Below are 288,358 nucleotides of genomic sequence, written 5' to 3' on the forward strand. Positions count from 1 at the left end.
TAATGAGCTGCGGGCTCAGAGCTAGGCGGCCGATGGCCAGGTTGTCGAGCTCCAAGCCCGGCTGGGCGAAGTCATCGTGGAGCGGGACGCCCTGCGCGACGCAGGCGGACGGCTCCAGGAGCAACTGGCTCTTCTCCAGATGGAGAAGAAGGAGCTCAAGGCAGCCAGCCGGGTCGAGCTAGAGCAGCTGTGTGCCTCTCTGCAGGGGAAGGACGCCTCCCATTGTGCCGACGTGGAACGCCTCGCGTCGGTTCATCCTGGGAAGATGAAGCTCAAGGACGCCGCCTTGAGGGAGAAAGAGGAGGCCCTTGTCCAGAAGCAGACACAGCTGGCCAAGGCCCTGGACTCTGCGGCGACCCTCCAGGAGGAAGTTGCCCGCCTTACTCAAGAGAGCAAGGTGCGGGAGCTCGAGGTCCTGGAGAGCGCTCATGAGACCGATGGCGCCTTCCATAGTGAGTCTTCTTTTTATTTTGTCTTGAACTTTCTTGTCCGTCTCCTCTTCTTACTTGTTTTTGCACCCATTTCCCTGTCTCAGGTCTCTTCGCTGAGACACAGGGCGCAGCCGACACGGTCGTCGAGGTGAGCCGTCAGGAGCGCCGCGCGGCTAGGCAGGAGGTAGATGCTACCTCCGGCTCGAGCGTGGAGGACATCGGAGTGGGCCTCAGGGCCTGCCTCCGCGCCCAGGGCGAGTCTATGGCTCGGCTTCAGGTCGCAGGCTCGTCGATGGTGGCGGCCCTAGGGCCGGATGGCTTGGAGCCGGCGTCGATGAGCCGGCTCGCCCGCTGGCTTGCGGCTGGCGAGGATCGCCTTGACGCCTGGCACGCTTCGGCTACGCGCGCTGGAGCCTACATGGCCCTGCGCTTGGCCAAGTCCTAGTATCGAAACCTAGACTTGGGCAAGCTCGTCGCTCAAGGCGACGGCTCGGAGGGTGAGCTGCGGGCTGTGGAGGAGGCGCTGCGCGTGAGGGCCAGTGACATCGCCACGTACGCCGCTTGGGACGAGCTCAACTTGGAGCGGGGTGAAAGCGGCGATATTATCCCTCAGGATCTACATGGCCTTCAGCCCTATGACGCTGATGGCAGCTTCGACAAGACGGCCCACGAGGTGGATAGTGCTGCCGCCTCTAGCGGTGCGGCGTATGCCGACTCCGATGCGGACAGAGCCGGGAGCCCTCGCGGAGGAGACGGCGCAACCGCCTCGGGAGCAGCCGGCGATGGTGAAGCCACCACTTCAGGAGCAGCAGCCGGGCGATCGATGAGGCCGCAGCCCCATAGCTGGTGTCCTGTTTTTGTTGTCTGTAATTTTCTTGTCAGTCCAACAGTTCCACCCACTGGGGGTGTAATGAACCTCGGCCGTGGGCCAATGCATTTTGAATGTATGTATTCAGCATTATATTCATATTGCCATGCGTGTTGTTTTATATCTTTATCTTTTGATTCCTGGCTGACTTCTTTTTCTCCAATCCATGTATTCCCAAGTTTCCACCCCGCCAACCCGACAGCTGGGAGCCGGTCTGTGACTGGGTCGAGGTTTCTCGCCTTAGAATACAAGACTTACATTTTTCGAAGCCATCAAGACTTAAAGATTCAGACATAAACCAAGAGAGGCCGGCTTGAATGAGATCGTAAAATAGATCAAGCCAACCCGAGCCGGCAACCTTTTTGTAGTCAAACTTTGCATGCATCCGGCCTTACCTGGCATCGCCTCGCTAGCCGGACGGCTGGTAGCTGGTCTGCAGTTGTTACGAGGTGACCCGGGATCGGTCCGGCGTACACTATGTGTTCTTCTACAATATAAGGAAGGCGTCCGGGCGGCTAGCGAGCCCCCGAGCTTATCAGAGCCAGCAAGGGGCTTCGTAGTGAGCACTCTAGATATGAATTTAAAAAGAAGCATGAGGCATGCTCTTTTCATTGCATTCATTAGGAATCCCTGAAGAGGGAGAAACATACATATGTGCATGCTCTTTCCGTGTTTGATACTTGCCTTCTAGTAGTAGAACGGGCGAAGCAACGCCGCGTTCCATGGACGTTCCGTCTCCTGGCCAGAGTCGTCCCTCTTGCGCTTCCTTGGCTTTTGGGCATCGATCAAGTAGTATGTGTTGTTGTGCAATGTCCTACTGATGATGAAGGGTCCCTTCCATGGGGATGAGAGCTTGTGCTGGCCGGCGGTGCGCTGGATTCTTTTGAGGACCAAGTCTCCCTCTCTGAAAGAGAGAGGCTTGATCTTCTTGTTGTGGTAGTATCTCAGCTTGTGTTGATAGATGGCCGTCTGGCTCAAGGCTAAGTCCCTTGCTTCTTCGAGGAGATCCACACCATCTTATCTTGCCTCCTTCGCCTCCGTTTCCGTGCACAAGGTGACCCGAGGTGAGTCGAACTCGATATCCGTAGGAATAATAGCCTCGGACCCGTGTACAAGGAAGAACGGAATGAAGTCGGTCGACCAGTTGGGCGTGGTGCGGAGGCTCCATAATACAGCCGGCGGTTCTTCGATCCAGCAGCCGGCCGACCTGACAAGTGGTGCCACCAGTCTTGTCTTGATGCCGGCCAGGATCAGGCCGTTGGCCCTCTCCGCTTGGCCATTTGACTGGGGATGTGCCACTGACGCCAATTCGAGCCGGATGCCTACCTTGGAGCAGTAGAGCGCCAGAGCGCATTTGGCGAAGTTGGTGCCGTTGTCGGTGATGATGCTGTGGGGGACACCATATTGAACAGAGATGTCTGTGATGAACTTGACAGCCGTGGGGCCATCAAGTTTCTTGATAGCTCTGGCCTTGATCCACTTGGTGAATTTGTCGACGGCTACCAAGAGGTGGGTCATGCCACCACGAGCCGTCTTGAAGGGCCCCACCATGTCTAGCCCCCAGATAGCGAACGGCCAAGACAGGGGGATGGTTTTGAGGGCCGAAGGCGGTATGTGGCTCTTTGAGCTGAAGAATTGGAAGCCTTCGTATTTATCGACTAGATCCACGGCCTCCGCAAGGGTCGTGGCCTAGTAGAATCCATGGCAGAACGCCTTGGCCACCAGGGTTCTAGAGGCGGCATTATGCCTGCACTCCCCCTGGTGAATGTCTCTGAGGATCTCATGTCCCTTTTCTGATTCGACGAAGCATTGGAACACGCCAGTTGATACGTCTCCAACGTATCTATAATTTTTGATGGTTTCATGCTATTCTCTTGTCAAACTTTGGATGTTTTGTATGCCTTTTATATATTTTTTGGGACTAACTTATTAACTCAGTGCCAGGTGCCAGTTCATATTTTTTACATGTTTTGACCTCTTTAAGAGGAGGATTTTGAACGGAGTCCAAATGGAACGAAAGTGCCAAAAAGATTTTTTCCGAAACAGAAAAAGATCGGGAAGCCTCACAATCAGGGCAGGGGGCCTGCAGGGACCCCACAAGCCCCCTAGCTGCGACCAGGGGGCCCGGGCCTCCCAGGCTTGTGGGCTCCCAAGGCCACCACTTCCCTAGGTCTTTCGCCTATAAAGTCCCTAAAATCCCAGAAAAAATCAGGAGATCATCGAAATTACTTTTCCGCCGCCGCAAGCTTCTGTCTCCGCAAGATCCCATCTGGGGCATGTTCTGGTGCCCTAACGGAGGGGGGATTCGGATACGGAGGGCTTCTTCATCAACACCATGACCTCTCCGATGATGCGTGAGTAGTTCACCATAGACCTAAGAGTCCATAGCTAGTAGCTAGATGGCTTCTTCTCTCTCTTGGATCTTCAATACAAAGTTCTCCATGATCTTCATGGAGATCTATCTGATGTAATCTTCTTTTGCGGTGTGTTTGTCGAGATCCAACGAACTGTGGATTTATGATAAGATTATCTATGAATCTTATTTGAGTTTCTTCTGATCTCTCTTATGCATGATTTCATATCCTTGTAATTCTCTTCGAGTTGTGGGTTTTGTTTGGCCAACTAGATCTATGATTCTTGCAATGGGATAAGTGCTTGGTTTTGGGTTCATACCGTGCGGTGACCTCACCCAATGACAGAAGGGGTAGCGAGGCACGCATCGTGTTGTTGCCATCAAGGGTAAAAAGATGGGGTTTTCATCATTGGTTTGAGATTATCCCTCTACATCATGTCATCTTGCTTAAAGCGTTACTCTGTTCATCATGAACTCAATACACTAGATGCATGCTAGATAGCGGCCGATGTGTGGAGTAATAGTAGTAGATGCAGAAAGTATCGGTCTACTTGTCTCAAACGTGATGCCTATATGTATGATCATTGCCTTAGATATCGTCATGACTTTGCGCGGTTCTATCAATTGCTCGAGAGTAATTTGTTCACCCACCGTAATATTTGCTATTTTGAGAGAAGCCTCTAGTGAACACTATGGCCCCCGGGTCTACTCCACACCATATTTTCAGCCTTACTCTTTTACTTCGTTGCACTTTCCGCCTTCAGATCTCACTTTGCATTCAATCTTGAAGGGATTGACAACCCCTTTATAGCGTTGGGTGCAAGCTCTTTTGTGTTTGTGCACGTACTCTGGACTTGACGAGATTCTCCTACTGGATTGATACCTTGGTTCTCAAACTGAGGGAAATACTTACTGCTCATGTGCTGCATCGCCCTTTCCTCTTCAAGGGAAAAACCAAGAATTTATGGCTCAAGAGACGACAGAAGATCTCTATCATCGTAGTAGAAGAATTTATGGCGCCGTTGCCGGGGAGGATCAAGTCAAGAACTCATCCAAGTAAGTGTCACAAACTCATCTCTTGCATTTACTTTGTTTGCTAGTTGCCTCTCGTTTTCCTCTCCCCCACTTCACCTATTCGCCTTTTTTCGTTTCCCTTTTTCGTTCGCCCTTTTCTCTCGCTTGCTTTCTGTTCGCTTGTGTGCCATGTGCCTTCAATATGCTTGCATCTTCACTTGCTGAAAATCTAGTGATATGGATTCTCATCCACTTGCTAATCTCTTTAAGAGATCCAATTCTGTTGATCCAATTGCTAGTGAGTTGAGTGCACTTGACTATCTTTATGGAGTTTTGCTTGAGATGCATGAATCTGAAAATTGTGAGGAAGAAATTTATGAAGTGATTCACGAGGGCTCCTTGGATGAAAAGCATGATTGCAATGGTTTCACTATAAATTCTATTAGTGACAATCATGCTAAAAATATACAAAACCCTAAGCTTGGGGATGCTAGTTTTGCTATGACCACTACTTGTTGCAATAATCATGATTGGGGTGATGATCTTTCTTATGATATTGAAAATTTGTTTAAACCTCATGATGAATATGATATTTGCAATAATATTGAAAGTGGGTTTGGAGAAATCTTGACTTTAGTTGATGATAATCCCACTATTTTTGAAGAGCGTCAACTTTTCATGCATGTGGATCATGAAAAGAATATCTTTTGTGATAGTTATATTGTTGGATTTGAATATGATCCCACATGTAATTATTATGAGAGAGGAAAATATGGTGGTAGAGACTTTCGTGTCACTAAATCACCTCTCGTTATGTTGAGATTGCTATTGTCTCTTTCTTCTTCCTTGCATATGGTAACTATTGGTTGTCTTGACAATCTGTTTTCCTATAAAATGCCTATGCATAGGAAGTATGTTAGACTTAGATGTGATTTTCACATGCTTTATGATGCTGTCGTTGTGCTTCAATTCTTGTCTTTTGCGTGAGCATCATTGAACTATCAATGTCTAGCTAAGGGCGTTAAACAATAGCGCTTGTTGGGAGGCAACCCAATGAATTTATTTCTTTTTCTTTCTGTTTTGTTGCGTCCACACTATCATAATTCTGTTATGATTGTGTCTTTTGTGTTTCTTTTTGTCTTTGATCCAAGCAAAACCTTTATGACTAGTCTTGGTAATGGTTGTTTGATCCTGCTGGAAAAAGACAGAAACTTTTCGCTCACGAAATGATTTTTCATTTTTATTCAGAAAGAGCTTTTGAGTTGAATTTTTTTGCTGTTGGTTGATATGCCTTTTTCTCGGGCAGTTATGTTTCAGAATTTTTGAGGTAGAAGAAGTATACGAAGTATACAGATTGCTACAGACTGGTCTGTTTTTGACAAATTCTGTTTTTTATTGAGTTGGTTGCTTGTTTTGATGAAACTATGGTTAGTATCGGGGGGTACTAGCCATGGAAAAGTGAGAATATAGTAGCCCAACACTAATATAAATAGAAATCAAGATTATTACAGTACCTAAAGTGGTGGTAGTTTGTTTTCTTGTGCTAATGATATCACGACTTTCTGATTAAGTTTTGTGTTGTGAAGTTTTCAAGTTTTGGGTGACGTTCTCATCGACAAAGAGATAAGGAGTGGAAAGAGCTCAAGCTAGGGGATTCCCAAGGCATCCCAAGCCAAATTCAAGGACACAAAAAACCCTAAGCTTGGGGATGCCCCGGGAAGGCATCCCCTCTTTCGTCTTCAATCCATCGGTAACATTACTTGGAGCTATATTTTTATTCACCACATGATATGTGTTTTTCTTGGAGCATCTGGTATCTTAGGAGTCTTTTCTTTTTGTTGTGTCACAATCATCCTTCCTGCACACCTTTAGAGAGAGACATGCAATCATCGTGATTTTGCTAGAATGCTCATTGTGCTTCACTTATATCTTTTGAGCTAGATAATTTTGCTCTATGTGCTTCACTTAGATCTTTTAGAGCAAGGCGGTGCGTGACTTGGTAGTTGGCTTATGCTATGAAAGTAGTCCCAAAGGTGATAGGTACCCAAAGAGGATACAAAAACCTCCAATCTTCATGTGCATTGAGTAGAAAGGGAAGTTTTGATTCCTCTCAATTAGTTTTGAGACGTGGATTTGGTAATACTAAGATTTATGTTAGTAGGGTGTTGTGAATCTAGAAATACTTGTGTTGAAGTTAGTGATTCCCGTAGCATGCACGTATGGTGAACCTCTAGGTTAGGAAGTCGGAGCATAATTGATCTATTGATTGTCATCCTTTGTGTAGAGGTCGGTATCGCGCGATGGTTAACACCTACCAACCCTTCCCCTAGGAGTATGCGTTTAGCACTTTGTTTCGATTACTAATATAAACTTTCGCAACAAGTATGTGAGTTCTTCATGACTAATGTGAGTCCATGGTATAGATGCACTTTCACCTTCCACCATTGCTAGCCTCTCTAGTGTCGCACAATTCTCGCCGGTACACAAACCCACCAAATGCCTTCCTCAAAACAGCCAACATATCTACCTACTATGGCATTTTCATAGCCATTCTGAGATATATTGCCATGTAATTCCCACCGTTCCGTCTCATGACTTGAGCTGTCACTCTCATATTGCCATTGCATGATCGTAAGATAGCTAGCGAGATGTTTCAACGTCATACGCCAAGCTAGATCGTTGCACATCCCGGTACACTGTCGGAGGTATTTCCTATAGTCATTTCTAAGCTTTGAGCTGTGAGTAAATAAAAGTGTGATGATCATCATTATTAGAGCATTGTCCCATGTGAGGAAATAAAAAAAGAGGCCAAAGATCCCAAAAAAAAAGAGGCCTAAGAGCTCAAATAAAAAAAAGAGAAAAAGAGAGAAGGGACAATGCTACTATCTTTTTCCACACTTGTGCTTCATAATAGCACCATGTTCTTCATGATTGAGAGCCACTCGTTTCGTCACCACCATATGCTAGTGGGAATCTTCATTGTATAACTTGGCTTGTATATTCCAATGATGGGCTTCCTCAAAATTACCCTAGGTCTTCATGAGCAAGCAAGTTGGATGCACATCCACTAGTTTACCTTTTGAGCTTTCACATACTTATAGCTCTAGTGCATCCTTTGTATGGCAATCCCTACTCATTCACATTGATATCTATTAATGGGCATCTCCATAGCCTTTTGATATGTCGAGTCAATGTGACCATCTCCTCCTTTTTGTCTCACAACCACCACCGCACTCTATTCCACTTATAGTGTTATATCCATGGCTCACGCTCATGTATTGCGTGATAGTTATAAAAAGTTTGAGAAAGTAAGAGTGCGAAAACAATTACTTGTCCAATACCGGGGTTGTGCATGATTTACATTAGTTGTGTGAGGATGATCGAGCATAGCCAGACTATATGTTTTTGCAGGGATAACTTTCTTTGGACTTGTTATTTTGAAAGTTCATGATTACCTTGCTAGTTTGCTTGAAGTATTATTGTTTTCATGTCAATAGCAAACTATTGTTTTGAATCTTACAGATCTGAACATTCATGCCACATGAAATAAGTTGCAAAGGACAACTATGCTAGGTAGCATTCCACATCAAAAATTCATTCTTTATCACTTCCCTACTCGAGGACGAGCACGAGTTAAGCTTGGGGATGCTTGATATGTCTCCAACGGTATCTATAATTTTTGATGGTTTCATGCTATTATCTTGTCAAACTTTGGATGTTTTGTATGCCTTTTATATATTTTTTGGGACTAACTTATTAACTCAGTGCCAAGTGCGAGTTCCTGTTTTTTCCATGTTTTTGACCCCTTTCATAGGAGGATTTTGAGCGGAGTCCAAACGGAACGAAACTGCCAAAAAGAATTTTTCTGAAACACAAAAAGATCGGGAAGCCTGAGAATCAGGGCAGGGGGCCTGCACGGACCCCACAAGCCCCCTAGACGCGGCCAGGGGGGTCGCTCCTCCCAGGCTTGTGGGCTCCCTGGGCCACCTCTGCCCTAGGTCTTTCGCCTATAAATTCCCTAAAATCCCACACAAAATCAGGAGATCATCGAAAGTACTTTTCCGCCACCGCAAGCTTCTGTCTCCGCAAGATCCCATCTGGGGCACGTTCTGGTGCCCTGCCAGAGGGGGGGATTCGGATACGGAGGGCTTCTTCATCAACACCATGACCTCTCCAATGATGCGTGAGTAGTTCACCATAGACCTAAGAGTCCATAGCTAGTAGCTAGATGGCTTCTTCTCTTTCTTGGATCTTCAATACAAAGTTCTCCATGATCTTCATAGAGATCTATCCGATGTAATCTTCTTTTGCGGTGTGTTTGTCGAGATCCGACGAACTGTGGATTTATGATCAGATTATCTATGAATCTTATTTGAGTTTCTTCTGATCTCTCTTATGCATGAATTCATATCCTTGTAATTCTCTTCGAGTTGTGGGTTTTGTTTGGCCAACTAGATCTATTATTCTTGCAATGGGAGAAGTGCTTGGTTTTGGGTTCATACTGTGTGGTGACCTCACCCACGCATCATGTTGTTGCCATCAAGGGTAAAAAGATGTTGTTTTCGTCACTAGTTTGAGATTATCCTCTACATCATGTCATCTTCCTTAGAGCGTTACTCTGTTCGTCATGAACTCAATACACCAGATGCATGCTAGATAGCGGTTGATGTGTGGAGTAATAGTAGTAGATGCAGAAAGTATCGGTCTACTTGTCTCGGACGTGATGCCTATATGTATGATCATTGCCTTAGATATCGTCATGACTTTGCGCGGTTCTATCAATTGCTCGACGGTAATTTGTTCACCCACCGTAATATTTGCTATTTTGAGAGAAGCCTCTAGTGAACACTATGGCCCCGGGGTCTACTCCACACCATATTTTCAACCTTACTCTTTTACTTCGTTGCACTTTCCGCCTTCAGATCTCACTTTGCAATCAATCTTGAAGGGATTGACAACCCTTTATAGCGTTGGGTGCAAGCTCTTTTGTGTTTGTGCAGGTACTCGGGACTTGACGAGACTCTCCTACTGGATTGGTACCTTGTTTCTCAAACTGAGGGAAATACTTACTGCTCCTGTGTTGCATCGCCCTTTCCTCTTCAAGGGAAAAACCAACTCAAGCTCAAGAGACGATAGAAGATCTCTGTCGCCGTACCACCAGTCACGCTACTCCGCACTAGCTCGCGATTGATGATGGCGTAGGCTATAGATCTGCGCTGGATCTGCCTCGCCTCTGCCTCGTCTTGAGGAAGCTCGCCGCAAAGGACGAAGGCCAGGATAGGTTGATCCCATGATGGAGCCGATAGAATGGCTAGCTCCGCCTCGACCTGACTGTTAGGGGCTTCTGCAGCCCCGACGCTTGATGAAGCAGAAGTCGCGTGCTCGATACGAGGTGTCTATGGTGCTGTCGTGGCAGCTGGCTCACCGTCTACCTCCATGACGTCCACCCACTGGGTGTCGAGACGACATGATTCGAGGCACGGCGGAGCCAGAGTTGTTGTTGTAGCCAGTGCCGCTATTGGAGTCGGCGTAGCCAGCATAGCCGGCACATGAGTTGTAGCCGGCATAGCTGGTGGAGCCGACGGCGCTTGCACCAAAGATTCAACCGGTGCCGCTATTGGAGTCGGCGTAGCCGGCATAGGAGCTGTAGTCGACGTAGCTAGTGGAGCCGACAACGCTTGCACCGTAGAATCAGCCGGCACGAAGATCGATGCCGACTCTGGAGATGGCCTGATAGACGTCTTGTGGAGTTGCTTGGGGGAGACGCCGATTGGGATAGCCTGTCTCATGGAGCCAATTTTAGCCAGTGTATCAGCCACCTCGTTGTCTGCTCTGGGAACATGGTGGAACTCGTAGCCCTCGAAGGGACCGCTGAGCTGATGGATGAGGAAGCGATAGCTTGCCATGTTGGCGTCCCTGGCGTCCCATTCACCAGAAACTTGCTGCACCACCAAGTCTGAGTCGCCGAAGCATATGAGCCGCCGGATGCCAATCTCCTTGGCGAGCCGGAGGCCGTGAGCCAGTGCTTCGTACTCGGCGACGTTGTTGGAGGCGGCGAAGTGGATCTGGAGAGCATACTTGAGCTGGTCTTCTTTCGGAGACGTCAAGACGATGCCGGCTCCCAGACCAGTCCGCATCTTTGAGTCGTCGAAGTGCATCTGCCAATGCGTGGAGTTTGGGGGTGGCGGCTCGAATTGGGTTTCGGCCCAATCGACTAAGAAGTCGGCCACCACCTGAGATTTGATGGCGGTGCGAGGCTCATAGCGGATATCGTGGTCTGCCATGGCGATGGACCACTTGGCTATCTTGCCCATTGCATGACGGTTGCCCATGATTTCTGAAAGTGGAGCAGTGCTCACTACAGTGATAGCATGCTCTTGGAAATATTGCTTCAACTTGTTTGCAGCAAGGTAAACACCATAACACATTTTTTGGTAGTGGGGACAGTTCTGCTTGGAGGCGGACAAGACCTCGCTGAGGTAGTAGACAGGACGCTGTACTAACAGTACCTTGTCCTCCTCCTTGTGTTGAACTACCAACACTACACTAACCACGCGAGTGGTCGCTGCAATGTATATGAGTATGGGTTCCCTTTCAGCCGGCGCTGCCAAGATTGGCAGGCTCGAGGTGACCCGCTTGAGGTCGCGGAAGGCTTTGTCTGCCTGGTCTTTCCACTCGAATTTCGTCGTCTTCTTCATGAGTTGGTAGAGTGGAAGGGCCTTCTCGCCAAGCCGGCTGACGAACCAGCTAAGGGACGCCAGGCATCCGGTGAACTTCTCGACGTCTAGGATCCGAGCCGGCCGCACCATTCGCTCGATGGGGCCGATCTTCTCGGGGTTCGCCTCGATGCCATGAGCGGACATGAAGAACCCCAAGAGTTTGCCGCCTGGAACCCCAAAGATGCACTTCTCCGGGTTGAGCCAGATCTTGTACTCGTGCAGGTTGGCGAACATCTCCCGCAGATCGTCGAGGAGGCTAAAGTGATGCTTCGTCTTGACGATGATGTCATCCACATAGATGTGGATGTTTCTGCCGATCTATGGCAGTATGCACTGCTGCATGCAGCGTTGGAACGTCGCACCAGCGTTCTTTAGACCGAACGTCATGGTGGTGTAGCAGTAGGCCCCGGAGGGAGTGATGAAGGAGGTCTTCAGGCGATCAGCTGGATCCAGCTTGATTTGATGGTAGCCTGAATAAGCATCCAGAAACGATAGCAGCTCGCAGCCTGCAGTGGAGTCGATCACTTGATCTATCCTAGGCAACGCGAAAGTGTCTTTCGGACAGGCCTTATTCAGGCTAGTGTAGTCGATACACATTCGCCGGGTGTTGTTCTTTTTCAGCACCAGGACTGGATTAGCTAACCAGTCCGGGTGGAAAACCTCCATGATGAAGCCGGCTGCAAGGAGCCGGGTAATCTCTTCTCCAATTGTGCGCCGCTTCCCCTCGGAGAAGCGGTGCAAAGGTTGTTTCACTGGCTTTGCATCTGGTCGCACGTGAAGTTTGTGCTCGGCGTACTTCCTCAGAACACCCGGCATGTCCTTGGGGGACCATGCGAAGATGTCTCGGTTCTCATGGAGGAAGTCGACAAGCTCGCCTTCCTATTTGGTGCTGAGGCCAGCCCCGATGGTGACGCATTGCTTAGGGTTGGCAGGGTCGACTGGCACCTGCTTGGTCTCTTTGGCTGGCTTGAAGGAGCCCTCGCCGGCCGACTGGGACAGAGGAGAAGGAATCGCCGGCTGCTCGGTAGCCTGGGCCACGAGCTGGTCGATCTGCTGCTTCTACTCGGCAATCACCACGGCGTCGACGAGGCGGCTGCTATCTTGGGCGCACTCGAGCGACTTCTTGTAGTTGCAAGCAAGGGTGATGATGCCCTTTGGACCCGGCATCTTCATCTTCAAGTAGGCATAGTGCGGAATAGCCATGAACTTGGCCAGAGCCGTTCTGCCCAGCAGCGCGTGATACGGGCTGCCGAGGTCCACTACCTCGAACCATATGGACTCTTGGCGAAAGTGAGCCTTGTCGCCAAAGGGGACGTCCAGCTGGATTTTGCCGATAGGCGAGCAGGATTGCCCAGGCACGATGTCGTGGAAGACAGTGATGGTCGGCAAGACGTCCGTCTCCTTGAGCCCGAGCTTGAGGAGAGTGTTGAGGTAGAGGATGTTGATGCTGATGCCGCCGTCGACCAGCACCCGGGAGAACCGGCAGGTGAGCCTCTTGGAGGCAAAGGTGGGGTCGAGGACGAGCGCGTATGAGCCCGGGTTGGGCATCACCGCAGGATGGTCTACCCGGCTCCATGTGATTGGTCGGTCGGACCAATGCATGTACTGGAGAACCGGGGGAACCGTGGCATTCACCTCGCGCCGTCTCTGGCGTAGGCTATGCTTGTCGCCGCCTTCACTGGTGAAGACGACGAATGCTCCTTCTTGATGGGGGTAGTCATCGTGGAGGCGGCCGTCGTCGCGAGGCGACGGCGGTCGAGCCGGAGCAGGACCAGGAGCTAGTGCATGAGGCGCAGCCTGCGCACCTGGGGCAGCGGGCAGGCCATCCCCTTGCGACAGCCGGCGTGCGAAGCTGCACTATCGAAGGGTGTGGGTAGACGGATGTGCCCCAGAATGTATCTTGCAGGGGGCGTCAAGGAGTTGCTCGAAGGTCTGCTTGGCCAGCCAGTTTGCGTTGCCCCTGTTGGGACGCTTCCGTTGGGGGCCGGCCTGAGGAGCCGACGTCTCGCCCTCCACGATGGCTACCAACTTGTTGTTGGAGCGCGAATCCATCTAATCCGCCTTGCGCTTGTTGTTGTTTTGGCCGCCTCGACCGTCTCCAGCCGGCTTGGGAGTAGCCGGCGTGGGGACTGCCTTGTCCATGGTGGTCACCTTGACACGCATCGCTGAGTCGGCCGTGGCGTACTTGTCCGCCTTGGCCATGAGCACCGCCAAAGAGGTGGGCTCGGAGCACATGAGCTTGTGCTTGATGAGGGTGCCATCTCGGTAACCATCGATGAAGTACTGGATGGCATGTACCTCATGCACCCCCTCACAGGAGTTGCGAAGCTCCGTCCACCGAGTGACGTAGTCGCGAAGGGGTTCGTCGGGCCTCTGGACGCACATGGCCAGATCGCGAGGCCGGGCAGGGCGATTGTAGATGCCAGTGAAGTTGCAGACGAACGCCTCCTCGAAGTCCACCCAGGAGTTGACGTTGCTGGCGGGAAGGCTGTTAAGCCAAGTCCGAGCCGAACCCGCCAACATGAGTGGCACGTAGCAAACTGCTACGCGCTTGTTGCCCGTGGCAATGCCAACGGCTGTGGTGTAGTCGATCAGCCAGTCCTCTGGCTTGGCAGTGACATTGTACTTGGGTGTGTCCCGAGGCAAGGTGAAGCCTCGGGGGAATGGCTCCCCCGGATCAGTGGGCTGAAGCAGGCCGGACCGATGGGGCCTTCCTCCTCCAGGAGGGCGGACTGAGCCAGGGTGATGAGACGCCTGCGGGCGTCCTGGTCACCCTAGGGAACGCGAGCGCCGATCCGAGCAGTGAGTGGAGAGGCACCTCGCGAACCGGAGACATGGGTCCTCCCCGGGCGAGGAACCTCACATGCCGAATCACTCTCGTCGCCTCCGCGACGCCTGCTCGACGTGTGCTCGCTCTTGCACTGGGAGCGCAGGTCTTGACTTCCCTCGCCCCTCCTACCGGAGGTGCGACGCGAGGAAGATCCCTCCGCATGGTGGTGACCACTAGGGTTGCGGCGTGCTCCGGGGTTGGGTCCCGGAGACTCTGACTGGGCCTGACCGGGGTCAAGCCGAGTTTGTTGTTTGTTGGCGGCGTCAAGGAGATCCATGACCCGCTTTTCCTGGAAGGCGCGCTCCTCGCCCTCCAAGCTTGTCATTTCTTCCATGGCTGCCTGCGCCACTCGCAAGTTAGCCGCAGGGGTATCGTAGGTGGGCTGGTTGCCGCCTAAGATCTCAGCAATGAACCGGCCGCGGCCGCGGACCGATCCAAGCCGGCTAGGGGGCTCGAAAAACGGAATGAGGCCGTATACGGAGTTATACTCGCGCTGCGTGGCCTCCATCCGACGCTTTGCCGAGGAGACGGTGATGACCCACAAGTATAGGGGATCAATCGTAGTCCTTTCGATAAGTAAGAGTGTCAAACCCAAAGGGGAGGAGAAGGCTCTGATAAACGGTTTTTAGCAAGGTAATAACTGCAAGCACTGAAAGTAGCGGTAACAAGTGATGGAGTAGTGAGGTGAAACGTAGCAAGCGAAAAGTAACAAGTAACAAGTAGTAGCAACGGTGCAACAAGTGGCCCAATCCCTTTTGTAGCAAGGGACAAGCCTGAACAAAGTCTTATAAGAGGAAAAACGCTCCCGAGGACACACGGGGATTTCTGTCATGCTAGTTTCATCATGTTCATATGATTCGCGTTTGTAACTTTGATAGTTTGATATGTGGGTGGACCGACGCTTGGGTACTGCCCTTACTTGGACAAGCATCCCACTTATGATTAACCCCTCTCGCAAGCATCCGCAACTACGAAAGAAGAATTAATACAATGTCTAACCATAGCATTAAACTAGTGGATCCAAATCAGCCCCTTACGAAGCAACCATAGACTAGGGTTTAAGCTTTTGTCACTCCAGCAACCCATCATCTACTTACTACTGCCCAATGCCTTCCTCTAAGCCCAAATATGGTGAAGTGTTATGTAGTCTACATTCACATAACACCACTAGAGGAAAAACAACATACGTCATATCAAAATACCGAACGAATACCAAACTCACATGACTATTATTAGCATGACTTATCCCATGTCCTCAGGAACAAAAGTGACTACTCACAAAGCATAATCATAATCATGATCAGAGGTGTAATGAATATCATCAAGGATCTGAACATAAACTCTTCCACCAAGTAATCCAACTAGCATCAACTACAAAGAGTAATCAACACTACTAGCAACCTTACAAGTACCAATCGGAGTCGCGAGATGAAGATTGGTTACAAGAGATGAACTAGGGATTGGAGAGGATATGGTGTTGATGAAGATGTTGGTGGAGATGCCTCCCCTCCGATGAGAGGAGTGTTAGTGATGACGATGGCGACGATTTCCCTCTCCGGGAAGGAAGTTTCTCCGGCAGGATCATCCTGCCGGAGCTCTAGATTGGATCTGCTCAAGTTCCGCCTCGTGGCGACGGCGAAACCACGAAAAGGCTGCCGAATGATTTTTTTCTGGAACGAAACCCTTCATATAGCAAAAGAGGGGGGTCAGTGGGCCGCCAGGCTGCCCAGAAGCCCTGTTGCCGCGGCTAGGGGGTAGGCCGCGGCAACTAGGCTTGTGGGCCCCTCGTTGCTCCCCTCTGACACTTCTTTCGCCCAGTATTTTTTATAAAATCCAAAAAAACCACGTTGATTTTCAGGACAATTGGAGTTGCACAGAATAGAGCACTCAGACTTGCTCCTTTTCCAGTCCAAAATTCCAGCTGCTGGTATTCTCCCTCTTCAAATAAACCTTGCAAAATAAGAGAGAAAAGGCATAAGTAAGGTTCCACGAAGTATAATAAGAGTCCATAAAGCGATAAATATCAACATGAAAGGATGATGCAAAATGGACGTATCAGACGGCAATGCCCTCCTCCAAGATATGCTTGCGAGCCTCCTCCAGTGAGGCTCGGGCGTTGTTAGGGTTTGCGGAAGCAGCGATTGGTGTCTTCAGGCCAGCAAGAGCGTCCTGAAGGGTATCAGCGGTGACAGCAGCAGGCTCACCAGCGTCTGCTGACGCCTTGCCATGAGCCGTGCTGGTGCCAGCGCCGATAACCATCACCTCCACGACGTTGGAGACGGCGGCGACATGGTATAGGGTGAAGAACCCCACCGACGGCGGAGGGCTGTCGAAGACGAGTGCATTGTTGGGGTACACGTCATGTGCAGACATCTCACCGATAGAGAGCCTGCTGAAGCTGGCGCATAGCGCCTCAACGTCGAAGTCCTCGCCGAAGTAGCGAGGGCCATCGTTGAGACGTAGGTCGCTAAAGAGAATGCTAAGGTACTCCATAGCAGCGACGACGATGCTAGGAAGCGCCTCATCATCAGAATCTTTGTCCGAATCCGCATGGCGGACGGGGACGTCGATCATCATCGGTGTTGCCTCATCGAAAGCGGGCTCCAAGGGCATGCAGATCGATCCGGACACGATGCATCCGGTGGTGTAGGTGCGGGGCCCCGCCCAGCGCGTAAAGCCAGCAGATGCCGCGATCGGCCCCATGGTGGGCGCTAAATGTCGGTGAATACTCACAACATATGCCATAGGTAGGCTAAAGTCGGTGAGAACCGAAGGGACAACGAAGGGCGCTGGGAACGAGGTTGGTACAAGCATGGAACGCACGATGTACCCAGGTTCAGGGCTCTCTGTAGAGATAAGACCCCTAGTCCTGCCGGAGTGTATGTTGTGTATGGATGGATTACAAGGTTGCTCCTGGAGCTGTGTTGAGGAGGAGGAAGAGGGGAGCAGTCGGCTCGTCTCTGCCTCTCTCTTTGTGGTTGGTGGGTGTGAAGTGTTGTTCGACCGACCCTCTACACGGAGGGTGACCGGGGGGTTTTATAGACAAAACCACCGACCTACAATATGGATAAAGGGTACAAGAGTGGGACCCGGCTGGCAGCCTCGTCGGCTGACCAGGGGGCCCACGAGGATCTTGTCTTGTCACTTGAGGGGCCCGCCGGCAGCATGGTCTCGTCTGGCGGTGGGACCCGCCTGCTGGCCAATGAAGCCCTCGCGTAAGGTTGACGCCGAGCACGCGTTGTACGTCAAGCATCGTCTAGCGAGATTCGTCATGGGCAGATAGTACGACCGCCTCCACTGTTCCCCACGCCGAGTGCAGTAATGGAGTGGGAGTTTGACGGTCCGACACTATGCTAGGTGATGGATCAGAGCCGGGGTAGGTCAGCGGCGTGGCCGCCGACGCTCGTACCTGCCGGGCACTCTGATCTAGTACCTTTGCTGATGTGTAGCCACCTTTAATCGTAAGGTCTCGTCATGACCTACGATCTGATGTGACTTAGGATCCCCGGCTGGCTAGCCTGCTTGGCTAGCCGGCTTGGGCATGGCCGCCTCGTTCCTAGCCGGCTGGCTTCGCCGAGCCGGTCAGGAAGAGGTAGTCGTCTCGCCTCTAGCCGGTAGGGGTTGCCTGACCGGCCAAAGAGTTGGCCGCCTCGTCCTCCAGCCGGCAGGCGCAGCCTAGCCGTCCAGAAGACTTGGGCCTTGGGAAACTGTACTTGGTCATACCCTTTGGGCAGGAAATGAAGAAGCAGGCTCGATGAGCCTACCCCGGGGTTATCCCCCCGACAGCTTCAGAAAGTGACAACGACAATGATGACACTCACATGAGCTCTTGGTCTTACATGTGAGATTGTCAATTTATCTATGAACTTCTTTATGTCATTTATTCTAATACTTGTACTTTTGAATAACTAGTGATTGTTGATGTTGTTATTGTTGCTTGTCCCAAATTGGTTTGGGCAATAGGACAGCTAGGGTAGTTTGCTAGGTGCGGGACTTCTAAGAAGGGCATTCCCTTTGCCTTCATAATTTCTTAATTAACTCTGTTCATAGGCACTCTTATTTTCACACTTACCTATGAATATCATGCTGACCAAGGTTTGTAAGTATGGAAAGTCAAGGGTCCGAGTTGTCCCTGAAGTGAACTTGACGCTGCTAAGTAAGCGATCAACACTTCTTTTGTCAGTGGAGACACCATGGCTGGCAAACCAGGCTAGATTCTTGAACTTGTTTAGATATGCTTCAACTTGCATGGTTACTTGGTTTAGGGCTATATTTCTCTCCGTTTCAGCTTGATGATCCCATTTTGGGTATGAGACTTTCTGAATTCTTCCTTAAATCCATTCCAAATGGGGTTTTCTCCTCCGTTCTTCATCTCTTTGAGATTATCCCAACAAACTTCTATTGGTCCTTCCACATAATGAGTGAAAAAAGGTGTCTTATCTGTCTCATCGCAACGAGAAATCTCTAGTTTATTTTCAACTGTCTTGACCTAATCATCTGCCTCAAGAGGGTCAACTGCTTGAGTAAAATTTTCTGGATTGGACTTATGAAATTATGACTTCTTGGATTTGGGTGGATAACCATTCCATTTCCATCCCCATGGTGGTTTGTGTTCTCAAAATGAATAGACTATAGAGAAACTTGGCATTTCCGTTGTCACGGAGTTTGTTCACAATACAAGCCATTACCATAACTATGTGTTCTTCTCTCCTTCATTCTATCATAATGAGTATTTGGTTGAAGTGAGGATCATGTAGAGCGAATGGTGGTGGTTGGTCGCTGGGCATGTCGGTCTGTCTAGCGAACCATCGTCCCCACTACCACATCCTTCCATTTTCTCTCTGTATGATCCAATGGGGATACAACAGAGCTATAAGGAACATACAATGGGTTTATCAAAAAAATCCAACAAAGAAGTCAAATGGAAAAATGAACAATAATTATACATAATCTTTTGAGTTAGAGAATGATACAAAGCTCAAAATTCTCCATATCAACTGAAATAAGCATTATAGTGCCATGTCGTGTACTGTTACGTAGAGCAACTGCACGATATGGATACTAGAGGGATAAATGATAAATAAAATCATGCATATGCAACTACTCTGATACTCCAAAGTCTAATCTTGGTGCACAAGTAACTAAGGAAGATGGGGTGGGACGTTTGATATGTCATGAATAATTTTATCTATGGTGTTGTTATCTTGATTGTATAGATAACTTGTAGATGTACATTGTTCTCCATTCGATTATTCTAATTACTAGCATGTTTAAATGAGCTAACATTAGTGGCAATTGCATGCATTAGATGGAGTGATAGTCACTATTGGTGAAGTATACCTAATGATGGAAAAGGAAACAAAAAACTTTAGTAGATTTTCCTCACTAAGGTAAAAATTGCGCACCTAGTTATGGGTTGTAATGTTCTCAATTGTATGCTATCATGCTCTACTAGATGCTTTTTTTCTATAAAATCAAGACTCCTCGTGGATGTGGGGGTATTAGTCATCTTGAGTAAAACATTAGCCATTACATCAATGTAAGTTGATCTATTGGATTTATAGGCATACCACATATATAAATTAGTCTCAACCTATACATAACATACCATGTTGAGTTCACATACTTATCTTTATATTTTATACATATCTTTATAGTTTATATCACTGTGATATGAGGCATGCTACTAAGCAAACATATGAGCATCAGTTATTTTATTTCCAGTTCTTAATTATACTGAAATACAAAAAAAGATCATTATCTTCTCGTAGCTTATGGCAACTATCAAGACTATTGTGCTTCACACCCACACGAGAATTGGAGACAAGTTTTTTTTTTGTGTTACCACACAGAGAAGATGCATTATTTGGTATCTCTTATGGATTAAAAACCTTAGGTCATCTACTTAAGGTTAATTTGCACTTGCTTTGTACACTTTCATTTTGGGCCCAATAACTTGGTTATCATCAATAGTAGTAGTACCAATAAGCTCCGAGTTGGGATTTGTGAACTGTCCAAAACCCTAAGTTCCATTCAAACCCACCAAGTGATTTTCATCTAGAGCCTTCGAGCCTTTGTGGATGGTGCGTCATTCTGTGCATTTAGCTGCCAAGTTTAACTCTTTCGGACATTATGTTATCTTTTTTCTTTTGTCCACGTACTTATTCAGAACCAACGACCAAGGTTAGTTTGGACCATCAGAGTACACTCCAAGTTTCCACCTTAGGCCAGTTTGGAATCCCAAGCAAAAATGTGTGGAACTTCCTGAATGTGCGTGTTTTTTTTGTCTAAATGGACATATATGTGGATCCAACCAATATAGACCACATACTCCCCCCACCCCAATGCAAACCGCTTCAAACACTTCACACCCATTTCACATCTTCAAGCTAAGTTCTCCAAAGCTCATGTCCAACATGATGCCCACTCCTACCTTTTAAAACATTCCAACCCAGGCAAGCCTACATATCTATCATATGTGAGTTTGAGAGCCGATGAGATTGCTATTTGAAAACAAGCAAAAGTTCTTTACCAAGTAACCCAAGTTCTCATTACTTTATGATAATGTGTGCCTCCTAGATCGACTAGATGTGCCTAAATGCCTTCAAGTTGTGGAGGAGACAACATGTTTGTGACCCCCCCCCCCACACACACACACAATCAAAATTTTACTTTAACCAACATTTTTATTTCTATTAGTGCTTGGGATGTATGATGACCAAATTAGATAAATGTTCATGTAAAGATTTTTACCATTGAGTAAATTCTTAGACTAGCTCCATTGTGTCAAGGCAGGATTGGACCCCAAGGGAACGCCCTAAGAATATTTCTCAATATGGACATTGACTAATGCGACCATAATCTAGATAGCATACTCATCTCATCTTTGTATATGCTTAAAATGAATATTATTTATAGCAATAAGACAATAGGGTTGGTCTTGTAAAGATATGATATCACACAATATACCCTCCAAGAAGTGAGTAAAGGCACCATTTATCAATAGCATCATGCTGCCTCTCAACTAAATGAGTTCCACTTAGAGCATATCACCCCTAGCAATGAATGCAGGACCCTATACAGTGAGGCAAGCATCCAATGTTGGAAGCATCTTTAATTTTCACCGCCATTTAAAAAAGAGGCTAATGTTTAGCTTCCTCGGACCTTTCACTCCAAAATCTCACTTAATTTTTGGTATGCTAATACATGTTACATTTGATCATCAGATACTACTAGTGGACCCCATCCCCCACTAGAGAAACCTCCATTAGCATTATCCAGTATTTACAACATAGTAAGTATTAGCTTATAGATGGAGGTACAATAAATAGGTGCCAGAAAATTTTCTTTTAATTTTTATTGATAGTGATTGATAAATGGTAAATGGACCAAGGAACTACTCCCTCCGTTCTTAAACATAAGTCATTTAGGATATTCTACTAAGAGACTACATACAGATGCATATAGACATATTTTAAAATATAGATTCATTCATTTTGCTTCGTATGCAGTCTTTTAGTGAAATTTCTATAAAGTCTTATATTTAGAAACGGAGGAAGTATTATGGCATGAAATTTAAATGACGGTATCTTCAAAACAAGGACACATATCAAAATATGACATGTGTCGCACATGTATGTGTTGAACCCACTTTCTCTTGATACAGTAGAAGATGTGTTTTGCGGGTAATTGGAAAAGGGGGTGATCTGCGCCGCGCGCCGGTCCAGATTTTTGGCCGGCCGCATGCGGGCCGCAGGATCCACCAACCCCGCGTCCTCCGCATCGTTGGATCCGCATGCAACATTTTCCTTCGTATGCAGCAAAATTTCGATGTCATGCAGCAATTTTTTCAACGGTTGCAACAAAAAACAAAATTTGTAGCAAAAAAAATATCTGCGTGATCGTAGCAAAAAAATGAAGCTGATGGTACGTGGTAGCAAAAGTCAAACGCCGGTTGTAACAAAAATTTACGTGACGTGTATGCAACTTTTTAGTGAACGGTTGCAGCAAAACATGATGCCGGTTGTAGCAAAAATTAACACGGTTGTAGCAAAAAGTAAAAAAAAAATCGATTGTAACAAAAAATCCGATGAACTAGAGTTGCAACCAAGCGTATATGCGGCTTTTTTACTGAGACAAAATATAGTAAAAAAAACGCTTGTAGCAAAAATGATGCAGGTTGCAACATATTTAGACGAAAAATGTTGCATCCATTGACCGGAGAAGCGCGCGGATGGCAAAAATGTTGCAAGGGTCCGTACGCGCCAGGGGACGACCGGCGCGTCGGTTCGGCCGGCACGCGGGTGGGAAACGATTCCCGTTGGAAAATGTGGAATGATTTGGAGCAGACAGGTGGATGTGATAACTTTACGTGACAAATCTAATATTGTTACCTAGGTATCGAATGCTTAAAGGACATACATATCATCAATAGTGGAGGTGAATATCGTTTTAGAACAATTATTGGTTTGGCTTAGCCATAATCATAATTAAACTAGTCATATTATTTTCAAGCATAAAATCCTTAATGTGCTAGACTCGCTAAGTGCACAACACCCTATGATAAATATTATTTGTAGTAAAACCAAACTAGCAAGGAAGTCAATCACCATACGTGATATATCGCTAGTAGCTAGTCTTGCCTCCCGCCGAAGTTCTAGATGGAGCTCGGCTCGATGCGTCCTTTGATCCACTCTTGGTTGAAACTGCCTCCCTGTTCCCCACCTGCTCTGCCATGGACACGCCAGAGGAGAGGAACACATACTCTGATTAGTGTCCGGGACAACACAACCGCTGCCCTAGCACCACCAGAAGACACCACACATAGTCGAAAACCCTAACCCTAGCAATTGCCTCTCGACCGCCTCTAATTCGCTCGAGCGTTTTCTCCCGTGGTGGACCCACTTGACCTAGGTTCGTGTGTTTTCTCTATTTTCTCCTTAATGGAACAAATATGATCAAGTATAAAAGTCTAGGGCGGTAAGCAACCTATAGACTATGGGAAAAGCTGCGCTTCTTGCGGCTAAAAACTCAGTCGTGTCCATTGCCTTCCCCGCTTGCCACGCTTACCATGTGGGACACATCACCAGCTCACCTTTGTAGCCTTATCACAACAGTCTCGCATTATCCCTTTGATCCTCCCTTCCCTACCTCTATCACTCCATCCCCTCCCTTTTTTCATGAATCTCATCCTCACCTCTTCTCAAACAGGCATGCTGATGCAACCCCACCACATCAGCGGCAACCACTGGCGTCCTTCCTTTGCTGTAAAAATGCGGATCCTACAGAGATCAACCACCACGTGGTGCTCTCTTCGTTGCAGCGTCGGTGTTCTTGCAAGTTTTTGCAACAACAGTCTTGTTCGAGAAATACATAGAAGAGGCTCGAAATGTTGGGTCCTATTGTAATCACGGTATTGCAACAAGGGTGTCGTTACAAAAAAAATAGAGATTTCTATTAGTTGGGGTCTTGTTGCAGAAAATTAGAGAAGAGGTTTTACATACAATTTTAGAGTAAAAGTTAGAAAAGAGATTTTACAACATGGGCATTGTTACAGAAAATATAAAAAGATACAACCCGAGCATTAATAGAGGAAATTAGAGAAGGAGAACGTACAACTCGCCTCGTACAATCGGACGGCTCACAAGACAATGGATCTATAACAGTGAAAGTGAATGTGTTTATACAAATGATTCTTTCTTTTATTGATCTGAGATTATTTATACAAGGATTAGGGACGCATTCAAAAGGCGTTTGTACAAAGAGGCGCCCGTACGGACGGATGCGTCCGTACGACGCTTGGACACTAATTAACTGACTAATTACACGCTAATGATGGTTCGCTAATAACCATCCATACTTGTCGGTTCGTAACACTCCCCCTTGTACAACATCGTCTTGAATAATCCATTATTGTAAGCTCCTTGTATATTCATCAGTCATCTCTTGAGATTCTCCCCCAAAAACCCTGTGGGAAAAAATATAAGGAGAAATGTATAGATATGTTGTTAAAACTCCTTTAAACCCAGTGGAAAATGATAAGGAGAAAATGATGCAACATATAGTGATTATTGTCTCTTAATAACTCGTATGAGAAAAACCTTCAAAGAAGGAGAAAATTATTGATGAGTTTTAGAGAACAATAAATATGCTTTAGATACTTTCTTTTAAATACCACATCTTGCCGGTATTAAGTTGCGAGCCCCACCCAAAGTGTAAACTCAAAGCAACGGACAATTGCATTAACGAACTATGCGTAAGGTAAACAATCCTTGCAACCGTGGTCACAAGTACCGTTGTTTTCTCCCTAGTGGCAACAAACACATCCCCTAGTCTCATATTTCTGTCACTCAAGCTAGATATCGAGGGGCATGAACCCACAATCATGCATAACGCTCCCTCTTGGAGTTACAATCTACTACTCGGCCAAAGCAATAAATGGCAACAGAGAACATGCATGAATCACTCACGAACATAATATAAAAGGATAATCAAATATGTAACTCATAACAATCTGAACATAATCTCATAATCCATCGGATCCCAACAAACCGAGCATAGCAAAAGCAAGAGAATTACATAAATGCTTGGCAGCTCACAAGGACTAACCATTGAAGCACAAGATTGGAGAGAAGACATCACATAGCTACTGGTCATGGACTCATGGTCCAAGGAGGACTACTCACGGCACGTCCGGGAAGCTTCCATGGCAGTGGAGAAGCTCCCGGAGGTCAATACTCCCTCCGGCAGGGTACCGGGAAGAGGTCTCCTAACGCTCCTGATCTCGGAAGCGCTGTTGCGGCGGAACGATGGAGAAATTCGCGATTCCAGAAGTTCTGTATGGGTTTCCTCTCGGGACTCTGAATATAGGCCAAAGGAGGGCACCGGAGGAGGTGGGACCCACCCAGGCGACCTCCTGGTGCGACCTAGGGCCTGGTCGCACCAGCAGGCCGCCTGGGAGGCCCCTGGCCCCCCTCTGTCCCATCTTCGGTGATCCGGAAGCTTCTGTTTCGCTGATTTTTTTATATATTTTTTCTGGAATTTTTAGGGCTTCGGAAAATTGGGTAAAAGCCCGTGCAAAATAGACATCAGCAGACAGAAACTAGCACTGGGTGCACTGAGTTAGTAGGTTAGTCCAAATATGTGTAAAATGATATAAAAGTGTAGCAAAACATATAACAATATCACCCAAAAGATCATGGAACAAGCAGAAATTATAGATACGTTTGGGACATATCAACATCCCCAAGCTTAATTTCTGCTCGTCCTCGAGTAGATAAATGATAAGACAATAATTTCTACGGTGACATGCTAACACACATATAAGAACTTCAAAGTAAAGCAAGTAAGATATGCAATTCAAGTCAAGATAATAACAAGCCAGAGTCTATATCTAGTATTGAGTTTAGCAAAGTAGGAACATAAAGGTGCAAGAGCTCTTGCTGTCCCTGACTCCAATGTCTCCAAATGGTGTTTGCGTGCAAGAAGTGGGAGATGGGTTGAGATCATAAAATATTTTTTAATTGAGAATTCAATCTACTAAAATTTCACACTTAGTCTCCTTTGGGATCTTATTTTGACTCATCCCCAGACCACTAGTCAGGCACAAATCAAAATAATCCTCTCCCTTTCGATTTTGAGCACTCATACAATGAATGAGCGTAAGCAATGTATGTTGGTACTTAGGATGGCAAATAGAATAATGATGGGAAAGGAAGACAAAAAGGTGTGAAAGGATCACATCAATGAGGACAACCATAGGCAAGAGAAAGCCAAATGATAGATATGATGTGAGAAGTAGGGATTGCCATGTAACAGATGCACATATGAGCTAAGGTAAGCTCTACAATGGAACTAGTGGGGGTGCATCCAACTTTTTTGCTCATGAAGACCTAGAGCTCGTATGAGGAGGTTCATCATTGGAATATGCAAACCAAGTTCTATAGTGTAAGGGTCCCCTTCTTTCTTTTTATTTCTTTTTCTCTCTTTTTTTGTGGCCTCTTTGGCTCTTTCTTTTTATCTCTCATTTGTCCTCTTTGGGATCTTTTGTTTTGCCCACTTTGGGATCTTTTTCTCACATAAGGGCAACACTCTATGTTTTACATGAATAAAAAAAGAATCATCACACTTTATAAGAAATACTGAACATAAAGACAAGTGAAAACTATCATGATGTATGCAAATGTATGCATGTGCCAGTGTAGCAGGATATGAAATGATACTAGCGCGTCGTGTAGCAGTAATGAGGGCAAGGCCCAACTAGCATGCGGCTCTACGATCAAGCAAAAGCATGTATGACATAAAGATCAAGTCATGAGATGGTGGATGTTGCATGGCAATGTATCTTGGAAAGGCTATGGAAATGCCTTAGTAGGTAGGTATGGTGGCTGTTTTGAGGAAAGATATAATGAGGCTTATGTATGACAGACCGTATCATGCCATGGGTTTGAATGCACCCGCGGAGTTTGCACCAACTCTCAATGTGAGAAAGAGCAATGCACGATACCAAAGAGGCTACTAAAATATGGATGGTGGAAGTGCCAACAATCGAATGCTCACATTAGTCCGAAGAACTCATACACTTATTATCAGTAACTCTTTATCTAGTTAGGAAATTCACAAAGAGACAAGTACCCCGAGGAGGAGTGTTTGGGGGTTTGGTTATCCTTGCGCATCCTCGACTCATGGTAACGTGAGAGTACTCTATGTATTCCAACCCCTCTAGAGGTTAGCGATCAATTTAGTACCTAGAGTTCTCAACTAATTTTAGTTTTTGAAAAACACATGGATTTCCAAAAATACGACACCTAACACTAATAGGCTCAAGCTCTTAGCACTAATAATCCAAACATTACTCAAATCAACACCTCAAAACTATTGCAAGTTACTAGTATAGTTAAAACTAGTTAAGTGTCCGTGCGTTGCCACGGGAAAACAATAATTACTGATGCATTTAAAAAAATTTACGTGTAACAAATTATATTTTCACTTTTATGTTGAGTGAAGCACCATTATGATTTTTCTCGAAAACAAATTGTATTTTATAAATTTTTATGTCGGGTAGAACACTATTATGGTGGTTTTTCAATTAGGCATCTCACCCAAATTTCATATGCTACTCGGTCAATTAAGATTTTGTTTGCCAAAATTCCACTATACAACGTCATGTTCTGTAAATAGAAGGACAAATTATATCATGTGTGTATAGACATAATCGTAATGTCCATTCTAGTTAATTTAGGCATGGAAGATCAGTTTTAAATGGCTCATATTTTTTAAGGATAAAATTTCAGCAAACCAGCAACTCATTTAGGCAAATGTGTGCTATTCTTCAGCATACTCGCATCATGAAAATATCACATTTTAGAACCGAGAACCTTGCCATATTAATCCAACATATAACACAGACATAATACACGACACTATGCTCAAGGGAATCACCTAACAACTTCTAAAGTGATCTCTCCACCAACAGATATGAAAGTTATCTCACATATTCTAAATCTAGCCCAATGTAAAGAAACTAAAATTACCATCATACTACTCTTGTCTGAAATTTAGCCAAAACTCAAATATACATAATTTGTCTTTTGAATCTGAAGTGAAATGTTGTCAGCCAAAGGACAACCACATTCCTCATCAAACATAAAGAGAACAACAACAGGAGCTACACATTAACTAAGATCCCAAAAATTAATCAACAATTTGGAGTGGATTTGAAAGAGCATCAATCAACAAGAGAAAAAACCAAGGAGCACCAACCATTGTCAAACATTCTCTGGGTGCATTTGTTTCTTGCCTTTTGTACTACTAACAAAAGGAAAGTATGCATGTCGCTGCAATTTCAGCCTATCAGTTGCATGATGATAATAAAAAATGATCGGTCAAAGAAGGTTGTCGATCACTTGCCGGGAATCATCTTATCTATTGCCAAGCACTGGCGATTTGTCTCATAACCTAGCTTCCATCCCTGTCATTTCAGCAAAGCCTAAAATCTGAAAAGTAACACAAAAGCTATGAAATAGTACAAAAAGAATCATACATAGTAATTGTATAAAATGAATCTTTTACCTTATCACTGTATTATGACTCCAAGCATAGTACAAAAAAAAACCAATAATTGGTAAACATTTACAAATGAAACCTACTTGGTAAATGTTGGAATATCAAATAGATCATCTCCGCTCCTCTGTACAAAATTTAGAAACTCTTCAAATGTATGCTTATATTATTGAGTGGCATAGTTGTAACCTATCAATATAGAGTGCAATGCTATTAAAAGAAACAAAGGTCATTATAGTAAGAGAAAGCCACCAAACATAATCCTTCTGGTTATGTGTCCTCTTTTACCGTAGATTGTGTGCCCTTTTCTATTGAACTGTAGTCACAATTTATCTTTTATATTTCCTTTTTTCCAAGCAGCCAGAGGAGATCTCTCTTTTCATTGGGGAAAACAACAAGTGTTTCTCTCTAGTGCTCTAGGTTACCAGTTGACAACAAACATCCTGACACCTTAAGAGATATGTTTGAGAAAACAGTTGGTATATTTATCCACATAAAAACTTCATCGAGAATAAATAGCAAATGTTGCATCAGTATGATTTTCTTGTGTTATAGAACTGTATTATCAACTCGTGCACATCCACAAGATGTTTGCAACATGATAAACTCGAGAAAAATACATTCATTCATACTTGAACCAATGTTAGTTTTAATCAACATAGTGAAATATGTTAGTGGCCTAGTGGCTACTATTGAATGTAGGCATGCACAATGAAACTGATAGTGGCTTGTCCCCTGGGTCATGCTCTATGTAATGCCGCTGAAATGATTCAGAGTCCAAAGCATGAAGGTAGATACACTATCAGTAATATGAGGGAATTACAAGGATACATTATGATCAGGAACATGACTAACTCTATTTCAAGAAAAAATAATATCTGATAAAGTTCATTAATATAGTTCTTTGTACTAATAAAAAAGGATAGAAATATGAATATTTTGGGATGTGGCTTCTCGACATCACATGAAACCACCCAAACTTACAATACCTTTTCCCTGCAGGATTTACTAATGAGATACAAGTATAAATCATAGAGCGCTACGTGTTGTTTCTCACCACGGATTACAAATGGTCAAAAAGTTGAACTGGACAAATGTGTACAAGATAGTGCTTCACAAACCATACCTCTATTGGAGAGGCAATAAAATCAGCGCTCACATTAAAATAGATCACCTCACAGAAAGAGCACAAAAATATTGGATTTTGTTGCTTTCTTCAGCATTTTACAGCGGCACACAACACTAATATGACTATCCATCATCGAGGTTTCCAGATAAATTACTACAATTTACCACCGGTCTACAACCATAACATTGGTTAAAGTTAAAAACATGAACAAATGATGCAATTCTTATTCAAGCAACACGGACAATAAAAGTTATTAGGATATGCACGTATCCAATCAGGATGATAGAATTCAAACAGAGGCGATACCACACTCCGTTTTATGAATTAGATGGAGTAAAGCATGTTGCTTCCATAATATGATCTACTTAGGCATATATCTACACTTTCAAAGTTTGACAGAGAAGTTTTGTTAACCTTGATGGGTAGTTTCCATTAGCAATTAGAACATAACAATATATGGAAAACTGCACCGAGTTTGTCAAGAGAAAACCCAAAACTTGCGTAAAGTCCTCGTCGTCACATTTGCATCAGATGTAGCTAAAAACTTGAAAAAAAAACATGAAACCATTGATTATTCTTCATAGTGTAAATGTCCACAAATATCATTAAGCAGGAAAACAAAGGTATCTCAGCCTTAGAGAGATGTACTATGATACCGACGAATCATGATTTAGTGGCTGAAGAGTGAAGTAAGAAAAAGGTCTTTATTTATTATAACTTCTGATTAAATGCCAAATTTTCATCATAAAAATAATTCTTCCATCTGACATTAAATAATGGAATTTCATAAGCAATACACTTCATCTTTTGATCTTACATCAAGGTATTTAATAGAGTCTCCAGCAGTCACAGGTGAAATGGTAATACAGTTGAACCTATGTTAAACATTATATCCAGTTCTTTGATTAGCTCAGCTATCTTGGGTTGATCTTTTGTAGCTAGTGTTTGAAAGATCGAATGCATACTACTATCACAACCGACACTCGGATTTTATAGAAGCGGACAAAAATATATGAAAGGCAACGTCATTATATGACCATTGAACAACCTTCGTGCAATATGCACTGAATTTATAGGAAACACAACACAAACTACATTTCTTTTTATGATTTGGTCCTAATTAATTTCAAGACAGATCATAAATAAACCAAACAAGAAACATATCAAGTTACACCAAAACAATTATCAAATAACCATACAATGTTACGAGTGAGATGTGAGCATGTACTTCTTGATACGTAATATGTGAATTCCAAGTTTATTAAAGGCATAGCACATTAGCACCTATAGAATTCATAACACAGACTCCCTACATAGAATTCTAAAACGGTTATATTTCACCAATGATGCGAGCAGAGGGTTCGTTCAGACATATTGGGATACATCACAATACACATTTCCAAAACCAGTTGGATACTTAATCAGAATACCTAGCATCACAATGAACAGAAAAGAATGATAAGGTTGTTTTAGTGCTAATACCTTGTCATGACAGTGTTGGCCATCTTGCAGAACGACTTGTGCATGACAGTCTAATGGTGAAGGTGGCGGGATTGTCCTTCTATTCTCTTTCTCAGTAGTCAAGACAAGAGGAACAGAGAATATCTTTACGAATACCTGGCTGCACAGTCAGGATCTTCTTGTTTACCAAGCCTGAAAATCACACCAGTGCCAAACCAATATGTAAGTAGCACAAGAGACATCCATAATACGACCAACCACGAGAGGCACCAACCATTGTTACTGATTAGAGTACTTGATGAAATGAACCTTGGAATTATTGTTGCCAAACTGCTTGATTACGAAGCAATGATCTATCTTGAATTCAAAATCATATCCACCAACTAATATGAAGCCCAGTAGAAAAAGGAGACACTGTATGGCAGAGAGCCATGACGGCGGTTCGGGTTCTTGCTGGTGGCCGCACTGAATAAGAACAGGGCATTTGGAAGAGACGTGCTCAGCCGGGTGCCCATGCTCGTTCGTGAGCCTGTTTCCAATATTCCATCTCTAGCCGGCAAGATCGATTTCATTTCGCCAGCCATGGAGAGGGACAGATTACGTTGTATGCTCACCGTCAACGAGTAGATCCAAATAAAAATGGCTACCAGTTTATTATTTTTCCTTCAATACATTTTGCCCCTGATGCCCAGACATGAACAGCTCAACAAACAAACAAACAAAAACTACAGCAAGTACGTAGTTGCAGCAGGATAAAGCAACAAATTTGGGCACAAACTGAGCTGTCGTTGGAGTTAAATTAAGCAGCAGCGGACGGCGGTACGTACGGGGTGGGCATGAGAATGAGCGACGTCTTGCGGTGGAAGGTCAGCCCGCCGGCCTCCTCCATGCTCAGGTCCTCCGCCTTGATCCCCTCCGGCAGCGCCCAGTCGAAGCCGCATAGCAGGTTGGCCAGCGCGAACTCCACGTTCACCCGCGCCATGGCCAACCCGGGCAGACCCTTCGCCCGGCGCCGAACGGCACCAGCTCGAAGTGCGCGCCGTGGAGGTCCACCTTGAACCTGTCCGGGTTGAACTCCTCCGCGTCCTTGCCCCAGCTCGCCGGGTCCCTGCCGAGGTCCCACGCATTGACGGCGACCCTCGTCCCCGCCGACACGTCGTAGCCGCCGATCTTGACGTGCCGCAACGTCTCCTGCGGCGGCAGCAGCGTCGCCGGCGGGTACAGCCTCAGCGTCTCTTTGAGGACCAGCTTGAGGTAGTTGAGCTCGGGCAGGTCGTCCGGCCGCACCCGGGAGCGCGGCTCGCCCACCGCCGCCCTGATCTCCTCCTGCGCCTTCTACAGCACCCGCGGGTTCCGGATCAACTCCGACATCGCCCACAGGATCGTCACCGAGCTCGTGTCGATACCACCCACAAAAGTGTCCTTAAATTACAAAGAATTACCAGACTATTAGAGCAGACAACAGAGCAATTAAGTGCATGACGGCCGGCCGACGAGGCGATCAGTGTATGCCAATTGGGATGGTCGCGGCGGACAGCAGGCCAACTTGGGCTGCATCAAGGCGAGGTGTGCCTGCGGTGGGAAGGAGCTGCTCGTGCATCTACAGAAGGAGCTTCCCGTGGTCCAAGCAGTAGCACCGCCGCCCCACCACTCATCGGAACGACGGTCGCTACTACCGCCATGGCTGCTACTACCGCCTCCATGCATTCAGCCAGCCGACAACCCATGCCTACCACACGCGAACCCCGGCAGCCAGCCGGCAACCCTTGCTCGTCCTTGACCTCCGGCCACCGACCCCGCGGACGCTCAACCCACCGAGCCACACACGCAGTGCGGCCACCTACCCCGCGCACCCTAGCCCACCGAGCCGCACACGCACCAGAACAGCCATCGCGCCTTGCTACGCCACCGCCATCGGGAGAGAGACACGAGGAGAGCAGTGCAGCGAGAGGGAGATGCGGCGGCGCCCGGGGGGTGCGGGGAGGAACCACGGGAGGGAGGAAGCGGGTGGAGAAGAGGAAACCGACGACAGAGCAGAGGGAGGCCACTCGCGATAGGAAGTGAAAGGCGAGGCGTCGTGGGGGTGGGCGAGCGGAGGGGTCGTGGGTGTGCTGGGTTCGTGTGACGGGAACGACCGTGGGTTTCAACGTGCTCTGTTTTTCTCATTACTGCGTGTGGGGATAGCATCGTACAAGGGAAAGGATCGGTCTAGCGGCAGTAATCGCATGAGACGAGCGTGAGACGAGCGTGGTTGAACCATCACTATGACGGCAGATCCCCTTTAATAGTAGAGAAATAGCAACCTCAATTACCTACTCATGCAAGACACACAACTCAGTGCAACGAGCCAACTCTCTAAACAAGATAAGCATCATAAATCAAGAGAGTTCCAGAAGCAACTTAAATAATAGCTCTTAAAAAATAAGCATGAAAAGTAAGAGCTAAGCATGACAGTAGCTACGAAAAGATGAAGAACACACGAAAAAGATAAGCATGAAAACCTATGTTGTGTTCTAGAGTGGAATGGAGCGTGTGTCTCCCAAACAAGGTAGGATAGGTTCCGACTTGTTATGAACAACAAGCAAAACTAAAACAAACTAAAAAGTAAAGAACGAGACGCTCCAAGCATAGCACATAACATATGAAGTGATAAAAATATAGCATGGAGATGGAGGAACTGATGATTGTTGATAGAGAAGGGTATGCACGGGGGCATCCCCAAGCTTAGACGCTTGAGTCTCCTTTGAACATTTATGGGGGTGCATGGGGCATCCCCAAGCTTGAGCGCTTGACACTCATGTATCTTATTTCGTCATCTCCCATCGCATACTTGAAAACTACCTTCATACGAAACTCATCAGAAGCTGATTAGAGCGGTTAGTTCCCTTAATAAAATAATTCATTACCTGCTGCAAATAAAGATTTTCATGAAAAGCTACTTATTCTTATGAATGCCAAAAGGTCTTTGCAAATAAAAAGTAAGCTTAGGATTTGCAAAACAATGAAAGCGCAAAACATGACAGAATCTGTGAAAAACAAAACATCAGGTAGTAAATAATTTATACGGGGCACTTCTGCAACTCAAATCAAAAAACTAAGAACATATGCAAAAAGGAAATTATATGGAGCATGCTGTCAAAAATTCAGATCAAAAAGATGATCTGGTGATTTTTGGAGAATTTTCCATCAATCAGACAGAATTTGTTTCTAGACAGCATGTCACAATTTTTGAACTTTCTTGCAATCGGAGGCTATAACTTGGCACAAAGCTTAAACATAAAGATACAATGATGTTGCTATAGTAGTAACAAGAATCAAGACCACTAAAAAAGAAAGTAAAAAAACAAATTGGGTTGCCTCCCAACAAGCTCTTTCTTTTATGCCTTTGACCTAGGCATAATGCAAGAAGATCAAGTTGTATTAATTGAACCATCATCAAGATCATCAAAGAGCTCTTCAATAATACCACTAGTCTTAAGAGGACTCTCAAAGAGAGGCTTAGTGGCAACACTTCTAGGAGCAAAATCAAAGGTAGTAAGACCAATTGGAATTTCATTTCTAATTCGATTTAAGAGAGGTATCTCTTCCAAGGTATTCACAGTTTCAACACCCTTAGCAATAGGTATACTTGTTTTGGGTTGAGGAACCTTGGGTACGTTAATGAACCTAGGTCCCTTGCTTGCAAAGGTTTCTACCTTTTTAGTCTTGATGGAGGATAGAGTAGTTCCTAAAGTTTCAAAAATATCCTCGATCTTATCAATCCTAGAAGGATCCACATCATGGGATTTAAGGGTCTCCAAAATTTTGTAAATTTTGTTCATGGAGCTATCAAGTCTATTTAAGTTCCCTTGAATCCTATGATCTACTTCATTAATTTTACTCATGCTTGGCATATCTAGCTCTATTTTCTCAAGTTTACTAATAACATGAGATAAAGTGATATTATCCTTTATGTCAACAATAGGTGGGATTCCGACAAGATTTTCCATGACGTTAAGAGCCTCCCCAACGGGAGCTTCCAAGAAATTCCCTCATATTTCTGTGTCTAGAGCAAACCTATGCCAAGAAGTAATACCAACAAAAAAATTCTAAGCAAAATAGTGGTGGATTGCTTCTTGGTGGCTCTATCTTGAGAATTTTTAATTCTATACCAAGCATCTTTCAAACTTTCCCCAACCCTTTGTTTGAAGGTGCAACACTAGGGGCAAAGTATTTAGGCATACTCACTAAACAAAGCAAGGTAACTAATTTTTTTGTGGTTTTTGGTATAAGACTCTAAAGCAAAGACTAAAAAGCAAACTAACAAGACTAAAAAGCAAAAATAAAGGATAGTGTGCACCTCCCCTATCTTGAAGACTAGAGTCCCCGACAAAGGCGTCAGAAATTTTGTTTGATGACGAGTTGATGGATATACTTCTCGCCCCTCGTTGGTTACCCCTAGTGGAAGGTGGAAATGTAGTCAGCAACAGATTTCCCTTACACGGAGACTGTAAGGTTTATCGAACCAGGAGGACTCCTAGGCTCAACAAGTAGGTGTTTTCCACCCTGCACTACTAGGAAAAGGGCTATAGATGATATAGATACTAATGGCGCACCACACAAGCAGTGCGCCACTACTATATAGTAGTGGCGCACCATGTGAGGTGTGCCATTAGTGTGATGGACACTAATGGCGCACCACACACTCGGTGCGCCACTACTATATTTTTTTATTTTTATTTTTTTTACAAAACTACTAATGGCGCACCAGCAGCTGGTGCGCCATTAGTAACCAGGGTTACTAATGGCGCATCTGTTGGTAGTGCGCCACTACTATAAAAAAATTGGTTTTTTTTGCAAACTACTAATCGCGCACCACAACTAGTGCGCCATTAGTAACCAGTGTTACTAATGGCGCATCTGTTGGTGGTGCGCCACTACTATTTTATTTTATTTTTTTGCAGAACTACTAATGGCGCACCAGAGGAGGTGCGCCATTAGTAACCAGGGTTACTAATGGCGCATATGTAGGTGGTGCGCCATTAGTAACCTGGGACCAGCTAGATATTTTGGACAGCCACCTACCACACTCACTTTCCCCACTTTTATTCTCTCCACCTCCTCCTCCAAGCTTGTCTCGGGTGCCTCCTCCTCCTCACCTCATTTGCATCATAGATTCACCCAAATTAAGTTGTTAAATTACCTTTTTTTGATAGGTAAGTAAGGGGAAAGCTTTGATGTTGTAGATCTACTTTTTTCTCCCTCCAACAACGTGCACATGCACTTTTTATGGCCTAGTTAGATCTACGTATGTTTGTGGTGTTGCATATGTTTGTGGTGTTGCATATATGTTTGTGTTTGCAGGTACCGGTATTTGAAATGCGATAGTTGCCAATATTTTCCCGGAACGTTGATTCATTTCCGTTTCGGCGAGAATTTGGCACTATGCATTCTTTTTTGTCCCATTTTTAGGCAAAGTCATGCCACATTTTTTTTTGGTTCTAAAATATCGTTTTGCTCTACCCCGCAGGCGACCATGGTCCGCACGATGACCGAAGGCATCGTGAATAGGTTTTTGAGCTCCGCGAAGGCCGAGATGCTTCAAAAGAACGAGACGGAGATAAGATCTCCGTGTCGAAGATGCAAGCTGAAGAGCCTTATGGACCCGGATTCCGTAAAGGTGCGGGACCACCTGCTCTTGCGTGGTTTCATGGATGGCTATCGGTGTCAAGGTGATGAAGATGATTATAAAGTCGTCCATGGGGGCCGGGGAAGAAATGAGGAAGGGCATGAGGAAGACAACCGCGGTGAGGGCGGGCGAGAAGACGAAGAATCTCCAGGGCACAATCATCATGTAGAAGATGCCGGACATGATGATGAGGAAGATGCCGGAGTAGACGAAGGGCATGATCATGAAGATGAAGATGCCGGAGCAGACGACGATGGACCATCAATTGCCTGGGTGCAGGACCCTCATATTCAAGAGCTGCTTCTCAAGCAGACGGATAACGCAAGAGCTGCCGCCCGAGAGAAAGCCAAGCTGGATCAACTGGAGATAGACGCGGTTACTCCATTATATGAAGGATGCTGGCCCGAGGATACCCGCCTGAAAGTAACGCTCATGGCTCTGGAGATGAAGGTAAAACACAAAATGACCGACGCATGCTTCGACGAGAACATGTCATTCTGGCACGAACGTCTTCCCAAGGGGAACAAGTGCCCGACCAGTTTCGAGGAGGCGAAGAAAATCGTGTGTCCTCTGGATTTACCGCACGTGAAATACCATGTGTGCATGAACAATTGCATCATTTATCGGGACGAGCACGCGGAGTCTACCATATGTCCGGTGTGCGGCGTCAGTCGATACAAGAAGAGGAAGAAAGCTCCTCAAAAAGTGGTGTGGTACTTTCGATCACTCCTCGTCTGCAACGGTATTTCGCGGACCCTAAGGTAGCAAAGCTCATGTGTTGGCACGCGGGTAGGGAGGAGAAAAGGCGAGAAGATGACGGAAATGATCCGGAGATAAATAAAAAAGACAAGATGCTGAGTCACCCTAAGGATGCGAGCCAGTGGCAAGCGTTGAACTACGAATACCCAGAATTTGGGGACGATCCAAGGAACATCGTGCTGGGCACGAGCACCGATGGAGTCAATCCGTTTGGCAGCCAGAGAAGCACACATAGCACCTGGCCTGTGTTTTTGTGGATGTACAACCTTCCCCCCTGGTTGTGCATGAAGAGGAAGTACATTCACATGAGTATGCTAATTGAAGGGCCGAAACAACCAGGGAACGACATCAATCTATATCAGGGGCTGCTGAAAGAGGAGCTAGACACGCTATGGAAAACGCCAGCCAATACGTGGGACGCCGCAGAGAAAGAATATTTCCCTATGAAAGTCGCACTGCTCACGACGGTGCACAACTATCTCGGTTACGGATATGTCGCGGGGCAGGTGGTCCACGGATTTTCTTGATGCGTCAGGTGCATGGATGACACAATGTATCGCCAGCTAGATAGAGATCCTGGGTCTTCAAAAACCGTGTTCATGGGACATCGAAGGTGGCTTCGCGACGATGACTCATGGAGAAAACGCAAGGATCTGTTCGATGGTGAAACCGAACCCCGAAGACACCCCCTTATGAGGAGCGGTGAGGAAATATACGAGCTGTTGAAAAATTGGAAAGAGTGCCCACCGCCGGGAAAGGCGCCAGAGCCGCTACTGAAGGTATGGAAAACGAGGTCTGTTTTCTGGGACTTGCCATACTGGAAGATCCTCCGTGTGCCTCACAGCCTTGATGTCATGCATATCACGAAGAACGTGTGCGAGGGTCTGCTTGGTACCCTGCTCAACATGCCAGAGAGGACCAAAGATGGACCGAAAGCAAGGGCAGACTTGAAATCAATGGGCATCAGGGAGGAGCTTCACGCTAATGATGATGATGATGATGAGGCGAAGCAGGACACGGGAAGTCGTCGCAAACGCAAAATGTCCAAGAAGACCGGAAATGACTTCCCTCCCGCGTGCTTCACTCTAAGTCAGGAGGAGATCGATCAGTTTTTCACTTGCCTCGTAGGAGTAAAACTTCCTTACGGTTACGCGGGGAAGATAAGCAGATACCTAGACTCAGCGAAGCAGAAGTTTAGCGGGATGAAGTCTCACGACTGTCACGTGCTGATGACGCAGATACTTCCAGTTGCAAACCGTGGGATCATGGACGCGCACGTCCGTGAAACGCTATTTGGCCTATGCAACTTTTTCGACGTCATCTCTCGGAAGTCGGTTAGCGTGAGGCAACTCAGAAGGCTAGAGGAAGAGATCGTGGTGATACTATGCGAGCTTCAGATGTACTTCCCGCCTGCATTCTTCTGACGTTCCTGCAACTCAGAAGGCTAGATGTACTTTTTCGACGTTATGGTGCATCTGCTGGTCCATATCGTGGAGGATATCATCCAACTCGGGCCGACGTTCCTGCACAGCATGATGCCGTTCGAAAGGATGAATGGTGTCATCAAAGGATACGTTCGCAACATGTCACGTCCAGAGGGAAGCATAGCCAGGGGCTTTCTGACCGAAGAGTGCATCTCCTACTGCACGAATTATCTAGGCATCGAGAACCCCGTTGGTCTGCCCGTCAACAGGCACCTCGGCAGGCTCGCAGGATGGGGTCACCGTGAGGGTCGCCGCGAAATGCATGTCGACTTCGAGGGTCGACTCGCCGACTTTGAAAGAGCAAACCTAGTCGCGCTACAACACATAGACGTGGTCGATCCTTGGGTCGTAGAGCACAAAACCTTTATTGAGAAGACGTACAATGACCGAGGCCAACAAAGGACGGACGGAGATATAATCAAAGAGCACAACTCATGTTTCACGCGTTGGTTCAAGCAGAAGCTTCTGTCGTACCCTTTACATGAGGATTCTTCCACGGAAGAACAACTCATATTGGCCTTGTCACAGGGCGCCGAGCACAACCTGGTGACGTATGAGGCGTACGATACCAACGGCTACACATTCTACACCGAGGGAAAGGACATGAAGAGCGATGGTTATCAGAACTCCGGGGTAACGATGGAATCCTACACCGGTAACGACAAGGACAGATACTACGGAAGGATCGAGGAGATCTGGGAGCTGAGCTACGCTGGAGAGAAGGTCCCGATGTTCCGTGTCAGATGGGCCAAGAGCGTCATAAAAGAAGACCGGTATTTCACCACCATGGTTATACCCGAAACCAAATCCAAGACCGCGGGCGCAAACGTCACCGCGAAAAATGAGCCATGGGTACTGGCTTCCCAAGTGGACCAATGCTTCTTCATTACCGACCCGCCAAAGCCCAGTCGTGTTGTCGTGAGGAGAGGCAAAAGGAAGATCATCGGAATGGATGGAGTCGCTAATGAGCAAGACTTCGACAAGTACGACGACGCGAAGATGGAACATGATGACGATGATGAAGTACCAGCATACACCACAAGAAGAAGCAGGACCACCCTACCTAAAGGGCGTCTGTTCAAGAGAAGAACTCCATTTACGAGAAATAAGGGCAAGAAGATTGTGAACAAATAGCTAGCTAAGATCGATTGTATTTAAATTGTAGCCTTCATTTCTCGATTGTATTTCGACATTTTCAAATTTGATGATATTTTTTCATATTCAATATGAAAAAATATTGAATATTCATGAGGACACTCGATCTCGATCCCCTCCATCTCGATCGCTATCACCCCTCGCCGCCGAGCACCCCCCGCACCCTCCCCCGCTCCACCGCCGCCGCCGTCGGCATACTTACCACTAGAACACCTATTCACAAGATTCAACTCCTATTCTTAGGCATCTACTTGCAAACATCAAAAACAAATACTAGGCACTAGATGTTGTTCTGAGGCACTAGATATTCATAGGCATCTAATTGCAAACATAAAAAAAATACTAGGCATCTACTTGCAAACATCAAAAAAAAATACTAGGCACTTCTCAAACCAAGGTGCAACCAGCACAAGAAAACAATGTATAGAAAAAAATAAAAGGAAAAAAAGGAGGGGAAGAGGATTCAAACCCGCCACCTCCTGCTAGGAGGCAAAACCCACGCACCACTGCGCTACTACTTCGGAGGTTAACAACATAGAGAAGGCGCACCTCATATACATGCGCCATTACTATATAAAAAACATTCCAATGGCGCACCGCTCGGGGTGCGCCATTCTTAAGTCGGCTGCCCTCACGCCCTCCTCTCTTCTCTCGCGGCCTCCCCCCTACCCCCTTTCCACCGCCCAGCAGCGCCCGCCGTCTCCCCGAACCCTAGCTCCGCCGCCGCGGAGGGCCACCACCTCCCCGACCTCACCATCCTTGGTCGCCACCTCAAGTCCCCCTGCAAGACCCACGCCGTCCTCGTCCTCTCCACCGGCGGCGCCTAAGCAGGTCCGCCCCCCTCCGTCGCCGCCGCCACGGACCTGCCCAAGCAGGTCTGCCCCCCTCCATCGCCGCCGCCCCGGACCTGCCCAAGCAGGCCCGCCCCGCCGCCCAGAACAAGAAGGGACGGCCCCAGCACCACCACGCCTCCGCCGCCGTCATACTGCATCTATTCTGCACCCGTATCAATTGAATCCACTAGATCCGTGTAAATCTCTGTTTTACTCTTTTGCTAAGTTGTAGTGCATCCAGATGTTAGCCTGATAGTCGACTTGTTGCACAAATATGCTTAATTTGAACTGGAATTGATCCTAACAGTTAGATTATTGCCTTCCAGGTTCAATGTTTCATTGTTGCTATATGTCGTTGTTGTTAGTTAATTCTGAGCTGCCGATTTTCTGTTTGTCATTAGATTTAGATTTTCTGCATCTAATCTGTCCTCGGAATAAACCTGTACCCCCTTCTACTACTAGGTTGGTGCCCTGGTGGCAGGGCAAGATAATATTTGGTGAATAAATTTGTGATATCGCAATCAGCGATTTCACTAGAGATAAAGGTTGTTCTCATTTGCTTTGTGGCTTCAACATAATAGAAGTACTGGTGTTTTATATGAAAGCCGATAATGCGAACGAATAGCATCTTACAGAGCTTCAGATCAATCAAGGGGAAAACTGTGATTTCGATTTCGGATAGGTGAACAAGGACCTGTGTTTGCTTTCATGCTCATCTCTCTAATCCATGAAAACCTTGGCGGATAAGAATGAATTGATGGCATCCGTATTGTGTGTATAGTTATATCAACTGTCAACTGTAAATACCTCTGCTCCTTGCAAATAAATTTAATAACTTATGTAGCAGTATGGTTTATACTTGTCACGTGCACATGCTGATGTTTACAGCTTGATGAATAAATTTACTCGTGGAAGAGAAGGCAATATTAACACTGAGCTATGTATGTGTATATGCAGCCAAGACAAGTAGCGATCCACTACGACGACCCCATTCGATGCACGTGTTCTTTCTTTCCTTCTACAGTACAGCAGTAGTAGTACTATCTTGTTTGTACAGTATGATTTTTTTTGTTGTCTTCATTCACTGCTCTCTCAAAGTTCAGCATATTAATCTTCCCAATGGGGTTGAACCAACAGCCAGTGGGTTTCCATTTTAAGTTTCTACCAGCAACCTCTGTTTCTATCTTGGGATACTTCCATGTTTCATGCTGGACATACGCCTGCCATATATGTTTGTCAGTGGTGTCTCCGATTACAGTCCAATAGATTCGATTCGGAGTGTATCCTAGGAGAACATAATCTTCATAGTTCATCCATTCCTGCACTTTCTGTTGAAAAGTAGACATTCATAGTTCCATGTAAATATTGGAATGTGCGGTGAGTGTGGTCTCAGCTGAATTGTGTGTTTTCTTCCAGGAGGCGGCCAAGAAGCACCACCACCTTGACCTCAACACCCTCAGGGGACACACCGACTGCGTCACTGCGCTTGACTTCTCCAGCGACGCCTGCAACCTAACCACCGGTGATCCTACCCTCAGCCTCCCATTCGATCAGGATCTATCATGCTGACGCACAGAAACATTTTAATTTCCCCTCCTATGGGCTATTTATTTGCTAGTTTTACAACGTGGGCAGTGTATAAAATTCTAGAAATAATCATGTGTACAGATTGCTGCATGCATGACCTCATAAGCACGTACTAGCTCCGTACATAATATAATAGCGTATTCGATTTTATACTAGAGTACATTACATGTGAATTGAGGTGTAGATTAAACCTGACCTGGTTTTTGTTGAACAGATATGGTCCCCTTAGTGTTGGGCCTGCTATTGTAGGTTCTTGTTTTTTGCTGCATCAGTGATCAGTCCATGGTCTCATGTTGAATCCTTTGATTGTTCTTGATCCATGATCTGCCTTATGGTTGTGTCAGTCTCTATTTTACTCTTTTGCTAAGTTGTAGTGCATCCAGATGTTAGCATTGTGGTGCTAGTTTGCTGGGTTTTGTTTCCGACCATCGTGTCGTGATGATTTTGTAGGTACCCCGAGAGGCCCTTGAGTTTGCTGGAATGTCGATTAACTTCCGTTCCTGCAAATTCGGGTACTCCATATGTCCTACTTTCAGCAAAGGTCATGCTGAAATTTTCCGTGAATTTTAGCATGACTTTGCTAAAAATAGGACATATGGGGTACTTGCGACTAATGCATGGGCCGGGGTATCTTAGTACTTAATTAAGTAGGATCAACTGCCCCTTTATTCTTGTTGCATTAAACCATAGGTGGCAATAGAGCCAAGTGATTAGGCCCAACTTAGAATTCTCCTTCCCTTTTCTTGATAGGGTATATTATTAGAAGATACCCACATATATCAGTCAACCTAGGGTACCTCGGCATTGATAAACCCTAAATGATGAAAACTTAACTTAGCATTTAGGGTGCCTCAGCGTCGACAAACCCTAAATTATAAAACCTTGGCTTTTAGGGTGCCTCGGTGTCGATAAAAACCTAAATGATGAAAGCTTAGGCTTTTAGGGTGCCTCGGCGTCGACAAACCCTAAATGATAAAAGCTTAGCTTTTCGGATGCCTTGGTGTCGACAAACCCTAAATGATGAGACCATGATCTTGTTCCGTGACAATAACCAACTTTTTGACCAAACTTTTTTCCTATTTAGAGCGAAACATGGCCGAGAACGATGAGGCCGGCGGTTCAGGCAAGCCATTCTGGGAGCTGTCCCAGGAGATGGAGGAAGAACCTCACCGCTATGAGGACGTCGCGGAAGACAACGATCCCGAGTACACAACCCCTAGTGGCGTCGGGGATGACACCATTGATGGTGCCGCTGAGGATGCCACCACTGATGATGGCAGCGCACGCACAGATGGCAGCCAATCGAAGAGGCAACGGAAGGACCGGCGCCCGAACGTGCTCAGCACCGTAAAGGAGGAATTTATTGAAGTGAACTCTGACGGGTATCCAACGGTGCCCAAAGAAATAGTCAAGGGGTACGCGGTTCAGCTCGGGTGCATTCTCCGGAGCACTGTCTCGATCAACACCGAGAACCTAAGGCATAAGGTCCAAGGGAATTTGCGCAACCTCCTCTTCACGAAGCTGCACGAATGATACAAGTTCCCTGGTGACGTCGCAAACACACGCCTCTTAAGGAATAAAGTGAACAGTGCCGCCCTCACGAAGATGAGCAAGGCCCTGTCTACTTGGAGAAGCATGGTGAAGAGAATGATTGACAAAGGTGATAGTTATGAGAAGATCAAGGCGAAAAATCCTTCGATCAGTGAAGATGACTACAAGGAGTTCAAGATCAAGTGCGAGAGCAAGGCAACCACGGAATCAAGTCAATGGGGGAAAGAAATGCGGGAGTTGAACTTAGGGGTCCACCAACTCGGTCCCGGCGGTTACAGAGTTGCGGAACCTATATGGGACAAGGAGGACGCGGAGCGTGCCGAGCAAGGCCTACCACCCCGCTTTGAGAAATACGGTGGCAAGCAGACCAGGAACTATGTCAGGGCCTGGTACAAGGTGGACCGAGTAACAAAGGAGCTTACCACGGATGCGAAGACCAGGGCGCTTGAGCGTGTTCTGGTAAGGAATACAGCCCATGTAATTCGCTCCATATGGTTGCATTCTAATTAATGAAGCCAAATTTCTAAATGGTCCATTCCTTCCGCAGGACACTGAAAGCAGTAGCGCGGGGTCGTCTGAGAGCTCCCATTGGGACACCAATTTAAATAGGGCGTTTAACATAATGAAAAACAAGGATAAGTCCAGTAAGCCGTCGTCAGCTGGTCGTGTGGCCGCCAAAGGCTTGTCCACGAAATGGTCGTCATACTATAATGCTGGTGGGCGAAAGGAGAGAAATACCAACTTGGAAAGCCAGTTGCGCGAGGTTGAAGAACTCAAGGCAAAAGTGGCGCGGATTCCGGAGATGGTCCAAGAGCTAGTGCAACACCAAGTGGGAGGGGTGATCACCGCCATTGTGCCTACCTTGATTGAGGGGCTGCAGGCGTGGATTGCGGGCGGCCAACAGGGGCCGCCCCCGATTCCCAGCTTCACGGCCAGCAACTCGCACAACGCGCAGGCGACGCCATTGGTGTCTCCGGCGCCGGCGCCATTGGTGTCTCCGGCGCCGGCCGGCACCTCGGCAGCAAGCGGCCCCTCCGTCACTTGCACGCCCGCCGTTGGCGGTGCCTCGACATTAGCCAAGCTCGACGCCATCACGGTAACTAAGCCTCACTCGGCCGATGACTTCATCTCCTTGCCTTTGACTGGGCATCCCCTGACGCCCTACATGTTTTCGCACGGCGCCGGCACCGACATTCCATGCACTCTCCTGCACTTCATGGGCGGCGAGTTGATCGATGTCGCCAAGGGCAAAATCGTTCAACCGGGCAACCCCATGTTCCACGGTAAACCGATGCCACCCACCACGTATAGGGTTCAACTGGTTCGGGTGCTGCCAGGCTGGGACCACTTGTTACCTCCGTTCCACCCCGCTGGGGCCGAAAAAGATGATGTGATGACCCTCAGCGCCTGCTTAAGCTGGCCCTTGCTTTGGCCGAAGAGCCAGATTTGTTTGGGGGCGGGGGACACCACCCCACAGACAACACCGCTAGTCGTGCCGACGCCAAGCCATGGCAAGACCGCCACAACGCTACCGAACATGCATATGGCACAGGATCCGGACATGCATATGGCACAGGATCCGGACGACAACGATGACGATGATGGTACATTTACCAAGGTCGATAAGTACTTTGCCGAACATGGGTACGGTGAGGAATTCTTGGGGCCTCCTTCTCAAGAACCCAACCCTGCAAAAGACGACAGCGATCTAGCTGGTACCGCGGAGAAACCCAATTGCAACAGGCGTTGTCTGGCGTTTAGTTTTGAGAAGATGCCTCCAGCTGCCGCCTTCACCGAGCCTCAGATAGCCGAGGTGCGAAATATTATCAGCCCCAACACACTCAAGAAGGTGGTCTCTGAGCAGATGAACTCGATCCCATTACATCAGCAGAAGAAGGGACGGAAAAGAAAGACTAACAAGGGTGCGAGCCAGCCGGCACTGAGTACGATCCGTGCTCTGGACGGGCCACCTTCACCTAAGGATATCTCGAGGAGGGTGTATGTGGCGGGTAGGCCGATGCTACCGACTAATCTGCTCAATGCTGCAACCGGTGCTATGTGGAGTCTGCATGACAGTGTTCTTTGTTTGGAGAAGCAGTGTCTCTCGGAGAATAATGTGGCATACCCGGTTTTCGTGGCCAACGTGCCAGAGGGCAAGGGCTTTGTCGATAGCGCCATCGGGGGTATGATCGTCCTGCGGTTTGCTGACATCTTCGCTATGTTTAACCTTCATCCGCTGCACTACACCTTCGTTTGGCTATTTTCGCTGAGTATGGAGATGTGGATCATTAGAGACAAGACCCCGGACCTAGTGTTAGTCGACCCCTTCTATATGCGTGCCAAGATCTTGGACAGCGCTGGGGACCGGCAAGTCACGAGTTCATACCTCGAAGGCGTCATTCTGGCAAACTCAAAAAAGCATAACTTCCTCGTGCCTTACTTTTCCTGGTAAGTTATCCCCTCATCGCCCCGTAACATATGATTTCTTAGATTTTGATCGTCCTTTTTTTCTAACATTCCGTGTTTTGTGCAGTGACACACGTTGCACACTCATCCTCTTAAGCCTGAAATATTCCACGGCCACGTATTTCGACTCGGACCGTCAGTCAAATAAATACTACACAAATATCAAGAAAGTTCTTGATGAAGCTCTTCCCGGCTACACCATATCTGGAGGCACCTTCAGCACGACAAGTCTCAGGCACGGCAAGCACGTGTTCACCCACAATACGATGTTCGCCTGCGTCAAGCAGCCGCCTGGCAGTCAGAAGGATGCCTACTACGCCCTCCATCACATGCGGGCGATCATACGGGACAGTAATCACCTTCGGCTACCAAATAATCTCAAAGATTGGGCCGCACGCTTGTCGGCAATCTAGGATGTGGACATGAGACAAGAATTCTTTCGCATCCAGTCGAAGTTTGCGGAAATCATCCATCAAGATGTCCTTCGTACCTCGGGGCAGTTCTACCTCAGATCTCCGTTGTCCAATAGTGAGATAGATACAATGCTACAAATGTAGGCTGACAACGACCGCAATTTCATGACCATCACGAAAGACGGCGGCTTCATCCACGTTCCCGTGAATCGGTACTAATTCATGTTGCAATATTAAACTTTAATGAACTTGTATGTCTCTTTGGTTTGGACAGTCGTTCAACTTATATATAATTGATGCTATTTATTAGTAGGACCATGAATCGTGCTGTTATAGTTGTAATATTAAACTTTAATGAACTTGTATGCCTCTGTGAATTGGTACTAACGTTTTGTTTGGCTAGTGCATAGAGATACCGTCGTATGTCGTGTACAAGGGTAAGATTCCCGGAGTCTACAACGACTGGGAGGAGTGTCGGAGACAAGTTCACCGATTCAGCGGTAACAGTTACAAAGGGTACACCACAAGGGCGGAGGCGGAAGTTAGATACGCGCGCTATCTAGCGGGAGAGAGGAGGGAGCGTTGGAGGAACCGGATGAAGACCAGTTTCATTGCGATTATGCTCACCGTGATGACCGCAGCTCTCTTCTATGTAATGGTAGTTTAGATGGTCGATATCGACTTGTAATGTGAAGACAAACTCGCTACTCGCGGTCTCGAGACTTGTAATGTTCTAACTTTGTTTGGTATTTTAAATTCGGAGACTAATATGATGAATTGTATTAGGAGACTAATCTTCTATTGTATTCGATAAATCTGTTGTTTATATGTTGTGCTATCTATATTCTGTGCAATAATATATTTTGTAATCTGTGCAAATATCAAAAAAAATAAAAAAAATACCTAATATTCATACTAGTGGCGCATCACTCAGCACACTAGTGGTGCATCACTCAACACACTAGTGCGCCATTAGTAAGCCACAGCATATGGGTAAATATGGCCCTGGGAGGCATACTAATGGTGAACCATAAGCTATACTAATGGCGCACCAGGATCTATACTAATGGCGCACCAGGATCTATACTAATGGCACACCGGCATCTATACTAGTGGGGCACAAGGATCTATACTAATGGTGCACTACTTGGTGCACCATTAGTATACTAGATACTAATGGCGCACTGCCTGGTGCGCCATTAGTATACCAGATACTAATGGCGCACTTGTGGTGCGCCATTAGTAAAAAAATCTAATGGCGTGATGCTAGTGGCGCACCTATAGTGCGCCATTAGTAGCCAAAATAGGTGCGCCATTAGCAAGCCTTTTCCTAGTAGTGTTGGCGCTAGCAGAAGACGTGGACATGCACACAAAACAAATAATTTTGCTCCCAACGAGTACAGAGAGGTTGTCAATCTCTTCGGCCTTGTAGTTTGCAAAGGATCAAAACACAAGCGGGAAGGTAATAGTGATTGCAACGGAAAAGTAAATGGAAGCGGTAAATGATGGAGGTGTAAACAATGATGGTGATATGGACCGGAGTCACATGATGCTCACTAGTGATGTCTCTCTCCCAAAAGACGATAAACAACTATGCTTGGGTAAACAAATCACAATTGGGAAATTGATAGAATTATGATCGCACCGCAATGCTAATTATGCTACTTGATAGTTAGAGGTTGAATAGTAATGGACAGTACACCAAGACAAGTAGATCGTTTATTCATCAGCATCTACTTACTAAGAATCCACCTTGAGATATCTATCCAGAACATGTCGCTGGTATTAAGTTGTGAGCCCCATCCAACGTGTAAACTCAAAGCAACGTACAACTGCATTAATGAACCATGCGTAAGGTAAACAATCCTTACAACCGTGGTCACAAGCACCATTGTTTTCTCCCTGGTGGCAACAAGCACATCCCCTAGTCTCATGTTTCTGTCACTCAAGCTAGACATCGAGGGGCATGAACCCACAATCATGCATAACGCTCCCTCTTGGAGTTACAATCTACTACTCGGCCAAAGCAATAAATATCAACGAAGAACATGCATGAATCACTAAGGAACATAATATAAAAAGATAATCAAATATATAACTAATAACAATATGAACATAATCTCATAATCCATCGGATCCCAACAAACCGAGCATGGCAATAGAAAGAGAATTACATAGATGCCTTGATCATGTAGGGCAGCTCACAAGTACTAACCATTGAAGCACAAGATTGGAGAGAAGACATCACATAGCTACTGGTCATGGACTCATGGTCCAAGGAGGACTACTCACGGCACATCCGGGAAGTGTCCATGGTGGTGGAGAAGCTCCCGGAGGTCAATCCTCCCTCCGGCAGGGTACCGGGAAGAGGTCTCCTGGCGCTCCCGATCTCGGAAGCGCTCCGGCGGCGGAACGATGGAGAAATTCGCAATTCCAGAAGTTGTGTAAGGGTTTCCTCTTGGGACTCTAAATATAGGCCAAAGGAGGGCATCGGAGGAGGTGGGACCCACCCAGTCGACCTCCTGGCGCGGCCTAGGGCCTGGTCGCGCCAGCATGCCGCCTGGGAGGTCCCTGGCCCCCCTCTGGCCCATCTTTGGTGATTCGAAAGCTTCTGTTTCGCTGATTTTTTACATATTTTTCTGGAATTTTTCGGGCTTCGAAAAATTGGGTAAAAGCCGCTGCAAAATAGGCATCAGCAGACAGAAACTGGCACTAGGTGCACTGAGTTAGTAGGTTAGTCCAAATATGTGTAAAATGATATGAAAGTGTAGCAAAACATATAACAATGTCACCCAAAAGATCATGGAACAAGCAGAAATTATAGATACATTTGGGACGTATCAATACCTTCTTTGGAAAAATAGAAAGTATAGCATATGATCTTTATGAATATATTGCCTCTTTAAAACTTCATGAGAGAAAATTTCAAAGAAACTCATAATGAAAAGAGTGCAATGAGATGTGCCATGAAAAATTCCTTTAAAACCTGGTAGGAAAAATATAAGGAGAAATATGATATGGCATGCATCAACGCTTGTATTTAATTGTCTCGTTAAAAACCTTTTATGAGAAACCTATTGGAAAAACTCATAAAGGAAAAGAGTACAATATTCATTACCTCATGATAATTAAAGGGTTATATTTTCACGAGATTTCTCCCCCTGAACTTTGCAAATCTCGAAGTCATCTCATACCAGTTCCATGAATGTATTTCTGGAACGTTGAATTTGGTAAAGACTTTGTGAACAAATCTGCTAGATTTTCACATGACTTAGTTTGCAAAATATACATTTCTCCATTTTTCTATAATGCATGAGGATAGAACAACTTAGCAGAAATGTGTTTTGTGATATTACTTTTATATTTCCCATTTGCATTTGAGAAACACAAGCTGCATTATCTTCATAAATAATAGTTGGTGATCCTAATGAACCAACACCACATGTAGTTTGAATGTGGTTAATCATCCTGCGAAGCCATACACATTCTTTTTGATGCTTCAAATAATGCAATAATTTTAGAATGATTAGTGGAAGTTGCTACTAGAGTCTGTTTTGTTGACTTCCATGAAAAAGTAGTTCCACCATATAAGAATACAAAACCTGTGTGTGATGTGGCATTGTGAGGATCAGATAGATAGCCAGTGTCAGTATATCCTACCATAGTCATATCTTGGTTTTTCTGATAGAATAAGCCAAGATCTTTTGTGCCATGTAAATATCTAAAGATATTCTTTACTCACGTCCAATGACGTTTTGTTGGAGCAGCGCTATGTCTAGCTAGTAAATTTACCGCAAATGCAATATCAGGCCTGGTGCAATTTGCAAGGCACATTAGCGCACCAATGGCACTAAGACACGGGAACTCATGTCCTAATATCTCTTCCTCATCATCCTGAGGTCTAAAAGGATATTTATTCATATCAAGGGATCTGACAACCATGAGGGTTTTGGTTGGATATGATTTATCTATATTAATTTTTTCCAAAACCTTTTGAATATAGGCAGGTTGGTATACTAAAATTCCTGAGGGAAGGTGCTCAAGTTGTAAGCTTAACCAGAATTTGGTCTTTCCGAAATCTTTCATCTCAAATTCCGCCATTAGATGATTGCGTGCTTCTTCGATATGAGGTGTACTTCCAATGATATTGAGGTCATCAACGTACACTGAGATGATACAAAATCTATTTGAGGACTTCTTTATAAATACACAAGGGCAATCATCATTATTTGAGTAGCCTTTCTGAATAAGGAACTCACTCAGTCGGTTATACCACATTCTACCCGACTGTTTTAAACCATATAGTAACTTTTGTAATTTTACACAATATGCGTTGCGATTGCTTTTGGATTCGGCATTATAAGTCCTTTAGGGACTTTCATATATATGTCTGATTTGAGTGACCTATATAAATATGTTGTCACTGTTGGAAATATGCCCTAGAGGCAATAATAAAATGGTTATTATCATATTTCCTTGTTCATGATAATCGTCAGTTGTTCATGCTATAATTGTATTAACAGGAAACAGTAATACATGTGTGAATAAATAGATCACAATTGTCCCTAGCAAGCCTCTAGTTGGCTAACTCGTTAGTCAATAGATGATCATGGTTTCCTCGTCATAGGCATTAGATGTCATTGATAACGGGATCACATCATTGGGAGAATGATGTGATGGACAAGACCCAATCCTAAGCGTAGCACTAGATCGTATTGTTCGTATGCTAAAGCTTTTCTAATGTCAAGTGTATTTTCCTTCGACCATGAGATTGTGCAACTCCCGGATACCGTAGGAGTGCTTTGGGTGTATCAAACGTCACAACGTAACTGGGTGACTATAAAGGTGCACTACGGGTACCTCTGAAAGTGTATGTTGGGTTGGTACGAATCAAGGTCAGGATTTGTCACTCGACGTGATGGAGAGGTATCTCTGGGCCCACTCGGTAGAACATCATCATGAGCTCAATGTGACTAAAGGATTTAGTCACACGATGACGTGCTACGGAACGAGTAAAGAGACTTACCGGTAACGAGATTGAACAAGGTATAGGTATACCGACGATCGAATCTCGGGCAAGTTCTATACCGAGAGACAAAGGGAATTGTATACGGGATTGATTGAATCCTTGACATCGTGGTTCATCCGATGAGATCATCATGGAGCAAGTGGGAGCCACCATGGGTATCCAAACCCCGCTGATGGTTATTGGCCAAAGAGGTGTCTCGGTCATGTCTACCTGTCTCCCGAACCCGTAGGGTCTACACACTTAAGGTTCGATGACGCTAGGGTTATAGGGAATTGTTATACGAGGTTATCGAAAGTTGTTTGGAGTCCCAGATGAGATCCCGGACGTCACGAGGAGCTCCGGAATGGTCCGAAGGTAAATATTGATATATAGGATGGATGGTTTCGGACACCAGAAGTGTTTCGCGCGTCACCGGTAACGTACCGGGATCACCGGCACCACCGGAGGTGGCCCCGGGAGTCCACCGGAAGAGGGCAACGACCCCGGGAGGCTAGATAGGCCAAGTGCGGGAGGGAACCAGCCCCTAGGTGGGCTGGTGCGCCCCCCACACTCAGCCCAAGGCGCAGGAGGTGGAGAGGGGGGAAACCCTAGGCGCTGGTGGGCCTAAGGCCCACCTAGGTGCACCACCCCCTCCCCTTGCCCTGGCCGCCGCACCTCCCATTTGGGGGGGCTCCGGCACCACCTAGGGTGGGAACCCTAGGGGTGGCACCCCCCTCCCCTCCTCCTATATATAGTGGGGATTTCGGGGCTGTTTTGCACACAGTTTTCCCTCTCCCTCAGTGCAGCCCTGCTCTTCTTTCTCGTCCTCTCTGCCGATGCTTGGCGAAGCCATGCCGGGAGACCTCGTTTCTCCATCGACACCACGCCGTCGTGCTGCTCGAGATCTTCCCCAACCTCTCCCTCCTCCTTGCTGGATCAAGGTGCAGGAGACGTCACCGGGCTGCACGTGTGTTGAACGCGGAGGTGCCATAGTTCGACACTAGATCGGAATCACACCGCGATCTGAATCGCCGCGAGTACGACTCCATCAACCGCGTTCTAGTAACGCTTCCGCTTAGCGATCTTCAAAGGTATGAAGATGCACTCACCCCTCTCTCGTTGCTGGTCTCTACATAGGAAGATCTGAATATGCGTAGGAAATTTTTTGAATTTATGCTACGTTACCTAACAGTCACTACATCCATCAACTGCATAGATAAAATCATTTGTACTGCCATAGATATTAAGTATCGAAACGCTATTCCACTCATAACAGGAGAGTATGTATCATCGTAATCGATGTCGGGTCTCTGCGTGAAGCCTTGTGCTACAAGCCTTGCTTTGTATCTCACCCCCTCATTGTTTTCGCTCCTTTTTCAAACAAAACCCGATTTTTCTCCCACGGGGAAGACATTTCGAGGAGTAGGTATTACTGAGGAAAACACTTCTCTTTGGTTGAGATAGTGCAGTTCTACCTCAATTGCTTCCTTCCATTTAGGCCAATCAAGACGCTTGAGGCACTCCCTGACGGTCTTAGGTTCTGGATCCAGTTGAAGGGTTTCAGCAATTTCAGAGCCGAAATATATGTCGACAATTGTAGTCTCTCTATTATATGATTCTCCTAATTCTATAAAGTTTATGGAAATTTCTTTTATGCCTTGAGACTCTATGTGATTTCCCACAACAATAGAGTCATGGTGTTCCGATGTCCCGGCTATTATGTTTTTATGCGCATTTATGCTAGGTTCAAGATGTTGAGCATCTGGTTGGTGTCCTTCAACTTGAGGTTGAATTGCATATACTGGTAAAGGATTTGGTTTCCTCTGTTTCCGTGGAGGCTTTTGAGAGGCTATATTCCGGCTAACCAGATTTCTCTCCGTCTTACTCTCATTTGGGATTTGAGTGGTTTTAGTTGGTACCTCCACTCGTTCCGGTGTATTAACAGCAGGAATATATGATTTAGTGACACCTTTATGGTCAGTAAATGCATCTAGCGGATTATTTGCAATGTGTTGCAAATCTATGATCCTCTGAACTTCAGTTTGAGATTCTTCAGTACGTGGATCTAAGGACTGAATGTCTGTTACATTCCAATCTATTTCCTGGCATTGTCTGTGGTATGGTTCTCCCCCTAATGCCGGAAAATGGTCCTCATCAAAAATAGAATCAGTGTAGCAGGCAGTAAACAGGTCCCCTGTAAGAGGTTCAAGATATTTAATAATTGACGGAGAATTATAACCCACATAGATCCCTAGTTTTTTGTGTGGGGGGCATTGTTGTACGCTACGGTGGTGATATTGGTACGTATACTGCGCAACCGAATTTTCGCAGATGGGAAATACTTGGCTGAGTGCCACATACTAGTTCTATCGAGGAGGTTGTATGATATGCAGTTGGTCTGATTTGTATAGATCTGCGGCGTCTAATACCGCATGTGCCCAACAAGATGCTGGTAAATTACAATTCTGTAATAGTGGTCGAGCAACTAATTTTACTCTTTTGATGAGAGATTCAGCCAAACCATTTTGAGTATGAACATAAGGCAGAGAATGTTCTAAATGAATGCCCATAGCCATGCAATAGTCATTGAATGCACGTGAAGAAAATTCAGGAGCATTATCCGTTCAAATTGTTTTTATCCTATTTTCACGATGATTTGCTCTTAAATTGATAATTTGAGCAATTATCTTTGCAAAACCATGATTTCGTGTGGACAATAGAAACACATGTAACCATCTAGTAGATGCATCTATGAGTACCATGAAATATCTGAAAGGTCCCGATAGTGGTTGAATTGGACCAATATATCTCCTTGAATGCGTTCAAGAAAATTAAGTGACTCACTTTTTACTTTAAGATAAGATGGTCTTATAATTAATTTCCCACTTGCACCTGCGGTGCATACAAAATCTGATGATTTTGGCAATTGTTTAGTTGGAAGGCTGTGACCAATAGAATTATCAATATTTTTTCTCATCATCCTTATGCCAGGATGACCTAGGCGATCATGCCAAGTCTTCAATTTATCAAGATCTTGAAAAAATATTTTGTACGCAACATGTGGTACGGGTTTTATATAACTGTAATATAATCCAAATGAAAGTGAAGGGAATTTTTCAAGAATTTGTTTCTCAGACCCATTGCTCTTTGTTAGAAGCAAATATTCAGAATTATTTTCGAAAATTATTTCCAGATGGAAATTATTTGATCTGAGGTCTTTCAAACTTATAAGGGTGCGTGTGGATTCAGGATACAAGAGTGCATCCTCAATTACAATTGTAGTACCCATAGGTAGAACGAGTGTGGCTCGTGTGAACCAATAATCGACACATCGCGATCGGCGATTGTCATAGTATTCCCTTTTCTCTTAGTTAGAGTTTGGAAATATTTTATTTCCCTTAATATTGTGTTAGTGGTACAACTGTCCACCAAACATAATTCTTCTTCCATTGGATTATTTTCCCGTAAAATCTATATAGAGTAAGAGAATATTTTAGGATGAAGCTTTATTCATATTACTCACATATAAATATAAATATATATATATATATATATACAAAGTATTCATAGTGCAGTTACAAATATAATTATGACATTATGTTTGAATTACATAATACGATTGGTCTGTAGGACTTTATTCTACTTAGAGTTATACAAATTATAACATCCATTATTACAATAAAATAGCTGATAACATCAAATGAGTGATGTGGAGATTATATGAGATCTCCATATGCGTCTTGGGTGTATTCTACCATATGTTGTCAACATCAAGAAGATCTTCATTCTTCTGCCCTTTTCTTTAGGAGTGCTTTGAGAAGTGCTAGCTTCAAGGTTTTCTTCTTGTTGTAAGGCGTTGAAGTGAGCTTGGGCTTTTTCATGAACTTGTTTGCCTTTCCCGGTGGATTTGAGGTATAAATCCTCTAGATGCTTGGGAGTTCGGCATTTGCTAGTACGATGGTTAGTACGTCCACACCTTTGACAAATCTCGAAGTTGGTGTTTCGGTCATTTTTCTTAAAGTGACCTTTACCTTCAGTTTGACCAAAGCTTTTCTGCTTGTTGTTCCTTTTCCACTTTCCATTGAAATTCTTGAAATTCTTTTTGTTTCCCCCATACTTGTTAGTAAACTGAGTGTTAGCATGTGCTTCAGGGAGTGGCATTGAGCCCATTGGGCGTATCTGATGATTCTTCATGACAAGTTCATCATGTTTCTCAGCCTGAAGTAAAGTGTATATGTGTTGGGGAACGTCGCACGGGAAACAAAAAATTTCCTACGCGCACGAAGACCTATCATGGTGATGTCCATCTACAAGAGGGGATGAGTGATCTACATACCCTTGTAGACCGTACAGCAGAAGCGTTAGAGAACGCGGTTGATGTAGTGGAACGTCCTCACGTCCCTCGATCCGCCCCGCGAACAATCCCGCGATCAGTCCCACGATCTAGTACCGAACGGACGGCACCTCCGTGTTCAGCACACGTACAGCTCGACGATGATCTCGGCCTTCTTGATCCAGCAAGAGAGACGGAGAGGTAGAAGAGTTCTCCGGCAGCGTGACGGCGCTCCGGAGGTTGGTGATGACCTTGTCTCAGCAGGGCTCCGCCCGAGCTCCGCAGAAACGCGATCTAGAGGAAAAACCGTGGAGGTATGTGGTCGGGCTGCCGTGGAAAAGTCGTCTCAAATCAGCCCTAAAACCTCCGTATATATAGGTGGGAGGGAGGGGGCCTTGCCTTGGGGCTCAAGGAGCCCCAAGGGGGTCGGCCGAGCCAAGGGGCAGGACTCTCCCCCCCCCCCAAACCGAGTTGGACTAGGTTTGGTGGGAGGGAGTCCCCCTCCCTTCCCACCCCCTCCCTTTTTTTTCTTTCTCTCTTGATTTTCTTCTCCTTGGCGCATAGGGCACTTGTGGGCTGTCCCACCAGCCCACTAAGGGCTGGTGTGTCTCCCCCAAGGCCTATGGGCTTCCCCGGAGGTGGGTTGCCCCCCCCCCCCGGTGAACTCCCGGTACATTCCCGGTAACTCCGAAAACCTTCCGGTAATCAAATGAGGTCATCCTATATATCAATCTTCGTTTCCAGACCATTCCGGAAACCCTCGTGACGTCTGTGATCTCATCCGGGACTCCGAACAACATTTGGTAACCAACCATATAACTCAAATACGCATAAAACAACGTCGAACCTTAAGTGTGCAGACCCTGCGGGTTCGAGAACTATGTAGACATGACCCGAGAGACTCCTCGGTCAATATCCAATAGCGGGACCTGGATGCCCATAATGGATCCTACATATTCTACGAAGATCTTTATCATTTGAACCTCAGTGTCAAGGATTCGTATAATCCCGTATGTCATTCCCTTTGTCCTTCGGTATGTTACTTGCCCGAGATTCAATCGTCAGTATCCGCATACCTATTTCAATCTCGTTTACCGGCAAGTCTCTTTACTCGTTCCGTAATACAAGATCCCGCAACTTACACTAATTTACATTGCTTGCAAGGCTTGTGTGTGATGTTGTATTACCGAGTGGGCCCCGAGATACCTCTCCGTCACACGGAGTGACAAATCCCAGTCTTGATCCATACTAACTCAACCAACACCTTCGGAGATACCTGTAGAGCATCTTTATAGTCACCCAGTTACGTTGCGACGTTTGATACACACAAAGCATTCCTCCGGTGTCAGTGAGTTATATGATCTCATGGTCATAGGAATAAATACTTGACACGCAGAAAACAGTAGCAACAAAATGACACGATCAACATGCTACGTCTATTACTTTGGGTCTAGTCCATCACGTGATTCTCCCAATGACGTGATCCAGTTATCAAGCAACAACACCTTGTTCATAATCAGAAAACACTCACTATCATCGATCAACTGGCTAGCCAACTAGAGGCATGCTAGGGATGGTGTTTTGTCTATGTATCCACACATGTAAATGAGTCTTCATTCAATACAATTATAGCATGGATAATAAACTATTATCTTGATACAGGAATTATAATAATAACTATATTTATTATTGCCTCTAGGGCATAATTCCAACAGTCTCCCACTTGCACTAGAGTCAATAATCTAGCCCTCACATCACCATGTGAATTACATTGTAATAAATCTAACACCCATACAGTTCTGGTGTCGATCATGTTTTGGCCGTGGAAGAGGTTTAGTCAGCGGGTCTGCTACATTCAGATCTGTGTGCACTTTGCATATATTTACGTCCTCTTCCTCGACGTAGTCGCGGATGAGGTTGAAGCGTCGTTTGATGTGTCTGGTCTTCTTGTGAAACCGTGGTTCCTTCGCTAAGGCAATGGCACCAGTGTTGTCACAGAACAAGGTTATTGGATTCAGTGCGCTTGGCAAAGATCCGTCATGAACTGCTTCATCCAGACACCTTCCTTAGCCGCCTCCGAGGCAGCCATGTACTCCGCTTCACATGTAGAATCTGCTACAACGCTTTGCTTGGAACTGCACCATCTTACTGCACCCCCATTAAGAATAAATACGTATCCGGTTTGCGACTTAGAGTCGTCCGGATCTGTGTCAAAGCTTGCATCGACGTAACCTTTTACGGCGAGCTCTTCGTCACCTCCATACACGAGAAACATCTCCTTAGTCCTTTTCAAGTACTTCAGGATATTCTTGACCGCTGTCCAGTGATCCACTCCTGGATTACTCTGGAACCTACCTGCCATACTTATGGCCAGGCTAACATCCGGTCTAGTGCACAGCATCGTATACATGATAGAACCTATGGCTGAAGCATAGGGGACGGAGCGCATATGCTCTCTATCTTCATCAGTTGCTGGGCACTGAGTCTTACTCAATCTCGTACCTTGTAAAACTGGCAAGAACCCTTTCTTGGACTGTTCCATTTTGAACCTCTTCAAAACTTTATCAAGGTATGTGCTTTGTGAAAGTCCTATCAGGCGTTTTGATCTATCCCTATAGATCTTAATGCCTAGAATGTAAGCAGCTTCTCCTAGGTCCTTCATTGAGAAACTTTTATTCAAGTAACCTTTTATGCTCTCTAAAAGCTCTACGTTGTTTCCAATCCGTAATATGTCATCCACATATAATATTAGAAACGCCACAGAGCTCCCACTCACTTTCTTGTAAATACAAGATTCTCCAACCACTTGTATAAACCCAAATGCCTTGATCACCTCATCAAAGCGTTTGTTCCAACTCCGAGATGCTTGCACCAGTCCATAAATGGATCGCTAGAGCTTGCACACTTTGTTAGCATTCTTAGGATCGACAAAACCTTCGGGTTGCATCATATACAACTCTTCCTTAAGGAAACCATTAAGGAACGCCGTTTTGACATCCATCTGCCAGATTTCATAATCGAAAAATGCAGCTATTGCTAACATGATTCTGACGGACTTAAGCATCGCCACGGGTGAGAAAGTCTCATCGTAGTCAATTCCTGGAACTTGTGAAAAACCCTTTGCCACAAGTCGAGCTTTATAAACGGTCACATTACCGTCAGCGTCCGTCTTCTTCTTAAAGATCCATTTGTTCTGAATAGCCTTGCGGCCCTCAGGTAGTATCTCCAAAGTCCACACTTTGTTCTCATACATGGATCCTATCTCGGATTTCATGGCTTCTAGCCATTTGTTGGAATCTGGGCCCACCATTGCTTCTTCATAACTCGCAAGTTCATTGTTGTCTAACAACATGATTGATAAGACGGGATTACCGTACCACTCTGGAGCAGCACTTGATCTCGTCGACCTGCGTGGTTCAACAGAAACTTGAACTGGAGTTTCATGATCATCATCATTAACTTCCTCCTCAACCGGCGTTGCAATGACAGAGGTTTCCCCTTGCCCTGCACCACCATCCAGAGGGATGAGAGGTTCGACAACCTCGTCAAGTTCTATCTTCCTCCCACTCAATTCTCTCGAGAGAAACTCCTTCTCGAGAAAAGCTCCGTTTTTAGCAACAAACACTTTGCCCTCGGATTTGAGATAGAAGGTGTACCCAACTGTCTCTTTCGGGTAACCTATGAAGACGCACTTTTCCGCTTTGGGTTCCAGCTTTTCAGGCTGAAGCTTTTTGACATAAGCATCACATCCCCAAACTTTAAGAAACGACAACTTTGGCCTTTTGCCATACCACAGTTCGTATGGTGTCGTCTCAACGGATTTTGATGGTGCCCTATTTAAAGTGAATGCAGCTGTTTCTAATGCATAACCCCAAAATGATAACGGCAAATCAGTAAGAGACATCATAGATCGCACCATCTCTAACAAAGTACGATTACGACGTTCGGACACACCATTACGCTGTGGTGTTCCAGGCGGTGTTAACTGTGAAACAATTCCACATTGTCTTAAGTGAGCACCAAACTCGAAACTCAGATATTCACCCCCACGATCAGAACGTAGGAACTTGATCTTCTTGTTACGATGATTTTCCACTTCACTCTGAAATTGCTTGAACTTTTCAAATGTTTCAGACTTGTGCTTCATCAAGTAGACATAACCATATCTACTTAAATCATCAGTGAAGGTGAGAAAATAACGATATCCGCTGCGTGCCTCCACGCTCATTGGTCCACACACATCGGTATGTATGATTTCCAATAAGTCACTTGCACGCTCCATTGTTCCGAAGAACGGAGTCTTAGTCATCTTGCCCATGAGGCATGGTTCGCACGTGTCAAGCGAATCAAAGTCAAGTGACTCCAAAAGTCCATCAGCATGGAGTTTCTTCATGCGCTTTACACCAATATGACCCAAGCGGCAGTGCCACAAAAATATGGCGCTATCATTGTTTACTCTAACCCTTTTGGTCTCAATGTTATGTATATGCGTATCGCTATCAAGATTCAATATGAACAATCCTCTCACATTCGGTGCATGACCATAAAAGATGTTACTCATAGAAATAGAACAACCATTATTCTCAGACTTAAAAGAGTAACCGTCTCGCAATAAACAAGATCCAGATATAATGTTCATGCTCAACGCAGGCACTAAATAACAATGATTTAAGTTCATCACTAATCCCGATGGTAGATGAAGTGACACTGTGCCGACGGCGATTGCATCAACCTTGGAACCATTTCCTACGCGCATCGTCACTTCGTCTTTCGCCAGCCTTCGTCTATTCCGCAGTTCCTGCTTCGAGTTGCAAATATGAGCAACAGAACCGGTATCGAATACCCAGGCACTACTACGAGAGCCGGTTAAGTACACATCAATAATATGTATATCAAATATACCTGATTTTTCTTTGCCCGCCTTCTTATCTGCCAGATACTTGGGGCAATTGCGCTTCCAGTGACCCATACCCTTGCAATAGAAACACTCCGTTTCAGGCTTAGGTCCAGCTTTGGGTTTCTTCGGTGGATTGGCAACAGGCTTGCCGCTCTTCTTCGAATTGCCCTTCTTGCCTTTGTCGTTTCTCTTGAAACTAGTGGTCTTATTCACCATCAACACTTGATGCTCCTTACGGAGTTCAGACTCTGCGACTTTCAACATCGCAAACAACTCGCCGGGAGACTTGTTCATCCCTTGCATGTTGTAGTTCAACACAAAGCCTTTGTAGCTTGGCGGCAGTGATTGGAGGATTTTGTCAGTGATAGCTTCTTGCGGGAGTTCAATCCCCAGTTCAGCTAGACGGTTTGAGTACCCAGACATTTTGAGCACATGTTCACTGACAGTCGAGTTTTCCTCCATCTTGCAAGCATAGAATTTATCGGAGGTCTCATACCTCTCGATCCGGGCGTTCTTCTGAAAGATAAACTCCAACTCCTGGAACATCTCAAATGCTCCATGACGCTCAAAGTGACGTTGAAGTCCCGGTTCTAAGCCATACAAGACTGCACATTGAACTATTGAGTAGTCCTCCTTACGTGCTAACCAAGCGTTCTTAACATCCTGATCAGCCGTAGCGGGTGGTTCATCTCCTAGCGCAGCATTAAGGACATAATCCTTCTTCCCAGCTTGTAAGATTAGCTTAAGACGCCCAGTCTACAAAGTTGCTTCCATCATCTTTCAACTTAGCTTTCTCTAGGAACGTATAAAAATTCAGGATGACTGTCGAAGGAGCCATGATCTACAACACAAATATATTCAAAGTGGACTTAGACTATGTTCAAGATAATTAGAGTTTAACTTAATCAAATTATTCGCTAAACTCCCACTCAAAAAGTACATCTCTCTAGTCATTTGAGTGGTTCATTATCCACCTACACTAGCTCAAGTCTGATCATCACGTGAGTTGAGCATAGTTTCAGTGGTAAGCATCCCTATGCTAATCATATCATCTATATGATTCATGATCGACCTATCGGTCTCATGTGTTCCGAGGCCATGTCTGCACATGCTAGGCTCGTCAAGCTTAACCCGAGTGTTCCGCGTGCGCAACTGTTTTGCACCCGTTGTATGTGAACGTTGAGTCTATCACACCCGATCATCACGTGGTGTCTCGAAACGACGAACTGTAGCAACGGTGCATAGTTGGGGAGAACACAATTTCGTCTTGAAATTTTAGTGAGAGATCACCTCATAATGCTACCGTCGTTCTAAGCAAAATAAGGTGCATAAAAGGATTAACATCACATGCAATTCATAAGTGACATGATATGGCCATCATCACGTGCTTCTTGATCTCCATCACCAAAACACCGGCACGATCTTCTTGTCACCGGCGCCACACCATGATCATCCATCAACGTGTTGCCATCGGGGTTGTCGTGCTACTTATGCTATTACTACTAAAGCTACATCCTAGCAAAATAGCAAACGCATCTGCAAGCACAAACGTTAGTATAAAGACAACCCTATGGCTCCTGCCGGTTGCCGTACCATCGACGTGCAAGTCGATATTTCTATTACAACATGATCATCTCATACATCCAATATATCACATCACATCGTTGGCCATATCACATCACAATCATACCCTGCAAAAACAAGTTAGACGTCCTCTAATTTTGTTGTTGCATGTTTTACGTGGTGAACAAGGGTATCTAGTAGGATCGCATCTTACTTACGCAAACACCACAACGGAGATGTATGATTTGCTATTTAACCTCATCCAAGGACCTCCTCGGTCAAATCTGATTCAACTAAAGTTGGAGAAACCGACACTTGCCAGTCATCTTTGAGCAAAGGGGGTTACTCGTAACGATGAAACCAGTCTCTCGTTAAGCGTACGAGTAATGTCGGTCCAAGCCGCTTCAATCCAACAATACCGCGGAATCAAGAAAAGACTAACGAGGGCAGCAAAACGCACATCACGCCCACAAAAACTTTTGTGTTCTACTCGAGAAGACATCTACGCATGAACCTAGCTCATGATGCCACTGTTGGGGAACGTCGCACGGGAAACAAAAATTTTCCTACGCGCACGAAGACCTATCATGGTGATGTCCATCTACGAGAGGGGATGAGTGATCTACATACCCTTGTAGACCGTACAGCAGAAGCGTTAGAGAACGCGGTTGATGTAGTGGAACGTCCTCACGTCCCTCGATCCGCCCCACGAACAATCCCGCGATCAGTCCCACGATCTAGTACCGAACGGACGGCACCTCCGCGTTCAGCACACGTACAGCTCGACGATGATCTCGGCCTTCTTGATCCAGCAAGAGAGACGGAGAGGTAGAAGAGTTCTCCGGCAGCGTGACGGCGCTCCGGAGGTTGGTGATGACCTTGTCTTAGCAGGGCTCCGCCCGAGCTCCGCAGAAACGCGATCTAGAGGAAAAACCGTGGAGGTATGTGGTCGGGCTGCCGTGGAAAAGTCGTCTCAAATCAGCCCTAAAACCTCCGTATATATAGGTGGGAGGGAGGGGGCCTTGCCTTGGGGCTCAAGGAGCCCCAAGGGGGTCGGCCGAGCCAAGGGGGAGGACTCTCCCCCCCCAAACCGAGTTGGACTAGGTTTGGTGGGAGGGAGTCCCCCTCCCTTCCCACCTCCTCCCTTTTTTTTCTCTCCTGATTTTCTTCTCCTTGGTGCATAGGGCACTTGTGGGCTGTCCCACCAGCCCACTAAGGGCTGGTGTGTCTCCCCCAAGGCCTATGGGCTTCCCCGGGGTGGGTTGCCCCCCCGGTGAACTCCCGGAACCCATTCGTCATTCCCGGTACATTCCCGGTAACTCCGAAAACCTTCCGGTAATCAAATGAGGTCATCCTATATATCAATCTTCGTTTCCGGACCATTCCGGAAACCCTCGTGACGTCCGTGATCTCATCCGGGACTCCGAACAACATTCGGTAACCAACCATATAACTCAAATACGCATAAAACAACGTCGAACCTTAAGTGTGCAGATCCTGCGGGTTCGGGAACTATGTAGACATGACCCGAGAGACTCCTCGGTCAATATCCAATAGCGGGACCTGGATGCCCATAATGGATCCTACATATTCTACGAAGATCTTTATCGTTTGAACCTCAGTGTCAAGGATTCGTATAATCCCGTATGTCATTCCCTTTGTCCTTCGGTATGTTACTTGCCCGAGATTCGATCGTCAGTATCCGCATACCTATTTCAATCTCGTTTACCGGCAAGTCTCTTTACTCGTTCCGTAATACAAGATCCCGCAACTTACACTAAGTTACATTGCTTGCAAGGCTTGTGTGTGATGTTGTATTACCGAGTGGGCCCCGAGATACCTCTCCGTCACACGGAGTGACAAATCCCAGTCTTGATCCATACTAACTCAACCAACACCTTCGGAGATACATGTAGAGCATCTTTATAGTCACCCAGTTACGTTGCGACGTTTGATACACACAAAGCATTCCTCCGGTGTCAGTGAGTTATATGATCTCATGGTCATAGGAATAAATACTTGACACGCAGAAAACAGTAGCAACAAAATGACACGATCAACATGCTACGTCTATTAGTTTGGGTCTAGTCCATCACGTGATTCTCCCAATGACGTGATCCAGTTATCAAGCAACAACACCGTGTTCATAATCAGAAGACACAGACTATCATCGATCAACTGGCTAGCCAACTAGAGGCATGCTAGGGATGGTCTTTTGTCTATGTATCCACACATGTAAATGAGTCTTCATTCAATACAATTATAGCATGGATAATAAACTACTATCTTGATACAGGAATTATAATAATAACTATATTTATTATTGCCTCTAGGGCATAATTCCAACAATATGATCTCGGAATACTTTTTGTATTTTTGTTGACGGTACTGTTGTTGTAGTACTCTCATCGAGGGGTGGAAAGTGCACAAGGTCTTCTCAATAAGGTCTTATTCGGAAATTGCTTGATTGCAAAACTTAGCTTTGAGTTAACCTTGTGAACTGCAGAGTTATATGCTGCCACGGATTTGAAATCTTGGAACCTTATGAAGGACCATTCTCTATGTGCTTCCTGCAGCATAACTGCTCTTTGTTGGTCATATCTCTCCTTGAGAGAATTCCACAAAACTAATGGATCTTCTTCCATCAAATATTCCTACTTTAAGTCCGGATGGAGATGGTGCCTTAAGAAACTTAAAGTTGTATATTTGGCTGCCGTGGCGATTTCACCGGTGCCTTCAATGGGTGTGATGATAGTGGAACCGAGTTTACAACTTTCAAGGGCTATCTTTTCATCCATAGCCCATGGTAAATAGTTACTACCATCTAGTTCAAGTTCATGAAATTCACGATGCATGACGCCGGCCATTTCCTGCATGGTATTAACATGCATAATTTAGTTTTACTATGAGAGTAAAATATAAGTAACAACAAATGCTTCGATGAAGCAAAACTTTCAAGTATGGTTGATGCTTTATACTTATATGCGTAGACCTCATTTTATGTATATGACACTTTGAAGATAGTCACCATTGCGGTGTAGATCTCACAGTAATGGAGAGCATAATCTGGTTTTGACCAGTAGATGTTCATATGCCCATTACATTTGTGTCATACTACATTTTACAAAAAACACTTTGAAGAGTCAAAAGACTGGATGTAGACCTCACAACAAGAGTGGATAATCTGCAAATTATGCAATAGATCACACAATTGCCTTGTGATTTGCAAAAATTCGAGGTAGTCACATCAATTCGCATATTTGGGAGAGCACTTGAAGATAGTCATTTTGCCAAAAGAATAGAGGCAAAATTTTGATCTTTCAGCGATGAGGATAATCTGCAAAGTGCAGTAGATGCCTCATCTATCTTGTGATCCCGAAATTCGAATTGTAAAAATAAATTGTTGTACTTAAGAGTTACATATTCTAAAAAAATAAAAAATATTGAGGCAATCATATAGAATATGTACACATAGTGTGAGACTTTATTTTAGACGATAGATAGTCTAAATATATACAAACTTACAATACAATAGTACAGAATATAAACTGAGGTTCAAATACAATAATATATATCACATAGAACTAAATCAAACAGGCTGCTTTGCAATATACTGTTATGGGATTTTTTCTGATCAGCCACTTTTATTTAGATAGGTTGATGGGATTTTTAGCCTCTAGGCCTGTTTTGGGAGGAAAAAGGCCTGGGCTTGGCCCAGCACCGACAAAGAGAGGATAAGGGAGAGCGAGACGCACGAGGGTTTCCCCATCAGCGCCGCATCTCCCGTTTCCCCATCTCTCTCTCGATCTGGTGCCTTAGCCTCACCACGCCGGCCCTCCTCACTCGATCTGGTGCATAGCACCTCTCCACCCCCGGCCTCCTCTCTCGATCTGGTGCACAATACCTCTCCACGCCGGCCCTCCACTTTCATGGCGGTCCTCCTCTCGATCTGGTGCACCCCGCGCCACCGCAAGGCCTCCGCCGCTGCAGCTCTCCCCTGGGGCGCCGATGAGGCCGAGGGCCGACGACGACCACGCACCCAGGAGTGCAGCGCGGTTCTGCGCCATGGCCGCGGCGAACTGTCGCAGGATGCAACGTACCTCTAGTGGAGGTGTGGGGGGGAGGGGTGGTGCTGGAGGCGGTGGAGGTGTCGTCGGTGATGGAGGAGATGGCGGTGTCGACGAGGAGCCCTCTCCTTCCATCTCCTCCTCTTCCACCTTGACCTCCATGTTCAGATCAGGGACAGTGTAGTGGCCATGGATTTCTTCTGCAGCCGGCGTCAGGGACGAGACGTCCGGGACGGGATCGTATCCAGGAAGGAAGAAGTGCTCCGGCAGTTCATCCGACGGCGTTGGTTATGGCAGCCGCGGTGGTGCGCCCGTACGCGCTGGGCATGACTAGTGTTGCACGAAGTACAGGGGCAGTGGTGGCGGCGCGAGGTATGGGAGCATCTCCTCTTCTCCGAGAAACGGCGCTGATGGCCCTCCAACCAACAACTCCACCGAAGGGATGGGGAAGGCAGTTGGTGGAGTTACCGGTCCATCTCGTTGGCGACGGCTGGAGCCGAAGGCCCGACCTGGTGCACCGGGTGGTTGCCATGGCGTGCATCTTCACGACGGCGGTTCTCGCGGTTGTTCCCGACGAAAAAGCGGCGACGTGGGCCGCTCCTTGCACTAAGGCCATGACGGTGATGTGCGTCACGGTGGCGAGGAGTGCGGGAAAGGCGACGACTCTCTCTTTGGATAAAGCGAGCGGCAACAATAACCAACGATGATAGGTTTCTCCCTGCCATGACCTACCTTTTTTTGTCCTGTCCGTGATGGCTCTGTGTCTCTTTCGGCTGATAACGTGTAAGAGTGAAAGTGAATGTGTTTATGCGAATGATTCTTTCTTTCATTTATCCGCATCCAAAAAGACGTCTGTACAAAGAGGCGCCCGTATGGACGGATGCGTCCGTATGATGCTTGGACATTAATTAACTGACTAATTATACATTAATGACGGCTCCCTAATAACCGTCCATACTTGTTCGGTTAGTAATAGGATCTTTATAAAAGATCTGCCGGCCGCCCACGTCTAGCACAACCCATAAATTCTTCAAAGAAAAATGTCTAGGATTCTGGTGATCTAAGGCCCTGTTTGGGACAACTCTGCTCCATCAAAAGCAGCTCCACTCCATCAAATTCACTTTGGAGCAGTTTCATACGAAAGTTGTATCTCTTTCAAAGAGAATGTTTGGCTTTTATCCAGCTCCAACTTCAAGAATGGAAAGTTTGGTGGAAATGATCTATTTGATTGAATGAGAGGGGAGAAACGAAGGGGTATCCACTTACGGATTGCAGTGGTGGGTAATTTCGCTGCAACTCCAGCTTCTGCAATTTTATGGAGCACCTCCTAGAGAGCTTCATAAAAAACAGGAAGTTGGACCCTTGATTCTAGTTTTTTTTATGAAGTTGTATATCGTGAAGCTACCCCGTTTGTCTTATGTTTTCTAGAGCGAAGCTGAATTTTCTAGAGTAGAGCCGTCACAAACAGGCCCTAAATGGTTCAAGTCTTTGAGAAAGGTTTTTTTTTCGTTTATAGCAAAAGGGCCCGTGCGTTGCAACGGGAGAAAAAATACCACACGCTTTTAATCTTTTTATAATCATTTTGATTTATTAAAATAATAAGCTAACTAACTAATGTAGTCAGTCCTATCCTATTTTGTTGAGAAATTAACCCGTCCATTGTCAATTCCACCATGATGAGAAATTAAGCAGGACAAGCAAAGCAAAGCAAAGAGGCTACGTGAATTGATCAATGTACTGTTATTTTATTTCACTCATGGGGTAGAGAATGTGGGATGAGATGACAAACTGAAGGTGGTGTTCCATTCTCTGTCTCTACAACAATACAATCTTACATTCAATACATCCATTCATCAATAAACAAATCCCCACAAAATAAAATTTCTTGCCGGTGCTTGGCACACTGTTGGAGGCATGGGGAGGGGATCTCACCAGATAATGAGTTCCTGCCGGAGGAGGGGATACGATGAGGGGAGCAAGGGTTAGACGCCTCTATCTGCCCATAAGGAGTCGCCGTTGCTGCGCTATAACCTCGGAGTTCCCCGTGTGAGCCATGAAGGCCCGCCTCCACCTGCAAGTACTTCGCTCCGCCGTGCTGCCGCCGTTCTGCATCGAGCAGATGCATCATCCCAAGTCATTGTAGCTGTCGCGTTGATTTGATCCAGAAGCTGTGCTCGAGCGCCAAAACGGGGGCAGCAAGCGGGCAGAGGTACGGCCGTGGAGGCGGGTGGGTTTGAGATCGACAACAGTGATGGTTGTGGTCGGCCGCGGCGGCGAGTGGTGTGGCAGCGGCATGGGCACATGCTAGGGTGGACCAGGGTCGACGCGATGTTCTCGAGCGCCGCAACGGGGGCAGTGAGCGGGGAGAGGTACGACCGCGGAGGCGGGTGGGTTGAGATCGACACGGGTGGCGGTTGAGGTCGGCCGCGGCGGCGAGTGGTGTGGCAGCAGCTTGGGCACAGGCCAGGGTGGCCCAGGGTCGACGGGAGGAGGAGATGCGTACGGGTATAATTTTTGCAGTGAGTCATTTTTTTTCTTTTGCGTTGCTGATAAATGATGGAGCGCGCGTTGAATAACAAAAATTAAGGGGCTTTTTATAAAAATACCGCCGTGGGTTTTCCGACGGAAGCAATAGCCGCTTTATTATTAGGTATAGATAGCAAAAGGGCTCATGGGTTGCAATGGGAGAAAGAAATACCACACGCTCTTAATTTATAAAAAATGGTCTATAATTTAAGAATTTGTAGTTACGACACAAATAAAGATGGTCTTATCCTAAAAAATGCAGTTCAAAATTTCACAGGTCTTCTATTTTAACACGGCTTGCATGTAGATTTAATAGGTACAAAGAATCAGTCAAGTGACCTTCAATTTCATCTCTAATCCTGATTTTTTTGACGTGTTATCTTCAACCCGGATGAGTACCGTTATGAAAGAAAGACGAATAATGACTTATTTATTAAGATTGCACCTTAGATAGTATTTTTATTAAACATTTAACAGATAAAATAATATCATATTTAAATTCTACATATTTTTCTAATCAAATTCCATATATAACATGTTAAATTTGGAGTTATAGTTTAAAAGATATGAGCATTTTAAAAAATATTTAATATATACTACGAGTTTAATGTGATAAACAGTAAGGGTTTTTTTATAAAATCATCTCGATTGGTTTTTTCGACGGAAGCGATAGTCTCTTTATTATTAGGTAAAGATAATGCAATTACATCTTCTCTGAAATTCCCGCGTTCCGAAACATTCTCGAATGAAATAGAAAAAAGAAAAGCGAGGTGGCCTAAGCACAAATGCTCGATTACAGCCATAAAATCCTGTAACCCGCACGCACAGATCATAATATGCCCCCTTCCCCGGCGCACGTTACCACATCGTGCATATACACAAGGGGATGTGATAATGTTTACAAGTCCTGATCTCCCTACAATGCCGCGGCGGCCTCGGACTCCGGCGCCCTCTGCTCCTTGGCGGCGTCAACGAACCCCACGTACAGGTCTGAGTGCTCGGTGTCGCACCTCGGCAGCGCCGTCCTCGCGCCGCCGTCGGCCATGGTCTTCACGAACGCGACGAACCGCCGCCAGTTGTCGCCGTCGAACAGGTTCCGGTTCATGCGCAGGTACGTGAACGCGCTCAGCCCGGCGGCCTCGGCGGTGGCGGCCACCTGCGCGAACGCCTGCTCGTCGTATCGCTCCAGCGCGTTCTCGCCGGCGAGCTCCACGCGCGCCGCCCGCGCCGCGGCCCTGACCTGCTGGACCAGGAGCTCCGGCGAGCAGCCAGCGTGGCCCGGCTGCTGCTCGTCCTTCATCTCCATGCACGTGAAATTGAGCACGGCGCCGTGCCTGGCCAGCATCCGGGCGATGGGCCCGTACCCATCGTGGTGGCGCGTGTTGTAGTACCCCGCGGTGAGCTCGGCGGCGTGGGAGCGGGTCCGGTAGTGCCAGTGGATGCCGGCGACCTTTGCAGACAGCGTCACGCCAGTGCCGCCGAAGATGGCCTCGGCAGCAGCCAGCACGCGGTCACCATGCTCCAGGAGCATCCCCGAGTACCACTTGAGGAAGAAGTGGCCGTACTCGGTGCTCCACGTGCCGTCCCGCCGGAAGAAGCCCGTCTCCTCCGGGAACTGCTTGTACTCACCGGCGTCGTGCGGGCCGCTTGTCCCCCAGTTCTCGTGCCCGGCCGCCACGGCCGCAGCCTGCAGCGACGCCCGCATGTACTTGTCGTAGCACTGGAACTCGCCGATGCCCGGGAAGCGCCAAGTCCCGTTGGCCTCCGGGTAGGAAGGATACCTCAGCTCGCCGCAGGGGCCCAGGCCAACCTGGACCTCGGCGATGACGGTGCCGAGGTGGCCGCTGAACCTGTCGCGGAAGCTGCGCATGTAGTCGGAGTAGACCTGGACGGGGGTCCGGCCCTTGAGCACCGGCAGCGTGTCGCAGCCGAGGGAGATGTACTCGGGGTTGCGGCGGCCGGACCTGTCCGTGTACACGATGTCCTGGTCGGCGCTCACCTCCTCCAGAACCCATGGCGGCAACGGGATGCTGCAAACAACAGTTCCAGTCAGCCATTTGTCCCCAAATTTTATGCACCAATCATGCACCTAATTTGGCACACACGCCAACAATCAGCTAATCAGTTTTTAACCCTATTTAAAATAGAGAACTATTTTTCGATACTTCACTTGCCACTTGGATTGCTTGCTTGTCCAAGCGGAACTTCCATATCCTTGCCAAACGTGCAAGGAATGGCAAAGTGAGCCTGTAATCAAACGCCATGTAGCACTAAAATTGAACAAGTTGTTACTCAACAACAGAGCACTTGCGCAACCAGGCCATACTGAACCGACAAATTTGTCCCAAGTTCGAGAGGAAAACCTAATCGATTTGAACCAATTTAACAGTGTTTTTACTGTTGCTATATGGCTGGTTGATTCTATTGCAGAGCAGACCATGATGCTGGCAAGCAAATGAGATGGATGATTGGCAAGGCGGGGAGTTGCTTACTTGCAGGAGTCGCCAACGTTGCCACCGCACTGATGGAAGGACATGACCATCTGGAGCCGTAGGCCGGCGCGCTCCACCATGCGCACCAGCTCGGCGTAGCCCTCCCAGTCGTACCGCCCGGGGCCGTCCCTTTCCACCACGCCCCACCACACGTCCACCATGACCCCCTCCACCCCGGCGGTCCGCAGCGCCATCAGACTCGCCGCCAGCGCGCGGGCGCGGGACAGCTGCCCGCCGGGCCCCACCGTGTCAAGCGGCAGCATCACGAACACCGGCACCCCGCCCCTGCTCGGGCGGCCGCCGCCCGCGTGGGCCTGCTGGACCTGGCCGTGCAGCAGCTCGGACTGAACCGGGGCGGGAGCCTCCATCGGCGCCGGCGGGGCCTGCGCCGCCGCCCTGAGCGCGCGGAGCCTGGCGGGCGCCTGCTGCGGGACGGCCACGCAGGAGGGCGGCGCGTCCTCCGGCTTGTTGAGGAGCTTGGAGCAGGGGTCGTGCGCCGCGAGGAAGGACGTCGAGGACCGCAGCGTCAGCGCCATGGATCCGCTACGCGTGCTCGGGGTCGAGGAGATGTGGGAGACGCTCGGTGAGATTAGAATCGGAGGAGGGAGAGAAGAGGAGAGGGGATTGCTTTGCTTGGTTTTGTGAAGATGACGAGACTTTTCTATCGGTTGGGCGAACGGAACGGAACGAATGGAGCTTGTGTTGTGGTTGTGGGAGGTGGGCTGTGGGGCGCGGTATATATAGGCGAATTTTCGATTTCCTTCCGCGGAGGGTGGACGACGAGGCGTGTGGCGGTGACGACTGGCGCGTGCTTATCGCTAAACTAATTGGGATTGGCCACGGTGGAGTGGAGTGGAGTGGATACTTGAGTTGGTACTTTTTTTCTCCCCTGCATGCACGCATGGAGCCATACTCCAGTCTCCTACTCTATTTGCACTTTTGAAAAGAAGTTTATCCATTTGCAAACATTCAATTTGTTTCCCAGGGAGGGTAGTTGGGATGTCGACACGTGTATACTTCCATAACCATAACCAGTACACGTGTACTGGGATCGGTCGATCGGTGGTAGGCCTACGCCATGGACTCATGCGACCTGGGAGGCGAAGGTTGTCTCTGGCCGGCGTGTGGCGGGATGCTAGGAAGTCAGCTGACGAGCATCACTTATCGGTGACCAGGTAAGGTAACGCATTTTGTCCCTTCACAACTGGAGTGTTTTCGGATAATCGATCGGATGCGTAACGTGATTGGCCGACTGGATTTGGCTTATAACGTGTCCAATTCGAGTAATCATCTTCGTTCCGTTTCAAAAAAAAGTGATCATCTTCGTCCAACGTCAAGTCCTTTCTGGCGGTGCGAGCGAGAAGGAGCAGACGAGAGTGGTTAACACAAGATAAGGAGAGCTCCACCAAGATGGAAAATGTGGAGGTGTCGCTGACGCGGCGTGACGGTACGTGTCGAGCGAACCTCCGTGCTGTTGGGACCGGACCAGGTCGGGTGTGTGGGCGAGGCCCGGTCGTACGAGGGCCGTTCGTTGGCTGGTTCGCGAACCCTCTTTTGTCACGGCGCGAGGTGTGGCCGACCGGCGGGAGGCGGTGAGGATTCGTGGCCGGTGGCGGGGTCGTGCCCACTTGGGAGTTGTCCAGTCACCGGGGGCGAAACAGGTGGAGCCGAGCCTCCGCTGCGCCTTTCCCCGCTCGTTTTGCTTGGCGCTCCGTGGCGCTGCCCAGTCACGCAGCCAGCAGAGCCCAACCGGGAGCCTTCCACCGTTCAAATTCGGACGCGAAAGGCGACGCAGGCAGCCTGAGGTCAATGGTGACACGTCGCGCTCGCGGTGAAACTTTGCAGTCGGCCCGAGATTTCTACTCCGTATCTACTACTGCTACATGGACAGCACGTGGTCGGTTTGGAGGCTTGCGTGGGTGTGTGACTGAATGCTGGGTCCGGGCGCCCGTCCTTGGTCGAGATCTCGTTCGGTTTGAACACCGCTGGCTGGCGCGAGCTGTGGTGATCACGCCGCGCCTAGGGTGGTGAAGGAGCACCGACGTATCAGGTACTGCATCGCACAGTGGGCTGCTGATCAACCACGTCTATCACATTTTCGGCGTTGCCGCTCATCTTATGTCCTTCCAAGCACCGTCGACCTGATGATGATGATGATGATCGTCGTCACCGTTCCTCCTCTTGCCCTTTGCCGGAATCACCGTCAACCAAACACGCATGGAACACCGTCAAAGCCCAGGTGGAGTGGAGTTATAACAGTATTCAACTTCCGCCCTGGTAATATAAAACTCTCCTCGAGGAAACGGGCCAAGCCTACGCGGAGCAGAGTCATACTACCCACAGCTAACATGTCACATGTGCATGCGTACTACTAGTATCACAGTACCCTAATCTACCGGCCGTGGCGATCAAGGGCGAGGGGAACAGTGCCGTCCTATCTGCTGCTGCTGCGTGGGCGACGAGTCGGTGGTGACGCGGCCGCGTGTGGGCGCCGGGCCAAACGCGTGGTCGACATGGCGACCTTATCCGCCACGCACGGCGGCCTCGTTCCCGCACCATCAATTTCAATCTCCCTCTGGCGGATCGTCGAGTTTGGTGTACGCTGTTTCTCTCTCCCGGGTGCGCTTTTTTTCTTGTTGCGTCTCCTGCTTGGGGCCCCTACCAGCAGCGACATTTCGGCCTCTTCTGCTCCGTGGATTCGTGGCTCTCGTCCGATCGTGTCAGGAGTCGACTACGGAAAGGGACACACTGAATTTGTTGGGTTGATGTGGGGAAAATATGATGGGAAAAAGAGAGAGCCAAGCAGCCTGGTTTCATTCATGGTCCGGGATGATTGCTGGCCATGCACGACACGTATGGCCTTGACAAGGAAAACGTTGTGTACTTGTGGGCTGTGGCTAGTCCAACAAAAGCGCCGCTCGTGAACGTCCACCCTCCACCTTTTCTTTTTCTTTTTCTTTTTTTGAGTTGGGAGCCTACATCTCTTTGAGAATGTAGAATTGGTTTTGGACTATTTTTTCGCAAATGTATACTGTACTCCGCAAAAGAGTACGTGATTATTACAGCTTGCGCTTTGTAGGGAGCAAATATTTTCCTGCGAGTGCCGATATTTTAATTTCCTGTCGTACATGCATACACCCACGTATGATGCGTGACCTCGGGTCTCCGGCGAGGCGCGTACGTCTGGGAGGTCGGTGCATGCGTCCGGAGCGCCCGTGATTCGGATCCTGAGCCCACGAGGGAACGATAGTGATCATGCTCTTTAGCTAGTTGAAAATATCTTGGTCGACCAGGACACGATATTTGCAGTGCATTAGTTATTCTGTTGCAGATACCATAAACTTCCATCTATGTTTCATCTCCTCTATGGCATCTCCAACACCGACTCTTTTTTCGGAATATGCTTCGGCAATGTATCATTGTATTGATAGAAAAAAGTGTTACAGAGTTACATAGACTACATCCGGCTACGTACACAAAAAGGCGCGGAGGAGTGCAAGTCGGGCAGAAGAGAAAGGGGTTGCCCAGCCCCAATAAACAACAGGTCAAGTGGCACGGATGATCTCCAACACCAACTCTTAAAACATGTTCTATCATCAACACTGTTTTGTATAGGTTTGTCGAACAGCCCGGATGCACCTTTGCCTGCAAATTGGTGTTGGAAATATGCCCTATAGACAATAATAAAATGGTCAATATCATATTTTTTGTTCGTGATGATCGTTCATTATCCATGCTAGAATTGTATTGATCAGAAACTTAGATACATGTATGGATACATAAACAACTTCGTATCCCTAGTGAGCCTCTACTAAACTAGCTCGTTGGTCAAAGATGGTTAAGGTTCCTAACCATAGACATGAGTTATCATTTGATCATGTATATATAGACATCACGTTCATAAGCAAGTAGACCGACTTCTGCCTACACCTACTACTATTACTTCACTAATCGACCGCTAACCAACATGCATCTAGAGTATTAATATTAAACAGAGTAATACTTGAAGCAAGATGACATGATGTAGACAAAGTAAACTCAAGCAATATAAATAAACCCCGTCTTTTTATCGGCAACAATACAAATACATGTCATGTCCCTTTGTGTCACCGGGATTGAGCACCACAAGATTGAACCCATCACAACGCACCACTCCGACTGAAGATAAACCAATCTAGTTCACCAAACCAAACCGATAGATCGGAGAGACATATGAAGCTATAATAATCATGCACAAAAGAATTCAGAGAAGACTTAATTAATATTCATGAATAATCTCATAATAAAATCGTATCCCAATAAACACACCGCAAAGAATATTACATCGAATAGATCATCGGAGGAATCACGGTGAACTTTATATTGAAGATCAAAGACACAGAGAGGGAGAGCCATCTAGATACTAGCTATGGACCCGTAGGTCTGTGGTAGACTACTTACGAAACATCATGGAAGTAGCAAGGTTGATGTATAGGTCCTCCATGATTGATCCCCCCTGCCATAGGGCACCGGAACAGGGGTTTCAGATGTGATCACGGCGGAACAACAATGTGCGGGTGTGGAAAAAGTGTTTCAGGTGGCTCTCTGTAGGTTTTTGATTTTAGAGGATTTATAGAGGCGGAGTTAGGTCAAACGGAGCCACGAGGTGGTCCCAAGTTAACAAGGCACGCCATGTCGCCTTGGCGCTACCTCATGTGGCATTGGGCCTCCCTCTAAAGCTTCAAGGTCTTGTTTTTGTCCATAAAAATCGTCAAAAAAGTTTGGTAGCGTTTGGACTTCATTTGGTACTGGTTTTCTAAAAAGCCAAAAACACGCAAAAAACAACAACTCACACTAGACATTGGGTTAATACGTTATTTCCAAAAAAAATGCATATAAAGTATCCCAGAATGATAATATAATAGTATGGAATAATAAAAAAATTATAGATACGTTGGAGACGTATCAGCATCCCCAAGCTTAATTCCCGCTCGTCCTCATGTAGGTAAATGAAACAAACAAAAAATTTCTTCAGAATTCTACCCAACATGTAATCTCATTCAGGTACGATCTTTGAGAAATGATGAACTAATACACATCAACATACTAATATCCATAAAGATAAATAACATAATCATTAATTTTCAAAATATACGGTCCTTAAAGAACGTTACTCCCCACTCATAATATCATATTAGCATGGCATGGCTATGTGTTCAACACATAAGTATAAATCATGAGCACCATGGTGTCAAATCAGTGTCAAATCAGGTAATCGGATCGTACTTCTAACGCGCTTCAGCATTTTCAGCCTCACTCAATAATGAGCATGAACCATGGACATAACATATGGATGGAATAGAGTATGGTGGTAGAGATCAAAAGGAGTCAAAATGGAATGAAAGTCTCGCATCAACTAGGAGGACCAACGGCTATAGAGATGTCCATCAATTGATATCAATGCGAGGAGTAGGGATTGCCTTGAAACGGATGCACTAGAGCTATAAGTGTATGAAAGGTCAAAGAAAGCTAGGTGGGTGTGCATGCAACTTGCTTGCTCATGAAGACTTCAGATATTTGAGGAAACCCGTCATCGGAATATACAAGCAAAGTTCTATAATGAAAATTCCAACTAGCATATGAAAATTACAACTCATGAGACTCTCTATATGAAGGACATGGTGCTCCCGTAATTACAAGTGTGTAAAAAAGTATTAGCAGTGCCCCTTCTCTCTTTATATCTCATTTATTTCTCTCTTTTTCCTCGTTATTTATTTTTTAATTTCTTTCTTTCTTTTTTCTTTTCCATCCAGAGTCTCATCCAAACTTGTAGGGGAATCATAGTCTCCATCATCCTTTCCTCACTAGGACGGTGCTCTAATAATGATGATCATGACACTTTTATCTACTTACAACTCGATATAACAACTCAATGATGGTATACAAGAACTGAGTATATATTAATGCCCCTAGAAGTGTATTAGGATGTGCAATGATCTAGGATAACATGTAAATAATTAGGAAAGTTGGCCTTGCCACAAATACTATGTCACCTACATGATCATGCAAAGCAATATGATGATGAACACACAAGTCATGTGATGTAATGGTAGAAGTTGCATGGCAATATACCTCAGAATGGCTATGGAAATGCCATAATAGGTAGGTATGTTGGCTGTTTTGAGGAAGATATAAGGAGGCTTATGTGTGATAGAGCGTATCATATCACATGGTTTGTATGCACCAACAAAGGTTGCAATGATTCTCGAGGTGAGAATGGGCAATGGACGGTAGCAAATAGGCTAGCAAGTTGCGGAAAGGTGAGTGTGCGTACATCCATGGATTCACATTAATCATAAAGAACTCATATACTTATTACAAATACTTATTATGTCACTCAAAGCAAAGTACTACCGCATGCCCCAAGGGAGAAGGTTGGTAGGAGTTAACCAACGCGTGCCCCTGACTCGAACAACACTAGGATTTCAACGAGGAATAAGAATGCTCACACTCATCACTGTGACATAACAAAATATTTAGATGAACAACAACTTACAAGCTTTAATTATCTATATTTCTACTAACCAACAATCATGTACTCATGCGCTTTCATATTACTACATCAATAACATTAACCGACAGTTTCTCTTTTATGGCAACCTACATGGAAGTTTTTATTGCATCCACCTTGAATGCCTATCCTTTTGGGACTAGTCTTATAACCCATGCAAATTACATTACTATTTATTAAACTCTCAAACAGATATAAGTGAATAATGAGAGTTCAATTATTTCTATAAACTCTACATGCTAACGTGCTCTAAAAGATATAAGTGAAGCACTAGAGCAAGTGCCTAGCTCAAAAGATATAAGTGAAGCACATAGAGTATTCTAAGAAATCATAATGAACATGTGTATCTCTCAAATAGGTGTGTCCAACAACCAATGATTGTGGAAAACTAAAAACAAAGCAACCTATAATACACGACGCTCCAAGCAAAACACATATCATGTGATGAATAAATATATAGCTCCGAGTGACATACCGATGGAATGGAGACGAAAGAGGGAATGACTTCCGTGGCATCACCAATATTAGACGTTTTAGTCTCCCTAAAATATTACATTGGGGTGCCTTGGGCTTCCTCAAGCTTAGGGTCTTTCTGCTCCTTATTCATTCGTCCATCGTGATCACACCCAAAACTCAAAAACTTCAACACACAAAACTCAACAGGAACCTTGTGAGACCCGTTAGTATAATAGGAAAATCATAAACTTTAGCTAATGTTATAAATTGATTCATATTTAATTATTGCATAAGTTACTATATTATAACTTCTCCATGATGTATACGCCCCGATATAATCCATACCATCATCAAAACAAGCAAACTACGCAAGCAAAAAAAATGAATCTGTCTAAAACAGAACAATCTGTAATGATCAGCACTAAAAGCATACTTATGTAACTACAAAAATGTTAAAAGTTACTAAATCCTGGAAAATTTGTATATCAGTGTTGTGTAAAAAATCCTATTAAAAATACATTCTGGTAAAATCAAAGAAATTCTGAGTGGACGTAGAAGTTTCTGTTTTTGCACAGTATCAAATCTACTATCATCCAAATCATCCCAAAGGCTTTACTTGAAACAAATGCTAATTAAAACATAAAACACAATCATTACACTATAAATAATCACGTAAACACAAAATAACATAAAGTAAAACAAAAAATTAACATAACTATTGGGTTGCCTCCCAACAGACGCTCTCGTTGTATGCCTCTAGCTAGGCATCATGCATAGTATCAAGTAATATCGTATTTGTCATTCCGTCCATAAGTGGCCCTCGTGATAGATTCATAAGGTGTTCTAATTATCTTTGTAGGTAATTGTTACATCCCTTTCTTTAATGGAAATTGGAATCTTATGTTTCCTTGCTTCGTATCAATAATCGCACATATAGTTCGTAAGCAAGGTCTACCAAGTATTATTGGACAAGATGGATTGCATTAAACATCAAGCACAATTAAATCCACAGGAATATAATTTATATTAGCAAGAATAAGCACATAATTTATTCTACGCAAAGGTTTATTAATAGTAGAGTCCGCAAGACGCAAGTTAAGGGAACAATATTTATATCAGTGAGACCAAGCACATCACAAAGAGATTTAGGTATAGTAGAAACACTAGCACCAAGGTTACACAAAGGCAGTACATTAATATTATTTAATCTTAATATTAATAGTAGTTCACATTGATCATGCAATTTTCTAGTTATTAAAACTTCTAGTTCAATTTTACCATCGCTTCTATGATATGCTTAGTAGAAGCTTTATTTTGTACATACGCATTGGGTGAGATAATTATGTATTTTAACAAGGAAATACATTCTTCTAAAGAGAATACCTCATAATTAAAGTCCTTATAATCCAAAATAGTGGACACATCACAAGCTAAAGTTTTGACCTGTCCAAACCCACATTTTTCATTTTTATCATTAGGATCATCACCCTCCGAACAAATGGGATGACTTCTAACTAAAGTTGACTCATCTACATTCCCTTTATCATCAATTTTTAGATTAGTAAGTAATGATTTAATAGGAGATACACCAATCGTTGTAAGATCTTCATCATGATTACGGTAAAAACCGGGTGGAAGAGAATTTTCTAGAAATTCTTGCTTAGCTCCCAACCTAGCTGTCATCTCCTTACTTTTATTAATGGAGACTTGGATAGATTTAATGGACTCATTAGTATCATGATTAGGTGGCAATTTTTTATTTTTAAGAGTTTCCACATCACGAGCAATCATATCCATATTTCTAGCCATATTGTCAACTTTGTGCGGTTTTTCTTCTACATAGCATTGAAAATATTTTGAGAACAAATAAATTATTTAATGGTGTTCTCAAGATCAGAGGGTGTCCTATTATTATTAATTTAATTTCCATAGTAAGTACCATAATTATTGGAGGAATTGCTGGGATACGGTCTAGCATTGAAATTTCCTCTATATGCATTTTTGTTGAAATTATTTCGAGAGACAAAATTCACATCAATAGCATCATATTTTTTCTCAATCAAAGTAGATAGTGGCATATAATTAGGATAAACATGAGCATGTTTATTAGCAACCATATCCATAAGAGCATCCATTTTATCACTCAAACTAGCAACTTCTTCAATAGAATTTACTTTCTTACAAGTTAGAGCTCGATCGGTGTGCCATTGAGAATAATTTGTCATAATGTTGTCAAGAATTTTTGTAGCCTCTCTCAATGTAACTTCCATAAAGGTATCACCTGCAACAGAATCAAGAAGATTTCTAGATACGAAGTTTAGTACCCATGGAATTTTTGTATAATCATCCATAAACTTAAGCCATGAGTGGGAAATTTCTAATCATCAATTTCACTCTATCCAATGCTTGTGCAACATGTTCTTGCTCATGCTGTTTAAAATTCATAACTGATTTGTATGAGAGATGATCTTAGCAGGAGGAAAGTACTTGGAAATAAAAGCATCTCTATACTTATCCCATGTTCCAATACTATTACGAGGTAAATACGAAAACCAAGCTTTAGATTTGTATCTTAGTGAAAAAGGAAATAATTTCAATTTGACTAGTTTATTATCCATATCATTTTTGCTTTGCATATCACATAATTCAACAAAATTATTGAGATGCGAAACCGGATCCTCATTAGGACTTCTAAAAAATTATTCTTTCATAACAAGATATAATAATGTAGCATTAATATCATCAAAATACGCACTAGTGGTGGGTGGTATAGGAGTACTAATAAAATCATTATTATTAGTATTTGAGAAGTCACACAACTTTGTATTATCCTGAGGCATAGTGATGAAGGAAGTAAACTAGCAAGCAAGGAAATATAATTTTTTTTGTATGTTCGATATTTTTAGGCAAGAAAAAATAAAGGCAAATAAAAAGTAGAACAAGTGAATGCTAATTTGTTCGAAGGAACCTCACAAGAATTTGATGATGTCTCCCCTGCAACGACGCTAGAAATTCTTCCTGCTACTAGTAAACTGCGTTGGGTTCTCCCCAAGGAGGAGAGGAGAAGCAACACATCAGAGATAAGTATTTCCCTCGGTGAGAACTGATGTTTGTTGTGTATCCCCGGCAACGGCGCCAGAAATACTTCTGCTACTCCAACAAAAGACCTTCCAATGGTGCCAAAAATAGGCACGTCGACGGGAGAATACTTGGCTTGATCCTTCTGCTGCGGCTACGCCTTAAGGGACTTCCTAGGCAAGTATGCAAAGTATTTCCCCTGTGGCCTTGGAGCCTTGCATTGGTGTTCCCTCGAAGCGGAAAGGGTGATGTAGCGTAGCGGTGGTAAGTACTTCCCTCAGTTTGAGAACCAAGGTATCAATCCAGTGGAGGAGTATCTGAAGATCCTGCACAAACATAAAAACTTGCTCCCAATGCTATGAAGGGGTTGTCAATCCCTTATAGATTGTTTTCCAAGTGAGAACTGAAAGCAACAAAGTAACAAAGGAAAGTAAAAGCGGAGGTGTAAACGATGGATGTGAATAGACCCGGGGGCCGTAGTGTTTACTAGTGGCTTCTCTCATGAAAGCAAGTAGACGGTGGGTGAACAAATTACTGTCGAGCAATTGATAGAACCACGCAAAGTCGTGACGATATCTATGCAATTATTATTTCTATAGGCATCACGTCCGAAACAAGTAGACCGATACTTTCTGCATCTACTACTATTACTCCACACGTTGACCACTATCCAGCATGCATCTAGTGTATTAAGTCCATAAGAACAGAGTAACGCCTTAAGCAAGATGACATGATGTAGAGGGATAATCTCAAACCAATGATAAAAGCCCCATCTTTTTACCCTTGATGGCAACTACTTGATGTGTGCCTTGCTGCCCCTACTGTCACTGGGAAAGGTCACCACATGGTAGAACCCAAAACCAAGCACTTCTTCCATTGCAAGAATCATAGATCTAGTTGGCCAAACAAAACCCAAGACTCGGAGAGACTTACAAGGATATCAAATCATGCATATAAGAAATCATCAAAGACTCAAATATATATCATAGATAATCTGATCACAAATCCACAATTCATCGGATCTCGACAAACACACCGCCAAAGAAGATTACATCGGATAGATCTCCATGAAGATCATGGAGAACATTGTATTGAAGATCCAAGAGAAAGAAGAAGCCATCTAGCTACTAACTACGGACCCGTAGGTCTGAAGTGAACTACTCATAAGTCATTGGAGGGGCGATGATGATGATGAAGAAGCCCTCCAACTCCAAAGTCTCCTCCGGTAGGGTGTCGGGAAGGGTTTCCAGATGAGATCTCGCGGAAACGGAAGCTTGCGGCGGCGGAAAAGTATTTTCGAGGCTCCCCTGATTTTTTGCGGAATATTTGGGAATTTATAGGCCAAAGACCTAGGTCAGGGGGCGGCCAGGGAGGCCACAAGCCTGCCCACCGCCGCCTCCCCCTGGTGGCGGAGTGGGGGCTTGTGGGCTCCCTGGAGCCCACCTGGCTTGGCCCAAAAGCCCCCTGGTTTTCTTCCGTTCGGGAAAAAATCATTTCGGGGTTTTTCTTCCGTTTGGACTCCGTTCCAAAATCAGATCTGAAAAGAGTCAAAAACACGAAAAAAACAGGAACTCACACTTGGCACTGAATTAATAAGTTAGTCCCAAAAAAGATATAAAAGGTACATAAAACAACCAAAGAAGACAAGATAACAGCGTGAAACCATCAAAAATTATAGATACGTTTGAGACGTATCAAGCATCCCCAAGCTTAACTCCTACTCGTCCTCGAGTAGGGAAGTGATAAGAATGAATTTTTTATGCTTTCATGCTACCTAGCATAGGTGTCCTTTCTAATTCCTCTTATGTGACATGAATGTTCAGATCCATTAGATTCAAAACAATAGTTTGCTGTTGACGTGGAAACAATAATAATTCAAGCAAACTAGCAAAGTAATCATGAACTTTCAAAACAACAAGGCCAAAAGAAAGTTATCCCTACAAAAGCATATAGTCTGGCTATGCTCTATCATCATTGCACAACGAATTTAAATCATGCACAACCCTGGTATTGGCCAAGTAATTGTTTCACACCTTTACTTTCTCAAACATTTTCAACTCTCACGCAATACATGAGCGTGAGCCATGGTTATAGCACTATAGATGGTGTGGAATGTAGTGGAGGTTGCAAGACAAAAAAGGAGAAGATAGTCACATTAACTAGGCATATCAATGAGCTGTGGAGATGCTCATCAATATATATCAATGTGAATGAGTAGGGATTGCCATACAAATGATGCACTAGAGCTACGAGTATGCGAAAGCTCTTAAAGAAAACTAGTGGGTGTGCATCCAACTTGCTTGCTCACGAAGACCTAAGGCAGTTTTGAGGAAGCCTATCATTGGAATATACAAGCCAAGTTATATAATGAAAATTTCCCACTAGCTATATGGTGGTGACAAAACGAGAGACTCTCAATCATGAAGATCATGGTGCTTTAATATGCAAAAGTGTGGAAAAAGTGGTAGCATTGTCCCTTCTCTCTTTTTCTCTCATTTTTTTGGTGGGCTCTTTGGCCTCTTTCTTTTATGCGCTTCTTTGGCCTCTTTTATTTCCTCACATGGGACAATGCTCCATTAATGATGATCATCACACTTTCAACTCAAAACTTAGAGCAACTATGACTCTATATGGAATGCCTTCGATAGTGTGCCGTGGCAATGATCTAGCATGGCAAAGACATCAATGGAAACATCATGCTAGCTATCTTACGATCATGCAAAGGCAAAGTATATGTGGTGGCCCATGTCATGGTGGTAGTTGCATGGCAATATATCTCGGAATGACTTTGAAAAAGCCATAGTAGGTAGGTATGGTGTCTGTTTTGAGGGAGGCTAATGGTGGGTTTTGTGCAACGACGAAAGTTGCACGACACTAAGAAGATAGTGATGGTGGAAAGTGAAAGTGCATCTAAACCATGGACTCAACATTAGTCATGAAGAACTCATATACTTGTTGCAAAAGTTTTATTAGTAATCGAAACAAAGCATTCAACGCATACTCCTAGGGGAAGGGTTGGTAGGTATAAACCATCGCGCGATCCCGACCGCCACGCAAAGGATGACAATCAATATACTAATCATGCTCAGATTTCATCACATAGCGGTTCACCATACGTGCATGCTACGGGAATAACTAACTTCAACACAAGCATTTGTAGATTCACAACACCTTACTAGCATGACTTCAATATTACCATAACCACAACTCAAAACTAATTGAGATGAATCAAACTTCTCGAACTATTCAATGCACATGAAGGTGGAAGTTTTCGTATCCCTTTGGATAACTACCCCTTTTAAGACTACTTTCAAAGCATAGATCAACTACCAAGCCACGCACCGCTGCGCTCTAAAAGATATAAGTGAAGCACATAGAGCAAAAGTATCTAGCTCAAAAGATATAAGTGAAGCACATGTGAGCTGAATTGTCTACCAAAAGATATAAGTGAAGCTCGACAAAATCATGGTGTGTGCATGTCTCTCTCTCTCTAGGTGTGCAGCAAGGATGATTGTGACACAACAAAAATAAAAGACTCCTACGATACAAGACGCTCCAAGCAAAAACACATAACATGTGGTGAATAAAAATATAGCCCCAAGTAACGTTACCGATGGATTGAAGACGAGAGAGGGGATGCCTTCCCGGGGCATCCCCAAGCTTAGGCTTTTACGGAATCCTTGAATATCTTGGGGTGCCTTGGGCATCCCCAAGCTTGAGCTCTTGCCACTCTTTATATCTTTGTCCATAAGAACTTGACCCAAAACTTGAAAACTTCACAACACAAAACTTAAACAGAAACTCGTGATAACATTAGTACAAGAAAGCAAACCACCACTTCCTTAGGTACTGTAGCAAACTCATTCTACTTGTGCTGATGTTGGGTTACTGTACTTTCAATATTCCATGGCTAATACCCCCCGATACTATCCATAGTTTCATCAAAATAAGCAACCAACACAACAAAAACAGAATCTGTTAACAGCAGACCAGTCTGTAGCAATCTGTATATTAAATATACCTCTGGTACTTCAAAAATTCTGAAAAATTACGACAGTCTGAAGAATTTGCGTAGCAATCAGAAGCAAAAGGAATCAACTCAAAAGCTCTTACAGAAGAAAAAAAATGAAAATTCTTTTCGTGAGCAGAAAGTTTTTTTCTTTTCCAGCATGACCAAACGATCATCCCCAAGACTAATCATAACGGTTTTGCTTGGCACAAACGCAAAAAGAAACACAAAAAACACAATCATAACAGAATTATGAAAGTGTGGAAAACACAAAACGAAAAGAAAAAGATAAATTCGTTGGGTTGCCTCCCAACAAGCGCTATTGTTTAACGCCCTTAGCTAGGCATTCAATGATGCTCTCACAAAAGACAAGAATTGACGCACAACGAGAGCATCCTAAAGCATGTGAAAACCACATCTAAGTCTAACATACTTCCTATGCATAGGCATTTTATAGGAAAACAGATTGTCAAGACAACCAATAGTTGCCATATCCAAGGAAAAAGAAATAGACAATAGCAATCTCAACATTACGAGAGGTAATTTGGTAACATGAGAGTTTCTACCACAATATTTTCCTCTCTCATAGCAATTATATGTGGGATCATATTCGAATTCAACAATGTAGCTATCACATAGGATATTCTTTTCATGATCCACATGCATGCAAAGTTGACGCTCTTCAAAAATAGTGGGATTATCATCAAATAAAGTCATGACTTCTCCAATCCCACTTTCAATATTGTTGCAAATATCATATTCATCATGAGGCTTAAACAAATTTTCAAGATCATAAGAAAGATCATCACCCCAATCATGATTATTGCAACAAGTAGGGGACATAGCAAAACTAGCATCCCCAAGCTTAGGGTTTTGCATATTTTTAGCATGATTTTCACTAATAGGATTTATAGTGAAATCATTGCAATCATGCTTTTCATCGAAGGAGCCCTCATGAATCACTTCATGAATTTCTTCATCACGATTTTCAGATTCATGCATCTCAAGAAAAACTCCATAAAAATAATCAATTGCCCTCAACTCACTAGTAATTCGTTCCACAATAGTTGGTCTCTTAAAGAGACTAGCTAGTGGATGAGGATCCATATCAATGGATTTTAGCAAGCAAAGATGCAAGCGAAAAGAAGGCACATGGTAACACAAGCAAACAGAAAGCGAGCGGATGAAGGGCGAATGGAAAAAGGCAAAAGAAAATGGCGAAGGAGAAAGGCAAATGAAAACGGCAAATGTGAAGTGGGGGAGAGGAAAACGAGAGGCAACTGTCAACAAAAGTAAATGCAAGAGAAGAGTTTTTGAGACCTACTTGGATAGATCTTGATTTCTCCTCCCCGGCAACGGCGCTAGAAATACTTCTGATGTTTGCTGTGTATCCCCGGCAACGGCGCCAGAAATACTTCTGCTACTGCAACAAAAGACCTTCCAATGGTGCCAGAAATAGGCACGTCGACGGGAGAATACTTGGCTTGATCCTTCTGCTACGGCTACGCCTTAAGGGACTTCCTAGGCAAGTATGCAAAGGATTTCCCCCGTGGCCTTGGAGCCTTGCGTTGGTGTTCCCTCGAAGCGGAAAGGGTGATGTAGCATAGCGGTGGTAAGTACTTCCCTCAGTTTGAGAACCAAGGTATCAATCCAGTGGAGGAGTATCTCAAGATCCTGCACAAACACAAAAACTTGCTCCCAACGCTATGAAGGGGTTGTCAATCCCTTATAGATTGTTTGCCAAGTGAGAACTGAAAGCAATAAAGTAACAAAGGAAAGTAAAAGTGGAGGTGTAAACGATGGATGTGAATAGACCCGGGGGCCGTAGTGTTTACTAGTGGCTTCTCTCATGAAAGCAAGTAGACGGTGGGTGAACAAATTACTGTCGAGCAATTGATAGAACCGCACAAAGTCGTGACGATATCTATGCAATGATTATTTCTATAGGCATCACGTCCGAAACAAGTAGACCGATACTTTCTGCATCTACTACTATTACTCCACACGTCGACCGCTATCCAGCATGCATCTAATGTATTAAGTTGATAAGAACAGAGTAACGCCTTAAGCAAGATGACATGATGGAGAGGGATAATCTCAAACCAATGACAAAACCCCCATATTTTTACCCTTGATGGCTACTACTTGATGTGTGCCTTGCTGCCCCTACTATCACTGGGAAAGGTCACCACATGGTAGAACCCAAAACCAAGCACTTCTCCCGTTGCAAGAATCATAGATCTAGTTGGCCAAACAAAACCCAACACTCGGAGAGACTTACAAGGATATCAAATCATAAATATAAGAAATCAGCAAAGACTCAAATATATATCATAGATAATCTGATCACAAATCCACAATTCATCGGATCTCGACAAACACACCACCAAAGAAGATTACATTAGATAGATCTCCATGAAGATCATGAAGAACTTTGTATTGAAGATCCAAGAGAGAGAAGAAGCCATCTAGCTACTAACTACGGACCCGTAGGTCTGAAGTGAACTACTCACGAGTCATTGGAGGGGCGATGATGATGATGAAGAAGCCCTCCAACTCCAAAGTCCCCTCCGGCAGGGTGCCGGGAAGGGTCTCCAGATGAGATCTCGCGGAAACGGAAGCTTGCGACGGCGGTAAAGTATTTTCGAGGCTCCCCTGATTTTTTGCGGAATATTTGGGAATTTATAGGCCAAAGACCTAGGTCAGGGGCGGCCAGGGAGGCCACAGGCCTGCCCACCGCTGCCTCCCCCTGGTGGCGGAGTGGGGGTTTGTGGGCTCCCTGGAGCCCACCTGGCTTGGCCCAAAAGCCCCCTGGTCTTCTTCCATTCGGGAAAAAATCATTTCGGGGTTTTTCTTCCGTTTGGACTCCGTTCCAAAATCAGATCTGAAAAGAGTCAAAAACACGGAAAAAACAGGAACTGGCACTTGGCACTGAATTAATAAGTTAGTCCCAAAAAAGATATAAAACGTACATAAAACAACCAAAGAAGACAAGATAATAGCGTGAAACCATAAAAAATTATAGATACGTTTGAGACGTATCAAGAACCAAGGTTACCGAATCAATAGAGAATCATGCAAACTCTCATTGTCATCACCTACACACACAGAATCAAACGCTTGCACCCAACACGGGCAAAAGGGTTCGCAAGCCCCTTAAACTCGTCACTTGCAAGGATTAAATACTGAAGATAAATGGCTACTATATTTTAGGGTTTTAGTACTATATTTTGTGTAGACACGGGGGCCATAGTTTTCGCTAGAGGCTTCTCTATCAAAGATAGCATACGGTGGGTAGACAAATTATTGTTGGGCAATTGAATTAATAGCGCATAGTTATGAAATATTTCTTCACAGGAATGATCATGTATATACGCTTCACGTCCATAAGTAAGTAGACCAACTCCTGCCAGCATCTACTACTATTACTCCACTCATCGACCGCTATCCAGCATGCGTCTAGAGTATGAAGTATGAAACATAGTAATGCTTGTAGCAAGAAACATGATGTAGACAGTAAAATCATGAAATATGAATAAACCCCATCTTTTCGTCAGCAAAAATACAAATACGTATCATGTCCCTTTCTGTTACTAGGAATGAGCACCAAAAGATTGAACCCATCACAACACACCACTCCCACTAAACATAAATCAATCTAGTTTTCCAAACCAAACAGATAGATCGGAGAGAAATACGAAGCTATAATAATCGTGCATAAAAGAATTCAGAGAAGACTGAATTAATATTCATGAATAATCTTATCATAAACCCACAATTAATCGTATCCCAACAAACACACCGCCAAGAAAATTACATCAAATAGATCACCGTGTGAATTGTGGTGAACTTTGTATTGAAGATCAAAGAGAGAGAGAGAGGTACTAGCTATGGATTTGTGGTAGACTACTCACACAACATCATGGGAGCAACAAGGTTGATGTAGAGGCCCTGCGTGATTGATCCCCCCCCGCGAGGGCATCGAAACATGGCTCCAGATGTGATCACGGCGAAACAGAGACTTGCATTGGTGGAAAAAGTGTTTTGGGTAGCTCTTTATAGGTTTTATGATTTGATAGGATTCATAGAGGCGGATTTAGGTCAAATAGAACAATGAGGTGCTCCCAAGGTAACATGGCACGCCCTATCCCCCCGGGCGTTCCCCGTTGCCTTGGCACTACCTCGTGTGGTGTTTTACCTCCCTCCAAAGCTTCCACATCTTGTTTTGTCTAGAAAAAATCATCAAAAAAGTTTTGTAGCATTTGGACTTTGTTTGGTACTGGTTTCGTGAAAAGCCAAAAACACACAGAAAACAGCAACTGGCACTAGGCACTAGGTTAATAGGTTAGTTACCAAAAAGATATAAAACAACACATAAATGCATATAAAGTATCCTAAAATGATAATATAATAGCATGGAACAATAAAAAATTATAGATACGTTGGAGACGTATGAGGAGATTGTGTAGAGCCCCTCACCACACGGCTGAGGAGGCAGCCCTTGCCACATGCAAGGGGCTTGTGGAGGAGGGGGATGTGGTGGGGCCTTTGTGGATGGTGATGGTGAGTGGCGGCTCCGAGGCGCGCCCATGCTGGGCTCTGCAGCTCATCAGCACCAGCGCCCCTGGTTCGACGCAAAGCTTTCTAGAGCGTGCTACTTGTAAACTGCGTTGGGATTTTCCTCGAAGAGCAAAGGATATGCAATACAGTAGAGATAAACATTTCCCTCAATGAGAACTAAGGTGAAAGGATCGATATGGTTTGCTAAAGGGGGTTGTGAATAGGCAACTACCAATTTTAGCTCTTTTGAACAAAATAGGTTTACCAACAAATAGGTTCTCTAGATATATACTAGGTGAGCAACCTATATGATGCTATCAACAACAATAAGAAGCAAGTAATAAATACAAGCTAAAGGTAAGAAGTAACCACAATTGGAGCGTATGAAGACAATGATGTGTTATCGAAGTTCCTTCCCTTTGAGGGGAAGTACGACTCGAGGCACAAAGCTCCCCAAGGTGCCACTAAGGCCACCATATTCTCCTCACGCCCTCACACAATGCAAGATGTTTTGATTCCACTGGTGGAGCACTTGAAGGCGACGGCTGAAACTTTACAAACAAGGTTGGGATAATATCCACCACTTAATTGGAGGCTCCCAACAATACCGCGAAGCTTCACCATAATGGAATTTGGCTTCGAGGTGACCTCAACCCTCTAGGGTGCTAAAAAACACAAGAGTAACAAGGTCCGTAAGGGATTAGTGGGGGGAATCAAATTTCTATTGGTGGAGGTGTAGATCAAGGCCCTCTCGAGCAAACCCTAGAAGATCAACTAGTTTTATTGGCTAGGGAGAGAGATTGGGTGGAAATGGAGCTTGGAGTATCAATGGAGCATAGGGTTAGAAAAGGTGAGCTTCTTGGGGAAGAATACCTCCTTTATATAGTGGGGGAACAATTCCAACCGTTACCCACTCACACAACCCGCACATGAGTGGTACTACCGCTCCTGGGAGAGGTACTACCGCCCATTACAAGTAGTACTAATCCTCGGAATGGTACAACGGTTGTGGTTGCAGAGTAGGAGATGAGGAGGGAGGCAGTGGGGAGGTAGTCCCTTCGGAGTGGTACTACCACTGCCAGGAGCAGTACTACCACCCATAAGGGGTAGTACCGCCTCCTACAACTGCTCCAGATCCGTTGAGAATCCATCCCAAGAAGACATGGGTGGAAGTGGCGCGGTAGTAATACGCGATACTACCGCTTATACCTACCATCCATAAACCGCCTAGTCCTACACAAAAAGTGTCGAGACCGCAAGGCAATGGCACAAGCGAGCGACACTGGCCAGGGGCACTTCTGCCCAAAAGCGCTACTACCACTGACTAGGGCGGTACTACCGCGAATAAGAGGCAATATCGCAGATAGGAGCGGTACTACCGCTTGGGTCTTTTCAGGATAGAACAAGGTCAAGGTGGGGCTCTATCGAAGCGGAAATAAACATGGGTGCGATAAAATGTGTATGTGATGGTTCCACCCAAACCTTTCCGATGCGGACCCTCTCTTAATAGTATGGTTTTTGCTATTGGTCAAGTCCACTGACAACGAAATGTAAGAAAGAAAATTGTCTTCACTCTAATCCACCGACGGGCATGAGCCGTCTTGTGCCATATGATGAAATGCGTGAAAGGCTTAGTGCATACAATTAGTCCACAAATACATTGTCATCAATCACCAAAATCACAAAGGTAGAAATATGCCCTTACACAAGTTTACCAAACCAATAGGAGGACCACACAAATACCTGTATGAAAGCACATATGCTCCCTTGGTGTTTTTGATAATTCATGACAACATACATTGTCTCTTGGACTAACACTTTTACCTAGTATATTTTAGGTATAATCCAGGGAGAGCTATGGCTAAAGGATTGTGAGAGAAGCCCCTTGATGCAAGGAAAGGGATAGGATAACCTCAAGCTTCAAGTAAGAAGACTCTACATTTTACATTCGTGAGAAATCACTTTGAGTCCATAGGAAAGCCAATACTATTAAAAGGGGGTGAGGTATTATGATGAACTGGTTGCTCAAGTGCTTAGAGGTAGCCACCAAAAGTACTTAGCCATTCTTCCACAAAATATCATTGTCCAAAGCTAAACCTGTAAAATTGGTGCCACCAACTATTTCCACTCCACCATACCGATTTTACACTTGATAGATCCTATACCAAACCCTACCATCTCAGTACCACCAACTTTCACATATGTTCCACCGAGATTTAGTGACCAACTTTCTGTTGAGAAGATTTCAAGAATCGTAATTTCCGAGTTTGAAATCGGTCCCACGGAGATTTGGAAACTGGTCTAGGTCATCGTATCGGTATCACCAAGATTCCTATATTGGTCTCACTGAGAATTCAAAAGTTGCCACATTTAGTGCAACTAGGTACCAACGAGATTCATTTCGGTGTCACCGAGTTGGGCAATACTGTTGTAACGGTTGGATTTTGGGGGATGCCTATATATACACATCCACCTACCTCTCATTCGCATAGGAAGCACTCACGACACACTTACACTTGCCAGATCCATTTTTATGAAAGAGAGCCACCTACTCATGTGTTGAGATCAAGAGATTCCATTCCAACCATTTGAACCTTGATTTCCAGACTCCCCAAGTTCATCTCCACAATATCAATCTCTCCTACCCATGCCAATCTATGAGAGAGTGATTGAGTGTTGAGGAGACTATCTTTTGAAACACAAGAGCAAGGAGTTCATCGTTCTACCGCATCTATTACCTTTTGGAGGGTGGTGCCTCCTAGATTGGTTAGTTGTCGCTTGGGAGCCTCCTACTTTGTGTTGTGGAGTTGAACCAAGAAGTTTGTATGGGTAAGGAGATCACCTACTTCGTGAAGATCTACCGTGAGTGAGGCTAGTCCTGTGTGGACGGAAGCTACGGTGGAATAGAGAAGGCCGCTTCTTGGTGTACCCCTTATGGGTGGTTCCCTTAGTGGACTCTCGTAGTCGTTACCCTCCATGGGTTGAAGTCTCCACAACCATGGACGTACGATAGCTCCACCTATCAGAACCATGCAAAAATTGTCGTGTCAACTTCTTTGCGTTTGATCTTCCTAAACTCTACTCTTACTACATGTGCAAAGTCATTACTTTCCATTGCCATATTTGTTGATTAGCATGTGTAGGTTGCACCAGACTTGTTAGAAATGCTAAAATCTGCCAATCATTAAAATTGGGAAAAGGATAGGATTTTAGTTTTTTGCAAGTAGTCTATTCACCCCCTCTCTAGACACCTCTGAAAGGATCGATATGGTTGACTAGAGGGGGGTGAATAGGAAACTACCAATTTTTACCTTTTCTTAACAAGTTAAGGTTAGCAACATAAAGGTTCTCTAAAATAATAAATAGGTGAGCAACCTATATGATGCTACCTACTATGACCACTAAGCCAAGTAAGAAATACTCTAAAACAATAGCAAACACAATGTAAAGCTAAGAGATAACCGCAAGTGGAACCGATGAAGACGAGGATGTGTTACTGAAGTTCCTTCCCTTTGACAGGAAGTACGTCTCCGTTGGAGCGGCGTGGAGGCACAATGCTCGCCAATAATCCACTAGGGCCACCGTATTCTCCTCACACCCTCACACAATGCAAGGTGTCGTGATTCCACTATAGGTGCCCTTGAAGGTGGCGACCGAACCTTTACAAACAAGGTTGGGGCTATCTCCACACAAAGCTTGGAGGCTCCCAACAAGACCACGGAGCATCACCACAATGGAATGTGGCTCCGAGGTGACCTCAACCGTCTAGGGTGCTCAAACACCCAAGAGTAACAAGATCCGCAAGGGATTAGTGGGGGGAATCAATTTTCTCTTGGTGGAAGTGTAGATCTTGGCCTTCTCAACCAATCCCTAGGAAATCAATAAGTTTGATTGGCTAGGGAGAGAGATCGGTACATATGAGCTTAGGGAGCAACAATGGAGTCTTAGAGGGTCAAAGGAAGGGTTCTTGAGGTAGGAGAACCCTTTATATAGTGGGGGAATGATGACGAGCTGATGTATATGCTTCTCGCCCCTCGATGGACCCTCTCTTAATAGTATGGTTTTTTATATTGCTCAAGTCCACTGACAACAAAATGTAAGAAAGAAAATTGTCTTCACTCTAATCCACCAAGGGGCATGCGCCATCTTGTGCCATATGATGAAATGCGTGAAAGGCTTAGTGCACATGATTAGTCCGCAAATACATTGTCATCAATCACCAAAATCACAAAGGTAGAAATATGCCCTTACACAAGTTTATCAAACCAACAGGAGGACCACACAAATACCCGTCTGAAAGCACATATGCTCCCTTGGTGTTTTTGATAATTCATGACAACATACATTGTCTCTTGGACTAACACTTTTACCTAGTATATTTTAGGTATAGTCCAAGGAGAGCTTTGGCTAAAGGATTCTGAGAGAAGCCCCTTGATGCAAGGAAAGGGATAGGATAAGCTCAAGCTTCAAGCAAGAATACTCTACATTTTACATTTGTGAGAAATCACTTTGAGTCCATAGGAAATCCAATACTATTAAAAGGGGGTGAGGTATTATGATGAATTGGTTGCTCAAGTGTTTAGAGGTAGCCACCAAAAGTACTTAGCCATTCTCCCACAAAATATCATTGTCGAAAGCTAAACCTGCAAAATTGGTGCCACCAACTATTTCCACTCCACCCTACCGATTTTACACTTGATAGATCCTATACCAAACCCTACCATCTTGGTACCACCAACTTTCACATTGGTTCCACCGAGATTCTGTGACCAACTTTCTGTTGAGAAGATTTCAAGAATCGAAATTTCCGAGTTTGAAATCGGTCCCACCGAGATTTGGAAACTGGTCGAGGTCATTGTATCGGTATCACCAAGATTCCTATATCGGTCTCACTGAGAATTCAAAAGTTGCCACATTTAGTGCAACTAGCTAGGTACCAACGAGATTCATTTCGGTGTCACCGAGTTGGGAAATACTGTTGTAACGGTTGGATTTTGGGGGATGCCTATATATACACCTCCACCTACCTCACATTTGCACAGAAAGCACTCACAACACACTTACACTTGCCAGATCCATTTTTTCTGAGAGAGAGCCACCTACTCATGTGTTGAGATCAAGAGATTCCATTCCAACCATTTGAACCTTGATTTCTAGCCTCCCCAAGTTGCTTTCCACCATAACAATCTCTCCTACCCATGCCAATCTAGGAGAGAGTGATTGAGTGTTGAGGAGACTATCTTTTGAAGCACAAGAGCAAGGAGTTCATCGTTCTACCACATCTATTACCTTTTGGAGGGTGGTGCCTTCTAGATTGGTTAGTTGTCGCTTGGGAGCCTCCTACTTTGTGTTGTGGAGTTGAACCAACAAGTTTGTATGGGTAAGGAGATCGCCAACTTCGTGAAGATCTACCGTGAGTGAGGCTAGTATTGTGTGGACGGAAGCTGTGGTGGAATAGACAAGGCCGCTTCTTCGTGGGCCCCTTATGGGTGGTTCCCTTAGTGGACTCTTGCAGTTGTTACCGTCCGTGGGTTGAAGTCTCCACAACCATGGACGTACGATAGCGCCACCTATCAGAACCATGCAAAAATTGTCGTGTCAACTTCTTTGCGTTTAATCTTCCTAAACTCTACTCCTTACTACATGTGCAAAGTCATTACTTTCCGTTGCCATATTTGTTGACTAGCATGTGTACGATGCACTAGACTTGTTAGAAATGCTAAAATCTTCCAATCATTAAAATTGGGAAAAGGATAGGATTTTTATTTTTGCAAGTAGTCTATTCACCCCTCCCTAGACACCTATGAAAGGATCGATATGGTTGACTAGAGGGGGGGTGAATAGGAAACTACCAATTTTTAGCTTTTCTTAACACTTTAAGGTTAGCAACATAAAGGTTCTCTAAAATAATAACTAGGTGAGCAACCTATATGATGCTACCTACTATGACCACTAAGCCAAGTAAGAAATACTCTACAACAATAGCAAACACAATGTAAAGGTAAGAGATAACCGCAAGTGGAACCGATGAAGAGGAGGATGTGTTACTGAAGTTCCTTACCTTTGACAGGAAGTACGTCTCCGTTGGAGCATTGTGGAGGCACAATGCTCTCCAATAATCCACTAGGGCCATCGTATTCTCCTCACGCTCTCACACAATGCAAGGTGCCGTCATTCCACTATAGGTGCCCTTGAAGGTGGCGACCGAACCTTTACAAACAAGGTTGGGGCTATCTCGACACAAAGCTTGGAGGCTCCCAACAATACCACGGAGCTTCAGCACAATGGAATGTGGCTCCGAGGTGACCTCAACCGTTTGGGGTGCTCAAACACCCAAGAGTAATAAGATCCGCAAAGGATTAGTGGGGGGAATCAATTTTCTCTTGGTGGAAGTGTAGATCTTGGCCTTCTCAACCAATTCCAAGGAAATCAACTAGTTTGATTGGCTAGGGAGAGAGATCTGGCACATCTGAGCTTAGGGAGGAACAATGGAGTCTTAGAGGGTCAAAGGTAGGGTTCTTGAGGTAGGAGAACCCTTCATATAGTGGGGGAATGATGACGAGGTGATGTATATGCTTATCACCCCTCTATGGACCCCAAGTGGAAGGTAGCGATGTAGTCAGCAGCAAATTTCCCTCACACAGAGACTGTAAGGTTTATCGAACCAAGAGGACTCCTAGGATCAACAAGTAGGTGTCTTCCACCGTGGCGCTAGCAGAAGACGTGGACATGCACACACAACAAATAACTTTGCTCCCAACGAGTACAGAGAGGTTGTCAATCTCTTCGGCCTTGTAGTTTGCAAGGGATCAAAACACAAACAGAAAGGTAATAGTGATTGCAACAGGAAAGTAAATAAAGCGGTAAATAGTGGAGGTGTAAGCAATGATGGTGATATGGACCGGAGTCACATGACGTTCACTAGTGATGTCTCTATCCCAAAAGACGATAAACAACTATGCTAGGGTAAACAAATCACAGTTGGGCAATTGACAGAATTATGATCGCACCGCAATGCTAATTATGCTCCTTGATAGTTAGAGGTTCAATAGTAATGGGCAATACGCCGAGACAAGTAGAACGTTTATTCATCAGCATCTACTTAATAATCATCCACCTTGAGATATCTATCCAGAACATCTCTCCGGTATTAAGTTGTGAGCCCCACCCAAAGTGTAAACTGAAAGCAACGGACAACTGCATTAGTGAACTACGCGTAAGGTAAACAATCCTTGCAACCTTGGTCACAAGCACCGTTGTTTTCTCCCTCAGGGGCAACAAGCACATCCCCTAGTCTCAAGTTTCTGTCACTCAAGCTAGACATCAAGGGGCCCGAACACACAATCATGCATAACACTCCCTCTTGGAGTTACGATCTACTACTTGGCCAAAGCAATAAAAAGCAACGGAGAACATGCAAGAATCACTAAGAAACATAATATAAAAGGATAATCAAATATATAACTCATAACAATCTGAACATAATCTCATAATCCATCGGATCCCAACAAACTGAGCATAGCATTAGCAAGTTAATTACATAGATGCCTTGATCATGTAGGGCAGCTCACAAGGACTAACAATTCAAGCACAAGATTGGAGAGAAGACATCACATAGCTATTGGTCATGAACTCATGGTCCAAGGGAAACTACTCATGGCACATCCGGGAGGCGTCCATGGTGGTGGAGAAGCTCCCGGAGGTCAATCCTCCCTCCGGCAGGGTGCCGGGAAGAGGTCTCCTGACGCTCCCTATCTCAGAAGCGCTGCGACAGTGGAACGATGGAGAAATTCGCGATTCTAGAAAGTGTGCGAGGGTTTCCTCACGAAACACTAAATATAGGCCAAAGGAGGGAACCGGAGAAGGTGGGGGCCACCCACGCGACCTCCTAGCATGGCCTAGGGCCAGGCCGTTCTAGCAGGCCGCCTGGGAGGCCCCTCCTTCCTCTGTCCCCCCTTTGGTGACCCCGAAGCTTCCGTTTCATTGAATTTTTTCTATATTTTTTTGGTTTTTTTCGGGCTTCGGAAAATTGGGTGAAAGCCCGTGCAAAAAAGACATCAGCAGACAGAAACTGGCACCATGTGCACTGAGTTAGTAGGTTAGTCCAAATATGTGCAAAATGATATAAAAGTGTAGCAAAACATATACCAAGGTCACCCAAAAGATCATGGAACAAGCAGAAATTAAAGATACGTTTGGGACGTATCAACATCCCCAAGCTTAATTTATGCTCGTCCTCGAGTAGATAAATGATAACCCAATAATTTCTATGGTGACATGCACACACATATATAAGAACTTCATAGTAAAGCAAGTGAGATATGCAATTAAAGTCAAGACAATAACAAGCAAGAGTCTATATTTGGTATGGAATTTAGCAAAGTAAGAACATAAAGGTGCAAGAGCTCTCGCTGTCCCTGACTCGAATGTCTCCAAATAGTGTTTGCATGCAAGAAGTGGGAGATGGGTTCAGAGATAAAATATTTTTTAATTGAGAACTCAATCTACTAAACCTCACACTTAGTTTCCTTTGGAATCTTATTTTGACTCATCGCAGACCACTTGTTAGGCACAAGTTAAAATGATCCTCTCCCTTTCGACTATGAGCACTCATGCAATGGATGAGCGTAAGCAAGATATGTTGGCACTTAGGATGGCAAATAGAATAATGATGGGGAAGGAAGACAAAAAGGTGTGAAAGGCTCACATCAATGAGGACAACCATAGGCGAGAGAAAGCCAATAGATAGATATGATGTGAGGAGTAGGGATTGCCGTGTAACAGATGCACATATGAGCTAGGGTAAGCTCTCCAATGGAACTAGTGGGGGTGCATCCAACTTGTTTCCTCATGAAGACCTAGATCTCATTTGAGGAGGCTCATCACTGGAATATGCAAACCAAGTTCTATAGTGTAAGGATCCCCACATAGTTATGCATGAATGATAATCTCTATGTAGTAGCAATATAGTAATGGAGTACGAGTGTGGATCTTTCAAAAGGAATAGTAGTGTTGCCCCCTTCTCTTTTTTTCTCTTTTTTATATTTTTTGTGGCCTCTTTGTCTCTTTCTTTTTTATCTTTCATTTGTACTCTTTGGGATCTTTTGTTTGTCCTCCTTGGGATCTTTTCCTCACTTAAGGGCAACACTCTATGTTTTACATGAATAAAAAGAAGATCATCACACTTTATAAGAAGTACTAAACATAAAGACAAGTGAAAACTATCATGATGTATGCAAATGTATGCCTCTGCCAGTGTAGCAGGATACGCAATGATACTAGCACGTCATGTAGCAATAATTGGGGAAAGGCCCAACTATCATGCGTCTCTAAGATCAAACAAAAGCATGTATGACATGAAGATCAAGTCATGAGATGGTGGATGTTGCATGGCAATGTATCCCGGAAAGGCTATGGAAATGCCTTGATAGGTAGGTATCGTGGCTGTTTTGAGGAAAGATATAATGAGGCTTATGTATGATAGAGTGTATCATGTCATGGGTTTGGATGCACCGACGAAGTTTGCACCAACTCTCAACGTGAGAAAGGGCAATGCAGGACACCGAAGAGGCTAGCAAAATATGGATGGTGGAAGTGCCAACAATCGAATACTCACATTAGTCCGAAGAACTCATACACTTATTATCGTGAACTCTCTATCTAGTTAGGAAATTCACAAAGATACAAGTACCCCGAGGAGGAGTGTTTGGGGGTTTGGTTATCCTTGCGCATCCTCGACTCATGGTAACATGAGGCTACTCTATATATTCCAACACCTCCAGAGGTTAGCGATCAATTTAGTAGCTAGAGTTCTCAACTAATTTTTAGTTTCTGAAAAACACACGAATTTCCAAAATACGACACCTATCACTAATAGGCTCAAGCTCTTGGCACCAATAGTCCAAACATTACTCAAATCAATACCTCAAAACTATTGCAAGTTACTACTATACTTAAATAGCAATCTTAATTACCTACTCATGCAAGACACACAACTCAGTGCAACGAGTCAACTCTCTAAACAAGATAAGCATGATAAGTCAAGAGAGTTCCAAAACCAACCTAAATAAAACCTCTTAAAAACATAAGCATGAAAACTAAGAGCTAAGCATGACAGTAGCTATGGAAAGTTGAAGAACACACAAAAAAAGATAAGCATGAAAACCTATGTTGTGTTCTAGAGTGGAATGGAGGGTGTTTCTCTCCCAAACAAGGTAGGCTAGGTTCCGACTTGTTATGCACAACAGTAAAAACTAAAACAAACTAACAAGTAAATAGCGGGACGCTCCAAGCATAGCACATAACATATGAAGTGATAAAAATATAGCGTGGAGATAGACGAACTGATGATTGTTGATAGAGAAGGGGATGCACGAGGGCATCCTCTAGCTTAGATGCTTGAGTCTCCTTGAATATTTCTTGGGGTTCATGGGGGCATCCCCAAGCTTGAGCGCTTGACACTCCTGTATCTGCTTTCATCATCTCCCATCGCATACTTGAAAACTCCCTTCATACGAAACTGATCATAGGCTGATTAGAGTGGTTAGTACCCTTAATAAAATAATTTATTACCTGCTGGAAATAAAGATTTTCATGAAAAGCTACTGTTTCTCATGATTTCCAAAAGGTTTTTTCAAATAAAAAGTAAGCTTAGGATTTGCAAAACAATGAAAATGCAAAACATGGCAGAATCTATGAAAAACAGAACAACATGTAGTAAAAAATTTATTCGGGGCACTTCTGCAACTCAAATCAAACGCAGAACATATGCCAGAAAGGAAATTATATATAGCATGCTTTCAAAAGAATTCAGATAAAAAAGATGATCTCGTGATTTTTGGCGGATTTTTCCGTCAGGCAGACAGAATCTGTTTCTGGACAGCATGTCATAATTTTGAACTTTCTTGCAATCAAAGGCTATAACTTCGCACAAAGCTTAAAAATAAAGATACAATTATGTTTCTACAGTAGTAACACACATCAAGACCACTAAAACAGAAAGTAAAAACATATTGGGTTGCCTTCCAACAAGCGCTTTCTTTTATGCCTTTGAGCTACGCATAATGCAAGAAGATCAAGTGTTATCAACTCCAAAAGAATAGCTTGCCCGTGTAACGGACTCATAAGGTAATTTAATATTCTTTATAGGGAAGTGTTCCATTCACTTTTTAAGAGGAAATTGGAATTTAATAATTACCTCTTTCATGTCAATGATAGCACCAACAGTTCGAAGAAAAGGACATCCCAAAATAATTGGACATGAAGGATCACATTCAATGTCCATAATAATAAAATTAATGGGCACATAATTATCATTGTCAATAATAAGCACATCATAAATTCTCCCTAAAGGTTTCTTTATGGAAGAATCAACAAGACGAACACCAAAAGAACATGGATCATAAGGTTTCCAATCAAGCATATCATACATTCTTTTCGGCATAACGGAGGCACGAGCTCCAACATCACACAAAGCAAAGCAAGAGATATTATTCAATTTAATTTTGACCATAGGATCCCAACCATCTTCTAGCTTCATAGGAATAGAAGTGTCTAGATTGAGCTTCTCCTCCCTAGCTTTGATAAGAGCATTGGTAATATGCTCGGTGAAGGCAATATTAAGTGTGCTAGTGTGTGGGTCTTTAGCCATTCTTTGAAAAAAGGTGATGACTTCGGAGAGACTACAATTATCAAAGTCAATAATATTGCTATTAAGTAAAATTGTACTGTCATCTTCTACATTTGATTTGCTCTCCATTATAAGAGTTTGGACGTCTTCCCAAGTTTGGGGACGTTTAGGAGCAACTTCAAACCAAAGATCTTGTGGCTTTTCGACGCAACCATGCCAAGGGCATAATTCTCCATAATGACTAGTATAGTCACATGGTTTACTTGTAAAAAGACCCTTAGTGGTAACTGGAGCAATAGAGGAGAAAGTATACTCATTGTTGTTGTGACTAGTGGAGTCACCCAACTTGGTGTTCTCAGTGGAACCCATAATAGCAACAACGAGCAAGAACAAAGCAACTAATTTGGGGGGGGGGTTGGTATAGGACTCTAAAGCAAAAACTAAAATGCAAACTAACAAGACTAAAAGAAAAGGTAAAAGATAGTGTGCCACTCCCCTATCTTGAAGAGTGGAGTCCCCGGCAACGGTGCCAGAAATTCGCTTGATGACGAGGTGATTTATATGCTTCTCGCCCCTCGTGGGACCCCAAGTGGAAGGTAGAGATGTAGTCAGAAGCAAATTTCCCTCACACACAGGTTGTAAGTTTTATCGAACCAAGAGGACTCCTAGGCTCAATAAGTAGGTGTCTTCCATCTTGGCGCTAGCAGAAGACGTGGACCTGCACACACAACAAATAATTTGCTCCCAACGAGTACAGAGTGGTTGTCAATCTCTCCGGCCATGTAGTTTGCAAAGGATAAACACACAAGCGGGAAGGTAATAGTGATTGCAACGGGAAAGTAAATAAAGCGGTAAATAGTGGAGGTGTAAGCAATGATGGTGATATGGACTGGAGTCACATGACGTTCACTAGTGATGTCTCTCTCGCAAAAGAGGATAAACAACTATGCTAGGGTAAACAAATCACAGTTGGACAATTGACAGAATTACAATCGCACCGCAATGCTAATTATGCTCCTTGATAGTTAGAGGTTCAATAGTAATGGGCAATACGCTGAGACAAGTAGACCGTTTATTCATGAGCATCTACTTACTAATCCTCCACCTTGAGATATCTATCCAGAACATCTCTCCGGTATTAAGCCGCGGCCCCACCCAAAGTGTAAACTCAAAGCAACAGACAACTGCATTAACGAACTATGCGTAAGGTAAACAATCCTTGCAACCTTGGTCACAAGCACCGTTATTTTCTCCCTAGTGGCAACAAGCACATACCCTAGTCTCATGTTTCTGTCACTCAAGCTAGACATCGAGGGGCCCAGACCCACAATCATGTATAACGCTCCGTCTTGGAGTTACGATCTACTACTTGGCCAAAGCAATAAAAAGACGGAGAACATGCAAGAATCACTAAGGAACATAATATAAAAGGATAATCAAATATATAACTCACAACAATCTGAACATAATCTCATAATCCATCGGATCCCAACAAACCGAGCATAGCAATAGCAAGAGAATTACATAGATGCCTTGATCATCTAGGGCAGCTCACAAGGACTAACCATTGAAGCACAAGATTGGAGAGAAGACATCACATAGCTACTGGTCATGGTCTCATGGTCCAAGTGAAACTACTCACGACGCATCTGGGAGGCGTCCATGGCGGTGGAGAAGCTCCCGGAGGTCAATCCTCCCTCCGGCAGGGTGTCGGGAAGAGGTCTCCTAACACTCCCTATCTCGGAAGCGCTGCAGTGGCGGAATGATGGAGAAATTCACGATTCCAGAAAGTCTGCAGGGGTTTCCTCATGGAACATTAAATATAGGCCAAAGGAGGGCACCGGAGGAGGTGGGCCCACCTAGGCGACCTCCTGGCGCGGCCTAGGGCCAGGCCGCGCCAGGAGGCTGCCTCGGAGGCCCGTGCCCCCCCTTCGGTGATCTCGAAGCTTCTGTTTCGCTGATTTGTTTTGTATGTTTCTGGATTTTTTCGGGCTTCGGAAAATTGGGTAAAAGCTCGTGCAAAAAGGACATCAGCAGACAGAAACTGACACTGGGTGCACTGAGTTAGTAGGTTAGTCCAAATATGTGTAAAATGATATAAAAGTGTAGCAAAACATATGACAATGTCACCCAAAAGATCATGGAACAAGCAATAATTGTAGATATGTTTGGGACGTATCAGGGAACAAGTCCAACTGTTACCCCCACTAACAGCACACTCAGCGCGGTACTACTGCTTCGGGGAAGCGGTACTACCGCAATCCCCAACGGTATTACCACTTGGTGGGAGCGGTACTATCGTTAGACCTGGGCGGTACTACCACTTGGTAGACTCAAAGCCACGGTAGTAGAAATACCACTACCGAGCCTACCACCGGTGGAAAAGTATTCGCAAAAAGTCCGACGAAGTACAACCGCTCAGAGAGGGAGGTACTACCGTCCCTAACCTGTACTAATGCTCAGCTAGCGGTACTACCGCTCAGCTAGAGGTACTACCGCTCATCTGGAGCGGTACTACCGCTCGACCCTTTGCAAATGCAAGGATAGAACAAGCGGGTGCTCCATTGCCGCAAAGTGAAGGTGGAGGAAAGAAAATGTGCGCGTGTGTGAGTTGATTCCACCCAAACCTTTCCGACGCGGACCCCCTCTTAATAGTACAGCTTTCCTACGACTCAACACCACCAAAGAGAACCGTAGGAAACACCGTGCTTCAGAAACACTAAGGGGCGACGAATCATCTTGTGCCATGTGATGTATTATCTGAAATGCTCAATGCACACAATTAGTCCGCAGAGGTGTTGTCATCAATCACCAAAACTACTTAGAACAAAATATGCCCTAAAAACCTCTTCTATCGATTCTACACCATCTTCAGCACCTACACAACAAAATAGCAAACACTTGCACTCAACGCGGGCAAGAGGGCTGTCAAGCCCCTTGAACTCGTTATTTGCAAGCGATAAGTAATTATAGATAGATAATATAATATAAAATAAAATAAGGTAGTAAAATTGCAGCAACATTTTTAGTGTTTTTGTAATATGATTTGTGAAGACTCGGGGGCCATAGTTGTTGCTAGAGGCTTCTCTCTCGGATAAAGCATACGGTGGGTAAACAAATTAATGTTGGGAAATTGATAGAGAAGCGCATAGTTATATAATATTTATTCACAAAAATTATCACACATATTGTAATTATTTACATAATAAAGTATACCCTCTCGTGCGTGCATCTACTACTATTACTCCACTCATTGATCGCTACCCAGCATGCATCTAGAGTATTAAGTAAAAGCAGAGTAATGCTTGAAGCAAGATGACATGATATAGACAAAGTAAACTCAACTTATATGAATAAACCCTATTGTTTTATCCTTAATAGAAGGAATACAATATGTGTCACATCTCCTTCTGTCACTGGGATTGAGCACCCACACTATTGAGCCCATCACAACGCACTACTCCCTCTTAAGATAAACCAATTTAGTTGGCCGAACCAAACCGATAGATCGGAGAGAAATACGAAGCTTACATAATCATGCATATAATAATTCAGAGATGACTCAAATAGTTCTCATGAATAATATGAATATAAAAACACAATTAGTTGGATGCCAACAAACACACCGTAAAGAGGATTACATAAGATAGAACACCGTGGGAATCTCGGTGATCATTAGATTGAAGAACATAGAGAGAGATATAGCCATCTAGGTATTGACTATAGACCCGTAGGTGTGTGGTAGACTACTCACACATCACCATGGGAGTAGCAAGGTTGATGTAGAGGCCCTCCATGATTGATCCCCCTCTCACAGGGCACTGAAACAGGTCTCCAGATGGGATCACGACGAACAGAGACTTGTGGCGGCGAAAAAAGTATTTTGGGTTGTGATACGTCTCCAACGTATCTATAATTTTTGGTTGTTACATGTTGTTATATTACAATTCTTGGATGTTTTATGATCATTTGATAGCAACTTTATATGATTTTTTGGGACTAACCTATTGACATAGTGCCTAGTGCGAGTTACTATTTTTTCCTTCACGGAAAATCCATATCAGATGAGGTCCAATTGACATGAAAGTTTATACATATTTTTTTGGACCAGAAGGAAATTTGGGAGCCAAGAATGAGCAGCAGATGAGACCCAGGCGACCCACTGGACATGAGGGTGCGCTAGAGGCCCCTCGCGTGGCCTGGTTTCTAGTGGGGCCCTCGGGAACCTCCCCCACCGACTATGGGCTCTATAAGTACCCCAATATTTAGAAAACCCTAGAGGAGTCGACTAAAAGTTGTTTCAGCCACCGCAAGTTCCAGATCGACGAATCCAATCTACAACCCGTTCTAGAGAGGAACACAACCATGAAGGGGTTCACCATCCTCATTGGTGCTCCTCCGATGATGCGTGAGTAGTTCATATCACACCTACGGGTCCGTATGCATTATCTAGATGGCTTGCCCTCTCGTTTTGTTTCTCAATACAATGGTCTCTTGGATATCCATATTATGTAACTCTTTCTTTTGTGGTATGTTTGTTGGGATCCAATGAATTGTGAGTTTATGATCACATCTATGAAAACATATTCATGCTTGATTATTATAGACTCATATTTCTTCTCTGTTATTTGGTTTTTGTGTGGCCAACTTGATCTTTTATCTTGCTATGGGAACAGGTGCATCTTGTAGTACTCAATATCAGTGACAGATAGAGACATGACACGCATGTATCGTTGCTATCAAGGATAAAACAATGGGGTCTATTCCTACATGAATAGATCTTGTCTACGTCATGTCATCGTTCTTAAGGCATTACTCCATTTCTTCATGAACTCAATACACTAGATGCATACTGGATAGTGGTCGATGTGTGGAGTAATAGAAGTAGATGCAGGCAGAAGTCGGTGTACATGTCTTGGACATGATGCCTATATACATGATCATTGTCTTGAATATCATCATAATTATTTGCTCTTCCATCAATTGCCCAACAGTAATTTTTCTACCCACCGTTTTCTATTCTCTCGAGAGAAGCCAATGAGGGATATACTTGCCATCGCTGTGCTACATCACCCTTTAAGCTTGGAGGGAAACCAACGCATCAGCAAGAGTAAGCAGGTTGATCTCTAGTGTTTTATCAACATATTAGGATTTATAGAGGAAGAGTTAGGGCAAAAGGCGTGAGGAGGTGGTCCCAATCCATCAGGGCACGACCACCCCCTGGGCTCGCCCTATTGGCTTTGTGCCACCTCAAGTTGCGGCAGGTCTCCCGCAAAGCTGCCAGGTCTTATTTTTTGTCCGAAAAATCACCAAAAAGTTTTGTTGCATTTGGACTTTGTTTGATACTGATTTCCTGAAAAGTAAAAAAACATGCACAAAACAACAACTGGCACTAGGCACTGGGTTAATAGGTTAGTTCTAAAAAATGATATAAAACAACACATAAATGCATATAAAGAATCCAAGATTTATAATATAATAATATGAAACAATAAAAAATTATAGATATGTTGAACGTAATAGAGCGCCATGGCCGCCCTTAACATGCTTGAGGCCGACCTCAAAGTGGAGGAAGTGTGCCTCGTGGCCGAATGCCTGGGCATGGCTACTAGATGGCAGAAGCTCTAGGTAGCCATCAAGCTGGGCCATCAGAAAGAAGACAACACGCGTGAGAAGCACGAGAAGGCCGCCCGAGACACCAAGGAGCTATGGGATAATGCCGTTTGGGATGCCGACGAGGCCAACCAGTGGCACGAGGACACGGAGGCTCGTGAGGAAGTCGTGCTAGAGAAAATCTCCCCACGGGAGCAGGAGCTCCGGACACACAAGGAGGTGGCCCTGGTGCGTGAGAGGCAACCTGCCACCCATGAGGAGGAGCTCAGCTAGAAAGAGGATGCTTCCGTGGCTCGAGGTGGTGGAGGACTGGAGATCCGGGAGAGTGAGCTCACCAGGACCACCTCCGAGCAAGAAATGGATCACGAATACCCGGCGTCCATGGAGCGCTAGGTGGCAGATGCCCAGGCTTCCCTCGAGGTCGACTCCAGGAAGGCCAATGAGAAGCTCGTGGCGAGGGACAAGAATGTTATGGACAACGCTGACACCAAGATCAAGAAGGAGCATAAGGCGCTCCAAAAGGCCAACAATGACAAGCTGAAGTAGCAGGAAGCGCGCTTCACCCATAAGCGGGCTGAGCTCCAGGCGGAGGTGGACAAGGTGAAGGAGCAACTCCAATGGGAGGAGACGGACCTCAACCTTACCCTCAAGGGAAAGGAGGATGACGAGAGGGAGCTAAAGTCGGAGCAGGCCACCTGGGTGAGGACGATGCAGGTGGGCAGTGTCTTCGGCGTTGTTCTGAATGCCACGGAGCAGGCCACCCGGGTGAGGACGATGGAGGTGGAGCATGCGTAGGTGTTACGCGAGTCCCGAAGCGTGCCCGCGGCGCTGCGTCCCGCTTCATCGACGAGGTGTCGGACTTCCCCATTGCCCACGGTGATGCCAGCTACCTGGACTTCTTCTCCAAGATGGTGGACACGCATGAGACGAGAGTCTTGCGCCAGGATGCCATCATACACGAGGAGTCCCACGACCTCTTGGTCCATGCGGCCAAACGCGTCTTCTGCAACCTCCTTCATGCAAACCCCAAATTTGACCTTGCCAGTGTGGTGGAGCCCATTCCCATGGAGCTCCACAAACAGTTTAGGAAGGAGGTGCGTGATCACATGGACTCCCCGATCGAGTGTTCGCGCACACTCCGGAGACCTCCGAGGAAGGCAACAACCTTGAGGCGGCCGACCACGACGCCTCCTCCTCCGCCTAGGCTTTATCTTTTCCTGTTTTCATTCAACAACGGCACGGCCCCGTGAGGGTGTAAAGACAGTTTATTTTGTAATCGCACTTTAAGTTCTTAATATCTACTGTCATTTCCTTGTTTTCTCGTGAGATTTTCTTTCCCTTTTTACATTTCCTTTGTGCTCTACATCACTTGGACCCAGCTCCCGAGCATACTACGACCATCGCTGGTATGTTGGGACGCATGCCCAACAAGGCCATAGGGTGTAGGGCTCCGCACGTCACTAAGGTACCTAGGTCGTGATGCTCAGGAAGCCCCCCTTTGAAGTACGAGCTGCTCGTGCCAAGGAGAAAGAAGAGATACTCGACAAGATCACGAGGAGAAAAAGGTTCAAGAAATACCAGGAAATTTGCAAAGTGTTTGGACTTAGCTTTTTGTGGGGATAAGCCTTGGTGTGCTACAACTTGTGGGATATGCCTCATGAGGCGTCAGCTTGTTAGACCTCCTGCTGGCGCTTGGCAAAGGTGGTGCGGTAGGCTATCTCGTGAGGTGGGGCTCGTGAGGCCTTCGATGCCTTCTACCTACGACGACAACATGCGAGAAAATTTTGCAAGTGATGCAACAACACATGCTCATGGGCTCGTTCAAGGGTGTCACCCAAGGAGATAAAGCACCAAGGACTTTGGTGAGGTGACATGCACGGGAGAAAGTTTGTGATCCAGAGCTCCGTCACTTTGGTTTGTGGCGCTGCAAGCACATGCACCACGTGCAACCCCCGTTTGTGTGATACACATGAGGGAGATCGCGAGCGCGAACAACACATGAAACTAAGAGCTTACCCAACACACAAAATATCTTAGGAAATAAATTTTACTGTTGTACGAAAGAATTCATTACACAACCAAAAAGAAGTTGTTGCCGTGACACACACATGTCAGATTGAGAATGTGATGCAACCAGGCGGTGCCGTTAAAATGATAGACAAAAACGCTGCCATGATGGACACGGGTCAGCTTGAGGATGTGATGCAGCGAGGCGGTGCCCTCTAGTCACAGTCCTCCATGTCTAAGCCTCGAACCCCACTTGGTTGTGGGCAGGAGCTCTCGCAGCCTCGTGGCGACGCAGAAAGAGAGGCCCACGGGCGTGTATAGTCCCCTTGTGTTTGTACACGTGAGGTCAGGGATAGAACTTGCGGAGATGTTGGATGTTCCATGTGTTTGTACTAGAACACCCTCATCCATTACTAGCCGTGCTACCCCAGGCTAGCAAACATGAACAACCAGAACATGCCTTCCCACATAGGCGAGAGCTTGTGGAGTCCTTTCCTTGAGAGGATCCTTCGCGGGAAGAGATCACCAGCTTTAAGGGTGCAGGGCATATGTTGCGGCTATGGTAGCGATGCAACACCTGTTGATACCGAGTCGTGCGGATGAAGGTGTGGTGTCGGGATCCCGATCCTAAGACATAAAAATCTAGCATGTAACAATCACATCACTTTGCATCCTCATGCACGGTAATCCCCACGGCTGCCACCTTACCTTGGCCGGTACCGTTTGTATCTTTTGGCTAACGTATATGAATATCTCGCTAGCATTCAAATGTTAGAGAACTTGGGTTGATATGACTAGTTATAAACACAAGTGACACAACCGTATAGGAATAGGCATACATAACCCAACAATGCAGGTGTCGGTCATCAACTGCGTGTAGACGAGTCATAGCAAGCTATACGGACTCCATTACATCATGAGACATTTCTGTCATCAACTGCGTGTAGACGAGCCATAGCAGGCTACATGGACTTCATTACAGTGTGTGACATTTCCCCGTGGGGACACACACAACAGCAAAGAAGGATACACGTCGGTCAATCAATGCGTCCGGAGCAGTAGTAAGCTACCATGGCTCGATAAAAACACAAAGAGGCATTTCCTTGTATAGAGGGCTACTAAAGGCACACAACTAGGTGTCGAATCCCACACATACAATGCATTTCAAAACATACACACAATATGCACGATATGTGTGGATATAACATGGCATCACAACACAACTCTATGACTCGAGCATTTATTAAAGACTTATAAGAGTCAACATAGTAAGATCATACAAACACGGGTCACATGACCCAACACTCAAGTCATACAATCAAAAAGCACAAGCACAACATGTCTGAGTATAGACATCTACTAAAAGTGGCTGGAGGAGCCTGAAAATCTACAACGACCCTCCCAAAGGAGCCAGACCTCTGTCTGGGATTCCCAAGCAATTCCGATCAACATCGAACACATCATGTAGAAATAATAGTGAGACTAATGTCTCCTCTACAAAAACATAATTAAGCAACCATGAGTACAAAAGTACTCAGCAATACTTACATCAGAACTATCTACATATGCATCAATATCAACAAAAGGGGTTGTGGAGTTTATTGCAGCAAGCTAGCGTTGAGTCTTGGCTAACCTATACTACGACTACAAGTACTTCCTTTGAGATAGGGAAGCACACACGAGTCCACGTATTCACCACATCAATACACCACCATGGATCCTCTCCCGTCTCCCTATGAGCAGGCCATCCATATCACTCACTTATCGTATGCATTTTAGAGTGTCCATCTAAATTGTCTATGTACCACATAATGTTTCCAAGTAGTCCATATCCGAGGACGCGGCCATTAAAACAGATCATTAAACCCCGTAGTGGTATAATTCTTCACACACGCTCTCACCACTTATCACCATATGCACGTCAAGCATATCGACAACCTTCAAGCGGAAGCACTGGCATGGGTGTTAGCCACGACCGTTAACCATGCAAGACCCTAGTACAAGTTTATCGCCTATTTTAGACTGAACCCGCAAAGAAGACCGGCCGAAGTTTTCTCTACAACCCCAAACGATATGCGCAGGGTTCCGCAAGCCCACCGTTCAGGTGCCACTTGGTATACCGTGCCACTGTGTATCTACCGCACTGAAGCCCACCCCGTCGGGCAGAGCTAAAGACGACCGCCAACACTTTTACTAGAAACACGAGAAACTAGTTGCAACTCCTGGACAGAGATTTAGGCGATTAATAAGCTGAGAGGGTCCATTGTTTTTGGGCCCAATGCATGGTAGTATCTTATCTTGGATAACATACACACAACTCAGTTCTTAAGGGCGGTCCCAATGAGACAACCCGACATGTACGCCTACATGGCCTCTCATCGCTACCTTTACCAAATCGTGTTCACACACTTAGTTCTCACACAGTAGGACATGAACACATCCATTCCGATTCATCACCCAGATGGATTAGACCCGACACAACTCTAAGCATTACAGACACAGTAAGCAAGCATGGATGATTAAGCACAACAAGGCTCAAGCAGTTGCTACTCAAGCTAAGGGGTTTCAACTATTTACTACGACAAATACATGTCATGCAAAGGAATGGGTTCAACTACCGAGAACATGTATGAGTTGAATCGTGATTGTCCTATGATACGTCTCAAACGTATCTATAATTTTTGATGGTTTCACGATGTTATCTTGACATCTTTGGATTATTTATGCACCTTTTATATCTTTTTTGGGACTAACTTCTTAATTCAGTGCCAAGTGCGAGTTCCTGTTTTTTCTGTGTTTTTGGCTCTTTTCAGATCTGATTTTGGAACGGAGTCCAAATGGAATAAAATCCCCGAAATGATTTTTTCCCGAACGGAAGAAGATCAGGGGGCATGTGGGCCAAGCCAGGAGGGCTCCTGGGAGCCCACAAGCTCCCACTCCGCCACCAAGGGGAGGCAGCGGTGGCAGGGCTTGTGGCCTCCCTGGCCGCCCCCTGACCTAGATCCTTGGCCTATATATTCCCTAAAATACAGCAAAAAATCAAGTGAGCCTCGAAAATACTTTTCCGCCGCCGCAAGCTTCCGTTTCCGCGAGATCTCATCTGGAGACCCTTCCCGGCACCCTGCCGGAGGGGACTTTGGAGTTGGAGGGCTTCTTCATTATCATCATCACCCCTCCAATGACTCGTGAGTAGTTCACTTCAGACCTACGGGTCTGTAGTTAGTAGCTAGATGGCTTCTTCTCTCTCTTGGATCTTCAATACAAAGTTCTCCATGATCTTCATGGAGATCTATCCGATGTAATCTTCTTTGGCGGTGTGTTTGTCCAGATCCGATGAATTGTGGATTTGTGATCAGATTATCTATGATATATATTTGAGTCTTTGCTGATTTCTTATATGCATGATTTGATATCCTTGTAAGTCTCTCTGAGTCTTGGGTTTTGTTTGGCCAACTAGATTTATGATTCTTGCAATGGGAGAAGTGCTTGGTTTTGGGTTCTACCATGTGGTGACCTTTCCCAGTGACAGTAGTGGCAGCAAGGCACACATCAAGTAGTTGCCATCAAGGGTAAAAAGATGGGCTCTGTCGTTGATATGAGATTGTCCATCTATATCATGTCATCTTGCTTAAGGCGTTACTCTGTTCTTTTGGACTTAATACACTAGATGCATGCTAGATAGCGGTCGACGTGTGGAGTAATAGTAGTAGATGCAGAAAGTATCAGTCTACTTGTTTTGGACGTGATGCCTATAGATATAATCATTGCCATAGATATCGTCACGACTTTGCGCGGTTCTATCAATTGCTCGACAGTAATTTGTTCACCCACCATCTACTTGCTTTCACGAGAGAAGCCACTAGTAAACACTACGGCCCCAGGGTCTATTCACATCCATCGTTTACACCTCCGCTTTTACTTTGCTTTGTTACTTTGTTGCTTTCAGTTCTCATTTGGCGAACAATCTATAAGGGATTGACAACCCCTTCATAGCGTTGGGAGCAAGCTTTTGTGTTTGTGCAGGATCTTGTGATACTCCTCCACTGGATTGATACCTTGGTTCTCAAACTGAGGGAAATCCTTACCACCGCTGTGCTACATCGCCCTTTCTTCTTTGAGGGAACACCAACGCAAGGCTCCATAGCCGTAGTAAAAGGATTCCTGGTGCCGTCAACACGACTATTCCTGTCGCCGTTGCCAGGGAAGCACAACTGACACCCGAAGTATTTCTGGCGCCGTTGCTGGGGAGGAGAGATCAAGATCTATCCAAGTAGGTCTCACAAACTCATCTCTTGCATTTACTTCTGTTGACAGTTGCCTCTCGTTTTCCTCTCCCCCACTACACATTTGCCGCTTTCATTTGGCTTTCTCCTTTGCCGCTTACATTTGCCGTTTCCCTTTGCCGGTTTTCTTGCTTGCTTGTGTGCTTGTTTGTTTGTTGAAGTCATCATGGCTGAAAACACCAAACTTTGCGACTTCTCGAGCACTAATAATAATTATTTTATTAGTACTTCGATTGCTCCTGCCACTAGTGCTGAATCGAAAGAAATCAACGCAGCTTTGCTGAATCTTGTTATGAAAGAGAAATTCTCTGGCCTTCCTAGTGAAGATGTCGCATCCCATATCTATACCTTCATTGAGCTTTGTGATATGCAAAAATAAAAGAGATGTGGATAATGACGTGATTAAGTTGAAACTCTTTCCTTTCTCGTTGCAAGATCGCGCAAAAACTTGGTTTTCTTCTTGGCCTAAAAATAGTATCGATTCTTGGGATAAGTGCAAAGATGCTTACATATCCAAGTATTTTCCGCCGGCTAAGATCATCTCCTTACGTAACGATATAATGAATTTCAAGCAACTTGATCATGCACACGTTGCACAACCTTGGAAGAGGATGAAGCTTATGATTAGAAATTGTCCCGCTCATGGCTTGAGTTTGTGGATGATTATACAAATCTTTTACGCTGGCTTGAATTTCGCTTCTCGCAATATCTTGGACTCCGCCTCAGGTGGAACGTTCATGGAAATCACATTAGGAGACACTACAAAACTTCTAGAGAATATCATGACCAACTACTCTCAGTGGCACACTGAAAGGTCGCCTGGTAGCAAAAAGGTGCACGCTATAGAAGAAATTAACTCGCTTAGTGCTAAGATGGACGAGTTGACGAATTTGGTTGCTAGTAGAAACGCTACCGTAGATCCTAATGACATGCCACTATCTTCTTTGATTGAGAGTAGCAACGCTAGTTTGGACGTGAATTTTGTTGGTAGGAACAATTTTGGCAACAACAATGCTTTTAGAGGAAACTATGTTCCTAGGCCTTTTCCTAGTAACTCCTCTAACAATTATGGCAATTCGAACAACAACACTTATGGAAATCCCAACAAATTACCCTCTGATTTAGAGAGTAATATCAAATAGTTCATCAACTCTCAAAAGATTTTCAATTCGTCCATAAAGGAAAAACTACTCAAAATAGACGATTTGGCTACGAGCATTGATAGGATGTCTTGTGATATTGATGCTTTGAAAGGTAGATGCGCTCCTCCCAAGGTCAACTTGGATGAAACTTTGAAAGCTATGCGTGTCTCCATGAATGAGAGCAAAGAAAGAACCGCCCAAATTCGTCCTAGGCATGAATGGTTTAAAAGGGTGCGTTCTAGTGATGCAAATCACGAAGATCTTAAAGTGCTTGGTGTGTCTCCTCTTGAATCTCTGTTTTCGTGTGTCAAACCTATTTATTGAGGGGCTGGATATGAATCCACTTTGGTTGAAAAACGCCCCAATGATTCGGAGTCCACCTATCTTGATGATAAAGATGTGGAGAGTGGAGTAGAAGAAGTCAAAATTTTGGGTAGTAATGAAACTCCCACTTTGGATTTCAAGGAATTCAATTATGATAATTGCTCCTTGTTTGAATGCATTTCTTTGATGCAATCCATTACAAACTCTCCACATGCTTATAGCCAAAGCAAAGCCTTTGCCGCGCATATCTTAGATGCTATGATGAAATCTCTTGAAGAGAAGCTCGAACTAGAAGTCTCTATACCTAGAAAACTTCATGATGAGTGGGAACCAACTATCAAAATCAAAATCAAAAACTATGAGTGCAATGCTTTGTGTGATTTGGGTGCTAGTGTTTCCACGATTCCAAAGTCTTTATGTGATATTCTTGGTTTTCATGAGATTGAAGAGTGTTCTCTTAATTTGCATCTTGCGGATTCTACTGTCAAGAAACCCATGGGAAGGATCAATGATGTTCTTATTGTTGCAAATAAGAACTATGTACCCGTTGATTTCATTGTACTTGACATAGATTGCAATCCTTCATGTCCCATTATTCTTGGTAGACCTTTCCTAAGGACTATTGGTGCTATCATCGATATGAAGGAAGGGGATATTAGATTTCAATTTCCTTTAAAGAAGGGCATGGAGCACTTTCCTAGAAAGAAAATAAGATTGCCTTATGAATCTATGATGAGGGATACCTATGGTTTGAGCACCAAAGATGACTATACGTGATTCCATCACTTTTTGCCTAGCTAAGGGCGTTAAACAAAAGCGCTTGGTGGGAGGCAACCCAACGAATCTATCATTTTTCTTTCTGTTTTGTGTTTCTCACACTTTCATAATTTTGTTATGATTGTGTTTTTTGAGTTTCTTTTTGCATTTGTGCCAAGAAAAATCGTTATGATTAGTCTTGGGGATGATCGTTTGGTCATGCTGGAAAAGACAGAAACTTTGTGCTCACGAAAAGAATTTTCTTTTTTTTGTAAGAGCTTTTGAGTTTATTCTTTTTGCTGCTGATTTCTAAGCAAATTCTTCAGACTGTCGTAATTTTCCAGAATTTGTGAAGTACCACAGGTATACGAAATATACAAATTGCTACAGACTGGTCTGCTGTTAACAGATTCTGTTTTTTGTTGTGTTGGTTGCTTATTTTGATGAAACTATGGATAGTATCGGGGGGTATTAGCCATGGAAGATTGAAAATACAGTAACCCAACATCAGCATAAGTAGAATTTAAGTTTGCTACAGTACCTAAGGAAGTGGTGGTTTGCTTTCTCATACTAATGTTATCATGAGTTTTTGTTTAAGTTTCGTGGTGTGAAGTTTTCAAGTTTTGGGTGAAGTTCTTATGAACAAAGAGATAAAGAGTGGCAAGAGCTCAAGCTTGGGGATGCCCAAGGCACCCCAAGAGATTCGAGGATGCCGTAAAAGCCTAAGCTTGGGGATGCGTCGGGAAGGCATCCCCTCTCTCGTCTTCAATCCATCGGTAACGTTACATGGGGCTATATTTTTATTCACCACATGTTATGTGTTTTTGCTTGGAGCGTCTTGTATCATAGGAATCTTTTATTTTTGTTGTGACACAATCATCCTTGCTGCACACCTAGAGAGAGAGACATGCACACACCGTGATTTTGTCGAGCTTCACTTATATCTTTTGGTAGACAATTCAGCTCACATGTGCTTCACTTATATCTTTTGAGCTAGATACTTTTGCTTATGTCCTTCACTTATATCTTTTAGAGCACAGCGGTGTGTGGCTTGGTAGTTGATCTATGCTTTGAAAATAGTCTCAAAAGGGGTAGTTATCCAAAGGGATACGAAAACTTCCACCTTCATGTGCATTGAATAGTTAGAGAAGTTTGATTCATCTCAATTAGTTTTGAGTTGTGGTTATGATAATATTGAAGTCATGCTAGTAAGGTGTTGTGGATCTAGAAATACTTGTGTTGAATTTAGTGATTCCCGTAGCATGCACGTATGGTGAAGCGCTATGTGATGAAATCTGAGCATGATTAGTATATTGATTGTCATCCTTTGCGTGGCGGTCGGGATCGCACGATGGTTTATACCTACCAACCCTTCCCCTAGGAGTATGCGTTGAATGCTTTGTTTCGATTACTAATAAAACTTTTGCAACAAGTATATGAGTTCTTCATGACTAATGTTGAGTCCATGGTTTAGATGCACTTTCACCTTCCACCATCACTATCTTCTTAGTGCCGTGCAACTTTCGCCGGTGCACAAAACCCACCATTAGCCTCCCTCAAAACAGCCACCATACCTACCTACTATGGCTTTTTCAAAGTCATTCCGAGATATATTGCCATGCAACTACCACCATGACATGTGCCACCACGTCTACATTGCCATTGCATGATCGTAAGAGAGCTAGCATGATGTTTCCATTGATGTCTATGCCATGCTAGATCATTGTCACGGTACACTACCGAAGGCATTCCATATAGAGTCATAGTTGCTCTAAGTTTTGAGTTGAAAGTGTGATGATCATCATTGATGGAGCATTGTCCCATGTGAGGAAATAAAAGAGGCCAAAGAAGCCCACCAAAAAAAAGAGGCCAAAAGAGCCCACAAAAAAATAAAAAAAATGAGAGAAAAAGAGAGAAGGGACAATGCTACCACTTTTTCCACACTTGTGTATATTAAGCACCATGATCTTCATGATTGAGAGTCTCTCGTTTTGTCACCACCATATAGCTAGTGGGAAAATCTTCATTATATAAATTGGCTTGTATATTCCAATGATAGGCTTCCTCAAAATTGCCTTAGGTCTTCGTGAGAAAGCAAGTTGGATGCACACCCACTAGTTTTCTTTAAGAGCTTTCACATACTCTTAGCTCTAGTGCATCATTTGTATGGCAATCCCTACTCATTCACATTGATATCTATTGATGAGCATCTCCACAGCTCATTGATATGCCTAGTTAATGTGACTATCTTCTCCTTTTTTGTCTTGCAACCTCCATCACACTCCACACCACTTATAGTGCTAAAACCATGGCTCACGCTCATGTATTGCGTGAGAGTTGAAAAGGTTTGAGAAAGTAAAGGTGTGAAACAATTACTTGGCCAATACCGGGGTTGTGCATGATTTAAATTCGTTGTGCAATGATGATAGAGCATAGCCAGACTATATGCTTTTGCAGGGATAACTTTCTTTTGGCCTTGTTATTTTGAAAGTTCATGATTACCTTGCTAGTTTGCTTGAATTATTATTGTTTCCACGTCAATAGCAAACTATTGTTTTCAATCTAATGGATCTGAACATTCACGTCACATAAGAGGAGTTACAAAGGACATCTATGCTAGGTAGCATGAAAGCATCAAAAATTCATTCTTTATCACTTCCCTACTCGAGGACGAGCAGGAGTTAATCTTGGGGATGCTTGATACGTCTCAAACTTAGCTATCATTTTTGATGGTTTCACGCTGTTATCTTGTCATCTTTGGATGTTTTATGCACCTTTTATATCTTTTTTGGGACTAACTTATTAATTCAGTGCCAATTGCGAGTTCCTGTTTTTTCTGTGTTTTTGGCTCTTTTCAGATCTGATTTTGGAACGGAGTCAAACGAAATAAAATCCCCAAAATGATTTTTTCCCGAACGGAAGAAGATCAGGGGGCATGTGGGCCAAGCCAGGAGGGCTCCTGGCAGCCCACAAGCCCCCACTCCGCCACCAGGGGGGAGGCGGCGGTGGCAGGGCTTGTGGCCTCCCTGGCCGCCCCCTGACCTAGATCCTTGGCCTATATATTCCCTAAACTACAACAAAAAATCAGGGGAGCCTCGAAAATACTTTCCCGCCGCCGCAAGCTTCTGTTTCCGCGAGATCTCATCTGGAGACCCGTCCCGGCACCCTGCCGGAGGGGACTTTGGAGTTGGAGGGCTTCTTCATCATCATCATCGCCCCTCCAATGACTCGTGAGTAGTTCACTTCAGACCTACGAGTCCGTAGTTAGTAGCTAGATGGATTCTTCTCTCTCTTGGATCTTCAATACAAAGTTCTCCATGATCTTCATGGAGATCTATCCGATGTAATCTTCTTTGGCGGTGTGTTTGTCGAGATCCGATGAATTGTGGATTTGTGGTCAGATTATCTATGATATATATTTGAGTCTTTGCTGATTTCTTATATGCATGATTTGATATCCTTGTAAGTCTCTCCGGGTCTTGGGTTTTGTTTGGCCAACTAGATCTATGATTCTTGCAATGGGAGAAGTGCCTGTTTTGGGTTCTACCATGTGGTGACCTTTCACAATGACAGTAGGGGCAGCAAGGCACACATTAAGTAGTTGCCATCAAGGGTAACAAGATGGGCTTTTTTGTTGATATGAGATTGTCCATCTACATCATGTCATCTTGCTTAAGGCGTTACTCTGTTCTTTTGGACTTAATACACTAGATGCATGCTGGATAGCGGTCGACGTGTGGAGTAATAGTAGTAGATGCAGAAAGTATCGGTCTACTTGTTTTGGCGTGATGCCTATAGATATAATCATTGCCATAGATATCGTCACGACTTTGCGCGGTTCTATCAATTGCTCGACAGTAATTTGTTCACCCACCGTCTACTTGCTTTCAGGAGATAAGCCACTAGTAAACACTACGGCCCCCGGGTCTATTCACATCCATCGTTTACACCTCCGCTTTTACTTTGCTTTGTTACTTTGTTGCTTTCAGTTCTCACTTGGCGAACAATCTATAAGGGATTGACAACCCCTTCATAGCGTTGGGAGCAAGCTTTTGTGTTTGTGGAGGATCTTGTGATACTCCTCCACTGGATTGATACCTTGGTTCTCAAACTGAGGGAAATACTTACCACCGCTGTGCTACATCACCCTTTCCGCTTCGAGGGAACACTAACGCAAGGCTCCATAGCTGTAGTAGAAGGATTCCTGGTGCCGTCAACACGACTATTCGTGTCGTTGTTGCCAGGGAAGCACAGCTGACATCATCCTAATGCAATAAAAGAGAGCAGGAGCGAGAGAGTGGGTTTATATAAGTATGATCATGGGGGGTTGCTTGTGTGACACTTCTAAAGATAACAATGAGTCTTCATCGGTGACATTGATATCAATGTCGGAACAACGTCTGCCGAGGGTGAACAAACACTCGCAACGTAAAAGGAACAACATTTAGTTCACAGAAATGAAACATTATGATGCATGAGCATGACATGGCAACATGATGTTGTTTGAGCTAATGCATCTAGCTACAAGATTTAGTGAAGTTGGTTTGAACCAAAGGTTCAAGTTCAAACTCCATAAATTTAATTGTCCTAAACAGAGGACATATGTTGCTCTAACATGCATGAAAATGCCATAAACAGGTTCATTGATTTTTTTTTTGATAATTTTTCATATATAAATTAATTTTGCTTGAGTTATGGTTGAATTTCGATGATTTTTAAAAGTTTATAACATTGTGTGAATTATAATAAGTCATTTAGTATTTATTGTAATTTTGCAAAAGATTAACTATGCCAGCACTACGCGAGCTTGACCTCAACACGTCAACTAACCATGCGAGGTCAAACCTAACAAGTAGGGCCCGACTTTCATTGACTCAGGGTTAATTTCGAGTTGACTAGGGCTTTGACCCAATGTAGGGCCCACTGTGAGTGTTTGTTAAATTCACTAATTAGTGGATTAGGCTGCTAATTACTGGCCACGTCACACGTCGCCCGAGCTTCATCGAGAGTGACCAAAACCGACAGTGGTTTCATGCAGTTGCACAAACGACAACAGTTGGACATGCGGAGACCACTAGGAGGTAGCTCGGGCTTGTCCGCTTCTAGCTGGTGGGTTAGGTGGCCGTGGGGTCACCAAAATTATCGACGACGTCGAGGTCCACGGCGGCCGGTGTTCGAGTGCCGTCGGAAATGACATTGCAGCATGCAACAGAGCTGGATGTGGGCCCCCACATCATCTACACGACATCACGAACCTTACCGGGGCACCATATGGATCGAAGGAGCACGAGAGCATCGCCGGTGTCGAGCTCGCACGACAGTGCTCCTCGGTCCCAATGCAATTCATGACTACAACAAGCAATTGACCGCGGGAAGACGGGTAACGTGTTCTAGTGCTCATGACGAGTGCAAAGGCATCGAGAACATGCTCGGGGACGGCCTGGCGACGACGAACGCTGGTGGCGATCTCCGGTGGCCGAAGGTTGAAGACGACCTTGGGGCGGTGTTCTGCAACGTCTGTGCTCGAGCAGCTTGGTGGAGAGGTCAAGGGCAACGAGACGGAGCTCATGGGCAGCACAAGGGAGCGAGGGAGCGGTTGAGGGCGCAGTACTACAACGGCGGGCTTCGGCGATGCTCGGCCATGGCGGGTGGAGGCGAGCGAGAATCGGAGGGGAAGAATGGGGAGGAGAGGGGGTCCACATGGCTCTGGGGAGTCTATCCTGAGCGTCTCGCTCGCACAAGCAAGCATGAGGTGGCGAAGGAGCTCGGTAAGTTCTCCACGCCTCTCGTGTGCCTACTGGCGCAAGGAGGAAGACGATAGGGGAGCGATAGTGGTGGGATGGGCCACCACTTTGCTCAGGTAAGAGGCCGAGGTATTTTCCTTTTTTCTATTTTGTTTCTTTTCTAATTTCTGCTCTATGTTATTCTTATTTTGGTCAAAAATACTAAAGTCAATAATCTTGAAATAATTTCTAGGGTATATACAAATTATTTCTAGTCCCCACAATAATTTCTAGAATTTTTGGAATAATTAAAATATTTATAATCGTTTAGTTGTTAGTTTGAGCAGAATTTTCAGTTTATTAAAAATGGAAAATGCCTTGATTAAATGTGCAACACCATTGTTATGTTATTCCCAACATTTACCACACATGGTGGACATTTTTAATGGGCAATTCAGATTCATTCAAAACCTCAATTATTGGAATTGATTTATTCAATGAAGTGCTAGGGTTTGTTAATCCCCATTTCAAGTTTAAGCAAAATTTAGACATGATGCAACACTCATGCTAGCATAAAGCAAGGGGTAAACTAGGGATGTGACAACTCACCCTCAATAAACAAATCTCGCCCCGAGATTCAGGCGTAGGGTAAGAGGACAGAGGAAAACTAAACTATTGCAATATTCATGATCCAAATGCCCTTCTTGAAGATGTTGATTCACTGCATCACGTTGACCTTGACATCTTTGCTCTCGAGATCTTTATCTAAACACAAAGACACAAAGGACAGACAACTCTACATGAATGGATCTCCACGAAGATTGAGCAACTCACGATCAACTCATGGAATGAGATGTGATACATCTCTCGAGCTGAGACACAAAACACACATCAAGAACGATGGGATGAGGTAGATGATGGAAGTTTAATTTGGTAGACCACAATTCCACATTATAACAAACGGTGACGAGATTTCAAAGTAGCGAAGAGTGAATTTGCCCTTGATACCATAACGGCGCACCTTAGGAAGGTGACTCATAGAGATATTCCCTTAAGTGGCAAAAAGAATTACTTTTGATCCAGAGATCATTGAAACTCCTAATACCAAGCTAAGGCAATTAACAAACGATTGTTTGAAGGAGTTTGGAAGAATGGCATACTCAGTTGGAAAGGAAACTAGTGTTATAGGACAGCTCGGCAAACAGAAGGCACATTCAAATTAATTCCTAGGATATAAACTAGTGTCTGAGCATGCTCTCAAGAACTTGAGCATTTCCATACTCATCAGGGTATTACCAATATCCATGCCAAGGAACCTGGCAAGACATCATACTACCATGATGAATAACAATGGAGGATGCATATCCAAAGGAAGACAACACTTTCTCAAATTCCACCTTACCGATGCCAAGGGAATGAAATCTGGATGATCGACCGAGAGACATTCAACGCTCCGCTTCTAATGTTCTACTTGATGAAATAGCATGACCAATTATTGGTAATGCTTGGTATCTAGAACATCAAGTAAAAAGGTTGGAATTCTTGGGCTCATAGGGGCACATGAGGAACAACTTCTAGAATAAGTCATATAAAATCTTGATGGGGAAGTGGCTAATGTTGCTGACACAAGAAATTACAATAATACATCTTCCGGCTAGGCGTGTTAGCCACAACAACACGTTACCGGGTTACAAAGAGACCAACATTATCATTTTTGGGAAATGTTCCAACCACTATATCTCCCTGAGATTCAGATATGGTTGGTGTCAGGATATTCTAGACTCACCATGTCTGAAAAGGAAGGTTTGCAACACAAATCAACGAGATAACGTTGCGAGATTCTCAAAAAAGGAACTACGGAGGCCAATGATACGTCTCCAACGTATCTATATGTTTTTATTGTTCCATGCTGTTATATTATCATTCTTGGATATTTTATGAACATTTTATAGCAAATTTATATCATTTTTGGGGACTAACTTGTTGACATAGTGCCTAGTGCCATTTGCTGTTTTTTGCTTTTTTTTTCCTTCATAGAAAATACATATTAGATGAGGTCCAAATGCCATGAAACTTTACGGAGATTTTTTCGACGAGAAGGAAACTTGGGAGCCAAGAATGAGCAGCACACGAGGCCCTTGGGGGCCACTAGACATCAGGTGCGCTAGAGGCCCCTAGCGCGACCTCATGTCTAGTGGGGATCTCGGGTGCCTCCTCCACCGCTTGTGAGCTCTATAAATACATTGATAATCAAAAAACCCTAGGGGAGTCGACGAAAATTCATTTCAACCGCCGCAAGTTGCAGAGTCATGAAATCCAATCTAGAGGCCATTCCGGAGAGGAACACGATCACACAGGGGTTCACCATCCTCATTGGTGCTTCTCCAATGATGTGTGAGTAGTTCTTATCAGACCTACACGTCCGAAGGCAATAGCTAGATGGCTTACTATCACGTTTTGTTTCTCAATACAAAGGTCTCTTGGAGATCCATATGATGTAATTCTTTCTTTTGTGGTGTGTTTGTTGGGATCCGATGAATTGTGAGTTCATGATCAAATCTATGAAAACATATTCATGCTTGATTATTATAGCCTCGTATTTCTTCTCCAATATTTGGTTTTTGTGTGGCCAACTTGATCTTTTATCTTACAATGGGAAGAGGTGCTTTGTGATGGGTTCGATCTTGCGGTGTTCAATCTCAGTGACAGAAAGAGACATGCCACACATGTATCGTTGCTATCAAGGATAAAACAATGGGGCATATTCCTACACAAATAGATCTTGTCTGCATCATGTCATCGTTCTTAAGGCATTACTCCATTTCTCCATGAACTCAATACACTAGATGCATGCTGGATAGCGTTCGATGTGTTCAGTAATAGAAGTAGATGCAGGCAGAAGTCGGTCTACTTCTATTGGACGTTATGCCTATATACATGATCATTGTTTTGAATATCGTTATAATTATTTGCTCTTCTATCAATTCCACAACAGTAATTTGTCTACCCACAGTTTTCTATTTCTCGAGAGAAGCCACTAGTAAAACCTAAGGCCCTGAGGTCTACTTCATATCATATATTTGTAATCTCTACTTTGTTATTTGTATTTCTATTTTATTTTCTCTTTTATTTTCATATCTATATTATCCAAAAAACAATAATACCTTGCTGCATTCTATTTGCTATCACTCTTATTTGCATCTACCAATTTATCCTTACTTTACCCATGAGGGATTGAGAACCCCTCCACGCATTGGGTTGCGAGGATTTGCTATTTGTGTGCACATGATGCTTACATAGTCTTGTGTATCTTCCTACTCGATTGATACGTTGGTTTCATAACTGAGGGAAATACTTGTCGTCGCTGTGCTACATCACCCTTTAAGCTTGGAGGGAAACCAACGCATCAACAAGGAATAGCAAGATTATTGGTGTCGTTGCCGGGGAAGATCAAGTAAATATCTATCAGGTTCGTACACACAAATCTCATCTCCTTGAAATTACATATTTGCCATTTGCCTCTCGTTTTCCTCTCCCCCACTTCACAAAAATTTGCCTTCTTTTCGTTTGCCGTTTTCTTGTCGGATCTCTTCTTTGCTTGTGTTCTTGCTTGCGTAGTCAGGATGACTCGAGAAAACACTAAGTTGTGTGATTTTTGCAATACCAATAATAGTGATTTTATTAGCACTCTGGTTGCTCCTCTTGCCACTAGTGCGGATTCTTATGATATTAATTCCGCTTTGTTGAATCTTGTTATGAAAGAGCATTTTTTTGGTACTCCTAATGAGGATGTCGCATCCCATCTAAACACTTTCCTATAATTGTGTGATATGCAAAATAAGAAAGATGTGGAAAATGATATTGTCAAGCTGAAATTATTTCCGTTCTGTTTGCGTGATTGTGCTAAAATTTGGTTTTCATCTTTTCCATGAAGTAGTATTGATTCTCGAAACAAGTGCAAAGATACTTTTATCACAAAGCATTTTCCTCTCGCGAAAATTATTTCTCTTAGAAATCTGATTATGAATTTTAAACAACTTGAGCATGAGCATGTTGCCCAATCATGGGAAAGGATGAAATTAATGATAAGAAATTGCCCAACTCATGGTTTGAATTTCACGATGATCATACTAATTTTTTATGCGGGATTGAATTTGGTTTCTATAACTCATTTAGATTCTGCCGCAGGTGGTACTTTTATGGAAATTACTTTGGGTGATGCTAAATTGCTTGAAAAATATTATGGCTAATTATTCACAGTGGCATACTTAAATAGATCCTACTAGTAAAAGGAATAATTATATAGAAGAAATTGAATCTTTGAGTGATAAAGTTGATGCACTTATGAAATTGGTTGCTAATAAGCATGCTCCTATTTTTCCTAATGATGTGCCTTTGTCTACTTTGATTGAGCAAAGTAATGATCCCATAGATGTGAATTTTTGTCCCGCGAAACAACTTTATTAATAATATTTATAGGAACAATTTTAATCCTAGGCCGTATCCTGGAAGTTCTTAAAATAATTATGGTAATTCATATGGTAATTCTCATAATAATAATGCTAGGATACCCTCTGATCTTGAGAGTAATATTAAGGAATTTATCAATGTGCAAAAAATCTTTCAATACTACTATAGAAGAAAAGTCGAATAAGATTGATGATATGTCTAGAAGCATTGATAGAATTTTGCATGATGTAGAAAATCTCAAGAATATTTTTTCCTAAGGTTGATATTAATGAATCAATTAAATCTTTATATGTTTCCATAGATGAAATCAAGAAAAGAACCACTATGCTTAGAGCTAAAAGAGAATTTCTAGAAAGAGCGTTTCCCGGTTGCTTTCATAAAAATAATGAAGAGATTAAAATGATTGGTGTTGCTTCTATTGATTCCCTATTTAGTAATGTTAAAATTAATGATGAGGAAACTGAAGAAGAGTCAACTTTAGCTAGAGGGTGTTCCCATGATTTGGAGGGTGAAAATCTTATTGAAAAAATTGACAAATATGGGATTGAAGAGGTAAAAACTTTAGCTAGTGATGCACCCACTATTTTGGATTGCAAAAACTTTAATTTCGATAGCTTCTCTTTGATTGAGTGTATTTCTATATTGCAATCTATGATAAATTCACCCAATGCTTATGAACAAAATAGAGGTTTTAATAAAAATATTTCGAATGCGGTGATAAAAGCTTTAAAAGACAAGTTAGAGCTAGAGATTTCAATTCCTAGAAAAATAAATGATGAATGGCAACCCACCATTAAGATAGAAATTAAGAATTTTGAGTGTTATGCTTTATGTGATTTGGGTGCTAGTGGTTCCAGAATTCTGAAATCTCTTTGTGATGTGCTTGGTCTTACCAATATTGAAGAATGTTCTCTCAATTTTCACTTGGTGGATTCTACTATTAAAAAGCCTATGGGAAGAATTAAGGATGTTATTATACTTCCAAATAGGAATTATGTGCCCATAGATTTTATTGTTCTTGATATTGATTGCAATCCGTCTTGTCCAATAATTCTTGGTAGACCGTTCATGTGAACTATAGGCGCCATGATTGATATGAAAGAAGGGAATATTAATTTTTAGTTTCCACTAATAAAAGGCATGGAACACTTCCCTAGAACTAAAATTAAATCGCCATATGAATCAACCATGAGGGCAACCTATGCTTCAACCACTAAGACTAAAATCTATGCTATATGCATAGCTAGGGGCATCAAACGATAACACTTGTTGGGAGGCAACCCAATGAAAACAATTTATTTTCACTTTTGATTTCTATTCTTGAGTGTTCGCACAATTATTCTAATGTTATAATTGTGTTTTTGTGTTCTATTTAACGATTGTGCCAAGTAAAGCCTTTGTGATCACGTGGGGTGTTTGTTGCTTTAATCCTCTTGAAAAATAGAAACTTTTGTGTCTCGTAGAAAACATACTCAAAATCACAGAAACATTAAAAGCATATTAATTTTTTACACAAGATTTATATACAAATTTACTATGTTGGTCTAATTGTTCAAAAATTTTGGATTTACAGGAGTATAAGTAAAATTCAAATCTTTACAGACTATTCTGTTTTTCACAGATTATGCTTTCTTTGCATTATGTGTTTGTTTTAATGATTCTTTGGTTTATATCAGGGGATCTAACCCATGGTAAAGTTATAATAAAATAGGTATAATAAAAAACAAAATTGTAATTGTTTTTCAACAGTAACTATAGTAAAGTTTGGTTTTCTTATACTAACCGATCTCACGAAAATTTTGTTTAGTTTTGTGTGATTGAAGTTTTCAAGTTTTGAGTGAGATAACCATGGATGGAGGAATAAGGAGTGATAAAAACCTAAGCTTGGGGATGCCCCATGGGACGCCAAGGAAATATGTAAGGAGTACCAAGCAACTAAGCTTGGGATTGCCCCTGAAGGCATCCCCTCTTTCTTCTAAAAACCATCAGTAATTTTACTTGGAGCTATATTTTTATCGTCACATATCATGAGTTTGATTGGAGCGTCTTGTATCATTTGTATCTTTGTTTTCGTTGTTGGTTAGTTTTTCATAATAAAATTTGTTGGACACACCCATTTGAGAGAGCTAAATTATGCCATGATTTTTTAGAATCGCTCTTTATGCTTCACTTAATTTTTTTGAGCCATGGAATTGCTTAAGTACTTCACTTATATCTTCTTGAGCACGGTAGTGCTGTGATACGTCCATTTTGCATCATGTTTACCTATTGTTATTTATGTTTTTTTATTGTATACTAATTCTTTTTGGAGTAATTCTAATGCCTTTCTCTCATAATATGCAAGGTATACACAAAGGGGGAGAATTCTGGAAGCTCGAAATCTGGACCTGAAAAAGCTACGCCAGGCTACCTATTCTGCACATCTCCAAATGAGATGAAACTTTAGAAGGATTTTTTATGGAATATTTGAGTAATATTGGAGCAAATAAGTACCAGAGGAGGCCCAGCAGGTGGGGATAAGCCACCTGGGCGATCTAGGTAGCCCAGGCACGCCCCGGTGGGTTGTGCTCACCCAAGCCCACCTCTGGTGCCCCTATTCTGGTATATAAATCATTTTGACCTAGAAAAAAGAAGGATATTACTTTAGGTACAAAGCGCCGCCATCTTGAGGCGGAACTTGGGCACGAGCACTTTTGCCCTCCAGTGGAGCGATTCCGCCGGGAGAACTTCCCTCCCGGAGGGGCAAATCATCGTCATCATCATCACCAACAACTCTCCCATCTTGGGGAGGGCTATCTTCATCAACATCTTCAGCAACACCAACTCCTCTCAAACCCTAGTTCATCTCTTGTGTTCAATCTTTGTACCGGAACTATAGATTGGTGCTTGTGGGTGACTAGTAGTGTTGATTACATCTTGTAGTTGATTACTATAAGGTTTATTTGGTGGAAGATTATATGTTCAGATCCATTCTTCTATTTAGTACCCCTCTTATATTTAGCATTATTATCATTTGTGAGTAGTTACTTTTGTGCTTGAGGTCACAGGAGAAATCATGTTGCAAGTAATCATGTGAACTTGATATGTGTTTGATATTTTGATGATATGTATGTTGTGATTCCCTTAGTGGTGTCATGTGAACGTCGACTACATGACACTTCACCATATTTGGGACTAAGGTAATGCATTGTGGAGTAGTTATTAGATGATGGGTTCGAGAGTGACAGAAGCTTAAACCCTAGTTTATGCGCTATTCCGTAAGGGACCGATTGGATCCAAAAGTTTAATGCTTTGGTTAGAATTTATTCTTAATACTTTTCTCATAGTTGCGGATTCTTGCGATAGGGTTAATCATAAGTAGGAGGTTTTTTCAAGTAAGAACAACACCTAAGAACCGGTCCACCCACATACCAAATTATCAAAGTAGCGAACACGAATTAAGCCAACATGATGAAAGTGGCTAGACGAAATTCCCGTGTACCCTCAAGAACACTTTGCTTATCATAAGAGACCGTTTTGGCCTGTCCTTTGCCTCAAAAGGATTGGGCTACATTTCTGAACTTTTGTTACTACTATCGTTACTTGCTCGTAACAAATTATCTTGCTGTCAAACTACTGTGGTACTTACAATTTTAGCACTTGCACACATTACCTTGCTGAAAACCACTTGTCATTTCCTTCTACTCCTCGTTGGGTTCGACACTCTTACTTATCGAAAATGCTACAATTGACCCGATATACTTGTGGGTCATCAAGGCTATTTTCTGGCGCCGTTGTCGGGGACTGAAGTGCCATTGGTAAGGAAACGTTATTACTACGTGCTGAAATTTATTGTCACTTGCTACTATGGAAAACAATCCTTTGAGGGGTTTGTTCGGGGTATCTTCACCTCGACCGGAACCAGAATTAGTTGCCCCTCAACCTACTGCACCTACTGAAAATATTTAGTATGAAATTCCTTCAGGTATGGTAGAACAACTACAAGCTAATCCTTATGCAGGAGATGTAACCGAACATCCTGATATGCACTTGATATATGTGGATGAAATTTGTGGATTGTTTAAGCTTGCAGGTTTACCCGGGGATGAAGCTAAGAAGAAGGTTTTGCCTTTATCTTTGAAGGGAAAAGCATTGACATGGTATAGGCTATGCGATGATATTGGATCTTGGAACCGGAATCGGTTGAAATTGGAATTCCATCAAAGAAAATATCCTATGCATCTAGTTCATCGTGATCGGAATTGTATATATAATTGTTGGCCTTGTGAAGGAGAAAGTATCGCTCTAGCTTGGTGGAGGCTTAATTCAATGTTATATTCATGCCCCAATCATGAGCTCTCAAGAGAAATTATTGTTCAGAATTTTTAAGCTCGGCGTTCTCGAAATGATCAATCCATGCTCGATACTTCTTGTACTGGTTCTTTTATGAAGAAGACTATTGAATTCTGGTGGGATCTTTTAGAAAGAATTAAACGCAACTCTGAAGATTGGGAACTCGATGAAGGTAAAGAGTCAGGTATTGAACTAAGTTTGATTGTGTTAAATCTTTTATGAATACCGATGCTTTTCAAAAGTTTAGCACTAAATATCGACTTGACTCTGAGATAGTAGCTTCCTTTTGTGAATCTTTTGCTACTCATGTTGATCTCCCTAAGGAGAAGTGGTTTAAATATCACCAATCTATTAAAGAAGAAATTAAAGAACCGGTAAAAGCTAAATAAGAAACTATCATTTACAATGTTGATCCAGTTGTTCCCACTTCTTATGTTGAAAAACCAGCTTTCCCTGTTGGGATGAAGGAACATACTAAAGCTTCAAATGTGGTTAACAAAAGTTATGTTAGAACACCCAAATCAGTTGAACAAATCAGAGTTGAACCTAGTGTTGCTATGATTAAAGATCTCTTGGTCGATAATATCGATGGGCATGTTATTTACTTCTGTGATGAAGCTTCTATAATTGCCAAACCGAATAAAAAAGATAAACATAGACCAGTTGTTGGCATGTTTGTTGTCTCAGTTAAGATAGGAGATCACTATTATCATGGGTTATGTGACCTAGGTGCTAGTGTGAGTGCTATTTCTTTTTCCTTATATGAAGAAATTAATAATGAAAAAGCACCTGCTGAAATAGAAGACATAAATGTTACTATTAAACTTGCCAATAGAGATACTATATCACCAATAGGGATTCTCAAAGATGTTGAAGTCTTGTGTGGGAAGATAAAATACCCTACTGGTTTTCTTCTTCTTGGCTCCCTACAAGATTAATTTTGTCCCATTATCTTTGGTAGACCTTTCTTGAACACCATCAATGCCAAAATAGATTGTAAGAAACAAACTGTCGGTGTTAGCTTTGGTGATGAATCTCATGAATTTAACTTTTCCAAGTCTAGTAGACAACCGCATAAGAAAGATTTTCCTAGTAAGGATGAAATTATTAGTCTTGCTTCTATTGTTGTACCTCCTACTGATCCTTTAGAACAATATTTGCTAGAGCATGAAAATGATTTGCATATGCGTGAAAGAAATGAAATAGATAGAATATTTTTCGAACAACAACCTCTGCTTAAACACAATTTGCCTATTGACACTCTAGGAGGTCCCCCTCCACCTAAAGGTGATCCTGTGTTTGAATTAAAACAATTTCCAGACACTTTGAAATATGCTTATCTCGATGAGAAAAAGATATATCTTGTTATTATTAGTGCTAACCTTTCAGAACACGACGAAGAAAGATTATTGGAAGTTCTAAGGAAGCACCAAGCTGCTATTGGATATACTCTTGAGGATCTTAAGGGCATTAGTCCCACTCTATGTCAGCACAAGATTAATATGGAACCTGATGCTAAACCCGTTGTTGATCACCAACGCCGGCTAATTCCAAAAATGAAAGAAGTGGTAAGAACAGAAATATTGAAACTTCTGGAAGCACGTATAATCTATCCTATAACTGATAGTAGATGGGTAAATCATGTTCATTGTGTCCCTAAGAAGGGAGGAATTACTATTGTTCCTAATGATAAGAATGAACTTATTCCACAAAGAATTGTTACATGCTATAGAATGGTAATTGATTTTAGAAAATTAAAAAAAGAAACTAGAAATGATCATTACCCTCTGCCTTTTATTGATCAAATGTTAGAAAGACTATCTAAGCACACACATTTTTGCTTTCTTGATGGATATTCTGGTTTTTCACAAATACCCGTTTCACAACCTGATCAAGAAAATATCACTTCTACTTGTCCTTTTGTAACTTATGTCTTTTGGTTTATGTAATGCACCTCTACCTTTCAAAAATATATGGCTGCTATATTCTCTGATTTCTTTGACAAGATTGTTGAGGTTTTCATGGATGACTTTTCTGTTTATGGGAAGTCTTTTGATGATTATTTAAGCAATCTTGATCGAGTTCTGCAGAGATGTGAACAAACAAATCTTGTCTTGAATTGGGAGAAGTGACACTTTATGGTTAACGAAGGTATTGTTTTGGGCCATAAAATTTCTGAAAGAGGCATTGAGGTGGACAAGGCCAAGGTTGATGCAATTGAGAAAATGTCATGTCCTAAAGATATCAAAGGTATTCGTAGTTTCCTTGCTCATGCTGGTTTCTATAGGAGGTTTATCAAAGACTTTTCTAAAATTTCTAGGCCTCTTACAAATATTTTTCCAAAAGTATATTCCTTTTGTGTTTGATGATGATTGTTTGGAAGCCTTCGAGACACTAAAGAAAGCCTTAATTACTGCACCTATTGTTCAACCACCTGACTGGAACTTGCCTATTGAGATTATGTGTGATGCTAGTGATTATGTTGCTGGTGTTGTTCTAGGAGAAAGAGTTGATAAGAAATTGAATGTTATCCATTATGCTAGTAAAACTCTAGACAGTGCTCAACGAAATTATGCTACTACTAAAAATAATTCTTAGTAGTAGTGTTTGGTTGTGATAAATTTAGATCTTACATTGTTGATTCTAAAGCTATTGTTCACACCGATCATATTGCTATTAAATATCTTATGGAAAAGAAAGATGCTAAACCTAGAATCATTAGGTGGGTTCTTTTGTTACAAGAATTTGATTTGCATATCATTGATAGGAAAGGAGCGGAGAACCCCATAGCTGATAACTTGTCTAGGCTTGAAAATATTCTTGATGACCCACAACCTATTAATCATAGCTTTCATGATGAACAATTAGCTGCAATAAATGTTACTGATAGTACACCTTGGTATGCTGATTATGCTAATTATATTGTTGCTAAATACATACCACCTAGCTTCACATACCAACAAAAGAAAAAAAATTCTTCTATGATTTAAGACATTACTTTTGGGATGACCCACATCTTTATAAAGAAGGAGTAGATGGTATTATTAGACGTTGTGTACCTGAGCATGAACAGGAACAAATCCTACGGAAATGTAACACCAAAGCTTATGGAGGGCATCACGCGGGAGACAGAACCGCTCATAAGGTATTGCAATCTGGTTTTTATTGGCCTACTCTCTTCAAGGATGCCCGTAAGTTTGTCTCATCTTGTGATGAATGTCAAAGAATAGGTAATATCGGTAAGCATCAAGAAATGCCTATAAATTATTCACTTGCTGTTGAACCAGTTGATGTTTGGGGATGATGGGGTTATAGTCCCAGGGTAGGGTCGTAGGCCTGCCCTATAGGTCCTACCCAAGGACTACCCTTCATAAGGGACAAGGCCCTTAGACAGTTCCGACTGAACTAAGGACTTCCCATCATCCAGTCGGTGACGATTCCCCCATCATCCAGTCGGTGACGAGCATTCGGAGCGTATTAAACGTACTGACTGGATTCCACTCTGTATATCGTAACCTCCCTGGAGGGCAACAGTCATACAATTTCATACACCATTATTAGCATTTAAGGCATACGTTACGTGTAACGTATGCATTTATTCGCCACTACTCCACCCCTGTGCACCGGACCGTTGTGAAGGGCAGCGCACTCTATATAAGCCTCCCTTCCCCACTGGTGTGGGGGTTGGCATTTACTGTAACCTATATTCCACTCGACACTAAGCTCCCAAGAGCACTGAGATGTAGGGCTTTTACCTCCACCGTAGAGGGGCCTGAACTCATACATCCTCGCTGTAGCTAAGGCTGTGCCCATCCTTTCGTACCCTACACATCTACTGTCAGACTTATACCCACGACAGTTGGCGCCCACAGTGGGGCGGGCGTCTAAGCGACTTCCGGCGAGTTTGTGACTTCATCTTTTCATCATGTCGTCCGGTGGAGATTTGTGCATGGTGTTGGAATTATGCCCTAGAGGCAATAATAAATATAGTTATTATTATAATTCCTGTATCAAGATAATAGTTTATTATCCGTGCTATAATTGTATTGAATGAAGACTCATTTACATGTGTGGATACATAGACAAAACACCGTCCCTAGCATGCCTCTAGTTGGCTAGCCAGTTGATCGACGATAGTCAGTGTCTTCTGATTATGAACAAGGTGTTGTTACCTGATAACTAGATCACGTCATTGGGAGAATCACTTGATGGACTAGACCCAAACTAATAGACGTAGCATATTGATCGTGTCATTTTGTTGCTACTGTTTTCTGCGTGTCAAGTATTTATTCCTATGACCATGAGATCATATAACTCACTGACACCGGAGGAATGCTTTGTGTGTATCAAACGTCGCAACGTAACTGGGTGACTATAAAGATGCTCTACAGGTATCTCCGAAGGTGTTAGTTGAGTTAGTATGGATCAAGACTGGGATTTGTCACTCCGTGTGACGGAGAGGTATCTCGGGGCCCACTCGGTAATACAACATCACACACAAGCCTTGCAAGCAATGTGACTTAGTGTAAGTTGCGGGATCTTGTATTACGGAACGAGTAAAGAGACTTGTCGGTAAACGAGATTGAAATAGGTATGCGGATACTGACGATCGAATCTCGGGCAAGTAACATACCGAAGGACAAAGGGAATGACATACGAGATTATACGAATCCTTGGCACTGAGGTTCAAACGATAAGATCTTCGTAGAATATGTAGGATCCAATATGGACATCCAGGTCCCGCTATTGGATATTGACCGAGGAGTCTCTCGGGTCATGTTTACATAGTTCTCGAACCCGCAGGGTCTGCACACTTAAGGTTCGGCGTTGTTTTATGCGTATTTGAGTTATATGGTTGGTTACCGAATGTTGTTCGGAGTCTCGGATGAGATCACGGACGTCATGAGGGTTTCCGGAATGGTCCGGAAACGAAGACTGATATATAGGATGACCTCATTTGATTACCGGAAGGTTTTCGGAGTTACCGGGAATGTACCGGGAATGACGAATGGGTTCCGGGAGTTCACCGGGGGGGCAACCCTCCCCGGGGAAGCCCATAGGCCTTGGGGGGGACACACCAGCCCTTAGTGGGCTGGTGGGACAGCCCAAAAGTGCCCTATGCGCCAAGGAGAAGAAAATCAAGAGAGAAAGAAAAAAAAGGAGGAGGTGGGAAGGAAGGGGGACTCCCTCCCACCAAACCTAGTCCAACTCGGTTTGGGGGGGAGAGTCCTCCCCCTTGGACTCGGCCGACCCCCTTGGGGCTCCTTGAGCCCCAAGGCAAGGCCCCCTCCCTCCCACCTATATATACGGAGGTTTTAGGGCTGATTTGAGACGACTTTTCCACGACAGCCCGACCACATACCTCCACGGTTTTTCCTCTAGATCGCGTTTCTGCGGAGCGCAGGCGGAGCCCTGCTGAGACAAGGTCATCACCAACCTCCGGAGCGCCGTCACGCTGCCAGAGAACTCTTCTACCCCTCCGTCTCTCTTGCTGGATCAAGAAGGCCGAGATCATCATCGAGCTGTACGTGTGCTGAACGCGGAGGTGCCGTCCGTTCGGTACTAGATCGTGGGACTGATCGCGGGATTGTTCGCGGGGCAGATCGAGGGACGTGAGGACGTTCCACTACATCAACCGCGTTCTCTAACGCTTCTGCTGTACGATCTACAAGGGTACGTAGATCACTCATCCCCTCTCGTAGATGGACATCACCATGATAGGTCTTCGTGCGTGTAGGAAATTTTTTTTGTTTCCCATGCGACGTTACCCAACAGTGGCATCATGAGCTAGGTTCATGCGTAGATGTCTTCTCGAGTAGAACACAAAAGTTTTTGTGGGCGGTGATGTGCGTTTTGCTGCCCTCCTTAGTCTTTTCTTGATTCCGCGGTATTGTTGGATTGAAGCGGCTTGGATCGACATTACTCGTACGCTTACGAGAGACTGGTTTCATCGTTACGAGTAACCCCCTTTGCTCAAAGATGACTGGCAAGTGTCGGTTTCTCCAACTTTAGTTGAATCGGATTTGACCGAGGAGGTCCTTGGATGAGGTTAAATAGCAACTCATATATCTCCGTTGTGGTGTTTGCGTAAGTAAGATGCGATCCTACTAGATACCCTTGGTCACCACGTAAAACATGCAACAACAAAATTAGAGGACGTCTAACTTGTTTTTGCAGGGTATGATTGTGATGTGATATGGCCAAACATTGTGATGTGATATATTGGATGTATGAGATGATCATGTTGTAATAAAAATATCGACTTGCACGTTGATGGTACGGCAACCGGCAGGAGCCATAGGGTTGTCTTTATACTAACATATGTGCTTGCAGATGCGTTTACTATTTTGCTAGGATGTAGCTTTCGTAGTGATAGCATGAGTAGCACGACAACCCCGATGGCAACACGTTGATGGATGATCATGGTGTGGCGCCGGTGACAAGAAGATCGTGCCGGTGCTTTGGTGATGGAGATCAAGAAGCACGTGATGATGGCCATATCATGTCACTTATGAATTGCATGTGATGTTAATCCTTTATGCACCTTATTTTTCTTAGAACGACGGTAGCATTATGAGGTGATCTCTCACTAAAATTTCAAGATGAAATTGTGTTCTCCCCGACTGTGCACCGTTGCTACAGTTCGTCGTTTCGAGACACCACGTGATGATCGGGTGTGATAGACTCAACGTTCACATACAACGGGTGCAAAACAGTTGCGCACGCGGAACACTCGGGTTAAGCTTGACGAGCCTAGCATGTGCAGACATGGCCTCGGAACACATGAGACCGAAAGGTCGATCATGAATCATATAGATGATATGATTAGCATAGGGATGCTTACCACTGAAACTATACTCAACTCACGTGATGATCGGACTTGGGATAGTGTAAGTGGATCATGAACCACTCAAATGACTAGAGAGATGTACTTTTTGAGTGGGAGTTTAGCTCATAATTTGATTAAGTTGAACTCTAATTATCTTGAACATAGTCTAAGTCCACTTTGAATATATTTGTGTTGTAGATCATGGCTCACGCGATAGTCATCCTGAATTTTAATACGTTCCTAGAGAAAGCTAAGTTGAAAGATGATGGAAGCAACTTTGTAGACTGGGCTCGTAATCTTAAGCTAATCTTACAAGCTGGGAAGAAGGATTATGTCCTTAATGCTGCGCTAGGAGATGAACCACCCGCTACGGCTGATCAGGATGTTAAGAACGCTTGGTTAGCACGTAAGGAGGACTACTCAATAGTTCAATGTGCAGTCTTGTATGGCTTAGAACCGGGACTTCAACGTCGCTTTGAGCATCATGGAGCATTTGAGATGTTCCAGGAGTTGGAGTTTATCTTTCAGAAGAACGCCCGGATCGAGAGGTATGATACCTCCGATAAATTCTATGCTTGCAAGATGGAGGAAAACTCGTCTGTCAGTGAACATGTGCTCAAAATGTCTGGGTACTCAAACCGTCTAGCTGAGCTGGGGATTGAACTCCCGCAAGAAGCTATCACTGACATAATCCTTCAATCACTGCCGCCAAGCTACAAAGGCTTTGTGTTGAACTACAACATGCAAGGGATGAACAAGTCTCCCGGCGAGTTGTTTGCGATGTTGAAAGTCGCAGAGTCCGAACTCCGTAAAGAGCATCAAGTGTTGATGGTGAATAAGACCACTAGTTTCAAGAGAAACGACAAAGGCAAGAAGGGCAATTCGAAGAAGAGCGGCAAGCCTGTTGCCAATCCGCCGAAGAAACCCAAAGCTGGACCTAAGCCTGAAACGGAGTGTTTCTATTGCAAGGGTATGGGTCACTGGAAGCGCAATTGCCCCAAGTATGTGGCAGATAAGAAGGCGGGCAAAGAAAAATCAGGTATATTTGATATACATGTTATTGATGTGTACTTAACCGGCTCTCGTAGTAGTGCCTGGGTATTTGATACCGGTTCTGTTGCTCACATTTGCAACTCGAAACAGGAACTGCGGAATAGACGAAGGCTGGCGAAAGATGAAGTGACGATGCGCGTAGGAAATGGTTCCAAGGTTGATGCAATCGCCGTCGGCACAGTGTCACTTCAGCTACCGTCGGGATTAGTGATGAACTTAAATCATTGTTATTTAGTGCCTGCGTTGAGCATGAACATTATATCTGGATCTTGTTTATTGCGAGACGGTTACTCTTTTAAGTCAGAGAATAATGGTTGTTCTATTTCTATGAGTAACATCTTTTATGGTCATGCACCGAATGTGAGAGGATTGTTCATATTGAATCTTGATAGAGATACACATATACATAACATTGAGACCAAAAGAGTTAGAGTAAACAATGATAGCGCCATATTTTTGTGGCACTGCCGCTTGGGTCATATTGGTGTAAAGCGCATGAAGAAACTCCATGCTGATGGACTTTTGGAGTCACTTGACTTTGATTCACTTGACACGTGCGAACCATGCCTCATGGGCAAGATGACTAAGACTCCGTTCTCCGGAACAATGGAGCGTGCAAGTGACTTATTGGAAATCATACATACCGATGTGTGTGGTCCAATGAGCGTGGAGGCACGCGGCGGATATCGTTATTTTCTCACCTTCACTGACGATTTGAGTAGGTATGGTTATGTCTACTTGATGAAGCACAAGTCTGAAACATTTGAAAAGTTCAAGCAATTTCAGAGTGAAGTGGAAAATCATCATAACAAGAAGATCAAGTTCCTACGGTCTGATCGTGGGGGTGAATATCTGAGTTTCGAGTTTGGTGATCACTTAAGAAAATGTGGAATTGTTTCACTGTTGACACCGCCTAGAACACCACAGCATAATGGTGTGTCCGAACGTCATAATCGTACTTTGTTAGAGCTGGTGCGATCTATGATGTCTCTTACTGATTTGCCGTTATCATTTTGGGGTTATGCATTAGAAACAGCTGCATTCACTTTAAATAGGGCACCATCAAAATCCGTTGAGACGACACCATACGAACTGTGGTATGGCAAAAGGCCAAAGTTGTCGTTTCTTAAAGTTTGGGGATGTGATGCTTATGTCAAAAAAGCTTCAGCCTGAAAAGCTAGAACCCAAAGCGGAAAAGTGCGTCTTCATAGGTTACCCAAAAGAGACAGTTGGGTACACCTTCTATCTCAAATCCGAGGGCAAAGTGTTTGTTGCTAAGAACGAAGCTTTTCTCGAGAAGGAGTTTCTCTCGAGAGAATTGAGTGGGAGGAAGATAGAACTTGACGAGGTTGTCGAACCTCTCATCCCTCTGGATGGTGGCGCATGGCAAGGGGAAACCTCTGTCGTTGCGACGCCGGTTGAGGAGGAAGTTAATGATGATGATCATGAAACTCCAGTTCAAGTTTCTGTTGAACCACGCAGGTCGACGAGATCACGTGCTGCTCCAGAGTGGTACGGTAATCCTGTCTTATCAATCATGTTGTTAGTAAACAATGAACATGCAAGTTATGAAGAAGCAATGGTGGGCCCAGATTCCAACAAATGGCTAGAAGCCATGAAATCCGAGATAGGATCCATGTATGAGAACAAAGTGTGGACTTTGGAGATACTACCTGAGGGCCGCAAGGCTATTCAGAACAAATGGATCTTTAAGAAGAAGACGGACGCTGACGGCAATGTGACCGTTTATAAAGCTCGACTTGTGGCAAAGGTTTTTTCACAAGTTCCAGGAGTTGACTACGATGAGACTTTCTCACCCGTAGCGATGCTTAAGTCCGTCAGAATCATGTTAGCAATAGCTGCATTTTTCGATTATGAAATCTGGCAGATGGATGTCAAAACGGCGTTCCTTAACGGTTTCCTTAAGGAAGAGTTGTATATGATGCAACCCGAAGGTTTTGTCGATCCTAAGAATGCTAACAAGGTGTGCAAGCTCCAGCGATCCATTTATGGACTGGTGCAAGCATCTCGGAGTTGGAACAAACGCTTTGATGAGGTGATCAAGGCATTTGGGTTTATACAAGTGGTTGGAGAATCTTGTATTTACAAGAAAGTGAGTGGGAGCTCTATGGCGTTTCTAATATTATATGTGGATGACATATTACTGATTGGAAACAACGTAGAGCTTTTGGAGAGCATAAAAGGTTACTTGAATAAAAGTTTCTCTATGAAGGACCTAGGAGAAGCTGCTTACATTCTAGGCATTAAGATCTATAGGGATAGATCAAAACGCCTGATAGGACTTTCACAAATCACAAACCTTGATAAAGTTTTGAAGAGGTTCAAAATGGAACAGTCTAAGAAAGGGTTCTTGCCAGTTTTACAAGGTACGAAATTGAGTAAGACTCAGTGCCCAGCAACTGATGAAGATAGAGAGCATATGCGCTCCGTCCCCTATGCTTCAGCCATAGGTTCTATCATGTATGCGATGCTATCACTAGACCGGATGTTAGCCTGGCCATAAGTATGGCAGGTAGGTTCCAGAGTAATCCAGGAATGGATCACTGGACAGCGGTCAAGAATATCCTGAAGTACCTGAAAAGGACTAAGGAGATGTTTCTCGTGTATGGAGGTGACGAAGAGCTCGCCGTAAAAGGTTACGTTGATGCAAGCTTTGACACAGATCCGGACGACTCTAAGTCGCAAACCGGATACGTATTTATTCTTAATGGGGGTGCAGTAAGCTGGTGCAGTTCCAAGCAAAGCGTCGTAGGAGATTCTACATGTGAAGCGGAGTACATGGCTGCCTCGGAGGCGGCTAAGGAGGGTGTCTGGATGAAGCAGTTCATGACGGATCTTGGAGTGGTGCCAAGCGCACTGAATCCAATAACCTTGTTCTGTGACAACACTGGTGCCATTGCCTTAGCAAAGGAACCACGGTTTCACAAGAAGACCAGACACATCAAACGACGCTTCAACCTCATCCGCGACTACGTCGAGGAAGAGGACGTAAATATATGCAAAGTGCACACGGATCTGAATGTGGCAGACCCGCTGACTAAACCTCTTCCACGGCCAAAACATGATCGACACCAGAACTGTATGGGTGTTAGATTTATTACAATGTAATTCACATGGTGATGTGAGGGCTAGATTATTGACTCTAGTGCAAGTGGGAGACTGTTGGAATTATGCCCTAGAGGCAATAATAAATATATTTATTATTATAATTCCTGTATCAAGATAATAGTTTATTATCCGTGCTATAATTGTATTGAATGAAGACTCATTTACATGTGTGGATACATAGACAAAACACCGTCCCTAGCATGCCTCTAGTTGGCTAGCCAGTTGATCGATGATAGTCAGTGTCTTCTGATTATGAACAAGGTGTTGTTACTTGATAACTGGATCACGTCATTGGGAGAATCACGTGATGGACTAGACCCAAACTAATAGACGTAGCATATTGATCGTGTCATTTTGTTGCTACTGTTTTCTGCGTGTCAAGTATTTATTCCTATGACCATGAGATCATATAACTCACTGACACCGGAGGAATGCTTTGTGTGTATAAACGTCGCAACATAACTGGGTGACTATAAAGATGCTCTACAGGTATCTCCGAAGGTGTTAGTTGAGTTAGTATGGATCAAGACTGGGATTTGTCACTCCGTGTGACGGAGAGGTATCTCGGGGCCCACTCGGTAATACAACATCACACACAAGCCTTGCAAGCAATGTGACTTAGTGTAAGTTGCGGGATCTTGTATTACGGAACGAGTAAAGAGACTTGCCGGTAAACGAGATTGAAATAGGTATGCGGATACTGACGATCGAATCTCGGGAAAGTAACATACCGAAGGACAAAGGGAATGACATACGGGATTATACGAATCCTTGGCACTGAGGTTCAAACGATAAGATCTTCGTAGAATATGTAGGATCCAATATGGACATCCAGGTTCCGCTATTGGATATTGACCGAGGAGTCTCTCGGGTCATGTCTACATAGTTCTCGAACCCGCAGGGTCTGCACACTTAAGGTTCGGCATTGTTTTATGCGTATTTGAGTTATATGGTTGGTTACCGAATGTTGTTCGGAGTCCCGGATGAGATCACTGACGTCCTGAGGGTTTCTGGAATGGTCCGGAAACGAAGATTGATATATAGGATGACCTCATTTGATTACCGGAAGGTTTTCGGAGTTACCGGGAATGTACCGGGAATGACGAATGGGTTCCGGGAGTTCACCGGGGGGGCAACCCACCCCGGGGAAGCCCATAGGCCTTGGGGGGGACACACCAGCCCTTAGTGGGCTGGTGGGACAGCCCACAAGTGCCCTATGCGCCCAGCAGAAGAAAATCAAGAGAGAAAGAAAAAAAAGGAGGAGGTGGGAAGGAAGGGGGACTCCCTCCCACCAAACCTAGTCCAACTCGGTTTGGGGGGGGGGGGGAGAGTCCTCCCCCTTGGACTCGGCCGACCCCCTTGGGGCTCCTTGAGCCCCAAGGCAAGGCCCCCTCCCTCCCACCTATATATACGGAGGTTTTAGGGCTGATTTGAGACGACTTTTCCACGGCAGCCCGACCACATACCTCCACAGTTTTTCCTCTAGATCGCGTTTCTGCGGAGCGCGGGCGGAGCCCTGGTGAGACAAGGTCATCACCAACCTCCGGAGCGCCGTCACGCTGCCGGAGAACTCTTCTACCTCTCCGTCTCTCTTGCTAGATCAAGAAGGCCGAGATCATCATCGAGTTGTACGTGTGCTGAACCCGGAGGTGCCGTCCGTTCGGTACTAGATCGTGGGACTGATCGCGGGATTGTTCGCGGGGCGGATCGAGGGACGTGAGGACGTTCCACTACATCAACCGCGTTCTCTAACGCTTCTGCTGTACGATCTACAAGGGTACGTTGATCACTCATCCCCTCTCGTAGATGGACATCACCATAATAGGTCTTCGTGCGCGTAGGAAAATTTTTGTTTCCCATGCGACGTTACCCAACACATGGGTCATGAGATCCTCTTCGGCGCACTCTCCTTTATCGTCGATGACTCGGCATGGCATTGGGACGCGCCTCTCGACGTCGAGGCGCTCCCCAGTCGCGGGGCTACACACTTCCGTGCCGGTGCCCCCGGCGTCCTTCTTCTCCAGCAATCGGCTCCGGTGTCGATCTTCACCCCCGTCACGCGCCGCAACAAGCGGTCCCGCCGTCCGCGGCTCCAGCTTTGGGTGCGACACGCCCAGGCGCGCCAGAACGCGTCCTCTCAAGTGGCGGTCCTCGAGTCGGTTGTGGTCGCGCCGCCGTCCCAGTGCTTGGACTCAGTTCCGACTGAGTTGCCTTCCGAGTACTTGGGTCGCGGGCCTACAACCGAAGTTCTCATGGCCAATTCCCATGAAAGTCCCCGCTAGACTGGTCGGAAGGAGCACGAGGTTGGCGAGTCATCCGGCGCTCACCGTCAGCCCCGCCATTCTGCCAGTCGACGCAGTCGTCAGAGCAACGTGGAGGTGTTCCGCACACCCGTCCTCAACCTGGCTGCCGCCGCCAAGATAGCCGATTCCCTCCAACCGACTGATCCAGAGGCTGGTAGAGGGATCGAGCAGATCCGTTCCCTGTTGCACACGGCACAACAGCAGAATTCGGCGGTCTCCCAGTCGCACAACAGGATCCACAACAGTTCTGTTCACGCGAACACGCATCGGTCGGTTTTCAGCCCCGATTCTCATCAGCGACGCAGAGGAGGCAGCCGTTCCATGAATCCCGAAGATCGTCGCCGTTCACGCACCCCTCCGTGGGGTGGACCTTACGGGCCCCGACATCATGATGATCAGCATTCAGTCGGTGACACGTATGATCCAAGGCCCGACGCAAGAGGGTACATCGCCCAGAGGAAGGTCGACAAGAGTCGAGCCCACCATGATGGTCACGAAAGAGACCGTCCGAGTGGAAGCAGGACCATCGTCTCTGGCCCCGAGTGATTCAGTCGGGCCACCCGCTCAGCTGACATCCTTCCCAATTTCCGATTGGCGACGGGGATCAGCAAGTTTACAGGAGAATCCAAGCCAGAAACGTGGCTTGACGACTACCGAGTGGCGGTCCAGATCGGTGGCGTAGATGACCAGGTCACCATGAAACATCTCCCCCTGATGCTCGACGGCTCGGCACGAGCATGGCTGAACCAGATGGCTCCTTCAAGCATCTATAGCTGGGCAGATCTGGCCCGAGTCTTCATCAGGACCTTCGAGGGCACGTGCAAACGCCCTGCTGGTCTCGTGGAGCTCCAACACTGTGTCCAGAAGCAGAATAAGCCCATGCGCGATTTCATCCAGTGTTGGACGACCCTCTACCACACGGTGGAGAACGTCACAGAGCACCAAGCAGTCTGCGCCTTCAAGGCAGGCGTGTGGTACAGAGATCTGTACCTAAAGTTCGGTCGGACAAGCGACATCTCCATGAGCAAGATTATGGAGATAGCCGCACGCTATGGAAATGGCGAAGAACAGGACCGCATACGTAGCGGCAAGCATAAATCAGTCGCCGATGGAGATGGGAACAACACTCGGAAGCAGAAGCAGAAAGCTCCGTCCACTCCACAGGCAGAGGCGGCGACCGTTACCAATCCCAAGTTCAAGGGCAAGGGGAAGGCTCAGTTCACCCCCAAGAAGTAGCAGTCCGGAAACTCCATCCTGGATCAGCCATGTCCAATCCACACAAAGATGGACGAAGAAGGCAACGCCATATTCCTGAAGCACACCACTCGGCAATGTCGCCTCCTGATCCAAGGGTTCGGCGAAGGGCAGCCGAGTGAAAAGGACAATGAACAGGATGATGAGGACAAGGAAGATCCGTTCCCCCAATTCCATGCAACACTGATGATTTTTGCTGCCGTGGAAAGCAAGAGTCGACTGAAGCTGGTGAACAGGGAGGTGAACATGGCCACCCCAACCAACCCCACATTCCTCAAATGGTCTCAGACTGCAATCACCTTTGACCAGTCGGATCATCCAGCACACGTGCCCACCCCAGGGAGGCAGGCTTTGGTCGTTGACCCGGTGGTGGAAGGAGTCCGACTGCGCAAAGTCCTCATGGACGGCGGCAGCGGCTTGAACATCATGTATGCCGACACTCTCAAGGGGATGGGCATTCCGATGTCCAAACTTAGCGAGAGCAGCATGCAGTTCCACGGAGTCGTCCGTGGACGGAAGGCCAAGTTACTCGGCCAGATCGCGTTGGACGTCGTTTTCGGCTCCGACAAGAACTTCCGCAAGGAAAAGCTGGCATTCGAGGTGGTGGACTTCGAGAGTGCATACCATGCGATTCTGGGCCGTCCGGCGTATGCGCGTTTCATGACCCGTCCATGTTACGTGTATCTGAAGCTGAAGATGCCGGGTCCCAAAGGTGTGATCACTGTCACAGGCAATCGGCAACGGGTCGAGGAGTGTCTGCAGCAGGGGCCGAGGATCGCCGATCAGCAGATGGCTATCCTCGAACTGGACGAGTACAAGAAGACACCCGACCCCGCTGACTTGATGCGCTCGAAGAAGCCAGCTTCGGAGTCCGCATTCCATTCGGTGGGAGACACCAAGAAGGTCAGCATCCACCCGACGGACGACACCGCTGCCCTGACGAATATCTCCACCACCCTCGATCCAAAATAGGAAGCCGAGCTCATCCAATTCCTCCGTGAGAATTGGGACATTTTCACATGGAAGCCCGCTGACATGCCAGGTGTACCCAGGGAGTTGGCTGAGCACCGACTGCATGTGGATCCTGCTGCTCGGCCCGTCCGAGAACGCCTGCGTTGGTCCGCCATGCACAAGAGGAAGGCAATCGGAGAGGAGGTGTCTAAACTTTTGGCAGCCAACTTCATTCGCGAGGTACACCACTCCGAGTGGCTCGCCAATGTTGTCATGGTGCCCAAGAAGGACAAGTCTCTCCGAATGTGCATCGACTTCAAGCATCTCAATAAGGTCTGCCCGAAAGACCATTTCCCGCTCCCCCGGATTGATCAAATTGTTGATTCGACTGCGGGTTGCGAGCGTTTGTCATTCCTTGATGCCTACTCGGGCTATCATCAGATCCGTCTGTATGGTCCCGATGAATTAAAAACAGCCTTCATCACCCCATTCGGGTGCTTCTGCTACATCACTATGCCATTCGGTTTGAAGAATGCAGGAGCAACTTTTATGCGCATATCCAAAAATGCCTCCTTGACCAGATCGGTTGAAATGTGGAGGCGTATATGGATGATATCGTAGTCAAGTCACGCAAAGGTTCCGACCTGCTGACTGACTTGGCAGAAACATTCGCCAACCTTCGTAGGTACGATATCAAGCTCAACCCTGCAAAGTGTTCATTCGGTGTTCCCAGCGGAAAGTTACTTGGTTTCTTCGTTTCCGAACGAGGGATCGATGTCAACCCCGAAAAGATCGGGACCATCGTACGAATGGAGCGACCAGTCAGAATACATGATGTTCAAAGGCTCACAGGTTGCCTAGCGGCTTTGAGCAGGTTTATCAGTCGACTCGGCGAGAAGGCGCTACCTCGGTACCGACTCATGAAGAAATCAGATACTGTCGAGTGGACAAACGAAGCCCAAATTGCATTCGACGACCTCAAAGGCCTGCTTTCCACCCAGCCGGTTCTTACTGCCCCGCTCAGTAAAGAACCCCTTCTTCTGTACATCGCGGCTACAAATCAAGTCGTCTGCACTGTTCTCACACTCGAACGCGAAGAAGAAGGCAAAGCGTACAAGATTCAGCGGCCAGTGTATTATGTCTCCAAAGTCCTGACTCCTTCCAAGCAGAGGTATCCCCATTATCAAAAGCTTATTTACGGGATCTACATGACTGCGAAGAAGGTGGCTCATTATTTCCAAGACCACTCGGTGTCTGTCGTTTCTGATGCTCCGTTGTCGGAAATCCTCCACAATCGAGACGCATCAGGCCGAGTGGCGAAGTGGGAAATGGAGATGTTATACTGCGACATCAAGTTCGAAGCCAAGAAGGCTATAAAGTCTCAAGCTCTGGCTGACTTCATAGCAGAATTGGTAGAACAACAACAACCGACTCACATCCACTCGGCTCATTGGACTATGTTCTTCGATGGGTCCAAGATGTTGAATGGATCCGGCGCTGCTGTGGTGATCATATCGCCAAAAGGTGATAAACTCAAGTATGTGTTGCAGATACATTTCGATTCCTCCAACAACGAGGCAGAGTATGAATCTCTCCTTTATGGATTGCGCATGGCCATCACACTCGGCGTCCGTCGCCTGATGGTTTATGGCGATTCAGATTTGGTGGTTAATCAAGTGATGAAGGAGTGGGATGTAAGGAACCCCATCATGACTACATACTGCAACGCAGTGAGGAAGCTCGAGAAGAAGTTTGAAGGTCTGGAACTTCACCATGTTCCGCGCCTGAAAAACCAAGCAGCTGATGAATTGGCGAAGCTTGGATCCACTCGGAGACCAGTCCCGAGTGATGTCTGCCTTGAGCACTTACACCTTCCCTCAGTAAAAGAAGATCCTTTCACAGAGGAACCGGTACAACCAAAGAGCTCAACAGATCCGACTGAAGTCGAGGTCCCTGCTGCGGTTGATTAGTGTTGGAGAACGTCGCATGGGAAACAAAAATTTTCCTACGCGCACGAAGACCTATCATGGTGATGTCCATCTACGAGAGGGGATGAGTGATCTACGTACCCTTGTAGATCGTATAGCAGAAGCGTTAGAGAACGCGGTTGATGTAGTGGAACGTCCTCACGTCCCTCGATCCGCCCCATGAACAATCCCGCGATCAGTCCCACGATCTAGTACCGAACGGACGGCACCTCCGCGTTCAGCACACGTACAGCTCGACGATGATCTCGGCCTTCTTGATCCAACAAGAGAGACAGAGAGGTAGAAGAGTTCTCCGGCAGTGTGACGATGCTCCGGAGGTTGGTGATGACCTTGTCTCAGCAGGGCTCCGCCCGAGCTCCGCAGAAACGCGATCTAGAGGGAAAACCGTGGAGGTATGTGGTCGGGCTGCCGTGGAAAAGTCGTCTCAAATCAGTCCTAAAACCTCCGTATATATAGGTGGGAGGGAGGGGGCCTTGCCTTGGGGCTCAAGGAGCCCCAAGGGGGTCGGCCGAGTCCAAGGGGGAGGACTCTCCCCCCCAAACCGAGTTGGACTAGGTTTGGTGGGAGGGAGTCCCCCTTCCTTCCCACCTCCTCCTTTTTTTTCTTTCTCTCTTGATTTTCTTCTCCTTGGCGCATCGGGCACTTGTGGGCTGTCCCACCAGCCCACTAAGGGCTGGCGTGCCCCCCCAAGTCCTATGGGCTTCCCCGGGGTGGGTTGCCCCCCCGGTGAACTCCCGGAACCCATTCGTCATTCCCGGTACATTCCCGGTAACTCCGAAAACCTTCCGGCAATCAAATGAGGTCATCCTATATATCAATCTTCGTTTCCGGACCATTCCAGAAACCCTCAGGACGTCAGTGATCTCATCCGGGACTCCGAACAACATTCGGTAACCAACCATATAACTCAAATACGCATAAAACAATGCCGAACCTTAAGTGTGCAGACCCTGCGGGTTCGAGAACTATGTAGACATGACCCGAGAGACTCCTCGGTCAATATCCAATAGCGGAACCTGGATGTCCATATTGGATCCTACATATTCTACGAAGATCTTATCGTTTGAACCTCAGTGCCAAGGATTCGTATAATCCCGTATGTCATTCCCTTTGTCCTTCGGTATGTTACTTGCCCGAGATTCGATCGCGAGTATCCACATACCTATTTCAATCTCGTTTACCGACAAGTCTCTTTACTCGTTCCGTAATACAAGATCCCGCAACTTACACTAAGTCACATTGCTTGCAAGGCTTGTGTGTGATGTTGTATTACCGAGTGGGCCCCGAGATACCTCTCCGTCACACGGAGTGACAAATCCCAGTCTTGATCCTTACTAACTCAACTAACACCTTCGGAGATACCTGTAGAGCATCTTTATAGTCACCCAGTTACGTTGCGATGTTTGATACACACAAAGCATTCCTCCGGTCTCAGTGAGTTATATGATCTCATGGTCATAGGAATAAATACTTGACACGCAGAAAACAGTAGCAACAAAATGACACGATCAATATGCTACGTCTATTAGTTTGGGTCTAGTCCATCACGTGATTCTCCCAATGACGTGATCCAGTTATCAAGTAACAACACCTTGTTCATAATCAGAAGACACTGACTATCATCGATCAACTGGCTAGCCAACTAGAGGCATGCTAGGGACGGTGTTTTGTCTATGTATCCACACATGTAAATGAGTCTTCATTCAATACAATTATAGCACGGATAGTAAACTATTATCTTGATACAGGAATTATAATAATAACTATATTTATTATTGCCTCTAGGGCATAATTCCAACAGTCTCCCACTTGCACTAGAGTCAATAATCTAGCCCTCACATCACCATGTGAATTACATTGTAATAAATCTAACACCCATACAGTTCTGGTGTCGATCATGTTTTGGCCGTGGAAGAGGTTTAGTCAGCGGGTCCGCTACATTCAGATCCGTGTGCACTTTGCATATATTTACGTCCTCTTCCTCGACGTAGTCGCGGATGAGGTTGAAGCGTCGTTTGATGTGTCTGGTCTTCTTGTGAAACCGTGGTTCCTTTGCTAAGGCAATGGCACCAGTGTTGTCACAGAACAAGGTTATTGGATTCAGTGCACTTGGCACCACTCCAAGATCCGTCATGAATTGCTTCATCCAGACACCCTCCTTAGCCGCCTCCGAGGCAGCCATGTACTCTGCTTCACATGTAGAATCTGCTACGACGCTTTGCTTGGAACTGCACCAGCTTACTGCAGCCCCATTAAGAATAAATACGTATCCGGTTTGCGACTTAGAGTCGTCCGGATCTGTGTCAAAGCTTGCATCGACGAAACCTTTTACGGCGAGCTCTTCGTCACCTCCATACACGAGAAACATCTCCTTAGTCCTTTTCAGGTACTTCAGGATATTCTTGACCGCTGTCCAGTGATCCACTCCTGGATTACTCTGGAACCTACCTGCCATACTTATGGCCAGGCTAACATCCGGTCTAGTGCACAGCATCGCATACATGATAGAACCTATGGCTGAAGCATAGGGGACGGAGCGCATATGCTCTCTATCTTCATCAGTTGCTGGGCATTGAGTCTTACTCAATCTTGTACCTTGTAAAACTGGCAAGAACCCTTTCTTGGACTGTTCCATTTTGAACCTTTTCAAAACTTTATCAAGGTATGTGCTTTGTAAAAGTCCTATCAGGCGTTTTGATCTATCCCTATAGATCTTAACGCCTAGAATGTAAGCAGCTTCTCCTAGGTCCTTCATAGAGAAACTTTTATTCAAGTAACCTTTTATGCTCTCCAAAAGATCTACGTTGTTTCCAATCAGTAATATGTCATCCACATATAATATTAGAAACGCCACAGAGCTCCCACTCACTTTCTTGTAAATACAAGATTCTCCAACCACTTGTATAAACCCAAATGCTTTGATCACCTCATCAAAGCGTTTGTTCCAACTCCGAGATGCTTGCACCAGTCCATAAATGGATCGCTGGAGCTTGCACACCTTGTTAGTATTCTTAGGATCGACAAAACCTTCGGGTTGCATCATATACAACTCTTCCTTAAGGAAACCGTTAAGGAACGCCGTTTTGACATCCATCTGCCAGATTTCATAATCGAAAAATGCAGCTATTGCTAACATGATTCTGACGGACTTAAGCATCGCTACGGGTGAGAAAGTCTCATCGTAGTCAACTCTTGGAACTTGTGAAAAACCCTTTGCCACAAGTCGAGCTTTATAAACGGTCACATTACCGTCAACGTCCGTCTTCTTCTTAAAGATCCATTTGTTCTGAATAGCCTTGCGGCCCTCAGGTAGTATCTCCAAAGTCCACACTTTGTTCTCATACATGGATCCTATCTCGGACTTCATGGCTTCTAGCCATTTGTTGGAATCTGGGCCCACCATTGCTTGTTCATAATTTCCAGGTTCATTGTTGTCTAACAACGTGATTGATAAGACGGGATTACCGTACCACTCTGGAGCAGCGCGTGATCTCGTCGACCTGCGTGGTTCAACAGAAACTTGAACTGGAGTTTCATGATCATCATCATTAACTTCCTCCTCAACCGGCGTCGCAACGATAGAGGTTTCCCCTTGCCCTGCGCCACCATCCAGAGGGATGAGAGGTTCGACAACCTCGTCAAGTTCTATCTTCCTCCCACTCAATTCTCTCGAGAGAAACTCCTTCTCGAGAAAAGCTCCATTTTGAGCAACAAACACTTTGCCCTCGGATTTGAGATAGAAGGTGTACCCAACTGTCTCTTTTGGGTAACCTATGAAGACGCACTTTTCCGCTTTGGGTTCCAGCTTTTCAGGCTGAAGCTTTTTGACATAAGCATCACATCCCCAAACTTTAAGAAACGACAACTTTGGTCTTTTGCCATACCACAGTTCGTATGGTGTCGTGTCAACGGATTTTGATGGTGCCCTATTTAAAGTGAATGCAGCTGTTTCTAATGCATAACCCCAAAACGATAACGGCAAATCAGCAAGAGACACCATAGATCGCACCATCTCTAATAGAGTACGATTACGACGTTCGGACACACCATTACGCTATGGTGTTCCAGGCGGTGTTAACTGTGAAACAATTCCACATTGTCTCAAGTGAGCACCAAACTCGAAACTCAGATATTCACCCCCATGACCAGACCGTAGGAACTTGATCTTCTTGTTACGATGATTTTCCACTTCACTCTGAAATTGCTTGAACTTTTCAAATGTTTCAGACTTGTGCTTCATCAAGTAGACATAACCATATCTACTTAAATCGTCAGTGAAGGTGAGAAAATAACGATATCCGCCGCGTGGCTCCACGCTCATCGGACCACACACATCGGTATGTATGATTTCCAACAAGTCACTTGCACGCTCCATCGTTCCTGAGAACGGAGTCTTAGTCATCTTGCCCATGAGGCATGGTTCGCACGTGCCAAGTGAATCAAAGTCAAGTGACTCCAAAAGTCCATCAGCATGGAGTTTCTTCATGCGCTTTCCACCAATATGACCCAAGCGGCAGTGCCACAAAAATATGGCGCTATCATTGTTTACTCTAACTCTTTTGGTCTCAATGTTATGTATATGCGTATCGCTATCAAGATTCAATATGAACAATCCTCTCACATTCGGTGCATGACCATAAAAGATGTTACTCATAGAAATAGAACAACCATTATTCTCTGACTTAAAAGAGTAACCGTCTCGCAATAAACAAGATCCAGATATAATGTTCATGCTCAACGCAGGCACTAAATAACAATGATTTAAGTTCATCACTAATCCCGACGGTAGCTGAAGTGACACTGTGCCGACGTCGATTGCATCAACCTTGGAACCATTTCCTACGCGCATCGTCACTTCATCTTTCGCCAGCCTTCGTCTATTCCGCAGTTCCTGTTTCGAGTTGCAAATGTGAGCAACAGAACCGGTATCAAATACCCAGGCACTACTACGAGAGCCGGTTAAGTACACATCAATAACATGTATATCAAATATACCTGATTTTTCTTTGCCCGCCTTCTTATCTGCCACATACTTGGGGCAATTGCGCTTCCAGTGACCCATACCCTTGCAATAGAAACACTCCGTTTCAGGCTTAGGTCCAGCTTTGGGTTTCTTCGGCGGATTGGCAACAGGCTTGCCGCTCTTCTTCGAATTGCCCTTCTTGCCTTTGCCGTTTCTCTTGAAACTAGTGGTCTTATTCACCATCAACACTTGATGCTCTTTACGGAGTTCGGACTCTGCGACTTTCAACATCGCAAACAACTCGCCGGGAGACTTGTTCATCCCTTGCATGTTGTAGTTCAACACAAAGCCTTTGTAGCTTGGCGGCAGTGATTGAAGGATTATGTCAGTGATAGCTTCTTGCGGGAGTTCAATCCCCAGCTCAGCTAGACGGTTTGAGTACCCAGACATTTTGAGCACATGTTCACTGACAGACGAGTTTTCCTCCATCTTGCAAGCATAGAATTTATCGGAGGTATCATACCTCTCGATCCGGGCGTTCTTCTGAAAGATAAACTCCAACTCCTGGAACATCTCAAATGCTCCATGATGCTCAAAGCGACGTTGAAGTCCCGGTTCTAAGCCATACAAGACTGCACATTGAACTATTGAGTAGTCCTCCTTACGTGCTAACCAAGCGTTCTTAACATCCTGATCAGCCGTAGCGGGTGGTTCATCTCCTAGCGCAGCATTAAGGACATAATCCTTCTTCCCAGCTTGTAAGATTAGCTTAAGATTACGAGCCCAGTCTACAAAGTTGCTTCCATCATCTTTCAACTTAGCTTTCTCTAGGAACGTATTAAAATTCAGGATGACTATCGCGTGAGCCATGATCTACAACACAAATATATTCAAAGTGGACTTAGACTATGTTCAAGATAATTAGAGTTCAACTTAATCAAATTATGAGCTAAACTCCCACTCAAAAAGTACATCTCTCTAGTCATTTGAGTGGTTCATGATCCACTTACACTATCCCAAGTCCGATCATCACGTGAGTTGAGTATAGTTTCAGTGGTAAGCATCCCTATGCTAATCATATCATCTATATGATTCATGATCGACCTTTCGGTCTCATGTGTTCCGAGGCCATGTCTGCACATGCTAGGCTCGTCAAGCTTAACCCGAGTGTTCCGCGTGCGCAACTGTTTTTGCACCCGTTGTATGTGAACGTTGAGTCTATCACACCCGATCATCACGTGGTGTCTCGAAACGACGAACTGTAGCAACGGTGCATAGTCGGGGAGAACACAATTTCGTCTTGAAATTTTAGTGAGAGATCACCTCATAATGCTACTGTCGTTCTAAGCAAAATAAGGTGCATAAAGGATTAACATCACATGCAATTCATAAGTGACATGATATGGCCATCATCACGTGCTTCTTGATCTCCATCACCAAAGCACCGGCACGATCTTCTTGTCACCGGCGCCACACCATGATCATCCATCAACGTGTTGCCATCGGGGTTGTCGTGCTACTTATGCTATTACTACTAAAGCTACATCCTAGCAAAATAGTAAACGCATCTGCAAGCACAAACGTTAGTATAAAGACAACCCTATGGCTCCTGCCGGTTGCCGTACCATCGACGTGCAAGTTGATATTTCTATTACAACATGATCATCTCATACATCCAATATATCACATCACATCGTTGGCCATATCACATCACAATCATACCCTGCAAAAACAAGTTAGACGTCCTCTAATTTTGTTGTTGCATGTTTTACATGGTGACCATGGGTATCTAGTAGGATCGCATCTTACTTACGCAAACACCACAACGGAGATATATGAGTTGCTATTTAACCTCATCCAAGTACCTCCTCGGTCAAATCCGATTCAACTAAAGTTGGAGAAACAGACACTTGCCAGTCATCTTTGAGCAAAGGGGGTTACTCGTAACGATGAAACCAGTCTCTCGTAAGCGTACGAGTAATGGTTGTCCAAGCCGCTTCAATCCAACAATACCGCGGAATCAAGAAAAGACTAAGGAGGGCAGCAAAACGCACATCACCGCCCACAAAAACTTTTGTGTTCTACTCGAGAAGACATCTACGCATGAACCTAGCTCATGATGCCACTGTTGGAGAACGTCGCATGGGAAACAAAAATTTTCCTACGCGCACGAAGACCTATCATGGTGATGTCCATCTACGAGAGGGGATGAGTGATCTACGTACCCTTGTAGATCATACAGCAGAAGCGTTAGAGCACGCGGTTGATGTAGTGGAACGTCCTCACGTCCCTCGATCCGCCCCGCGAACAATCCCGCGATCAGTCCCACGATCTAGTACCGAACGGACGGCACCTCCGCGTTCAGCACACGTACAGCTCGACGATGATCTCGGCCTTCTTGATCCAGCAAGAGAGACAGAGAGGTAGAAGAGTTCTCCGGCAGCGTGATGGCGCTCCGGAGGTTGGTGATGACCTTGTCTCAGCAGGGCTCCGCCCGAGCTCCGCAGAAACGCGATCTAGAGGGAAAACCGTGGAGGTATGTGGTCGGGCTGTCGTGGAAAAGTCGTCTCAAATCAGCCCTAAAACCTCCATATATATAGGTGGGAGGGAGGGGGCCTTGCCTTGGGGCTCAAGGAGCCCCAAGTGGGTCGGCCGAGTCCAAGGGGGAGGACTCTCCCCCCCCCCAAACCGAGTTGGACTAGGTTTGGTGGGAGGGAGTCCCCCTTCCTTCCCACCTCCTCCTTTTTTTTCTTTCTCTCTTGATTTTCTTCTCCTTGGCGCATAGGGCACTTGTGGGCTGTCCCACCAGCCCACTAAGGGCTGGTGTGTCCCCCCCAAGGCCTATGGGATTCCCCGGGGTGGGTTGCCCCCCGGTGAACTCCCGGAACCCATTCGTCATTCCCGGTACATTCCCGGTAACTCCGAAAACCTTCCGGTAATCAAATGAGGTCATCCTATATATCAATCTTTGTTTCCGGACCATTCCGGAAACCCTCGTGACGTCCGTGATCTCATCCGGGACTCCGAACAACATTCGGTAACCAACCATATAACTCAAATACGCATAAAACAACGCCGAACCTTAAGTGTGCAGACCCTGCGGGTTCGAGAACTATGTAGACATGACCCGAGAGACTCCTCGGTCAATATCCAATAGTGGGACCTGGATGTCCATATTGGATCCTACATATTCTACATATTCTCCTCGTTTGAACCTCAGTGCCAAGGATTCGTATAATCCCGTATGTCATTCCCTTTGTCCTTCGGTATGTTACTTGCCCGAGATTCGATCGTCAGTATCCGCATACCTATTTCAATCTCGTTTACCGACAAGTCTCTTTACTCGTTCCGTAATACAAGATCCCGCAACTTACACTAAGTCACATTGCTTGCAAGGCTTGTGTGTGATGTTGTATTACCGAGTGGGCCCCGAGATACCTCTCCGTCACACGGAGTGACAAATCCCAGTCTTGATCCATACTAACTCAACTAACACCTTCGGAGATACCTGTAGAGCATCTTTATAGTCACCCAGTTACGTTGCGACGTTTGATACACACAAAGCATTCCTCCGGTGTCAGTGAGTTATATGATCTCATGGTCATAGGAATAAATACTTGACACGCAGAAAACAGTAGCAACAAAATGACACGATCAATATGCTACGTCTATTAGTTTGGGTCTAGTCCATCACGTGATTCTCCCAATGACGTGATCCAGTTATCAAGTAACAACACCTTGTTCATAATCAGAAGACACTGACTATCATCGATCAACTGGCTAGCCAACTAGAGGCATGCTAGGGATGGTGTTTTGTCTATGTATCCACACATGTAAATGAGTCTTCATTCGATACAATTATAGCACGGATAATAAACTATTATCTTGATACATGAATTATAATAACTATATTTATTATTGCCTCTAGGGCATAATTCCAACAATTAGATCATGGAGATTCTTGCTCTCATCCCCGATTGGACTGTGCCGTTCATTGCGTACATCCTGAGCCAAGAATTACCAGAAGACGAAGTCCAAGCTAGGCAGATCGTCCGTAGGTCGAAGTCCTTCACCGTCATTGATGGCCAGTTGTACAAAGAAATTGTTTCAGGCGTTCTTCAGCGACGCATCTCCCCTGAGGAGGGACAATTAATCCTGGAAGAAATTCACTCGGGAACATGCGGCCATCATGCCTCCTCAAGAGCTATCGTCGCCAAAGCATTCAGAGCTGGCTTCTTCTGGTTGGAGGCGAATGAAATGGCGAAGGATATGGTCAACCGATGCGAAGGCTGTCAGTTCTACTCGAACAAGTCCCACAAGCCAACATCTGCGCTGAAGACAATCCCTCTTGTTTGGCCGTTTGCAGTGTGGGGATTAGATACAGTCGCTCCATTCAGAACAGGCCAAGGGGGATTCACTCATATGTTGGTGGCAGTCGACAAGTTCACCAAGTGGATTGAAGCCAAGCCCATCAAGAAGCTCGACGCCCTTACGGCCATCAAGTTTGTCACAGACATCATCGCCAGATTTGGGGTACCGCACAGCATAATCACTGACAATGGCACAAACTTTGACTCGGACAGATTCAAAGGTTTTTGCACAGGCCAAGGTATCCGAGTGGATTTTGCATCTGTGGCGCATCCCCAAACAAACGGGCAAGCAGAGCGGGCGAATGGACTTATTCTTCAAGGGTTGAAGCCTCGACTCCTGCGAGAAGTTGGACATGCTGCCGGCGCATGGGTCACCAAGCTGCCTTCGGTGCTGTGGGGCCTCCGCACAACTCCAAATAGATCTACAGGGCGATCCCCGTTCTTCCTCGTTTATGGAGCAGAGGCAGTCCTTCCGAGTGACTTTCTTCACAACTCTCCATGACTCGAACTCTTCTCCGAAGCCGAAGTAGAGCAAGCCAGGCAAGATGGAGTGGATCTTCTAGAAGAAGAGCACGAGATGGCACTGACTCGCTCAACAATTTATCAACAAGACCTGCAGAGTTTTCACGCGCGGCACGTCAGGAGTCGTACATTCCAAGCAAGCGACCTGGTGCTCCGAGTGGATCAGCAGAGACCTCACAAGTTGGCTCCCGACTGGGAAGGACCCTTCATCATCTCCAAGGTGCTGAACAACGGAGCATATCGACTCTACAATCTCGACAGGGAAACGGATGAGCCGCGAGCATGGAACGGAGATCTCCTGAAGCGCTTCTACACGTGACCGCCGACGGAGGCAATGTAAAGAACAAGTATCATTGAAGTAATACAAAGCAGATTGATTTCTTGCAAGTTCAAAATTCTTCCGCGTTGGCAGACTCCGGTCTAAAAAATAAAAAATTCGCTCCAAGTACGTACTAAAAGTCGCACTCGGGAACTTAGCCGTGATCCCGAATCGCCTAAGTACAAACTCTCTCCGAGTGTGCACTAAAAGTCGCACTCAGGAACTTAGCCGCGATCCAGAATCGTCTAAGTACAAACTCTCTCCGAGTGTGCACTAAAAGTCGCACTTGGGGACTTAGCTGGGATCCAGAATCGCCTAAGTGCAAACTCTCTCCGAGTGTGCACTAAAAGTCACACTCGGGGACTTAGCTGCGATCCAGAATCGCCTAAGTACAAACTCTCTCCGAGTGTGCACTAAAAGTCGCACTCGGGGACTTAGCTGCGATCCAGAATCTCCTAAGTACAAACTCTCTCCGAGTGTGCACTAAAAGTCACACTCGGGGACTTAGCTGCGATCCAGAATCGCCTAAGTACAAACTCTCTCCGAGTGTGCACTAAAAGTCACACTCGGGGACTTAGGTGCGATCCAGAATCGCCTAAGTACAAACTCTCTCCGCGTGTGCACTAAAGGTCGCACTCGGGGACTTAGCTGCGATCCAGAATCACCTAAGTACAAAATCTCTCCGAGTGTGCACTAAAAGTCGTACTCGGGGACTTAGCTGTGATCCAGAATCGCCTAAGTACAAACTCTCTCCGAGTGTGCACTAAAAGTCACACTCGGGGACTTAGTTGCGATCCAGAATCGCCTAAGTACAAAACTATCTCCGAGTGTGCACTAAAAAACACACTCGGGGACTTAACTGCGACCCAGAGTCGCCTAAGTGCAAACTCGCTCCGAGTGCGCACTAAAAGCCGCACTCAGAGACTTAGCTGCGAACCAGAATCGCCGAAGTACAAACTCGCTCCGAGTGCGCTCTAAAAAACGCACTCGGGGACTTAGCTGTGATCCAGAATCGCCTAAGTAAAAAGCTTCCTTCGAGTGTATCCCAGAGATCCACTCGGAGGCTTAGCAGATCCTCATTGAAGCTCATGTGGATGTGAAGACAACTGACAACTACATGAGTAACAACTCGCTCTAGGTACAACCTTACAGTCGCGCTCGAGGACTTAGCTGCGATCCAGAATCGCCTAAGTAAAAAAGCTTCCTTCGAGTGTATCCTAGAGATCCACTCGGAGGCTAAGCAGACCCTCATTGAGGCTCATGTGGATGTGAAGACAACTGACAACTACATGAGTAACAACTTTCTCCGAGTGTGCACTAAAAGTCGCACTCGGAGACTTAGCCGCGACGAAGAGTCGCCTAAGTAAAAGCTCGCTCCGAGTGCGCACTCAGAGACTTCACAGACCCTCATTGAGGCTCATGTGGATGTGAAGACAACTGACAACTACATGCTCCACATGTTTGCCATTGGCTACACCAAGAAACGCCAAACAAAAACCACGAGCCAAAATCGTGTCAAATTTTTTTTTTGGCGAATGAAGAGCAAAATGTTCGATTCGAATTCAAAGTTGGATCTACGATAGTCGGCTCGGTGTGGATCAAGCTTATCCACACCGAACCACGAATGTGATGGCCAACAACAGTGGCCAAAGTTTGATACAGATACCACTCGGCATGCCGAGGTAAAGTTCGTCAGGACTAGCACCGGGACTGGCAGGCTCCACAAAAGTGTCAAGGTCGATCCCATCTGCGATGCGAGTGGCGGTCTCAAGGAAGGTCTCCATGAAATCTTTGAATCGAAGCTTCTTGGTGTTGGCGACCTGCAACGCCTTCAGCTTTTCTTCGCGAGCTTCCTTGCAATGCACTCGGACCAGCGATAGCGCCACGTCCGCACCACAACGAGCGGCAGACTTCTTCCATGCCTGCACTCTGTTCAGGACGTCCTCTAGCCGAGTCATCAACCCTTCTATTTCCCACCGGGAATCGTCTTCGGGCCACAACTCCTTGTCGATCCGGGCGATGACTTCTCTCAGGCGGCCAATGAAAGGTCCCACTCTGCCAAGGCGAATATGCGCTCGGAGCAAGTCCCGATTAGCTTCGTCGCCGAGTGGAACGTTCGGAATAACCGACCGCTCAATGTCAGCTGCTTCAGGCTCTGCGTCCATACAAAAATCGGCAAAGCAAAGACGAGCAGAAAGTAAGCGCAGAATGAACTACAAAGTCAGGAAGCACTCGGCAAAAAGCTTACCACCGAGCAGCGCAATCATCTTCCTTGCCCAGTCGCTGACGTACTTCTCCTACGATATGCACCGACTGTTCATCAACTTCATCTGACCCATCAGTTCAGTTCTTTGTTTGCCCATTTTCTCAATTTCGGCCACCAATGCCTTGTTCGCCTCCCGGGACTCCTCCAAAGACTTCTCTCGGTCAGCAAGAGCCCCCTTCACACCAGCTAAGTCCTTCACAACCGCCTTCAATTCCGTAGCAAGCTGAATCTTTTCAGCCTTCAGAGCATTGTACGCTGATCCTATTTCGCAAGTCTTCCGGAAATCAGCGCGAAGAGAAGATCAGACACATTCAACAAGGAAAACAATAAAATCTCAAAGTTCTTCAGACCCCTGCCGACGCAAGCAGTCGACAGCGGTCTCGGGGACTACACCCAGTGGGTTCACAAAGAGTGACCCTACTGGCATGAAGCTCGAACAGGTCTGCCCTATTGAGCTACATGACAAACAGACAAGCCTAGGAGACTACTATTACCCGACCTGAGTAAAACTACTCTCGGGAACTACTTCCAGTGGGTGCACTCGGAGTGCCCCCACTGGTACCATTCGGCCAGATCAGCTCTGATCCGATCAAGTCACGGAAAATGTATATAAAGACAACTGCTGGTGCAAGCACTCGACAGAAGTCTCGTGGACTACACCCACTGGGTTCACTCGGAGTGAACCCACTGCAAAATAATCCTACTGTATCCGAGTATATCACTTAAACCCCGAGTGGGTTACAAGAGGAAAGTAAACACTTACTAGCGCACTTACTCGGATATCGTCCCGGAGCTCCAAGCTTCTCTTGTACAAAGATGCGATGGAGTCGTACGCTCCCTTGGCATCACCCACCATCAACTCCACCTGCACCATGGCCTGCTTGGCGGCTCCCACTTGGTCTTCCGGGAGGTGTCGGGCGTCGTACTGGACGATCGACGAACCCGACACGACAGGAGACTCCTTGGGCATCCCAACTCCCGCTCCAGTCGGTTCAGCCGCGAGGGGCACCGTCTCAATCGACGGCATCGTCTCGGTCGGCGGCGCCTCCATGGTGGGAGCAGCAGCAGATGGAACAGCCTCAAGGACATGCGCCAAAGTTTGCCCTGGCCCCTTCTGGTCGTCATCCTCCAGATGAATCACCTTTGAAGGAAGCCCAACTGAACAACATGAGATTACAGAAGAAGGGCAAGATTAAAGACATAACTCGCGAAACAATAATGCGAACTCTTGGAGTCGTCACAGCGTACCTTGCTGGGATGTAGCAGCGTTATCCGTATCCATGGGATCATCGTCCTGGCGTGGCAGGGAGGTGGCGGAGGTAGCAGCTCTGTCGAGTAAAATCCACTCGACCGATAAGCATGAGTTTAATCAAATACTGAAAGAAGATAGGAGAACAAGACACTTATGCTGTGGCAACTGGAACAGCGATCCTCATCCGAGGCAAAGCTTTCCGAGGCTTGGACCCACTCGGTTTGGCCACCTTGGACGGTTGGTCTGTGGACTCGGCAGCAGCGTCCCTGGTCCTCTTCACGCTCCGAGCACTCGGAGCCACGGGAGGAGCTCGCGGAGCACTCGGAGCCGCTGGAGGAGCCGACGGAGTCGCAGGTTCGTGACGGTGCTTGGATCGAGGCTCTGATGGTGGAGATGGCGAGCTCTGCTCCCCAGCCTCCCCCTCCTCCTCTTCGGTTTCCTCCTCCGTCTCCCCACTGTCGGAGACGTACTCGGCACTGTCCACGTTGCCCTCCTGGCTGCCCTCCTCTTCCTCAGCTGGATTCTCGTTCGAGACGGGAGAATACCAGTTGGTCCACGCCTGCACAAAATACAGTCGACAAAATCAGACGTCAGGTGGTGGTACAAGAAAAAGCGATAAATCTAAGAGGATTGAAAGCACTCGACAAGATGTTCTCACCTCATTCGGAGGAGGATTGTCAGCACGGAAGGGCTTCACTCGCCGGGCTCCTCTGGGGTTATCGCAGGCGCCTGTGATGCTACGGACCCACGCCGTCGCAACCTCCCCGGTCACGCATTCTGGATGAGTCCGAGTGGAGTCCCCAGGCCCCGCGTAGTGCCACATGGCGTGGTGTCGAGCTTGCAGCGGCTGGATGCGCTGACCCAGAAAAGTCTCCAGCAAATCTGTATCGGTGACTCCCTTGCGGACGACATCTATCAGCGCTTCGACCAGAGGTTGGATCTGGATCTTTTCCACCTTCGAGAGCGCAAGCTGCCTGGGAGGAGCCGGTCGGTCTAGGCTGAAAGGTGGCAGCCCAGTTGCAGCATTCGGACAAGCGACATCCTGGCAATAGAACCAAGTCGATTGCCAGTTCCTAACTGACTCGGACAGCTGAAGAGGGGGGGTAGCTACTTTTGGTTTTCTTCTGGAAGCCTAAGCCCCCGCAGAGCTGGAGGATATGAGTTTTGTCGTCCGACTGGCTAAGCTTTTTGACAGTTTGGGACCTAGCAGGGAAGATGTACTTAAAGAGCCCCCAATGGGGGGGGGACATCCGATAAAGCACTCACAAAGCACGACGAATGCAGCAAGATGGGCTATCACGTTTGGAGAAAAATGATGGAGCTGCGCCCCGAAGTGATTCATAATACCTCTGAAGAAGGGGTGGGGAGGCAAGGAGAAGCCCGTGTACACATGACTGAGCAGCAAGACGCGCTCTCCCTCCTGCGGCGCCGGCTCCGTCTCGCCCTCCGTCGGCAGCCTCCACGACTTGTTGGCAATCATGCCTTGCTCCACCAGCTCCAGCAGGTCGTCCGCCGTCACCGTGGAGGGGAGGAAATCCCCCTGGATCCAACCCGCTGGCACTACCCGCTGTCGCCGCTGAGCAGGAGCCGCCGCCTTCTTCTTTTTCTTCTGCGAATCGAGCTTGCTCGTCTTCCCCTTCGTCATGGTGGAGGCAGCAGATCCGCAGAGGAGGATAGGAAGGAGGAGGCTTGGAGCGCGCAAGGAGTTACGGGAGAAGCGGGGCGAGTGCGAGTAATCAGGGGAGCGCAACGAGAAACCCCCGCTGGAGAGGTTTAAATAAGCTTCCGACTGGGTCACTAACAGGTGGCCCCGAAATCTTATCCCCCGACCGGCTGCTGCGGTATTAGTGGAGAAGATAAAGGCGCGGTAATCGAGGTGGTAGAAACTATTTGATGACGATGTCGTCATCCCCACTGAGCGCGCGACAACCGAAATTTGAGGATCCCAGAAAATCCGCCGCTGTCAGTTGACCGGTCACGTCGAAAGATTCCACGGAAGCACTCGGTCCTTGACGGTTCGTTCCACAGATATATTCACTCGGATCACTGGTCAAGAGGATAAAATGGATCGAGGCAAACAACGTGAAAGTCACATCCATACCAGTCGGATCCGTACTCCAGGCATCACTCCGTCGTTCCAACCCCGATCCATTCGGGGACTAATGATGGGGTTATAGTCCCAGGGTAGGGTCATTGTCCTGCCCTATAGGTCCTACCCAAGGACTACCCTTCATAAGGGACAAGGCCCTTAGACAGTTCCGACTGAACTAAGGACTTCCCATCATCCAGTCGGTGACGATTCCCCCATCATCCAGTCGGTGACGAGCATTCAGAGCGTATTAAACGTACCGACTGGACTCCACTCTATATATCGTAACCTCCCTGGAGGGCAACGGTCATACGTTTTCATACACCATTATTAGCATTTAAGGCATACATTACCTGTAACGTATGCATTTATTCGCCACTACTCCACCCCTGTGCACTGGACCATTGTGAAGGGCAGCGCACTCTATATAAGCCGCCCTTCCCCACTGGTGCGGGGGTTGGCATTTACTATAACCTATATTCCACTCGACACTAAGCTCCCAAGAGCACTGAGACATAGGGCTTTTACCTCCACCGTAGAGGGGCCTGAACTCATATATCCTCGCCGTAGCTAAGGCTCTGCCCATCCTTTCGTACCCTACACATCTACTGTCACACTTATACCCACGACAGGGGATTTAATTTCATGGGACCTTTTCCTTCCTCTAATGGGTATACACATATTTTGGTTGCTTTTGATTATGTTACTAAGTGGGTATAAGCTATTCCAACTAGTAGTGTTGATCACAACACCTCTATTAAAATGCTTAAGGAAGTTATTTTCCCAAGGTTTGGAGTCCCTAGATATTTAATGACTGATGGTGGTTCACACTTTATTCATGGCGCTTTTCGTAAAATGCTTTCTAAGTATGATGTTAACCATAGAATTGCATCACCTTATCATCCTCAGTCTAGTGGTCAAGTTGAAGTTAGCAATATAGAAATAAACTAATCTTACAAAAGACTATCAACAGATCCCGGAAGAATTTGTTTAAGAAATTAGATGATGCACTTTGGGCTTATACAACAGCATATAAAAATCCTATGGGTATGTCTCCTTGTAAAATGGTTTATGGAAAAGCTTGCCATTTTCCTCTTGAGTTAGGACATAAAGCAAATTGGGCAATCAAAGAACTCAACTATGGTTTCAAACTTGCTGGTGAAAAGAGGTTATTTGATATTAGCTCATTAGATGAATGGAGAACCCAAGCTTATGAAAATGCAGAGTTATTTGAATAAAAAGTTAAAAGATGACATGGACAAAGAATCCAAAAGCGTGAGTTCAAAGTTGTAGAATATGTTCTTTTGTACAACTCTCGTTTCAGTTTCTTTGCAGGAAAACTCCTCTCCTAATGGGAAGGACCCTATGTTATCAAGGAGGTCTATCAATTCAGAGCTATCAAAATAAATAATGCCGAAGGTACTAACCCAAAGGTTGTCAATGGGCAACAAATAAAACATTATATCCCAGGTACGCCCATTAATGTTGAAAGCAATATTATCCAAACTATGACACCGGAAGAACACATAAACGAAACCTTCTGGAACACTCCAGAATCATGAAAAAAGGAAGGTACGTGATACGGTAAGTAAACGGACTCCAAAAAATCTACAAAAATATTTTTTGACAGTTTTGGAATATTTAAAAAATTAGGAAAATAAGAAACTTCCAGGAAAGTGACCCTGGTGGGCACGATACACCAGGGCGCCCCTGGCTTGCTAGGCGCCCCCCGGTGGGTTGTGTTGGAAATATGCCCTAGAGACAATAATAAATTAGTTATTATTATATTTCTTAGTTCATGATAATCGTTTATTATCCATGCTATAATTGTATTGATTGTAAACACAATACTTGTGTGGATACATAGACAAAACACTGTCCCTAGTAAGCCTCTAGTTGACTAGCTCGTTGATCAAAGATGGTCAAGGTTTCCTGGCCATAGGCAAGTGTTGTCACTTGATAACGGGATCACATCATTAGGAGAATCATGTGATGGACTAGACCCAAACTAATAGACGTAGCATGTTGATCGTGTCATTTTGTTGCTACTGTTTTTTGCGTGTCAAGTATTTGTTCCTATGACCATGAGATCATATAACTCACGGACACCGGAGGAATGCTTTGTGTGTATCAAACGTCACAACGTAACTGGGTGACTATAAAGATGCTCTACAGGTATCTCCGAAGGTGTTCGTTGAGTTAGTATGGATCGAGACAGGGATTTGTCACTCCGTGTGACAGAGTGGTATCTCGGGGCCCACTCGGTAATACAACATCACACACAAGCCTTGCAAGCAATGTGACTTAGTGTAAGTTGCGGGATCTTGTATTATGGAAGGAGTAAAGAGAGTTGCCGGTAAACGAGATTGAAATAGGTATACGGATACTGACGATCGAATCTCGGGCAAGTAACATACCGAAGGACAAAGGAAATGACATACGGGATTATATGAATCCTTGGCACTGAGGTTCAAACGATAAGATCTTCGTAGAATATGTAGGATCCAATATGGGCATCCAGGTCCCGCTGTTGGGTATTGACCGAGGAGTCTCTCGGGTCATGTCTACATAGTTCTCGAACCCGCAGGGTCTGCACACTTAAGGTTCGACATTGTTTTATGCGTATTTGAGTTATATGGTTGGTTACGGAATGTTGTTCGCAGTCCCGGATGAGATCACGGACATCACGAAGGTTTCCGGAATGGTCCGGAAACGAACATTGATATATAGGATGACCTCATTTGATTACCGGAAGGTTTTCGGAGTTACCGGGAATGTACTGGGAATGACGAATGGGTTCTGGGAGTTCACCGGGGGGGCAACCCACCCCGGGGAAGCCCATAGGTGTTGGGGGTGCCGCACCAGCCCTTAGTGGGCTGGTGGGACAGCCCAAAAGGGGCCTATGCGCATTGGGAAGAAAATCAAAGAGAAAAATAGAAAAAAGGGAGGTGGGAAAGGGAAGAAGGACTCCACCTTCCAAACCAAGTAGGACTCGGTTTGGGAGGGGAATCCTTCCCCCCTTGGCTCGGCCGACCCCTTGGGGGTTCTTGGACCCCAAGGCAAGGCTCCCCCCTCTCCCTCCTATATATAGTGGGGTTTTAGGGCTGATTTGAGACAACTTTGGCCACGGCAGCCCGACCACATATCTCCACGGTTTTTCCTCTAGATCGCGTTTCTGTGGAGCTCGGGCGGAGCCCTGCTGAGACGAGATCATCACCAACCTCCGGAGCGCCGTCACGCTGCCGGAGAACTCTTCTACCTCTCCGTCTCTCTTGCTGGATCAAGAAGGCCGAGATCATCGTCGAGGTGTACGTGTGCTGAACGCGGAGGTGCCGTCCGTTCAGCACTAGATCGTGGGACTGATCGCGGGATAGTTCGCGGGGCGGATCGAGGGACGTGAGGACGTTTCACTACATCAACCGCATTCACTAACGCTTCTGCTGTACGGTCTACAAGGGTACGTAGATCACTCATCCCCTCTCGTAGATGGACATCACCATGATAGGTCTTCGTGCGCGTAGGAATTTTTTTGTTTCCCATGCGACGTTCCCCAACAGTGGCATCATGAGCTAGGTTCATGCGTAGATGTCTTCTCGAGTAGAACACAAAAGTTTTTGTGGGCGGTGATGTGCGTTTTGCTGCCCTGCTTAGACTTTTCTTGATTTCGCGGTATTGTTGGATCGAAGCGGCTCGGACCGACATTACTCGTATGCTTACGAGAGACTGGTTTCATCGCTACGAGTAACTCCGTTGCTCAAAGATGACTGGCGGGTGTCAGTTTCTCCAACTTTAGTTGAATCGGATTTGACCGAGGAGGTCCTTGGATGAGGTTAAATAGCAACTCATATATCTCTGTTGTGGTGTTTGCGTAAGTAAGATGCGATCCTACTAGATACCCATGGTCACCACGTAAAACATGCAACAACAAAATTAGAGGACGTCTAACTTGTTTTTGCAGGGTATGCTTGTGATGTGATATGGCCAACGATGTGATGTGATATATTGGATGTATGAGATGATCATGTTGTAATAGTTAAATATCGACTTGCACGTCGATGGTACGGCAACCGACAGGAGCCATAGGGTTGTCTTTAAACTAACGTTTGTGCTTACAGATGCGTTTACTATTTTGCTAGGATGTAGCTTTAGTAGTAATAGCATGAGTAGCACGACAACCCCGATGGCGACACATTGATGGAGATCATGATGATGGAGATCATGGTGTGACGCCGGTGACAAGAAGATCGTGCCGGTGCTTTGGTGATGGAGATCAGGAAGCACGTGATGATGGCCATATCATGTCACTTATGAGTTGCATGTGATGTTAATCCTTTTATGCACCTTATTTTGCTTAGAACGACGGTAGCATTATGAGGTGATCTTGTTGGGGAACGTCGCATGGGAAACAAAATTTTCCTACGCGCACGAAGACCTATCATGGTGATGTCCATCTACGAGAGGGGATGAGTGATCTACGTACCCTTGTAGATCGTACAGCAGAAGCGTTAGTGAACGCGGTGGATGTAGTGGAACGTCCTCACGTCCCTCGATCCGCCCCGCGAACAATCCCGCGATCAGTCCCACGATCTAGTACCGAACGGACGGCACCTCCGCGTTCAGCACACATACAGCTCGACGATGATCTCGGCCTTCTTGATCCAGCAAGAGAGACGGAGAGGTAGAAGAGTTCTCCGGCAGCGTGACGGCGCTCCGGAGGTTGGTGATGACCTTGTCTCAGCAGGGCTCCGCCCGAGCTCCGCAGAAACGCGATCTAGAGGAAAAACCGTGGAGGTATGTGGTCGGGCTGCCGTGGAAAAGTCGTCTCAAATCAGCCCTAAAACCTCCGTATATATAGGTGGGAGGGAGGGGACCTTGCCTTGGGGCTCAAGGAGCCCCAAGGGGGTCGGCCGAGTCCAAGGGGGGAGGACTCCCCCCCCCCCCAAACCGAGTTGGACTTGGTTTGGTGGGAGGGAGTCCCCCTTCCTTCCCACCTCCTCCTTTTTTTTCCTTTTCTCTTGATTTTCTCTTCTTGGCGCATAGAACCCTTTTGGGCTGTCCCACCAGCCCACTAAGGGCTGGTGTGCCACCCTCAAGGCCTATGGACTTCCCCGGGGTGGGTTGCCCCCCCCCCCCTGGTGAACTCCCGGAACCCATTCGTCATTCCAGGTACATTCCCGGTAACTCCGAAAACCTTCCGGTAATCAAAAGAGGTCATCCTATATATCAATCTTCGTTTCCGGACTATTCCGGAAACCCTCGTGACGTCCATGATCTCATCCGGGACTCCGAACAACATTCGGTAACCAACCATATAACTCAAATACGCATAAAACAACGTCGAACCTTAAGTGTGCAGACCCTGCGGGTTCGAGAACTATGTAGACATGACCCGAGAGACTCCTCGGTCAATATCCAATAGCGGGACCTGGATGCCCGTATTGGATCCTACATATTCTACGAAGATCTTATCGTTTGAACCTCAGTGCCAAGGATTCATATAATCCCGTATGTCATTCCCTTTGACCTTCAGTATGTTACTTGCCCGAGATTCGATCGTCAGTATCCGTATACCTATTTCAACCTCGTTTACCGGCAAGTCTCTTTACTCGTTCCGTAATACAAGATCCCACAACTTACACTAAGTTACATTGCTTGCAAGGCTTGTGTGTGATGTTGTATTACCGAGTGGGCCCCGAGATACCTCTCCGTTCACACGGAGTGACAAATCCCAGTCTTGATCCATACTAACTCAACTAACACCTTCGGAGATACCTGTAGAGCATCTTTATAGTCACCCAGTTACGTTGCGACGTTTGATACACACAAAGCATTCCTCCGGTGTCAGTGAGTTATATGATCTCATGGTCATAGGAATAAATACTTGACACGCAGAAAACAGTAGCAACAAAATGACACGATCAACATGCTACGTCTATTAGTTTGGGTCTAGTCCATCACGTGATTCTCCTAATGTCGTGATCTAGTTATCAAGCAACAACACCTTGTTCATAATCAGAAGACACTGACTATCTTTGATCAACTGGCTAGCCAACTAGAGGCTTGCTAGGGACGGTGTTTTGTCTATGTATCCACACATGTAAATGAGTCTTCATTCAATACAACTATAGCATGGATAATAAACGATTATCTTGATACAGGAATTATAATAATAACTATATTTATTATTGCCTCTAGGGCATAATTCCAACAGATCTCTCACTAAAATTTCAAGACGAAATTGTGTTCTCCCCGACTGTGCACCGTTGCGAGAGTTCTTCGTTTCGAGACACCACGTGATGATCGGGTGTGATAGACTCAACGTTCACATACAACGGGTGCAGAACAGTTGCACACGCTGAACACTCGGGTTAAGCTTGACGAGCCTAGCATGTGCAGACATGGCCTCGGAACACATGAGACCGAAAGGTCGAGCATGAATCATATAGTTGATATGATTAGCATAGAGATGCTTACCACTGAAACTATTCTCGACTCATGTGATGATCGGACTTGAGATAGTGGATTTGGATCATGTACCACTCAAATGACTAGAGAGATGTACTTTTTGAGTGGGAGTTCTTAAGTAATATGATTAATTGAACTAATTATCATGAACATAGTCTAATGGTCTTTGCGAATTATGATGTAGCTTGCGCTATAGCTCTACTGTTTTTATATGTTACTAGAGAAAATTTAGTTGAAAGTTGATAGTAGCAAACTTTGCAGACTAAGTCTGTAAAACCGAGGATTGTCCTCGTTGCTGCGCAGAAGGCTTATGTCCTTAATGCACCACTCGGTGTGCTGCACCTCGAGCGTCGTTTGTGGATGCTGTGAACATCCGACATACACGTTTCTGATGACTACACGATAGCTCAGTGCAAAATACTTAATGGCTTAGAAGCAAGGCGCAGAAAACGTTTTGAAACGTCACGGAACATAAGAGATGTTCTAAAGAGATGAAATTGTGATTTCATGCTTGTGCCCTTGTTAAGAGGTATGAGACCTCCGACAAGATTCTTTGTCCACGAAGTAAAGGAGAAAAGCTCAATCGTTGAGCGTGTGCTCAGATTGTCTGAGTACGACAATCACTTGAATCAAGTGGGAGTTAATCTTCCAGATGAGATAGTGATGGTTGTCCAAAGTCACTTCCACCAAGCTATGAGAGATTCTGATGAACTATAACATGTCAAGGATAGATACAATGATCCTTGAGCGATTCGTGATGTTTGACACTACGAAAGTAGAAATCGAGAAGGAGCATCAATAGTTGATGGTTTGTAAAACCACTAAGTTTCATGAAAGGCAAGGGCTAGAAGGGGTACTTCGTGAAACGGCAAAACAGTTGCTGCACTAATGAAGAGACCCAAGATTAAACCCAGACCCGAGACTAAGTGCTTCTGTAATGAGGGGAACAGTCACTGAGGCGGAGCAACTCTAGATACTTGGTAGATAAGAAGCTGGCAAAAAGTCGAAAGAAGTATATTTGATATACATGATGTTGATGTGTACTTTACTAGTACTCCTAGTAGAATGAGGGTATTGGATACCGGTTCGGTTGCTAAGTGATTAGTAACACGAAATGAAAGCTACAGCATAAATGGAGACTAGCTAAAGGCGAGGTGACGATACGTGTTGGAAGTGTTTCCAAGGTTGATATGATCAAACGTCGCACGCTCCCTCTACCATCGGGATTGGTGTTAAACCTAAATAATTGTTATTTGGTGCTTGCGTTAAGCATGAACATGATTGGATCGTGTTTATTGCAATACGATTATTCATTTAAAGAGAATAATGGTTACTCTATTTTCTTGAATAATCACCTTCAATGGTTTATTGAATCTCGATCATAGTGTTGCACATGTTCATGATATTGGTGCCAAAAGACACGAGGTAATGATGATAGTACCACTTACTTGTGGCACTGTCGCATGAGTCATGTTGGTATAAATTGCATGAAGAGGCTCCATGCTGATGGATCTTTATACTCACTTGTTTTTGAATCACTAGTGACATGCAAATCATACCACATGAGCAAGGCCTTGTTTTTATTGTGATGAAACAAGATAGTAACTTGTTGGAAGTAATACATTTTGATGTATGCAGTCCAATGGGTGCTGAGGCACGCAGTGGATATCATTATGTTCTTACTTCACTGACGATTTGAGTAGATACAAGAATATTTACATAATGAATCACAAGTCTAAAATATTGAAAAGTTCAATTCCGTTTCAGAGTGAATTCATCGTAACAAGAGGATAAACTGTCTACGATATGATCATAGAAATGAATATCTGAGTTACGAGTTTTGGTACGCAGTTAAGACAATGTGAAAATTGTTTCGCAGTTCATGCCACCTGGAACATCATAGTGTGATGATGTGTCTGAACGTCATAGCCACACACTATCTGGTATGGTGCATGCTATGATGTATCTTATCGAAATACCACTATCGTTTATGGGTTAAGCATTAGACACAACCGCATTCACTTTAAATAGGGCACCACGTATTTCCATTGAGATGACACAATATAGACTAAGGTTTAGAGAAATCTAAACTGTCGTTTCTTGAAAGTTTGGGGTTTCGACACTTATGTGAAAAAGTTTCAGTCTGATAAGCTCGAACCCAAAGCGGATAAATGCATCTTCGTAGGATATCCAAATCCGTTGGGTACATCTCCTATCTCAGATCCGAAAGCAAAGTGTTTGTTTCTAGAAACGGATCCTTTCTCGAGGAAAGGTTTCTCTCGAAAGAATTGAGTGGGAGAGTGGTAGAACTTGATGAGGTTAATGAACCATCACTTCAACCAGTGTGTAGTAGGGCGCAGGAAGTTGTTCCTGTGGCACCTACACCAAATGAAGTGGAAGCTGATGATGGTGATCATTGAGCTTCGAATCAAGTTACTACAAACCTCGTAGGTCGACAAGGTCGCGTGCTACTGCGGAGTAGTACGGTAACCCTGTCTTGGAGGTCATGTTGTTGAGCAACAGTGAACCTACGAGTTATGGAGAAAGCAATGGTGGGCCCGGATTCCGACAAATGGCTGGAGGCCATGAAATCTGATAGAGGATCCATGTATGAAAACAAAGTGTAGACTTTGGAAGAACTACTTGATGGTCATAGGACTGTTGTGTAAAGATGGATCTTTAAAAGGAAGACAGATGATGATGGTGATAAGTCACTATTAAGAAAAGCTCGACTTGTCGCAAAGATGTTTTTTCGACAAGATCAAACAGTTGACTATGATCAGACTTTCTCACTCGTAGCGATGCTAAAGGTCTGTTAGAATTATGTTAGTAGTTGCTGCATTATTTATGAAATATTGCACGTAGGATGTCACAACATTGTTTCCTCGACGGTTTCCTTGAGCAAACATTGTATGTGATACAACCAGAAGGTTTTGTCGATCCTAAAGATACTAGCAAGTATGCAAGCTCCAGTGATCCTTCAATGGACTGGTGCAAGCATCTCGGAGTTGGAATATACACTTTGATGAGATGATCAAAGATTTTGGGTTTGTACAAGGTTTATGAGAAACTTGTATTTCCAAAGAAGTGAGTGGGAGCACTATATAATTTCTCATAAGTATATGTGGTTGACATATTGTGGATCAGAAGTGATGTAGAATTTCTGTAAAGCATACAAGGTTGTTTGAAAGGAGTTTTCAAAGGAGTACCTGGATTGCGCTACTTGAACGTTGAGCATCAAAGATCTATGGAGATAGATCAAAAAACGCTTAATGGAAGTTTCAACAAGATGCATGCCTTGACAAGTTCTTGAAAGAGTTCAAAATAGATCAGCAAAGAAGGAGTTCTTGGTTGCGTTGTGAGGTGTGAATTTGAGTAAGACTCAAAACCCGACCCCGGCAGAATAAAGAGAATAGACGACGGTCGTCTTCTATGCCTTAGCTGTAGACTCTAAAGTATGCCATGCTGAGTACCTCACCTGATGTGTGCCTTGCAGCAAGTCAGTTAAGAGGTACACAGAGTGATCCAGGATTGAATCACTGATCAGCGGTCAAAGTTATCCTTAGTAACTAAATGGACTAAGGAATTTTTCTCGATTATGGAGGTGGTTAAAGAGTTCGTCGTAAAAGGTTACGTCGATGCAAGCTTTGACACTAATCCGAATAACTATGAGTAGCGAAACGGATTCATATAGTAGAGTAGATATTTGGAGCATTTCCGAATAGCACATAGTAGCAGCATCTATAAGATGACATAAAGATTTGTAAAGAACGCACGGATCTGAAAGTTTCAGAACCGTTGACTAAAACCTCTCTCACGAGCAAGACGTGATCAGACCCCATAACTATATGGGTGTTGGATTCGTTGGAATCACATGGTGATTTGAACTAGATTATTGACTCCAGTGCAAGTGGGAGACTGTTGGAAATATGCCCTAGAGGCAATAATAAATTAGTTATTATTATATTTCTTAGTTCATGACAATCGTTTATTATCCATGCTATAATTGTATTGATTGGAAACACAATACTTGTGTGGATACATAGACAAAACATTGTCCCTAGTAAGCCTCTAGTTGACTAGCTCGTTGATCAAAGATGGTCAAGGTTTCCTGGCCATAGGGAAGTGTTGTCACTTGATAACGGGATCACATCATTAGGAGAATCATGTGATGGACTAGACCCAAACTAATAGACGCAGCATGTTGATCGTGTCATTTTGTTGCAACTGTTTTCTGCGTGTCAAGTATTTGTTCCTATGACCATGAGATCATATAACTCACTGACACCGGAGGAATGCTTTGTGTGTATCAAACGTCGCAACGTAACTGGGTGACTATAAAGATGATCTACAGGTATCTCCGAAGGTGTTCATTGAGTTAGTATGGATCGAGACTGGGATTTGTCACTCTGTGTGACGGAGAGATATCTCGGGGCCCACTCGGTAATACAACATCACACACAAGCCTTGCAAGAAATGTGACTTAGTGTAAGTTGCGGGATCTTGTATTACGGAACGAGTAAAGAGAGTTGCCGGTAAACGAGATTGAAATAGGTATACGGATACTGACGATCGAATCTCGGGCAAGTAACATACCGAAGGACAAAGGGAATGACAAACGGGATTATATGAATCCTTGGCACTGAGGTTCAAACGATAAGATCTTCGTAGAATATGTAGGATCCAATATGGGCATCCAGGTCCTGCTATTGGATATTGACCGAGGAGTCTCTCCGGTCATGTCTACATAGTTCTCGAACCCGCAGGGTCTGCACACTTAAGGTTCGACATTGTTTTATGCGTATTTGAGTTATATGGTTGGTTACCGAATGTTGTTCGGAGTCCCGGATGAGATCACGGACGTCACGAGGGTTTCCGGAATGGTCCGGAAACGAAGATTGCTATATAGGATGACCTCATTTGATCACCGGAAGGTTTTCGGAGTTACCGGGAATGTACCGGGAATGAGGAATGGGTTCCGGGAGTTCACCGGGGGGGGCACCCACCCCGGGGAAGCCCATAGGTGTTGGGGGTGCCGCACCAGCCCTTAGTGGGCTGGTGGGACAGCCCAAAATGGGCCTATGCGCATTGGGAAGAAAATCAAAGAGAAAAATAGAAAAAAAGGGAGGTGGGAAAGGGAAGAAGGACTCCACCTTCCAAACCAAGTAGGACTCGGTTTGGGAGGGGAATCCTTCCCCCCTTGGCTCGGCCGACCCCTTGGGGGTTCTTGGACCCCAAGGCAAGGCTCCCCCCTCTCCCTCCTATATATAGTGGGGTTTTAGGGCTGATTTGAGACAACTTTGGCCACGGCAGCCCGACCACATATCTCCACGGTTTTTCCTCTAGATCGCGTTTCTGCGGAGCTCGGGCGGAGCCCTGCTGAGACGAGATCATCACCAACCTCCGGAGCGCCGTCACGCTGCCGGAGAACTCTTCTACCTCTCCGTCTCTCTTGCTGGATCAAGAAGGCCGAGATCATCGTCGAGCTGTACGTGTGCTGAACGCGGAGGTGCCGTCCGTTCGGCACTAGATCGTGGGACTGATCGCGGGATAGTTCGCGGGGTGGATCGAGGGACGTGAGGACGTTCCACTACATCAACCGCGTTCACTAACGCTTCTCCTGTACGGTCTACAAGGGTACATAGATCACTCATCCCCTCTCGTAGATGGACATCACCATGATAGGTCTTCGTGCGCGTAGGAAATTTTTGTTTCCCATGCGACGTTCCCCAACAGGTTGTACCCACCTCGGCTACTTTCCAGACTCCGTTTTTCTTCTGTTCTGCTTGTTCCCCGAGAAAACAATCTTTATATACCCCCCCGAACCTGTTGACCTCCGTATTGCAGAGAAATCTCCTATTTTATTTTCTTGCTAATTTTTGTCGGATCCAATCCACCATGGCCGCTTCAAGCTCCTCCAAGGACGAGTTCTTCGACAACGTCATCAACCCATATCTGTTAGAAGTGATACGGCACCCTCAAGCTATCCAAATGCGCAATGGGGTGCTGCACATCTTCGATGTGCAAGGACCCAAGGGGGCTGGATCCGTGGAGGCCAGGCTTGAAGCTATGGAGCATGAAGTCTTCCGGTGCAAGGGGATGGTGGAACGTGGGTTCAATGCCAATCACCTCATGATCACGGACTACACCCGTGATCTCAAGGTGGATGGCAAGTCCATGAAGGACTGTGTCTTCTCCCTCAACGAGCAAATCAACTTCCTCCATAGCAAGATCCACGACCTTCAAAGCCAAGTCTTTGAATATGAGGCAAGGTTTAAAGGTATGAGTTTGGTTGCCAGTTGCACGATCCGAGAGACTCACTCTTCCTCTTATGATCGTCAGCCTCTACCATGGAAATCGTAGGACAAGATTGATTCTACTTCATCACCACCACCTCCTTCTTCATCACCAAAAGAAAATTGAGTATCGGGTATGGGCACTCCCCTTGGCTTTCGCCAAGCTTGGGGGAGGTGCCCCAGTATCGTGTCGTCTTCACTATCTTTTGCCTTTACTTTTCTTAGTTCGATCCATGGTTATCTTTTGCTTTAGATGAATAAAAGTTTAGTTCAATCCTTTCTTTACAAGAGTTTGCTTAGTGATCAATCTATGCAATCGTGTGCGAGATATATAATAAAGTTTAGTTTGAGTTTTGCCTTCTTTACTTTCTTGTTTCAATAAAAAGAAAGAAAAAAAATAAAAAAAATCATATGCTAATCTTATGGTAAGTGATGACATTACACAAGGAAAAGTATAAGTAGAAATTTTTATTGCATATTGACAAACATAGCATTGGTCAATGATATAACTCATGAAATAATTAATAAGGGAAGAGACGATGCACATGCAAATACACTATCATGGAAATATTTTGTGATTGTGAGCACCCATCAAAATATTATATGCCAAAATTGTTGACATTGGACAAGGAAGACAACATAATGAATTATGTTTGTTCACATTCACATAGAAATTATATTGTCATGGATCCTTCAACATGTGGTGCTTGCCCCTATGTTTGCTAGCCAAGAACTGCACACTAAGTAGAGATACTACTTGTGCATCCAAAACCCTTAAACCCAAATCTTGTTTGAGAGTCCACCATACCTACCTATGGATTGAGTAAGATCCTTCAAGTTGTCATCGGTGCAAAAAGGGCAATAAAAATTGCTTCTAAAAGTGTAAGATCATTTAGTGTAAGGGAAAATTGAGTGTTGTAAGAATTCTGATGGTGAAGAATAAAAGCGACAAACTGCATAATAAATGTTGCCATCACAAGGGGCAATATAACGTGACGTTCTATTGCACTAAGGGGTTGAGCATACAAACAAAAAGCGCATGGCAACCTCTGCTTCCCTCTGTGAAGGGCCTCTCTTTTACTTTTATGTATTTACTTTCATGCAAGAGTCAAAGTTTTTCTCTCTGTTCCTTTTTATTTTCTCCTTTGGAAAGCATCATGTGGTGAGGAAAGATCTAGGCACATATATCCAGTTGAATATGGGTAGCATGAGTTATTATTGTTGACATCACCCTTGAGGTGAATTTGTGGGAGGCGAAACTATAAGCCCCTATCTTTCTATGTGTCTGGTTGAAACGTTTTTCGCATGTGTACGCGGTGAGTGTTAGCAATCATAGAAGACTAAATGATGGTTGAGTATGTGGACTTGCCTAAAGGCTCCGATAAATGTGACCCTTCTGAAAAGATGATGAATTGTAGTTGCAAAGTTGAATGAGAACATAGTTTGTTAGTTTCCAATATAGTTTATGCCTTATACTTCGATGTTGTGATGAATTATCACTTGTTCATGAGAAGCCTATGATAAAAGTTTTATGTTAAAGTTTGTTTCTGTTATAATAAGTTACATGATGCTACTATGTCCGTATTTCTATTTTTATCGACACCTCTCTCTCTAATCATGTGGACATGTCTCTCGATTTTGGTTTTCGCTTGAGGACAAGCGAGGTCTAAGCTTGGGGGAGTTGATATATCCATTTTGCATCATGTTTACCTAATGTTATTGTTGTTGTTTTATTGTATAACAATGCTTTTTGGAGTAATTCTAATGCCTTTTCTCTCATAATATGCAAGGTATACACAAAGGGGGAGAATTCTGGCAGCTAGAAATCTGGACCTAAAAAAGCTATGTCACGCTACCTATTCTGCACAACTCCAAATGAGTTGAAACTTTATGAGGAATGTTCATGAAATATTTGAGGAATATTGGAGGAAATAAGTACCAGAGGGGGCCCACCAGGTGGGCACAACCCACCTGGGTGAGCCAGGGAGCCCAGGCGAGCCCCGGTGGGTTGTGATCACCCAGGCCCACTGGTATATAAGTCTTTTTGACCTAGAAAAAAGAAGGAGAGGACTTTCAAGACGAAGCGACGCCGTCTCGAGGCGGAACTTGGACAGGAGCACTTTTGCCCTCCGGCGGAGCGATTCCACCGGGGGAACTTCCCTCCAGGAGGGGGAAATCATCGTCATCATCATCTTCAACCAATCTCCCATCTTGGGGAGGGCTATCTTCATCAACATCTTCAACGGCACCAACTCCTCTCAAACCCTAGTTCATCTCTTGTGTTCAATCTTTGTACCGGAACTATAGATTGCTGCTTGTGGGTGACTAGTAGTGTTGATTACATCTTGTAGTTGGTTACTATATGGTTTATTTGGTGGAAGATTATATGTTCAGATCCATTATGCTATTTAATACCCCTCTGATCTTCAGCATGATTATCATTTGTCAATACTTACTTATGTTCTTGAGCTCACGAGAGAAATCATGTGAACTTGATATGTGTTTGTTATTTTGATGATATGTATGTTGTGATTCCCTTAGTGGTGTCATGTGAACGTTGACTACATGACACTTCACCATATTTGGGCCTAAAGGAATGCATTGTGGAGTAGTTATTAGATGATGGGTTCTGAGAGTGACAGAAGCTTAAACCCTAGTTTACGCGCTATTCCGTAAGGGACCGATTGGATCCAAAAGTTTAATGCTATAGTTAGAATTTATTCTTAATAATTTTCTCGTATTTGCGGATGCTTCCGAGAGGGTTAATGATAAGTAGGAGGTTTGTTCAAGTAGGAACAGCACCTAAGCACCGGTCCTCTCACATACCAAATTATCAAAGTAGCGAACACGAATTAAGCAAACATGATGAAAGTGACTAGATGAAATTCCCGTGTACCCTCAAGAACACTTTGCTTATCGTAAGAGACCGTTTTGGCCTGTCCTTTGCCTCAAAAGTATTGGGCTACCTTGCTGCACCTTTTTTACTACTATCGTTACTTGCTCGTTACAAATTATCTTGCTATCAAAGTACTCCGCTACTTACAATTTTAGCACTTGCACACATTACCTTGGTGAAAACCACTTGTCATTTACTTCTTCTCCTTGTTGGGTTCAACACTCTTACTTATCAAAAAGGCTACAATGGACCGCATATACTTGTGGGTCACCAATGCTATTATCTGGCTCCGTTGTCGGGGAGTGAAGCGCCATTGGTAAGTGGAAATTGGTAAGGAAACATTATTACTACATGCTGAAATTTATTGTCACTTGCTAATATGGAAAACAATCCTTTGAGGGGTTTGTTCGGGGTATCTTCACCTCGACCGGAACCACAATTAGTTGCCCCTCAATATACTACAACTACTGAAAATATTCAATATGAAATTCCTTCGGGTATGGTAGAACAACTACTATCTAATCCTTATGCAGGAGATGGAACGAAACATCCTGATATGCACTTGAGATATGTGGCTGAAATTTGTGGATTGTTTAAGCTTGCAGGATTACCTGGAGATGAAGCTAAGAAGAAGGTTTTCCCTTTATCTTTGAAGGGAAAAGCATTGACATGGTATAGGCTATGCAATGATATTGGATCTTGGAACTGGAATCGGTTGAAATTGGAATTCCATCAAAAATATTATCCTATGAATCTAGTTCACCATGATCAGAATTATATATATAATTTTTGGCCTCGTGAAGGAGAAAGTATCACTCTAGCTTGGGGGAGGCTTAAGTCAATGTTATATTCATGCCGCAATCATGACTTCTCAATAGAAATTATCATTCAGAATTGTTATGCTCGGCTTTCTCGAAATGATCAATCCATGCTCGATACTTCTTGTACTGGTTATTTTGTGAAGAAGACTATTGAATTCCGGTGGGATCTTTTAGAAAGAATTAAACGCAAATCTGAAGATTGGGAACTTGGCGAAGGTAAAGAGTCAGGTATTGAACTAAGTTTTGTTGTGTTAATCTTTTATGAATACCGTACCACTCACGAAGTAGCAAGGGGGGGCGATATCTTCCATGTTAAATAGGTTATTCTCAAGATGAGTGTTTATTCACTTGTCATTACACGAGAGTATGGCGACAATAGGGATGCCGAGTCCCAAAATGGAAAAAATAAGTCTATGTTGTCAAATAATAAATTCCTTGGAAAATGTTTGTATGAACAGTACCCATGGATACGTCTAGATGTGGAATGTGAAAGAATGGTGGAAAAAGGAATGAACTTTATTTTTTAGTTTGGGAACTACCTATGATTTGTTTAGCATGGAGGATATTGGAAACTATTAGTTGTTTTCCTTGTCAGGAAAAACATACCACCAAAACAATTATCTCTAAGTTTTTCACTTTGAGCTCTAGCACCTCTACAAATCCCTCCTTCGCTCCGCGAAGGGCCTATCTATTTACTCTATGCACATTTTTTCGAATTTTGGTCTCCATATTCTCTTATGAAGCACCAACTAAGAAACACCATTATCATACTAGAGCATTGGATGTAGTTAATATTTGAGTGTGTTGCATGAATGGATCAATGCTATAGCATGATGGGCTAGGGATAACGTTCTTTAATGTTGATATTTGAAAGACTTGGTTGCTTGTTGATGTGCTTGTGTATTGAAATTTTCATGTCCAATTATAGACTGTTTCTTTTTATCATCTATAAGTCCATATGTCTATACTCAAAGAAAAAGGTTATGGTGAACATGTGAGGAAGCATTCCCCGTCAAAAATTCTAATTTTATCATTTACCTACTCAAGGACGAGAGGGAATTAAGCTTGGGTATGCTGATACTTCTCCAATGTATCTATTATTTTTGATTGTTCCATGCTGTTATATTATCATTCATGGATGTTTTATGATCATTTTATACCAACTTTATATCATTTTTTGGGACTAACCTATTGCCATAGTGCCTACTGCGAGTTGCTGTTTTTTTCCTTCGCAGAAAATCTATATCAGATGAGGTCCAAATGCCACGAAACTTTACAGAGATTTTTCTGGACGAGAAGGAAACTTGGGAGCCAAGAATGGGCAATAGACGAGGCCCAGGAGGCCCACTAGACATAAGGGCGCGACAAAGGCCCCTGGCGCTCCCTGGTGTCTAGTGGGGCCCTCGGGTGCCCCCTCCACCGCCTTTGAGCTCTATATATACCCCAATATTCAGAAAACCCTAGGGGAGTTGAGAAAAAATCGTTTCAGCCGCCGCAAGTTCCAGATCCATGAAATCCAATCTAGAGCCCATTCCGAAGAGGAACACGATCACGGAGGGGTTCACCATCCTCATCGGTGCTCCTCCGATGATGCATTAGTAGTTCATATCAGACTTACGGGTCCATAGGCAGTAGCTAGATGGCTTTCTCTCTTGTTTTGTTTCTCAATACATTGGTCCGTTGGAGATCCATATGATGTAACTCTTTCTTTTGCAGTGTGATTTTTGGGATCCGATGAATTGCGAGTTTATGATCAAATCTATGAAAACATATTCATGCTTGATTATTATAGCTTCATATTTCTTCTTTGATATTTGGTTTATTTCTGGCCAACTTGATCTTTTATCTTGCAATGGGAAGTGGTGCTTTGTGATGGGTTCGATCTTGCGGTTCTCAATCTTGCGGTGCTCAATCAAGGATAAAACGATGGGGTCTATTCCTACATCAATATATCTTGTCTACATCATGTCATCGTTCTTAAGGCATTACTCCGTTTCTCCAAGAACTGAATACACTAGATGCATGCTGGATAGCGGTCGATGTGTGGATTAACAGAAGTATATGTAGGGAAAAGTCGGTCTACTTGTCTTGGACGTGATGCCTATATACATGATCATTGTCTTGAATGTCATCATAATTATTTTCTCTTCTATCAATTGCCCAACAATAATTTTTCTACCCACTGTTTGCAATTTCTTGAGAGAAGCCACTAGTGAAACCTTTGACCCCCGGGTCTACTTCACATCATCTATTTGCAATCTCTACTTTGCTATTTGTGTTTCTGTTTTATTTGATATTTTGTTTTCAGATCTATATTATCAAAAAACCCAAAAATATCTTGGTGTGTTCTATTTTGTATCACTCTTATTTGCATCTATCAATTTATCCTTACTTTACCCACGAGGGATTGACAACCCGTGCACATGTTGGGTTGCGTGGATTTACTATTTATGTGGAGGTGTTGCTTACATAGTCTTGTGGATCTTCCTACAGGATTGATACCTTATTATCATCACTCAGGGAAATACTTGACGTCGCTCGGCTACATCATGCTTTAAGTTTGGAGGGAAACCAACACATCAGCGAGGAGTAGCACCCAACCCCAAAACATGAGCTGGATTGCAAGATGAACGTGATCACACTGTGCAAGACAATCTGACCACATAGAAGTCTTACAACAAAACACTACCGGGTTTGGTTGGGAACCATCATTGGAGGATAGCGAAGTCTTCACATAAGTTCGGATCGTCTCTTATGAAGGAAAATCTTTACCTTGAACAACTCAATCAGTGACTTGGTGTGCTAGGAGATACATATGGAATGGAGGCGGCCAACCTATCAAACCGTAGCATACTACACACATGCATGACTCACTTGGGATGATTCCAGAGGAAGCAGAAAAAACTTTTCTCCAAATCACGGTGGCAACTTGCTTCAAATGCACATGAATTAGAGAGGAAGGTATTGCCTACAAAAGTTTCTAACACTAGCTTAATGTCCAGCATAAGTTATGGAGAAGATAAAGGCGTTGCTGATGGGCACAACAACAGTTCATCTAAATATCCATATAGATGGAATTCCACAACTCATGTGAGCAAAGTGATGGCATTGGTCAGATAAAAGGATATAAGGGTGTATGCCGAAGGAAATACACGAGTAAGACACCATTACGAAGATCTTTGGTTCTGATTTTGATTTGATGATAGCTCATACTCAAATCAAAAATTGGATAAGATACTAGATGCAACAATTGATCATACAGATCAACCAATGAGAATATCATCTTTCTTCAACACTCACACATACTCACACAAGGATATCCCTTCGGAATGAACTAAGCTAGGTAAAGCTTTTATCTTCCAACTCTCAAAGTTGTTGTTTAGCTTAACTAACAAGTCCAAGGGTATCCAACATAGATTATTCGAGAAGGGATGGTTTATAGGAAAACCAACATGATCACAAACTGAACATAACAATCAGGGTCAACCTGGTAATATTTCCGAGAAGATATTCGGAAAATCACAAACCACTAATATGTTATCAAGCTCGAGAACAATCTTGCATTTCAGGGCAAAATGGTATGATCAAAAGAGAGAGGGATTGATGCAATCCTAACTCATTGATCAAAGAGCGCTCCAGGAAAGATGGACTAGGTAGCACGATCAATCTTAGGATGACAATTCAATAAACATCACACTAAGAGTGAAATTATTGTCCATTAATTACCAAGCAACGGGGTTGCTAGGGGTATAGATTTCACACATCATGGTTCACTGTCAGCATTCTGGTTACAACCAACATAGATACCGAGAAATGAATAATGATGGCGAGAAGTATCACTGCATCAAGAATACATAAGATGTTGTGTAATTCTCATGACATTCCTGACATAAATAGGATAATACTTCAAGAAAGAACATAGCAAAAGATGGATTGGCGTTTTGATCTGCGGAGCACAACTGCTTTGACCCAATCCTGGATATGGATGGGGTACTAGAGTTTGATTCTCCTAGTCATTTTAGAATAGGGCTTTATGGACCACAAGAATAGTAGGCATCGATGAATACGAATGCACAACTACTCTTGACTATCCACTAACAGCTGGTGGTCAGAATACAACGGAGGTGGAACTCAAGAGCACATGATTTTTCTAAGTTGTGGATGCATAGATCAACATGTCGAACATAGTTCAACACACTTCTTCCAGATAACACATGCAGGTAGAAGAGAATTGGTAGATCCACTATGTAGAATGGAGAACTCATTGAGAGCACTTTTTTGTGATGATTTGGTTCATGAAGAACTTCTGCCATGATAGTTCATGGTATTGGAGGAATGATATACCACGAACCTCGAAGACTAGAACAAGGTTACTAATATCCTAAAGCAACGAGCAAATACTATCAACGAGAGTGAGAAGAATGATCCTTCGGCTCAAGAACCCATAAATAGAATACCTACTTACTACATAACATCATGAGATGCTTTCGATAATGATGGCCAGAATTATCACGCTGGGAACACAAAACACATCTAGACTATTGGGAGGTTTTCTGAGACAACATGGTTTCATAACACCTTCAACAGATACGTCGAGGTAATGGAGTACCTCAACACAATAAATGGTGTGCTTTGTCTCGCCCAAAAGACATTAACTGAGGACGAAAGGATTTGCAAACTCATTAGATTTTTTAGAAACCTTAAATAACTCGAACATCATAATGTTTGTACGGGTATGAAATATGGGGCAACTTGCATGAAAATTGTCAACATAACACTGAATTCTTATGGAGACAACGATCAATGAATACAACAACTTTCCTATAAGTCTCCCGCATAGTAGCTCGTCATCTTGATAGATACATAAGAAGCCTAATTCTTAAACCCTGTAGAACAAAGAAGAGGGCGACTCAGAATTGGAATGACACAAGGAAATGAGTAAAAAGATCCTTACGTTCCCTTCCACAATAATTTCCCTTATATAACTAAATAATTGGTAGAATCAACAGCGACTAGTTTGGCTTGGTAGTCCTACAGGTAGCCATGCTCTCACACCAAAGTTGTCGGGGCCCCGATCCTAAGCCATAAGAATCTAGTATGTAACATATCACATTGATACGTCCCTGTCGTATCTATAATTTTTTATTGTTTCATGCCAATATTCTACAACTTTCATATACTTTTGGCAACTTTTTATACTATTTTTGGGACTAACATATTGATCCAGTGCCTAGTGCGAGTTCATGTTTGTTGCATGTTTTTTTGTTTCACAGAAAATCCATATAAAACTAAGTCCAAACAGGATAAAAACTTACAGAGATTTTTTTGGAATATATATGAATTTTGGGAAGTGGAATCAATAGAAGGCGATGCCTGAGGGGCCCACAAGCCAGATTGACGCGCCCTGGGGGGTAACCTGTAAGGCGGTTAGTGCCCTTCTTTTACCGCAAGAAAGCTAATATCCGGATAAAAATCATGTTAAAATGGCAGCCCAATCGAAGTTACGGATCTCCGAGAACATAAGAAATGGTGAAATGCCAGAATGAGGGAACGTAGAAACGGAAGGAAACACAGAGAGAGAGATCCAATCTCGGAGGGGCTCTCGCCCATCCGCCGCCATGGAGGCCAAGGACGAGAGGGGAAACCCTCCGCCCATCTAGGGGGGAGGCCAAGGAATAAGAAGAAGGAGGGGGCTCTATCCCCTCTCTCCCGGTGGCACCAGAACGCCGACGGGGCCATCATCGTGACAACGATCCACACCAACAACTTTGCCGCGGTCATCACCAACTCTCTCCCCCTCTATGCAGCGGTGTAACACCCCTTCTATCCACTGTAATCTCTACTTAAAAATGGTGCTCAATGCTATATATTATTTGCCAATGATGTATGGCTATCATATGATGTTTGAGTAGATCCGTTTTGTCCTATGGGTTGATTGATGATCATGATTGGTTTTAGTTGCATGTTTTATTATTGGTGTTGTGCTATGGTGCTCTCCGTGTCGCGCAAGCATGAGGGATCCCCACTGTAGGGTGTTGCAATGTGTTCATGATTTGCCTATGGTGGGTTGCTTGAGTGACAGAAGCATAAACGAGAGTAGGTGGGTTGTTGCATATGGGAGTAAAAGAGAACTTCATACCTTATAATGCTATGGTTGGGTTTTACCTTAATGATCTTTAGTAGTTGCAGATGTTTGCTAGAGTTCCAATCATAAGTGCATATTTGAAGTATAGAAAGTATGTTAGCTTATGCCTCTCCCTCATATAAAATCACAATGATGATTACCGGTCTAGTTATCGATTGCCTAGGGACAAATAACCTTCTTGTGACAAAAAGATCTCTAATAAGATTAACTTAATTGTTTCTTTATCTTAGCAACCCCTAGTTTTTATTTATGTGTTCTTTATTATCTTGCAAACCTATCCTATCACACCTACAAAGTACTTCTACTTTCATACTTGTTCTAGGTAAAGAGAACATTAAGCGTGCATAGAGTTGTATCGGTGGTTGATAGAACTTGAGGGAATATTTGTTCTACCTTTAGCTCCTCGTTGGGTTCGAGACTCTTACTTATCGAGAAAGGCTACAATTGATCCCTTATACTTGTGGGTTATCAAGACCTTTTTCTGGCGCCGTTGCCGGGGAGCAATAGCGCGGGGTGAATATTCTCGTGTGTGCTTGTTTGCTTTATCACTAAGTAGATTTTATTTGTTGTTTAGATTGTTTTCTATATTTAGATATGGGTAGGAAACGCAAAATACCAAAAAAAAATGTACCTGCTGCTCCAAAAGTTGAGGAACCACTAGTGTTCTGTACCACCGAAGAATATTACTTGGTTCATCTTCGATCAATTTGTGCTCGTGCTGAAACCCCAACTAGCTTAGTTGAGGGCAAAACATCATCGCTTATCTCAAAAAGGGAAACTTTTATGGCATCATATTAATACTTTGCAATGCTATGCTTGGAATTTATGCGAAATTTATGATTTTACTTGTTGCAAGACCCTAAAAATACCTTCCTTATCAATGTGAGTTTAAGGATAATGGAATCGTATCTTCTTATGCCAAGGGTGTTTATAATTACTATGATATTGAGCAAACTGAAGAATTTGTTTCTTTTAAGGGTGTCTATGAAATGGCTTCTTTGATTGAAAAGTATGATGCTACTCTTTACAAATCTAAAAGTTTTTCCATACTTAAATATTGCTATGAAAACTATGCTTCTAATGCTTATGTTAAGCCATATATTGAGGACTCCTCCGTTGTCCAAGATGAGACTAATATTTTGCAGGAATCTATGGAAGAAGAAATTGATGACAGTGTGAGCTCATTGGATGAAAAATATGAGGAGGAGAGCGAACAACAAAAGGAGGAAGAGCGGATTAGCTACCCGTGCCCTCCTTCTAATGAGAGTAACTCTTCAACTCATACATTGTTTAATTTTCCTTCATGCTTACCGAAGGATGAATGCTATCATAATTGCTAAGATGCCTTGGATTCATTTGAAATATCCCTTTTTGTTGAACCGGATGCTTTCTATGCTTGTGGCCATGATGCCAATATGAATGATGATTATGGAGATGAACTTGCTGTAGTTCCTTATGTTAAGAATGAAATTTTTGCTATTGTACCCACACATGATAGTCCTATTAATCTTTTTGAATTCTCCCAACTACACTATATTGGAGAAGTTTGCACTTATTAAGGATTACATAGATGGCTTGCCTTTTACTATTACACATGATGATTTTGATAGATATAATATGCATGTCCTTTCTGCTCCTACTTGCAATTATTATGAGAGAGGAACTACCTCTCCGCCTCTCTATGTTTCCAATACGATAAAATTGCAAGAAATTGTTTATACTATGCATTGGCCTTTACTTTGTGTGCATGAATTGTTCTTTTATGACATGCCAATACATAGGAAGAGAATTAGACTTAGTTAGTGTGTGATATATGTTACTTTGTGCTCACTACTAAATTACAAATCATTGTTAATTAAAATTGGCTTTGATATACCTTGGGAACCGGGTGGATCAATTACTTGAGCACTTTATGCCTAGCTTGATGGCTTTAAAGAAAGCGCTGCTAGGGAGACAACCCGGAAATTTTAGAGTCATTTTATTCTGTTGTGGGCTTTTATTTAGTTTAAAAAACAAAAAATAAAGAGGGGAACCTAAAACTTTTTCAAAAAGAAAAGTGAAAGTGAGAGAGACGAGCATTGTTAAAATGGGAGCATGCCTTGAACTTTGTTCATGCCCATGGAAAACTTGTGAATCTTAATTACAGAAACTTCTAAACAAAAATAATTATCCCCTTGTATAAATCCGTTGTATTATAAAAATAATGTGCCAAGGTTTTCCTTTAGGATGATTAGATTACTTGTTTGGTGTGTGCAGTGCAAAAACAGAAACTTTGGCTGTAGTGCATGAATTTACATTATTTACTAGAATGTCAAAAGTTTCTGAAACTTTTGCACAGTACTGCTATGCAATTTTTTATTATGCCCTAATTTGTCAGAATTTTTAGAGTTACAGAAGTATGGTGAATGTACAGATTACTACAGACTGTCCTGTTTTTGACAGATTCTGTTTTTGATGCATTGTTTTGCTCGTTTTGATGAAACTATTGATTATATCGGTGGTATAAGCCATGGAAAAGTTATATTATAGTATATAGAATGCAAAAAAAAATGGTTGGCAACAGTACTTAAAGTTGTAATTTGCTTTATTATTACTAACGGATCTCATGAGGGTTTTGTTAAGTTTTGTGTGATTGAAGTTTTCAAGTTTTGGGCGAGATCACGATGGATGAACGAATAAGGAGTGGAAAGAAACTAAGCTTAGGGATGCATGTGGCACCTCAAGGTAATATTCAAGGACTCCAAAGCAACTAAGCTTGAGGATGCCCCGGAAGGCATCCCCTCTTTCTTCTAACAACCATCGGTAATTTCACTTGCAGCTATATTTTTATTCGTCACATGATATGCGTAAATCTTGGAGCGTCGTCTTCTTTTTATTTTTCTTTTAATAATGAACCATGCTCGTATGATAAATTCCTTGGTTGATTTATAGAAATCTCTTTGCACCTCACTTATATCTTTTGAGTATGGCTTTATAGAATGCTTCATGTGCTTCACTTATATCATTTTAAGTTTGGATTGCCTGTTTCTCTACATATACAAAACCGCCATTTGTAGAATGCTCTTTTGCTTCACTTATATTTGTTAGAGCATGGGCATATCTTTTGTAGAAAGAATTAAACTCTCATGCTTCACTATATCTACTTAGGGAATTAACAGGAGTTGGACATTCACATGCTTAGTCATAAAACCCTACAAAAAACTTATAGATCAGTGAATATGATATGTTTGATTCCTTGCAATAGTTTTGTGATATAAAGATGGTGATATTAGAGTCATGCTAGTGAGTAATTGTGGATTGGTAGAAATACTTGTGTTAAAGTTTGTGATTCCCGTAGCATGCACGTATGGTGAACCGTTATGTGAAGAAGTCAGAGCATGGTTTATTTATTGATTGTCATCCTTTGTGTGGATGTCGGGATGGCGCGATGGTTAATTCCTACCAAACCTTCCCCTAGGAGCATGCGTGTAGTACCTTGTTTTGATGACTAATAAATTTTTGCAATAAGTATGTGAGTTCTTTATGATTAATGTTGAGTCCATGGCTTATACGCACTCTCATCCTTCCACCATTGCTAGCCTCTCTAGTACCGCGCAACTTTCAATGATGCAATACACCCACCATATATCCTTCCTCAAAACAGCCACCATACCTACCTATTATGGCATTTCCATAGCCATTCTGAGATATATTTCCATGCAAATTCCACCGTTTCGTTTATTATGACACGCATCATCATTGTCATATTGCTTTGCATGATCGTAAGATAGCTAGCATGATGGTTTCACGGCTTGTCCATTTTTTGATGTCATTGTTATGCTAGATCATTGCACATCCCGGTACACCACCGGAAGCATTCATATAGAGTAATATTTTGTTCTAGTATCGAGTTGTAATTCTTGAGTTGTAAGTAAATAGAAGTCTTATGATCATCATTATTAGAGCATTGTCCCATGTGAGGAAAGGATGATGGAAGCTATGATTCCCTCACAAGTTGGGATGAGTCTCCGGACTTTATGAAAAAAAGAGGCCAAAGAAGCCCACCAAAAAAAGAGAAAAGAGAGAAGGGGCAATGCTACTATCCTTTACCACACTTGTGCTTTAGAGTTGCACCATGTTTTTCATATAGATAGTATCCTATGTTGTCACTTTCATATACTAGTGGGATTTTTTTTCATTATAGAACTTGGCTTGCATATTCCAATGATGGGCTTCCTCAAATTTCCCTAGGTCTTCATGAGTAAGCAACTTGGATGCACACCCACTTAGTTTCTTTTGAGCTTTCATACACTTATAGCTCTAGTGCATATGTTGCATGGCAATCCCTACTCACTCACGTTGATATCTATTGATGGGAATCTCCATAGCCCGTTGATACGCCTAGTTGATGTGAGACTAACTCTTTCTTTTTGTATTCTCCACAACCACCATATTCTATTCCACCTATAGTGCTATATCCATGTTTCACGCTCATCTATTGTGTGAAAGTTGAAAAAGTTTGAGAATAGTAAAGTATGAAACAATTTATTGGCTAAAACCGTGGTTGTGCATGATTTAATACTTTGTGTGATGAAGATGGAGCATAGCCAAACTATATGATTTTGTAGTCAAAACTTCCTTTTAGCCATGATATTTTGAGAAGACATGATTGCTTTATTAGTATGCTTGAAGTATTATTGTCTTAATGTCAAATGATAGACTATTGCTTTGAATCACTCATGTCTTAATATTCATGCCATGATTAGATTATATGATCAAGATTATGCTAGGTAGCATTCCACATCAAAAAATATCTTTTTTATCATTTACCTACTCAAGGACGAGCAGGAATTAAGCATGGGGATGTTGATACGTCTCCGTCGTATCTATAATTTTTGATTGTTTCATGCCAATATTTTACAACTTTCATATACTTTTGGCAACTTTTTATACTATTTTTGGGATTAACATATTGATCCAGTGCCCAGTGTCTTTTTGTTTCGCAGAAAATCCATATCAAACGAAGTCCAAACGGGATAAAAACTTACGGAGATTTGTTTTGGAATATATGTGAATTTTGGGTTGTGGAATAAATAGAAGGCAGTGCCCGAGGGGCCCACAAGCCAGAGGGGCGCGATCTGGGGGGGTAGGGCGCGCCAGGTTGTCTTGGGGCCACATCGTAAGACAGTTGGTGCCCTTATTTCACCGCAAGAAATCTAATATCCGGATAAAAATCATGTTAAAATTTCAGCCCAATGGGAGTTACGGATCACCACGAATATAAGAAACGGTGAAACGCCAGAATCAGGGAACGTAGAAACACAAGAAAATAGAGAGAGAGAGATCCAATCTCGGGGGAAACCCTCCTCCCATCTATGGGGAGGCCAAGGAAGAAGAAGGAGGGGGGTGATGGGGTTATAGTCCCAGGGTAGGGTCATAGGCCTGCCCTATAGGTCCTACCCAAGGACTACCCTTCACAAGGGACAAGGCCCTTAGTCAGTTCCGACTGAATTAAGAACCTCCCATCATCCAGTCGGTGACGACTCCTCCATCATCCAGTCGGAAATGAGCATACGGAACGTATCAAACTTACCGACTGGATTCCACTCTATACATCGTAACCCCCCTCGAGGGCAACGGTCATACGTTTTCATGTACCTTTATTAGAATTTAAGGCATACGTTACCTATAACGTAGGCATTTATTCGCCACTACTCCACCCCTGTGCACCGAACCGTTGTGAAGGGCAGCGCACTCTATATAAGCCGCCCTTCCCTACTGGTGCAGGGGTTAGCATTTCACTGTAATCCATATTCCACTCGACATCAAGCTCACAAGAGCACTGAGACGTAGGGCTTTTACCTCCACCGTAGAGGGGCCTGAACTCATACAACCTCGCCGTAGCTAAGGCTCTGCCCATCCTTTCGTACCCTACACATCTACTGTCAGACTTATACCCACGACAGGGGATCTCTCCCCCTCTCTCCTGGTGGCACCGGATTCCACCAGGGCCACCATCGTGACAACGATCTACACCAACAACTTTGTCGCCGTCATCACCAACTCTCTCCCCCTCTATACAGCGGTGTAACACCCCTTCTCCCCGATGTAATCTCTACTTAAACATGGTGCTCAACGCTATATATTATTTCCCAATGATGTATGGCTATCCTATGATGTTTGAGTAGATCTGTTTTGTCCTATGGGTTGATTGATGATCATGATTGGTTTGAGTTGCATGTTTTATTATTGCTGTTGTCCTATGGTGCTCTCCGTGTCGCGCAAGCGAAGGGATCCCCTCTGTAGGGTGTTGCAATGTGTTCATGATTTTCCTATGATGGGTTGCTTGAGTGACTGGAGCATAAACCCGAGTAGGTGGGTTGTTGCATATGGGAGTAAAAGAAGAATTGATACCTTATAATGGTATGGTTGGGTTTTACCTTAATGATCTTTAGTAGTTGCGTATAATTTCTAGAGTTCCAATCATATGTGCATATGATCCAAGTAGAGAAAGTATGTTAGCTTATGTCTCTCCCTCATATAAAATTGCAATAATGATTACCGGTCTAGTTATCGATTGCCTAGGGACAAATAACCTTCTTGTAATAAAAACATCTCTACTAAGACAAACTTAGTTGTTTCTTTATCTTAGCATCCCCTAGTTTTTATTTACGTGTTCTTTATTATCTTGCAAACCTATCCTATCACACCTACAAAGTACTTCTACTTTCATACTTGATCTAGGTAAAGAGAACGTTAAGCGTGCGTAGAGTTGTATCGGTGGTCGATAGAACTTGAGGGAATATTTGTTATACCTTTAGCTCCTCGTTGGGTTCGACACTTTTACTTATCGAGAAAGGCTACAATTGATCCCCTATACTCGTGGGTTATCGCACATCACTTTGCGGCCTCACGCACGATAATCCCCATGGCTGCCACCTTACTTTGGCTAGGACCGTTTTTGTCTTTTGGCTCACGTATATGAATATGTCGCTAGCATTCAAATGTTAGAGAACCCGGGTCGACATGACTAGTTATAAACCCATGTGGCACATTCATAGAGGAACATGCATACATAACCCAACAATGCAGGTGTCGGTCATCAACTGCATGTAGACGAGTCATAGCAAGCTACACAGACATTACACCGTGAGACATTTCTGTCATCAACTGTGTGTAGACAAGTCATAGCATGATACATGGACTCCATTACACCGTGGAGACAAACACAACAACAAAGAAGGATACACGCGAGTTAATCAATGTGTACGGAGTAGTAGCAAGCTACCATGGCTCGATGGAAACACAAAGATGAATTTCCCTGTAAAGAGGGCTACTAAAGGCACACAACTAGGTGTAGAATCCCACACATACAATGCATTTCAAAACATACACGCAATATGCACGATATATTTAGATACAACATGGCATCACAACACATCTCTACAACTCAAGCATTTGTTAAAGACTCATAAGAGTCAACATAGTGTGATAGTACAAAAAGAGGTCACATGACCCAACACTCAAGCCATACAAGCAACAAGCGGAAGCACAACATGTCCAAGTACACACATCTACTAAAGTTGCCGGAGGAACCTGAAAATCTACAACGACCCTCCCAAAGGAGCCAGACCTATGTCTGGGATTCCCAAGCTATTCCGGTCAACATTAAACACATCGCGCAGAACCAATAGTGAGACTATTGTCTCTTTTGCAAAAACATAATTAAACAATCATGAGTACAAAATTACTCACCAAGACTTACATCAAAACTATCTACAGATGGATTAGTATCAACAAAACGGGGTTGTGGAGTTTATTGCAGCAAGCCACCTTTGACTCTTGGGTAACGTGTACTACGACTACAAGTACTTTCTTTGAGATGGAGAAGCGCACATGAGTCGACATATTCTAACACATCAATACACCATTATGGATTATTATTTTCGTCTCCCTACGAAAAGGCCATCCATAGCACTCATACTTAATTATCTTACACATTTTAGAGTATCCATTTAAATTGTCTATGTACCACCTATCATCATAGGGGTGATGGTAGAAAAAAGGGTGAGATAAAAAATCGCATTTAAGGTCAGATCCGGATAAAATTTAACAAATATGTCAAAACAGTGAATTTGACCGCTTGGGACCCAATCACCGGCGACTTCTTGGGCTCTTCTCACCCGCGCATTTGTGTCTCTCACATTTCACCACATGACTGCAAACCACGCTGCATTTGTTGCGTTCGTGTAGGAAAAACGTAAGAGCGAAAAAAAGATGACCGAGCAGCCTAGTTTCATGGTCCAGGCTGGTTGCTGGCCATGCATGACACTTGACACGTATGACCATTAGAAGGAACGCTTTGCGCACCTAGCTGTTCAACAAAAGCGCGCAGCTCCCGTAGCTCGCACACACGAAATTCTGCGTTTTATGGATTTCTTTTTCGTAATTATATACACGAGCGCGCGCACACGCACGAAAAAGCACTTCCACCTTTGCACTTTATAGGAAGCAAATATCTTCCGGCGAGCCTGATATTTAATATGCTGTACACAAATCACTGTCTTGCACTCGATCTCAGGCGTCCGCCTCGTGGCCGTGGGCCACCGCGCCATGCCCTTCCCTTTCCCACGGCGGCGTCGCGAGCCAGTGGCTGGCTGCGGGGATGCAACGTCGATGCGTGACTCCGGCGAGGCACGTACGTACGTTGGGAGGTCGATACCTGCGTGCATGCGTCTGCCGGAGCCCACGTGATTCGGATCCCGAGCCCACGAGGGAACGACAGTGATTCAGCGGACCAGCACTTTTGTAGTTGAAAAATATCTCGGTCGACCTCCGGAAACGATATTTGCAGCGCATTATTGCTTCTGTTGCTTGCGGAGAGTGGAGATCATAATTTTTTCCTTCGTGTTCGATCCCCTCTGGCACCAAGATATTTGGCAATCCAACTCAGTACCCTTGTTGGATTGGACGGATGGCTCCAGCTTGTTCATTAGGTGCCTGCCGACCTGACTTTTCGTACGTGTAGTTGTGACCGCCTGATTGAAAGGGTGTATGGATTTCGAGCCTCTCACGTTTGGTGATGTGTGTAACGTTTCGGTACTTCTTTGTTTGTTGTTTATTTAATTGATGCGGTACTCACTTTTACAGTTTATTTGCATAACCGGTCACAAAAGTCCAGTTTCGACTATGAAACGACCGATATTACAAAAAAAAATGCACTATGACGTCTTCCGCGTTGACCTGCAATCTTTTTCTGCATCTGTTTACGGATAACGATACCAGTCCGCCGAAAGGATTGTAGAAACCGACCATCCAAAGTTATCACATATATGCCCGTCACTTAAGGGGAATTCAAACGGAATTTCAAATTTAATAAAGTTTGTTACATACCGCACGTGGTGTCGGGGATATACCCTACAGGTATGACTCGTCCAAAGTTTTAACCCGAACTTCATGGAGACGGTTCAGACGAAAGATGATGATGAGAAAAGCGAGGTCCAGAAGACCGACTTGTTATGCTGGCTGGTTTAAAGACGTCATCCGGATGGCCGGCTCAAGGATAAAGACACAAGGGACTCTCTTTTTTTCTTGAGGAGCAAAGGAAGTAGGAGTTAGATTAGGTCATGGGCGTTTAATTAATTCGGGCTGTGTTGTAAACTGGAGACCTCCACCTATATATAAAGGGGAGCCTTCGAGCCGAAAAGGGCAAGTAAGAATCTCTCAAAAGCTAGGTTAGCTATTTTGCACCCTTGTAATTGAGATCATCATCAATATAGACACAAAAGCATGACGTAGGCTTTTACCTCCATTGGAGGGTCCGAACGTGGGTAAATTATTCTCTCGTTCTCAATCAACCCCATCGAGTCGCCACACAGTGACGATAGCCTCGCACCTAAGTCCTTTCACGAGGACATCTGTCGAGACAAAACCACGGCAGTTAGGGCACACCGTGGGGATATCACAAGGTGGACTTGAGTTCTCGGAGGGAGCTCTTCCAGGGTTCAGGAGCTACGCAGTTGGCCTGATGACCAAGAGTCGTCGAGGTAAGCTTAGCATCGACAAATGAGGCTGGGCCCCGAGGCCGGCTCAATCGATTATGGGTATCGGGCCCCCTTCAGCAAGATCCACGTCTTCATCGACAAAATCGGCGCGCGAGTACCCGCAAACGTGCACGGGCGCGTCTGTAAGCACTAACCGGTCACTCCTCAAATATCTCTATCTACATCCATACACCTCATATATGAAATCATAAAACCATAAAAACCATGCAAATAAAACATGTACATAGTATGTAGATCAACTACTCTGCGTCCGGCTACTAGTTCTCGTCGAAGATGTCCATTATCTTTGTTTCGAGCTCCGGGTACATGTGGGACAGACGCAACTCCGACTCCTTCGGCTGCTCCTCGTCGGCCTCTGCATCCACATCAATTTCGATGCAAAGCACGCCGGTCATCAATCGCTTTGTCGGATGAACTACGAGTTGGCCTCCACACAGGCATCATCTTGGATTAACTCTAGGATGGCCTCCTGCTCTATCATCTCGGCCACTTGGGTGACCACAAACTCCGCCTCCGAGTCCTCCATGTTGAAGTCCAGAGTCTGTGCCAGCTCCTCCTCTGGTTGCGTTGCATCATTCTCCTCTGGATGCGCCAGCTTCCTTGGAACCGGATGCTGCTCGTCATCATCATCCTTCGGATGCTCCTCCTCCTCCTCCTCTGACTCTGGTGAGTCTAGAGGAAGGTCGGCTGTGTTGCGGGTGGTGCGCCTTGCCCGGATCTCCTCCCCGATCTAGAAGAGGCGCTTTGACATGATCATAGCCTAGGTCGTCTTTTTTTGTCGGGCCATGGCGTATGGCAAGGGAAGAGGGAGGTGGAGATGGAGAGGAATGTGCTAGGGTTGGCGGCATGGAAAGGGCGGAAGAGGTTGCGGCTAGGGTTCAGGATGACGTCCAGCTTAAATAGCCAAACTTTGGCCTCAACGGCAAGCTGGAGTGATGCCACACGACGTTCACACACCCATCAAAGGAGACATCCATTAGATTGTTGGTTTTTTGGATGATTTCGTGTGGGACCCGACTGTCAATCCGATGTGACAGACGCGCCCGCGCGTCTGTTCGTCCCCATATCCACCTCATATTTGGGATGGATATGAGGCCCATTTGAGGCGCTGATACCTCTCCAACGTTTCTATAATTTTTGCTTGTTCCATGTTGTTATATTATTATTCTTAGATGTTTTACAATCATTTTACTACAACTTTATATTATTTTTTAGGACTAACCTATCAATGGTTGCAAAATTGCACAAGTTTTTGTTTCACACTTTGATTTGTAGGAATAAATTAGAAATTATCGAAAAAATCGCAAAAGGAGCCTTGTTGGAGGACTCTCACTCTTCTGAAATCTGTCCACAAACTGTTTTTAGATATCATAAGTTTGACCCTTGAAGACAGCGTCAAATGGAAAATGCTAGAACTAGGGAAGTTTGGGGAATTTTATGGCAATGACTCTGAGCTACAAATTCGTCCCAAACAAAGTTCGTATGCGATCTGAAGATCCGTTTTACTCAAGGGAAATATCTGATTACGAAATCACGAGAATTGTTGACGTGATTGAGTCCAACTCTTAACATATCTGATATATTCGACTAAGCCACGACTTTGGAGACTCATGAGGGCTGTCAGGAGCCCCTGAAAAGGTTCTAGAGGTGCTCGAGAGCCATTGGATCAAAGTTCCATCCATCGGAGGGTCATAGAGCACCACAGAGGCACATATAAGGAGAGAAAAACCCTAGTTTTGGTAGAGCCATCAAGAGCCACGAATTTGCCTCTCCCTTGGCAGCCGTCAAGAAGGGGAGAGGCTCTTCCATTGTAGCACCAAAATTAAGGAAGAAGGAGGGGCAAGGGGCCGTCGCCTGATGCCGGTGTCATGGCCGCCATCGCCTCCATCTCTTCGGGACTGCACCTCTCCATCAACAAATCTCTCTTTCTCACCATGATAATGTGTGAGTAATCCTACTCGGGGTTGAGGGTATGTACTAGTAACTATGTGTTCAATCTCTCTCTCTTGTGTTCTTGAGATGGCACGATCTTGATGTATCACGAGCTTTATTAATATAGATGAATCATATGGAGTTTTCCCCTCTCTATCTTCTTGTGATGAATTGAGTTTTCCCTTTAAAGTTTTCTTATCGGATTGAGTCTTTAAGGATTTGAGAACACTTGATGTATGTCTTGCGATGGGATATCTGTGGTGACAATGGGATGTTCTATTGATCCACTTGATGTATGTTTTGATGATCAACTTACGGGTTCCGTGACCTTGGGAATCTATGCATAGGGGTTGGCACATGTTTTCGTCTTAACTTTTCGGTAGAATCTTTGGGACACTCTTTGATGTTATTTATGTTGGTTTGAACATGATGAATCTGAAATTATGTGATGCATATCGTATAATAATGCACATGGATACTTGTGGTGACATTGGAGTATCTAGGTGACATTAGGGTTTTGGTTGATGTGTATCTTAAGGTGTTATTTTAGTGTGAACTCTAGGGTTGTTCGTGACACTTATAGGGATAGCTCATAAGATTGATCAGAAAAGTTAACTTTGAGGTGGTTTCGTACCCTACAATAATTTCTTCGTTTGCTCTCCGCTATTTGTGACTTTGGAGTGAACTCTTTATCGCACGTGAGGGATTTATATATGATTCAACTATGTTAGTATCGTTGGGAGAACTTGCACTAGTGAAAGTATGGACCCTAAGCCTTGTTTCCAAGCATTTATACAACATTTTGCTCGCTATTTACTATTTGTTACATTGTTGTTTTTATATTTTCAGATTACAAAAACCTATATCTATCATCCATATTACACATGTATCACCATCTCTTCGCCAAACTACTGCACCTATACAATTTACCATTGTATTGGGTGTGTTGGGGACACAAGAGACTCTTTGTTATTTGATTGCATGGTTGCTTGAGAGAAACCATCTTCATCCTATGCCTCCCACGGATTGATAAACCTTAGGTCATCCACTTGAGGGAAATTTGCTACAGTCCTACAAAACTCTGCGCTTGGAGGCCCAACACTAGTCTATAAGAACACGGTTGTGTAGTAGACATCAAGCGCGCGTCTGGGTCAGGTATTTTTGACCGGGCCATCCTTCTGGGCATTTGAGACGGGTTTAGGACGCCCTGCTATAGATGCTTTCAGGTATTTCTAACCGATCCCCAACAAATAGTGGAGGATCCGGCCGAGTAAATCCTTAATGGAGTAAGTTTACTCCACTAAGTTTTGGTCAGACCTAGACGCTCCCCTATATATAATGGAGCAATTTTATGTTTTTTCCAAACTTTTAAATTCTAGTATACATTGCAACTATATATTAGCACACATATAGAAATTAAACATAATATGAATGTCAACAAATTAAGAATATAGTTTGCACACCAAATTTAAAGTTTACAAACCAAATTATTCCAATTTGAACACACCTAATGATACAAATGTATCAAAGAACATGTGACAAAACAACTACGACTCACCATGACATTGCCAATGATTCTTAATAAGATCTTCTTCGAGCTGAGCATGAACTTGTCGGTTCTAAATCTTGCGATGTTCCTCAAGGAATGCGAGGACCGTGTTTGTATCATACTCTGGCTCAACTGGCGTCGCGTTGGTGATGTGCCGAAAGTTTTTACGTGCATCCCTCTCGTCTTTAGTGGTCGTGCTATGCAATATGATGCAACAAGTCATGATCCTCCATAGAACATTAGAGCTTCACTACTCGACAGAGCCACGAACAATTGCAAAGCGCTTCTGAAGCACACCCAAGGCTCTCTCCACATCTTTCCTAGAAGCTTCCTGACATTCGGGAAAGTGAATATTTTGTTACCTTTTGGACACATAATTGTTTTGATGAAGGTGGCCCATTATGGATTGATGTCATCTATAAGGTATTAAACCATCGAGTAGTTGTGCCCATTGACCGTGTAGTTGCAAGTAGGATCATCTCGTGTAAAAATCCTAGAGAACAGTGGTGATATCGACATCACATTCAAGTCATTGTGAGAGCTAGGAAAACCGAAGAAGGAATGTCGTATCCAAAGATCCTTCATTGCAACTACCTCAAGGATGATAGTTGGATTGTTGATGTGGTCTTTGTACTAATCCTTCCACCCTGCAGACAATTCGTCCATGTCCGGTGCATACAGTCAAGTGATCCAAGCATCCCTGACCATCATCTTGCTTAACTCTCTATCATCAGCCTTTGAGTATCTTCCTTTATGGGTGCTCTCAAGTACTCCGGGCAAAAGATAGCGACCATTGCTTTAGTGTACCTACAAATAACCTCCAAGATTGTGTCTTCACCAATGCATACATAGTCGTCAACTGCATCGGCTGAACAACCAGATGACAAGACTCTACAACCTAAATGCACTTCATGAGTGGGCTTGGACTAATCTCTCCATTTGCATTTCTCTAGAGATTGAACCGGTTATTGTACCTCTCAATGGCTTTTGCAATGGTCAGATTAAGACTTGTGTGCATCCAAAAATGTCAACAAATGTACTTCTCTGGATAGGTTGGATTTGGATCAAAGTATTCTCTCAAGATCTTGGCATGACCCTTCACTCTATCATGGTTGATCTGTATGCAACAAAACTATGATCCTATCCTAGGTCGCCGAATATCATCATTTGAAATCATGCCTAAAACGGTGTTAGAGTAATTATCGTCTTCTTTCTCTTTGGATGACGACAAGTCCTCGAAGACCATATCCATCAAACTCTTCATCTACAATTCAAATATCTATTTCAAACCGAATGGCTTAGTTCAAAAAGAAACAAACAAAAAAACTCATCTAGGCAATTCGTCGAACACTTGCGGTGCGGTGCTGGTGCACCAACCGGACAGTTTTGTTTGGACCAAAACGGCGGGCGACAATGTGTGTGAATGACCCAGAGTGGTGTGCGAGCAAGGTAAGATGCGACGTCTGACAGAAAATTAAGAAGCTTCGAAGCAATCCGACGAATCATTTATCACTACGACAATGGTATTTCACCTTTATTTCAACGACGATAACAGGGGATGAACATGCTCGAAGTCAATCAAAAGGGTGGTGGGCGCCAGGAAGGCAGAAAGGTAGCAGCGGGGTAGAAGGACGATCGCCGGGACACATGCCGATGAAGATGTAGTGGGGAGGGCGCGACACGAGGAAGAGGCACAACTTTTACTCAGAGCCGCAGTGGTCGAGTATATTTAGGAAGAGGATAGGCTTTGGAGGATAATTTTTACTCCACTATGGCGGATTCGGGATTGGTTAGGTTCGCGTTAGAGGAGTAACCAGACTTTTTATTCCTCCAACATCGGATAGGGGTCGGTTAGAAATGTCCTAATAACATCTTACATCGCATAAAAGGAGTACATTCATTTCCATAAAAGGCGCAACTTTTGGTAGTACCTGTCGTTATCTCGATATCTGATACGTCTCCAACGTATCTATAATTTTTGATGGTTTCATGCTATTATCCTGTCAAACTTTGGATGTTTTGTATGCCTTTTATATCTTTTTGGGACTAACTTATTAACTCAATGCAAAGTGCCAGTTCCTGTTTTTTCCGTGTTTTTGACCCCTTTCAGAGGAGGAGTTTAAACGGAGTCCAAACGGAATGAAACTTCCAAAAAGATTTTTTTCCAAAATAGAAGAAGATCGGGAAACTTGCAAACCAAGGCAGGGGGCCACCAGGGACGCCACAAGCCCCCTAGCCACGGCCAGGGGGTCCCGCGCCTCCTAGGCTTGTGGGCTCCCTGGGCCACCTCTGCCCTAGGTCTTTCGCCTATATATTCCCAATAATTCCAGAAAAAATCAGGAGATCATTGAAAGTACTTTTCCGCCGCCGCAAGCTTCTGTCTCCAAAAGATCCCATCTGGGGAACGTTCTAGTGCCCTGCCGGAGGGTGGGATTCGGATACGGAGGCTTCTTTATCAACACCATGACTTCTCTGATGATGCGTGAGTAGTTCACCATAGACCTACGGGTCCATAGCTAGTAGCTAGATGGCTTCTTCTCTCTCTTGGATCTTCAATACAAAGTTCTCCATGATCTTCATGGAGATCTATCCGATGTAATCTTCTTTTGCGGTGTGTTTGTCGAGATCCGATGAATTGTGGATTTATGATCAGATTATCTATGAATCTTATTTGAGTTTCTTCTGATCTCTCTTATGCATGATTTCATATCCTTGTAATTCTCTTCGAGTTGTGGGTTTTGTTTGGCCAGCTTGATCTATGATTCTTGCAATAGGAGAAGTGCTTCGTTTTGGGTTCATACTGTGCGGTGACCTCACCCAGTGACAGGAGGGGTAGCGAGGAACGCATCGTGTTGTTGCCATCAAGGGTAAAAATATGGGGCTTTCATCATTGGTTTGAGTTTATCCCTCTACATCATGTCATCTTTCTTAAGGCGTTACTCTGTTCGTCATGAACTCAATACACTAGATGCATGATGGATAGCGGTCGATGTGTGGAGTAATAGTAGTAGATGCAGAAAGTATCGGTATACTTGTCTCAGACGTGATGCCTATATGTATGATCATTGCCTTAGATATCGTCATGACTTTGCTCGGTTCTATCAATTGCTCGATAGTAATTTGTTCACCCACCGTAATATTTTCTATTTTGAGAGAAGCCTCTAGTGAACACTATGGCCCTGGGTCTACTTCACACCATATTTTCAGCCTTACACTTTTTCTTCGTTGCACTTTCCGCCTTCAGGTCTCACTTTGCAATCAATCTTGAAGGGATTGACAACCCCTTTATAGCATTGGGTGCAAGCTATTTTGTGTTTGTGCAAGTACTCTGGACTTGACGAGATTCTCCTACTGGATTGATACCTTGGTTCTCAAACTGAGGGAAATACTTACTGCTCCTGTGTTGCATCGCCCTTTCCTCTTCAAGGGAAAAACCAACGCAAGCTCAAGAGATGACAGAAGATTTCTGTCGCCGTAGCAGAAGAATTTCTGGCGCCGTTGCCGGGGAGGATCAAGTCAAGAACTCATCCAAGTAAGTGTCGCAAACTCATCTCTTGCATTTACTATTTTTGCCTCTCGTTTTCCTCTCCCCCACTTCTCAAAAACAAAAATTTACAAAAATATTTGCCCTTTTCTTCGTTTGCCTTTTTTCGTTTGCCTTTTTCGTTTGCCTTTCCTTTGCTTGTGTGCTATGTGCCTTCAAAATTCTTGCATCTTCGCTTGCTAAAAATCTATTGATATGGATCCTCATCCACTTGCTAATCTCTTTAAGAGATCCAATTATGTTGATCCAATTGGTAGTGAGTTGAGTGCACTTGACTTTCTCTATGGAGTTTTGCTTGAGATGCGTGAATCTGAAAATCGTGAGGAAGAAATTCATGAAGTGATTCACGAGGGCTCCTTGGATGAAAAGCGCGATTGCAATGGTTTCATTATAAATTCTATTAATGAAAATCATGCTAAAAATATGCAAAACCCTAAGCTTGGGGATGCTACTTTTTCTATGTCCACTACTTGTTGCAATGATCATGATTGGGGTGATGATTTTTCTTATGATCTTGAAAATTTGTTTAAACCTCATGATGAATATGATATTTGCAATAATAATGAAAGTGGGTTTGGAGATGTCATGACTTTAGTTGATGATAATCCCACTATTTTTTAAGAGCGTCAACTTTGCATGCCTGTGGATCATGAAAAGAATATCCTTTGTGATAGCTATATTGTTGAATTTTATTATGATCCCACATGTAATTGTTATAAGAGAGGAAAATATTGTGGTAGAAACTTTCATATCACTAAATTACCTCTCGTTATGTTGAGATTGCTATTGTCTCTTTCTTCTTCCTTGCATATGGTGGTTATTGGTTTTCTTGACAATTTGTTTTCCTATAAAATGCCTATGCATAGGAAGTATGTTAGACTTAGATGTGATTTTCACATGCTTTATGATGCTCTCTTTGTGCTTCAATTCTTGTCTCTTTTGTGTGAGCATCATTGAATTATCAATGCCTAGCTAAGGGCGTTAAACAATAGCGCTTGTTGGGAGGCAACCCAATGAATTTATCTTTTTCTTTATATTTTGTTGCATCCACACCATCATAATTCTGTTGTGATTGTGTCTTTTGTGTTTCTTTTTTGTGTTTGAGCCAAGCAAAACCTTTATGACTAGTCTTGGTGATGGTTGTTTGATCCTGCTGGAAAAAGATAGAAACTTTTCAGTCGCGAGATTATTTTTCATTTTTATTCAGAAAGAGATTTTGAGTTGATTCTTTTTCTGCTGGTTGATATGCCTTTTTCTCAGGCAGTCGTAATTGTTCAGAAGTTTTGAGGTACGAGAAGTATACGAAGTATACAGATTGCTACAGACTGGTCTGTTTTTGACAGATTCTGTTTTTGTTGAGTTGGTTGCTTGTTTTGATGAAACTATGGATAGTATCGGGGGGTACTAGCCATGGAAAAGTGAGAATACAGTAATCTAACACCAATATAAATAGAAATCACGATTGCTACTGTACCTAAAGAGGTGGTAGTTTGTTTTCTTGTGCTAATGTTATCACGAGTTTCTGTTTAAGTTTTGTGTTGTGAAGTTTTCAAGTTTTGGGTGATGTTCCCATGGACAAAGAGATAAGGAGTGGAAAGAGCTCAAGCTTGGGGATGCCCAAGGCATCGCAAGCCAAATTGAAGGACACCAAAAATCCTAAGCTTGGTTATGCCCCGGGAAGGCATCCCCTCTTTCGTCTTCAATCCATCGGTAACATTACTTGGAGCTATATTTTTATTTACCACATGATATGTGTTTTGCTTGGAGAGTCTTGTATCGTAGGAGTCTTTTACTTTTGTTGTGTCACAATCATCCTTGCTGCACACGTTTTGAGAGATACATGCACTCATCGTGATTTTGCTAGAATGCTCATAGTGCTTCACTTATATCTTTTGAGCTAGATAATTTTGCTCTATGTGCTTCACTTAGATCTTTTAGAGCACGGCGGTGCGTGACTTGGTAGTTGTTGTGTGCTATGAAAGTAGTCTCCAAAGGTGATAGGTACCCAAAGAGGATACAAAAAACCTCCATCTTCATGTGCATTGAGTAGAAAGAGAAGTTTTGATTCCTCTCAATTAGTTTTGAGACGTGGATTTGGTAATATTAAGAGTTATGTTAGTTGGGTGTTGTGAATCTAGAAATACTTGTGTTGAAGTTAGTGATTTCCGTAGCATGCACGTATGGTGAACCGCTATGTTGGGAAGTCGGAGCTAATTGATCTATTGATTGTCATCCTTTGTGTTGCGGTCGGGATCGCGCGATGGTTAACACCTACCAACCCTTCCCCTAGGAGTATGCGTTTAGCACTTTGTTTCGATTACTAATAAAAACTTTGGCAACAAGTATGTGAGTTCTTCATGACTAATGTGAGTCCATGGTATAGATGCACTTTCACCTTCCACCATTGCTATCCTCTCTAGTGTCGTGCACTTCTGCACAAAACCACCATATGCCTTCCTCAAAACAGCCACCATACCTACCTACTATGGCATTTTCATAGCCATTCCGAGATATATTGCCATGAAACTCCCACCGTTCCGTCTCATGACTTGTGTCGTCACTCTCATATTGCCATTTCATGATCATAAGATAGCTAGCGAGATGTTTCAACGTCATACGCCAAGCTAGATCGTTGCACATCCCGGTACACCGTCGCAGGCATTTTCTATAGAGTCATCATCGTTCTGAGCTTTGAGCTATGAGTAAATAAAAGTGTGATGATCATAATTATTAGAGAATTGTCCCATGTGAGGAAATAAAATAAGAGAAAAAAAGAGGCCCAAGATCCCAAATAAAAAAAGAGAGAAAAAGAGAGAAGGGACAATGCTACTATCTTTTCCACACTTGTGCTTCATAATAGCACCATGTTCTTCATGATTGAGAGCCTCTCGTTTCTTCACCACCATATGCTAGTGGGAATCTTCATTATATAACCTGGCTTGTATATTCCAATGATGGGCTTCCTCAAAATTGCCCTACGTCTTCGTGAGCAAGCAAGTTGGATGCACACCCACTAGTTCTCCTTTTGAGCTTTCACATACTTATAGCTCTAGTGCATCCTTTGTATGGAAATCCCTACTCATTCACATTGATATTTATTAATGAGCATCTCCATAGCCCTTTGATACGCCGAGTCAATGTGACCATCTCCTCCCTTTTTGTCTCACAACCACCACCACACTCTATTCCACTTATAGTGTTATATCCATGGATCATGCTCATGTATTGCGTGATAGTTATAAAAGGTTTGAGAAAGTAAGAGTGCGAAAACAATTACTTGGCCAATACCGGGGTTGTGCATGATTTAAATTAGCTGTGTGGGGATGATGGAGCATAGCCACACTATATGATTTTGTAGGGATAACTTTCGTTGGCCTTGTTCATGATTACCTTGCTAGTTTGCTTGAAGTATTATTGTTTTCATGTCAATAGCAAACTATAGTTTTGAATCTTACGGATCTGAACATTCATGTCACACGATAGAAGTTACAAAGGACAACTATGCTAGGTAGCATTCCACATCAAAAATTCAGTCTTTATCACTTCCCTACTCGAGGACGAGCATGAGTTAAGCTTGGGGATGCTTGATACGTCTCCAACGTATCTATAATTTTTGATGGTTTCATGCTATTATTCTGTCAAACTTTGGATGTTTTGTATGCCTTTTATATCTTTTTGGAACTAACTTATTAACTCAGTGCCAAGTACCACTTCCTGTTTTTTCTGTGTTTTTGACCCCTTTCAGAGGAGGATTTTAAACGGAGTCCAAACGGAACGAAACTTCCAAAAAGATTTTTTCCGAAACGGAAGAACATCGGGAAACTTGAGAACCAAGGACCCCACAAGCCCCCTAGCCGCGGCCAGGGGGCCCGCGCCTCCCAGGCTTGTGGGCTCCGTGGGCCACCTCTGCCCTAGGTCTTTCGCCTATATATTCCCAATAATTCCAGAAAAAATCAGGAGATCATCGAAAGTACTTTTCCGCCGCCGCAAGCTTCTGTCTCCACAAGATCCTATCTGGGGAACGTTCTCGTGCCGTGCCGGAGGGGGGATTCGGATACGGAGGGCTTCTTGATCAACACCATGACCTCTTCGATGATGCGTGAGTAGTTCACCATAGACCTACGGGTCCATAGCTAGTAGCTAGATGGCTTCTTCTCTCTCTTGGATCTTCAATACAAAGTTCTCCATGATCTTCATGGAGATCTATCCGATGTAATATTTTGCGGTGTGTTTGTCGAGATCTGATGAATTGTGGATTTATGATCAGATTATCTATGAATCTTATTTGAGTTTCTTCTGATCTCTCTTATGCATGATTTCGTATCCTTGTAATTCTCTTCGAGTTGTGGGTTTGGTTGGCCAACTTGATCTATGATTCTTGCAATAGGAGAAGTGCTTGGTTTTGGGTTCATACCGTGCGGTGACCTCACCCAGTGACGGAAGGGGTAGCAAGGCACGCATCGTGTTGTTGCCATCAAGGGTAAAAAGATGGGGTTTTCATCATTGGTTTGATTTTATCCCTCTACATCATGGCATCTTGCTTAAGGCGTTACTCTGTTCGTCATGAACTCAATACACTTGTCTCTGTTCGTGATGAACTCAATACACTTGTCTCGGAACGCAATACCTTGCTAGTCATGCGGGATAGCGGTCGATGTGTGGAGTAATAGTAGTAGATGCAGAAAGTATCGGTCTACTTGTCTCGGACGTGATGCCTATATGTATGATCATAGCCTTAGATATCGTCATGACTTTGTGCGGTTCTATCAATTGCTCGACGGTAATTTGTTCACCCACCGTAATATTTTCTATTTTGGGAGAAGCCTCTAGTGAACACTATGGCCCCCGGGTCTACTTCACACCATATTTATAGCCTTACACTTGTTCTTCGTTGCACTTTTCGCCTTCAGGTCTCACTTTGCAATCAATCTTGAAGGGATTGACAACCCCTTTATAGTGTTGGGTGCAAGCTCTTTTGTGTTTATGCAGGTACTCTGGACTTGACGAGATTCTCCTACTGGATTGATACCTTGGTTCTCAAACTGAGGGAAATACTTACTGCTCCTGCGCTGCATCGCCCTTTCCTCTTCAAGGGAAAAACCAACGCAAGCTCAAGAGGCGACAGAAGATTTATGTCGCCGTAGCAGTATCCCACGCCTTTGTCGTCATGTTCAATAGAGACGAGGTTGCTCCTCCCGCGCTCCACGCATAAATACCACCGCACACCAAAAATGAGCAGGTTATCCTAGGTGCAAGTGATGTAATTCGTGAACACACATTTAATTGGTTATCTTCGCACTCCATTAATATGGAAGCCGGCAGGAAAAGCAGATCGCTCCCGTGACGCTCCCCGCAAGCGTGTCATGTGAGGTTAAACCGTCTCCGTCGGAGCAGCGTCCCCTACCCCATCATCTACCATCGCCGTTGTCGGTTCGCGTCGTCAGGCAAAACCTAGCTAGTGCTAGCGGCGGAGGGGCCCTCTCTTCTCTCCGCATGTAGGGGTCGACATGGGCCGGTGATCGCAGGAGGGGTCTTGACACTACGCTAGGGCACGGTGGCGCTGGGTAGCGCTCGGAGGAGGCCGATCTTTGGTTCTTCATCCCGGTCATGGAGGGCTGGTCGTGGAAGCGGTTCTCGCCAGGGTTGGCAACAACACTACTCAGATCCGGCCCGTCGAGATCTAGGGGATTCCTATGGTGGTTGGCCCTGCTGTTCTTCGTGCTACAAAACTTTGATCTGCTTCATGTCGGCCCTCCTCGATGTGGACACCGAGGGGTTCTAGTATTCCACTCGAATATATCAGTTTTGGCACATGGCTCCACTGGATATCTTGTTCGGAATTGATGAAGTCAGGTCTGTCCTCATATTTGGCTAGAGAGGCTTCATGAGGGCGTAGTGCGAAGCTTCATTGCCTTGCCACAGCCATGGGACCTGTCAAAATATAGATTTCCACAATTTTGACAGTGGTGAAGAAGGTCATGGTGGTTGCGATCGAAGACTTGTGACAGCGGAGAGGAGTTTTGGTTGCGTTGAAGAATGGCGTCACAGGTTTTTCCTGTGTGTTGGGTATTGAAGACTTGTAGCGGCGGCCTTTGTAGGAGGGGGTGGCAACACACGTGGATAACATTTTTGGGAATGCTTCTTGAATACCGAGCCGCAATCTCTAGGCTGAAAGCCCAAGGTGTGGCCTTCATTGGTTGTACCTGCCAATGGTCACAAGAAGGCATCATTTTTGGGATCTCGGATCTCTCGAGGGTGAAAACTCAAGATCTTTGATCGTGCAATGACAACACATGTGCATTGTTTCCTTTTTGGAGGAGTTGCTTTTGGAGAACCTCTTATGTAGTCCCGGTGTTTTCTTTGGTGGTGGTTACAGTGTTGTTTTTTTAGTGTAAAACGGTAGGAAAGGCTCCTACTGCATGTATATATCAGACCAACTTTTTACACATACACAAATGGGATGTGGGGGGGGTGGTGAGTGATGGAGATGTGGGTGGGGGGATTACATTTTAGGAGGTGTCAACTAGATTTGCAACAATGGTATCTATGAGTTGTACCTTGCTAGCAGGCACCCTATATCCAAGATTGGAGAAGTCTTTTATGAATCTACGTCGCCAAGATCCCAGAGATGGGGTTACATTCTCAAAACACTTGTTGTTTCGCTCTTTCCACAGACTCCAAGCCGCCACGAGGAAGATATCCATGAACACTTTTCGGGGGCGCACTGTCTTCTGATGTTGCAGCACCTCTAGCCTATGTTGACGAGCAGCCCACTTGATGTTCAACATATCCCAACATTGTTGCCTAAAGCCGCATCCAAAGAAGAGGTGTTCAAGCATCTCCTCTACATGTTGATCACACAACAGGCAATCCAACGTAGACCCGATACTATAATGTCTTCTTTTGAGCATGTTCCTCGTGTTAAGCCTATCCATCATCAGGAACCAGCCGAACACCTTGATCTTGGGGACACACTTTGATTTCCACAGCCAGTCAAACGCTGCATGAGCAATGACCCCCCCCCCCTGAAGAAAAATCGGTGATACGCCGCCGTCGTGAAAGTGTCAGCGCCCCAAGCACATTTCCATTCATCTCCACTAGGGTTGAGCTCAATGCTTGCTAGCAATCCACAACAACGACACTAGAAGAACGTTGTTGACGTGTGCCTGACTTGATGCCTCCGCGGCAACAGAGCCAGAACTGCTCCCAGTTGCTCAACAATTAGAAATTGTCTTGCAATAGCCCACCAACGTGTGGGTTCGCGGCAGTTTTCGAGGGTAGAGTATTCGACCCAAATTTGTTGGTTCGCACGACGGGAAGTGAGAGTATACTCTCAAGTATTAGCAATTGAATGTGTCAGATTCAACCGCACCTGAAAGATTAGTATCTCCAAGCAAAGTATCAGTAGCAAAGTAGTATGATAACAACGGTGCCCGAAACGATGTGTTACCGGCAGACTATTCCTAACCATTATATCAATGGCGCTAGAAAAGTATTGTAGCAGGTAACAGCAGTGCAATGAGTAACAGTAGTGGCAAGGAGCAGCAGTAGTGACGACAGTAGCAAGTAGCAACAGTAGCAAGTAACGGCAGTAGCAAGTAACAGTAGTAGCAAGTAACGGTACCAGCAACAGTAGTGACAGCAGCAGAGCAAAACAAGTAACAACAGCAGTGGGACAAACTCGTAGGCAATGGGTCGGTGATTCGTTTGGATGACATTCATCATGCAACAGTTATAACACGGAGAGATATGTGGCTAGCTCCCGTTCGTCAATGTGATGTAGGCATGCATTCCGTGTGTAGTCATACGTGCTTAGGGACAAGAACTTGCATGACATCTATTGTCCATCCCTCCCGTGGCAGCGTGGTCCAAAAGGATACTACGGGATATTAAGGTTCTCCTTTTAATAAAGAACCGGAACAACGCATTAGCACTTGGTGAACACATGAAGTCCTCAAACTATGGTCATCACCGGGAGTGGTTCCGGTTATTGTCACTCCGGGGTTGCCGGGTCATAACACATAGTAGGTAACTACAACTTGCAAGATCGGATCTAAAACACACATATATTGGTGACAACATAATAATTTCAGATCTGAAATCATGGCACTCGGGCCCTAGTGACAAGCATTAAGCATGGCGAAGTAGTAGCAACATCAATCTCAGAACATAGTGGATACTAGGGATCAATCCCCGTCAAAACTAACTCGATTACATGATAGATCTCATCCTACTCATCACCGCCCAGCGAGCCTACGAATAGATTACTCACGAACGATGAAGAGCTTCATGGAATTGGAGAGGGAAGAAGGTTGATGATGACGATGGCGACGATTCCCCCTCTCCGGAGCCCAAAACGGACTCCAGAACTGCCCTCCAGATGAAGAACAGGATGTGCCGGTGCCTCCGTATCGCAAACACGACGAAATCTTCTCTTCTTATTTTTTTCTGGACGAAAGTGAATTAATAGAGCTGAGTTTGGGGGCGGCAGAGCCACGTGGTCCCCACAAGCTTGGTTGTCGTGGCCAGGGGGGTGGCCGCGGCAACAGGGCTTCTGGCCCACTGGCACATCCCCTCCGGTGGATCTTTGCGCAGGTATTTTTCATATTTTCCAAAAATATTCTCCGTAAATTTTCAGGACGTTCCGAGAACTTTCATTTCTGCACAAAAACAACACCATGACAATTTTGCTGAAAACAGCGTTAGTCTGGGTTAGTTCTATTCAAATCATGCAAATTAGAGTCCAAAACAAGGGCAAAAGAGTTTGGAAAAGTAGATACGATGGAGACGTATCAACTCCCCCAAGCTTAAAACCTTGCTTGTCCTCAAGCAACTCAGTTCACAAACTGAAAGAGAAAGAAAAAATTTGACAAACTCTGTTTGATCTTGTTGTTGAAACTATGTCTAACTCGTAACCAGAATTTCAGCAAGATCACAAGTTAACCACATAAGCAAGTGACACAAAGGTCTCACGGTAAACTAATATCAATAGCATAATCAGCTAGCGAGCAAATAATAATGAGTTTCAGATACCAACAATTCAATCAAAACAAGCATGAAGCAATACGAATAGGTGGTATCTCGCTAGCTCTTTCTCAGATCGCAAAACATAAATGCAGAGCACTTTCAAAGATCAAGGGTTGACTAAACATTGTAATTCATAGCAACGAGGATCCATTCATAGTCATACTCAATATCAATCAAAAGCAAAGCATAAAAATGACAGAGGTGCTCTCTAATTGGTGCTTATATAAGAAGAGGATGACTCAACAGGAAAATAAATAGACAGGCCCTTCGCAGAGGGAAGCATTGATTTAGAGAGGTGCCAGAGCTCAAGCTTTGGAAATAGAGATAATAATTTTGGGTGGCATGCTTTCATTATCAACGCCATGACCAAGAGTTCTCAATATCTTCCACGTTACTCATGCTATAGGCGGTTCCCAAATAGAAAAGTAAAATTTTAAGTCCCCCACCACCAATCAATCACACTCCACGGCTAGCCGAATCCTCGGGTACCGTCCATACTAACAACAATCCGGGGGAGTCTTGTTTTACAGTTATGTATTCGATTTAAGCGTGGAACTGGGCATTCCAATTACCGGACCCTTTCTCGTGAATGACAGTGAATAAACACATGTCGAGGATAACACGCCTAACATGGAAGATATCAATAGCCCCCTGTCACCACATGAGCGATTCGAGCATGCAAAACAGATTATTTCTTGAAGGTTTAGAGAATGTCACATGCAAATTTACTTGGAACGGCAGGTAAATACCACACATAGGTAGGTATGGTGGACTCTCATGGAAAAACTTTTGGGTTTATGGAAGTGGATGCACAAGCAGTATTCCGCTTAGTACAAATGAAGGCTAGCAAAAGACTGGGAAGCGACCAACTAGAGAGCGACAACAGTCATCAAGATGCAATGAGTTTGACTAACATGGAGTGCAAGCATGAACAGGATATAAATCACCATGAACACGGACATCATAGAGGCTTTGTTGATTTTGTTTCAACTACATGCACGAACATGCGCCAAGTCAAGCCACTTGAATCATTCAAAGGAGAATACCATCCTATCATAGTACATCATAGTCATCTCAAAATCTATGTTGGCATTCAAGACAAACCATTATAAGCTCCTAGCTAAATAAGCATGGCATCAGAAACTATGATCTCTAAGTTGTCATTGCAAACATGGTTCTCTCACAACAAAAGTTGTATCTGGGACGACAAGCTAGTCATATTTACAAAAACAAAATAGATAGAGTTCATACCAGCTTTTCCAGTCTCAGTCACTTCATCGTATATCATCATTATTGCCTTTCACTTGCACGATCGAAGGATGTGAACAATAATAAGCGTGCTCGTGCAATGGACTAAGCTGAATCTGCAGGCAAACACAAAGGAGAAGACAAAGTAATATGGCTCTTTGAAAGCTAAACAGGTATGCATGCAAGAGCCAATAAACATTGTAACCAATATCTTCTACCTTGACCCAAGGAAAAAGAAAACTATTTACACGGGAACGCTCCCAACAAGCAAAAGAAGAAAGGAAAATATTTTTGGGTTTTCTAAAAAGGACACAAAACAAGAAAACGAAAATAAACTAGCATGGATAATACAGTGGCAAAGTGTAAACACCGGCTAACAAAGTGAAAGCATAAGCATGAATGTAAGGTCGGTGAGAACACGTACTCCCCCAAGCTTAGGCTTTTGGCCTAGCTTTTTCTACTCTCAAGGACGGTCCTGGCGAAATCCAAAATCATAATCAGGGTTATACGGGAGCGCTGCAGCCATTGCCTGAATAGCTGCCTCACGAAGACGAGCAGTCGTCGCCTCCCTCTCATACTCCTCTGCCTCTCCTATGGTTATGTAGTATCTCCGTTTCACATGAAAGTCAAAGAAAGCACGAGCAGGAAGGGTAATATGGAAAACACGCTTCCGGTTAAATATCAATCGATATAGGAGGGATTCATCATCCCTCTCAAGGAACTGGTAGTGTGTCAAAGCGACGCGGTCAAGGAAAGCTGTATGGAGCGGGGGATCTCCTGCGCGGATGGGTACTCCAAGAAAATTTTCTATGCGAGTGGCATAGATGCCGCCAAAGAAATCCCCCTCAATAGCATTCTTATTCAGCCTCCTTGCTATAATAGCTCCCACGTTGAAGCTTTTGTCACCCGTAACTGCACTCTTAAGGAAACTAACGTCGGATGCGCATAGGTGACAATGTTCAACCTTACCGTTAATGCATCTACCTATGAAGAGGGCAAAGTAGTGCAAGGCAGGGAAATGAATGCTTCCTATGGTAGCTTGCGTGATGACTCTAGTTTCTCCAACAGATATACTAGAGAAAAATCTCTAACCAAAGATTTAGCAGGATCTTTAAGATTACCCCCATCGGGTATTTTGCAAATCCTATTGAAATCCTCCAAATCCATGGCGTAGGATTTATCATATAGATCAAACAGTATGGATGATTCACGACCAACTGAAAATTTAAATCTACGCACGAAAGAGGCAGTGAGCAAAGCATACTGTTCACATTTATCTGAGAGGAATTCTTCTAACCCGGCATTGCGGACAAGTGTATCAAACTCATCCTTGAAGCCTGCTTCGATCATAAACTCATCAGAAGGCCATTCACATGGTTGTACCGGTGCGTCCCTTAGTTGATAAGGATCGGGCTCTAATACGTCTCAAACGTATCTATAATTTTTGATGGTTTCATGTCGTTATCTTGTCATCTTTGGATGTTCTATGTACCTTTTACATCTTCTTTGGGACTAACTTATTAATTCAGTGCCAAGTGCCAATTCCTGTTTTTTCTGTGTTTTTGGCTCTTTTCAGATCTGATTTTGGAACGGAGTCCAAATGGAATAAAATCCCCGAAATGATTTTTTCCTGAACGGAAGAAGATTAGGGGGCATGTGGGCCAAGCCAGGAGGACTACAGGGAGACCACAAGCCCCCACTCCGCCACCAGGGGAGGCGGCGGTGGGCAGGATTGTGGCCTCCCTCGCGCCCCCCTGACCAAGATCTTGCGCCTATATATTCCCTAAAAATCAGAAAAAAAATCAAGGGCTCCACGAAAATACTTTTCCGCCGCCGCAAGATTCTGTTTCCGCGAGATCTCATCTGGAGACCCTTCCCGGTGCCCTGCCGTAGGGGACTTTGGAGTTGGAGGGCTTCATCATCATCATCATCGCCCCTCCAATGACTCGTGAGTAGTTCACTTCAGACCTACGGGTTCGTAGTTAGTAGCTAGATGGCTTCTTCTCTCTCTTGGATCTTCATTACAAAGTTCTCCATGATCTTCATGGAGATCTATCCGATGTAATCTTCTTTGGAGGTGTGTTTGTCGAGATCCGATAAATTGTGGATTTGTGATTAGATTATCTATGATATATATTTGAGTCTTTGCTGATTTCTTATATGCATGATTTGATATCCTTGTAAGTCTCTCCGAGTCTTGGGTTTTGTTTGGCCAACTAGATCTATGATTCTTGCAATGGGAGAAGTGCTTGGTTTTGGGTTCTTACCATGTGGTGACCTTTCCCAGTGACAGTAGGGGCAGCAAGGCACACATTGAGTAGTTGCCATCAAGGGTAACAAGGTGGGGTCTGTCGTTGATATGAGATTGTCCATCTACATCATGTCATCTTGTTTAAGGCGTTACTCTGTTCTTTTGTACTTAATACACTAGATGCATGCTGGATAGCGGTTGACGTGTGGAGTAATAGTAGTAGATGCAGAAAGTATCGGTCTACTTATTTTGGACGTGATGCCTATAGATATAATCATTGCCATAGATATCGTCACGACTTTGTGCGGTTCTATCAATTGCTCGACAGTAATTTGTTCACCCACCATCTACTTGCTTTCATGAGAGAAGCCACTAGTAAACACTACGGCCCCCGGGTCTATTCACATCTATCGTTTCCACTTTTGCTTTTACTTTGCTTTGTTACTTTGTTGCTTTCAGTTCTTACTTGGCGAACAATCTATAAGGGATTGACAACCCCTTCATAGCGTTGGGAGCAAGCTTTTTGTGTTTGTGGAGGCTCTTGTGATACTCCTTCACTGGATCGATACCTTGGTTCTTAAAACTGAGGGAAATACTTACCACCGCTGTGCTACATCACCCTTTCCGCTTCGAGGGAACACCAACGCAAGGCTCCAAGGCCACGGGGGAAATCCTTTGCATATTTGCCTAGGAAGTCCCTTAAGGCGTAGCCGTAGCAGAAGGATTCCTGGTGCCGTCGACACACCTATTTCTGGTGCCGTTGGAAGGTCTTTTGTTGCAGTAGCAGAAGTATTTCTGGCGCCGTTGCCGGGGAAGGAGAGATCTATCCAAGTAGGTCTCACAAACTCATCTCCTGCATTTACTTTTTTGCCAGTTGCCTCTCGTTTTCCTCTCCCCCACTTCACATTTGCCGTTTCCATTTGCCTTTCTCCGTTGCCATTTTCCTTTGCCGGTTTTCTTGCTCGCTTGTGTGCCATGTGTCTTCAATATGCTTGCATCTTCGCTTGCTGAAATCCAGTGATATGGATCCTCATCCACTAGCTAATCTCTTTAAGAGACCCACTTATGTGGAACGAATTGCTAGTGAGTTGAGTGCACTTGACTATCTTTATGGAGTTTTGCTTGAGATGCGTGAATCTAAAAATCGTGATGAAGAAATTCATGAAGTGATTCACGAGGGCTCCTTGAATGAAAAGCATGATTGCAATGGTTTCACTATAAATCCTATTAGTGACAATCATGCTAAAATTATGCAAAACCCTAAGCTTGGGGATGCTAGTCTTGCTATGACCACTACTTGTTGCAAAGATCATGATTGGGGTGATGATTTTTCTTTTGATCTTGAAAATTTGTTCAAGCCTCAAGATGAATATGATATTTGCAATATTATTGAAAGTGGGTTTGGAGAAGTCACGACTTTAGATGATAATCCCACTATTTTTGAAGAGCGTGAACTTTGCATGCATGTGGATCATGAAAAGAATACCCTCTGTGATAGCTATATCGTTGAATTCGAATATGATCCCACATGTAATCGCTATGAGAGAGGAAAATATTGTGGTAGAAACTTTCATGTTACCAAATTACCTCTCGTGATGTTGAGATTGCTCTTGTCTCTTTCTTCTTCCTTGCATATGGCAGCTATTTGTTGTCTTGACAATTTGTTTTCCTATAAAATGCCTATGCATAGGAAGTATGTTAGACTTAGATGTGATTTTCACATGCTTTAGGATGCTCTCGTTGTGCTTCAGTTCTTGTCTTTTGTGAGAGCATCATTGAATGCCTACCTAAGGGCGTTAAACAATAGCGTTTGTTGGGAGGCAACCCAATGAATTTATCTTTTTCTTTCTGTTTTGTGTTTTCCAAACTTTCATAATTCTGTTTTGATTGTGTTTTTTGTGTTTCTTTTTGTGTTTGTGCCAAGCAAAACCGTTATGATTAGTCTTGGGGATGATCGTTTGGTCATGCTGGAAAAGACAGAAACTTTCTGCTCACGAAAAGAACTTTCATTTTTGTTCTGTAAGAGCTTTTGAGTTGATTCTTTTTGCTGATGATTGCTATGTAATTTTTTAGAATTTTTGAAGTACCAGAAGTATACGAAATATACAGATTGCTACAGACTGGTCTGCTGTTAACAGATTCTGTTTTTGTTGTGTTGGTTGCTTATTTTGATGAAAATATGGATAGTATCGGGGGGTATTAGCCATGGAAGATTGAAAATACAGTAACCCAACATCAGCACAAGTAGAATTTAAGTTTTCTACAGTAACTAAGGAAGTGGTGGTTTGCTTTCTCATACTAATGTTATCACGAGTTTCTGTTTAAGTTTCGTGTTGTGAAGTTTTCAAGTTTTGGGTGAAGTTCTTATGGACAAAGAGATAAAGAGTGGCAAGAGCTCAAGCTTGGGGATTCCCAAGGCACCCCAAGAGATTCAAGGATGTCGTAAAAGCCTAAGCTTGGGGATGCCTCGGGAAGGCATCCCCTCTCTCGTCTTCAATCCATCAGTAACGTTACTTGGGGCTATATTTTTATTCACCACATGTTATGTGTTTTTGCTTGGAGCGTCTTGTATAGTAGGAGTCTTTTATTTTTGTTGTGTCACAATCATCCTTGCTGCACACCTAGAGAGAGAGACATGCACTCACCGTTATTTTGTCGAGCTTCACTTATATCTTTTGGTAGACAATTCAGCTCGCATGTGCTTCACTTATATCTTTTGAGCTAGATACTTTTGCTCTATGTGCTTCACTTATATCTTTTAGAGCGCAGCGGTGCGTGGCTTGGTAGTTGATCTATGCTTTGGAAGTAGTCTCAAAAGGGGTAGTTATCCAAAGGGATACGAAAACTTCCACCTTCATGTGCATTGAATAGTTAGAGAAGTTTGATTCATCTCAGTTAGTTTTGAGTTGTGGTTTTGGTAATATTGAAGTCATGCTAGTAAGGTGTTGTGGATCTAGAAATACTTTTGTTGAAGTTAGTGATTCCCGTAGCATGCACGTATGGTGAACCGCTATGTGATGAAATCTGAGCATGATTAGTCTATTGATTGTCATCCTTTGCGTGGCGGTGAGGATCGCGCGATGGTTTATACCTACCAACCCTTCCCCTTAAACGTGAGAATGGTTATTAAAAAACCGGGTGTAACGGCTCGGTTCTTACTTTGGGTTTGATTGGTTCAAGTTTTATTGGGCTGAATTTTTTTTAGTTTGGTTTTGGTTTGGGTATGTGGAGAAACCAGTTGGGGTATAGTTGGTTATGCGTTTAAACGGTTTGGTTATTAGTGGTTATAAACTATGGGTCCAAACAGGTTTCTAGGCATTGGTTATATGCAATAATCAACGACGACCGAGAACGAGTATCTTTGATCCGCGTGCATGCTGTAATGCACTATGTAATTATGTATTATGGGGAAACAATAAATAAAAATCAGAAGTGTTTTCTTGTGCTTTCGCTAAGCAATTTGGTTTTAATACACTTGTTATTCAGCTTTTCAGCCATGAGCATGTTCTTTTTGCCTCTTACTGTGTGTTGACTGTATCTCGAGGATTACTTTGTTTCTAAACTGTTGTAGATGCACTTATGCCTTTTCTATCTCATTTGTTTCTTAGCATGTCAATTTGTGCAATCATATGTACATTAAATCAAACCCATGGTTATGTACTGGGTTTAAACCCACGGTTATGTTTTGGGTTTAAATTGGTTTGGGTGGAAAAAATAGTGGGTTTGGTTTGGTTGGGCTAAAAAAGACACTAAATGGGTATGGTTCAAGTATGGTTTTGAGAGATAAATGAATGGGTATGGTTCAAGTATGGTTCAAGTATGAAACCATTCTCAGGTTTACTTCCCCTAGGAGTATGCGTTGAATGCTTTGTTTCGATTACTAATAAAACTTTTGCAACAAGTATATGAGTTCTTCATGACTAATGTCGAGTCCATGGTTTAGTTACACTTTCACCTTCCACCATCACTATCTTCTTAGTGCCGTGCAACTTTCGTCGGTGCACAAAACCCACCATTAGCCTCCCTCAAAACAGCCACCATACCTACCTACTATGGCTTTTTCAAAGTCATTCCGAGATATATTGCCATGCAACTACCACCATGACATGTGCCACCACATCTACATTGCCATTGCATGATCGTAAGATAGCTAGCATGATGTTTCCATTAATGTCTATGCCATGCTAGATCATTGTCACGGTACACTACCGAAGGCATTCCATATAGATTCATCGTTGCTCTAAGTTTTGAGTTGAAAGTGTGATGATCATCATTAATGGAGCATTGTCCCATGTGAGGAAATAAAAGAGGCCAAAGATGCCCACCAAAATAAAAAAAAGAGGCCAAAGATGTAGCGACCCGACTCAATACGAGTCAAGCCTGTGTGTATCTGTGCCATCCCTAGATCAGTATGCTGGCACACACAGTACATCAATGTATATATCAAAGTGCAATCACATGTAAATAGCGTAAAACTGATATATACCTTAAAATCTCAGCGGAAACAGTCAAAGGGAGTGGAGTCCCAATAAACACCAACGGCAGGTTGAGTGTAGACCGTAACCCTGAATCGTACTCTTACTTGTCGAAGAAATATCTGCAACATAAGACATTGCAACCGTGTAGGTCAGCATATTGAATATGCCGGCAAGTCACAAAAGAGAGGGTTAAGAATAACATCTATACTATATGCATATATGGCAGGTGGGGCTGTAAGTTTTTAGCAGAAAGCAAAGTTTTCTCCTACAACAAGAGAGGGGCTAAAAGCAAAATATTACTACATTGTTGGTTGTTAATGAGATGGTTCCACCAACCAGTTCTCATACCCAAGTTATCAATATTACCCACATCAATAATAAATGGTGTTGAGAATTCCTGATAGTTTCAGTTCCTTTGGCTCAAGTTGTCCATGACCGTGGACACGGCTAATCGATTAGGTTTGAGTACTCTGCAGAGTTTTGCACACGTTCCCCACAAGATTTGATCGCCTCCGAGTATGTCCTCGAACTTCAGGGTGTTTGAAGACCGGATGATCAAAACATGGTCTTTCAACGGGTCCCTCTGATCCTCTATCGGTGCCCATCCAATCCTACCGTTCTTCTACATCTGCTAGCACGGCCTATCCAGAGTCGCCACGTTGTCCAACCAAGCCAGAGCCCATAATGACTTGTGGCTCTACAGGTAAGCCTTGGGTCTTGAAGTATCCATCCATCTCTTTGTGCCTGGGTGAAGCTTTCTGCAAGATGTCATGGCGCTTCCCCATGCATCCCGGGTCGTCCACTGGTTTCTCCAGGGAGCCCATCTAAACCGTCCTTCACCCAGAGGTATATTTCGTTCTGAGGTCTTGCAAGTCTTGGAGTCTTCAGGTCTTGATTATTAAGTTCTCACAACACTCATGGTAAACACTCAACCAAACCCCGTCTAGTAGGAGCATAGCATAATAACGTCCCGGCCAAAGTAACAACGGGGTGGGTGCCTACCACATGATACTACATCAAGATCCAAAATTTTCAAGGACCTACTTTGCATGCAATCGGGTGAAGAAAGGTAGAACTACAATGCATATAAAACATAGGTAATAATATGATCAACGTGACTTGCCTGGTATTACTTGATGAAGATAGTCGCTCTCATAATCGTCATAATTCTACTCGTCACACTCCAAGCAATCTATCGTAAATGAAATATCATTCAATAAACATTCAAGCCAGAAATAAGAACCAAAAGAACATAAGAACAAAACATATCTTGGTGCAAAATAACAACATACCAATATTTAATAAGAAAATATAGGGCCTTATGGTGTTGTAAAAGGAAAGGTGAAAGGGGTCAACTCAAAAGAGTCAAAGGATGATCAACTATCGCTATATAAGCTTGACTTGCATACACTATGGGAGATGATCAAAAATATTGGGAGAACAACATGAATGTTGTTTGACAAATAGTATAAGACATAAGAATTTATTTGTAGAAATAATTTCTTGAAATGGAGCACTACAATGCAAGTTATAGCGAATAGAAATATGAATAGAATTTGAATTCCATAAAGGTAAAAAGTATTTGAATTGAAGCATGGTTGTTATGAATAGAAAGTACATAACACCAGTGTTTAGGGGCAAAAGAAATCAATGGAAAACGTGCTACTGTTTGTAAGGTAAGATCAAATGAATGTTCGAATACAAATTTGAATCGCTCAAATTTGTAAGGTTTCAAAGGTTGAAACTAATGATGCTACTGGATATAGGAGATCAATATGAACATGTAGAAAAAAAGAATTTACTAGATTTGAAATAGTGGATCAAAAGATACAAATACTTCAATATAACATTGAATCAGCTTAGAACGATGTGAACACTTTTGGGCACTAATAGATAAATTTGATTTGATCAAAATTATAAGTTGAAAAGTTAAAACTAATGATACAAATGGGAAGATTACTTTGATACGAATCTGACGCAATTGGATTCATCTAAAATGGAGCTACGGATAAAAAGATATGATCAAATGAAGTTTGAATATGAGTGTGAACAAATTTCGAAATTTGATAATTTCAAAAGGCTGATATGATAGGTTCACCGGATAGGTGGGATCAAGATGAAACTCTAGGCATTGGTTTCATCTAATTCGGATAAACGAGTAAAAAGTTATGGCTATTTGAAAAATCAGGGCCAAGCTGTTTTACGGAAGAAAAATGCTATGTCTAAAAGAATTCTAGGACTAATGTGTAAATACAGAGACTAATTGATAAATCTAATTACTCTACCGTATACTAGTGTAGAAATACTAGTCTAGAAATAATAAACTACGGGAGTATAAATGAAAAAAAATACGAAGAGAAATACCTTTAGAATGCAGAGTAAGAATTAATTCCAATGAAGAGACGACTTCGAGAAATCCCGCCGAAGAGAAGAGAATATTTTTATTTAATAAACCTAGTCAAACCAAAAGATTGATTTAACCCGAAATAGATGATTTTTGGATGCTCCTATGGGTCTATATTTATAGTTGGAAAGAAGGTCTAAAGGTCAATAGCTAAGCCATGTGGGACTAAACATATATGTAAAGTGGAGAAAATAGAAAGAAGAAGGACAAAGGTGCCGCATGGGCCAAATTCAACTCGGCCGGCCTCACTAGGCAATTCGGCCAGCTTTTGTTTTATTTTAACAGTGTTTTTTTTTAAAAACAGTGAAGAAAAATGTATAAACGAAATAGAGAGAACATTTTATATAGGCATATTATATATCAAAATTTTCAGAATAAAATGTCCTATAACATGAACATATTTTCAAGACCAAATAAAATACTTTAAAAAAATTCAATAACTTTAAAATGAAAAGAAATTTGAACTTCAAATAAATTGCAAATACTTAAAATTTGAATCGAGGCATTGTCTCTGATTTTGGAGTGTCATTTTCGTCCTCTCATTTGATTTTTTTTTATCAGAGGTTTTTTTTTAATATTCAAACTCAAAATTGAAAAGGTATAGAAAATTTTGGGAAATTCATTTTATTCCCTCTCATTTTTTAAGAAGTTTCAAATTCCACTCAAGTTTAAATCACTCAAACAAACAAACAATCAATCTAATAATTATATTAACATTCCAAAATTTATAATTTTGGGATGTTACAAAAGAGCCCACCAAAAAAATAAAAAAAATAAAAATAAATGAGAGAAAAAGAGAGAAGGGACAATGTTACCACCTTTCCACACTTGTGCATATTAAGCACCATGATCTTCATGATTGAGAGTCTCACGTTTTGTCACCACCATATAGCTAGTGGGAAATTTTCATTATATAACTTGGCTTGTATATTCCAATGATAGGCTTCCTCAAAATTGCCTTAGGTCTTCGTGAGCAAGCAAGTTGGATGCACACCCACTAGTTTTCCTTAAGAGCTTTGACATACTCTTAGCTCTAGTGCATCATTTGTATGGCAATCCCTACTCATTCACATTGATATCTATTGATGAGCATCTCCACAGCTCAATTATATGCCTAGTTAATGTGACTATCTTCTCCTTTTTTGTCTTGCAACCTCCACCAGTCTCCACACCACTTATAGTGCTAAAACCATGGCTCACGCTCATGTATTGCGTGAGAGTTGAAAAGGTTTAGAAAGTAAAGGTGTGAAACAATTACTTGGCCAATACCGGGGTTGTGCATGATTTAAATTCGTTGTGCAATGATGATAGAGCATAGCGAGACTATATGCTTTTGTAGGGATAACTTTATTTTGGCCTTGTTATTTTGAAAGTTCATGATTACCTTGCTAGTTTGCTTGAATTATTATTGTTTCCACGTCAATAGAAAACTATTGTTTTGAATCTAATGGATCTGAAAATTCACGTCACATAAGAGGAGTTACAAAGGACATCTATGCTAGGTAGCATGAAATCATCAAAAAATCATTCTTTATCACTTCCCTACTCGAGGACGAGCAGGAGTTAAGCTTGGGGATGCTTGATACGTCTCAAACGTATCTATAATTTTTGATGGTTTCGTGCCGTTATCTTGTCATCTTTGGATGTTTTATGTACCTTTTATATCTTTTTTTGGGACTAACTTATTAATTCAGTGCCAAGTGCTAGTTCCTGTTTTTGTGTGTTTTTGGCTCTTTTCAGATCTGATTTTGGAACGGAGTCCAAACGGAATAAAATCCCCGAAATGATTTTTTCCCGAACGGAAGAAGATCAGGGGGCCTGTGGGCCAAGCCAGGAGGGCTACAGGGAGCCCACAAGCCCCCACTCCGCCACCTGGGAGGCAGCGGTGGGCAGGCTTGTGGCCTCTCTGGCGCCCCCCTGACCTAGATCTTGCGCCTATATATTCCCTAAAAATCAGAAAAAAATGAAGGGATCCACGAAAATACTTTTCCGCCGCCGCAAGCTTCCGTTTCCGCGAGATCTCATCTGGAGACCCTTCCCGGTACCCTGCCGGAGGGGACTTTGGAGTTGGAGGGCTTCTTAATCATCATCATCGCCCATCCAATGACTCGTGAGTAGTTCACTTCAGACCTACGGGTCCGTAGTTAGTAGCTAGATGGCTTCTTCTCTCTCTTGGATCTTCAATACAAAGTTCTCCATGATCTTCATGGAGATCTATCCGATGTAATCTTCTTTGGCGGTGTGTATGTCGAGATCCGATGAATTGTGGATTTGTGATCAGATTATCTATGATATATATTTCAGTCTTTGCTGATTTCTTATATGCATGATTTGATATCCTTGTAAGTCTCTCCGAGTCTTGGGTTTTGTTTGGACAACTAGATCTATGATTCTTGCAATGGGAGAAGTGCTTGGTTTTGGGTTCTTACCATGTGGTGACCTTTCCCAGTGACAGTAAGGGCAGCAAGGCACACATTGAGTAGTTGCCATCAAGGGTAGCAAGGTGGGCTATGTCGTTCATATGAGATTGTCCATCTACATCATGTTATCTTGCTTAAGGCGTTACTCTGTTCTTTTGGACTTAATACACTAGATGCATGCTGGATAGCGGTCGACGTGTGGAGTAATAGTAGTAGATGCAGAAAGTATCGGTCTACTTGTTTTGAACGTGATGCCTATAGATATAATCATTGCCATAGATATCGTCACGACTTTGCGCGGTTCTATCGATTGCTCGACAGTAATTTTTTCACCCACCGTCTACTTGCTTTCATGAGAGAAGCCACTAATAAACATTACAGCCCCCGTGTCTATTCACATCTATCGTTTCCACTTTCGCTTTTACTTTGCTTTGTTACTTTGTTGCTTTCAGTTCTCACTTGGCGAACAGTCTATAAGGGATTGACAACCCCTTCATAGCGTTGGGAGCAATCTATTTGTGTTTGTGCAGGCTCTTGTGATACTCCTTCACTGGAGCGATACCTTGGTTCTCAAAACTTAGGGAAATACTTACCACCGCTGCGCTAAATCACCCTTTCCGCTTCGAGGGAACACCAACGCAAGGCTCCAAGGCCACGGGGGAATCCTTTGCATATTTGCCTAGGAAGTCCCTTAAGGCTTAGCCGTAGCAGAAGGATTCCTGGTCCCATCGACACACCTATTTCTGGCGCCGTTGGAAGGTCTTTTGTTGCAGTAGCAGGCTCCCGAATAGAAAGACGGGGACCCTTCTTACTTGAGGAACCACCGTGAAACTTCCTCCTCAACATAAGTTCAAGAGAAAAGTGAATAAAGACCAACCACACCTTGTAGCAATTACTCCTACTAGTGCCTAGAGATCGTATCACGCGCTAAAACTACTTGGGACCAGCTAAAATCAACATATCAAGCTCAAGAACAGGGTCACCAAGGTAGCAAGAATACGCGAAGGATAAAGCACTAGAGCAAAAACTAATTGGACCAATGGAGGAGTCACTTACCAAGGAGTAATTTCCTCAAAACGGTTCGGAGAATGGTGCTTTGAGCAAGGAGATCGAAAATCACAACCAAATGAGCAAGAACACAGGTTTGAGCTGCGAAACAATTTTTTTTGGAGGTAGAGGAAGAGGATGGGAGCTGGAATGAGTGGAGGGGGCCCCTGTGGGCCCCACAAGCTTGCTTTCCGTGGCCAGGAGGGGCGGCCGCGGTGACAGGGCTTGTGGCCCACTCGTGTGGCCCCCAGGCCAGCTCTTAGTCCTAGTATTTTTCAAATATTCCAGAAAAAAACATACTAGATTTTCAGGACCATCGGAGAACTTTTATTTTGGGGGAATTTTTCTCGAGGACGCTAAAAGAGGAAACAGGAAAAACTAAACTAAACCTATCATTTTTCTTCTAAGCAACAGAAAGTGAAAGCTTAAAACAGAGGTTTGTGACTCCTCGATTCATCCATCTCATGGTCATCGAAAGAAATCCGTCAATGGGGTTGATCAAATCCTTATGACAAAACTTTCTTGAATCGCAAAAGAGAACGGAGAATTTTCGAATAGCCACTAAGTCACCTCAATGGGGATATGTATCTCCCCAACAAGCAAATCATACTTCATCTTGACATGAGGAATAGGGCATTCAAAGCTCCCAATAAGAATCGATGAAGTTTTTTCGATAGCATTGATGCAATGTACTTGATATCGTTTCTTCGGAAAGTGCACGGTGTGCTCATTACCATTGACATGGAAAGTGACATTGCCCTTGTTGCAATCTATAACAGCCCCTGCAGTATTTAAAAAGGGTCTTCCGAGGATGACAGCCATGGCATCGTCCTCGGGAATATCCAAGATAACAAAGTTTGTTAAGATAGTGGTGTTAGCAACCACAACAGGTACATCCTCGCAAATGCCGACATGGAAAGCAGTTGATTTGTCAGCCATTTGCAGAGAGATTTCAGTGGGTGTCAACTTATCGAGTTCAAGTCTATGATAAAGAGAGCGAGGCATAACACTAACACCGGCTCCAAGGTCACATAAGGCAGTTCTTACGTAGTTTCCTTTAATGGAGCTAGGTATAGTGGGCACTCCGGTATCACCAAGTTTCTTAGGAGTTCCACCTTTGAAAGTGTAATTGGGAAGCATGGTCGAGATCTCAAGATCTGGTATTTTCCGTTTATTGGTCACGATATCTTTCATGTACTTGGCATACGGAGACGTTTTGAGCATATCAACTAACCGCATCTGCAGAAAGACGAGTCTTATCATTTCAATAAAGCCCTCAAAATCTTCATTATCCTTTTTCTTGGATGGCTTAGGAGGAAAGGGCATAGGTCTCTGAACCCATGGCTCCCTTTCTTTACCATGCTTCCTAGCAGTGAAGTCATTCTTATCGTATCTCTTAGGTCGTGGGTTATCAGGATTAACCGTAGGTTCAATCTCCACATCCTTATCATTGCTAGGTTGAGCATTATTATGAACATCGTTGTCCATATTGTCACCAGGTTCATGTTCATCACCAGATTGTGTTTCTGCATCAAACGCAGAAATATCATTTGGTTCTTCAAGTGTGACAACATTTGGTGAACTAACATGCAGGTTTCTATCATCCTTCTTCTTCTCCTTAGGATGACTGGGTGTATCATCATTAATTCCTTGAGAATCTTGATCAATTCTCTTAGGATGACCTTCAGGATACAAAGGTTCCTGAGTCATTTTTCCTCCTCTAGTAATGACTCTGATAGAGTTGTCATTTAATTCATTGAGCAAGTCATTCTGAGCTTTAAGTACTTGTTCTACCTGAGTAGTAATCATAGAGGCATGTTTACTCAGAAGCTTCAGATCATTGACATTTCTGTCTACACAAGCACTTAAATGACTAAGCATACGAGTACTTTGTTCCAAATGTCTGCTAACATAATCATTGAAACTCTGTTGTTTGGCAACAAAGTTGTCAAATTCATCAAAGCATAGGCTAGCAGGTTTAGCAAAAGGAATATCACTCTCATCAAACCTACGCAGAGAATTTGCTTCCACTAACTGTATCAGGTTATTGAGACCATGGATCTCTTCGATAGGTGGTATATTTTTGACATCTTCAGATCTAATGCCTTTCTCTTGCATAGATTTCTTGGCTTCTTGCATATCTTCGGGACTGAGGAAAAGAATACCTCTTTTCTTCGGAGTTGGCTTAGGAGGTGGTTCGGGAATAGTCCAAGCATTATCGTTGAGAAAGATGTTATTCAGTAGGATCTCAGCTTGTTCTACAGTCCATTCCCTAAAAACACAACCGAAACAGCTATCTAGGTGGTCTCTAGAAGCGTCGGTAAGTCCGTTATAGAAGATATCAAGTATCTCATTCTTCTTAAGAGAGTGATCAGGCAAAGCATTCTGTAGCTGGATGAGCCTCCCCCAAGCTTGTGGGAGACTCTCTTCTTTGAGTTGAGCAAAGTTGTATATTTCCTGCAAGGCAGCTTGCTTCTTATGGGCAGGGAAATATTTCTCACACAAGTAATAGAGCATATCTTGGGGACTACTCACACATCCAGGAGCAAAAGAAGTGAACCAGGCTTTAGCGTCATCCTTTAGAGAGAAAGAAAACAACTTAAGGATATAGTAGTGACGGATCTTCTCCTCACTAGTGAAAAGGGTAAAATGGTAAAATGGGCTACGACCGTCTCAGACTCATGACCGTGAAAATGATCAGATTCGACTAGAGAGATTATCTCAGGGTCGACAGAGAATTCATAATCCTTATCGGTGATAAAGATAAGTGAAGTGGCAAACTTCGGGTCGTATTTCATCCTTGTTGGGGAACGTCGCATGGGAAACAAAAAATTTCCTACGCGCACGAAGACCTATCATGGTGATGTCCATCTACGAGAGGGGGTGTTTGATCCACGTACCCTTGTAGACCGCACAGCAGAAACGTTAGTGAATGCGGTTGATGTAGTGGAACGTCCTCACGTCCCTCGATCCGCCCCGCGAACCGTCCCGCGATGAGTCCCACGATCTAGTGCCGAACGGACGGCACCTCCGCGTTCAGCACACGTACAGCTCGACGATGATCTCGGCCTTCTTGATCCAGCAAGAGAGACGGAGAGGTAGATGAGTTCTCCGGCAGCGTGGCGGCGCTCCGGAGGTTGGTGGTGATCTTATCTCAGCAGGGCTCCGCCCGAGCTCCGCGGAAACGCGATCTAGAGGTAAAACCGTGGAGATATGTGGTCGGGCTGCCGTGGCAAAGTTGTGTCAAATCAGCCCTAAAACCTCCGTATATATAGGGGTAAGAGGGTGAGCCTTGCCTTGGGGTCCAAGGACCCCCAAGGAGTTTGGCTGAGCCAAGGGGGGCAACCCTCCCCTTCCAAACCGAGTCCAACTACGTTTGGAAGGAGGAGTCCTTCCCCCTTTTCCCACCTCCTCTTTTTTTTCTCTCTTTGATTTTCTTCCTATGGCACATAGGGCCTTCTTGGGCTGTCCCACCAGCCCACTAAGGGCTGGTGCGCCACCCCCAAGGCCTATGGGCTTCCCCGGGGTGGGTTGCCTCCCCCCCCCCCCGGTGAACACCCGGAACCCATTCGTCATTCCCGGTACATTCCCGGTAACTCCGAAAACCTTCCGGTAATCAAATGAGGTCATCCTATATATCAATCTTCGTTTCTGCACCATTCTCGAAACCCTCGTGACGTCCGTGATCTCATCCGGGACTCCGAACAACATTCTCTAACCAACCATATAACTCAAATACGCATAAAACAACGTCGAACCTTAAGTGTGCAGACCCTGCGGGTTCGAGAACTATGTAGACATGACCCGAGAGAATCCTCGGTCAATATCCAATAGCGGGACCTGGATGCCCATATTGGATCCTACATATTCTACGAAGATCTTATCGTTTGAACCTCAGTGCCAATGATTCATATAATCCCGTATGTCATTCCCTTTGTCCTTCGGTATGTTACTTGCCCGAGATTCGATCGTCAGTATCCGCATACCTATTTCAATCTCGTTTACCGGCAAATCTCTTTACTCATTCCGTAATACAAGATCCCGCAACTTACACTAAGTCACATTGCTTGCAAGGCTTGTGTGTGATGTTATATTACCGAGTGGGCCCCGAGATACCTCTCCGTCACACGGAGTGACAAATCCCAGTCTCGATCCATACTAACTCAACGAACACCTTCGGAGATACCTGTAGAGCATCTTTATAGTCACCCAGTTACGTTGCAACGTTTGATACACACAAAGCATTCCTCCGTTGTCAGTGAGTTATATGATCTCATGGTCATAGGAACAAATACTTGACACGCAGAAAACAGTAGCAACAAAATGACACGATCAACATGCTACGTCTATTAGTTTGGGTCTAGTCCATCACATGATTCTCCTAATGATGTGATCCCGTTATCAAGTAACAACACTTGCCTATGGCCAGGAAACCTTGACCATCCTTGATCAACGAGCTAGTCAACTAGAGGCTTACTAGGGACAGTGTTTTGTCTATGTATCCACACATGCACTGTGTTTCCAATCAATACAGTTATAGCATGGATAATAAATGATTATCATGAACTAAGAAATATAATAATAACTAATTTATTATTGCCTCTAGGGCACATTTCCAACAGTCTCCCACTTGCACTAGAGTCAATAATCTAGTTCACATCACCATGTGATTCCAACGAATCCAACACCCATATAGTCATGGGGTCTGACCACGTGTTGCTCGTGAGAGAGGTTTTAGTCAACGGTTCTGAAACTTTCAGATCCGTGCGTTCTTTACAAATCTTTATGTCATCTTATAGATGCTGCTACTACGTGCTATTCGGAAATGCTCCAAATATCTACTCTACTATATGAATCCGTTTCACTACTCATAGTTATTCGGATTAGTGTCAAAGCTTGCATCGACGTAACCCTTTACGACAAACTCTTTAACCACCTCCATAATCGAGAAAAATTCCTTAGTCTATTTAGTTACTAAGGATAACTTTGACCGTTGATCAGTGATTCAATCCTGGATCACTCTGCGTACCTCTTAACAGACTTGCTGTAAGGCACACATCAGGTGCGGTACTCAGCATGGCATACTTTAGAGTCTACGACTAAGGCATAGAAGATGACCTTCGTCTATTCTCTTTATTCTGCCGTGGTCGGGTTTTGAGTCTTACTCAAATTCACACCTTACAACGCAATCAAGAACTCCTTCTTTGCTGATTTATTTTGAACTCCTTCAAAAACTTGTCAAGGCATGCATCTTGTTGAAACTTCCATTAAGCGCTTTCGATCTATCTCCATAGATCTTTGATGCTCAACGTTCAAGTAGCTCAATCGAGGTATTCCTTTGAAAACTCCTTTTCAAACAACCTTGTATGCTTTACACAAATTCTACATTACTTCTGATCCACAATATGTCAACCACATATACTTATCAGAAATTCTATAGTGCTCCCACTCACTTCTTTGGAAATACAAGTTTCTCATAAACCTTGTACAAACCCAAAATCTTTGATCATCTCATCAAAGTGTATATTCCAACTCCGAGATGCTTGCACCAGTCCATTGAAGGATCACTGGAGCTTGCACAATTGCTAGTATCTTTAGGATTGACAAAACCTCCTGGTTGTATCATATACAATGTTTGCTCAAGGAAACCGTCGAGGAAACAATGTTTTGACATCCTACGTGCAATATTTCATAAATAATGCAGCAACTACTAACATAATTCTAACAGACTTTTAGCATCGCTACGAGTGAGAAAGTCTCATCATAGTCAACTGTTTGATCTTGTCGGAAACATCTTTGCGACAAGTCGAGCTTTTCTTAATAGTGACTTATCACTATCATCGTCTGTCTTCCTTTTAAAGATCCATCTTTACTCAATAGTCCTATGACCATCAAGTAGTTCTTCCAAAGTCTACACTTTGTTTTCATACATGGATCCTCTCTCGGATATCATGGCTTCCAGCCATTTGTCAGAATCTGGGCCCACCATTGCTTTCTCCATAACTCGTAGGTTCACTGTTGCTCAACAACGTGACCTCCAAGACAGGGTTACCGTACCACTCTGTAGTAGTACGCGACCTTGTCAACCTACGAGGCTTGTAGTAACTTGATCCGATGCTCGATGATCACCATCATCAACTTTCGCTTCAATTGGTGTAGGCGCCACAGGAACAACTTCCTGCGCCCTGCTACACACTGGTCGAAGTGATGGTTCAATAACCTCATCAAGTTTTACCACCCTCCCACTCAATTCTTTCGAGAGAAACCTTTCCTCGAGAAAGGATCCGTTTCTAGAAACAAACACTTTGCTTTCGGATCTGAGATAGGAGATGTACCCAACTGTTTTGGATATCCTATGAAGATGCATTTATCCACTTTGGGTTCGAGCTTATCAGACTAAAACTTTTTCACATAAGTGTCGAAGCCCCGAACTTTCAAGAAACAACAGTTTAGATTTCTCTAAACCTCAGTCTATACTGTGTCATCTCAACGGAAATACGTGGTGCCCTATTTAAAGTGAATGATGTTGTCTCTAATGCTTAACCCATAAACGATAGTGGTAATTCGATAAGAGACATCATAGCATGCACCATACCAAATAGTGTGTGGCTATGACGTTCGGACACATCATCACACTATGATGTTCTAGGTGGCATGAACTGCGAAACAATTTCCACATTGTCTTAACTGCGTACCAAAACTATTAACTCAGATATTCATTTCTATGATCATATCGTTGACAGTTTATCCTCTTGTTACGACGAACTTCACTCCGAAACAGAATTGAACTTTTCAATATTTTAGACTTGTGATTCATTAAGTAAATACTCTAGTATCTACTCAAATCGTCATTGAAGTAAGAACATAATGATATCCACTGCGTGCCTCAGCACCCATTGGACTGCATACATCAAAATGTATCACTTCCAACAAGTTACTATCTTATTTCATCTCAATGAAAACAAGGCATTGCTCATGTGGTATGATTTGCATGTCACTAGTGATTCAAAATCAAGTGAGTATAAAGATCCATCAGCATGGAGCCTCTTCATGCAATTTATACCAACATGACTCAAGCGGCAGTGCCACAAGTAAGTGGTACTATCATCATTACCTCGTATCTTTTGGCACCAATATCATGAACATGTGTAACACTACGATCGAGATTCAATAAACCATTGAAGGTGATTATTCAAGAAAATAGAGTAACCATTATTCTCTTTAAATGAATAATCGTATTGCAATAAACACGATACAATCATGTTCATGCTTAACGCAAGCACCAAATAACAATTATTTAGGTTTAACACCAATCCCGGTGGTAGAGGGAGCGTGCGACGTTTGATCATATCAACCTTGGAAACACTTCCAACACGTATCGTCACCTCGCCTTTAGCTAGTCTCCGTTTATGTCGTAGCTTTAATTTCGTGTTACTAATCACTTAGCAACCGAACCGGTATCCAATACCCTCATGCTACTAGGAGTACTAGTAAAGTACACATCGACATCATGTATATCAAATATACTTCTTTCGACTTTCGCCAGCCTTCTTATCTACCAAGTATCTAGAGTTGCTCCGCCTCAGTGAATGTTCCCCTCATTACAGAAGCACTTAGTCTCGGGTTTGGGTTTAATCTTGGGTCTCTTCATTAGTGCAGCAACTGTTTTGCCGTTTCATGAAGTATCCCTTCTAGCCCTTGCCTTTCTTGAAACTTAGTGGTTTTACAAACCATCAACTATTGATGCTCCTTCTTGATTTCTACTTTCGCAGTGTCAAACATCGCGAATCGCTCAAGGATCATTGTATCTATCCTTGATATCTTATAGTTCATCACGAAGCTCTCACAGCTTGGTGGCAGTGACTTTGGAGAACCATCACTATCTCATATGGAAGATTAACTCCCACTTGATTCAAGTGATTGTCGTACTCAGACAATCTGAGCACACGCTCAACGATTGATCTTTTCTCCTTTACTTTGTGGACAAAGAATCTTGTTGGAGGTCTCGTACCTCTTAACAAGGGCTCAAGCATGAAATCACAATTTCATCTCTTTAGAACATCACTTATGTTCCGTGACGTTTTTAAAACGTTTTCGGCGCCTTGCTTCTAAGCCATTAAGTATTTTTGCACTGAACTATCGTGTAGTCATCAGAAACGTGTATGTCAGATGTTCACAGCATCCACAGACGACGCTCGAGGTGCAGCACACCGAGTGGTGCATTAAGGACATAAGCCTTCTGCGCAGCAACGAGGACAATCCTCGGTTTTACAGACTTAGTCCGCAAAGTTTGCTACTATCAACTTTCAACTAAATTTTTTCTAGGAACATATGAAAAACAGTAGAGCTATAGCGCAAGCTACATCATAATTCGCAAAGACCATTAGACTATGTTCATGAAAATTAATTCAATTAATCATATTACTTAAGAACTCCCACTCAAAAAGTACATCTCTCTAGTCATTTGAGTGGTACATGATCCAAATCCACTATCTCAAGTCCGATCATCACGTGAGTCGAGAATAGTTTCAGTGGTAAGCATCTCTATGCTAATCATATCAACTATACGATTCATGCTCGACCTTTCGGTCTCATGTGTTCCGAGGCCATGTCTGCACATGCTAAGCTCGTCAAGCTTAACCCGAGTGTTCTGCGTGTGCAACTGTTTTGCACCCGTTGTATGTGAACGTTGAGTCTATCACACCCGATCATCACGTGGTCTCTCGAAACGAAGAACTGTCACAACGGTGCACAGTCGGGGAGAACACAATTTCGTCTTGAAATTTTAGTGAGAGATCACCTCATAATGCTACCGTCGTTCTAAGCAAGATAAGGTGCAAAAAGGATTAACATCACATGCAATTCATAAGTGACATGATATGGCCATCATCATGCGCTTCTTGATCTCCATCACCAAAGCACCGGCACGATCTTCTTGTCACCGACGTCACACCATGATCTCCATCATCATGATCTCCATCAACGTGTCGCCATCGGGGTTGTCGTGCTACTCATGCTATTACTACTAAAGTTACGTCCTAGCAATATAGTAAACGCATTTGCAAGCACAAACGTTAGTTTAAACACAACCCTATGGCTCCTGCCGGTTGCCGTACCATCGACGTGCAAGTCGATATTAACTATTACAACATGATCATCTCATACATCCAATATATCACATCACATCGTTGGCCATATCACATCACAAGCATACCCTGCAAAAACAAGTTAGACGTCCTCTAATTTTGTTGTTGCATGTTTTACGTGGTGACCATGGGTATCTAGTAGGATCGCATCTTACTTATGCAAACACCACAACGGAGTTATATGAATTTCTATTTAACCTCATCCAAGGACCTCCTCGGTCAATTCCGATTCAACTAAAGTTGGAGAAACTGACACCCGCCAGTCATCTTTGAGCAACGGAGTTACTCGTAGCGTTGAAACCAGTCTCTCGTAAGCGTATGAGTAATGTCGGTCCGAGGCGCTTCGATCCAACAATACCGCGGAATCAAGAAAAGACTAAGGAGGGCAGCAAAACGCACATCACCGCCCACAAAAACTTTTGTGTTCTACTCGAGATTACATCTACGCATGAACCTAGCTCATGATGCCACTGTTGGGGAACGTCGCATGGGAAACAAAAAAAATCCTACGCGCACGAAGACCTATCATGGTGATGTCCATCTACGAGAGGGGATGTTTGATCTACGTACCCTTGTAGACCGCACAGCAGAAGCGTTAGTGAACGCGGTTGATGTAGTGGAACGTCCTCACGTCCCTCGATCCGCCCCGCGAACCGTCCCGTGATCAGTCCCACGATCTAGTGCCGAACGGACGGCACCTCCGCGTTCAGCACACGTACAGCTCGACGATGATCTCGGCCTTCTTGATCCAGCAAGAGAGACGGAGAGGTAGATGAGTTCTCCGGCAGCATGACGGCGCTCCGGAGGTTGGTGGTGATCTTATCTCACCAGGGCTCCGCCCGAGCTCCGCGGAAACACGGTCTAGAGGTAAAACCGTGGAGATATGTGGTCGGGCTGCCGTGGCAAAGTTGTGTCAAATCAGCCCTAAAACCTTCGTATATATAGGGGGAAGAGGGGGAGCCTTGCCTTGGGGTCCAAGGACCCCCAAGAAGTTCGGCCGAGCCAAGGGGGGCAACCCTCCCCTTCCAAACCGAGTCCAACTAGGTTTGGAAGGAGGAGTCCTCCCCCTTTTCCCACCTCCTCTTTTTTTCTCTTTGATTTTCTTCCTATGGCGCATAGGGCCTTCTTGGGCTGTACCACCAGCCCACTAAGGGTTGGTGCTCCACCCCCAAGGCCTATGGGCTTCCCCGGGGTGGGTTGCCCCCCCCCCCCCCCCCCGGTGAACACCCGGAACCCATTCGTCATTCCCGGTACATTCCCGGTAATCAAATGAGGTCATGCTTTATATCAATCTTCATTTCCGGACCATTCCGGAAACCCTCGTGACGTCCGTGATCTCATCCGGGACTCCGAACAACATTCGGTAACCAACCATATAACTCAAATACGCATAAAACAACGTCGAACCTTAAGTGTGCAGACCCTGCGGGTTCGAGAACTATGTAGACATGACCCGAGAGAATCCTCGGTCAATATCCAATAGCGGGACCTGGATGCCCATATTGGATCCTACATATTCTACAAAGATCCTATCGTTTGAACCTCAGTGCCAAGGATTCATATAATCCCGTATGTCATTCCCTTTGTCCTTCGGTATGTTACTTGCCCGAGATTCGATCATCAGTATCCGCATACCTATTTCAATGTTGTTTACCGACAAGTCTCTTTACTCGTTCCGTAATACAAGATCCCGCAACTTACACTAAGTCACATTGCTTGCAAGGCTTGTGTGTGATGTTGTATTACCGAGTGGGCCCCAAGATACCTCTCCGTCACACGGAGTGACAAATCCCAGTCTCGATCCATACTAACTCAATGAACACCTTTGGAGATACCTGTAGAGCATCTTTATAGTCACCCAGTTACGTTGCGACGTTTGATACACACAAAGCATTCCTTCGGTGTCAGTGAGTTATATGATCTCATGGTCATAGGAACAAATACTTGACACGCAGAAAACAGTAGCAACAAAATGACACGATCAACATGCTACGTCTATTAGTTTGGGTCTAGTCCATCACATGATTCTCCTAATGATGTGATCCCGTTATCAAGTAACAACACTTGCCTATGGCCAGGAAACCTTGACCATCCTTGATCAACGAGCTAGTCAACTAGAGGCTTACTAGGGACAGTGTTTTGTCTATGTATCCACACATGCACTGTGTTTCCAATCAATACAATTATAGCATGGATAATAAACGATTATCATGAACTAAGAAATATAATAATAACTAATTTATTATTGCCTCTAGGGCACATTCCCAACAATCCTAGCTTTCAGAGATTTTTCCTTCCACTTGAGAAGTAATTTCTCAGCGTCATAGGCATCCTTACACGCAAGAAAATCCTCAGCTATCTCTCCCTCCATAACGTAACCCTCAGGTATATCAGGCAATTCATATCTAGGAGAGCTAAATCTAGCAGGAGAAAAAGCAGGTTCTATCTCAATAGTATTGGTAGTTTCAGAAGCATCACGAGCATTGGGAGTAACTCTAGCAATATGAGCATCAAGGAATACCCCTAGTGGCACATCAGGCAAAGTAGTATCTCTAGCAGTATCAATCATAGCATCATCAGGCAAAATAGCATCTCTAGCATCATCAGGCAAAGCAGTATCAAGCATAGCATCTCTAGCAGTATCAGGCATAGCTTCTCTAGCAGTATCAGGCATAGCATATCTAGCAGTATCGGGCATAGCATCTGTTGGGGATATTATTTGTTGGGTAACCCGCCCTAGTTTGGCCGGGTCACCCAAGTTGGCGACTCATCTCTAAGTGGTTCCGGCCTTGGCCCAGCGGGGCCGGGATTCGGATGACGATTCGGGACCATCGGGAGAAGTCCATTGTTGGGAAGATCTCCAAGTCTTGGGAAGATGGCGACTTAGAGATAGGAAGAATCACGATTTGTGTAAAGGAAAGGACTCTTGTAAACCCTAAGGGCTCGACCTGTATATAAAGGCGGGTCTCAGGGAAGGACAGCGGAGGTTAGAAATCATCGAGTGCTAGGTCAGGCGTGTTATGCCCCCTTGTAATTGAAAACACCATCAATACAAACACCAAGTAGGACGTAGGCCTTTACCTCTTGACGAGGGGCCGAACCTGGGTAAATCTCTGTCTCGCTCCCACATAACCCCTTTGAGTCGCCACCAAGGTGCGATGGTTCCAACACTAAGTCCTTTCACGAGGACATCTGTCGTGACAAAACCACGATAGTTGGCGCCCACCGGGGGGCCTACGCACGGTGGAGTTGAGTTCTCAAAGGGAGCCCTACCAGGGTCCGGGAGCTACGCAGCGGGGCTCATGACTCGGAGCCGCCGTGGGAAGTACTACATCAATAACTTGCTATGGGGGCCCAAGGCCGATTCGATCGAATCCGGCTACAGAATCCCCTTCAGCAAGATCAACGTCTTCGTCGACATGGTTGGATCGCATATGCCTGAGCCGGACATCTCCTCCGACATCGTCGAGCTGGCCAGGTACGTCCGCCCTGTCACGACGCCAAACCTAACCCGTTCGGTCTTTGTTGGGTTCACGCAGGGATTTGAGGAACCAGAACAATTGGCGACCCAGGAGACCACGTGGGTCAACACTGATGACGAATCATCCATGGGCGATTCAGATTCAATTCAGTCTCTACATGGGGGCTGCCTTGGGGGCTTGTCACTAGCCATGGACCCCCGAGGTTCTTGACCGGACCCGCCGTCAGATCGTTGTTTACATGGCAGGGGCGACTCAGCCCTCGCCAAACCCGGCAGGCGGAGATGGGGCTGGTGAAACGTCTAGAAGCCCGGCCGCGATCTTGGTGGAGTTAGCGGTGGAGATAACAAGGCTCATGGCGACCCCCATAACGTCAGAAACCAGGACGTGATAAACACAGAACTAACAAAACTAAGAGATGTGTGGCAAAGGCTCAGCGGGACGCTGAGGTGGAAGCCGCCAGGATCGAGACCCGGCAGGCTCAAATTACCGCTGAGGTAGCTCGCTTGAATACCGAAAACTGGCGGCTCGAAAGGCATCAGCGTGCATCTGACGCCGCCCTTCAGCGGAGGCATCAGGGTCGTTTACCCCCTGATCTCAACCCGACCCGCCTGTTCGACACTCCACGAACTCCCGGGGCAGGAGACGCCCCAGGGGGAGGGCCGGGCCAGCCACCAAACCCACCGTTTCAGCCAGCTGTGGATCGCGTTCCCGGATTCCAGACACCTCGAGGTCACTTTTCCAACCCGGTGGACAACGTCCTTGCTGCAACTCGCCATTTAGAATCCCTTCCGATTCATGGCAACACTCCAGCTGAGATAGAAGCAAGGAACGCCATTGAGATGTTGAAGACGGCGGTGGTTCAAAACGCCCAGTTCTCACACAGCCTGGATCGGCTGCACTCCACTCCCCAGGCAAGCCGCACCAGGAGTCGACCAGAGGACCAGCCCGCCATAACCAGCGGACCGCGACCTTTTCCCCAGGTCAACTCGCCTGATCACTGAGACCCGCCAGGTCGGGATCACCCGGACACCCAGGTCGCCCCAGCGCCTCTTGTTGGAAGCGGCAGGCAAGTGGGGGTGCCATGCTTGGCCCCCGCCCTTCGCACGAGCGAATGCCCAAGGATTTTAAAGGACCAAGAAAGGTGCCTAACTACACTCCGGACCTTGAGCCGGCGTCATGGGTCGATGGACAAGCTCGATGTAAGAGAAGCAGTCTGCGCCAGATACTTCACAATGATGCTCAAAGGGACAGCGCGTACTTGGTTAAAGAACTTTCCCCCCAACTCCATCCAGTCTTGGGCCGAATTAAAAGAGCGTTTCGTCAAAAATTTCCGAGGGACCTGCAAGCGCCCGATGACAATAGTCGATCTACAGCACTGCGTTCAACGCCCGAATGAGTCGGCCCACCGCTGGACACGGCGGGTCGCGAAAATCATTCATTCATCGGATGGTATCACGGCGGCTCAGGCTGTGCTAATCCTGGAGCAGAACTGCCACTATGAGCCCTTGGTGCAGAAGTTGGGACGACTCAAGCGAAAGGTTCAAGATATGGGAGAGCTAATGGACACCCTCACTAGGTATGCTAAGGCGGACGACACCAAAGATCCAGGAGAAGATGGTGGTAAGGCCAACTCGCCTAGGAAAGGCGAGTCATCTAAAAACCACACCCGGTTCCAGGGACGCGCCCGCCATAATCATGGAGCGAATGGCAAAAGAAGGCAGCAGGAAGAGTCTTCGGACGTAGTCGCCAACACCAACGCCAACAATGGCAACCAGCGCCAGAATAAGAATAGGGGTTATAGTGGCAAAAAGCCACGCAACTATAATGAGCTACTCAAGGGCCCCTGCCCGCACCATGCCACGTCAGACGGGCCAGCGACTCATTCCTCGGAGGACTGTTACGTGATGTGGGAGTTTCGGGTGGAGGCAATCAAAAAAGGGCAAGGCGGCGACTCGGACCAATGACAGGAACAGTTTGGCGCGTCAAATCAACGCCAAAATCCCTTCGGCGACTTCCCCGAACCCGGGGCACAGGGCGGCCCGCAGCCAAGCAGTGGCCAGTATCTGGTGCACCACCAACGGCGGTATAACCCGCCGGGAGTCTTTCCACAACCACCCCCACAGGGGGCTCCGCAGGGGCAGGATGACAATGGTGGCTTCCGCAACAACCCCAAGTAGTTAAGAAACGTACAGTGCCACGTTTTCACCACCAATGCCTGCAGGCGTGATAAAAAGGTGAGTCACCGAGCGTACAGTGTATCTGAGCTGGCACTCCCTAGATATCTCCACTGGTCCGAGCAGACTATATCATGGAGTAGGGAGGATCACCCGCCGAGAGTTGACAATCCCGGCGACTTAGCGTTGGTCGTGGCTCCTCAAGTTGGAGGATATACCTTATCAAAGGTACTGATGGATGGTGGTAGCAGCATCAACATATTATACTTCGACACCTTTCGAAGGATGAACCTGTTGGAGAAAGATTTGATGCCCTCAACCATGGTATTCCACGGGATTGTCCGAGGTAAATCGGCGTACCCCATAGGCCGAATTAGGCTCACAGTCGTGTTTGGAACAGCGTCTAACTACAGAAGTGAGCCGCTCATGTTTGAGGTGGTCAAGTTAAAAAGCCCCTATCATGCGCTGTTTGGGCAGCCGTCTTACGCACGATTCATGGCTCGCCCCTGCTATGTTTACCTTAAACTCAAGATGCCTGGCCCTAAAGGACCCATCACAGTTGATGGTGATAGGAGGATTGCAAGAGAGTGTGAAGAAGGGAATGTTGCTTACGCAGAAGTCGCCTGTGCTGCGGAAGAGCTTAAATATCACCAGGCCAACATTGATCCGGCTGACATGTCACCTTTAAAGAAGCCAACGATAGACGCTGAGCCGCACCTCAAGTTCAAACCAACAGACGACACTAAGATAGTGGATTTCGTCCCTGGCGACTCAACCAAGCAATTCACTATCGGGGTGGGTTTAGACCCCAAATAGGAAAGCGCGCTCATCGAATTCATCCGTGAGAATCGGGACATCTTCGCATGGAAACCTTCTGACATGCCTGGTGTGCCGAGAGAATTCGCTGAGCACCATCTTAATGTTGACCCAAAGGCAAAACCGATTCAGCAATATCTTCGCAGGTTCAATGAGGAACAACGCAAGGCAATTGGGGAAGAAGTTGCCCGTCTCTTGGCTGCCGGATTCATCGTAGAGGTCTTCCACCCCAAATGGTTGGCTAACCCGGTCCTGCTGCTCAAGAAGAACGGTACCTTCCGCATGTGCATTGATTACACAGATCTTAACAGAGCTTGTCCAAAGAATCCTTTTGCCCTTCCCCACATCAAACAAATTATTGATTCGGTGGCGGGATGCGAACGTTTGTGCTTCCTGGACGCTTATTCTGGATATCACCAAATCAAGATGGCCGTGGAAGACCGGGAGAAAACCGCCTTTATAACCCCCTTCGGGGCTTTTTGCTATGTGTCCATGCCATTTGGACTCAAGAGTGCAAGGGCGACTTACTAGCGCTGCATCCAAAATTGCCTCCGTGGCCAAATCGGACGCAACGTTCATGCTTACGTTGATGACATTGTGGTTAAAACTCACAGGAAGGAAACACTACTAGGAGACCTAAAGGAAACTTTTGATAATCTGCAGGTATACCAGATGAAGCTTAATCCCACCAAGTGTGTCTTTGGTGTTCCTGCAGGAAAATTGTTGGGTTTCCTGGTATCTGAGCGCGGCATTGAAGCTAACCCGGACAAAATTGAGTCGGTTACTTCCCTTGGGAAACCAGTGAATATTAATCAAGTTCAACGGATGGCGGGTCATATTGCGGCCTTAAGTCGCTTCATAAGCCGTCTGGGTGAAAAGGTTATTCCCCTTTATCAATTGCTTAAAAAATCTGACCATTTTGTTTGGACAGACGAAGCCAATGAAGCTTTCGAGAACTTAAAACAGTAGCTGGTCAACCCGCCGGTTTTGGCCGCCCCGACTGAGAAAGAGCCTATGCTTCTGTACATTGCGGCAAACTCCAAAGCGGTGAGTGTGGCAGTGGTCGTCGGAAGAAAGGAAGAAGGGGAGGAATATCCAGTGCAATGCCCAGTATATTTCATTAGTGAGGTGCTAACTCTCTCCAAGCAGCGATACCCACACTGGCAGAAGTTAGTTTATGGGGTCTTTATGGCAAGCCGAAAGCTCAAACACTATTTCCAAGAGCATCCCATCACGGTGGTTAGCTCCGCTCCCCTCGGGGACATCATCCAGAATCAGGAAGCAACAGGGCGAATCGCCAAGTGGGCAATCGAACTTGGACCGCACCACGTGCGATACACCCCTCGCACGGCTATCAAGTCTCTGGCCTTGGTTGATTTCGTCAACGATTGGACCGAGTTACAGATCCCGGAAGACAGGCCTGACCTTACATACTGGACTATTTATTTTGACGGGTCTAGGCAGTTGGAAGGCTCGGGGGCTGGCGTGGTGCTGATATCACCTCAAGGAGACTAATTCTGCTATGTCCTCCGCTCATGTTTCCATGTACCAACAACACTGCGGAATACGAAGCTTTACTTCATGGCTTGCGACTCGCCAAGGAGATGAACCTTACGCGGGTCAGATGTTTTGGCGATTCTGATTTGGTGGCTCAGCAAGTTTCAGGTACTTGGGATTTTCGGGACCCCCTGATGGCGGCTTACACGAGGGCTGTGTCTGATATGGCGGGTCACTTCCATGGCTATTAGGTCGATCATATCGACCGGCGCCTTAACGAAGCAGCTGATGCCCTTTCACGTCTCGGTTCGCAGCGTAAGCCGGTTCCCCCCCAATGTCTTTCTGGATACTCTACATAATCCTTCCGTAAGGTTACCCTCGAAGGAGGAGTTGGCAATACCAGACCCTGAGTCTCAGTTCGTGGCGGCTCTCCATGTTACGTCGGATTGGGTTCTTCCGTATCTGGCCTATCTCGCCCGAGGTGAGTTACCTTTGGATGAAATATTGGCTCGCCAAATCGTTCGGCAAAGCAAATCCATGGTGATCATCAATGGCGAATTATATAAACGAAGCACTTCCGGGGTTTTCCAAAGATGTGTTTCCTCTGAAGAAGGATGCGTAATTCTAAACGGCATCCATTCCTGAGATTGTCGGCATCATGCCGGGTCACGTTCCTTGGTTTCAAAGTGTTCCGTCGTGGTTTCTTCTGGTTGACGGCCTATGCAGATGCAGAGGAGATAGTTCATCGATGTGACGGATTCCAGCGTTATGGACGACAGGCCCATGTGCCGGCTCAAGAGCTAAGGATGATACCCATCACTTGGCCTTTCGCGGTCTGGGGGTTAGACATGGTTGGCCCCTTTAAGATGTCGTCCAACAAAAAAACTCATCTGCTGGTGGCGGTTGATAAGTTTACCAAGTGGGTTGAAGCAGAACCTGTTGGAGCTTGCGATGCGGAGACAGCGGTCAAATTCTTGAAAAGTTGATCTTCCGGTTCGGATATCCACACAACATTATTACTGACAATGGCACTAATCTGTCTCAAGGAGCGATGCAGGAGTTTTGCCATCGTGAGCACATCCGACTTGATGTTTCTGCAGTAGCTCATCCGCAATCTAATGGACAGGCCGAGCGGGCGAATCAGGAAGTGTTGCGAGGAATCAAACCCTGACTCATGGTTCCCTTGGAACATACCCCGGGGTGTTGGATTGAGGAGTTGCCTTCAGTACTATGGAGCATCCGGACCACCCCGAACCGTTCTACGGGTTTTACTCCCTTCTTTCTGGTATATGGAGCAGAAGCTGTTCTTCCCACTGACATTAGGCATGACTCGCCCAGACTTGCCACTTATGTGGAACAGGACAACGAGTTGGTGCGTCAAGATTCTTTGGACGCTTTGGAGGAAGCACGCGATTTGGCTGCAGCCCGATCGGCCATTTATCAGCAGGACTTACGGCGTTATCACAGCCGCCGGGTCAAGAGCCGAACTTTTCAGGAGGGCGACTTAGTGCTTCGATTGATACAAGATCGTACCGGCATGCATAAGTTATCACCACCATGGGAAGGACCGTTCGTCGTCAGCAAAAGCCTTCGCAATGGGTCCTACTATCTGGTGGATCTACGGCCTGATCGGCCAACCACGGAGGCTGGGTCAACTCGCCCCTGGAACATAGCCCACTTGCGGCCTTATTACACTTGAGCTATTAGCTCTACCTTTTGTAAGTTTTTCATTTCTTATGAAGCAATAAAGTTGATGCCTCCCAGCTTGAGGGTTTTCCTGCTAATTCATCTTATTGAAAGTATGGATCTTTATTTTATTCTTCGACAAGTCGCCCAAGCATGGACGCTATCTATACCAAAGAGCTTAAGTCGCCACGATGCGCTTATTACAAAACTGGGTATCGATAAGTCAAAGAGGATCGAAGTCGCTACAAGCGCGCGATTCAAACATAGGCGCCTTATATGATTCTGTGGATTAGGCCGGCTTACTTGAGGGTAGTTTGTTCTCAAGTCGTTTTGTGGTAATAGCGTATACGCTTCTACAATCCTATGACGGTCTTTCCCTTAATCATAGGTCACTTGGGGGCTTCCTGTCACTGAGATCAGCCATACTACCCATTTGGCCTGTGAAAAATTACCGCATTACAAATGGTTATAATGGACTGTGTGTTGGCCGAATCGGCATATGGACCCATGAACTCTTGGCGAGTTACTCCGCTTATGGACCCTGAACTCGCCTTGGTTAAAACATGTGTGGTACCGGCTAGCGCGTCACATGGAAAATAGAGAAACCATTGGTTCACTGAACCCGCTTCACTGAAGCTTGACTCGCGCCTGATCAGCCGGTCTAAATACTTGAGATTTTTATACAAAAGTCTCCCTCGGGTAGCACTTGAGTTTATATAACTCGTCCTATCCTGTCGTGACCTGATGAGCCGACGAAATTGCTATTTTTTACCTTCCTGGCACTGCCACAAGGTCTTTCAGACTTTTTTCTGACTCGCCTCAAATATCTTGGGTCGGTTATTATTTATTATCATCCATTACTCACTGAGATGATTTGATATGTGTCTTTAAGCCTAACAGGTTGATGATCAAAATCATTATAGCCACGGCGGGTCAAGCATCATAAAAAGACGCCTTGAGGGTGGGTCAAGCATTCTAAGGCGCCTTAAAGGTGACATAAGGGTTTTCAAGACATCACAGAAGCAGTTTGATCTCTATAAAGGACTTATTACATGGCTCTTATGGACAAAACCATAAAGGATTATTCTACTGATGTCCTCGGGTCAGCCTGCTGCGAGCTCTGGCCGACTTCAATTTGCAAGTCGCCCAGTACCCAGTTGCACTTGGATAACGCAACGAACTCATCTTCATCGTTCAACACTGATGAGAGATCCACCTCCAAGTCAAAAGGATTCTTGGGTCGACGCGGAGTTAAGCTCGTTGTCACAAAGGTCGGCGGGTTGACTTTCTTGTTCTTGTTGTCATAGGCGGCTTGGTATTTTGATAAATCCAAGCTTGCTGCAAGCTGGGTCGCTGCCAAACGGGATTCTTTGACAACACGCTGGTAATCTTCTTCAGCGGATTCTGACCCGTCATCCTTGAGCTGGGGAAAGCCTGCCGCTACCTCTTCAGGGTTTATTTCTGGAGCATACGCGAGACACCGACTCAGAGTAGTCAATGCTCCTTTTCGGGCAGCACACCGGGTTAGCTCACCAATTTGAGGAGGAAGAGTAGCTAAGCAGCCAAGCATCTTCTTTATGGATGTTATGGGTTCCATGGCACCCATCACTGCTTTCACGGTCAGCACACTTCCGGTATACAGCTGCTCCGTTAACGTGTAAATCGCCTTCAGCATCAGGACACAATCATTCTGAAGATTGGCGGCTCTCGGACCTGCATAAGGAGTAATGATGGTCAGCAATTTCTACATACTAAGTTATTTATTTACAAAATACAAGGTCAGGGTTTGGTTTTTTACCAAAGACGGCTTGTGCCATGTTGGAGATATGTCGCTTTAAGCCGGCCAGCTCTTGTTGCACAGTATCCAACTTAGCTTCGGCTTTTTCTGCTCGCTTTATCAGGGCATCTTGATCAGCTTGAGCCTTTTTTAAGTCGTCTTTTAGCTTCTCCATCTCAGATAAGATCAGTTGACACTTCTCTTCCGATTTTGCCCGCGCATCCTGCTGATCAGTTAAATTTTTCTTCAAATCGCCAAATGCTGATTCAGCTTGGGTAAGTGATTCCTGTCAAAATATATGGTCAAGGGGCAAGTCTCAGAATTAATGCAAGCAACATCCCTGACACTTGGGGGCTAATGTATAATTTGTTAGATAAATTATACAATATCAAGACCTGGCTCATCTTTTTACAGATGACCCGGCCCTTGGGGGTTACAGGTCGAAAGTTTTCTTCAATTATCAAGACCTGGCTCATCTTTTTACAGATGACCCGGCCCTTGGGGGTTACAGGTCGAAAGTTTTCTTCAATTCTCAAGACCCGGCTCATCTTTTTACAGATGACCCGTCCCTTGGGGGTTACAGGTCGAAAGTTTTCTTCAATTATCAAGACCCGACTCATCTTTTTATAGATGACCCGGCCCTTGGGGGTTACAGGTCGACAGACTCATTTTACTATTAAGACCCGACTCATCTTTTTTTAGATGACCCGGCCCTTGGGGGTTAAGAAGGATAATACGGTATGCAATAAGACGTACCTCATGTTTGTTCTTCAGCATGAGAAGCAGACTTTTTTCCATTTCTTAACTCGCCTCCAGGCGACTCGCAAAGCCCGAGCAAAGTTCTCTAAATTCAAGATTTTCATACTGGGAGAGCTTAGCCTTGGAGAGTTCATAATCAATAGCAGGTTGAGCTGATGATGATACATGCTTTGACAAAACTGCTAAGGCCGGCTTAGAAAAGTGAGTGCCGGTGACGACCACAGCGTCTCGGTCTTCTGCTGCTTTTTAATGGACTTGGCGGATTAGGCGTTCCCATGGTTTCCTTGGGAGAGCTTGGGAGATCCATTTGATTTTCAGGTTTATCTTGGGCCGGGTTATCTTGGATCGGCGCCGATTTTTCAATAGGCTCCGAAGCTGTAATGGGAGCTGACCCGCCTGTTTTCCTTTTCTTCGCCTGAGCCCTAAAAGGAAAAGGGAGTGCGCTTAAAGAAACAGACATTACCATCATCAGAATAAGGTAAGTGTTATAAAAGACTTACCCTGGGACGCAGATCATCGGTGGAAGTGCTGACATTACTGAGTCGCCTGATGAAGGAGGAGAACTCTGCAAAATAAACACTTCAAGATGTGAGCAATTTATAAACGTAATCCAAAAGGAAATGAAGAGGTGCTGTTAAAAGATATCTCATTTTGCCTTTTCTTGGTTTTTATTGGTAACCCGGACACCAAGTCTCCAGAATGACTCCGAGTTTTCCGATTGGAAGCATGTTGCGCTTTCTTCAAAAGGAAATTTGGATCCAAACAAGCCTGTGGATGTGAGAAGGGAACTTTCCCACAAATTCGCCTGGCCGGCTTAGGTGGAGAAGAAGATGAGTCGGAGGAAACAGAAATTACCTCTACGGAGTCTTCCTGGCTTTCATTGTCCTCATTCTACACAAGAGATACAAGAGGCGTAAACACAAAATTATCAACAATGAATGGCGAGTTAAAGAAGATGGATTTTTACCTCTGAAAGTACGTCGCTGACTTGGGATTCGTCGGTGTCAGATGGCTCAGTAACGACGGCTTTTCCCTTGCCCTTGGATTTCTTTTTTGGAGGCGGCTTGGCTTGCTTCAAGGCCATCTTTTTTGGCCTCGTGGACCAGAATTTGTCACCTTTCTGAAAAGGCATTTTTTATTATAAGAGGTTATAGCTCAAGTAAGACGGAAGGAATAAGGTAAAAGCGGGTTAAGTTATTTACCTTTGGTGCAGGGTTGATCTTGCAGAACGGCTTAAGACCTATTTGGTCGCACTTGGCCATGGCTCGCCGGTCAATTTCTTGATGATGGTTACAATATCATTTTCTGTTAGTGTTGTGTGGAAATAGCACTGGGGGTGATCCAAGGTACCGTCAAGATCACACATTAATCCGTCCCGGCGACTTAAGGAGAGGATACGCCATTCGACCCAGCAACGGATTAAGTCAACCCCAGTAAGGCCGTTGTTTGTCAGAGATCTTAACTCGGACAGTACTGGGATAAAATCTGACTCCTCTTCTTCGGTGAGCTTGTCTGGGAGTTTGAAATTTGTTGCAAGACGCTCCTTCCTATAACCAAGAAGCTTATTTTCACCCTCAGGCGAAGTTTCCTGGCAGTAAAACCAAGACTCGCCCCAGCCTTTGGGATGGCTTGGCATGGCGAGTGACGGGAATGAACTATCCCTACGGCGTTGAACATTGACACCTCCAAGCTCCAAGCTAGGACCATTGGAAAATTCTGTCTGGCGATTCAAATGGAAGAAATACCAAAATAAAGGAACTGAAAGTTCCATCCGCAAGTAGGCCTCACAGAACAATTGGAACTGACATAAATTGCTTATCGAGTTGGGTCCTAAGTCCTGGAGGTGGACATTCATGAAGGTCATGGCATCTCTGAGGAATTTTGATCTGGGCGGTTTAAAACCTCATTCAAGGTGTTCAACAAAAACAACTATTTCCCCTTCCTTCGGGTTGGGGATCTCCTCTCCTAACCCGGAACGCCAACCGATAACCTCTTGAGGGTCCAGATTCCCCGTTTTCACACAGTTGTTAAGGAGAGTATCATCAACCTTGGTCGGGAGCCAATCATTTTTGAAAACGGTGCCCATGCTACAAAGGGAAAAATTACGGGTAAATTAATTTGCCAAGAACCTACTAAATGGTGAAACAGATTCATTTGACTCGCCAAACAATTTTCCTGATAGCTGAGGGAGTTTTTTGACTCGCCGATAAAGGGTCGGGTCAGAATACCAGGGCGACTTATGAAATTCTTACTACTTAAAGGAAAAATGGTTTAGAGCTTCAGAAGTGTCCGCCAAAATGGCAAAGTATGAATCTATAAACAGGTTTCACGCGACAGGCAGTAATATATGGATCTACAGAACACGCAGAAATGAATGCGAAAGGTCTGGGTAAAACGGCATATGACTAAGATGAAAACAGTACAGTTGATCTGGTGAAATCCTTTCTAAAGTCTTCAAATCAAGGCTAAGCAACTAAGGGTATGGAAAATGTTGTTGTACTCACTACCGTCACCACCAACTAGCCGGGAATTACAAAGCTGTTCGAGATGTTCTAAAGAAACGGTGGACATGAACCTCGAGAAGTTTAGATCTGCCTTCAATGGCAGGAGGCTGACCTGGTAAATGCAGCTGGAGGCATGCGAAGAAAGATTCGCAGCGAGCGTCGCACGTTCAGCAGCTTCCGGACGGCGGCGAAGATCTCGGACGGCGACGAAGTTCTCGGACGACGACGAAGTTCTCGAAGCGGCGGCGAAGCTCTCGGGCGGCGACGAAGTGTTCGAAGCGGCGGCGAAGCTCTCGGGCGGTGACGAAGTGCTCAGACAACGGCGAAGATTTCGGGCGGCGACGAAGTTCTCGAGTAGCGGCGGAGCTCTCGGGCAGCGACGAAGTGCTCGGGCGGCGACGAAGCTCTCGGGTGGCAACGAGGCTCTCGGTGCGACGGCGAGGAAGAAGGGAGCGAAAAGACGGGTAGGTGGAAATGCACCCTGCCCCCTCCTCCCGCCTATTTATTGGGTCAGGCGCTGAGATCGAGGCGCCACGAGCGGGAACTGCCAAAAGATAAAGATTCGCCATGATGGCGCCCAAAATTTTCGGGATATCGATACCGAAGGATCCGTTGGAGATTACCTCGTCATCTCTTCCGAGATTAAAGGGATAAGAAGGCGCCAACAAGAATTGGTTTGGCGACTTGATTTTTTCCGCAACGGATGGCGGTTTAAGTGCATGGTGCATAAGAAGAGTGAGATGAATCGCCCCTAACTAAGTGAGGACATTGGCGTGAAAAAATTCAAGTCTATCTGGGGCCTAATGTTGGGGATATTATTTGTTGGGTAACCTGCCCTAGTTGGGCCGGGTCACCCAAGTTGGCGACTCATCTCTAAGTGGTTCCGGCCTTGGCCCAGCGGGGCCGGGAGTCGGATGACGATTCGGGACCATCGGGAGAAGTCCATTGTTGGGAAGATCTCCAAGTCTTGGGAAGATGGCGACTTAGAGATAGGAAGAATCACGATTTGTGTAAAGGAAAGGACTCTTGTAAACCCTAAGGGCTCGACCTGTATATAAAGGTGGGTCTCAGGGAAGGAGAGCGGAGGTTAGAAATCATCGAGTGCTAGGTCAGGCGAGTTACGCCCCCTTGTACTCGAAAACACCATCAATACAAACACCAAGCAGGACGTAGGCCTTTACCTCTTGACGAGGGGCCGAACCTGGGTAAATCTCGGTCTCGCTCCCACATAACCCCTTTGAGTCGCCACCAAGGTGCGATGGCTCCAACACTAAGTCCTTTCACGAGGACATCTTCCGTGACAAAACCACGACAGCATCTCTAGCAGTATCAGGCATAGTAGCATCATAAGCATCATCAAGCACATGCGACATATCAAGATTTCTAGCAGGAGGTGATGTCGCAAACTTACTCATAACTGAAGGTGAATCAAGTGCAGTTCCTTACCTCCCCTCGTAGTTGAGGGCAAGACTTTGGTTTTTGGATCTTTCAGGTTCTTCATAGTGATCAGCAGATATAAATCACAAGTGACTCGGAGAATATAGCAATGCTTCCCCGGCTACGGCGCCAGAAAAGAGCTGCTTGCTAGCAGTCCACAGCAACGACACTAGAAGAATGTTGCTGACGTGTGCCTGACTTGATGCCTCCGCGGCAACAGAGCCAGAACTACTCCCAGATGCTCAACAATTAGTAATTGTCTTGCAATGGCCCACCAGCGTGTGGGTTCGCGGCACTTTTCGAGGGTAGAGAATTCGACCCAAATTTGTTGGTTCGCACGACGGGAAGTGAGAGTATACTCTCAAGTATTAGCAGCTGAATGTGTCAGATTCAACCGCACCTGAAAGATTAGTATCTGCAAGAAAAGTATCAGTAGAAAAGTAGTATGATAACAACGGTGCTAGAAATGATCTGTTGACGGCAGACTGTTCCTAACTGTTGTATCAATGGCGCCAGAAAAGTATTGTAGAAGGTAGCAGCAGTGCAACAAGTAACAACAGTGGCAAGGAGCAGCAGTAGTGACGGCAGTAGCAAGTAGCAACAGTAGCAAGTAACAACAGTAGCAAGTAATAGCAGTAGCAAGTAACAGTAGCGGCAACAGTAGTGACAGCAGCAGAGCAAAACAAGTAACAGCAGCAGTGGGACAAACTCGTAGGCCATGGGTCGGTGATTCGTTTGGATGACATTCATCATGCAACAGTTATAACACAGAGAGATATGTGGCTAGCTCCCGTTCGTAAATGTGATGTAGGCATGCATTCCGTGTGTAGTCATACGTGCTTAGGGGAAAAAACTTGCATGACATCTATTGTCCATCCCTCCCGTGGCAGCGGGGTCCAAAAGGATACTATGGGATATTAAGGTTCTCCTTTTAATAAAGAACCAGAACAACGCATTAGCACTTGGTGAACACATGAACTCCTCAAACTATGGTCATCACCGGGAGTGGTTCCGGTTATTGTCACTCCGTGGTTGCCGGGTCATAACACATAGTAGGTAACTACAACTTGCAAGATCGGATCTAAAACACACATATATTGGTGACAACATAATAATTTCAGATCTGAAATCATGGCACTCGGGCCCTAGTGACAAGCATTAAGCATGGCAAAGTAGTAGCAACATCAATCTCAGAACATAGTGGATACTAGGGATCAGTCCCCGTCAAAACTAACTCGATTACATGATAGATCTCATCCTACTCATCACCGCCCAGCGAGCCTACGAATCGATTACTCACAAACGATGAAGAGCTTCATGGAATTGGAGAGGGAAGAAGGTTGATGATGACGATGGCGACGATTCCCCCTCTCGGGAGCCCAAAACGGACTCCAGATCTGCCCTCCAGATGAAGAACAGGATGTGGCGGCGCCTCCGTATCGCAAACGCGATGAAATCTTCTCTTCCTATTTTTTTCTGGACGAAAGTGAATTTATAGAGCTGAGTTTGGGGGCGGCAGAGCCACGTGGGCCACACAAGCTTGGTTGCCGCGGCCAGGGGGGTGGCCGCGGCAACAGGGCTTGTGGCACACTGGCCCATCCCCTCTAGTGGATCTTTGCGCAGGTATTTTTCATATTTTCCAAAAATATTCTCCGTAAATTTTCAGGACGTTCCGAGAACTTTCATTTCTGCACAAAAACAACACCATGGCAATTCTGCTGAAAACAGCGTCAGTCCGGGTTAGTTCCATTCAAATCATGCAAATTAGAGTCCAAAACAAGGGCAAAATAGTTTGGAAAAGTAGATACGATGGAGACGTATCACTCAACCCCTCGTATTTCCCGCTGCAACAGCTTGACTTCTTCATGGGCTTGCTCCAACAACGGCAACGAGAATATGCCTTGCAGCGAGTGCGTTCAGTGGAAGTTTTGAACCGAGGCATCCTCAGAACTATCAAAAGAGAAAGCTCTCGGGAATTTGTCTGCTTAGATGGCATTGTTCCAATTATCCTTCCAAAAAAGAGTCAAATGTCCATTGTTTACCTTCACCCGGGTCACCCTCGAAGCACCGACATAAGTTTAACCAGCTCCCGCCACCAGAAAGAGCCACATTGATCTCGTACATGGGGTACCGTATTAGCATAATGTGTGTTTCAGATCAACGATACCCAGGGGATATCCCGTCGGTTATAGAATTTGTGTAGCATTTTCACGAGCATGGCATCATTCTGCAACTTGATGTTTAAGACCCCCAGCCAACCATTTTCCTTGGGGCGGCAAACCGAATCCCAGGCCACTAGGGCATTGCTCTTAAACTCATCATCCGTCTTCTTCCTCCACAAACATCGCCTCCGAATCTTATCAAACTGTTACATGATTTTTGGAGGGATTCTGAGAATCCCCATTGAGAACACGAGCAGCGACGTGATGAGAGAGTTCATTAGAGCCAGTTTGCCCGCGTACGACATCATCGACATGGCTGCTGTGATCTTCCTCTCTACTTTGCAGACCAGTGCGTCATGTCTAATACTATGGGCTTGGACGTGCCAAGCGGGAGTCCTAGATATGTGAACGACATGGAAGCTTGCGCGCAGCCAAAGATCGACATGATGGTGTTGCATGCGTCGGGTGCCATGTTGATGGGAACCAGTGTCGATTTTTGGTAGTTAATCTTAAGGTCGATGGTTGCAGCATAGTCGTCGAGTATATCTTTCATTTTTGTAGCTTGGACGGGACCAGATGACATGATAATGATGGTGTCCTCAACGTATTGGATCACTGGGAAATTAGTATCACCCCTAGGATCGATGGGATGTGACAGGGTTCCATCACTCAGTGCTTTATTGATCTCAGTTTGAAGGAGGTCCGCAGCAAGAACAAAGATCAATGGGGAGACGGGGTCTCCCTGTCTGACTCCACATTTGCAGGGAAATTGTCTGCCAGGGATTCCATTTAACAGCACCGACGATTTTCCTGAAGAAAAGATGCAGTTGATCCAACCAATCCACCTCGAATTAAATCCCATATGTTGCATGATCTTAATCATGGCCGAGTGCTCAACAGTGTCAAATGCTTTGGCAAAATCCAGCTTAAGAAGGACCACCTCCTTCCGAGAGTTTTGGCATTGATGAATGTATTCAAAAGCCCACGCCAGGCAGTCATGTATTGATCTACCCTAGAGGAAACCATATTGATTGCGATGTACAATCTGTAGAATGACATTCTGAAGCCGTTGCGCCAAAATCTTGGTGATCATCTTGAGGCAACAGTTAAGCAGCATGATTGGGCGATAGTCATTCACTGTCTCAGGCGAACCCGTCTTCGGGATCAGTGTTATGTATCCGTAGTTAAGGGACTCCAAGTTAACTGTACCTTGGTGAAATTCGTCACAGAGATCATAGAATTCATTTTTTATGATGGGCCAGCAAGCTTTCAGAAAAGCCCCGTTAAACCCATCCGGTCCTGGTGCTCTGTCAGCTGGCATCTCTTTTACAATAGCATCAATTTTGTTTTTTCAAAAGGGACAATGAGGGCCTCAAAGTCGATCCCTTGTCGCAACAGCGAAGCTAGATCAAAACATATGTTCGGCGATCTTGACGTACCCATCCTCACTCTGTAGGTGTCGAACAGGAGAGATTCTTTGTCCTCGTGTGTCTCAACCACGATGCCATCAGAAGTTTTCAGTGTAGCGACACAGTTACGCCTATAACGGTCAGTCGCCACCGTTTGAAAAAATTTGGTATTCTCGTCCCCGAATTTGATCCATCTGATCGTACACCTTTTACTCCAGTAAGCTTTCTGATATTGCAACAGTCTGATGAGGTGCTTTTTGAGGATATTCCTAAAGTTCCTTTCTGGTGTTGTGAGTGTTCTTTTGTCCTCAATCGCATCGATCTCAAGTAGAGCCTTGTTGGTGTTGTCAACGGCTACTTTGAGGCGGTAGATATTTCTGCTCCAATGTTTTAACGCAAATCGGACCGCTTTTAGTTTCTGACAAATGATCAAAGTCGCGTTGCTATCTCTTCCATGCTTGATGGGTTTATTCCATGCTTGCGAGACCGTCTCCATGAATCCTGGGTGGGCAATCCAGTAGGTTTCAAAACAAAAGGTTTTGTTTTGAGGAATGTTTGTTTGGATCACTATGGAGCATGGGATATAGTCAGAGACAGGGCAAGCCAGGGGGTGTACCAGGGTGTTGGGAAAGGATGAGGTCCAGTTCAGAGAGGTGAAAAGCCAATCCAGTTGTTCTAGGAGGGGAGTTTGTTGCATATTCGACCAGGTGTACGCTCTGTCTTTGATTGGAAGCTCCGTTAACGCTTGCTCGCTGATGAATTCATTGAATGTGAACATGTCTTGCACATCACCTCCACGGAGGTTATGGTTTGTCGGAGGTCTTACATAATTGAAGTCCCCAAGAATGAGCCAATCTTCGGATGCAGAGATGTTGAGATCGAAGAGCCAGTTTGTGAAGCGAATTCGTTGTTCCCCCTGACATGGGCCATAGATATTCAGCAACTTCCACTGATGAGCTGATTGTGTCGATGTAAAATGGACCCCAAGAGCATAATCTTCTTCAATGAACGCATCTCATGTGAACACATTGTTGTTCCAGATCGTAACTAGGCCTCCAAAAGCACCTCTAGAGGGGATATAGACGAATTTATCAAAGTGTTTAGGGCACAAAGATCTTAAAGTATCATCATCGAACAATGGCATTTTGGTTTCTTGCAAACAAATAATAGAGCAACCACTGTCACGGATAGCGTTCGATAGAGCTAAATGTTTTTTGGGAGAATCAAGACCACGTATGTGCCACGTGAATTCATTGAACGTGAACATGTCTTGCACATCACCTCCAGGGAGGTTATGGTTTGTCGGAGCTCTTATATAATTCAAGTCCCCAAGAATGAGCCAATCTTCGGATGCAGAGATGTTGAGATCGAAGAGCCAGTTTGTGAAGCGAATTCGTTGTTCCCCCTGACATGGGCCATAGATATTCAGCAACTTCCACTGATGAGCTGATTGTGTCGATGTAAAATGGACCCCAAGAGCATAATCTTCTTCAATGAACGCATCTCCTGTGAACACATTGTTGTTCCAGATCGTAACTAGGCCTCCAGAAGCACCTCTAGAGGGGATATAGACGAATTTATCAAAGTGTTTAGGGCACAAAGATCTTAAAGTAGCATCATCGAACAATGGCATTTTGGTTTCTTGCAAACAAATAATAGAGCAACCACTGTCACGGATAGCGTTCGATAGAGCTAAATGTTTTTTGGGAGAATTAAGACCACGTATGTTCCAGCATAACACATTCCAATGTTTCAAAAGTACCATACTAAAAGGATAAGTGATATCACGAAGACAAGCTTAAACGTGATCTTCTTCAGATCTTGGCGCCTCTTTGAGTAGCTCATGATCAGCTAGCTCTTCTTCAGGGATGACACAAAGTTGTGTCCCAATGGCTTGCATAGTGCCAATGGCAGTAGGGGGGCACATCTACCTCCAGAGCGCGGGCAGCATCATGGATTGATATGTGAGGTATCACCCTGGGCTTGACTTTGCACTTGCTAACCCGACCATCCGCCATAGGTGGAACCTTGAAGCCATCATACTTGTTCGAGCGCGAGCTGCGACGAAGATTAGTAGTTCAACATGAATCTGCATTTTACCCTTGCTTTTCTGGGAGATCCTGTCCCCCCTGGGCTGTGCAGAAAGAGTCAAGCTTGACTGAAGATCTCCACCAATATCAGTATAAGCCTCTGCCACTACCTCCCTCGTGACATGTTGACATACATCCATAGGTTGAATCAGGTTGAGCTCTGGGTCCACTTCGGTAACTATATAGTTCAGCCTTGGGGGCGTAGAGTGCTCGGGAGATAATGCTTCGATCACAACAGCAGGAGCTGATCTGGTCGATGATAAGTCACAGTAAGTGTTACTTAGTATCAGACCCTCCTCTCCGAGAGCCACTCCAAACTCCACATTCATACACTCATGTTTGAACCCATATCCATTGCTCCAAGGCCCTCGAGAAGCTAAAAGAGGCCTTATGGTCCTGAAGATGAAATCATTCAGTTGTTGCCTGGGAGCTGAGTTAGTTAATATCAAGGAGAGAACTGACTCCCCATGTTCAAAAAGCCCAAAACGGATGCCCTCGTTGTGTACTTCAAGGGATATTCGCAGAGAGCCCTCAGAGTGCTGCTGTTGTGTTGATTGGTGGTGCATCACTATTAAGGGCAGGGAACCAGCAAAGTTATTTGGGCTACCTGAGCTATCAGAAACTGCGATGGCATCATTCCAAGCCTGGGAAGCACTATCTGAAATGTTATCTTCTGGTACCAGTCCATCTTGAACTTGAAGACCCTGTGTAGAAAGCCATGCCTGAAAGTAATAAAGGTATGGAGGTAAAAGAGGTTCCTAAGGGGGTTGGGCCGGCCACACACCCCAACCACCATTTTGCACTTGCTGATTTGGGGCATCATTTGCACGAGGAGCTGCATTGGGAGGTGCTGCATTCTGAACTAGCCAGTTGTGAACCTGTTGTTGGTACAATTGCTCAACAGTAAGATCAAGGACAAATTGGGGATGTGGGTTACCGTCACGAGGAGGAGGTTCTTCACCAGTAGGAGGAACTTCTGCCAGTAACCCATTCCCATCATTACTGCGCAGGATAGTCACCTGAACAGTCCAGCAATCCCTAGCCCCTCCAAGCTGCCAAACTACAAAACTCTTCGGGGTTAACCGTATATTAAGGACTCTCACTTTGAGCAGAACAAATCTTCTATCTTGTCTCGGATTATACCAGGAAATGAGAGAGCCAAAACCACATCGTGACTTATTGATGTAATACTCTGTTTGCTAGTCATATGGGAAACCAAAGTACATAATCCATAATTCAGGCCCAAAGGTAGTACTGCGGTGGTTCAAGGCTTCATTGTGCGGCACAAAGGTGATAAGAAGGTCCTCCTCCTCAAGTTCTAGCGGAGTAGAAATGGCAGTATCACGCATAAAAGAGTCCGCAAAGCCAAAAATCCCAATACCCAAAGGATGATCAGAAGATTCAGAGGGAAAGATCTGAGCTTCATGTAGCAAACCTTCAATCTGAGTGCGGATGGACGCAGGACGATGCAGGGAACGTAGTGAGTTGCCTCTGCGATTGCAAGGAAATCATGGTTGAGGGGTGGGATCGGGCCTACCACCATACCACTTCTCACCATTCTGTCAGTAGGACCAGGTTCAACGGCGAAGCCCGGCGGAAGAAACGGCACCAGGTTCAGCGGGTAGTTGGCCATGGTGATCGAAGGGGAGGGTATTGGAGGTAGCAAAGGTGGTGGCGATGGAGGAGATAGCAATGGAGGAAAGACAAAGATTCTAAGTGGATATGGGTGCCCAAATATTCCGTCTCTAACCCTCACGCTTCAGATTCTACACCTTCCCAAACAGAGCTCACCACCCCCGTGTCACCTCCATCGTTACAGTGTTGTTCTTGTGAGTGTTTCATCACTATGACATGGTCTTTTTTTTATATTTCTCTTTTTTATAAAAAAAATCTTGGTTGTGTGCACCCTTGATGTCTTTCGATATCTTTTTGGTGCACAGGCTGGGTGTAATTGTTATCTTCGTGATATTAATATATTTCCTTTATCCAAAAAAATCAATATGAAAGCCATCGCACGACCCATATCAGAATTGCAGTCAGCTAGTAGTAGTCGTCGCCTCCCCTTAGAAGGTTTCTCTGCCTCTCGCCAGTGCGAGCGCTGGACCACCTCATCTCCGGTGGCCTTAAGGCCATGGAGGCGTGGTGGATCCCAGCCCTTGTTGGTGGGAGGGCTCCATTTTTAGTTGTATTCTCGAGTTTTGTTACGGTTTATGTCATGTTCAAGAAGGCGATACGGCGGCGCCTGATGACAAGATGATTTATATACTTCTCGCTCCTTGTTGGTTATCACAAGTGGAAGGTTGAGATGTAGTCAGCAGCAAGTTTTCCCTCACACAAAGACTGTAAGGTTTATCGAACTAGGAGGACTCCTAGGACCAACAAGTAGGTGTCTTCCACTCTGGCGCTAGTAGAAGACGTGGACCTGCACACACAACAAATAACTTTGCTCCCAGTGAGTACAAAGAGGTTGTCAATCTCTCTGGCCTTGTAGTTTGCAAAATATCAAAACACAAGCGGGAAAAGTAATAGCCATTGCAATGGAAAAGTAAAAGAAAATGGTAAATGATGGAGGTGTAAACAATGATTGTGATATGGACCGCAATCACATGATTTTCACTAGTGATGTCTCTCTTCCAAAAGACGATAAACAACTATGTGTGGGTAAACAAATCACAGTTGGGAAATTGGCAGAATTATGAACGCACCACAATGCTAATTATGCTACTTGATAGTTAGATGTTCAATAGTAATGGGCAGTACGCCAAGACAAGTAGACCATTTATTCATCAGCATCTACTTACTAATAATTCACCTTGAAATATCTATCCAGAACATCTCGCTGGTATTAAGTTGTGAGCCCCACCCGAAGTGTAAACTCAAAGCAATGGACAACTGCATTAACGAACTATGCGTAAGGTAAACAATCCTTGCAACCGTGGTCACAAGCACCGTTGCTTTCTCCATGGTGGCAACAACACATCCCCTAGTCTCATGTTTCTATCACTCAAGCTATACATCGAGGGGCATGAACCCACGATGATGCATAACGCTCCCGCTTGGAGTTACAATCTACTACTCGGCCAAAGCAATAAATAGCAACGGAGAACATGCATGAATCACTAAGAAACATAATATAAAAGGATAATCAAATATATGACTCATAACAATCTGAACATCATCTCATAATCAATCGGATCCCAACAAAATGAGCATAGCAATAGCAAGAGAATTACATAGACGCCTTGATCATGTAGAGCAGCTCACAAGGACTAACCACTTAAGCACAAAATTGGAGAGAAGACATCACATAGCTACTGGTCATGGAGCCATGGTCCAAGGAGGACTACTCACGACAGATCCGGGAAGCGTCCATGGCGGTGGAGAAGCTCCCGGAGGTCAATCCTCCCTCCGGCAGGGTGCCAGGAAGAGGTCTCGTGACGCTCCCGATCTCGGAAGCGCTACGAAGGCGGAACGATGGAGAAGTTCACGATTCTGGATGTGATGGAAGGGTTTCTTCATGGAGGAGTAAATATAGGCCAAAGGAGGGTACCGAAACAGGTGGGACCCACCCAGGCAGCCTCTTGGCGTGGCTAGGGGGTAGGTCGCGCCCATAGGTCGCCTGGGCGGCCCCTGGGCCCCCTATGTCCCATCTTCGATGATCTAGAAGCTTCCGGTATCCTGATTTTTTATATATGTTTCTTAGGATTTTTTGGGCTTCGGAAAATTGGGTAAAAGCCCCTGCAAAAAAGACATCAGCAGACAGGAAATGGCACTGGGTGCACTGAGTTAGTAGGCTAGTCCAAATATGTGTAAAACGATATAAAAGTGTAGCAAAACATATAACAATGTCACCCAAAAGATCATGGAACAAGCAGAAACTATAGATACGTTTGAGACGTATCAACATCCCCAAGCTTAATTTCTGCTCTTCCTCGAGTAGATAAATGATAACACAATAATTTCTATGGTGACATGCTAACACACATATTAGAACTTCAAAGTAAAGCAAGTAAGATATGAAATTCAAGTCAAGACAATAACAAGCAAGAGTCTATATCTAGTATTGAAATTAGCAAAGTAAGAACATAAAGGTGCAAGAGCTCTCGCTGTCCGTGACTCGAATGTCTCCAAATGGTGTTTGCGTGCAAGAAGTGGGAGATGGGTTGAGATCATAAAATATATATTTTTAATTGAGAACTCAATCTACTAAAATTTCACACTTGGTCTCCTTCAGAATCTTATTTTGACTCATCCCCAGACCACTAGTCATGCACAAGTCAAAATTATCCTCTCCCTTTCGACTTTGAGCACTCATGCAATGGATGAGTGTAAGCAAGATATGTTGGCACTTTGGATGGCAAATAGAATAATGATGGGGAAGGAAGACAAAAAGTTGTTAAAGGCTCACATCAATGAGGACAATGATAGGCAAGAGAAAGCCAAATGATAGATATGATGTGGGGAGTAGGGATTGCCATGTAACGGATGCACATATGAGCTAAGGTAAGCTCTCCAATGGAACTAGTGGGGGTGCATCCAACTTGTTTTCTCAAGAAGACCTAGAGCTCATTTTAGGAGGCTCAACATTGGAATATGCAAACCAAGTTCTATAGTGTAGGGTCCCACATATTTATGCATGAATGATAATATCTATGTAGTACAAATATAGCAATGTAGTACGAGTGTGGATCTTTAAAAAATGAATAGTAGTGTTGCCCCCTTCTCTCTCTTTTTTTGTGTGGCCTCTTTGGCTCTTTCTTTTTATCTCTCATTTGTACTCTTTGGGATCTTTTGTTTTGTCCTCTTTGGGATCTTTTCCTCACTTAAGGGCAACACTCTATGCTTTACATGAATAAAAAGAAAATCATCACACTTTATAAGAAGTACTCAACATAAAGACAAGTGAAAACTATCATGATGTATGCAAATGTATGCCTCTGCTAGGGTAGCAGGATATGCAATGATACTAGCGCGTCATGTAGCAATAATATGGGAAAGGCCCAACTATCATGCGGCTCTACGGTCGAGCAAAAGCATGTATGAAATTAAGATCAAGCCATGAGATGGTGGATGTTGCATGGCAATGTATCTCGGAAAGGCCATGGAAATGCCTTAATAGGTAGGTATGGTGGCTGTTTTGAGGAATAATATAATGAGGCTTATGTATGACATAGTGTATCATGTCATGGGTTTGGATGCACCGGCGAAGTTTGCACCAACTCTCAATGTGAGAAAGGGCAATGCACGGTACCGAAGAGGCTAGCAAAATATGGATGGTGGAAGTGCCAACAATCGAATGCTCACATTAGTCCGAGGAACTCATACACTTATTATCGGTAACTCTGTATCTAGTTAGGAGGTTCACAAAGAGACAAGTACCCCGAGGAGGAGTGTTTGGGGGTTTGGTTATCCTTGCGCATCCTCGACTCATGATAACGCGAGGGTACTCTATATATTCCAACCCCTCGAGAGGTTAGCGTTCAATTTAGTAGCTAGAGTTCTCAACTAATTTTTAGTTTTTGAAAAACATAGGGATTTCCAAAAATACGATACCTATCACTAATAGGCTTAAGCTCTTGGCACCAATAGTCCAAACATTACTCAAATAAATACCTCAAAACTATTGCAAGTTACTATTATACTTAAATAGCAACCTCAGTTACCTACTCATGCAAGACACACAACTCAGTGCAACGAGCCAACTCTCTAAACAAGATAAGCATGATAACTCAAGAGAGTTCCAAAAGCAACCTAAATAAAATCTCTTAAAAGATAAGCATGAAAACTAAGAGCTAAGCATGACACTAGCTATGGAAAGATAAAGAAAACACAAAAAAGATAAACATGAAAACCTATGTTGTGTTCTAGAGTGGAATGCAGCGTGTTTCTCTCCCAAACAACGTAGGCTAGGTTCCGACTTGTTATGAAAATCAAGCAAAACTAAAACAAACTAAAAAGTAAAGAGCGGGACGCTCCAAGCATAGCACATAACATATGAAGTGATAAAAATATAGCATTGAGATGGACGAACTGATGATTGTTGATAGGGAAGGGGATGCACGTGGGCATCCCCAAGCTTAGACGCTTGAGTCTCCTTGAATATTTCTTGGGGTGCATGGCGGCATCCCCAAGCTTGAGCGCTTGACACTCCTGTATCGTCTTTCATCATCTCCCATCGCATACTTGAAAACTCCCTTCATACGAAACTCATCATAAGCTGATTAGAGTGGTTAGTACCCTTAATAAAATAATTCATTACTTACTGGAAATAAATATTTTCATGAAAAGCTACTGTTTCTCATGATTTCCAAAGGGTTTTTGCAAATAAAAAGTAAGCTTAGGATTTGCAAAACAATGAAAACGCAAAACATGGCAGAATCTGTGAAAAACAGAACAGCAGGTAGTAAATAATTTATTCGGGGAGCTTATTCAACTCAAATCAAAACACTCATAACATATGCAAGAAAGGCAATTATATAGAGAATTCTGTCAAAACAATTCAGATCAAAAAGATGATCTGGTGATTTTTGGCGAATTGTTCTGTCAACCAAACAGAATCTGTTTCTGGACAGCATGTCACAATTTTTGAACTTTCTTGCAATCGGAGGCTATAACTTGGCACAAAGTTTAAAATAAAGATAAATGATGTTTATACAGTAGTAAAAAGAATCAAGACCACTAATACAGAAAGTAAAAACAAATTGGATTGCCTCCCAACAAGCGCTTTGTTTTATGCCTTTGAGCTAGGAATAATGCAAGAAGATCAAGTATTATCAACTCCAAAAGAATAACTTGCCCGAGTAACGGACCCATAAGGTAACTTAATATTCTTTCTAGCGAAGTGTTCCATTCCCTTTTTAAGGGGGAATTGGACTTTAATGATCCCCTCTTTCATGTCAATGATAGCACCAACGGTGCGGAGAAAAGGACGTCCCAAAATAATTGGACATGAAGGATCACATTCAATGTTCATAATAAGAAAATCAACGGGAACATAATTATCATTGACAATAATAAGCACATCATCAATTCTCCCTAAAGGTTTCTTTATGGAAGAATCAACAAGACGAACACCAAAAGAACATGGATCATAAGGTTTCCAATCAAGCATATCATACATTCTTTTGGGTATAACGGAAGCACTAGCTCCAACATCACATAAAGCAAAGCAAGAGATATTATTCAATTTAATCTTAACCATAGGATCCCAACCATCTTCTAGTTTTCTAGGAATAGAAGTCTCTAGCTTGAGCGTATCCTCCCTAGCTTTGATAAGAGCATTGGTAATATGCTCAGTGAAGACAATATTAAGTGTACTAGTGTGGGGGTCTTTAGCCATTCTTTGCAAAAAAGGTGATAACTTCGGAAAGGCTACAATTGTCAAAATCAAGATTACTAACATTAATTAAAGTGGTAGTAATGTCACTAAGCTCATTCTTTTGGTAGTCTCTAAATTCAAAGGACCTTCTTGTCCTATAGTTGAGGTATTAGCATCACCATTAATAGGTCCATTGGGACTAGGAGTGCGATGGGTGCTAAAAGTTTTGAGATCCTCAACAACTTGTATAGTAGCAATGGTAGTGTGTGTAGGAAGGCTCTTAATTCTCTCTTCCTCTTACTTTTCTCTAGCCCATCTATCCTTAAGTTTGGGTAGCATTCTTATGTTCTCATTAATTTGGACTTGGATAGCATTCATGGGTGTGGTGTTCCTTTACTCAAGGGGGGAAGTTCTAAATTTAAGCATCTCTACATCATGAGCAATGTTGTCCACATTCAAAGAGAGACTATCTAATTTTCCTAATTTCTCTTCTACACTATTGTTGAAGGCTTTTTGAGAATTTATAAAGTCTTTAAGCATGCTCTCTAATTCAGTAGTGGATAATTGTTGTTGTTCCCATAGTTGTTGGATGGAAACGGTCTAGGATTGCTACCAAAATTACTCCTATAGGCATTATTATTGAAGTTGTTCCTAGAGATAAAATTAACATCAACTTGATCTCTTTCTTGAGCAACCAAAGAATTTAAAGGTGTTGGGGAACGTCGCATGGGAAACAAAAATTTTCCTACGCGCACGAAGACCTATCATGGTGATGTCCATCTACGAGAGGGGATGAGTGATCTACGTACCCTTGTAGATCGCACAGCAGAAGTGTTAGAGAACGCGCTTGATGTAGTGGAACGTCCTCACGTCCCTCGATCCGCCCCGCGAACAATCCCGCGATCAGTCCCACGATCTAGTACCGAACGGACGGCACCTCCGCGTTCAGCACACGTACAGCTCGACGATGATCTCGGCCTTCTTGATCCAGCAAGAGAGACGGAGAGGTAGAAGAGTTCTCCGGAAGCGTGACGGCGCTCAGGAGGTTGGTGATGATCTCGTCTCAGCAGGGCTCCGCCCGAGCTCCGCAGAAACGCGATCTAGAGGAAAAACTATGGAGGTATGTGGTCGGGCAGCCGTGAGAAAGTCGTCTCAAATCAGCCCTAAAACCTCCGTATATATAGGTGGGAGGGAGGGGAGGAGGCAGCCTCAAAACCTAAAGGTTTGGCCGAAATTGGAGGTGGAGGAGTCCTACTCCAATCCTACTTGGAGTAGGATTCCACCTTCCCACTTGGAAACTCTTTCCACCTTGTGTTTTTTCCTTCTCAAACCTTATGGGCCTTAGTGGGAACTTATTCCAGCCCACTAGGGGCTGGTTTATCTCTTCCCATAGCCCATGAGACCCCTTGGGGCGTGACACCCCTCCCGATGGTCCCCGGCACCCCTCCCGGCACTCCCGGTACACTACCGATGAGCCCGAAACTTTTCCGGTAATGCACGAAAACCTTCCGGTAACCAAATGAGGTCATCCTATATATCAATCTTCGTTTCCAGACCATTCCGGAAACCCTCGTGACGTCCGTGATCTCATCCGGGACTCCGAAAAACATTCGGTAACCAACCATATAACTCAAATACGCATAAAACAACGTCGAACCTTAAGTGTGCAGACCCTGCGGGTTCAAGAACTATGTAGACATGCCCCGAGAGACTCCTCGGTCAATATCCAACAGCGGGACCTGGATGCCCATATTGGATCCTACATATTCTACGAATATCTTATTGTTTGAACCTCAGTGCCAAGGATTCATTTAATCCTGTATGTCATTCCCTTTGTCCTTCGGTATGTTACTTGCCCGAGATTCGATCGTCAGTATCCGCATACCTATTTCAATCTCGTTTACCGGCAAGTCTCTTTACTCGTTCCGTAATACAAGATCCCGTAACTTACACTAAGTCACATTGCTTGCAAGGCTTGTGTGTGATGTTGTATTACCGAGTGGGCCCCGAGATACCTCTCCGTCACACGGAGTGACAAATCCCAGTCTTGATCCATACTAACTCAACTAACACCTTCGGAGATACCTGTAGAGCATCTTTATAGTCACCCAGTTACGTTGCGACGTTTGATACACACAAAGCATTCCTCCGGTGTCAGTGAGTTATATGATCTCATGGTCATAGGAACAAATACTTGACACGCAGAAAACAGTAGCAACAAAATGACACGATCAACATGCTACGTCTATTAGTTTGGGTCTAGTCCATCACATGATTCTCCTAATGATGTGATCCCGTTATCAAGTAACAACACTTGCCTATGGCCAGGAAACCTTGACCATCTTTGATCAACGAGCTAGTCAACTAGAGGCTTACTAGGGACAATGTTTTGTCTATGTATCCACACAAGTATTGTGTTTCCAATCAATACAATTATAGCATGGATAATAAACGATTATCATGAACTAAGAAATATAATAATAACTAATTTATTATTGCCTCTAGGGCATATTTCCAACAGTCTCCCACTTGCACTAGAGTCAATAATCTAGTTCACATCACCATGTGATTCCAACGAATCCAACACCCATATAGTTATGGGGTCTGATCACGTCTTGCTCGTGAGAGAGGTTTTAGTCAACGGTTCTGAAACTTTCAGATTCGTGCGTTCTTTACAAATCTTTATGTCATCTTATAGATGCTGCTACTACGTGCTATTCGGAAATGCTCCAAATATCTACTCTACTATACGAATCCGTTTCACTACTCATAGTTATCCAGATTAGTGTCAAAGCTTGCATTGACGTAACCCTTTACGACAAACTCTTTAACCACCTCCATAATCGAGAAAAATTCCTTAGTCCATTAGTTACTAAGGATAAATTTCGACCGCTGCTAGTGATTCAATCATGGATCACTCTCTGTACCTCTCAACATACTTTGAGTCAAGGCACACTTCAGGTGCGGTACACAGCATGGCATACTTTAGATTCTACGACTAAGGCATAGAAGAGTACCTTCGTCTATTCTCTTTATTCTGCCGGGGTCGGGTTTTGAGTCTTACTCAAATTCACACCTCACAACGCAACCAAGAACTCCATCTTTGTTGATCTATTTTGAACTCTTTCAAAAACTTGTCAAGGCATGCATCTTGTTGAAACTTCTATTAAGCGCTTTCGATCTTTCTCCATAGATCTTTGATGCTCAACGTTCAAGTAGCGTAATCCAGGTACTCCTTTGAAAAACTCCTTTCAAACAACCTTGTATGCTTTACAGAAATTCTACATTACTTCTGATCCACAATATGTCAACCACATATACCTATCAGAAATTCTATAGTGCTCCCACTCACTTCTTTGGAAATACAAGTTTCTCATAAACCTTGTACAAACCCAAAATCTTTGATCATCTCATCAAAGTATATATATTCCAACTCCGAGATGCTTGCACCAGTCCATTGAAGGATCGCTGGAGCTTGCATACTTGCTAGTATCTTTAGGATCGACAAAACCTCCTGGTTGTATCACATACAATGTTTGCTCAAGGAAACCGTCGAGGAAACAATGTTTTGACATCCTACGTGCAATATTTCATAAATAATGCAACAACTACTAACATAATTCTAACAGACCTTTAGCATCGCTACGAGTGAGAAAGTCTCATCATAGTCAACTGTTTGATCTTGTCGAAAACATCTTTGCGACAAGTCGAACTTTTCTTAATAGTGACTTTTCACCATCATCGTCTGTTTTCCTTTAAAGATCCATCTTTACTCAATAGTCCTATGACCATCAAGTAGTTCTTTCAAAGTCTACACTTTGTTTTCATACATGGATCCTCTCTCGGATTTCATGGCTTCCAGCCATTTGTCGGAATCTGGGCCCACCATCGCTTTCTCCATAACTCGTAGGTTCACTGTTGCTCAACAACATGACCTCCAAGACAGGGTTACCGTACTACTCTGCAGCAGTACGCGACCTTGTCGACCTACGAGGTTTGTAGTAACTTGATTCGAAGCTCAATGATCATCATCATCACCTTCCACTTCAATTGGTGTAGGCGCCACATGAACAACTTCCTGCGCCCTGCTACACACTGGTTGAAGTGATGGTTCAATAACCTCATGAAGTTCTACTACCCTCCCACTCAATTCTTTCGAGAGAAACCTTTCCCCGAGAAAGGATCCGTTTCTAGAAACAAACACTTTGCTTTCGGATCTGAGATAGGAGATGTACCCAACTGTTTTGGATATCCTATGAAGATACATTTATCCGCTTTGGGTTCGAGCTTATCAGACTGAAACTTTTTCACATAAGTGTCGAAACCCCAAACTTTCAAGAAACGACAGTTTAGATTTCTCTAAACCTTAGTCTATACTGTGTCATCTCAACGGAAATACGCGGTGCCCTATTTAAAGTGAGTGCGGTTGTCTCTAATGCATAACCCATAAACGATAGTGGTAATTCGATAAGAGACATCATAGTATGCACCATACCAAATAGTGCGTGGCTATGACGTTCAGACACATCATCACACTATGATGTTCCAGGTGGCATGAACTGCGAAACAATTTCCACATTATCTTAACTGTGTACCAAAACTCGTAACTCAGATATTCATTTCCATGATCATATCGTAGACAGTTTATCCTCTTGTTACGACGAACTTCACTCTGAAACGGAATTGAACTTTTCAACATTTTAGACTTGTGATTCATTAAGTAAATACTCCTGTATCTACTCAAATCGTCAGTGAAGTAAGAACATAATGATATCCACTGCGTGCCTCAGCACCCATTGGACTGCATACATCAAAATGTATCACTTCCAACAAGTTACTATCTTATTTCATCTCAATGAAAACAAGGCCTTGCTCATGTGGTATGATTCGCATGTCACTAGTGATTCGAAATCAGGTGAGTACAAAGATCCATCAGCATGGAGCCCCTTCATGCAATTTATACTAACATGACTCAAGCGGCAGTGCCACAAGTAAGTGGTACTATCATCATCAACTCGTATCTTTTGGCACCGATATCATGAACATGTCGAGATTCAATAAACCATTGAAGGTGATTATTCAAGAAAATAGAGTAACCATTATTCTCTTTAAATGAATAATCGTATTGCAATAAACACGATCCAATCATGTTCATGCTTAACGCAAGCACCAAATAACAATTATTTAGGTTTAACACCAATCCCGATGGTAGAGGGAGCGTGCGACGTTTGATCATATCAATCTTGGAAACACTTCCAACACGTATCGTCACCTCGCCTTTAGCTAGTCTCCGTTTATGCCGTAGCTTTCATTTCGCGTCACTAATCACTTAGCAACCGAACCGGTATCCAATACCCTCGTGCTACTAGGAGTACTAGTAAAGTACACATCAACATCATGTATATCAAATACACTTCTTTCGACTTTTGCCAGCCTTCTTATCTACCAAGTATCTTGAGTTGCTCCGCCTCAGTGATTGTTCCCCTCATTACAGAAGCACTTAGTCTCGGGTTTGGGTTTAATCTTGGGTCTCTTCATTAGTGCAGCAACTGTTTTGCCGTTTCACGAAGTATCCCTTCTAGCCCTTGCCTTTCTTGAAACTTAGTGGTTTTACTAACCATCAACTATTGATGCTCCTTCTTGATTTCTACTTTCGCAGTGTCAAACATCGCGAATCACTCAAAAGATCATAGTATCTATCCTTGATATGTTATAGTTCATCACGAAGCTCTCATAGCTTGGTGGCAGTGACTTTGGAGAACCATCACTATCTCATCTGGAAGATTAACTCCCACTTGATTCAAGCGATTGTCGTACTCAGACAATCTGAGCACATGCTCAACGATTGAGCTTTTCTCCTTTACTTTGTGGACAAAGAATCTTGTTTGGAGGTCTCGTACCTCTTAACAAGGGCACAAGCATGAAATCACAATTTCATCTCTTCGGAACATCACTTATGTTCCGTGACGTTTTACAACGTTTTCGGCGCCTTGCTTCTAAGCCATCAAGTATCTTGCACTGAACTATCGTGTAGTCATCAGTAACGTGTATGTCGGATGTTCATAGCATCCACAGACGACGCTCGAGGTGCAGCACACCGAGTGGTGCATTAAGGACATAAGCCTTCTGCGTAGCAACGAGGACAATCCTCGGTTTTACAGACTCAGTCTGCAAAGGTTGCTACTATCAATTTTCAACTAAATTTTCTCTAGGAACATATAAAAACAGTAGAGCTATAGCGCAAGCTACATCGTAATTCGCAAAGACCATTAGACTATGTTCATGACAATTAGTTCAATTAATCATATTACTTAAGAACTCCCACTCAAAAAGTACATCTCTCTAGTCATTTGAGTGGTACATGATCCAAATCCGCTATCTCAAGTCCGATCATCACGTGAGTCGAGAATAGTTTCAGTGGTAAGCATCCCTATGCTAATCATATCAACTATACGATTCATGCTCGACCTTTCGGTCTCATGTGTTCCGAGGCCATGTCTGCACATGCTAGGCTCGTCAAGCTTAACCCGAGTGTTCCGCGTGTGCAACTGTTTTGCACCCGTTGTATGTGAACGTTGAGTCTATCACACCCGATCATCACGTGGTGTCTCGAAACGAAGAACTGTCGCAACGGTGCACAGTCGGGGAGAACACAATTTCGTCTTGAAATTTTAGTGAGAGATCACCTCATAATGCTACCGTCGTTCTAAGCAAAATAAGGTGCATAAAAGGATTAACATCACATGCAATTCATAAGTGACATGATATGGCCATCATCACGTGCTTCTTGATCTCCATCACCAAGGCACCGGCACGATCTTCTTGTCACCGGCGCCACACCATGATCATCCATCAACGTGTTGCCATCGGGGTTGTCGTGCTACTTATGCTATACTACTAAAGCTACATCCTAGCAAAATAGTAAACGCATCTGCAAGCACATATGTTAGTATAAAGACAACCCTATGGCTCCTGCCGGTTGCCGTACCATCGACGTGCAAGTCGATATTTCTATTACAACATGATCATCTCATACATCCAATATATCACATCACATCGTTGGCCATATCACATCACAATCATACCCTGCAAAAACAAGTTAGACGTCCTCTAATTTTGTTGTTGCATGTTTTACGTGGTGACCAAGGGTATCTAGTAGGATCGCATCTTACTTACGCAAACACCACAACGGAGATATATGAGTTGCTATTTAACCTCATCCAAGGACCTCCTCGGTCAAATCCGATTCAACTAAAGTTGGAGAAACAGTCACTTGCCAGTCATCTTTGAGCAAAGGGGGTTACTCGTAACGATGAAACTAGTCTCTCGTAAGCGTACGAGTAATGTCGGTCCAAGCCGCTTCAATCCAACAATACCGCGGAATGAAGAAAAGACTAAGGAGGGCAGCAAAACGCACATCACCGCCCACAAAACCTTTTGTGTTCTACTCGAGAAGACATCTACGCATGAACCTAGCTCATGATGCCACTGTTGGGGAACGTCGCATGGGAAACAAAAATTTTCCTACGCGCACGAAGACCTATCATGGTGATGTCCATCTACGAGAGGGGATGAGTGATCTACGTACCCTTATAGATCGCACAGCAGAAGCGTTAGAGAACGCGGTTGATGTAGTGGAACGTCCTCACGTCCCTCGATCCGCCCCGCGAACAATCCCGCGATCAGTCCCACGATCTAGTACCGAACGGACGGCACCTCCGCGTTCAGCACACGTACAGCTCGACGATGATCTCGGCCTTCTTGATCCAGCAAGAGAGACGGAGAGGTAGAAGAGTTCTCCGGCAGCGTGACGGCGCTCCGGAGGTTGGTGATGATCTCGTCTCAGCAGGGCTCCGCCCGAGCTCCGCAGAAACGCGATCTAGAGGAAAAACTATGGAGGTATGTGGTCGGGCAGCCGTGAGAAAGTCGTCTCAAATCAGCCCTAAAACCTCCGTATATATAGGTGGGAGGGAGGGGAGGAGGCAGCCTCAAAACCTAAAGGTTTGGCCGAAATTGGAGGTGGAGGAGTCCTACTCCAATCCTACTTGGAGTAGGATTCCACCTTCCCACTTGGAAACTCTTTCCACCTTGTGTTTTTTCCTTCTCAAACCTTATGGGCCTTAGTGGGAACTTATTCCAGCCCACTAGGGGCTGGTTTATCTCTTCCCATAGCCCATGAGACCCCTTGGGGCGTGACACCCCTCCCGATGGTCCCCGGCACCCCTCCCGGCACTCCCGGTACACTACCGATGAGCCCGAAACTTTTCCGGTAATGCACGAAAACCTTCCGGTAACCAAATGAGGTCATCCTATATATCAATCTTCGTTTCCGGACCATTCCGGAAACCCTCGTGACGTCCGTGATCTCATCCGGGACTCCGAACAACATTCGGTAACCAACCATATAACTCAAATACGCATAAAACAACGTCGAACCTTAAGTGTGCAGACCCTGCGGGTTCGAGAACTATGTAGACATGCCCCGAGAGACTCCTCGGTCAATATCCAACAGCGGGACCTGGATGCCCATATTGGATCCTACATATTCTACGAAGATCTTATCGTTTGAACCTCAGTGCCAAGGATTCATTTAATCCTGTATGTCATTCCCTTTGTCCTTCGGTATGTTACTTGCCCGAGATTCGATCGTCAGTATCCGCATACCTATTTCAATCTCGTTTACCGGCAAGTCTCTTTACTCGTTCCGTAATACAAGATCCCGTAACTTACACTAAGTCACATTGCTTGCAAGGCTTGTGTGTGATGTTGTATTACCGAGTGGGCCCCGAGATACCTCTCCGTCACACGGAGTGACAAATCCCAGTCTTGATCCATACTAACTCAACTAACACCTTCGGAGATACCTGTAGAGCATCTTTATAGTCACCCAGTTACGTTGCGACGTTTGATACACACAAAGCATTCCTCCGGTGTCAGTGAGTTATATGATCTCATGGTCATAGGAACAAATACTTGACACGCAGAAAACAGTAGCAACAAAATGACACGATCAACATGCTACGTCTATTAGTTTGGGTCTAGTCCATCACATGATTCTCCTAATGATGTGATCCCGTTATCAAGTAACAACACTTGCCTATGGCCAGGAAACCTTGACCATCTTTGATCAACGAGCTAGTCAACTAGAGGCTTACTAGGGACAATGTTTTGTCTATGTATCCACACAAGTATTGTGTTTCCAATCAATACAATTATAGCATGGATAATAAACGATTATCATGAACTAAGAAATATAATAATAACTAATTTATTATTGCCTCTAGGGCATATTTCCAACAAAAGGAACATCATGAGGATCAATAGGAGCTTGCTTAGTAAGTAAAGTCATGATCATGTTAACCTTATCATTAAGGGAGGAGATCTTCTCAACAGAGTTTACCTTCGTACCTATTGGAGCTCTCTCGGTGTGCCATTGAGAATAATTTGTCATCATCTCATCCAATAGCTTTGTGGAAGCACCAAGTGTAGTTGACATAAAGGTTCCTCCCGCGACCGAGTCTAACAGATTCCGCGAGGTAAATTTCAATCCTGCATAGAAAGTTTGGATAACCATCCAAGTAGTCAAACCATGTGTAGGGCAATTCTTAACAAGAGATTTCATACATTCCCAAGCTTGAGCAACATGTTCATTATCCAATTGTCTAAAATTCATAATGTTACTTCTTAACTTGATAATCTTAGTAGGAGGGTAGTACTTCCCAATAAAAGCATCTTTGCATTTATGCTATTCCTAGGCAAAGATTGAAGCCACACTTTAGCTCCTCCTCTCAAGGAGAAAGGAAAAAAGCTTAAGTTTAACAATATCACCATCTACTTCTTTATATTTTTGCATATCACAGAGCACAACAAAATTGTTCAAGTGCAAAGCAGCAGCATCTCCAGCACCGGAGAAATGATCTTTCATAACTAGGTTCAGTAAAGCAGGTTTAATCTCATATGACGTAGCCGAGTGGCGGGAGCAGCAATAGGGGTGCAGATAAAGTCATTGTTGTTGTGACTAGTGAAGTCACACAACTTGGTGTTCTTAGTGGTACCCATAGCAGCGGCAACAAGCAAGAACAAAGCAACTATTTTTTTGTGGTTTTTGGTATAAGACTCTAAAGCAAAAAACTAGAAAGCAAACCAACAAGACTAAAAAGAAAAGGTAAAGGATAGCGTGCAACTCCCCTATCTTGAAGACTGGAGTCCTCGGCAATGGCGCTAGAAAACTTTGCTTGATGACGAGATGATGTATATACTTCTCGCTCCTTGTTGGTTATCCCAAGTGGAAGGTTGAGATGTAATGAGCAACAAGTTTTCCCTCACACACAGACTGTAAGGTTTATCGAACCAGGAGGACTCCTAGGACCAACAAATAGGTGTCTTCCACCCTGGCGCTAGCAGAAGACGTGGACCTGCACACACAACAAATAACTTTGCTCCCAACGAGTACAGAAAGGTTGTCAATCTCTCCGGCCTTGTAGTTTGCAAATGATCAAAACACAAGCGGGAAAAGTAATAGTGATTGCAATGGAAAAGTAAATGAAAATGGTATATGATGAAGGTGTAAACAATGATGGTGATATGGACCGGAGTCACATGATGTTCACTAGTGATGTCTCTCTCCCAAAAGACGATAAACAACTATGCTTGGGTAAACAAATCACAGTTGGGCAATTGACAGAATTATGAGCCCACCACAATGCTAATTATGCTACTTGATAGTTAGTGGTTCAATAGCAATGGGCAGTAAGCCAAGACAAGTAGATCGTTTATTCATCAACATCTACTTACTAATCATCCACCTTGAGATATCTATCCAGAACATATCGCCGGTATAAAGTTGCGAGCCTCACCCAAAGTGTAAACTCAAAGCAACGGACAACTGCATTAACGAACTATGTGTAAGGTACACAATCCTTGCAACCATGGTCACAAGCACTGTTGTTTTCTCCCTGGGGCCAACAACACATCCCCTAGTCTCATGTTTCTGTCACTCAAGCTAGACATCGAGGGGCATGAACCCACAATCATGCATAACGCTCCCTCTTGGAGTTACAATCTACTACTCGGCCAAAGCAATAAATAGCAACGAAGAACATGCATGAATCACTAAGGAATATAATATAAAAGGATAATCAAATATATAACTCATAACAATCTGAACATAATCTCATAATCCATCGGATCCCAACAAACCGATCATATCAATAGCAAGAGAATTACACATATGCCTTGATCAATAGGGCAGCTCACAAGGACTAACCATTGAAGCACAAAATTGGAGAGAAGACATCACATAGCTACTGGTCATGGACCCATGGTCCAAGGAGGACTACTCACGGCAGGTCCGGGAAGCGTCCATGGCGGTGGAGAAGCTCCCGGAGGTCAATCCTCCCTCCGGCAGGGTGTCGGGAAGAGGTCTCCTGACGCTCCCGATCTCGGAAGCGCTGCGGCGGCGAACGATGGAGAAATTCGCGATTCTGGATGTGATGAAAGGGTTTCCTCGCGGAGGAGTAAATATAGGCCAAAGGAGGGCACCGGAGGAGGTGGGACCCACCTAGGCGGCCTCTTGGCGCGGCCAGGGGGTAGGTCGCGCCCACAGGTCGCCTGGGCATCCCCTGGCCCCCCTCTGGCCCATCTTAGGTGATGTGGAAGCTTCCGGCACGCTGATTTTTTATATGTTTCTCGGGATTTTTCGGGCTTCGGAAAATTAGGTAAAAGCCCCTGCAAAAAAGACATCAGCAGACAGGAACTGACACTGGATGCACTGAGTTAGTAGGTTAGTCCAAATATGTGTAAAATAATATAAAAGTGTAGCAAAACATATAACAATGTCACCCAAAAAATCATGGAACAAGTAGAAATTATAGATACGTTTGAGACGTATCAGCGCCTCGTTGAAGATGGAATAAGGTTTTCCCCACCTAGCCCATGTTTCGGTGATGCATCTACCATCGTCGTTGGGCGTGTCGAGGTTTGTCTCCTACTGATGTGTCTTCGGTGGATTTGTTCGGATCTGTACATCGTATGTCTATGTTTGTGTGTCTTCAGGTTGGATCCTTTCGATATACATTACTCTTTAGAAGTGGTGATTGATGTTCTGGTGTGCTGGTCCTATGGGGCCTTAACACGACGACTTTTCGACCGTCTATGACAACAAATTTTGCCAGGCTCCAGTGGGGGAGAGGCGGTGACGGTGGCGCGCCTTGGGCTCGCTTTAGTGCTTGTAGTAGTCGCTATATGGTCTATGAATTTGGATGTAATTTTTGTTATTTCTGATGTTCATTGTACTATCATGTTTAAAGATGAATAGATCAAATGTTTTTCCGCAAAAAAATTTTACAGTCGTCTCATGAGCCAATTCTACACTCATTTTTACCCGCTTCTAAACTTAACATTTTTAGTTATTTTCTAAATTATAACTTAAACTTTCCTACTAGTGACTAATAGACGCGTAGATGTACAAATCTTCTTGTTTACTTTCAGATTAATAATTCTCATTGCTCTCATGAGACAACCTAATAAATGCATGTTATGCATCTTTTTGTTTTTTTATGAATCATCCGACATGCACTTTATTTCATCTTTTGCTAGCCTAAAACAATGTACTAAGACTGTGTTCGGATTTTCTCCGCTCCACACCGGAGCGGAGTGGCGTCGAGTTATATTTTATGGAGCTGGTGAAAATGCGCTCCGCTTCAGGAAGCGTTGCCGAACAAGCACTAAATGGTAACTCTAGGTGTACGTAGAGGATGGTTTTTCAAGTGATACATGCATCTAGTGCTTCCATTATATAAACTTGTGCGTAAATAACAGATTCCTAGGGGCCTTTTTGCAGACTTACGGGAGCTCAACATGCGACGGATCTCAGATCCAAAGGCTCTAGGATGCCCGTATCTAAGCCTAGTATCACCTGATATTCTGCCTTGTATAAAACCATGAAACCTAGTTTCTTTTCACAAGTGATCACTATACCTATCTATGATAGAGAAAGAACATTCGGATAAGTTGTCACCGGTGCACGCATAAAAATTGGCATTCAATTAAGTATGAGTTTTATTGGAAAAGGAATCAAAATTTTATACAAACTTGTGATGGGATGTAAAATCATAATAATAACGCAAATGAGAGCCATCATTAGGGGCAATGTAAAGTAAGGTCCCTTTCCAGTAAACTCGCATGCAATCAAAACCTTAAAAAACTCATGACAACCTTTCCTTCCACCTGCGAAGGACCTACTATTTACTTTTTATGTTAATTCAGTTCATTTTTCGTCCTATTCTTTAAAATAAATACTCCAAGGTGTAGGAATATCCGTGACATATAAACTATTGATGTGCATAATTATGTTTACTTATTATTGATGACATTATCTTTGAGATAAATGAGATAAAAATTTAAGCACTTGCTAAAACTTCAAATCTTCCCATATGTCCGGTTGAAGCGTAGTTGTTCTAAAAATTAGCTCGTGAGTGCTAGCTAATTGTGTAAAGACTAAAACCTGATGGAGTATGTGATGTTTGTTGATCAAACAACTCTAACATATACCTTTCTAGAAGAATTAGAGGAATGTGATTGTGTAATAACTAAGAACATGGTTTGTTATGACCAAGAATAGGCTAAACTTTTACATGTAAAGGGTGGCATGACCTCCTCAAAAGAAGTTACTCCCTCCGTCCCAAAATAACTGTCTTAAGCTTAGTGCAACTTTATACTAGAGCTAATACAAAGTTTAGACACTTATTTTGGGACAGAAGAAGTATATAAGAAGGCATTGTTGTTTAGAATGTTTGATCATGCAATTAAATAGTGATGCTGTCATTTCCGTGTTGTTTATTATTGACTCCTCACTTCATAAACTTATGGTCATGTTTACTAGGCTCAGATGTTCCTTAATGACAAGTAAGGTCTAAGCTTTTGGAAGCTGATACGTCCATTTTGTATCATTATTTTTTATTATAATTTACTCTTTTTTTTATGATATTTTGCATGTTGTTGCTCAATCCTACTGCATGTTTCCCTTCTATTTGCATGCAATACACGGAGACTGAAATTTATTATAATTAAAACAAAAAGAAAGTAACGGCTCAGATTAATCATATGAAAAGAAACGGCTTGGATTTAAGGGAACCAAGTCTAAAGAAAAAAAAAGAAACAAAAATACATGGACATCACGGTTACACGTGATATAGAAACCCACGAGGCCACGATTGCACAAATAAAACATGTACGTGACGTAAAGAAAAAGTTATACATCTGTATTAGAGCAACTCTAACATATCCCGCATTCGCCCCCGATCTGTAAAATAACCGCCAAAGTGCGGGTCGAGGAGGAAAAGCCTGTCCAATCAGACCCCGCATCTAGCCCCGGCCCGTAAAAAAATTTAGGGGGCGCGGCAAATTCCCGACCCCAACCTAGGAAAACGCGGGTTTCCCCCTCGCGGCTGTGGTGCCCTGCATCACAGAGAAGCAGCTGGCGGGAGGGACATTTCAGCCCGCGCTATTTTCCCCTCCTTCCGCCACCGCCCTGCCCTTGCTTCCGCCCGCCCGCCGCCGGCAATTTCAGCCTTATCTGCAGGCGAGCCGCTGCACCGCCCCTCCGGATCCGGCGAGAAGAGAAGAGCCGCCCCCGCCGCCGCCGGGGATCGACCACCGCCTCGTCGCCGCCCGGGATCACCCGTCGCCGGTTAGTACCTTTTTTGTGGTTTTTGCGAGCTGTGCGAGAAGATTGAGTTGACCCCGTGTGAGAAGTTCCTACTATCCGATTCGTCCGATTCGGACGGCTCGGATGTTGAGACCATGCTTGCGACCTTTCGTCAGCAAACATTAGTCATGGCGCTTGCCGTGAAGGAGCATGAAGACGAGAACCGAAAGAGGAGGCGAGGATCGACTGTCGGGTGTTTGTGCATTCCTCAAAATCGCCTTCTTGGAAATGAGATGTTGATGCAAGACTATTTCGCGGAGAATCCTACATATCCTCCGCACCTCTTCCGGAGAAGGTACCGAATGCGCCGATCCCTCTTTGTGAAAATTGTTCAAGCTTGCGAGGAAAATTGCCGGTATTTTACTCATAGAAGGAATGTCGCGGGCTTAAAGGGATTTAGTGCATATCAAAAAATCTCCGCAGCTATGCGGGTGATTGCATATGGCGTTCCAGCTGACTATGCCGATGAGTATCTTCGCATTGGTGAAGATACCACAATTGAGTCTGTGCGTAGATTTGCGAAAGTGATCATCCGTGTCTTCAGTCCTGAGTATCTTCGGGCACCCAATGAAGATGACACAAAGAAATTGATGGCATCTAATGAGAGGAGAGGTCGGCCTGGCATGCTAGGTAGCATTGATTGTATGCATTGGAATTGAAAAAATTGCCTCCAAGGCTTGGCAAGGAATGTATTGTGGCAAGTATCGTGATGCAACAATTGTGCTAGAGGACGTAGCATCCGACAATTTATGGATTTGGCATTGCTTTTTTGGTATGTCGGGCACTCTCAATGATATCAATGTGTTGCAACGATCTCATTTGATTGCTAGGCTTGCTAGTGGTGATGCTCCTGCTTGCAACTACACTATCAATGGGCATGAATACACAAAGGGGTACTATCTTGCAGATGGTATATACACTCCTTGGTGCACATTTGTCAAGAGCATCAAAGAACCCAAAAAAATAATGTGAATTTGCAAAAGTGCAAGAGGCAGCCCGCAAAGACATTGAAAGAGCATTATGTGTTTTGCAATCTAGGTTTGCCATTGTCCGTGGTCCCGCTCGTTTTTGGTATAAGAAAACCTTGAAGAACATCATGACATGTTGTGTTATCTTGCACAATATGATTCTTGAAGATGAGAGAGAGGATTGAACTTAGAATTCTTTTACGACAATGTGGGTAGCTGTGTCAAACCAGCTAGAAACCCAACCCGCATTAGAGCTTTTCCTCACACATACAAGGAGATTGAAAATGCAGACACCCACTTTCAACTTCAGAAAGATCTCATTGAACACCATTGGCAAAGGGCTGGAGAATGACTTATTTTTGTATTCATTTGTATTTGTATTCATGACAAGTTTTGAATAATTATTTGTAATGGGGATGATTATTGTATTATGTTTGATTCGAATTGTTCAGTTCATTTTTGACTGTTGAATTATGTCGTATTTGATATTTGCAGGCTGATGATATGTGGGAAGCAGCGGCGCAAAGAGTAGACCCCGCAAAGTCGATCCGTAAAAAAGTATATTCGCGGAATATACTTTTTTCCGGATCCGTTTGGAGGGTCTGCATCTGTGTCAGCCCGGACCAGCCCGCAAAAGCTGTTTTGCGCGAACCGCAAACGCGTTTTGCGGACTGACGGGATGCGGCTCTACTAGAGTTGCTCTTAGCAGCCAATTGGAATCCAGCTTTAAAAAGACAATCGGAATATGCAAAAAAATATTCCATATACTCCCGATAGGAGCCCTCTTGATAGAAAAAGGCAATCAGAATTCACATGGAAAAAAGTGAATATAGAAAGATGAGTTCCTACCCTATACGGACTAGGAATCAACTGTAGCTAATAATTTGGATCGCCCATTGCATAATTATTACTGAAGAAAGAGAAAAACTAAAAACAAAGAAAAATCAGTTACTTGCATGTTATTGGGTCAGAAGATACGTTATACTTCCTTTATTTCTAAATATAAAATATTTAAAAAAAATCATCTTACCTACTAATAAAGCAAATAGTGCTTCTTCCGTACGTCATCCAAATTATCCTTAAAGTTGACTAAATTTACCCACCAATGCCACCTATAAGTCATAAAAACGTTTCAAACAGGAAAATCTCCGGACTGGGCCGGCCCATGTAGGCACCTCCTATATTACGCTCTGAACGTTGGAAAGACATGCACCTGTTTGCGACTGCCCATGCGTGGGCGCCTGTTTTTTTAGTTTAGTTTTCTTATTTTTCTTTTCAGTTCCATTTTGTTTTTCTACTTTAAATAATTTAGAACTTCAAACAACTTTTCTCAATTTTAAGAGACTGAGAATTTCGATATAAAATATTCAAAAAAAAAAGAGAATTCAAAAACTACTCAGGAGTTTTGAAAAATGTTTGCATATAAAAAAATGTTTAAACTTTGAGAAAATGTCCATAACATAAAAAAGTCAACGATTTTAAACAAAAGTCGGTGTAAAAATGTTAAAAACAGTTTGTGCCTCTGTTTTTAGTCTCATTTTTTATTTTCACTTTTCTGTTCCATTTTTTAGTTTAAATAATTTAGAACTTTGAAAAACTTTTGCAATTTATAAAACTGGGAATTTTGAAATAAAAGTTTGAAGAAAATATAAAATGTTTTTGAATTCAAAAAATGCTCAGGATTTTTGTGAAAATATTCGCATATTCAGAAAAATGTTCAGAATTTTGAGAACAATGTTAGTGAAAACAATAAAAGTCCATGATTTTGAAAAAAAGTTTGTGTGTTATTTTTGGGTGCAATTGAAAAAAATGTTTGCTAATTCAAAAAATGTTCATGCATTTCAAGAAATGTCCTAAAATTTTAAAAACATAATATGATCAGCACCATTGGAGATTATAATTGTTTTTCTCCCGTTGCAGCGTACGGGTCCTTTTGCTAGTATATACTACATACAGAACAAAATAAATGAACATATACTCTAAAATATATCTATATACATCCATATGTACTCTACAATAAAATCTTTAAAAGGTCTTATATTTAAAAACGGATGGAGTATATATGCGCTGGCTATTAGGCGAATACTATACGGGTTTGCTTGGGCTTTTAGTGTACTTGACAAACTCTTTTTTTGCGGGTTTGAGACACTCAAAATTACTAAAAAAATTGTGATGATCTAAAAAATATTAATGTACGAGAGCATATATTGTACAAACGAATTTACATAAATGAATTAATATAAATCAATAAAAGGGGATTAAGCCACTTAATTTAAGAGGGCTATACTGAGATCAAAGGAATCACAAATATTTAAGAGCAATCGTATAAAAAGTTACAGCAGTCAAGTAAAAGTAATAACATTTTATTCATTATAAATCTATTATATTATTAAGACAATAGAAAAGGAACGATGAGAATTTACTGCTCTAAAACCTTGCTATTTTAAAGGCGGAGATTTGTGAAATCTGCCGTCTAATATCTCAGGCTTACGGTCAAGGAGTTTGCATCAGCCACGACTTTATCAAGACGGGTCTCCAGACATGAGTAGAAAGATATTAAGATCTCGAGAGACACCTAGGATACAATGTAGGCATAAAAAAAAGCATGTACGTGCATGCTAACATCTATTAATAAAGATGGAGTAGGTCCCCACAAAAAAAACAAAATGTGGTAGGAATCCATCATGGACCACATGCACGTTGAAACAAAAAACAACATGCTTGCCAACGTCTCTACTTGCAAACAATTTCATGAATTATTGAAAATAAGCGTCTCATATCAATTGAATTTGGTTTACCAGATACACATGCTCATCTATCAGCTAGGCCACTTGCATATCCAAGCCATACTGCCGGATCATACTACTAAGTATGGAAAGCAGAAAAACTACACAGCAACCCCGGTCAACAAAACGAAACCAAAGGCGTTAGAAGTAATGATGTTTACCATGGTTCTTTGAGTATTTGCTTCGGCAGCATTACATCTTCAGTGGAGGCAGGCAACATGGTGTCTTCTTTTATTTTGTTTTTGCGGGGGAACATGATGTCTTCTAAATAAGCGTTTGGTAAATTTTAACATATAGCAAATGTATGATTTAGTAAAAAAAATTGTGGGTAGTGATTATTTTTTCTACAAGGTGGTAATTTCAGCATTTGGTGAATTTACTATAGAAAAATGTCGTCCCAGGTATTGTTCTTTTTTCCAACTAATTAAGTGGAAAAATCTAACGTTAATAGTTATGTACGTGTCCTATAGAAGAGGTACAGGTTAGTGCGTTTCCCAACTCAAAAGCTACAAAAGGCCAATCGATGTCAAAAAAATGCTACAGAATTTCAATTCGGATAAAACAATCGGATTAGTACGATAATAGGAGTAGCATTGCATGCAATGATCCCATGACGTACATAAATTTGATATACGTACACCATATTTTCTCCTAATCTAATTCTTAAGTATAAGTGTGAAGTCGGACGTGTGACAATGGTTTTAAGATTTCCAGTAATTATATTTTACATAAATTCACTTTTGCATAAATAATTGTATTTGTAATTTTACACATGAAGTTTTTAATAAAAATATTATTCCTATATTTCAGAATAATTTTACGGCAATTGATAAATATATGTGTTTATTTGTACAAGAAACATGATGAACAATTATGTGAAATATAAGTTGAAAGCTAGAAAATATTTTAGTAAAAGATAAGTACAAATGATCTCTTAGAAAAAATGTACACAATTAGCTTAATTTTTCAAATAATATTTTTAAAGTGAAATTAAGAGATTTTGCACATTATTCAACTTAAAGTGAAATTATTAATTTGTAGGTGTATAACTTAAAAAAAGCTGGTGCAAATAACAGGCTTCTGGGAGAAATTCTAAGGGCAAAAATTATGTTTAGATTCTACTTCCTCCGTGACAAAATAAAAGAGCCTTCTTTACACTATCAGTGTGTCACTATCATACTGTAAAAATGTTATTATTTTTTAGAGGGAGGTTGTACTAAAAAAGATGAAAATGTATTACCTGTCTAGTTAACTATATATAGAAAAACCATTTACAGCATATATTCTGGTACCAATAAGTATTTTATGAAAAGTTAAAACAACTCCACGCACAGAAGCACATATCTAGCCGCGCAATTACGCGGGACACTTCCCTAGTTCTTAGGAAATTGTGGGACAAAGATCCAACAAAGTTAGAAATGTTACATAATTATTTTTAAAAGATAATAAGGTGGATGCTAGAAGATGGGCTAGAGAGGAGCCGCATGGCCCCCGCGCCACTACAATTCGCCCTCAGGTCGCGTGACGCCGCCACATGGGTCCTGTGAGCACCGCCTTCTCACGTCCTTTGGCTTCTATTCTGATCTAAAAATTTTATGGATTTTTTGGTGATTTTTCCATCGCCGCTGCGAGGCGAATCAAGGCAGAGCAGTTTTGCCCTCCGGTAGGCTGATTTTAGCGTGGATCCATCCCTCTAACAGAGGAATTATAAGCCATGTCATCACCAACAATACAAGAAAATATCACATAAATTCTCACGTCTCAATGTATCAAATGGAAAAGAGAGAGGAGATGATTCTTGTGGTAAATGGATGAACGGCCTTTGTGGTACGATCCAAGTAGCAATGAAGTACCGAATACATTTTGGTGACGCTGAACATGGATCACCCACCAAGCCTTCCAAACATCAAAATAGTAGCACTGCGGCATTAAACATGAATGAATATCCTTCTTTTAGCTGGGGCGATGACTTGAGGGAGCTGGGCGTCACGGTCGGCCAGGTGAGGGACGCATGAGAGCAACTCCAAGCCGATCCAAACGGACACGTATTATGTTTGCAATTTATTCGTTTTAATCGGTCCGGCAGACATCTTTGTCCTCTTTTGTAATTACGTCGACGCTTGTGGCCAACATGGCAAGCGATTCATTTTTAGGCTACGTTTAAAAAAACATAGAAACCATTAATTATACATTTAATGCCGACCTGAAAGGTCACCGATAGTTCACATTACATTAAATATAAAATTAAATAAACTAAAAACGAGGAGGCGCGCTGTCCTACACGTCTTCCTCTTCGTCGTCGTCGGGGCCAGTGAGGTTGACGAGCGTCGACGTCAGGCCAGCCAAGGGGAAGGTCGTCTCCCAGACGACGGCGACGTCGTCCGCCGGTGGTTGCACCGGCGCTTGCTGGGCAGCACGTCGCTCCTCCTCCTCAGCTTCGGCCTCGCGCTCCATCACCTTGATCCGTTGGGCCTCTGCGTCCTCCTCCCTCACCCGTCGCTGTCGCGAGTGCTCCACGTAGGCCACCTCCTCTCTGGCATCGCACCTAACCAGACGGGTGGCGCGTTAACCCACTTATGCACCACCCCGTCCCAGGCATACAACTCACGCCTCAGGACCACCGATCCTGGCTCGGGGGGGTGAGGGTGGCAGTGGCGGTCGCCGGCAATGGAGAGTGCAATGGCCTCCGTCAGCTGCTTCTGGTAGGCCTCCTCCTCCTCCTCCTTCAGGCGCGCCTCCTCCTCGCTCGCATGCAGGACGGCCGCCAGCGTGTTCTCGTACGCTGCCTCCGCCTCGTGGTCTTCTTCGTGCACGACGAGGGGCGGCGGCGGTCCAGCCGCCACATCGCGGACGCCACGCCGGCGCTGCTCCTCGTGCTCCCACGCGAACCAGGCCTCCCAGTCGGGGAGTCTACAGCGTAGACCGGATTGCGCCGTTGTTGTGGCATCGGCTGCGCCCGCCGGCGCCTCACCTCCTCCGCATGCGGCCGCGCCGACCGCCACGCCGCTAGCCCTGGGATTCTCTACGGATCCAAATGCCAGTCATGCGGGAGCGTAAGGTCGGGGTAGAGGAGGGGACGCGGTTCTCCCAGTACCACCTCACCTGGTGCACTGGTACGTTGACCCGCTCGCGAGGCAGACGGGAAGACGTTGACACACGGATAGGGACGGCGGGGGACTTTCCATTGTCTTTCGCGGAGAAGAGCCCCATGGTTTTGGCTATGGTTTGCCGCCGACGGGGGAGCAACGGGTGCCTAGATGAGGATGGGGCGACTTCTGGAAAATGATGAGCCCCCCCCCCCGACACGCTCGGATTAGAAAATGACACATGTGGGTCGCTGAGTGTGGGCCTGCCGTGAGCGGTCGCTGTTAACAAAGACGGCGCTGGTTTTGACCGGGCGCCATGTGTGGACGGACGCGAACATGAGAAGGTGTGTGCCGCTTCCGATTCGCGTCCGCGTTAACGCATTTCACGCGCAATTTTTGGTCAGAAATGGGTCCATGCGGACGCGAAGCGGACACATTTTAGATTTGCATCAACGCATTGGGCTTTTATTTTTGTCCAAGCCGATCCAAACAAAAACGGACGGACGATTTGAATCACTGTGTTGAAGTTGCTCTGAGGAGAGAGAAGAGAAGTGGAGAAGAATAAGAATCTAGAGTTGGGTAGGGAAGCGGACAAAGTTTGGGCTTGGGGCTGTACGTGAAACTGCTGTGGCTGCATGTTTTAAGTGCAAACATTTTTCTCTCGTCCCTTGGATGCACATTGGATGGTCGTGATAGGTAGTGAAAGTCCAAGTAGGTGAGAAAACTGCTTTCCATATTTCTTACTGTTTAGTAACGTGATTGTTTGTTTAGAAAACATAGATAGACTAGCATTTGTTCCTGCCTTGACTTATACTTTAAGATGATCATGTACTCTTTCTTATATATTTATATATATATATATATATATATATATATATATATATATATATATATATATATCCACAGGGATTAAGCAATACAACAATTATTCTATCAATCCCTCTATTCTCTTTAAACATAGTATCCGCCGTAAGTTTCTAGACCTAGCCACCGCGCGCCGTCCTCGGGGCGGTCAGCGTTCATGACCGCCGCCAAAGGCCGCACCGTCCGTACCTAGGGTTCGTACGCCGGTCTTGTTGGCCGGCTGTCCTAGAGAGTCTTTTCCCGATCTCTTGATCCGGATTTTCTCTCTTTTGTCGATCTCTTGATCAACCTTCTTCCTCTTTGGTTTTCCGATCTAAGATCGGTTTGCATCGCCCGCCGCCGCCGTCGACCACCGCGCCTCTACTTCGACGTCGGCGCGATCCGGCCTCTACACCGACCCGGCGGCCCCTTCTGGCCGTCGACTGCGCGTCTTCCCGTCGTCGTCTTGCACCGACCGCCGCCGCCCTTCTCCGACCGAGACTACTTCCTCACCATCTGCCTCCGCCATCGCTTCATATGTTCGCGCAACAGCTACGTCGGGCCGGCTACCGGCTCCGGTCGCGTCGGCCTCGTCGATTTCCTCGGCTCGGCTGCTCGCTGTCGGTTGCCTCCGGCAAACTGTCGGCTCCGCCGGGATGGTCGTGTCGGCCTCGCCGGCTGCCTCGGGCCGGCTGCTAGCTGTCGGCTGCGTCAGCCTCGCGGGCTGACTCTGGCCGATGACGGCTCCGGCTGCGATCGTCATCGACGACTTCATCTTGGATGCTGCCACACCGCCTCCATCGAGCGACGTCCCCGCCTCGCGCAGGGTCGGAATGATCACCCGCCCGTCCGCGATCCACCTCAGCTACGTCGTGCGACTGATCTGGCCCGTCGGTCGTGGCGCCTTCGTAGGTCCCATGAAAACTGTCCCGAGTAAAGCGCATCCATCACCGATCGAGCATCGGACTGTCGTTGTGTCGCCCCGTCGGGCCGCAACGCCGCCACCGTGTGGTTCTCCTCGCGCCTGCACCGACCCACGACACGCCGCTACTCCACCCTTTCAGGCTATAGCGCGGCGGCACGCGGTCCCCGGCACCGCCCGGGGCCGTCCCCGTGGCTACACCGACCCACGCACCGCCGTTGCGTCGCCCCTTCGGGCCGTAGCATCGCGGCACGCGGTCTATGCCGCCACCCTGAGGTTTTCCCGCCGCCGCCCCGACCCTCGTGATGCCGCTTCGTCGCCCCCTCAGGTCGTAG

At 44.4% G+C, this 288,358-nt stretch overlaps 1 protein-coding gene and 1 pseudogene across 1 annotated transcript; both read right to left on the reverse strand.

Moving 5' to 3' along the window:
• Positions 1-31,665: 31,665 nt before the first annotated feature.
• Positions 31,666-32,757, reverse strand: LOC123399412 (annotated as a pseudogene).
• Positions 32,758-69,828: 37,071 nt separating this feature from the next.
• Positions 69,829-72,400, reverse strand: LOC123439066 (beta-amylase 3, chloroplastic). The gene is made up of 2 exons (XM_045115826.1): positions 71,669-72,400; positions 69,829-71,206 (listed from the first exon to the last, which is right to left on the reverse strand). Exons 1-2 carry the CDS (start codon positions 72,202-72,204, stop codon positions 70,093-70,095), a joined length of 1,650 nt encoding a protein of 549 aa, XP_044971761.1. The 5' UTR covers positions 72,205-72,400; the 3' UTR covers positions 69,829-70,092.
• Positions 72,401-288,358: the final 215,958 nt, after the last annotated feature.

The sequence above is a fragment of the Hordeum vulgare genome, chromosome 1H (assembly GCF_904849725.1).
Source record: "Hordeum vulgare subsp. vulgare chromosome 1H, MorexV3_pseudomolecules_assembly, whole genome shotgun sequence".
NCBI lineage: Eukaryota > Viridiplantae > Streptophyta > Magnoliopsida > Poales > Poaceae > Hordeum > Hordeum vulgare.

What these genes read in the sequence shown, in the direction of transcription:
- LOC123439066 (XM_045115826.1), bottom strand. Translation starts at nt 72,204, where the DNA reads ATGGCGCTGACGCTGCGGTCCTCGACGTCCTTCCTCGCGGCGCACGAC. An exon ending in AACGTTGGCGACTCCTGCAA is followed by an intron (nt 71,207 to 71,668) that starts GTAAGCAACTCC and finishes TGTTGTTTGCAG; the next exon opens with CATCCCGTTGCCGCCATGGG.